The sequence below is a fragment of the Marmota monax genome, unplaced genomic scaffold, assembly GCF_021218885.2.
Source record: "Marmota monax isolate L192 unplaced genomic scaffold, Marmota_monax_Labrador192_F-V1.1 WCK01_AAM20220418_F8-fsc00234, whole genome shotgun sequence".
Taxonomy (NCBI): Eukaryota; Metazoa; Chordata; class Mammalia; order Rodentia; family Sciuridae; genus Marmota; species Marmota monax.
This window is the reverse complement of record NW_026692493.1, coordinates 1,337,501-1,540,531: the sequence shown is the minus strand read 5'-3', so window position 1 is coordinate 1,540,531 and position 203,031 is coordinate 1,337,501. Positions and strand designations below refer to the sequence as shown.

The following is a 203,031-nucleotide window of genomic DNA, read 5'->3' as shown; positions in this document are numbered from 1 at the left end:
CCAAGCCACCCTTTAGCCTGAGCGTATGTGTGTGGATGGCCACCTGTCCTCACCTGATCCTGCCAAGCAGGGTGCCATGGAATATCCAGGCTCAAATAGGGTCCCTGACAGCCGGGTGGGCAAGGTGACCCCAGCTGGATTCAGCAGCCAGCTTGAACCGGGACTGCAAGGGCCCTGTGGCAGCAGGCCTGAACTGGGCATTGGGTGGGGCAGGTGCTTCTCCATCAAGCACTGAGGCCTCCGGTTAGGGCCAGGCTACCCGCAGCTTTGGGCTGGACCACATTAGGCCACCTTGGTCAGCACCTCCTGCAGTGCCTTCCCTGGCTCACCTTTGGGGAACATCCCCCGATCCCAGCCTGGGTTTCCTCTGCCCAGGCCTCGACCTGCCGCTGACCTGGCCTGGAATGGCAGCTCATCCCCAGCCCCTCCCATCCTTCATCTCCCTGTCTGCAGAATGGGGCCTGTGGCAAGCCTGTGGCTGACAGGCACTTCCACCGCACACAATAGGTGCCTCATAGGTGTGGCTAAGGAGGATGTAGCTTTCACTGCAGGCACAGACCCCATAACTTCATCAATAGAGTCCTGTGGCTTCCTAGGACAAGTTGGCCTCAGGGCCCAACATGCGCCAGTCACCTCTAGGGGAGATGCTCAAGGCCAGTGAGCTACCGCTGGTGGGAGCCAGGGTAATTCCTCCCACTTGTTCTACAGGGTCCACGGGGGCTGAGGGTGCAGGGTTGCCCCTGCTGACACACCCTGACCCCTTGAGTGGCTGAGACTCCAGGTGCCACAGCAGCAAATCTCCAGGGATCCAGAAGGGTTTGCATGTGGCCCCAGGGGAGCTCAGAGCCTGCAGGCCCAAGTAGGCAGGAGCATAGCTCCCCTCACTCGGGGGCTCCTTGGAGGGGAACCTAGCTTTCCTGAGTCTCCAAGTTTGGGTAGAATAGGGGGCAGGTGGGGGCAAAGAACTTGCACAGAGGCCCAGCACCTGGCTAGGGCTGGGGCCATAACTGGCCAAGGGTTGGGATCAGGGCTGTGCAGTTTGGAGTCAATCAGGTGGTTTCCCAGAGGGGTAGGGGCTCATGACCTGAGTCCTAGCGGCTTCCGGAACCCTGGAGCCTGGAACTTGCAGCAGCAGTGATGAGAAGTTCTGAAGCTGCTGTGGATGGTCCTAGGACTGGCCCCAGGTGCTGCCTGGACCACAGCAGGTCACAAAGGAACCCCTCTCTTGGTGAACCCTAGGAATCACAGCCTCAGCAAACATTCCCCCAAATGTGGGCTTGGACATGATTATGACCTTGGATGTGCACGTTTAGTGAGCACTTTGCTGCATACCTGCCTGGGCTGCCCATGTCAGCCCCGGAGGGCACTGTTGTCCCACCCCCTTGTGCATGTGGTCAGAGACAGCAGTGGCCTTGGTAGGAGGAAGAACTTCAGGAGCAGGATGAGACTATGCCTGGCAGCTGGCCCTGCCGTGCACTCAGAGAGGAGTGCTGCTGCCAGAGCATGAACTCTGCCCAAGAACAGGTCAGGCCTGGACGGAGCAAGACAGAGAGCAGCTTCAGATGAGGCCCAGCGGGCCCCTCCCTGCCAGCCCACACAGTCTGGGGCTTGCAAGTCTGTGGGTCTCCATCTTTAATGGTTCAGAAATAGGCCGGGGCATGGTGGGGGCAGCCAGTGGTTCTAAGCAAGAACAAGTATGACCCAGAGTTCTGCTGGAAGAGCACTAGAATACCACCGGTGTATTTCCCAGAGCTCAGCACCTACGGGGCACCTGATGCAGGAGGCCCCCTCACCCGGCCCCTCTCTTCTCAGGCCTGCGGGCAGGGACTGGATCCAGCAGCCACAGCCTGGAGCCAGGTCAGGCTGGGGCAGGTCCTGTGGGAGCCCATACAGCTGATGCTGCCTTCAGGCTGTGCTCTGTTGTTCCCCAGGGAGCTTCCAGCCCCACCTCTGCCAGATGGACCCAGATCTGGCTCCTGGGAGGGGCTCCCGGCAGGCAGTAAGTGGCACCAGGAGCATCTGGGTCCCAGGGTGCAGCAGTGCGTCAGGGGCTGGGGGAAAGAGGAGGCTTGCAGCAAGGGTGCCCGCTCTGGGGCCAGCTGGACGATGTACACACGGCCCAGTGCTCACCTGGGAAAAGTTGTGGACACAGGTGCATTGTTCCCTGCACCCTGGTCCAGACTGAGTAGCCACAGAGTGCTTGGGATGTCCTCCACACCAGACTGGGTGTCCCAGCTGCTGGTTGAGAGTACTAAGCATAGCACCTCTCCAGGACACCCCAGGATGAAGAATGGAGCTGTGGCGGCCTCCCCGCGAAGGGCACCCTCTGGGGGATGTCAGTCAGGGGCCCTGCCAAGCTCAGCGGGCAGTTCTTCCTGGCCCTGTCCTGCTTTCCTTGAGCCCCCATCGATCTGTGCGTCCCTGTGCTCTGCTGGCCCGAAGGACCTTCCAGAGGCTAAAGGAGGCAGGGCCCAGGCTGCCAGAGCTCTGGACTCCTCCTGCCCCATGAGTGTAGGCTGGAGTCTGCCTTTGGGAGTGCTCGGAGGGGTCCACTGAGGCCTAGGAAGGGAACCTGCCCCAGCCCCATCTCTGACCAAGACTCTGCCAGCCCACTCTGATCCAGGGCCATGAGGTAGGTCCGGGCAGGGCATTCAGTTCAGAAGTGGCTGGACTGTGTTCCAACGGCAGGGCCACTTCCCTGTTCTTGGGAAGTGGAGGGGGTGGGCGGAGAAGCCTCCAGGCCAGCCCAGAAGGGAAGCCAGCCTCTGCTGAGGGGTGCCTCCAGGTCTTGGTCAGCTCACCTCACACACCCTGTGTGCTCTGGGTGCCCAGAGCCAAGCCAACTGTGCTGCCAGGAATGTCCTGGAGAGGTGCTGTGCTTGGTACTCTCAACCAGCAGCTGGGACACCCAGTCTGGTGTGGAAGACATCCCAAGCACTCTGTGGCTGCTCAGTCTGGACCAGGGTGCAGGGAACAATGCACCTGTGTCCACAACTTTTCCCAGGTGAGCACTGGGCCGTGTGTACATCGTCCAGCTGGCCCCAGAGCGGGCACCCTTGCTGCAAGCCTCCTCTTTCCCCCAGCCCCTGACGCACTGCAAAGAGCCAGGCTATCCCAGCCGCCTTGGGGTCACCAGGTAAGTAGGGCACGGCCTCCAGTCTTGCAGCCCTGGACTCCACCTCTCTTCCAGAAAGGAGATGGGTGGCCTCATTTGGGTGGCCAAGGGCTGGACACCTGGGGTCTTGCCAAATGTCCAATGTCCAGATGGGAAGCCTAAGGCCCAGGCAGAGGTCACTCTGTTTTCTTCTCCTACAACCTCAGTGGGGTATCTGAGTCACAGCAAGGATGGGGCAGGACCTCATGGCCCCCCTGTGTGGATCTCTCCACAAGATTCAGGGTCTAGTCCTCTCTCCCTGTGAAATGGTGGCCGGGAGAGCCAGGTTAGGCAAGAGATGGGCAGGACAGGCAGTGAGGGTGTGGGTGGCACTGGTGAGGAAGAAGGGCAGGGCTCTGGCATGCCGGGGAGGGGGTGCAGACTGGTCTCCTGGCCCCGCATTCCTGGCCAGGCACAGGAAGCCCAGAGCTGAGTCACTGCCCAGACATGGAAAGAATGGTAGGAATTCCGCACTTTCACTCTTCCCCATCCCAGCTCCCTGCAGGCCCTGGGCCACTCTCCACCCAGAACCCTCTGCCATTTCTCTGCCTTCTCTGACCTCGGTGGGTGCTTGGGTCCTATAGGACTCACGGCTCGAGGCTGTCCACAGCACACCTGCTTGTGTCCTCGCTGCCTTCTGGAGCCCTCCAAGGACCTGCTGGAGCTGATGGTGCTGCAGGTGTGAGCTGTTTGGGGTTCCCATGCCCTTTGCTCCTGGGTCAGTGCTGGCTAACTTTGTTGAGCCTGCTGCCCACCTGGCTCACACCTGTCCTGTCTGCCCCTCTGCATATTCCCCCTCCCAGCCCGCCTAGTGCTGTCCCTGGCTGGGGGTGTGTTTTCCTGGGATACCAGCCTCTTGGGGAGAGGGTAGGTGGTGGGGGGTTGGGCTGCAGGTAGACCAGGGCATAGGGGTTGAGCAGGCAGCCTGCCCCGCACCCAGCCGCAGGGCCACTGCCACCTGAGCAAGCACCTTTCCTCCAAGACCCCCCCCCATTTTCTGGGTTCAGGACTGAGCAGTGCCAGGAAGAGGAGAAGAAGAACCACAGGGTCCCTCAGGGTCTGATGGGGCCGGGGCCAGGGGCAGGGGTGATCTGCCCTTTGGAGTCCTGACTGACCGCTGCTGCCAACCCCTGTCCGCATCTGCTCAGGAGTCCAGGCACACATCCACCAGGTGATGCTGGGAAGGGGCCCCTGTTTGAGATGGGGGCTGCGCAGAGAAAGAGAACCAGCTTTTTGCTCCGGCTGGTCCCTTGGGGAAAGAGCCATCCAGCTGAGCAGGTGGGTCCGGGCCCAGCATCCCCGGGCACAGAGGTGCCCACCTGGCCCACTCACAGTCACGTCTCTCCAGAACTCCTGCAACCTAGGACATCCGTACCCACACTGGTGCTTGGCCCAGCACGGTGGGATGGGCCACCAGCCCCAGCTCTCCTCTCTGCCTTTTGTGCCCCGGTCTTGGCCACACCCTATCTGGGTGACTTTGCCCGAGGCAGTGGGAGGGAAGCCGCTGACTCTTGGTTTCTGGGACGCACCATTTTGGGGTTTCGACCCGGCCCTGGTGTCTCCCAGGTGGACGAGTCAGCTTCTTTGGGACCCCAGGGCGGAGGCTGCCCAGGGACAGCCAGAATGGCGCTCACTCAGCCATCGCCTGCTGCACCATCCCTACGGCTCCTCGGGCCCTGCCTGTCCCCACAGGCCCGCACCCCTGTCCACTGTCCTGTGCCCCACGGGGCCCTCCTCACTCCTCACGCCTCGGGAGCTGTCTCTGAAGTGTCCCTGCCCTGCTCACAGCCCTTCCCGGCTCCCTGGGTCTCCTCCACTGTCCTCCAACGTGAGGACCACGGGCTCCCCGGGAGGACCTGTCCTTACCAGCTCCCAGGATCCCCCACCAACGCTGTTCGCCCACAGGACCTAACACCTGCTCCTTCCCACCCCATCTCAGCCTCAACCTGGCCGAGAGCCCCTGCTGCTCAGGGCTGGCTGGCAAGCCAAGGGGTGTGTGCCGGGTTGGATTGGGCTCAGGTCTAGGGGTGGGGCCCTCCGTGGTCCTGCATCAGGGTGGACCATAGCTTGTTGTAGTGGGAGAGCAGCGCAGCAGAGCTGAGCACAAGTCCATACCCTCAGACCTGCCCACCAGCCCTGGCCCTGTCCGTCCTCCTCTGGGTCCTAACTTACAGAGGGGAAACTGAGGCTCAGGAAGGCAAAGTGGCCACAGGGGAGCCAGTTTGGGTGGCCACACCTGAGTCAGTCCGGGACCAGGAGTGAGCAGGTAGGGCAGGGCCCTGGCACTGTGGGGCTGGCATCTCTCTGGGAAGGATTTTCGATCAGGGAGGAGGGTGAGGCCACTGCTGGGGCAGGAGTGTCAGGAGGAGCTGTCCTGGACAGGGGGCTTGGGGTGGGAGGAAGTGGGGCAATTCAAGGGAAGAAGGAGCCCGTCCAGCTGGGTTAAGGGACTGCAGCCGAGAGTCTGTCTCTGAGACCCTCGGCAGAGGTGACTAGTGGCCTCTTGGGCATGGAGCCTCTCTGTCAGACCTGGGCAGGGGCAACATGGAGCTGGCCAAGCCACTTCTGCCTCAGGTAGCCGTCAGACTGGCCTTGCCTCAGCCACTTCAAGGGCTCTGGAGGTCACTGACGGAGGCCGGTGGGCGGAGCCAGAGGTGGGGCTGTGGAGCTGGGTCTTGGCCTCCCCAGGGACCAGGCCCCAGCCAGGTCTGGCCTCTTAGTGGGGCCTGTTGGCAACCCAGCCTGATCCCACCCTCTGTGGTATGTCCATGTCCCCATCAATGCATCTCTGACCTGTGAGGGCGGGTGGAGGGCCTGCTTGGGCCCTGCCCACCTGCCTGCCAGACGCCCTCTGGCCTATCTACCAAGGCTCAGCACCCAGACCTGCCCTGCCACTCCCAGTAAGCGAATGCCCCCGCTGGTGGCCACCTGCCCATCATGCTGCCGCAGGTGATGCCCATGACGCAGGCTGTGGCCTCTGTTCCGCCTGCCTCCTGGTGGGCCCCTCCGCAAATCCAGGTGAGCAAGCACAGACACACCCCCACACACCTCCCGCATCTGGTCAGACCAGTTCTGCACACCTGGCCAGTCCTTCCTCTGCTATGACACATGTGTGCCTGCTGTGTCCATGTCCTCACTGTCCTGGTGACCCCCCAGCCTCCATTCCTCACTGGTGAGCTAGGCACTACTGTCCACCTCAAGGCCCTTCGGAGCCTGGGATACACCTCAGAGCTGGGGAAGGGGAAGGGCTGTCCCTAGACTTCCCAGTGCATCTGAGTGGCCTTGGAAGTGCACTCACCCGCCACCATCCACACCCCTGCCCCCTGAGGCCCTTCCAGCAAGGGGCCCGGCCAGGCCCTCTTCTCAGCTCAGCCCATAGGACCTGAGAAGGGGCTGCAGCAGACCCCTAATGTGTATGGAGCAGGCCAGCAGGGCAGCTGCCCCACGGGATCCTCAGCTATAGACAGGGGTGGGGTCTCTGAGCAGGGTTGATGGGTGGGGCATGGTGGACAGACCAGTGGGGCAGGGCAGCCTGGGATACAATGGGCCCTTGTCCCTCACCAGGCTCCGGGCACCCTGAGCAAACACACACCCTGTTCTTGCCGCACACCGTGTCCCCAGCTGGCCGTGGCTCAGGGCCAGTGGGCAGGGCAGCCCAGTCAGGACGTGCAGCACGAAGGTCCCTGTCCCAAGCCTGCAGACTCCACGGAGCCCTCCTCGCCACACCTCCTGGGTGCTGGGCCCTCCCCTGCCTAGGCTTCCCGGGTCGGGGGAGGACTCACCACCTCCCCGCTGTCTCCACTGGCTCTGGGGACCTGGCCTTAGCCCTGGGCTTCCTCTGGAAGTCTCGCGGTGACAGAGGCCAGGCTGCACAGTCCTGGTTCTAGTCCCTGAAGGGGACATCCTTCCTGGGTGCTGATGCTGTCTGGACAGTGAGTGGCAGCCACGGAATGACCCTGCCAGGGCTCCTGGCTCCCTCCCCGAGAGCTCTCCATCAGCTTGTCCCAGAACTGCCCCCAAGGCAGGGTGGCCAGGTCCCCAATCTACACTAGAAAGAGCCCTGGTCAGGAAAGGGGGTCAGGACAGGGACAGGCTCTTCCCCAAGGGCCTGGGCAGGGGCTGTGGGAAGAAGGGGTCCACCAGGGCTGGGCTGCTATTTGGGCCGGTGGGAACCTCAGATTCTGCCCAGCTGGGGGGACAGAGGGCTGGAGGGCAGAGGTCACTGGGCGATGGGCGCAGGGGGTGCTGGGTGGCTTCCACATCCAATGGCCTTCTCTCTGCCTCACATCACTCCAGACACAGGAAACACCGCCCGTTTACACTAAGTGACGCGCAGAGACATCTCACCACCTGGTGACAGTGTACCTGAAATGGACCCAGAGGATGCCAGGGAAACACATCAGAGGGGCAAACAGCGAGAGAGCACATGCCCAGGGCCCAGGCTGGAGGGCACCAGGCCTTGAGGGTTCTGCAGCAGGAGCTGAGGGCCCTCAGGGACCCCCTGGCCACCCTGAGGCACAGATGCTAATAGGGCCCAGGCATGAGAAGGACCCCAAGGGAGGGCCATGTCACCCTGCCCACAGGGCCGCTCCATGGGTCCCAGAGCTGCCATCTGTTCCCAGGACTGCTGGTGGCCAAGCTGGCCAGTCTCATGAAGTGTCAAGTGCTGAGGCAGCCATAGGGTGGGTACTGTGCTCAGCTTGAGCCCGCCTCATGCTGGCTGGGTGCCTGGACGCTGCACAGGGGCAGGACAGGGTACACTGAGACTCTGTTGAGCCCACAGGAAGACAGAAGAGCCTCTGTCACTCAGTGACCCAGTGCCAGCCACACTAACCACGGAGTACATGGGCCCAGAGGCTAACCAGCCCCAGGGCAGGGCCCTCACTTATAGCCTAGACACCCTGAGCCTGGGCCCCAGGGACACAGGGAGCTGACACAGCCCTGTGGGGGACAGCTGTGGCAGGCTCAGCAACCAGGGAGGTGGCAGGCTGAGCAGGGCTGAGGCCCGGCCTGTGGGGTACAGGGTCGAGAGGCCCACATCTCATGGCTCACAGTCCAGCACAGCAAGGAGGTGTACCGAGGCCTAGGTCCTCTGCCTTGTGCCACAGCATTCCAGTGTTCACGTCAGGGGGGCCCGGGATGCGGCTGGCAGGGGCCAGGCTGGGTACTGAGGCTCAGCCACAGCCACGGTGCGCCCCCACCCCCAGCTGGGCAGGGCCAAGTCCCAGCCAGGCCAGGAGCTGTGCCCTGTTAATGAGGGAATGTTCTTCAGCTGGGGGGGGGGGGGGGCTCCGGGAGGCAACCAGCCAGGTCCACCTGGACAGACAGGGCCAGGAGGCACATTTGCATGACAAATGGGTTCCCAGGAAACCTCTGTACTTCCCAGGTGACAGCACTGTTACCTCCTCACCAGCCACAGCAGGCACTGAAGTTGGCCACACAGGGCTGAGTCTGGCTATTTTCAAGTATGTCCCTGCCCATCAGAGGTCAGGCCCAAGCCCACTTGTGCCCCACACGCCATAGCCCCCGAGGCCCTCTCCCTGCTGGGGACAGCCTGCTGAAGCCCAGCCCTGGGCTACCGTCAGGGTCCAGGCCCCACTGGGTCTCAGAGTATTTCCTCATCTGTCAGGAGGACCTCATCTGACCAGCCTGAGTGTCAGGGAGGGTGGGCACCCCAGGCCCAAGGACGACAGTGCCCAATGCCCAGCACCCCTACGAGCTATTGAAGGGCTCCGTAGGTCAGCCGGGCAGGAAGTCTGCCTATAGGGACGGACTCCCTGTGCTCCCTGGTTCTGAGCAGACACCAGGGTCTCTCCCCTCTGGGAAGCCAGGGGAGGACTGGGTGGGTAGAGTGCAGACGGACTTTGGGTGGTGGGAGCCCAGGCAGGGGTAGAGTTAGGGGACCGGGGTGGGCAGACACCCTGCTGCCTGAGGGGAACTGGTAGGTGTGGGAAACGACGCAGTCCCAGCACCTTTGAGCTCCCAAGGCCAGAGGTGGGGGAGGCCCCTCCAAGGGGAGAGAGGCCCAAAGAAGCTTCTGTCCAGCGGCAAAGCACTTACGTGGCTTGTGCCAGGCCCTGGGCTCAATCCCTAGCACAAGTGAAGAAAGTGTGTGAATGTAGACATTGTTAAAAGAGCTCGGGACCTGTGCAGTCACGGCGCGGGGACAGGTCACCCAGCAGAGCCCTGCCAGCACCTGCAGGCCCGCCCCGCTTGCTCCTCTTCCTAGCGCCCTACTGTGCCTCACCATGCCACCCCTCGTGCGTCTGCTGGGTCCTTCCTGAGACCCCGTTGCTGAGGTACCCAGCTCAAGCTGCAGCAGGGAGGTTGCTTCTCTGCCTGACTGCAGGCCCTGCTGGCTGCTGGGTCTGCAGGGTCCAGTCACAAGGAGAATCCAGGGTCCCTTGTTCAGAAAGCAGGGGACAGTGGCCTTGTGAATGCTGAGCTCTTCTCCTCAGCCTGTCCTGTGTCTTCTGCTGCGCAGTTCTGAGTGAGGAAAAATTAAATTTTGAAGACATTATTGTAAATCTCACCATTTATCTTTATATGGAGCAAGGCGAGTTTTAATGCCAGTGTTGGAGCCCGTGGGATCCTGGCGACGGCATGGCTCCCACTCCCGCTCACCCACGCGTGGTCGCTCTAACTAGGCCACTAGACAGGCTGCGCCTCACTAACTTGGCTGGAAGCTGGTTTTATTTTGTTTTGTTACTGGGGACTGAACCCAGGGGTGCTTATCCACTGAGCCACATCCCCGCCCAGACCTTTTTTTTTTGTATTTTATTTAGTATTTATTCTTTTTCAGTTATTGGCAGACACAACATCTTTGTTGGTATGGGGTGCTGAGGATCGAACCCGGGCCGCACGCCTGCCAGGTGAGCGCGCTAATGCTTGAGCCACATCCCCAGCCCCTTTTGTATTTTATTTAGAGACAGGGTCTCGCTGAGTTGCTCGCGTGGCCTTGCTAAATTGCTGAGGTGGCCTTGAACTCGCAATCCTCCTGCCTCAGCCTCCCAAGCTGCTGGGATGACAGGCGTGTGCCACGGTACTCGGCAGGAAAACACAGATTTTTCCATGTGACCACTTTGAAGTGTACAGTCCAGTGGCATTGGGCCCGGCCCCAGCACTGTGCGGCCACCCCATCATTTCCAGGGCCTGTCATCCCCCCCCAGCTGAAACCCTGTCCCCTCCCCAGCTGCTGGGACAGCCATTAACTCCCTGTCTAGGAACGTGGTGCGACGACGGTCTGAATGGGTCTCCCAGGGCTTGATTCCAGTTGGTGGTGTTGGGAGGAGGGGCCGAGAGGGAGGTGTCAGTCACAGGAGCTCAGATTGGCGCAGTCACCAGACAACTTGTCTGTCCGTCCCCCTCTCCCATCTTCCCCCCTTCTTCCCCCCTCTCCACCCAGAGATGGTTCAGCCAGAGCCCCCAGCAGGAGCAGCCCGTCTGCGTGGACCCCCTGGTCTTCAGAACTTCAGACAGTCTGAGGCCTGGGGCTCCGCGGTTGGCATTCTGAGCCTGGATCTGCCTGGGTTCCATTCCCACCACCAAGGCACGAAGGCCCAGTTTCTCCAAATCCCTGTGGTCACTTGCTGCTGCCTGTTTTCTGATGGCAGCCTCCTGGTGGCCTCTCATTGCAGTCCCCAGGTTCACTCCCCTGACACTCTTTCCTGTCCCCCAACCAGCTCCGATCACAGACACCTGACCCCGTGGCCTCCCCACCACATGGCTGGGGAAACTACCTACTCTTCTGCTCCCTGACCCACACCGGGCTGCCACACCTGCTTGGTGCCCCTACAGGCTCCCTCTGTGGGTCACCAGCCCCCCACAGCACCTCATAGACCACCTCTTCTGGGGACAGCCTCTCTGCACCTCCGCGTGGAGTCCAGGCCCATCCTCACAGCGTGGTGCCATGGCTGCCCTCCACTGGGCTGGCCCAGAGTGCCCAGCCCCCTCCTTCCCTGTCCCCTCTCTTGCTGGGCTCAGGACCCCCTGTCTGGACCCCTCCTGTAACCCAGGCCTCACTGGTGGGACTTTCCTCTGCTTCTCTATAGCAGATGCCACTGGCCCAGGCTCACGGTTTCTTCCCCTGCCCTCCTGAGGACGTCCTCCAAGTGTCCCTCTGTTCCAGTCCTCATTTACCTCCCTCCCTAGCCCTCCTGCCACCCATCATTGACCAAAGTGAAGGGCCAGCGCCCCGTTCTGGGTCCATAACCCTCCCCTCCCCTCCCTGTCCCTGCCAGGGCTCGAGCCAGTGCCCAGCTCTCCTTCAGCTGCAGATGACCTGTTCTCATAGGGCCTGTTGATTAGCTCCTGGTGTCTGGGGCAGACCCAGTTGTGGTTTGGCTACCTCTCCGTGCCTCAAGGTGCCACCTGCTGAGAGTCAGGGTGCTGGCTGGGTTGTCCTTTCATCTGAAGGGTATATGCGTCCTAGGTGCTGCGTGAGTGGGCCTGGGGAGCCCCCTCGATCCCATAGCAGCTGAGGCACAGGCACCCGGCCAGAGCCCTGTGGTGACCCCAGGCTGCTCCCCCATGGCGGCAGGCTCCTCTCTCTGGGCTCCATCCCACAGCCTGCAGGTCCAGGGACTGAGGCTTTCTTCTATGTGGGATGACAGGACCCCTGACACAGGGATCTGGACACGGAGGCCAACTCTCGGCCTGGAGGCTGTGGTGGGCACTAGGGGTCCTCACACTGCCCACTCTATCAGGTGACCTCACCACAGTGGGCGAGTCCATTGGGCCCTGACCCTCCTCTCTGGGGCCTCAGCCTGGACCCAGCTGCCCTTACAACACTGCCCTGCACGGGCCCACTGTGGCGGGGGGACAGCTGCGGCTTTGTGTCTCCAGAAGGGAGGGCGGTGGCCTCAGCCACCCAGACACCTCGGTGCTGCCTGCAGCTCCAGAGTCACATGCTCTGCCTGTTGGGCCTTATCCCCTCCCACAGGCAGCCTCTGTTGCCTGGGAGGGTGTCTGCGTGGGGCCCAGCGCTGCGGAGAGCAGCTCGCACACACATTTCACACACACACACACACACACACACACGTCCATCCTCCGCCAGGCGGAGGTGCAGGGAGGAGCTGGAGGGCTGGGTGGACGGTGGTTCATTCATTCACTCCCTGTCCAGTGAACCTCTGGGGAGCCTTGGGTCTGCACACTGCAGAGGATTGGAGAGGTGCCTGCCTGAGTGTGGTATGGTGTGGGTGTGTGAGCATGTGTGTCCCATGCGTGTGCACGTGAGGACACTGAGCACAACTGTGGCGTGTGTGGTGTTGGTGCATATGTGAACACAGGTGTGCCCAGCCACCCACATCAGGAAGGAACCACTAGTGAACAGAGCAGTGTCTAGGCCATGGGTGGATTCTGGCCTGGGCAGCAGGGACACAGTGAACTCTGACCCCAGGATCATACCAGGTGGGGAGAAGGTATGCATCTTGGGGGCCTCTGGGTGTTTCGGCCCCTCCCAAGGCCTGGCCAGCTGTCCCTGGCACACAGCTGTGCCCAGGCCCTTGCTCCTTGGGTTAGCTCCTGGACACCCTGGGGGCATCACGCCATCAGGACCTGACAGAGACCGCTCACACTCACGCTCCTGGGCTCCTCTAGGCCGGCCTCGGGCAGCTGCACTCAGGCAGCTACAAGCCCGGGGCTCAGCTCCCCTGCACCCGGGCACCTGGAGCACTGAAGGTGTTCCTTCCTGTGTGACTGGGAGCACCACCGGCAGGAGATGCTCTCCAGGAGACCTACCCCTGCCCATGAACTTTGACAGGCTGATCTGTCCCAAAGCTGGTCGCCTGGGCACCATTCAGAGGAATGGACTAAAAGTGGATGGACAGAGCAGCAGCTGATGGCTGGCAGAGGCTGCTGAGAATCAGCGGAAGCTGGGGCAGGCGGCCGGCGGGTGGCTAGAAGGTCATGGAAACCCTCGCTTCCTGTTTTCCCAACAAAGGACCTCTGTCCCACCAGGAAGGCCACTGGCCAGCGGCACCGGACGCGCCTTTTCCGTAAACAGGGTTGTTTTCCCTTTTCCCTCTCTATACAATAACAGCAGCCCCCAATTCCCCCATCCTGTTGCCAACCACAGGGGCCAGGCCGTCTGAGCAGGGAAGGCTATCCTGGGCCAGGCAGCCACCCTGTTGCAGGAGGACCACAGCTTGCCTGCTTGCTGAGGCCTTGGGGTCAGAGCATGGGACGGGAGCTCAGTGACGCCTGGCCCATAGGGCAGGTGGGAGGCTGAGCCAGCCGTGGGGTCCCTGAGTGGGAGTCAGTGGGTGAAGGCTGTGCTGAGCCTGTGTCTCCATGGGGCTTGATAGGACCTTGTGATCCTCATGCCTGACTTGGCAGTATCCAGAGCAGAGAGCCAGGCCTGGGTCCATGTAGTGGCTGTACCCCTGGGAGTGGGCAGGGGTCCAAAGGCCTTCCTCCAGGCTGGCTTCGGCCATCGGGGTGCTCTGCCAGGTGGGCTGCAGTGTCTGCCTCACAAAGAGTTCAAGAGTGAGGGAGAGCCTGCAGGGCCAGGCTCCTGAGTGACCCACAGGAGTGGGCTGGGCTGTGAAGCAAGCCCAGCCAGCTGAGGTAGGACTGGGTCAGCCTCCCACCCCAGGTGGTGAGGGGCACAAGGATGGCCATGCCCCTGTCTGGAGGGCAGGTGGGGTGGGGCCCCTCCATGCACTTTGCCCTAAAGAGGCAGGAACGGGCAGGGTGCCCAGCATGCTACTCGGAGCGCGCAGTGTGCAGTATGCAGTGTGTGTGGGTGATTGTGTGCACCCAGGCACAGGGTCTGATGAGCCTATGTGAGGGGCTGGGGGCTATTTATAGCAAATGCTTCTCCCAGAGAGCTATTAATAGTGAGGGCGGAGGGTGAATGGACAATGTGGCCAGCCTGCTGCCCCTGGTGGGGTGGGGGCTGGGCAGGAGACACCCGGGGCTGGTACCAGCTCCCACCCAGGCGGTCAGACAAGGGCCACTGTTGTCTGGGCAGCAGCTGGGCCAGGGGTCCAGGCTCACCTGGGGCAGCAGCTAGAGAGCTAACTCTCCAGCTACACTGAACCCTAAGAGGGTGCTAATAGTGAGGCCCGGGACAGGGGGTAGCGGGGGGGGGGGGGACCCAGGGTGCAGCAGGCTGCTGAAAACTGGGCCTGGCTCTCACAGATAGCACGTGGGGTGGGGAGGGGCGGTGCTGTGCTGTGCTGTGGCGGCTGAGCTCCTGCCCTCCAGGCCCTCCAAACTGACCCTGCCGCCACCTGCCCCACCTTTGGCAGGTTAACCAAGTGTCAGCAGTGACAAGTGATGTGGGAGGAGTCAGCTGGGCCCTGAGCCACCGGAGGAGCGGGGGCCGCCCCAGGCGGGGGTGGCGTGGGGGGGTGGGCCTCACAGCCCCTGCTCTTACGCTGACTTTTTGAATCTGCAAAAGTGATTCAGCTGAAAAGGTCAGACCCGGAACCCACAGTGGGCGCAGCCTGAAGAAGGGATGTGCCTCAGCCCTGGCGAGCGTCCCAGCCTCAAGGGGAGGGGTGGGCGCCCCTGTTTCTTTGGGCCCAGTCGGGTTGCAGACGACGCACAACAAAGACGTGCGCCCGCTGGCGGGCGCGATGTCCAGGGCCCGCGTGGCGCGCTGGACGGGCGGGACCGCTGCAGCTCTGCGACGTGCTCTGCAGACCCCTGGCTTCCTCAGGGCTCCGGAACCTAGACTTGGTGCCATTCTGGGGTCAGCGTCCGCGGGACTCCCGAGAACGCCGGCCCCGGGTCACCTGTCGCCAAGTGCTTTCCAAGAATCCTCAGCCCCGAAAGCTCCGGTGTCGCCGCCACCGTCACCACCGCCGCGTTGTTATTGGCTCCCAAGAGGGGTTCCCGGAGCCGCTGGGCGGGGGAGAGGCGCAGGGGCGGGGCGAGCCCCCGGAGCTGCGCACGGCCCGCAGCCGGCGCCCCCCTCGTTCCTCGGGCCCTGGGGAAGCCGCGGACGCTTCCGGCGCCGCCCCTTCCCGCCAGCGCCGCGCCCCGCGCTTCCCGCCTGCCGCGCCCCCGCCCGGACTTGCGGCGCAGGGCGGTGGCCCTTCGGTGGCGCGCGACGCAGACTTGGGTCGCCCGGCGGAGTGGGGACCGCGAGGCGCGCGCTCAAGGAGGGCCGGGGGCGCGCGTCCGTCGCCTCCTTGCCATGGGGTCTCCAGGGCGCCGACCAGCGGGAAGGGACTCTCAGGGGTCGCCCCTCTGTCGTCCCACCGCTGTGGGATCCGCGCGCCCCGGCTGAAAGTGCGCAGAGGCCGGAGGCCAACCTTCCCTCCAGCGGCGGAGGGCCTGGGGGGGGGGGGGCGCAGCCCGGGGCGCCCCCCCCGCACAAGATGCCCGGCTGCAGGCAATGGGTGCCAAAGGACCGGGTCCTTGACAGCGGGTGGGATACTAAAACATCTCTCCGAAGACCCCGGGGATCGGAGGCAGGTCTTTAGGAGGTCTTTCTGCTCCAGCTGGCCGCAGTCCCTCCTGGTGCAGAGCCAGCCCCAGTGGGCATTTTGAGAGCTCGCTGAGCCAGGCACAGAGGGAGTGTGTCCTGAGGGGCTTGCAGTCCCCGCAAAGGACCCAGGCTGAACCCAACCACATGCAGACACTGTCCCCAGGAACCAGGCCCTGCTTCTTCCAGCCTACTGCCCCAGAGCCAGTGATGCTCATTTTCAACCCCTGGGATCTACTGGAGCATGGCCAGCAGCCTGACACCCCTGTGGGTTTAACAACTCTTGGAGTGTGGACAGTGCCACAGGCCCCTGTGCTCCCCCAGTCACTCCACAATGATCCCCTCCACACCTACCTGTCACTGCTGTCCTGGCCATAAGGATGGGGGATTCCCACAGGACAGGGAGGTGTCCAGAGGGTGGACATTATGGCAGCCAGGTCATACCACCAATAGAGTGTGCACAGCCACCAGGGGTCATTTCTCCAGTCCTAGAACAGAGAGGGACAGATATACCTAACCATAGTAGCAGAAAAGTCTAGTGCAGACCTCTGCAACTGTCCTCGACAAAGAGTAAACCACAAGTGTGACATCCTGGAAGTTATTTTAAGACCCAAAAGATGCTAGGGTGGTGGTCCCTGGCATCTTCGTAGATGTCTGGCCCCTACAGGGGCATGTGGGTGGGCCCAGAGGGAGGGCACTGCAAGAACAACCCAAATAGCACCAGACCTGGGTCTTCAGGAGAGCGAGTTTCCCTGGCTCCAGAGCTGTGGTGTGGCCCCCACCCAGCAGGAGGGTCTGCAGGCTCATGGCACACGGAGTGCACACGTGGCCCTTCCCCAGGGCTGTGGTGATTCTCACCCTCCCAACAGTCTGGAGCCCTGCACTGAGGGATATCCTGGAACATCACACAGGCCTCTGTGCCAGTGTCCCCGCTAATGACACCAGATGGCAGAGAAGTGGCCAGCACCCTGGGTACTTGTGGGACACATGCACTGGAATGAGGATCCCCTCTGAGCAGGGTCAACATGGCTGCACCCTGCGACCTTCACTACAAAGAATGCACAGCATGCGAAGGCAGCAGTGGCCATGAAGCAGGAGCTCCACACTTGGGGCTGATGCAGCCCAACACTGGGGACACCAAAGGGCAACTCTGACTGGGGCACCCAAACAGGAGCAGCCTGCACACAAGTGTCCCCTGTGACCTGACCCTGTAGACGGACACTCTAATGGGTCAACCTGGGTTCAAAACCAGCCTCAGCAACTAGGTTTATGGCCAAGTGACTGTGGAAGGCCCTGCAGACAGCCCAGATGCAGAGCAAGGCTGACCCTGGAGGAGAGGCAATGCCTGGCCATAGGACACTCGTGACAGTGTGCTTGGACTGACCATGGCACCAGCTCTTTTGGATCTGCCCTCTGTAAGTTTGGATGGTCCAGGGATGGTCATTACGGGCGGAGAGGGTGCGCCTGGGAGCGCAGAACACAGTGCGCAGTGGTGCAGCCTGCATGGACCTGCCACGTGGCACCAGTACCCCTGCACCTCTGCTTGGCCCTGGGCTCAGGCAGTGGCCGGACAGGGGTTCCTATGGCCAGCTGACTTAGGGAGAGTCAGGACCAGCATGCGGGTAGTGGCCATCTGCCAAGTAGAATAGTGGATAAGTGGCCTGTCTGGCTGTTCAGGGGACTGGTCAGAGAAAGATGGAGCTGTCAGGATGAGGGGGTTGGGGAGAGCTATGCAGATGGCCTAACACACAGATGTGGACTTTTTGTTTTTGATACTAGGGACTGAACTCAGAGGTACTTAGCTAACCACTGAGCCACACTCCAGCCCCCTTTTTATATTTTACTTAGAGATGGGGTCTTGCTGAGTTGCTTAGGGCCTTGCTAAGCTACTGAGGCTGGCTTTGAACTCGTGATCCTCCTGCCTCAGCCTCCCAAGCCCCTGGGATTATAGATATGTGCCACTGCACCTGGCCCTTTTTATTTTTTATTTAGTGACAGGACCTCACTAAGTTGCTGAGGCTGACCTCGAACTTGCAATCCTCCTGCTTCAGATTTCAGTTGCTGGGATTACAGGTGTGGCCACTGTGTCTGGCTAGATATGGACAATTTAAATTCCTTTTAACACCCACCAGAATACACCACCATGCAGGAGGCTTTGGATAACCAGGTAGAGATAATAGCCTAGCAGGTGACACAGCCAGCCAGCCATCAGTCTCTGTGCTGGCACAGTGACCACACGACCATGCTGTGAGAGGACAGAGGCCATGCACCCACTGGACAGTGAGGGTGCCTCAGGGTGAGAAGGCACTGGTCACTGCAGGAGAGGTGTGACTGTCCCCACAGAGCAGGTCTGTGTCCCAGCATGCCCCTTCTTTCCATCCACCTGGGCTGGGGTCCAGCTGGCCACCCAAAGGCTTCCATCAGCATCTCCCTGCCGTAGCGGGCACCCTGGTCATTCTGCACTGTCCTGTGCACATGAAGGGGGTGAGCACATCCCTGGCCCCACTGACTCCCTCCCTCACCCAGTCATAGGAACCAGTGTCTCCAGACATTGTTCCCAGCTCCTGGGGACATAGTGACTACCTGCTGAGAATGTGGGGCTCACAGAGACCTCAGTCTCCAGAACCCCTGCATCAAGACACACTCTACAGGAGTTAGTGTGGGGGAGTGGTGGCAGGGCACTTCCAGAAGCTTCCAGCCCCACAGGCCAAAGGCCAAGGAAGGCCAGTTCTGCTGGGATGAAGCCTGGCTGTGTGCCGGACCTGGGTGTGTGTCCTTCAGGACCTGGGCAGAGGCCCCAGAGTGTGCGGTGTTGCCTGCCGACCGCAGCCTCAGCTCCCACCAAGAGACTGGCAGAACCCCTGACTCCCTGGTTCATAACTACACTCCCTGCTGACCTGGAGAGAGGCCATCTGCTGAGGACAGGGATGGCAGGTGGGTACCTTAGGACCAGCTGTGGCAGAACTCTGGGTCAGGTGAGAAAGCACTGGGCAGAACCCAGGTCGCCTAAGGAGGGCTCCTTTCCCATCCGTGCAATGTTGATGCTGGCCCGAGAGAGAACTTGCCAGGCTCCCGCTGCGCCCACGCTTGGGGACCGCGGTGGGGTGAGGGACGGGGGAGCGGGCCTGTGGCGGTCACGGGGCTTCAAGGAAGCAGCTGTCCAGGCGGTGGCCCGGCCTGAACAGTCCCTCAGCGCCGCCTGCCGGCCTTGCGCCTTGCGGCCCGGGGCGAGGTCGGGAGTCTGCGGGCGGGAGGCGCGCGCCAGCCCCGGGGCAGCCCCTGGAGGCCGGTAGGGGCGCCCAGGAGCAAGCCCGCCCAGGAGCAAGCCCTCCGGGCCCACGTCCCCGCACTTCCGCGTGGAGCCCGCTGCGCCCCCTCGCCCCGCCCAGCCCCGCCCACCCCTTGCCCAACTCCCTGCTCCCGTTTCGGGCCGGGTCACCCCCTGTGGCCCCAGCTCCTTCTGCTGGGAACAACCCCCCTGTTCACAGGTGAGAAAGCTGAGGCTTCGGTGTCGTTCCAGCCTCAGCAGGAGAGGAGGAGCTGGTCACTCAGCAGTGCCAGCTTGGGGGCAGATGGGGGGATCTGGGGCGTGTCCCCAGGGGCAAGGACAGCTGACCTTTGCCCACCTCACCTCTTCCCTCGGCCCTGAGACAGGTGCGGGAGCCCCGCGGTGGCCAGTGTCCCAGCAACTACCCATCCCCAGGCCTTTCAGGACACCTATGGCACCACCCACAGGAGAGAGACATGCCCTGTACCCTACACTGCCCTGGGCTGCTGAGCCGGAACACAGTGCCACCTAGAGGACCTTCTGGGTTTCAGGGGACAGAAGGCTGCAGTCCTGGGGCTATGCCACTGAGATCTGGCCTGGCTTCACATGCCACCCCACCTGGGGGACCTGGCAGGAAGCTGGGCTTGCTAGACCCCCACATGCTGTTGTGCACAGGTGCCCGCGCCCCGCCATATCCCGACCTCTTGAGGTACCCCAGGGCCAGGAGCTTCCTTCTAGCTCCCCTGGCCTCCCACCAGCTGCAGACAGCTGCCAGCCGTCACACACATCTGAACCCCCAGGCACCTCCAGTGCAGACCTGCCTTTTCCAACAACCTCCCTCATCTGTGCCGCCCTTGGGGGGGGTCCTGGTTGTCTCCTGACTGCAGGCTCCATCCTTCCACTTGAGATCCAGTGGCCATTTGGTCCCCCAGGGACTCAGCCACATCCTTGCCCACTCCCTGCCTCTTGCTCCTTCCCACTATCACTGTGCCCTCTCCATGCTCTGCCCACCCTAGAACCCCAGAGGGTCTCCCCAGCTGCTTCCCTGCTGGCCAAGGCCACTGGGCCTGAGTACTATCGTTGTCTCTGGGCAGTCCTCTTAGCTCCCAGGGAGACAGCTGTGTCGGCTCACTGGCCACCTCTGCCCCCCTTCAGGCTCCCTACCCACTTGGACCAGGCAGCCTGCGCAGGGTGAGCCAGGCTGCTTTCAGGTGCCCTTGGGAGATGGAGAGGAGAGAGCCAGCGTGGCAAGTGGGATGGGTGCACAGACCTGGAAGAAATCAGAGTGACAAGTCGGCCTGTGCGAGGAGGTGTGGCCAGTGGTTCTGTCAGGTCAAGGCAGGGGAAGGAGGACACAGCAGGAAGGGTCACCCCTTCCCACCATCTCACATGGATGAGGAGAGCAGCAGGAGGGCACCAGGAAGCCAGGGGGCTGGGGCTGGCGGACCCCTGGGGACCCGAGCCTCCCTCCTGGAGGGACACAGTGGAGGATCTGTCCTCTGTCTCTCTATGTTGAGCAGGGCAGGTCGTGTGGGGAGGTGGGGCATCCCAGTGGGGCTGCAGGAGGCCACAGCCTCTCCACCCCACAGCTGCCTTTCTTCTGAGACTTTCTTCATTCTCAGATGAGGACCTGACCCTGGGGTTGGTAGGACTCTTCTTCTTCAAAGCAACACACAAAGTCGGTCCTTCCCCACCTGAGGCCCCTTCCTCCCTGCATGCTCTGGACACCACTGACTGGCAGGTCACAGGCCGCACTGCTGCCAGACAGCTTTTTCTTCTAGAAACAAAACACCTGAGGTCATCAACTTAAAAAGAGCAAAGGTTGTTTGTTCCCATCCTTGACTGATGAGCCGCCTTGCTTGGGCCTATGGTGAGGCAGAGTGTCATGGTGGGAGCTGAAAGCACACAGAAGGGATGGGGTCCCAACAGCCCTGTAGAGGACGCTCCCGACCTCCCAAGAGCACCACTGGCTGGGGAACAAGCCTTCCACACAGGGGACACTTCTGAGGCCCAGCAGCCCCAGGTTGAGGGCCTGAGGCAGCAGTGCAGGCAGGGCCCTCCCCACAGAGCCCTGCTGGGGAAGGCCTGCGGGCACCCGACATGCTGGCCTGCTGTGCCCTCTGCAGGCCTAGGCAGTCCTGCTTGTCCCTGCTGGGGCAGGACAGGCGCAAACCGGGCAGTGCTCAAGGTCCACAGGGTCAGCCGGATGAGCCCACGCGCGCCGTTTCCAACTACTTTCAATGGTCAATTTTATTATAAAGAATGGTATCAAAATATACAAATCTGCTCAAGAACAATCGAGAAGTGCAGCTTTTAAAGGGCCAGGTGAGCGTCCCATTCCAAGGACAAGCTCCTCCCCCGCCATCCACAGGGCCTTTCCCACAGGACGCCACTCTCAATAATTTAAAGGGTGGGACTGACTTTGACCCGGACGCTGTCACAGATCCTCACGTGAGGGCGGCTGTGGCTGTGCTGGGTTTTCTTCCGGGACTTCTGTCAGGAGGCGACAGGGATCACTGACCAAAGGCCCATGGGAAGGCCTCACATCTTCACTGGGGCACACGGGGCACGCGGAGCTCACGTCCCAACACACCCTGGCCCATGCCCTGGCTCCCCCTGGACCTGCAGCCTTCCAGGGCAGCCCAGGAGGAAGGCACTGCGCCTAGCACCTACAGCCGGGGTGCCCAGGCAGGCAGTGGGCTGCACAGAGGCCTAAGGTGCAGACTGGAGCGCCTGGGAAATGGGGCAGCAGAGGGCTCTGGGGCCTGGCCTCCAGCCCTGCCTCACTGCTGAGGCCAAGCCCTCTCCTCTCTGGCTCCTGCACAGGCAGGGCCTACGGATGGGGCTTCTGGGTCTTACCTTCCTGGTTCTGCAAAACTCTTGCTGTAATCTCCCTGAACACTGCCAGCTCCCTCTCCACATTCTAGAACTTTACAAGACCCCCCCCAAGGCTGAACTGTGCCTCCCAGAGATGCTCAAGTCCCACCCTGCACCTGCAAGTGTGGTCTTGTTGGGAAACAGGGTATCTGCAGATGACCTTCAAGATCAGGTCGCTGGGGTGGGCCTGGGGCCAATGGGACCGGTGGACTCCTCACAGAAACCACAGTTCAGAAAGTTGGACACCCATACACGGACAACCATGTAAAGATGGGCCTGGACAGACCCTCCCTCACAGGCTCAGAAAGAGCAGGCCCCGCCACACCCTGACCTCGGGCTCCAGAACACAGAGAGTACCCTTCTGTTGCTGAAGCCCCAGAAAACTGACCCAGACCCTCAGTGGGACCATCTTGCTCTCCGACCCTCCACCTCTCCTTCCCTGCAGCGACCTGCCGACCTGGCCTCACCTTGGACCCCACTGTCCAGCCTGAACACTACTCCTCCACTAGGTGCTGTCCACTGCCCCAGCTTGTCTGTGTCCTGTGGAGCTGGTGCCCGGCGTGAGCTGCCGAGGTTGCCCACAGCTGCCTCCCAGGAACCTGTCACCCCAAGACTGCTCTCCTGTTTGTTCCTACAGGCAGCAGGTGTCCCCAAGCCCAGCACCTGGGAGCCAAGGCCGCCCCACTCACCACCCTGTGCCGTCTGCACACAAGCGTCTTCCGTTTCTTCGAAGCCTTCAGGACACACGCAGACGAAGCTCCCCGGGGTGTTGTAGCAGTTCTCGTTTTTCCTCTTACAGGCTTTTTCTGCTAGTGAGCATTCGTCTACATCTGAAATAAAAACGTCCAGTTTCCATAAATCACTTCTTTTAGCAAATACACACCAGAGACCATGAAATCCACCCCGGGAGGTCCAGGGGTTGCGTGTCAGAGACAGGAGTGACGGAGATCAGGAGAGGCTTCAAGGGAGAGGCCAGGCCCCTGACTGCAGGAAACAAGAGACACCAGGCAGTGTGTAGGCAGGAAGCCTGGGACACCACCGTGAGTGGCCTGGAGCCAAGGGCTGAGCACCCCCAGCCTCAGCACTCAGGGCTACAACTGGCCACCATCCCCCGGTCCCCACCCAGGAAAGGTGGAGGACCTGTCTGCAGGAAAAGGAGAGCAATTTCCCATCCACTGGGGTGATGGTTCCTTAGGGCTCACAGTGGTCCCTGGGGAGGTCCCATCTTCGGCAGAAACGAGCTCACTGACCTGCACACTGGCCATCCTCTTTCGAGTAGCCAGAGACACACTGTTTACACTTTGCTGGGCCTTTTCCCGTGCAGCCCACACAGGTGGAGTCACACTCTAGAAACGAGGAGGGAAGGGACGTCAGACCACCTTCCACGCCAGTGCAGGGCCTGAGCCACACTGATGAGGGTCAGAGGCGCCCACAGAGGTGGGAATTCAGGTTTTTCCCTCATCAACCACTGGAGTGACTTTGTAATGACCACCTGTGACCGTCAAACTCCCAAAGAGCCGAGAGAAAGCACTCCGGGCAGGAGAAGCACGGAATACAACAGTCCTCCCCAAGTCTCTTGCTGAAGTGGAAACAGGACTTGAACTTTTCCCAAAGTCACCTCAAGATGGGTGACAGAAATTTGTCCGTCCAGGAGGAACCTGGGAAAATCTCTGCTGGGGACTACAAGGTCTCCAGTGTGACCTCCTGGTCAGGACCCGGCTGCAACAGCAGAGCTGCAGACATGGGGGTCTGCGGGGACCATGAAGCGGCATGACCTTCTTGGGGACGGAATGACCCTCCACATACATCCCCCTGGCAGGGCAATTTGAAAACTGATCCCAGACAACAGTCAATGTTAAAAGCTTGACCTACAACGGCAGCCGAAGTACGTAAGGGTGAGAAACACACCAGACGGTTCAAGGGAGTGTGGAGAAGGCCGTGCCCCCAGCCCCTCGTGTGACGCACGAGTTGGCAGCATGCTGCCGAGGGAGGAGGACCAAGGCCTGTGGCAGAGCCAGAGGTGACCGGTGGACCTGAGGTCCAAGAGCCCCCCAGCCCAGAGAGGACGATGTGCCCACGCCAGACCTTCACACGTGTAGGAGCCATTGACGTTCTCACAGTACTGCGTCTCACTGCAGGGAGGCGTCTCAGCCGCACACTCATCCACATCTGGAACGGAATAGCAAGGCTGCCTGGGTGGACACCAGTCCCCACAGCCACCATCCTGAGACCTCCAAGGGCAGGGGTGGGGACGAGGTGGCAGCCTGTCATGCTGGGCACTTGGCACCAGGTGGACGGGCTGCAGTGGGAGCCATGACAAGCCTCTGGTACTCGGGCACCTGGGGTCCTCCCCCAGGGTGAAACCTGTGGGGCCACGCCCCCAATGTGCCTAAGGCTGAGCAGCTGCTGAGAGGAAAGAGCACAACCAATGCCCACAGACGGGGAGGGCACCACCAAGCACCTGGCTGCAGCAAGGCCAGGCTGGTGCCCGCTCTCCAGGATGCTACAAAGTGGTTACAGTAGAGGGGGTAACACAAAAGAGGACTGGAGCAGGTGGTGGCCACAGGCAGGCAGGAAACAAGCGGACAATGGTGTGTCGGCCAGGACAGAGCCTCCCAGCACCACGACGCAGAGCACAGAGCAGGCCTTCATTGGGGCAGTGCCCCAAGGTGGTCACCTCCCCTGCTGGGCAAGAAGCCAGAGCCGCTGTGAGTCAGGGTGGTGGAAGGTCACAGGCAGCTGGTGGCGGGACGCAGCTCTCCAGGGGAGGTGTGTGCTTCAGTTTCTCTGGGCCTGCACACCAGGACAGAGGTCCCCCCACAGGACCGGCACAGTGGGGTGTCGGCCCAGGGAGGCCCCCAACCCTGCCTGAGATGGAAGGTGAGCTCTTGGTACAGTCAGCCACCCAGGGGGCAGCTTGGACCAGCAGCTCCCAGCCACCCTGGGCCACTGGCAACAAGGACACTGTGGCAGGGACAGTCCTTCCTAAAACTGTCACACATCAGCCTCTACCCAGGCCATGAAAACACCAGATCACCTTCTCACCAACCAGAACAGGGCAGAGACACAGCAGTGGATGAGAGCCCGCTACGACCCTCATGCCCCTGTGGGGTCCCCTGGCCCGGTGCCCTCCTCACCCAGGCAGGTGTCCTCCACGCGCGCCCAGCCCTCTTCACACTCAAGGCAGTCTCTGTTGGTCGGGCCCGAGCATGTCTTGCAGGACTCGTCACAGGCTGGAAGGCAAAGCAGCTGCGTCAGAAACGCCCTGTAATCTCTACCCTCCTTTCAGAAAGAGGACCTCGAGTTCAACAGCGGGATCGGAAGGAAGGAGAACAAAAGTTCCAGGCAAGCAAGAGTGGGTCAGCAGGGGGATCTGCTCGTGTGGTCCTGGTGTTTACAGACTTCGGGAGGAAAGCAGAATGCAGGCTCCGGGGGCCTTCAGGACTCCAGAGGGTTTTCAGGCCTGGAGAGGACAGCCACCCGAACTCCAGAGCCCACGGGCTGGGTGGGTACACCCCTAACACTGAGAGAGGAAGACAAGTGCAGGGATGCGAGGCCTGGCCTCACCTGTCCCCGAGAGGCACCCTGAGCAGAAGTCCAGGAACAGCTCCCCTGGGCCAGGGCGCTGATGGGGAGAGCTGTGCTGCGGGAGGGAGGGCAGCTTTGCAACCAGTACTGTGCGTGAGAGCCAAGGCCGCACTGCCCTGTGTGACCTGACGGGCAGCTCTGGAGGCTCCCTCAAGGGAGGACCCCTGGGGAAGCCTGCCCAGCCCTGGAGCTGTGGCCAAGCCAGGGTTAGCAGGACCCATCCGCAGGAAGGGAGCTGCACAGGGACCAGGCAGGGGTCAGGCACCCGAGTGGCCTCCAAGAGTCCTTCTAGTTCCTGTGCAGCCAACTCCTGCAAGGCTCAGCGTGCCTGCTCCCTCCACATCGCTGTCTTGAGTGGCCATGAGCACATCCCGTGTGCCACACTAAGTGCCAAGCCCAAGAACCAAAGGCACCTACCACAGGGGTGACAACCTGCCACTCAACGAGAGACTTCGAGTCCTTCCCAGAATGGCTCACAGCAGGCATGAGTAGCTTTTCCTTCTGGGGGCTGTTCAGTGGTGTTTCTCTGGTACTGGGGATTGAACCCAGGGTGCTTTACCATTGAGCCCCAGCCCCAGCTCTTTTGTGACAGGGTGTCACTAAGTTGCTCAGGGCCTTGCTAAGCTGCTGAGGCTGGCTTTGAACTTGTGATCTTCCTGCCTGAGCTTACCAAACTGCTGGGATTACAGAGGTGCACCCCTGGCCTGGCTCAGGGCTGTTTCTTTTTTTCTTTTGAATTTCTTTTAGTTGTTGATGGATGTGATAACTTTATTTATTTATTTATTTTTATGGGGGGTGGTGAGGATCAAACCCAGTGCCTCACACATGCTAGGTAATTGCTCACCACTGAGCCACATTCCCCAGCCCAATTTTGTGTTTTATTTAGAGACAGGGTGTCACTGAGTTGCTTAGCACTTTGCTTTTGCTGAGGCTGGTTTTGAACTCATGATCCTCCTGCCTCAGCCTCCAAAGCGGCTGGGATTATAGGCATGCTGCACTGCACTTGGCTTAAGGGTCATATCTTCAGGTCTCCTAAGCTCCCCTGGACACCTGGGGCCAAGGAGTCCCTGGCTGCCCCTGTTGCCACCTCCACAGCTCCCGCAGAGGGCTTCCCACAGCCTCACTGTCAGGTGGGCTGGGCAGCACACTGGCACTGGGCCTACCTGTGCAGATGTTGTGGGTCTCATTCCTCAGTGAGCTGAAGTAGCTGCTCACACAGTCCTTGCAGAGCGGTCCCTGGTATCCGATGTGGCACTGACAGGACCCATCCCCCTGTCTGCTGCCATCTCCGTTGCAGTGGCCATTTCCGCTGCAGGGCCTCTTAGAGCCCCCCTGGCATGCTGGGGTGGGGGAATGACAAAAATCCATGCTCAGCACACACCCAGGGGCAGCTAGTGGGAAAACTCCAGGACACCCCTCAAGTTACTTTTAACCAAAGAGTGTTTGGATTTCTCACTAAAATCCAAGCCCTGCACATTCCTGCTAATAGATAAGCCTGCAAGTTTGCTTATGGCACCTGGAGACACCAGCCTCCAGGGGCTGACAGGGCTGATGCTGGATTACCTGCACAGGAACAAGCCACATCTCCTGGTTTCATTACAAAGCATGACTTTGGGAAGATTCAAGGTTGCCTGTGCATAGGTGGCGGGACCCCCAGGAGGCATGTGCGTCCAGCACGCAGCCAGGGAAAGTGGGAGAGATGGGTGGAAGTGGCTGTAGCACTGGAGGCAGGGTGTGAACATGAACTGCCACCTAACCCAGCCTGACTAACATGACTGGCTTCTATAACCCAACAGTAAGTTGCAGCTCCAATTTCAACGAGTGCTTCACATCAGGGCCAGTGGACAACCCAGCCACAGTCCTCTGCAGTGTGGGGGCTGCTGAGTCTGTGATCCTTGCACCAAAAGAGCACTGGAACTGACTCAGAGTTCTGCAGTCCGAGGGAGAACTTCTCTGCAGCTAAGCAGAGATGCTGCTCCCCCAGGGCAGGTGTTGGAGGGTCCCTGCTGCACACAGGAGGCAGGGTCCCACATACCAGCTAATGCAGCTAAAGCAGCCCAGGACCCCTGTGGGCTTTTAAACACTTGGGAACCAGAAAGAAACTAGAGGAATGATGTAGACTTGAAATCTCCCCAAGAACATACCACTGCAGTCTGGCCCATAGGTGCCTGGAGAACAGCACACTTTCAGTGTCTGCACACAGAACCACTCGAACAGGTCAGGGTACTTCTTCTTCCTAATGGTTTGAAAATGTCCATTGAATGCAGCATCAAAGAACACTTGCTTCCCTTATCCTGTGGGAGATGTTTCAAGGGGCAAGTGGACATGTGGACCCTGGAGTACCAAGCCCTCTAAATGTGTTTTTTACCTACAGATGCAAACCTATGATGAGGTTCAATTTGTAATCAGACACAGTGAAAGATTAGCAATAACAATGATTTTAAAAATACTGTAACAAGAACTTAGTAAAATATATGAATTGCTCTTTTCTGGGTTTTCCTTGTAATATTTTCAGACTGCTACTGAGTATGGGAAGAGACCCAGAGGGCAGGGGGCATTGTACAGGGCACTGTATGAGCTCCTGAGGCTCCTCTGGGGGACAAGAGTTAGGTGTGCATAGGAATTTCTAGCTAGCTTCCTGGCTGTGAGAGTCATACTCTGGTAGCATATGACTAAAACAGGAGACAGGGACAATGGGGATATAGGAGCACCATTGCCTCAGCAACTTCTGGGTATGTCTGGTGACTGCACAGGTGCCACCAGGCCACACACTCACAGCTGCAGCCACCAGGCCTCCAGGCGCTCCTCCTGTTGCTCCACCATCTGGTTGCACTCAAAGTCGCTGCTCTCACACAGGCCTTCCAAGATCTCCAGGAGCCGGATCTCACTGAAACACAAACACCATCAGCATCAGGGGGCACTGGCTTGCTCACTCAGACAAGTCCTGAGCCCTAACTGTGGCCAGGCTGGGACCACAGCCCCTCTAGTGAAGCAGACCTCAAACCAACACATGGATAGAGCACAGCAGCCCATACCCTGGGGTGGTCAGGGAGGGCGGGCAGGTACCAGGCTCTGGGCAGAGGGGGAAGGGGATTTATCCCACCTGTCAGGGATAAAGAACACTTCTTCCCTTATCCTGTGGGAGACGTTCCAAGGGGCAAGTGGACACGTGAACCCTGGAGTACCAAGCCCTCTAAACGTGTTTTTTACCTACAGATGCAAACCTACGATGAGGTTCAATTTGTAAATCAGGCAGGAGCATTCCAGGAGTCTGGTGTTCGGTTAATATTTTCAAAAGGTCATCCCCTGTATGCAAGGAGAATGGACCACAGGGGACAGGGGGCGGGGTTGAAGCAGCCAGGCCGGTGAGGGGCCATCACATTAGATCCAGGCCGGAGGCAGAGGAGACCAAGGACAGATGATGGCATCTAAAGGATCCTTCTGTGTATCTGCCCTCATCTCAGGTTCCAAAGGCAGACCCTGGGCTTTCAAGATAGGGCCCTCCAACAACCCTGGTGGTGCTTGGGAGCCAACCTGAATTCGTATTTGGACAGCGTCTTCTCTTCCCAGGCTGTGTTGCCGCCACCGAAGTTCTTCTTAGCCGTGTTGGCCATCCCCTGAGGAGGTGGACGGGCTAGACTACTCTGCATCTGGGACCCCCCCCCCCAAGGGGGCACTCCCCACCACGACCCAAACCTTGCGGTCCCCCGTGACACTGATTCGCACAGCCGGGACCTCGCGTCCATAGCTTTGCAGTCTCCGCGACCCTGCCCCGTTCCCAGGACTCCCACTGCCCCGGCCCCACCGCCCCAGGATCCCTATCGGGGTCCCTGCTGCTCCCGCCCCGAAGCCCCGGCCCACCTGGTTGAACTTGTCCACCAGTGCCCGGCACTGCTGGCAGGGCGTCAGCTTCCGAGCTGCGTCCGGAGCGGGCGGCAGCAGCAGCAGCAGCAGAAACCCAAACGCGGTGCGGGGCGGTGGACGCATGGCGGGCGGGCGACAGGCGGCAAACCGCGGCCGAGCGCTGGGCCTCCGCCCACCCGGCCAGCGTGCCGGCCGTTCCCGGGGCTACTTGACGGCGCCGCCGAGGCCCCGCCCATCCCGAAGCCCGCACACCTCCATTGGCCGGCTGGATCTGTCCCAGCCTGATGTGGCCCAATCCGGGCTCGCCACGAGCGGTGACCAATGGGAAGGCCCCGGGTCAGCTACCAGCGGGAGGGGGCGGGGCCGCGAAATCGGAAGCGGTACTCGCGCCCCGCCCCTCTCGTGCTGCCGGTGGAGGCCATCTTTACTCTGGGCAGTCGCTGTGGCGCTCCGCTGTGGCGGCAGTCGGAGATACGGCGGCCATGTTAGATTCGGGAAAGCGCCTTGCCTCCGCTGTTTCCGCCGCCCGGCTTCCGGCTGAGGGCAGTTCAGGCCGTCAAGCTCCGAGGGACGGTGCGGGCGGTGAGAAGAGGTCAGTGCGCGCCACCGAGGCTGGGAACTCGGGGAGAGTGAAGGAGGCTGCTAGCCTGCGTTGGTCGCAGCGTTCCTCGGGCGTTCCTGCGCGTGACAGCCGCCAATTCTACGTGAGGCCCGGGTCTCTCACCTGGGGGCGGCCCTCACCTGGGGACTGGACATTCACTTGGGAGTTGACCTCTAGCAGAGACGGCTGGGACGCTGTGTCAGGGTCCCCGCGCAGCTGCCTGTGGCGTGCGTGTCGGTGCTTCCGGTTTCCCTGTTCCCCCGGCAGCGGGAAGGGAGGGCGTCCCCTCTGCCGCCGGGAAGTTAGGCCCAGCTCGTCCCCACTGCAGACGTAGCCCGCCCGAGGCTTTGAGCCACTGTCTTCCTCAGCCGAGCTGTTTGAGTGCCCGCTCCTGGTGCTGTGTCCGAGGGCCTGCCGGGCCGCGCACGCAGGGAGCCCCAGGCACGGAGAGCTCCTCCTCGGACGGCCAGCCTCTGTTTTTGATTGTGGTGTGACCCTGGTTGGGAAAAACAGCAAAAAACCCTGGCCTCTGGTAGTTTAAAAGAGGGGGACAACTGTGGACAGTGGTTCTAACTGGCCTTGAGATCTCTTTGGTACCGAAATGGTGTGTGTGCATGTGCAGTGCTGGTGATTAAATCAGGAGCACTCCCTCTCCGACTACACCTCCAGCCCTTTTTAAAATTTTTATTTGGGGACAGAATCTCACTGAGTCACCTGGTGTGGCCTTGAAATTGGAATCTTCGTGCCTCAGCCTGCAGGTGTGGCCATTCGTATCCAGCTTGGTACCAAATTTTTGTTTTTTTTTTTCTGTACCATTTTGGTTTTTCTAAAACCACTAAAGTCTCTTTCTGCTTTTTCCCCACTCCCCACCACATGGTCTCTGCTCCTTCTGATCTGTAGACGCCCCCTCTGCTTTCTCTGGAGCGCACCAACTTCTTAACTATCGAGTCAAGCAGTGGTGTTAATAAATGGTAAGTCCCATGGCATGTCTCCCTTTGCTTCTGGCTTTTCTAGTTTTCACTGGATAAAATCAAACCTTCTTTAAATAACCCAGAAACATGAAGAAGCATTTTCCCTTCCTCTTCCTAGGTCTTCCAGGGGTGCAACTGGGTGGTCTCATGGATTCTCAGCAGCTCCATGTCATAGGTCCCTGAAGCCGTCTTTAGGACTGGATGACTGCTGGCAGGCAGTGTCAATGGCACACGTTCAGGGCCATGGCCAATGTGGTGCCACCTGGGGAAAGCCTGTGTTGCTCCAGGCCCCCGGGAAGTTCAGAGCACAGCAGGGTGGACATCCATAGTCCCATCCCACTGTCCTGGGGGGTGGAGCTTTGTAGCACCCTGAACCCCATGTCCCCAGCAGCTGTGCTGTGTCCAGCCTGCTGCACCCCTGTGGTTGTTCCTTTCTCATCTTTGGGATGTGGGCCTCCCCCAGCCCCTACCCTGCTAGCGCCTGTCTGTCTCCCCTGGCTGGTTCACCTGATTCCCAGGGCAGACTGCAGGTTCTGCAGTAGGCCTCCCAACAGCGCTAGAAGCATGTTGGGACAGAGAGCTTCTTATGCAGGATTCTCCTTTAACTTCCAGATTTCACAGCATTCCTGCCTGCCTCCCCCCCCGCCCCCCCATCTCACAAATGTGACCTCAGGCATGGTTTCTGAAGCTCCAGGGTCTACTTGTCCTTTCAGAATGTGCAGGGTAGGCTGCTGACAGTTTGTTATCTGTCCCAGGCACGTGAAGTCTAAAGCCCCACATGGCTGGAAAGAGGTCGCTCAGCCGGCGGCCTCTGCTGCTGCTGGGGCTGCTGGTTGCAGTCGCGGCCGTCCACCTCTTCACCTGTCCCTACACCAAGGTGGAGGAGAGCTTCAACCTGCAGGCCACACACGACCTGCTGTACCATCGACTGGACATGGACAAGGTGAGGCTGCTAGTGCCTTTGGGGAGGACCTTAGTGTGCTCCCTGCCTGACCGCTGTGCCAACTGCCACCTCTCTTGCAGTATGACCACCATGAATTTCCCGGTGTTGTCCCCAGGACGTTCCTCGGGCCTCTGCTGATGGCGGCAGTCTCCAGCCCCCTGGTCTATGTGCTTTCACTGTTGGAAGTGTCCAGGTTTTATTCCCAGCTGACAGGTGAGGGTGGACTGTGATAGCAGCACGTGGTCTCTGTGGGGCTGGTTGCTTCTCATTGGGGAATGTCCTCCTTACATCTCCAAATGTCAAAAGCTCTCGGTTGCTTTTATTTTTACTTTTTAAAATTTTATTTTTTGCTTCTGGGGATTGAACCCAGGGGTGGGGTGCTTTACCACGGAGCTACATCTCAGTCCTTATTTTTCAGTTTGCAACAAGGTCTTACTGAGTTGCTGAGGCTGGCCTCAAACTTGGGGTCCTTCTGCCTCAGCCCCCTGAGCCGCTGGGATCATAGGGGTGTGCCTGTACCTGACTGCTCTCAGAGGTCCCTTTGGGCTGAGGCTCAGAGCATGGCCTTGCAGACAGACCAGGGATGGGTGGGCATGCTCTGTGCCTCCACAGGGCCAGTGTGGGAAGGCAGGTGCCTGTGAGGCCCTGGGCTCCCTCCTCAGTGGGAGAGCCTGCAATGCAAAGAGTCCTTGCTGCAGGACAGTGGGCCTGCTTTGGGGAGTAGGCAGACAGCCTCACGTTGTTGGGGGCCACTGTGCTGGCCTATGTACAGGTCTCCGGGACTTCCCTGTGTCCGTGAGATGTGTGGTGACACGGATGCGTGTGCTGATGTTTGGGGCATAGCACACACAGGCAGTGTGCAGTGGCCACGTCTGGGCAGTCAGCATTTCTGGCTCCTGGGCCAAGGCCGTTTCTGTGGGAAAGCCTGAGGCTCTCCTTGTTCTCAGTTTCCTGTAAGCTGCTAGCAGTCACCTTTTGGTGCCACATGTCCCGTGGAGCACCAGAGTGTGTTGCTGCTAGCTGCACTTTGTTGCCTGTGTTTTTTCCCCAAACTAGACTGAGAACCTTCTGTATACATTGTTCCACCACATGATTCTTCTTTTTTTTTTTTTAATAATTTATTTATTTATTTGAGAGAGAGAGAGAATTGTTTTAATATTTATTTTTTAGTTTTCGGCGAACACAACATCTTTGTTGGTATGTGGTGCTGAGGATCGAACCCGGGCCGCACACATGCCAGGCGAGCGCACTACTGCTTGAGCCACATCCCCAGCCCTAATATATTTATTTTTATGTGGTGCTGAGGATCAAACCCAGTGCCTCACGCTTTTGAGGCAAGCGCTCTGCCACTGAGCCACAACCCAGGCCCAATGCCTGATTCTTTTTAGGCAATGATCATCATTTTTCCTCTTCAGTAAGTTTTTATCACATCTAATACAGATCATACTTAAGTTTTCCCAACTCACTCAGACGTGTTATTCTCACAGCCCATTTATGCAGCCTGCATGGAGACCTTTTAAAGTGCAGCTCTGCTTCTTGGAAGGACTGATCAGGACGTGGAGGTTGACCACCACATGGGCAGCTAGCTAGTTATGCCTGCTGTGCAGAAGTCTTGGGGCAGGGGCAGGTGGGGAGGGTTGGGCCACAGTCTGCGGAGGAAATCTGCACTTCCAGGTTGGGGTGCACTTTCCCCAGAGGCCTCTGTATCCTGGGCAGTGGAGAGACGCCTGGGCACCGAGCAAGGCCTGGCTGCCCTCTGCATGGCTGCCATCTTCCTTCCTGACGGCACTTAAGGCAGTCTGGAGAATGACTCCTCAGAGGATGACAATAATGTCCCCTGGGACTGGGGCTGTATCATAAACTGTCACTGTCTGCCAGCCCTGTCTTGGGCACTCAGGGATGGTTAGACACCCAGGAAGAGAGACGGCAGAGGTAACCCCAGGTACAGGTGAAGGGCCTCAGACACAGACTCAAAGGAAATAAAAGGAACTTCACAGAGTACCACGTGGAAGCCGCCAGTGGCATCTCAGTGCTAGAACGGCAGCTGGACTTGCCTCCTTGTGGACATCAGTTCCAAATAGCCGGAAGCATTCAAGGGAAGTGCCTGGTGCCGGGGCAGGCCCACCCCACAGACACCAGCTCGGCCTCTCGAGTCTGTAGCACCAGCCCCCTGAGGCTGCCCATGTCACCTGGCCTGTGATCTTCACAAGGGCACTTTGCGGTCCTGGCCTCCAGAAGGCCATTTCTTCCCAGCTTCAGTCTCTGGCAGTAGCCATGAGGTCTGTCTACTCCAAGAACATACGGTATCTGGTAGCCCTGTCCTGGGCACCTCCACAAGCCCGCCAGCTCCCATCAGCATCCTGCCCATGGCCACTGTTCCATTCCTGGGCCCCTGGCCAGCTCGCAGGGCCCAGGGCAGAACTAGGGCCAGGCAGTGCAGTTCCCAACAGAAGTGCCAAGGACAGGGCACAGGTCTCTAATTCTGGGATCAGAGATGACCCCTCAGGGTTGCTTTTCTGTCCCCTGACACCTGGAAGGACTGGGTGCTTCACTGTCCCCTTCAGTCATGGACATTGCTGTCTGTCTGTCTGTCTAGTCAGAGGAGTCCTCGGGCTCAGCGTGATTTTGGGACTCTGGGCATTACAAAAAGAAGTGAGACGACAGTTTGGGGCCACGGTGGCCACCATGTTCTGCTGGGTGACGGCTACACAGTTCCACTTGATGTTTTACTGCTCGCGGACGCTCCCCAATGTGCTGGCCCTGGCTGTGGGTATGTAGTAACAGGCTCTGCCGGAAGACCCTGCCCTGAGCTGAGCTCCTCAGAAACACCACCTGTCATCCGAAGCCAGGCCCCTCTGTTCTCAGGGCTGGGTTCAGATGCACCTGCTGCATGGCGGTTGTGACTCACATTACGATGAGCCTCCCTCGTTGCGTGGGTGTGTTCTGAACTGGGTGGGACTGTGACAGGTGCCCATGTCTTGCAGTCCTGCCGGCCCTCACGGCCTGGCTACAGCACCGGTGGACCCTCTTCATCTGGCTCTCGGCCTTTGCGACCATCGTCTTCCGGGCTGAGCTGTGCCTACTGCTGGGTCTCATGCTGCTGCTGGCGCTGTACCACAGAAGGGTCTCTGTGGCCAGACTGCTGCAGCACGCCGTCCCCGCGGGCGCGCTCTGTCTGGGTAGGTTGGCCTTGCAGACTGGTTTCAGGTGGATTTCGTTTTATTTCACAAGGACGGAAATTTGGGTTTTAAGAAATGTTAAACAGAGTTACCTTGACTTTAGAGTACTCAAGGGTCTTAGTCCAGCTGCCCGCAAGCTGTTCTCTGTGGTGGCTCCATGTTTGCTCTCTGCTGCTGCCTGGGATCCTCTGCCTGCCCCTCTGTCCTGGGAGCTGCCCATATGGGTGGAAGGCCTTGGGTGGGGAGGGGCAGCTCATCTGCAGCTCTGGGAAGCTCTTGTTGGGGAAGTGGTGTCCTCAGCATGGTCAGAAGCTTTCCTGTGAAGCAGACGGTGGTGTCTGTGGCCAGCAGGCCACTCTGCAGGGGCTGACTGCCCCTGGGGAGGACTCCAGGGCTTGCGTGTGACAGGTGGCCATGCTCCTCACTGGGAAACTTTGTTTCTACCAGGACTGACGGTCACTGTGGACTCCTGTTTCTGGCGCTACCTTGTGTGGCCGGAAGGAAAGGTGCTCTGGTACAACACTGTCCTGAACAAAAGTTCCAACTGGGGCGTATCCTGTGTGCCTCTGCAGGCAGGGTGGGTGTTGAGGACTGTCCTCCCTGGCTCCCTGTACCCACCCTGGGAGCACCCACCTCCCTATGGTGTATCCCTGGCCTCCCTGAGTCCTGGTGATGACCCACCCTAGAGAAGTGCTGACTGTGGAGGGTCCCAGACACACGTGGGTGGTTGTGGCTCCCCAGTGCCCACGGCACCTATGTGCTCTGTTGTTAAAGTGAGGACAGGGGCAAGAGGAGGGACCCCCTCAGCTGTGCCTGGGGTCCCTCTGCTGTTTCTGAGGTGCAGGCTGAGCCCTGGCCTTTCCCGAGATGTTGGCCCTGATGGGTCCCATGAGGGTCCCAACCATGTTTAGCAGGCTGTGTAAATAGGAGGCCGGTGAGCCTCGACCCTCCTGCCCAGCTGGGGTTCCGCTAAGTGGACATGGCCCTGTCACCCATACTTCCTTAACCCTGGCCGGAAGACCTCCCCACTGCTGTGGTACTTCTACTCGGCCCTGCCCCGGGGCCTGGGCTGCAGCCTTCTCTTCGTGCCCCTGGGCGTGATGGACAGGCGGGCGCGGGTGCTGGCTCTGCCGGCGCTGGGCTTCGTGGCGTCCTACTCCCTGCTCCCGCACAAGGAGCTGCGCTTCATCATCTACACCTTCCCAGTGCTCAACGTGGTGGCCGCCAGAGGCTGTGCCTACCTGTGAGTCCCGTCCTCCTGCTGCTGTCTCCCTTGCCTGTCCCTGTGGTGCTGGCATGAAGCCAGACCCGTACTACTGCACTGCTGCTTGGCTGGTGTCTTTGAAGATTCGCAGGAGAGCTTGCTCCCTGGTGGGCACTGACAGAGGGGACATGTTGTGAAGCCTGGGGGCTGGGTGCGAAGGCCCCCAGCACTGCACCCTGCTGGCTGGTCCCTGTCCATAGCTGTGCTTTGCTGCCTGCCCTGGGGCTGGCCCATGCGGTGAGGGCACCTGGTGGGCACACTGGCTTGTCCAGATAGGAGCCAGCTTCTGCACCACCGTGGCCACAGGAGTGTGTAAGGTGGGGCTGGGCCCTAGTCCTGCTGGGTGTCTGTCTGATGGTCCTGGATGGCCAGGGTAGGGTCAGGCTGTACACTGCAGGCTTTCCAATGCATGAGCCACGGCAAACAGGAATCCCCAGCAGGGCGGAAGCCCTCCCGCAGGCATCTAGGCCGGGGCCAATCCAGAGCTTGCTTGCTCAAGTCCCTTGCTGGAGTGGGGTGGGCAAAGTCACATAAGCTGAAACTCTGCATCTTAGTTGGCCAAGGTGGAGGAGAGGCCAGCCACGACCTTGACCTTGGTGAGCTTTCTGTAATGAGCCAGAGTCGTGGCTCTTTTCCATAGGCCATGCAGCGTGGCAGCACCTAACTCTAGTCACTGGTCAGCTCCAGGGCAGCAAAAGCCTGGGCATCTGGGTAAGGCCAGGCCCAGACTGAGGAGAGCACAGCTGGGGACGTGGGTTCATGTCTTGAAGGTGGAAGCCAAACATGGGGGTGACACTGTTGGGAATTTAGCCTGGGATAGGTGGGTAGCAAGGCCTATAAGGAAGATTGCATGCCAGCGCTCGGAGGGGTGGAAGGTCACAGTCACAGGTGGGGTGGCTTGAAGGTCATGGTCAGCAGCTCTCAGGGATAGGACAGGACAAGAACCCATTCTTGCACAGAGGGGTCCTGCAGGGGGCCCTCAGCAGGAGACTGTGTGGGGAGCAAGGCCTGGCTGGTGGTTTTCACATGCTGCCCGTTGTCAGTTTCCCTGGAGGTGGGTGGAATGGTGCCAGTCGTCCCCTCCCCGGGGCCTGGTGCCTGGGTCTGTTTGCTTCTAACTGTTCACAGCAGAAGCAGAAGCCCTCAGGCCCCGCAGTGACTTGGGAATACTTAAGAGCTTGCGTTGTTCTGAGAGTTTAGGTTTTAAACTGGCATCTCGGGTGGAAAGGCCTCCTGAAGGGGCCTGTAACCACCTATGCGAGGGGGCTGCATGTCCTCGGTGACTGACTGAATAGGAGCAGGTTGTCCTGGACGTTGCTGGGCACTCTCCTTGTGGAACTCAGTCATTCCTTTTTCAGGCTGAATAATTACAGAAAGTCTTGGCTCTACAAGGCGGGGACAGTGCTTGTGGCGGGACACCTGGTGGTGAATGCCGCCTATGCTGCCGTGTGCCTGCGTGTTTCCCACTTCAACTACCCTGGTGGCATCGCCATGCAGCGGCTGCATGAGCTGGTGCCCCCTTGGACAGGTGGGTGCCAGGGTGCTGTGGGCCCGCCTGTGGGCCCGCCTGTGGGCCCGCGTGGTCCTCACCCAGTGTGGTCCCCCTAGATGTCCTCCTGCACATTGACACAGCTGCTGCCCAGACAGGTGTGTCGCGGTTCTTGCAAGTCAACAGTGCTTGGAGGTATGATTCTGGAAGCACTCCTCTTTGAGGCCACTTCCAGGTCCCCATGGGGCACCCAGGGCTGTGGGGAGGGCTGTCAAGTGGCGCAGGTGGGGATGGGTGTACATGGGGACGGCCCGATCTTCTTCCCCAGATACGACAAGAGGGAGGACCTGCAGCCCGGGGCGGCAGACATGCTGGCCTACACGCACATTCTCCTGGAGGCAGCCCCCAGCCACCTGGCCCTCTACAGGGACACACACCGTGTCCTGGCCCGCATCCTGGGCACCAGTGGTGTGAGTCTGAACCTGACCAGACTGCCTCCCTTTGATGTCAACCTGCAGACTAGGCTGGTGCTTCTGGAGAGAGTTGTCCAGCCATCCAAAGGGGATAGGTGACAGCGTGCCCCCGACACTGCCCCCAGGGCAGGCAGGGCTGGTACCTGTCCACCACCATTCCTGGGGCACACAGCTTGACAGGACAAGGGCCTCAGAGCTGCTGCCACAGGCACTGGTAGCCCTGGGGACCCCTTCTCATCATCCGGGCACCCTCACAACCAAGAGGGGATAACAGGCCAGGCAAGACCATCCCAGCAGCTGGCTGGTGGTGGCCCTCACTGTTCACTGCCCCCAGGTGCACGTGGCCAGGGCCTCAGCACCTGCCCTCCCGCCCCTGCAGCTTCTGTGCTCACAGGCCCTCATACGCATTCAGGTGATTTCAGGAGGTAAACACGTTGAAAAGAATGAGAATGAACGTCTCAGATGTTTTCTTAGGCAGTGTCTCTCATTTGCAGTTGCTTCTGGAGGCCACCCTGTCTAGCACTGCCTTGGGGGAGTCTGATGCAGTCATGCTGTACTGAGCACACTTCAGGGTGGGACACTGCCAGGCACAGGGTGACAGAGGACAGGTCACTGCCGTGAGCTCACGTGCACACTGCAGGCACTGCACGTGTACGTGCGGGTGCACGGGCATGAAGACGTGTTTCCTGAGTCTGCTGAGCGCGAGCTGTTCACAACAAGCCCATGGGGTTCTGGGCTCCCTCTATCCAACTCTGTTCCACAGTGAGAATCCTGGCTTCCAGCGGTATCCACACATTGACTGCTTTGCTCAATAAGAAGACATTAAATAGTTTGAGAATTGCCTTGTCACACAATTGCACAAAACAAACCCACCATAAAAAGGTGAGCTTTGTGAGGGTTCTTCACTCCCACCCACCACTGCAAGGGATAATGCGCTCCCTGGGTTGGCTGCTCCTGGCCTGCGTGGGGTCGTGTGGGGCCACTCTTCCCCTGCAGTCCGCGAGGCCCACCGCCCTTCCTCCTCGTGGCCATGCAGACCATGACACGAAGCCCCAGAGCGCACTCCGGCGGAGGGCAGGCTCGGGCACCCTTTCTTACAGGAAGTTCCAGCGCGCACTCTGGAGGTGGGCAGGCCCCAGCCCCTTCTTACGGGAGCATCTGTGCGCATTTGCCCTCTGCTCTTTCCACGGGTGGAATCTCCTGGAAAGTGCTGCGTCGGGGCTGCAGAGCCCGCTCACTGCTTCCCAGGGCCACACGGACTCGGGGATGTAGATGTTCTGTGGCTACTCGGCCAACTGCTCTCCGAAGGGGCATTTAACTGATTTCCAATATTCAATAAAATACAGATTCGGTGACAGCGAGTAACCAGGAGCACTTTTATTTTCCTACCGTGCATCTCCAGGGTACACTCCTGGACGTGGGCACGTGGGTCGGACGGACAGGCCAGTCGTGCTGGCCTCGCCAGATCCCTCCGCAGGGTGCTTCTGTTTGCTCCTCGCAGGGCCAGTGCTTGGCCTCTGTCCTTGTTTCCCGCGCCAGTGGAGCGAATGCCCTTTCTGCGGGTTCAAGGGCTGGTTTGTGAGCCATCTGTTCGTTTCTTTGATCCCTCTGTAGGCTTTTATTAAATGGACCAGACATCTGGGGGTGTCCACCCGCTCCGCATCCCCATGCATTCCCAGTGGACTTCATGTCGAGTCCTCCCTGGGGCCAGCCACCTGCTCCTGCCCGCACCCTCAGCTTGGCGGGGCCGCTTGCCCGGCTTAGGGACCTGAAGGATTTTCCAGCTCTTGCTTATTTCAGAACCTGCACGTTCCTTCCTGCACCCTGGGCGCCCGCGCATCCCCGCGCAGGTGAAGCGGGCCAGCGCGGCCCCGGGCCTCAGCGACTCGCCTCTGAGCCGGCCAGGGTGGCCTCTGGGTGTTCACGTCCCGGGGCTCACGTCCTCGGTTGGGTTCCGAGAGTGGCGCACACTGCGAAGGTTTATCCACATTTCATTCCCATCACCCAGCCGGGCTGCAGCTTGTCCCCTTGCCTAGCCGGAGGTCGTTCACTTATGCCACGTCGACCTCGCACTTGCAGTTGGTGCTTTGGTGATTGCACCCAGGGTGGCCCGCCACCCACAGGAGCCGTCTCTTCTACAATATCGTGTACGTGGAACTCCCTGAGCTTTGGCTTCTTTCATCCGAGTGTCCCCTTTCACCCTCTTTGTTTCTGTTGAAAAGGTGCACCTGCTATCCAAGTAGTCACTGGTGCTGGCAGAGATACCTGCGGGTGTTCTCTGGGGCTCAGTCCCTGGCAGTGGGATGGCTGAGCCAGAAGAGGACGCCTGCACCGGGGCACAGATTGCAGTGTGGCAACAACCGGGCACACATGTACTGTGCATCCACATTTAAGAAAAGTTTTGAGCTCCTACCCGCGGTGTTGGGAGAGCCCCACTTGTTCTGCATTCATGCCCAAACTTGGTGGTGTCAGTTTTTAAAATTTGAGCCATTCGAACAGGTGTGTGGTTAGGACTTGTGATTTTAATTTGCATTTCTCTGATGACTAATGAAGGTAAATATTTCTTGTGTGTATTGGCCATTCTCGTCTTTTTAAATGAAGTATCTTCAAATATTTTGTCTTTTTTTTTTTTTTTTTTTTTGGTCTTATTTAGTTGTGAGCGTTCTTTGTGTCTTCTGGATACAAGCCCTTTGTCAGATTTTTCTCTACAAAACATTGCCTGTTTTTTGGAAAAGTTTTACATCTTTATTCTTGTGTACCTGGTGCTTGGTGCCCTGAGAAAACACTGCCTAGCCCATGCCACGGAAGAGAAAAGGCAGATCATGACAGGTTCATTGGTACAGGGACACGGCTGGCATGCTGCTAAGGGGACCGGAAGTCTCCAGGGCAGGTTTTTTTTTTTTTTTAAAGAGAGTGAGAGAGAGAGAATTTTAATATTTATTTTTTAGTTTTCGGTGGGCACAACATCTTTGTATGTGGTGCTGAGGATCGAACCCGGGCTGCACGCATGCCAGGCGAGCACACTACCGCTTGAGCCACATCCCCAGCCCCCCAGGGCAGTTTTTGCTGAGCAGTGCAGGTCAGTGGCCACCTGGCTGAGGTGGCTTGGCTGCATCCCTGCACCTTTCTCCACACCCTAGAGCATTTCTGTTGGGTATGTGAGGGTCCTAGGAATGGAATCCCTACAAAACACAGTGCATTTTTAACTTTACAAGGATTTCCAGCCTATTTTTTTCTTTTTAGTTGTTCTTATGGGTACATTTAATTCTTTTTTCTTTTTCCCACTTTTTATTTAAAAAAAATTTAATATAATCCAATTATCACAATATCCCCCAAACAAGATCAAATAACTAAAGATTTGCTTTGTGTTTCTGCGAATATGTTCCCCTAGAGAGGCATAAGTTTGTGATTGCTCTGACAGTACTGCAGATGTCCGGCCCCTCAGGACCCTGAGGTAGACCTGAAGTTCCTGGCCAAGATGCATCTTCTGGAAATGAGGCTGTGACTCAACAGGATTGTAAGACTGTTTTATTTGTTTACTGTGCTGAACGGGGATGGATCCCAGGACTTCCCATGTACTAGGCAAGTGCTCTACCATGGAGCCACATCCCCAGCCCGTTTTATTTTAGTGTGAGACAGAGTCTCACAAAGTTGCTGAGGCTGGTCTCCTTGCAAACCTTGCTGGGATCACGGGCGAGGCCACAGTCCCTGGTAACAGTCTTTGTTTGTTTGAAGTGCTGGGGAGGAAACCAGGGTTTCTGTGGGAGGCTGGCCCGCTGTGGCTGAGCTGCCCCCAGCCTCGGTGCCTCGGGTGCAGTAGGAGCACACTTGGTCTCCCGCTGTCCTGAAGCAGGACCTCTGTGAAGCTCCACTGGCTGCTCCGTCTTCACGACCTCTCAGATCATAATGGTCCCTGCACACCCTGTGTTGTGAAGGCGGTGACCTCTGGTAACAGCTTTCTAACAGCCGCCCGGCCTGCCCGGTCCCCACTCCAGCAATCTCCTGCTCTGCTGTGTTCTGAACACGAGCCCTTCAGTAGAGGGGAGTTGCCAAGGGCTGTCTCTGCGCTCCCTTGGAGCTGCCTTTTGGAGAGAAGTGCTTCATTTTGTTGAAGACCAGTTGACTCATTTCTTTGCTCATGGACCATACATTTAGTGTTAGATTAACAAAATCTGCCCAACACAACTTCCTGAATAAGTTTGATGGATCACATTTTATATTAAAACAGTGATCTGAGTTGATTTCTATATGGTGGGCAATATAGATCAAATTTCTCCCACATATGAATATCCAATCGTTCTAGCACCAGTTTTTGAAGACGATCCTTTCTCCCTGATTTACTTTTGTTCTTTCTCAAAAATCAATTGATCTAGGAGCTGGAGATGCAGCCTGACAGGTGCAAGGTCTTGGCCCCTCCCCAGACAGCAGAAAAGCATTTAAAAACCAATCAACTCAAGAAGAAAATCACAGACTGGGAGAAATTTCTTGAGATGAGACATATCTGAAGAAGGACTGTTGTCCAGGACACTCAGAACACACCCTTGAAACTCAACACGCAGGAAGCAAACAAGACGTGGTTTTAAAGTGGGCACAATATCTGCCCTCTTCACAAAGAGACACAAATGGCAAAAAGGTCCACTGCCCAGGAGTCTCGATGGACGACAGCCATGGACGCCCTGCACACCCGATCCTGTGGCCCAACCCAAGGTGGGCAGCTGTGCGCTGTGGAGGGTGTGAACCAGGGGCAGCCACTCTGCCAGAGGGAGCTGGGAGTCCCCTACCAGGCACCCTCCCTGGGGCTTGGTTCTCTGCCCAGGGGAAGCGAAGTCTCAGGGCAACAGAGTTCTGACACTCGTGGGCACCCAGACCGTGGGACTAGCACTGCAAAGAGGCAAGCCGAGGCCAGGGAAAGACACAAGGGAAGGGGACGCACCCCTGAGGCCAGAGACTACCGGAAGCCTATGTGCTGTGGGTGTCAACTCCAGACAGACGGGAAGGGGTCAGAATGTCATCAATAGGTAAAGTCAGCACATAAAATCAGCGGTTGGCAGGTCCAGGCAAAATGGCAGTGCCCAGTGGGAGTGCGCCTTTTGCAGGACGGGTTTGTGTCCCTGTGTAGGTGCTGGGCAACCGTGCTGTGCCCTGCAGACCCGCCCATGGGGCCACTGGGCAGCTGCGGTGCAGGGGCGGGTGCTGGTGGTGGCCGCAGCTGCCTGTATGGGTCCAGGGAGCTCTGCTTTCTGCTTGACTTCTGGGAGACAGAACTGTGTAAAAAAGTCTGATGAAAAGTAAACTCAGATGGTTTTGACGGGGACTGCGGGAGCCTGGGCGAGTGTTCTGCATCATCTTTGTGTGAGTCCCTGGTGATGGGGGGGTCTTCTCGCCCACCTCACACCTCAGAGTAGGTTTTCAAGAACCAGCCCACAGTCCCACAGGGTGGCCCTGACCTAGATCCCGCCCGGGGAACGGTCACCCTGAGGCTGGCTGCTCTGCCCTCCCCCTGGGCGGGCCCCTACACCCTCTCTCCTTCCCTGCATTCTTTGGGTCTGCTGGGCTAGCACTGATGCGTTGTCTTCAGAAGGACTGGCATCTCACCCACATCGAGTGACGCAGGACGTTTGTGGCTTCTACTGCACACAGGTTATACAACCTGGACTTGCTGGGAACACCTCGCACTCCCAACACTGTGGCAATTGGTGTTTTGTTTCTTTTGTTTTGATTTTGGTACTGGGGATTTATCTCAGGGGCACTTGACCACTGAGCCCCATCCCAGCCCTATTTTGTATTTTAGAGACAGGGTCTCACTGAGTTGCTTAGCGCCTTGCCATTGCTGAGGCTGGCTTTGAACTCTCGATCCTCCTGCCTCAGCCTCTTGACACTTGCCAGTTGGACACTTTTTGCTGGTGTGCAGAAGCACAAGCGTCTGCTAAGCTCCCTTGGTGCCAGTGGCTGCCAAAGGATCCTCTGCACAGTGTCCTGCCCTGGGTCCCGTCCTTCCTGCCTGCCACCTCTCAGTCAGAGGCTTTGGGCCTCCTGCAGGTGCACTCCTCCAGTTGAGGGGGCTCATGCTGCCCGCGCCAGGACCCCCTTGCTCTCAGGCTGGACAGGACTCCACATACAGGCCATGCCTTATCCACCATGCATGGACACACAGGTGCTTTCCATCTTTTACTATTGTGAACAACCCTGTGGTGGACACGGGGGGAATGGACAGCTCTCTGAGACCCTGCTTTCGATTATTTTGATGACATGCTCCCAGGCATGGCTGGGTCATCTGGGCCTCTGGGGCCCGACAATGTGCAAGGCCTCAGCCTTGGTTCTCCATCTTTGCCACCACTTCCTGTTGATGGCTCAGCCTGAGGGCCAAGAGGTGGATCTCACTAGTGACCTGCCTTTCCTCAATGACCAGAGACACGCGTGTCTCCCTGTGCTTACTGCACATTTGTCCATCCTCTTGGGTGCAACATCTGCTCAAGTCCTCTGCCCATTTCAGAACCTCTGTTCTGTTGTTGTTGAATCTCAGACCTTCCCCACTGACCCTGGTTCCCAGGAGGCTTGCTACTATTGAGTGCGCCCTTTGACCCTGGTTCTGGATGCGGCTACTGCTGATGCGCCCTTTGATTTTCATAAGAGTCCAAGTTGCCCATTTCATCGCCTATGCCTTTGACATACCCAAAACACCATCGCCAAATCCAACATCATAGTGGCTTTGCCCTGTTTTTAGAATTTTATATTTTAGGCCTCACAGTTACTTCGTGGATCCATTTTAAACTTTTTGGTATGAGGGACTGAACCCAGCACATCCTACTGCTGAGCCACATCCCCAGGCCTTTTCTTCTTTTTCTGTGGTGCTGGGGACTGGACCCAGGGCCTTGTGCAAGAGACAAATGCTCTACCAACTGAGCTGTGTCCCCAGCCCTCTTGTAGTAAGTTTTGAAACCAGGAAGTGAGAGTCTTTTAGCTCTGTTCTTTTTCAAGATTATTTTGGCTATTTGTGATCCCTTGAGGTCTCTTTTAAATTTTAGGGTGATCTATTTCTGAAAAAAAAAAAAAAAGAAAGAAAAAGAAAAATTCTTTGGGATTTTGATGGGGTTTACATTAGAGCTGTAGGTTGCTTTGGGTGGTATTGGCATCTTAACCAAATCCAACCTTCTGACCATGGACCATTTACTTATTTTCTTTCATAAATGTTAGTAGTGCTCATTGTATATATCTTACCAAAGTACTGTGTCTTAAAAATATGATCATGGGCTGGGGATGTGGCTCAAGCAGTAGCGCGCTTGCCTGGCATGTGTGCGGCCCGGGTTCGATCCTCAGCACCACATACAAACAAAGATGTTGTGTCCGCCGAAAACTAAAATGTAAATAAAATATTAAAAAAAAAATATGATCATAGGGTTGAGGCTGTGGCTCAGTGGTAGCATGTGTGAGGCACTGGGTTCAATCCTCAGCACCACATAAAAATAAATAAATAAAATAAAGGAATTGTGTCCATCTACAACTAAAAACTATTAAAAAATATGATCATAAATGAAATTGTTTTTTTTTTTTTTTTTTAAATTGTTTCTTGATTCTCTTTTTGGATTGTTCACTCTCAGCGTATGGAAGTGCAAGTCATTTCTGCATGTTGACTTGTATCCTGTTGCTTTGCAGAATTCATTTATTTTTAACGCACGTATGAGAAGCCGCGAGGGTTTTCTGCACACAAGCATACGATCTGTGAACAGAAATAATTTTACTTCCTCCTTTCCAACTCGGATGCCTTTTCTTTTTCTTGCCTAATTGCTCCAGCTAGAACTTCCAATCCTGCGTCCAGTACAAGTGGCAAAGCGAGCCCCTCAGCCTTGTGCCTCGCCTTGAAGGAAAATCTTTCCATCTTCTCCTACCCACTGTGATGTTGCTATAGATTCTTCGTGTGTAGTTCTTATTATGTTGACGTCAATCCCTCCTGTTTGTTGTGTCTGTCATTAAAGAATATTGAGTTTTGTCAGATACCTTTTCTGTGTTATCTGTGATGGTCACGTCACATGGTTTCCCTTCATTCTGTAAAGGTGAGGTATCACACTGGTTGATTTCCATGGTTGACCCATCCTTGCATTCTAGGATCAACCCCCAGTTGATCACATATATAACCTTGTTAACATGCTGCTGAATCTGGTTTGCTAGCATGGTGCTCAGGATTTTTGCACCAGTGCTCATAAGGAATGTTGGTCTGCAGTTTTCCTCCAGTGTCTCTGTCTGCCTTTGGAATCGGGGTGTTTACTTTCATGGGATAAATTGAGGAATGTTCTTTCCTCTTCAAATTTTTTTTTTAACTCTGAAAAATATTAATTTTTGTTTTTTTTAAATGTTTATTTTTTAGGAGTAGATGGTCACAACACAATGCCTTTATTTTTTTTTTTAATGTGGTGCTGAGGATCAAACCCAGGTCCCGCCTATGCTAGGCGAGTGCTCTACTGCTGAGCCACAATCCCAGCCCCAATTTTTGTTTTCTTGTAAATATTTTAGAATTTATTGGTAAAAGCACCAGGTCCAGGGAGATTTTCAATTACTGATCCAACCTCCTATTAAGTTGTGGGTTGTTCTATTTCTTCATGGTGTAGTCATGGGAGGTTTTGTGTCTCTAGGAATCTGTCCATTTCATCTAGGTTACACAATCTGTTGGCATACATCTGCTCACAGCTATTTTCTAATTCTTAGAATTGGTAGTAACAGCCCAACTTCCATTTCTGATTTTAGTAACCTGAATCTTTTCTTCACTTGTGTGTGCCTGTTAACCAGGGGCTCACACATTCTAGGCAAGTGCCCAACCACTGAGCCACATCCCCAGCCCTTTTAAAATCTGGGACAGAGCTCTCTCAGTCTACCTAGTTAAAGGTTTGTCAGTTTTATTCTTTTCAAGGTAGTAATTTTTGTGTCATTTTTCTATTATTTTCCTGTTCTGTTTCATCTGGCTGTACTCTGACTTACTTTATCATCACCTTGCCTTGGCTTTAGGTTGCTTCTTTTTGCTGTGGCCTTCCTCTGGTCTGGTGAGTATAGGTAACAGGTCCTCTTCCTTTATTAAAGTTTAGTGGTCACCCGAGATGACACACCTGACGTCTTAGTATCTGCTTTATTTTTTCAGCACCAGATGAATCTAGAGCCTGGCCCACCAAGCTACCCCCGCCAACCCCCATCCTTATCTTGAGACGGGGTCTCACTAGCTGCCCAGGCTGGCTTCCGACTTGCCCTCCTCCTGCCTCAGCCTCCGAGCAGCAGGGGTGGCAGGTGTGGCCATGCAGCCCTGCACTCCCCTCCCACCTCTGTGCGTCCCCTACAGGCCTCATGTAAACCTGTTCTCAACTCGGGAAGGTGCTGCTTCTCTGTCCGTCCGTGTGGACTCCTGCCACAGGTCTAGGGACGAGCCTCTGGCTGCACATCTCCAGGGGTGCTGCAGGGTCGCTCTGCTGGGATGAACTAGAGTTGTTGTTGTCTGAAAACTTCATCTCACCCTATTTTTTGTGGAAACTTTTCCCTGGGTCTGTAGATCTAGATCCAAATGATTTTCTCCCAGCACTTCTAGGGTGTCATCCCACTGTTCCGGTAACACCAGTTTTAAAGTTGGCTGATACTGCACTCTTCCTCTGAAGGGGGTCTTTCCCCCCCGTTTTTTTTTTTTTTTTTGGTATAGGGGATTGAACTCAGGCACTTGCCACTGAGCCACACCCCCAGCCCTATTTTGTATTTTATTTAGAGACAGGGTCTCACTGAGTTGCTTAGGGCCTCGCTTTTGTTGAGGCTGGCTTTGAACTTGCGATCCTATCTCAGCCCAAGCCACTGTGGCTACAGGCATGCGCCACCATGCTTGCCCTTCCCCCGGTTTTAAGATTCCCTATCTGGTTCTCAGAGCTTTGCTGTGCCTGGTGTAGGCCGTTTTAATTTTTGGGCTGCTGGGAATGGAACCCAGGGCCTCGCTCATTCTAGGCAAGCACTCTGCCACTGAGCTGCACCTCAGCCCTTATCATGGTGCCAGCCTAGTCCTATTTTAGTGAGTCTGATTTTTTAGAGTGAGTCAAACTGTATATATGCACAGGTGTAGACACTATAGTCTTCTGACAGTAAAACCAAAAGGCAGGATGGGGCAGGTCACCCCAGTGGTTAAGCAGGAGACAGCTGGGGTGGTCCAGGCCTGTGAGGGCTGCTCTGTGGTCTCACTGGGAACCTCAGAGCGTTTTCTGCCTCCTCCACACCTGGTTGTCTCCTGGAGCGGTGCCCATGCAGGGCAAAGCAAGCTGCCAGGTCGCTTCTGAGGCTCTTCTCTCTCCAAGACCTTGCTCCTGGAGTCCTGGTGGTCCCCATAGCGCCATGCCCTGGGGCCAGCCCTGGCTCCCACCTTTTGATAGGTTCACAACCAGGAAACCGGCAAGTGCCCAACAGGAACAACATGGTGAACACGGAATCTGCCTTCACTCAAGTCTCTTCCCGCCCGACCCTGTCTCCGCAGACCCCGGTGCCTTGGCTGCTCTCTGCTCTTAAAAGCACCTGGGGCTGGGGTGGGGCTCAGTGGCAGAGCACTGGTCCAGCACATGCAAGGCCCGTGTAATCCCGCGCACAGCAGAGAGAGCAAGCTCTAGCTCCCGGGAGAGTGAGCCCTGCTGCTGCCTCAGGGTCAGGAGGACAAGGGGCAGGGTGCTGGCTTCAGGTGACGTCGAGGTCAACAACAAGTTATTATGCGTCAGCAGTTTTACTCACTGAGACCAGACGGTTCTGAGGCTCATGCAAAGGGCTGACACCTGAGAGACTTGAGAACTTCAGGAACCGGCCCACAGTGTCACCAACGGCCCACAGTTCGGGTTTGAGTGGAGAGCTGGGGTGGGAACGGCCTGGGTTCCTGTTTATGTGCTCAGCGGGCCCAACAGTGCCGGTCCTCACCTTCCTGCAGGACTGCCAGCCCGGGTGCCAGGTTTCTGCCACACCCACTGGCCGTGCATGCAACACTTGAGATAAAGACTCCCAGTGTCACTGGCACAGGGACGGACTGCTGTTGCTGGTTTCCCGTCCCTACACCAACTGTGGCTCACAGCCCTTCAACAGACGGCGCAGAAGAGGCGAGAGCTCTGAGCACTGGGTGGAAGGCACCAGCTCAAGGCAGAGCAGCCCCACAAGAGCTCCAGCTGGGGCCACTTCTCAGCCTGAGGACAGGCCTGGGCAATTCTGAGCAGAGAGCTGCACCCCATGGTCCACGAAACTTCACCTGGAAACGCAGGTGGCACTCCGCCATTCCTGCCTAGACCCCCGGCTCTGTCTGAGCAGGGACACGTGCAGGTGAACGCTGCTGCACCCAGCGCCGGGCCAGCCCTGCAGACGGGAGGCCCAACCTGCTGGATTAGGGCGGGATGCAATCCTAGCAGCTCCCTAGAGGGGGACCCTTGGAGCTTAATACCCCCAAATTCTAAGGTTCCTACCTTCAAAACATAATGCCAAGAAGAATGGGGTGGCAAGCCAGCTGCGGACACTGCTGACCAGGAGCCTTCAGCCCTCCTTCCTGCCTGGAGCCAGAGGGGGGGACTGCAGGGAGCCAGCAAACCACGGGAACACCACCTGGAACGGCAGTGGGACCCGTGGACGGGTGCGAGGCCACGCCACTGACACTCCTGCCATCGCGTTCACCTCCTCAAACGCTGCTGCAGGAACCCATCCCTCTGCCCCGTGTCCACCGCCAGGGGCCATGGTTTCTGTGCCCTGTCCCACAAGGAGCACGCCTGTGCGGCTGCCCTACAAATAAAGAGCCTGTGTCCACCAGCACTGGAAAACTGCAAATAAAAAGTTTAATTTCAGAAACTGAATCCATCATTTATAAATACACTAAAGCACAGTCCACTCGAATTGAGAGCGAGCAAAGGTACAGTATTCAACAGAAGGACAGCTTCCTAGGGGGCCATGGCAGAGGAGCGTGTCGCCTCATCCACAGCACCCAGTGGTCTGAAGTGACGTAGAACAGGAACCTTTTTCAGATGTTAAAGCAAACACTGACAACTGAATCTGACAACTGATAATTTCACTCTGATGTCCTGGGATTCTAAAATACCCCAGTGATGGCTGAATCTTCCCTACTATAAAAAAAGAAAAACCTAAATGCCTAAGGCTAGCCTCACCACTGTAGCCTGCCAGACGCCCCGTTGGTCACCACTGCCTCCAGGGCCCGGCCGTGGTCCCAGCACCTGGGTCAGCGCACACAGAGCTCCACTGCTCAGGGACGCTCAGTCAGAGGCGCCAGACGCGGTCAACGGGCCCCCTGTTGCACTGCCACGCTCTGCACTGGCTGAATCCTTAGCATGGACACACACGGGACTCTGATCTCAAGGAGTAGGACAGACAGTCGGGGACCTCTGAGTGAATGAACGGACCGTGCAACCCTGAATGCAAAGACCTGAAACGGAACGTGTCCGTGACCACGTCACTGCAACTGCACACTCCGTGAGTCACCCAAGTACAGTTTTGTTTTCAAACGCTTTGTCTCTGTGGTAAACAGTTAGCTTCCAGAATATTCTCTCCACTCCTCGACACATTTTAGAGCCTGCAGTTAAAACTGCTCAGTCAGGATGGCTTAAGCTCCACCTCCTATTTACAGGTTTCATTTCACAGCCACAAAAGCTGTTTTGTTGCAATTAAAGCAATATTTAGCTAAAATACAGTACCTGATTCATGGTTTTTACACAATTGAATAAAAAGCCTACAGGATAAAACTGTTTACATCTTATCTCCATTCTAGGAACACACATTTCTGACCCCTAACTTTTAAAAAATGCTGCAGTCATGAATTAAAACCTGATCACCCCACTTCACAACCGATGAGACGGGCTGCTTCCAGTGGACTCCCAACACGCTGCGCCCTGGCCCGACAGGAGTAAGGCACGTGTGACGTTACGGTGCGAGCCGGTGGGTGGCCCCGGATGCTGGCCTGGTATCCCACCTGGCCCTGTTGGGCGGGTCACAGCCAGCACTGCCAAGAGCACGTCTGGTCTGGCGACTCCGTCGTGAGTTCAATACTGAAAGTAGATCAAGGGAAGATTCACTTTCAAAAAGATAAGTTTTTCAAAATGCTCCATCATGAGCCGGGGCTGGCCAAAGCTGCCATTCTCTGTGGGCGTGCTGAACAGCTTTTCCGAAGGGACGGTACTTGGGGGACAGCCCAAAAATCTGACAGCCAAAGTGGACAGCCCAGGCCAGGATGACCGCTTGAGGTTCCAATAGGCAAGTGGGTCACAGCTGTGCTCCAACACCTCCTCCTCCAGGTAGGCGAGCACCATGTCTTCTGGCAGCCTGTCCCGCCGTTCTCGCCCCTCCACCTTGGCCACCAGCGACCACAGGCTGTCCCCTCCGCCAGAATCTCTCGACGGGGGCCCTGAGTCACAGCCATCGGAGGCGGCTGTGTCCTCTGAGGTAGAATTCAGTATTTCTAGCTCCCTGATTAGATCCTGCCTGTACTGCTCCGCCTCCTCCTCCGTGAACAGGGAGGCTTTGTAGCGAGGGTCCAGCAGCGTGGCAAAGACGTACCTGGGGTCGTGGAGGGTGGCAGACAGGCGGCTCGCCATGGCCTCCTTCAGCGACTTCAGCATAGTATCGATGCCCATCGTCTCTCCAAAGAGCATCTCAACCTTCCTGCTGAGGATGTGGATCATGGGGATGACCTGGCTCAGAGTGGACACGTGGGCACTCATCTCCCGGCTGGCAGCATCAAAGGGCCTCAGTGCGTGACAGACGGACTGCATGACCTCCCACTGGTCGCAGCTGATCAGCTCTCTGAAGCTGCACTCGATGGACATCTCGTTAATGGCCCTCTTCTGCTCCAGCAGGCGCTCCAGCATGTGCAGGGACGTGCTCCACCTGGACGGCACGTCCTGGACAAGGTGGTGCTGTGGCAGCTCAAACTCTCGCTGCAGCGCGGCCAACTTCTCCCTGGCCGTGGGAGAGCGCTGGACACGCTCACACAGCTTTCGGGCGGCGCTCAGTAGGCTCTGCACCATCCTTTGGCTCTTGATGGCTTCACTCACGATCAGGTCCACCGTGTGGCTGAAGCAGGGCACGCTCGAGTGCTCCGCCTCGGTCAGAGTCTTGCCAATGCTCGGGTTGTCAGTGACCGTGATGCCCACCTGCAGGCCAATGGATGTCACCCAGGCTTCCCACCAGCACTCCAGCTGCTTCTGGATGCTGCCACCGCCATGGTCACAGTCAATCTGCGACACGTCCAGAAGTGCTGAGCAGTGGTGGTCCTCGCAGTGCGGGCGGGCCGCGGATGCGAAGGTGACCCAGTGGGCAGTGAGGGTCAGGTACTCACGGCTCTGGGTGCCCGTCCAGATTCCCGAGGTGAAGTGGACCATGCCACTCTCAGCCTCCCTCAGCTGGGACAGGACCATCTGCTTCACGCTGTCGTACATGCCCGGGATGGCCGTGCTGCAGAAGTAGGAGGGCGGGGGCACGGAGTACTGGGGCCTCAGGTACCCCAGCAGCCTGTTGAAGCCAGTGCTGTCCACAAGGGAGTAGGGCTGGAGGTCCAGTGCGATCATCTCTGCTATCAGGCTGGTGATTTTTTTGGCAACTGGGTGAGAGTCATAGAACTTCTCACTGGGGTCACCGAAGGAGGACGTGCCCGACAACTCTGTGCTCAGTGGTCCCCGGACTCCTGGAGAGCGGGACAGGGTGGTCTCTGGGTGGACATCGGCCTTGAGCACGTGGCCGTGGAACCTCTGTAGGTGCCTCAGGAGGCAGCTGGTGCCCAGGTTGGTGGGCTTCTTGCCCCTGCTGATGGTCCGGCCACAGTGCAGACACACCACCTTGGTGGAGTCTGCAGAGCAGACGGAGAAGTGGTTCCACAGCTTGGAGGTCTTCTTACTGCTGACGGGAAACACGGCCTGGTGGTTCCTCCTGACCACGGCTGGCAGGGCAGGCGTCTTGGAGGAGCAGCTTTCTGCAGAAGCCAAAGTGGCATATGGAGAGTTCGCCAAACTGGCACCCAGAAAGCCCTTCTGGGTCCCGACCACCTCGGGGTGGCGTCTGTACAGATGCCGCATCAAGCAGCTGGTGCCCACATCCCCCTTCTTCCCCCGACTGATGACGCAGCCACAGTAGCGACACACGGCCTTCAGACTGTCCGTGGGGGCCAGGGAGAAGTGGTGCCAGACCTCCGACTTCAGCCTCTTCATGACCTTCTTGTTCTGCTGGAAGACAGCACCAGGCTCGCACCTCCTGGGGCTCGACCCGCTGGCCTGCTGCTTCTCAGGAGAGGCACCCATAGAAGCCTCGCCCACGTCCTCGGAGGATGACAGCACGGACACGTCCGTGCCGAGTGCGTCCCCAGGCAGGTCCTCAGCCAGCCTGTCTGGGGACGAGGAGGCCGAGGGGCACTCTGGGACCAGCTTTCCTGGAGAGGACGACATGGAGTCCGGCTCTCCGTCTGGAGGCAGCAGGGTGGGCAGCAGGGTGGGGGGCGTGGGGTACAGGGGTGGGATGCCCGAGCCGCCCCCATTTTCCTGTAGGACGATGGAGCGGTGTGCTCTCCACATGTGCCGGATGAGGCAGCTGGTGCCCAGGTCCTTCCCGTTCTTGCCCCTGCTGAACTCATTCATGCAGTGCACACAGACGGCCTTGGAGCTGTCCAGTGGGGACAGGTAGAAGTGCTTCCAGACGGCCGACCTCCTCCTGGACCCCGATGTGCTCCTGGGAAGGCGAAGGCTTCTCTCCGCCACGCCCTCTGCAGTCTCGTCGTAGTGGAGTGGGGCAAGGTGGGGAGATGACCCCGCCAGGGCCTCCTCTCTGCTATATTTCTCAGTGACCGGCACATCAGAGACCTCAGAAGAGACCATGGACACGGGCTCCTCCTGCATGCGGTCAGGGGACGGGATTGTAGCTGCCATCTTGTGGGCAAGTCTGATGGGCGAGAGGGTGGAGGCCAGGTCCCCGACGTCCGCGGGCTGCGGAGGAAGCAGGAGCGAGGGCGAGGGCAGGGAGGAGCTGGCGGACACACTCCCGTTCTCCTGCGCCAGCTTGGTGGGGTGCGCCCGCCGCACGTGCCTCATGAGGCAGCTGGTGCTCAGGTCCTTCTCGTTCTTGCCCCTGCTGAACTCCTTCATGCAGTACCGACATATTGCCTTGGTGCTGTCTCGGGGGGAGATGAAGAAGTGCTTCCACGCTGGCGACTTCTTCCTGGAGCTGATGTGGCGGCTGGAGAGCAGGCTCTGGGCCACGGCCTCCATGGCCACGCTGTACAGCGTGCTGCTGTACTGGGAGAGCAGGGCCCCGCAGCCATCCTCACTCTCGGCAGGGAAGCAGGGGCCACCCGCCCGGCCCTCCGCCTGCTCCTCCCCACTGTCCGTGTGCCTCACGCCCTCCCGCTCACCCTGAAAGTCCACTCCTTCCAAACAGCAGCTGGGAACTGGATCATCTTCTTCCTCCTCTATTTTGAAACTTATTTTGCCAGAAACACAGTCACTGTCCCCTCTGGGATGAGAGTCCTGGTTGTCCTCCATGGCCAACCATAACTACCCCAGCTCCTTCCTCATGCTAGTGTCTCGGGTCAACGGAGAGCTGGTCTGAGTGCCCCTGTACGCCGGCCCAGCTTCACTGTCACCCTGCCACAGCCGTTCCGTCTCCAGGCTGTTCCTGTGTGTGCTCCGCGCTGGGGCTCTGCTGCTGCGGGCCTGGCCGTGGGGACGCTTGTCTGCACAGGGGAGACTGGCTGCGGGTCTTGAAGTCAGGGTCCCCACCACCTCGACAGCACACACAGCCCTCCTGCATGTCCTATAAGAGAGGACAAATTAAGCACAGAGGAAACAAAACATTCCAAGTTCACACTGGTGTGAATACATGGGCCTACGGACGGACGGAGAGGCAGGAGAAACCTGTTCCCGACACCCCGAAGCCCCCCCCACAGCTCCAGCACCTGCTCCGCCAAGGAAGAAGCGCAGTGCACACACAGCAGGTGGAGCTCAGGCCCATGGGTGGCAAGCCCCGGCACGAAGGGGTCACCTTCCCCTTGAGCTCACTCTCACCTTTGGGTTTACCAGGGCCACCCAGACTGAAGGCTGAGCTCTGTGAAACTGACTCACTGTACCCAGACGTAGGAGTCCGCACCCTTCAGACCTAAGACGGTCCACTAGCCTGTGAAATCGTGGAGACCGACCACGCAGGGTGGAGATGCAAAGGGTGACGAGGTGTGGCGGGCAGGAGTGGGCATGTGCAGTAGGGAAGTTTAAAAAGCAGCAATGGGCCCAGAGTCGCCAGGCAGAGCCCTTCCAGAGCCCAGCACAGTAGTGGGAGGGTTCTCAGGGATGCCGCCCAGGGCAAGCCCCACTCCCTAGCTGCAGGAGCCACATCCCCTGGTTTCCAGACTGCCACGTCCTGAGTGACAGTACTAAACCCTTAGGGCAAGCAGGGTATCTGGGCCACACAGCACCCCAGGTCAACAAGACCTGACAGCCTCACCAGGAGAAGGCCCCCGTGACACCAGAGGCACAGAGCAGCCAGATCAAACCCAAAACAAAGGCTAGGGATAGGGCCTGGTCATCAAGTGTGCTCAGCACACAGGAGGTGCAGGTTCAAGTCCTGGCACCACGGAAGAAAACACTTAAAATACAGTGGTGCACATCTGTAATCCCAGAAGGTCAGGAGACTGAGGCAGGAGGATCCTGAGTTCAAAGCCAGCCTCTGCAAAAGTGAGGCCCTAAGCAACTCAGTGAGACCCTGTCTCTAAATAAAATACAAAATAGGGCTGGGGATGTGGCTCAGTGGTTGAGTGTCCCCAAGTTCAATCCCCTGTCCCCACCCCACTAAAGTTACAAGTCAGGTTTCTACCAGCACCCCACTCCCAGACACCAAGAGGATTGATGCGGGTGCTCAACCAGATGTACCCAGGGAGGCTCACAACAGTGGGATGCGCCACAAAGCAGAAGCTATCCAGGTCCATCGTCTCCTTTACGAGGCTCGTCCTGCAGCCACAGAGGAGTGGAGTGCTGGTGCGAGCTGCACACGCCCTGCAGGGAGCCACGGAGGAGCCCCAACAGGACCCAGCAGGACAACATGCCCTCAGGGGCAGCAGGGGGCCTGAGAAACTGGCCACTGTCAACTACAGGCCAGGTGAGACGACCTGACCTGCCTGGGGTACGAGGTGTGAGCTGCTGTGGAACAACTGTGCCTGGTTCCAGGGTGGGGCCCACTTCCTGTCCACACTGGCACATGGGAGACCTCCAAAAGAAGAAGACTCAAGATCACAGACTAATAAAGACAAATGCAGGGGCTGGGGTTGTGGCGCAGTGGCGGAGCGCCTGTGTTATAGAACAAATAAGTAAGATAAAGGCACTGTGTCCATCTACAACTAAATGTTGAAAATAAATAAAGGCACAATTCCTTTTAACATTCTAACAAAAAGGATGATAAAAGGTGACCAAGTAGGTACTTCCAAGGCCGAAAGGCTCACTTAATACTCAAAGAGGAACCCTTCTAGGCAAGTCTCGAGGGGGCGCACCTGAGGTGCCACGAGAGGGCAGGAGAGGCAGACGGTCCAGGAGGCAGGCAGGGTTCACCGGAGACTGACAGACAGACGTTCACAGGTGGCAGCAGGAGCAGGGCCAGAGGGGAGCTATGGGGCAGCCAGGACTCAAGCTGGTTTAGGCAGTGAGGGCCCCACAGGGCACTCCTATCCACAGGGGAAGCCACGCGAGGAAAGCCCCAGGGCGACTCAAATGGCTGCAGCCAGGTGGGCGGAACCTGCACAAATAATTCACCTTGAGGAGGGTGAACAGAGGTCACTTCAATAGAGGCAGAAACCGCACCTGGTGCTCAACCCGAGGCAGAGGGACCACGCCAGGCGAGAAGCAGTGAGCCTGCTAAGGCACAGCCAGCAGCCTCCAGTGCCAGGAAGGGGCCTCCGCCAGGTGCCTGGCACCTGGTCAGTGTCACACTGCCTCGAGAGCTCAGAGCTGTGAGAAGGGACAAAGGCAGGCGGGCTAGGAAGGAAGCAGCAGACCTGCACCCGCACCCAAAGTTAGGAGGCGAGACATCACAAGGAGCCTACGCCCAGCACAGTGAGTTTGGAAAGTCACAAGACACTCGGTTAATACACAGGAAGCAAATGGGAAATGCGATTTTAAAAATTCCATATATAATATGCAAAAATTATGAAATTGAGAAAGAAATGTTTAAAATGTGAAAACTACAAAACATGGCTGTGAAAATTAAAAATAAATAAAGAGAAATATGCCAGATTCATGGATAAGAAAACTCAACATTGGTAAGACATCAATATTTTCCCAAATTGATCTATAAATTCATCATAATCCCAATCAAAATCGCAATGCTTTTGTGCAGTAGCCAATAAGCAGAGTCTAAAATTTTTGTGGAAAGACTTCTCAGGAATAAATAAAATCACTGCAGAGGAAGAGCGCAGCGGGAAGTGAGTCCTCACCCAGGCCGCAGCAGAGCCGTCCAGGCTCACCTCCCCCACCGGGAACACCCAGGCACCTGGGACCCCCGCACAGGCCTTCCAGGCACTCACGGGAGCAAGCACAGGATGGTGGTCACAGACGTGCCACACCGGTGACATGAGCCTGCAAGGTCCCAGCTTGGCACTTGAGGCACGCGAGCAGAGCCTGGTGGTCTTGCTGAGCAGCCCAGCTGGGCCTGGGGACAGAGCACCGGGAAGGAGCTACACAGTGAAGAGAGCCACAGGGCGGCCACACCACTGAGCACTGACCCGTGTTAGGAGGCCACCTGTGAAGAGCCAATGTGAAGATCAAGTGGGACAGCAGGAGCAAGGGTTGTGAACAGGGGGGTCCCCCCCCCGACAGAAACGCAGGCCTCAGAAGGGCATGGGCTTGGAAGTGGGGCCTGCAAAGCCACTTGGGAGCTACCCTTATGAAGTTTAAAAGTAAGCCTCAAGAAGCACAGAGCAACTGCAGCCCACCTGTGACCAAGGCAAGTCTCAGAGGTATTTACACGGTAAACTGTGGACAGATAGGTCAAAGGGGAATTTTTACCATTTTCAACAATGTCTCTACAATATAAACAACTACTTCAAACAATTTCCTGAGCAGCTTGCAGTACACACACAAGTGGAAACCATGCGTGGCTGCAGTGACAGGTGGGTGGCACCCACACACCCAGCCAATCGCCAAGTGTATGGGGGACTGGTAAGTCACAGGGGTGTGTTAGGACTTCAGCCACAGAAAACCCCCAACAAATAACACAGAGATAGAGTGAAGACCAGAGTGGAAATCAGAGGGAAACCCCGACCCGAAGAGCAGGGGAACAGGCAGCTGAGGGCTCCTGAGGGGTGCTTGGCCCGACCTGCTGTGCGCTCACTGGTGACCTGTGATCTGCACCCCCGCACCCCACCTTGCACTCTCCTGCTAAATGCTGAAGAGCAAAAGTCCTTGCTCCAATCCAGCCTACCAGTTTGCTTTCTGTGGACGATGCTTCCGGGTCCTGGCCAAGAAAGCTGTCTGACCTGGTGCCACTGCTCTTCCTGGCAGCCCCCCCATAAGCCTTACAGCTCACCCTACATCTCTGAAGGGTCCGGGTTTGTTTTTTTTGCACAAGAAATCTAACTGCTCTACCCTGTGGACAAGACCATGCTCTTTCCACCAAGTCCCCTCAGGAGCTGGCTGAAAGCCAGGTGTCCGCGTGCATGGCCTACTTCTGGGCCCTACCTACCCAGCGGTCTTTGCTTGACCCCTATCCCATAACCCAGCCATTCCACATCCAGGTGTTGACCTACAAAAAGTCAGCTATGTGTGCAAATTTCACACAGCTTTTATACAATACCCCCAGATTGGAGAACAAATGGGTCACCTCCACTGAATGGATTACTACACAGAAAAAAGAATGAGCTACTGAAATAACACCACAAACGACTCCCACAATTACACTGGGTAGAAGCAGCCAGACCAAAGGCCAGGTGGGTCGCTTTAGAAGACGGGTGATGGGCATGCTCACGCTCTGGACAAGGCCGGCCGTCCTCACGCAAGCCCAACCAGCACCCGTCCCTGCAGACTACACGTCATGGACCCAGCAGCTGCCCGTGCACACGCAAAGATCAGAATTGCACTTTAAATACGTACAATGCACTGTGGGCCCATTATACCAGATACAGTTTTCTTCTAAAGGCAGAGAATGGATGAGGAAGTACACGCTGCCTGCCTACAAGAAGCACTTTTTAAACATAAAGACGCCAACAGGTTAAAACCCAAGGATGGAAAGAGGCAACGCCGAGGACAAAGGGAAGCACAGCAGAAGGACCCCAGCCTCCAGGAGGCACGGGCAGGAGGATGCAAGCTCCAGGTAAGCCTGGCGACCACAGGGGCCTCTCTTACAATAAATAAGGGCTGGGGACGCAGCCCAGTGGCCGAGCACTTACCCAGCATGCCCCATGCCCTGGTCAATCCCCAGCACTGCAGAATCAATCAATCAAAACAAACAATAAAAAGGGCTGGAAGGGAGCTCAGTGGTCCAATCCCCAGTCTCTCTCTCTCTCACACACGGAGCCGCACATGATCACAGTGGGGTCCGCTCCCCAGGGCACACAGCCCCACACATGGACCCCCGTGACACAGGCCTTCAAACACACCTGCAGGCTGGCCCAAGCAGAGGGGAGCAGGCCCACCCACAGAGGCAGATGGAATTCAGCACTCCACTCAGGGTTCAGCCAGCATGAGAAGATAGGAGTTGGACAGCACCATCATCAGATGACCAGCAGAACCACACCGCAACAGGTGTGCCCCACACACGAAGGCAGATGACAAAATGAAACTAATGTGTTGAAAAGAACTGAAGTCAGAAAGAACGGTCCCACGACCCGGAAGTGAATGGAAACAGCAGCAACACAGCATCTGGAAAACTCCAAAATATTTTCAAATATATAACAATTCTTTATTAACAAGGTGGTGAAGAAATCACAAAGTACAGCAAATCCAACCCCAAAATAGGCAGAGAGGAAGTTTTTTTTTTTTTTAAATAATGTAAGAATCATGAAATAATAATAATAAAAAAAAACTAATGAAGGCAAACACTAGTTCTTTTGAAAGATCAACAAAATTGAAAAAGATCTACACAGACTGATTAGAGAAAAAACTGGAGACAGGAATCACCAATACCCAGGGCGTCATCATAGACACTTAGGCACAAATGCACAAATAACTATGAAAATAAAACTGCATCTCAGAGAAAACCAACAAATTCCTTGAAAAACAGTATTAGCATCTCCAAATTCTAAAAAAGCCAGGTGTGGTAGTGCATACCTGTAAACCCAGCAACTTGGGAGGCCAAGGCAGGAGGACCATAAGTTCAAAGCCAGCTTCAGCAACTTAGGGAGACCATGTCTCAAAATAAAAAGGGCTGGGGATATGGCTCAGCGCTTGCCTAGCATGTGTTGAGTTCCATCCTCAACAACCCTTCCCACCACCACCAAAAAAATAATAGCTCTAAACAGTAACAGCTGGGATCAGGATGTGGCTCCGTGGTAGAGCACCTGCCTGGCATGCATGAGACCCTGGTTCCATCCCAGTACTGGAGGGGGAAGTGGCAGGGGTGGGGTGGGGGTGTCAGTAAAAAACAACAGCCAATGGTGGCCACGCCTGTAATCCCAGAGCTTGGGAAGCTGAGGCAGGAGAACTGCAAGTTCAAAGCCAGCCTCAGCACCTCAGCAAGACCCTCTCTCTAAATCAGACGCAAAAAGGGGCTAAGGTTGAGCGGTCATCACTCCTGGGTTCAATCCCTGGCACCAATAAATAAGTAAACAGAGAGGAAAGCTTACTTTGATAGATAAAGAAAATCCAACAAGAAAACAGAATACCCATCTCCCAGAAAAGGAAAGAGAGAGGAAAATACTAAAAACTAGAAACCTTTCCTGAGATAAAAATCGTGAAACTACATATCAAAAGGGCATGTGAAAACCCATCCTGGAGATTTACACTGAAATATACTCTAGCAAAACCAGCAGACTTGGAAAAAGAAAAAGAAAAGAAGAAGAGAAATCCTTTGGGCTCTCAGTCACTCACAGGGAAGGAAAACAAAAGCTTCATGGTCGCCAGCCCTGCTTCACACTAAAAGACGAGGGAACAGCACAGTTAAGGCATTAAAGGGGAAAGGAAAGAGTTTTATACCCAGCCAAACTGGCTTCCAAACACAAAGGATGTGCAAGAGCTGCCATCAGTGGGCACAGTGCACAATAGCCGGGCAGGAGGGTGCCCAGGACAGCTGGCGCTGATGGTGGGCAGAAGACCTGGGCAGGAGGGTGCTCTGTGCATTTCTTCCCTATTCCCCAGTGTTTTTAAAATGAGTAGCTATTCATTACATCATCAAAACAAAAACACCAAGTAAAGGGAAAAAATTCATCACTACTTAAAAAAAAAAGAAAAAACAAAGTAAAACAAGCTATTGCTGAGAGCCATAGCCAAGTAGGAACGACGCATGGCAATTTCCTTGTCAGCCTACCCCAGGCTGCTTAGAGGGAGGACTCTCCATTGTGGAGATGGGCTTGCCTTGGACCCAGGTCATTTGCAGTGACATTGCATGAATGTTTGAGAAAGAATAAAGAGTTGCTGTTTGAATCTACAAGGTGTGTGGTGGCTCGGTTATTTTGTGCCCAGCCAGACTGCGGCAGGTCCTCAGGTCACTGAGGACATGCCCTGGAGGGGCCTGTGGGACTCCAGTCTCAGCCTCTCTCTGCTTCCCTGCTTGAGCTACCACAACCCGCGCCACAGCCACCTGGCAGACCCTCACCAGAGGCCATACCACTGGGACGGCCCGATGGATCGCAGACTTGAACCTCCAAAATCTCAGGTGTTTGCTGCGGTAACACAGAGCTGACACTTGGTCAAGGGTGTCAAACACACATAGCCACCTCTGGAGGATGGCAGAAAATGGTTCTTTAGGGCTGGGGCTCAGTGCTGGAGCGCTTGCCTAGGATGTGTAGGTATTGGGTTTGATTCTCAGCACTGCATTCAAATAAATGAACAAAACACAGGTTCATCAACATCAAAACAATAAATAAATAAATAAAAAAGATTGTTTGGAAACATTTAAAGAATCAAACACTTATTTTCAGTTCAGCATCAGTGGGCAAGGGGACAAGTCTCTCCTTACAAAAGGTCACCTCACATAAAGAAGCACTGACTGAGCTGTGGGCTGATGCGTGTGGGCGTGGGCAACAGCAGCTGCCAGTGCTGAAGGGAGCCGGGCACAGTGGCCACACCTGGAGTCCCAGCTACTCAGGAGGCTGAGGCAGGAGAATGGCAAAGTTCAAGGCCAGCTTGAGCAACTTATTGAGGTCGTTTCAAAATAAAAAATAAAAAGGAAAGAAAAAGACACCTTGGAGCACATAACCCCCTTGAGAAGGGCTCTCTCCAGAAGTCAGCCTGAGTGCTCCTGCCTCCCGACCCGACTGCTGACTCACAGGGGCCACACTAAAGCTCCCCAAGGACCCTCACAGCCACGTCTGGACATGGAAACCCAAGTGAAGCCAGCTTCCTCAACAAGTCGTGTCCGTGGGAGGCAGTGGGACAATAAAGCCTGTGAAAGAGGAGACTGAAGGTCATGAAAAACCAGAGCAGCCCTGACCAGTATTCAGAGGTGCTGAGCTCAGGCATAACATGATACAGGGAAATTGCAGGTAGTACCATAAGCCAGGCCGCTGGGCAGTGTGCTAGGAGCACAGGCAGCAAACCTGGCCAGGCACAGGAGGGCATAAAGGGGCGGGTATGTTTCTTTTTCTCCTTCATTCCGGTGTTGGGGACTGAACCCAGGGGTGCTCTACCACAGAGCCACACCCCATACCTTTGTATTCTTGGAGACAGGGTCTCACCAAGTTGCCCAGGCTGGTCTCAATTTGGCAATCCTCCTGCCTCAGCCACCTGAGTAGCTGGGAGTACAGGTGTGTGCCACTGTGCCTAGCAATCAGGTTTTACTTTTTGACCCAAGAACCAATTATGCGTGCCTTATGGTAATTCTCTGAGCTATATAGTTATTTTATACAGTTTCAGCTTCTATATTATATTTCAAGATAAAAAAGATTTTAAGGGCTGGGGATGTGACTCAAGTGGTACAACACTCGTCTAGCATGTGTGAGGCACTGGGTTTGATGCTCAGCACCACGTAAAAATAAAATAAAGATATTGTGTCCACCTAAAACTGAAAAGATTTTAAAACACTTATAAAACTACAAACACTAGGCACCATGGCCCAGGTGCCAGGGCTAAAAGACCGACACAGACGGAGCCCAGGGTGAGACGGGTACCTGCCCCCCCCCCCCCCCCACTGCAGAGCACTCAGAAGGCAGGACCTTGCAATAAACGGTGCCAGGACAACGCTCTGGCTTGAACGGCTGCTTCCTCTTGTCACGCACCCTGGATACTAATTCCCATTACGAGAGCACAGAGTGGGACCAGGTGGCACCTTGCAGAGGTGATTAAGGCTCTGCCCTCACAAAAGGGTTAATCCACTCATGCGATTAATGGATTAATGGTCATCTCCGGGGTCAGCTATAAAGGCCAGTCTGGCCAGGGCTCTCTCTTGTCCGTCTTGCCATGCAGTGCTCTGCAAAGCCTAGGCTCTGCCAGCGAGAAGGCGTCACCAGATAGAGCCCGACCTTGGACCAGAGCCTGAGACAAGACAAACGGTGTGCCAGCCATGGTGGCGCCTACCTGCCGTCCCAGCTACCTGGGAGGCTGAGATGGGGGGGGGGGGTTACTCAAGGTCAAGAGTTTGGGCCAGCTTGGGCAACAAGCCAAGTCCCCATGTCAAAACGAAAATGAGGGGCTGGGGTTGTGGCTCAGCGGTAGAGCACTTGCCTCGAATATGTGAGGCCCTGGGTTCAATCTTCAGCACCAAATAAAAATAAATAAATCAGATAAGCAACTTGGGAGGCTGAAGCAGGATGATAACAGGTTCAAGCAAGCTCAGCACCTGAGTGAGACCCTGTCTCAAAATAAAAAATAAATAAAAAGGGCTGAGGATGTGGCTCAGTTGTTAAGTACCCCTGGGTTTAATCAATCCTGGGTAACTCCCAGCAGCCCCACAAAAAAGAGAACAAAAAGGGACAAATGCTTAGATCATTCTGTGGAAAATATCACCCTTTACATCCAGTACACACTGTCCCCCCATCAACTCCCAGTGGACAGCTGAGCTAAAGGTAAAACACTGTGAAGCATGCAATACAAAAAAGAGCCCACAGAAAGGGGCTCTGCCTTGATAAAAATCAAAGGGACAAGGGGCTGCAGAGGCGCCCAACAGTGGAGCGCCGCCTAGCTTGTCGGTAGGGCCTGGTCTGACCCCGGCACTGCAAGACCACGACAACAGGGCGACTGATCAAAGCCACAGGGTACTTGGCCCACGAGGTGCAAAGCACGAACAACACAGCCGATGTGAGTGGATCTCCCAACAGGGCCGCCATCCACGCAGAAGACAGTCTGGGCTGCCTACAGAAGGGCACCAGGTGGCCGCCATCACAGTAGCCCCACTCTCCTGGTCTGCTCGGCCAATCAAAAGACTACAGACCGAGAGGTGCACAAGCAAGTTCACTTCTCATGGTTCTGGAGAACTGTCCAAGATCATAGGCTCCAGGCCTCAAGTGTCAGGCGAGGGCTGTTTCCTACTCACTGTGCCATCCTGTGGTGGAAGGAACCAGGGGCTCACTGGGGTCCTTTTTAAAAGGGAACAAACCCCACGCAGGAGGGCTCACTCCCACAGCCCCATCATCTTCCAAGGGCCCTCCTCTTGGACCAACACCTGTTCACAGCGGGGTGCCCACTGGTGAGGAAAGGGTTCCTCTCAGAACATGAGCCCATAGCCCCAGCCTCCTCTCCCATCTCCAGGGCTGGCTAGGCCTTAGGCCAGAGGCCCACTCAGCACAAGTACAGACCAAAGGCAGAGGAGGGGAAAAGGCAGAAAAGGAGGCACTCAAAATCCAAATTGTAGCATTCTTCTTACATTTTCTTAGTTTCAAAGTTTTAGCCAAGTCCAGTGGTGCATGCCTATTACCTTAACTACTCAGGAGGGTAAGGCAGGAGGATCCCAACTTCAAGTCCAGCCTGGCCAAGTTAGTGAGGCCCTGTCTCACAATAAAAAATAAGAAGGGTTATGGATGTAGCTCAGTGACAGAGCACCCCTGGATTCAATCCCTGGTACTGCAATATGTAAAGAAAGAAATGACAAGCTCTGACTGGCAGGAGAATGTGCCATCCTCTGTTGAAGACTTGGGCAACAGCCTCCCACTGCCGCGTCCGCTGGCCTCACCGTAACTTGCATTCAACGAATTCAAAGGTACCGACTACTAATACACCCAATCTAGGTTAGTATATTGTTTTCATTTTATCATTCGAATAGAAACACGTAAGTGGAGACTACTCCAAGATACCATTTCCACCATGTCATCCTCACAAAAAATCCAAACTCACAGGAATACCAGTGTCCTCTGGCACCATGCCCACAATAGGGAATGTGGAAAGGCACTGAACCAGATGACCCCACCAGGAACAGACCCAGAAGTGGGCACTCGCTGCATGCAAGACATACAAGAAACCGAGGCAGGGTGTGTGTTCACTTAAAAAAAAAAAAAAAAAAATATATATATATATATATATATATATTTTTTTTTATATGTTTTAGTTGAATATATTTTTAGTTGTAGTAGGACACAATACATTTATTTCTATGTGGCGCTGAGGATAGAACCCAGCGCCTTGCATGTGCTAGGCGAGCGCTCTATGGCTGAGCCACCACCCCAACCCCATGTGTTAACAATGGCTATCCTTAGGAAGGAAGGACTTGGGGCAGGTTGGTTGGTTGGGTTTTTTTTGTACTAGGGATTGAACCCCAGGCACTTAACCACTGAGCCACATCCCCAGCCCTTTTAATTTTTTTTTTATTGAGACACGGTCTCACTATGTTGCTGCAGCTGGTCTGAAACCTGTGATCCTCCTGCCTTAGCCTCCAGGGCTGCTGGGATCACAGGCGTGCAGCCTGTGCCTGGCAGGAGAGGTTTTCTGAATGTAGACTGTATAGTCCTGACTTTTAGACCATGTAATTTTGTACATGAAATTAAGATGTAAAACCAAAAAAATCTAAATCTGAAAACAAACTTAATTGCATATCAAATGGGCAACATAACCACAGAAAGGAATATTTGTTAAGGGACTTTTTAAATGCAGTACTTCAACCATTTGTCCCAAGGGGAATATATACTAAGGAGCAAAAGAACTTTAAAAATCACGACTTTCCAAAATATCACTAAGTAGTTTTATTAGTGGCAGTGTAATGTTTTAACTTCACTACTGCCATTTTACATCTACGTCAGCATAAAACAAATCATGCCCATGGCAGCTGTCCATCAGCCTCTGGGAACTGGTTCTAGGACACCATCACTCCCACCCCCAAAGATACCAAAATATCTGCATGCACACGTCCCCCATATACTTTAAGTCATCTCTAGGTCACTCATAGCACCTAACACAGTGTAATTCCTATGCAGTAGTTGTTACCAATGATTAGGAAAAAAAAATCTGTACGTGTTCAATATGCCACAATCTTTTCTCCAAATATTTCTGATTCTTTGTTGAACCTGAAAAAGCTACAGATACAGAAGGCCAACTTTAAGATATAAAAGAGACAAATTTGAAGAATCAAAGAAATGAAATAAAACCATGTAATTTTAAATTATCATTATTTGGTACTAGGGACTGAACCCAGGGGTGCTTAACCACTGAGCCACATCCCTAGCCCTTTTTTATTGTGAGCTCTCGTAATGTAATGGGAATTAGTATCCAGGGTGCGTGACAAGAGGAAGCAAAGTTGCTGACGCTGGCTTTGAACTTGTGATCCTCCTGCCTCAGCCTCCCAAGCCACTGGGATTCCAAACGAGCAACCATGCCTGGTATAATTTTAAATTAGGATTAAACTCTTGATGCTTTTTTTTTGGTTCTGGGGATTAAAACCTCCACCTTGCACAACCTAGGCAAGTGCTCTATCACTGAGCTACATCCCAGCCCAAACTCATGTTTTAAAGATATATTTCTGTTGGAAGTAATGATGCATGCCTGTAATCCCAGCAGTTTGGGAGGCTGAGTTCAAAGTCAGCCTCAGCAATGGCAAGGCGCTAAGCAACTCAAAGAGACCCTGTCTCTAAATAAAATGCAAAATAGGGCTGGGATGTGGCTCAGTGGTCAAGTAGCTCCATCTATCTATCTATCATCTATCTCTCTCTCTCTCTCTCCTAGCTGTGTCCACCAAAAGGACTACGAGCAGTAATGAACAGGGCTAGGGGTGTGGCTCAACGGTGGAGTCCTCACCCAGCATAAGCAACTCCTGGTCAATCCTCAGCATTGCAAAATTAAACAAAACTAAAAGGAACAAAGCACTCAGGACATGGCTGGCCGGAGTGTGAAAGAGAAAGTGAAGTGAGCCAGGACACCAGGCCACAAGCAAGCATCAGGAAGACATGCCCAGCAAAGGGACAGGACCAGCTCACCAGGACTCCCCACTGGTCATGCTTACAATTTGAGCGCCACACACAACAGTGACAGGCTTTTAAAAGATCACAGCAGAGTGCAGCCTGCCTTGACATTCACAGAAAAAGGAACCACCAACTCCTGCTGCAGTGGCATCATGTGACACAACCAAGTGCTTCTCAAAACTGGCAATTGAGGGAAGAACCCGCTCATGTCCTGTCTTCTGAGGTGGCTAAGGACGAGGGAGGGTAATCAGGGTAGGAGGAACAACAGCACTGCGTGGCTGCACACTGCTGCCCAGTGATCCCAGGGAGGACCAACACAAGCTCTGTGCAAGACCCACAGGCCACGTGCTGACTGCAGGGCTGTCCCTGATCCAAAGTCCCCTCCAGCTCCTGCATCAGCTGTGGAGGACAGCGCAATCCAACGCACACAGCACAACTCAGACCATACTCAGGTCACAGAGCCCACAGAGTACACAGAGGAGGAATGGAAACACCCAATACCCACCATGATGTGTGAGTGGGCAGGACACAGCCACCTAAGAACAGGCGGGGACAACTGGAAAAGCTGGCTGTGTGCTGGGCACTGGATGGCACCAGGCTTTTCATTACCTTTCCTGGATTTCTTCGGTGACAGGACTGCAAGAAAGGACATTCTTGTCCCTTAGAAGAAAGGAACAGGCAGAAAAGGGACACACAGGTGAAGTGTTCTGATATCTGCAACTTTCCTCAAAAAGCACTTGTCCATTGGAGACAGGGTGGCGTTGTAAGGGCTCCACCTGAAGGCGGGTTAGAAAATTCCTAACACAAACTTTAGAAACAGCTCAGGAGCCAGGCACAGTGGCACCTGTGATCCCAGCGACTCGAGGCTGAGGCGGGCAGATCAGAGGTTCAAAGCCAGCCTCAGCAAGTTATCAAAGGCCCTAAGCAAGTCAGAGAGACCCTGTCTCAAAATAAAAAAAGGACTGGGGGATGTGGCTCAGTGATTAAGCACCTCTAGATTTAATCCTTGGTGCCAAAGAACAAAATAAACAGAACCCAGTGTCCACTTATTTCAAGTGGGTGTGCATATACCCTCAGGAAGCCACACACACACCAAGGGGCTCTCGACGCCCCTGACTGAGGCCCTCTGCCTGGCACAAGCCGAGACAGCAGTCTTTCTTTGGAAGACACCGGTGCACGGTAAACCCTGAGTGCAGGTGGCATGACCTTAAAGCAGCACCAGTGACACACAGTGCTGCAGACACAGACCTCCAGCCAGGCCAGGCGACCTTCAGGGGAGCACCAGCCACGTGCAGATGACAGCTCAAAGGGTCAGACGCCAGAAACCTGGGGCCAGGGCTGTTTCCACCAGAGGAGACCTGGTCAGAAACCCTGATAAGGCTACCTTGGAAACAAAGCGCATTCCAAAGCAAGCAAACAGACCACGTTAAGGTCAGCTGGTCCTTGTCCCAGAAATGTTCTAGTCACACACCAGGGCGTGGACTGACCTGCTGCTCTCTCTGTGGGTCCCCTGAACTTAATATCACACCCTCACCACCCACTCTTTCCTCAGGGAAGTCCCCCCAGTGACAGGCCTGACTTGCAGCTGTGGCTGAAAGCTGCTGGAAATCTTCAAATGTCCTTTAATTTACAGGATGTGGCACGTGGCTTCTGTGATGTAGCAATCAAATGAAGCTCTCCCCAAACCCCACATACAACCCTATCCTGCTCTGTGGCAGGCAAGAGGAACAGACACCACAATGGGAGCCTCAATAATGGCCACATGGCTGCTTTGGATGAAAAGCCTGCAAAGGTGGTAAAGCTCGAAAAGAGAGCAAGCCCAGGGCTGCAGGGCCATTCCCAACCCAAGCCAGGGAGCAGGTGGCAGCAGTGTTCACTGAAAGCAACCTCATGGGCCAGAGGGAGGGGGCCAGACCTACTGGACCAAACATCCCTCCCTACCAGTGGCTTCCCAGAGCACTTCTCAGAAACTAAGCATCTCTCGCTCCCTGCCTTCACCTGCTGATAGTTTATCAGAACACTTATTGAATTAATTATTATTATTATTATTATTTTTGAGACAAGGTTTCACTATGTTGCCCAGGCTGGCCTTGAACTACTGGGGCCCAAGTGATCCTCCTGCCTCAGCGTCCTGAGAAGCTGGGAAAACAGGTGCACCTGGCTAAAGGGCCTGCTCCAATGTGGATCCCCACCACCACCATGATCTGAGGGCAGGACCTTCTTCTTCTTCTTTTTCTTTAATATTTATTTTTTTTAGTTTTCGGCAGATACAACATCTTTGTTTGTATGTGGTGCTGAGGATGGAACCCGGGCCGCATGCATGCCAGGCGAGCGCGCTACCGCTTGAGCCACACCCCCAGCCCCAGATTAGTTGTTTTTCTTTTTTTTGGTGTTGCTGGGGATTGAACCCAGGGCCTTGTGCATGCAAGGCAAGCACTCTGCGAAATGAGCTACATCCCCAGCCCTCCTTCTTATAGAGCCACACAGCCCCACACAGCACGAACACCCCAAGGGAAGTGACTGTCTCTCTGGGTGCCCTTTGCTTCAGAATCAGGAAAGATTTGATTTTATTCCTAGTAGTGAGTTCCAGAATTTGAACTATCAAACATATATAAATAATTAGCAAGGAAATGACTTGGGCATTCCAGGATGAGAAAAGAAAAAAGTACATTCCAGGTACTATAAACTGGGGCAAGGAGAGGGCATGGAAGATCAGGGCAGAAAAGGTGGAGGCCCAAAGAGGGGTGGTGAGCCTAGCCAGTGGCTGTGCCCCACAGGCACAGACAGAGTGAGACCACTCAAACACAGTGAGGGATAAGGGAACACTGCAACTCTTACACAGCTCAATTCAGGGCAAAACTAACTGTAAGAACAATGATTTCTGCAACTTATGTCCTCTAGTCTTGAGACCTGAAAATCAAAGGGCAGTCAGGGGAATAAGTTGCTGACTCTGAATTGTTTTGAGCAGGTGCTCAGAAGAAAAGAGATGCTCCTTAGAGCCCATGTGTCCTCTAAGGAGGGTTCTCCAACGAGCATGATCTCCATCCCAAGTCACTAAGCCCAACAGGCATTCACCTGTTTCCTTCTCTTGACCACCACTAGGAAGGAGAAGGAAATCAGATCAGAAGTCAATACTGATGTAGGTGAAGCCAGGCACAGAGAAAACAGGTATAAAGTGAAAAAGACAATGGCATTGACCACGGACACTTACTGTATTCATGCTTCCAGAGGTCCACTTCCCAGTTCTCACTCTGCAAACTCTAGGCCTGCCAAGGATCTGAAACATACACACGTTTTTTTTTTTTTCCAGTAATAAATACTGCTTATCAGCTTCACTGTACATATGCAGAATTCAATCAGTTCCCCTCATAATTTACTTAAGCTTTGTCCTCCTAGGCACTGGGGAACCTGTGTGTGCACACGTGTGTTGACATCAAAGAGCAGAGCTTCCGCACCCACACACATCAACCACTGCTGCATTCAGGAATTAGCGGGAACACAGGTAGGGGGCACGGTAAAGTAATCACCTGTCCAGTGGACTAAGGCTCTTAGCTCTCTTCCAGCGTAGATTAGCTGCGTCCCCTGCCTAAAAGACTGACTGGGAAACCTTCTAAAGGTCCTCAGAATCTCTTAACTTGCACTAGATCTTTTCCCGAGGGGCAGATATCATCTGAGGATTCCAGGAAGTGAGTATCCTTCAGTCACTGCAACCCCCGGGGTCAACCCTTGCAGTCTCCGCTCCAAGGTAACTGTTTAGTAACCGGAATTAACTCATGGCTGAATCTTGGCTTATCCGCAGTAATTCTTAAAACCCGCAACTAAATTCCCCCTAGCCTCGCAGTTGTGCCACCACGATAAGGGCGACCACACAAAAAGTGCGTTTCGCGGAGGAAGTCAGGGGTGGCCTGCTCAAGCACACGGGTCCTCAGCCAAGTGGGTTTTCCCAAGTACGCACGCGGCCCGACCAAGCGAACTTGCAAACGCGCAACTTCCCTTTCCACAGGCCGGACGCCGGCGGGAGCCGAGCGGTGCGGGCCACGCGCGAGGGACAAAAGGAGCCCGGGCGCCGGCAGCGGCGACCCGGCGGCGGGGCGAGCGGCGGCGGCGCGGGGCTCGGGAGCCCGCCGCGGCGGCCGGGACGCGCCGAGCACCCCGCGGCCGGCCTCCCCGCGGGCGCTGTCACGGGCGGCGCCACGGCAGGCCCCGCCCGCGCGGACAATGGCGCGGCCGCCCGCCCCGCGCGGCGCGCACCGGCGGCGGACATGGCTCGCGGTCCGGGCGCCCCTGCGCGCACTCACCTGGGCGCCGGCTCGGCGCGGCGCGGTCCGCGCGCTGGGGACGGGGAACGGCGCGGCGGGCGCGCCCATTCATTAGCCGCTTTGTCTGCCCCCGCCGCCCCTCCCGCGGCCCCGGCCCCGCCGCCCGCGACGCCGCCGGACGCTGCGCCCCTCCCAGGGCCCCGCGCGGCGCGGGGGCGGGGCTGAGGCGGGGCCGGCGCGCGCAGGCGCATCCCCGCGTACCTGCCCCGCCCGGGGCCCGGCGGAGCGAGCGGCAGAAGATGCCGAGGCTCCGCGGGAGGGGCGGGGCCAGGAGGATGGCGCAGGCGCAGTCCCACGAGCCCACCCAGCTTGGAGTTCCCCACGCGCGTAGACGACGCAGGCGCAGTCCCGAGCGCTTCGGAGTACGGAGTTCCGAGCGAGAGCGCGTACACACATACCTACACCCTCGCCGTCGACCACGCAGGCGCAACCCCGTGCGCCCGGCCAGTCGTGTTCGGAGTCTCCCTCGCGGCACACCACGCAAGCGCAGTTCCGCGCGCTGGCCCCGCCGGGTGGCTTGACCCTGTAAACCGCGCAGGCGCAATCCCGCGCGCCCGTCCGCCCCTCCGACACGCAGGCGTAGTTTGGGCGGCGGCTGGCGTGTTCGCGGCGCGCGGATGGGGCGAGAGCGGCCTCCGCGGTTTTTTCCGGGGTTCGGCCGTTGGCGGAGGTCGGCACCCGCTCAACGGCCGGCTGCGAGGCTTCCGGTCTGGTCGGCTGGGCGGGCCTCAGCGACCTTGGCTGCAGCCCGGATTCCGGCCCCACCTGTCCGCAGGCGGCGGGTCGGCGCGTGAGCCCAGGTGCGCCAGGTGCTCGGGCCCGGCCGCTGCGCTGGGCGCCGAAGGGCGGGGCTGGCTGTGGCTGCTGCTGACCGCGCTGGGCTGGGGGCGTTTGAGTCCATGTGAGCAGCGTGGGCTTTCAACCTAGTGTTTCCTAAGTCAGATTCCTGTGCGGAGCAGATAATCTGCAGGTGGGTTTTAGCCCAGCGGTCCCTCGTTGGTGACACTTTACGAAAATGAGACAAGTTTGTTCACTTCCTTGGTCCTGACTGTAATGTTAGGAAGCGGCTCCACAACTGCCCGCGTGGTTGAGTTCGGTTGGGACCTGCCCGCCTCCACCCAGCCCTGGGAGTCCCTGCTGTGGCTGGACCCCCTCCTCACACCCCGGGTGTTCAAGCCCTGGGTCTGGCTGCCCCAAGCCCCAGCCCATCCTGCTGCCTGAGTTTGCACGATCCTGAGTAAAGAATGACTCTTCTTTTCAGAAGGTTGAGGGGCAAGTACGTGCAGTTGTAGGCGGCGTGCTGCCTGGAGTTGCACTGAAGCACAGCTACGCCTGCTGCCACCGTGCAGGGCTGAGAGTAACCCAAGACGCCGGGTCACTTACTGTCCTGGCCTACATAGAGGACGTTCGCCCAGTCTTCCACTGCTGCCGATCGACAGGTTTCCCTGAGTGTCAGAGCTCTCATCTCTGCCCTCCCACAACCTCACCAGCCCTGGAGGAGGCTGCTGCTGCCCAAGGCTCAGAGGCTTCACCTGAGATGGAACTGTTAAGTGCTTAGAGGCAGACGTCCAGGCCCCTGCTTTAAACGTTAAGGTGCTCTCCAGCGAGGCCTTTCTGGGGACCCGTGGACTGGAATGGGCCTCCTCTTTTCAGGTAGAACCTACAAGGCCCTGCTCAGACTGCTCTGGAAAGGCTACCCCGATGTTCCTTGGGACCTCACAGCTCCACCAGATGGTTACCATGTCAGTGGGAGCCTAAAATCATGCCTTGTTTCCTTTTGTTTGGGGATAGACCCCGCTTTACCATTGAGCTGTGCCCTAACCCTGGTCATCATTGAATGAATGCCTGTTGCACCACACGGGTGTGCACACGGCACTATGGACGTGTGACAATTAGAAAAATACATTTCACCTCTATCCCGAGTTTCTAGCAGAACTTCTAATTCCTGAGTGATGGAGGCGATAGGAGTCTCTTCTTCATAGCTCCTAAGTTCCTTGAAATTTCTATTTTTATTTATTTATTTTGGTTCAGGTATGTGTGTGTGTGTGTGGGGGGGGTGGTGTTTGAACCCAGGGGCACTCAACCACTGAGCTACATCCTCAGCCATTTTTTATATTTTATTTAGAGACAGAGTCTGAGTTGCTTAGGGCGTAAGTTGCTGAGACTGGCTTTGAACTTGCAAACCTCCTGCCTCAGCCTCCCAAGCTCTCCCTTAGAATTTCTTGAATGACAGGAGCACTTAATGGCACAGTTTTAGGTGATGACCTGGATGGCTTCAGGAGGGGGCTGGTCACCATAAAGACCAAGCCCTGATGAGAAACTTGGACCTCCCAATGTGGTCCTCTGGGACTGCAGATTGAGTAAGCGGGATGGATCATGCCTAGGTGATGAGGCCTTCATAAAAATCCCTAAATATGTGGAAGCTAAAAAGTTGACCTTAAAGAAGAGGGTGGAATAGTGGCATCCTCATCCTGGAAGAGTGTAGGGAGAGGTGGGAAGGGAAGGTCAGTGGGTACTAAGGAGATGTTGGGCGGAGGAGTAAATATTCTGTAGCACATTAGGATAACCATGCTGACAGAAATGGAGAGAACACTTCAGACAGTCAGCAGAGAGGGTTTGTGTTGCCAACAGAGAGAAGACACACGTCTGAGGCCATAGATTGCATTGTTGGACAACCTAATCAAATGTTTCAAATTGAAAAAATTAATTTTTTTTTTGAGGGTCTGGGGATGTGGCTCACGTGGTAGCGTGCTTGCCTAGCATGTGTGAGGCACTGGGTTCGATTCCCAGCACCACGTGAAAATAAAATAAAGATATTGTGTTCACCTAAAACTAAAAAATTAAATATTTAAAAAAATTTTTTTTGAGATAATTGTAGGCTCAAATGAAAGATCTCAAACTGTATTGATTCGAAAGGGTCCCTGATCTAATTCCGACTCCCCCAGCCCCACCTGTGCTGAGTGTGTGTTAACTTCTGCACAGTTGGGTCCCCCAGGCAGGTCTAGGTCCCTAGTGGTCCCTTTGTAGCCACTTCCTGCTGGGTCACAAACCCTGGACTTCAGCTCATCTGTTTTTCATTTCTAAAGCCTCATTTATATAGAATCACATTATAAATAACTTTTGGTGATTGACTATTTTTGCTCAGTATAATTTCCTGGAAATTTATCCACATTACTGCTTGTGTCAATAGTTGTTTCCTTTTGCATACTAAGTACTATTCCAGGTAGATTTAGCCATTTCCCTACTGAAGTATACATGGTTTGATTCCAGTTTTGGTCTATCATAAAATTAGCTGGTATCAACATTCAAGTACAGGTTTTGGTGGGAAGAAAAGTCTTCATTTCTGTGGAATAAGTGCCCAGGAACACAACCACTGGGTCATAAGGTAGTTGCATGTTTAGTTTTTGAAGAAATTGCCGAGCTGTCATTCACCAGCAGTGTGTGAGTGAGCAAGTTTCTCTACATTTTTGTTAATGTTCAGTGTTGTCACTGTTTGTATTTTAGTCATTTTAATAGCTATGATACTTTATTGTGCTTATTTATTTATTTATTTGTACCAGGGATTGAGCCCAGGGTCACTTAACCACTGAGCTATATCCTCAGCCCTTTTTATTTCTTTTTAAATTTTGAGACAGGGTGTAGCTAAGTTGCTGAGGCTGACTATGAACTTCTGATCCTTCTGCCTCAGCCCTCCTGAATTGCTGGAATGGCCAGTGTGGGCCACAGCACCCAGCTTTTTACCCCTTTTAAAAATTGGATCAAGTGTTTTTTTTTTTTTATTATTATTGTTGGATTTGAGGCCTTTCTGTAACAAAGGGTGTGTTTAGAGTCAGGGTCTCACTGAGTTGCCTAGTGCCTCGCTTTTGCTGAGGCTGGCTTGGAACTCTTGATCCTCTTGCTTCAGCCTCCCAAGCTGCTGGGATTATAGGCATGCACCACTGTGTCCGGCAGGTTTTAAATTTTAATGAGGCCCCATTTATCAATATTTTATTTTACAGCTCATGCTTTTGTTGTCAAGTCTAAGAAGTTTTTACCTAGTCCTAGATCTTAATGTTTTTTCTAGAAGGTTTAAATATTTGGAGCTAATCTTTGAGAGCTACTGAGGTCATGGTTGTCCTCCCCATCCCTCTTCTCTCCCCTCTTCCTACTTCTTCTCTATACATGTTTGACTGCCCCAGTATAATTTGTTGAAAAAACTTCATCCCTTGAAATGCTTTTCTGTGTTTGTCAAAGGTCAATTGGATGAACTTGTGCAGGTTAATTCTGGGTGTCTCTTTTTTTGCATTGACCTTTGTGTATAACTCTTCGCCGACACCTCACAGTCTTGGTTACAGAGCTATAATAAAGAACATAAAGTGATTCTTCCTACTTTGTTCATACTCTTAAAACTGTTTTAGCTATCATTCCATATACATTTTAGAATCAACTTGTTTGTGTCTACAGAAAATTCTTGTTGGGATTTTGATGGAAATTGTATTAAGCTTGTATATCAATTTGGAGAAATCTGGAATTTGTACTATTTTGAGTCTTCCAATTCATGAACATGGTATGTCTCTTCATTTATTTAGACCTTTGATTTCTTTTTATTTTTGTTTTGGTAGCAGGGATTGAACCCAAGCATGCTAAACTACTGAGCCACATCCCAGTCCTTTTTAATATTTTATTTAGAGACAGGGTTTCTCAAAGTTGGCTTAGGTCCTTGCTAAATTGCTGAGGCTGACTTTGAACTTGTGATCCTCCTGCCTCAGCTTCCTGAGCCACTGGGATTACAGGCATGTGTCACTGCACCCAGCAATACAATTGATTTTTTTAAATGTTTGCTTATGTACTGAGACCTGCTGAATTTGTCTGTTAGTTCTGGGAGTTTTACTGGTGGTTTCTTTAGGTTATTTATATAGGTACTAACGTCATTTGCAAATAGAGACAATTTAATTATTTCTTTTAGAGGTAAATGCCTTTTTCTTTTCTTTTTCTTTTTTTTTTTTATTACACCAGCAAATGTTTCCAGAACTATAGTAACAGTGTAGGGAGTGAAATCCTTACATTCTTCCTGGTCTTAAGGGGAAACTGTCAATCTTTTGCCCCTAAATATGTGAGATGTAGGATGTTTGTAGATCACATTGAAGCTATTCACCTCTTCTGTCTCTGTCTCCCCCACCCCCAGGTACATGTCAGGTATGTGCTCTACCACTGAGCAGTATAAACCCAAAGCCCAATTCCCCTCTTTTCTCAGTTTTTATCTTGAATTAATGTTGGATTCTGTAAGGTATCAATTAATACCAGTTTTTTGTATCAATTAATATGACCATGTGATTTTTCTCCTCTGTTGTTAATATGCTAAATTACTTTAATTTATTTTTATTATTGAACCAGTTGTGAGCCTCAGAATAAACCCCATTTGGTTATAGTGTATGATTCTTTTTATATCATATTTAGATCTACAGTAATATTGTGTTAAGAGTTTTTTGTGTGTATACTTGTTGAGAGCCACAGCCCAGTCTGGATGATGCCTGGCATTTTTGCCAGAAGGAGTGGTTGAAAGGTGATGCCAGGGAGCCATTAAGATGATGATAATTAAGTTAAGCTGTGTATAATTGCTGTGACTGGATGATGCTGGATTGAAACAGGCTGTGTATCCAGTTGTATATTAGACTCCTGCTGTCCGGCAATAGGGCGGCTCCTGCTGCCTTGGGCGCCCCCTACTTTTGAGTTCTGAGTTCTCGTTGAGTTCCAGTTGAGCTCTTGCGGGGATTCCTGGAGAGTTCGCATTGGTTGGTGAGGTTCCAGTGGAGGGAGTTCTGGTTGGGGTGTGGTGTTCCTGAAAGGGCCACGTGGGTGGCCTTCACAGGAGTTCAGGCAAAAAAGGAGTTCCTGTTTGAACCTACAAGTGCCTTGTGGCAGCTTGGTTATTTTGTGCCCAGCTAGATGGCGGCATATGGTGGCCCGTACGGGGATCAAACCCGCGACCTTGGTGTTATCAGCACCAAACTCTAACCAACTGCCAGGCGTCATCCCAACTCGGCTGTGGCTCTCAACATCTACTCATAAGTGCTGTTGGTTTGTAGTTTTATTTTTTGGTACTGTACTGATTTGGTTTTGTTATTGGAATACTAGCTCCATGAAATGTGTTGGGATGTGTTCCCTTCTTTCCTATTTTTCGAAAGAGACTTTTTAGGACTCATGTTTGTTCTTATTCAAACATTTGGGAAAAGTGTTCAATGAGACCACTCAGACCTGAAGGTAGGTAGGTTTGTTCATTCCTTTCTCCTTTATTTCCTTCCTGCCCTCCCCCTCCCTCCCTCTCTTTGTTTCTTTCTGCCTTAAATTTATGGATTCAATGTCCTTAATAGTTGCATGGCTCTTAAGTTCTCTATGTTTTTGATGTATTGCGCTAGTTTGTGTTTTTTTTGTGGGATTGATTCATTTCACCTAACTTGTAAATGTATGTGTGCAGAGTTGTTCTGTAGTGTTACCTGATTATTGGTGTCTGTAGGGCCTGTAGTGGTATTTCTTGTTTCAGTCCTGATACTGGTAATTTTTCTCTTCTCTGTCTCTCTCTACCTGCTCCCTTTTTTGTGTCAGTGTTCTTCAGAGAAACAGAACCAATAGGAACCAACACTTGCATCTTCACATATAGGCATAGGTCTGTATGTCCACTGCCAGCTCTCTTTATAAAGATATGGAGACAGAGATGGTGTTTGGGGGTTGCTGGGGACTGAGTGAGGGCTTTTCAGGTGCTAAGCACACACTCCACCACTGAGCTACAGCCCAACCAGAGAGATTTATTTAAAAGAATTGGCTTATGCAATTATGACTTGCTGAATCCACAAATCCAAAATTTTTTTTCAGTACTGGGGATTGAACCCAGGTGTGCTTTACCATTGAGCTACATTCCTACATCCCAAACCCCTAGAAAAAGATTCTTAATGCAGAAGCTTAGATTATTGCTTTCAGACATATCTTCTTTTCCAAGATATGCATTTAGTGCTGTACATTTTCCTCTTACCACTGCTTTGGATTTCTCTATATGTTGTATTTTATTTTAATTAAGTTCAATATTTTCAAATTCCTCATGTCTTCTTTTTTGAACCATGGATTATTTAGAAATTTGTTGTTTAGTTTCCAAGTATTTGGAGTCTTTTTTTGTGATCTTTCTGCTAATGGTTCCTACTTTGATTCTTGTATGATCAGATAACACTTTGTGTTGTTTCATTTCTGTTAAATTTGCTGGGGTGTAATCTGTGAGCCAGGGATGTCTGTCTTGGTGAATGTGCTGTGGTTGCTTGGTGAGCCTGGACTCTGCTGTCATTGGTGTTGGATCCTGTGGTTGACAGTGTTGCAGATTTCTTTGACGTCTATTAACTCTCTGTCTAGTAGTCCAATCCTTTCAGTTGCTGAGACGGGGGCAAAAAAAGTCTCCAGCTGTCATTCCAGGTTTCTCTGCTTCTTTTTTCAGCTCTTTGAGTTTGTGTAGTTTTAGGTCCGTGTTTGGTGCATACCTTTGTAGGTTAATCCTTTTTTTATTGTCCCTCTTGTACCTAGTAATTTTTCTTTGCACTAAAGTCTATTGTACATGATTTTAATACATAATAAATAAAAATATGTGCATTATGATTTGGGAATCTGTGTTGATACAGGAGTGTTCAGATCCTGGTCTTTTTGATCCTGGTCTGTTTCCTCCACAGAGGTGCTTACTGAACTCTGCAGAGGTGAAATGACTGAACTGTGAGAGCTGTTGGGAGGGACTGACTGGGTGGTACTGGAGGAGGTGGTCATGGGGGTACCCTGGAGGGGTGCATCTGCCCTGTGGTCCCTTCCCCCACGCTGCTTTCTGACTCGGCCAAGAGTGACACAGCTTTCCTTCGCTTCCCTTGTGACGCTCACCACAGCCCAGAGCAGTGGATTTGGCTGTATGTGGACCGAGGCTCTGAAACCATGAGCCCTAAGTAACCTTTCCTCCTCTAGGTTTTTTATTATTATTACTTTGATTTACTACATTTTCCAGTTCTATAATTTCCATTTGGTTCTTTTTGAAAGATTTTTTTTTAGTTGTAGACAGATACAATACCTTTATTTTATTTATTTGTTTGTTTCTATGTGGTGCTGAAAATGGAACCCAGTGCCTCACACGTGGTAGGCAAATGCTCTACCAACTGAGCTACAACCCTTTTGGTTCTTTAAAAGAAAAAAAAAAACTTGTGGTTCTTTTGGTTAAGATTTTCTATTTTTTCATTTGTTTCAAGATTATTTGCAATTGCTTGTTGAAGAGTTGTTGTTTTGGGGCTGGGGTTGTAGCTCAGGGTGGAGCACTTCTCTCGCACTTGTGAAGTACTAGGTTCAATCCTCAGCACCACAGAAAAAATAAATGAATAAATAAAATGAGATATTGTGTCCATCTACAATTAAAAAAATATTTAAAAGAATGAGTTGCTGTGTGTGTGTGTGTGTGTGGGGGGGGTGCTGGGGGCCTTGTGGATGCAAGGCAAGCACTCCACCAGCTGAGCTATATCCCCAGCCCTTGTTGAAGAGTCTTTGTGACTACTGCTTTATAACCCTTGTCAGACACTTCCAACTTCTGATTCATCTCAGTATTGACATGTGTCAGTTGTCTTTTCTCATTAACTTGTGAGTTCTAGCTTGTAGCACAACACATTATCTTCTGATTACGGTCTGGACGGTAGGTATATGTAGGAGGCAGGGACTCCTCTTTCAGCCTTCATTGCATCTTAACTAGGAGTTGAACAGTGGGTTTGAAGGTGGTCTGGCATTTTGATCCTGGTCTGTTTCATCCACAGAGGTGCTTACTGAACTCTGCAGACACTGCCTGTGGTGCTTCTTAGGCTGCCCAGAGCTGGTTGGGAAGAGGAAAAGTGGCACAGGTGGCCCAGGGCCACAGGGGTCCTGCCAGCTCTGCTCACTTCCCTAGGGGAAGGCACTTGGGCTTTCCTCACCCTGGGTGGGAGGCAGGGAGACCCTGGGTTGGACATTTCCTGCCTCGGGCTGGAGGTCAGGCGGTGCCAGTCTGCCCTGCCTTTGAAGCTGGGTGGGGATGGAGGCTGCAGTCCCGGCTCTGGTCAGCCAGCTTTCCTCCTCCGACTATTTGGGGTCCTGTAATTGTCTGCTGTGTCATTTAAAAGTCGCGTTTAGCTGGAGGAGGGGAAAAACTAGTCCACACCATTTGCTCCTGAAGAAGAAGTCTCTGGTCTTATTTATTTATTTATTTTTGAGAGTATATTCTTTTTTTTTACATACATTTATTTTATTTATTTTTATGTGGTGCTGAGTATTGAACCCAGGGCCTCGCATGTTCGAGGCACGTGCAAGGCACATGTGAGGCAAGCGCTCTACGACTGAGCCACAACCTCAGGCCCTCTCTGGTCTTATTTTAAAATTATGTTTGTGTAATTATTTATCCAGTGTGTTTAAAGGTAGTGTTGCTGAAGCACAGCGTGCACTCACACACATGCTCCCCGAGACGTGTGCAGCTCTGTGGCGTCAGCACTCTGGAGGATGTGCCAGGCTTCCTGCAGTGTTGTGGACAGTTTTGTGAGTCACAGACGAAGCCACACCCTCAGCATCGCTCCCATCTCTCCCTCCCAAGCCCTTGCTGATTGGGAACATTTCCCATAGTGAGTGGCCTCTCTCACTGGGCAAGAGGTTTTCAAGGCTCATCCACGTCACAAGTTCATTCGCTGTTATTGTCAAGTCTCATCCCATTTATGTGCACACCACACTTTATTTTATTTTTACATTTTGGCTACTTTGAGTGACACAGCCATGGACCTTTACATATACATTTCAGATATGTAATCCTGGGTGAGTACCTGGGGCAAAAGAGTTGTGTTGGATGCGAAGCTGCTGCTTCGTGCTCCAGGGAGCATCTGCTCCTCTACACAGTAGCAGCACCACACAGTCCCCCACAGTGTGAAGCCTGCAGCATCCCCAGGTCCTGGCTGATGCTCGCTACCTGGCGAGGTACCCTGGCGTCTCAGTCCTTGGTGGCTGATGCTGCTTAGGGTCTTACAGGTGCTCATCGGCCATCTATATATCTTCTTTGGAGAAGTGTCTGTTCAAGTCCTTGGTTCAGTTTTTAGTCACTTTGTTTTTTATTGTTAAGTTGAGGGCTTTGGCTTTGATTCTGAGGGAGACGGTGAGTCAGGTAGTGTCTCAGCACAGAAGTGACAGAATTTGCTGGGCTGTTGCATAGAACAGAGGTGCCAGGATGAAGCAGAGTAAAGAGTAATGGGGTCCTGGAGAGAGACAGGTGGGGAGCTGGTCACAGAACTGGTTCTGGACACAGTGTGAAAGGGGAGCCCCAGGATTTCCAGGTGGATCTGACCCGCGTGTAGGGCCTGCCCCTCTCTTGGGAAGCACGAGGGTGCCTGTGACTGACAGGATGCACTCATGGTCTGTGGCTGCTATTATAGACCTTAGACTGAGCATCTTAAAGTAGTAGATGCTCCTTGCCTCAGAGTTCTGGAGGCCAGAAGTCTGACGTCAGGGTTGGCAGAGCTGCCTCCCTCTGAAACCTGTTTAGGAGGATCCTTCCTGCCTCTTCCAGCTCCTGTGGCTGCCAGTCCTTGGTGCTCCTGGGTCACCCTTGGCAATCCTCCAACCCGATGCCACACATATCACTCCAGTCTCTGTCTCCACCCTCAACGTGGCCATCTTCCCATTGTATATCTGTGTTCCAGAAGATGCCAGTCATTGGGTTAGAGCCCACCCCGTAACCTGACCTTGATACATATGCAAAGACTCTACTTCCAAACCAGGTCACAGTCACAGGTGCTGTGGCTGAGGACATGTCCTTCTAGGAGACATTCTTTCCATTACAGAGGGGGCATGACGGAGTTGCTTGGGGATGAAGGTGGAAGCTGAGCATCAGGTTGTTTTGAGAGTCCCATCAGATTTCCCAAGGGGGGTGCTGAAGGGTGGCTGGATGTAGGGTCTGTCAAAGCATAATTTTCAAAAAGTTAAAAATATGACTCATACAGCTCTAAACTGAGGATGCATCAAAGATTTATTTAATCCCTAATGAGGAAAAGCAGTGTGAGGGTGAGGCTGGTTCAAAATATTAGAGAAAGGGAAGTATTTGTAGTGTCTGAGAAAACGCTTGGTTGAGTAAGCCAGCTGATTTACGTTAAAAAAAAGAAACTTGGTTAATGCTGTATAGGACTATGAAACTGTAATCTTTTCAACCAGACGAAACAATTTCTGTCACTCATTACTGGATTAAGTCATTTTGCATTGCCATCAGACAAGGATGATTTTATTTAGTTATCTGTTTTCTACAAGTTAAAGTTTATCCTTGCTGAGTTGTAAAATATCATAAAAGTCAAGTTAAACACACCCCAGGAATCAGAACCCCTCCTTGGCAGGTCTCGTAGACAGCACTCAGCCTGCCACTGAAAGCACACAATGCCACCCTTTTGCATGGTCCTGAATTCTGGAGAAGTTTCCTTATTAGAGCTCCCTTATGATGACAGTCTCCATAGGTCTGACCATCACAAGGCAGCCGTCTTGTGTGCTGACCTGATTCACAGATATATAAAAGTGGTGATTAACACGTACCAACCTCCCTGTTAGGGCACATCTAAGCCATGCCTTACGCAAGACCAAGGCCAGAAAATCAACTCTGTCTGGAGATGTCATCTTAAGGAATGTAGGACTGAACCTCTATTATACCTGAGATCTTTTTTTTTTTTTTGGTGGTGTTGGGATTGAACCCAAGGCCCATGTGCATGCCAGGCGAGCACTCTATCAACTGAGCTGTATCCCCAGCCCCAGGATTTTTTTTGTTTTAAGTCTGGTTTGCTCTTCTCATCCTAGGATAGGAAACTGAGCCAAGCTAAACGCCCTCAAGTTGGCATGCAGTTCTTGAGCAGGTAGGGAGTGTAGGTGAACTCTTACCTTGCTGAGGGCCTCTGTGTCTGTGTGGTTCTTGGCTTGCCAGGGAGCATCTTCTTACCACTTGAGTGGCTGAGACTGTACGCCAGAGCTCAGATGGCCAGCCGGAGCGGGCTGAGAGCGGCGTGGGCACAGGTCCAACACATACTCTGCAGCCCTTGTTTCTTCAAGATGGGTGTGTCGTGTGGCTCACATGAAATATATTCTCAAGTACGACACCCTTGTGAGGCCTTGGTTGCACAACTGATTTGTCTAACTATTTCCTGGTAAAAAGGAGGACTGATTTCCATTGCAGCTATGTGAATTGCTAGATTTCTATTAAAGTAAAGGTAAGTAAACATTGTTTTTCTGAATTTTTTTAAAGACCCTCAATTTTGTTTGTTTATTTTTATGTAGTGCTGAGGATCTAACCCAGGACCTCACAAGTGCAAGGCAAACATGGTACCACTGAGCCACAACCCCAGCCCCTATTTTTCTGAATTCTGAAGTGAGGAAAAATACTTAAGAATGTTTCATTTGTTTGTGAAATAGTCTATTAAAGATAGGTCAAGGGGCTGGGGTTGTGGCTCAGCAGTAGAGCGTGCACCTAGCACGTGTGAGGCCCTGGGTTCGATCCTCAGCACCTCATAAAAATAAATAAAATAAAGATATTGTGTCCAGCTAAAAAATAAATATTAAAAAGATAGGTCAATAAAAAGAAAAAAAGGCTTTATCTTATTCATGCCAGAAAATATAACATTAAAAACAAAAGAAAAACAAACCATCAACACCCTGCTCCTTTCCTCTGTTGGGCTAAGCTTTCAACCAGCAGATCTAACGGGTCTGAGGGGCATTGAGGTCCCGTGGCCAAGCCTTTTTTTTTTTTTTTTTTTTTTTGGTGATAGGGGTTTAACCCAGGGGTGCTCTACCACTGAGTTACATCCCCAGCCCTTTTTATTTTGATACAGGGTCTCCCCAAGTTGCTTAGGTCTTGCTAAGCTGCTGAGGCTGACTTCAAACTTGCAATTCTCCTGCCTCAGCCTCCTAAGTTGCTGAGATTCAGGTATGCACCACTGCTCCTGGCCCACAGCCAAGCTTTTAACTAGTGCATGAAAAGGGACACTGGGGGATGCATTTGGAGTAAGTTTCTATTTGGTATAGCCCAGTGATGGTTACATACAGGGAAACTGAATTAAGCAAATGCTTACGGGGCTGGGGATGTGGCTCAAGCGGTAGCGCGCTCGCCTGGCATGCGTGTGGCCCGGGTTCGATCCTCAGCACCACATACAAAGATGTTGTGTCCGCCGAGAACTAAAAAATAAATATTAAAAAATTCTCTCTCTCTCTCTCTCTCTCTCTCTCTCCCTCTCTCCCTCTCTCCCTCCCACTCTCTCTTTAAAAAAAAAAAAAGATGCTTACGAATTTCTTACTGTTGAAAGAGTCATAAATATAGAAAGGGAGGAAGGACAGAATCAGAAATATTAATATGAACTCTTAAGTTAAGAATTATCACTGAGGGGCTGGGGATGTGGCTCAAGCGGTAGCGCGCTCGCCTGGCAGGCGTGCGGCCCGGGTTCGTTCCTCAGCACCACATAAAAACAAAGATGTTGTGTCCACCGATAACTAAAAAATAAATATTAAAAAATTTCTCTCTCTCTCTCTCTCTCTCTCTCTCACTGTCTCTTAAAAAAAAAAGAATTTTCATCAATGACACCATCAGGGTATGTGCGTGTGTGCGCACATTCGGGTGTACATAGGCATCTCCCAGTTGTTCCTGCTGAGAGTAAGTGGAATCATCCTTCATAGTCTTCTGTGACTTGCTTCTTCCACTCAGCATGCTGTGGCTGAGATTCAGTCATATAGTTTCAAGTGGTGGGATCCATTCATTTTTGGTGCTGTGTGCTGTTCTGCTGTATGGAGATACCTCTATTTATACATCTTACAGTATGAGGACATTTGAATCTTTAATTTTTTTTTAAGTTGGAGATGGATACATTTATTTACTTTTATGTGATGCTGAGGATCAAACTCAGTACCTCACACATGCTAGGCAAGTGCTCTACCCCTGATCTACAACTGCATCCCAATATTTGAATCTTTTCTCTAGTATTTTTTGCTATTAAAAACAGTGACCCTCAGGGCTGGGGGTGTGGCTCAATGCCAGAGCACTTGCCTAGCATGTGTGAGGTACTGGGTTTGATCCTCAGCACCACATAAAAATAAATAAAAAATAAAGGTACATCAACAACTTAAAAAAAAAAAGTGAAGCTCAGTTGGTAGAGTGCTTCCTTTGCATGTATAAGGCCCTGGGTTCAATCCCAGCACCAAAAAAACACAAAAACAAAAACAATGCTATCTGAGCATGGTGGTACATGCCTATAATCCCAGCAGCTTGGGAGGCTGAGATAGGAGAATCGTGCATGCAAAGCTAACCTCAGCAATAGCGAGGCGCTAAGCAACTGAGACTCTGTCTTTAAATAAAATACAAAATAGGTTTGGGGATGTGGCTCAGTGGTTGAGTGCCCTTGAGTTCAATCCCTGGTACCCCCCTCACCCCCAAAATAAACCCCCCAAAAACAACAGTGCTGCTTTGGACATTGCAGGCATGGAATGCCCTAGTAATATATATGGACTTATCTCTCCACCTAGGAGTGGTTTTCTTGGGAATCTTGCTCTAGGAACCTGGCCACCATCCTTCAAGGGAGTCCCCACAGCCCTCAGCCCACCAAGATACCAGCCATGTGAGTGCACCAACTCTGAAGTAGTCGCTCCAGCCAACAGTGGCCACTGCTGCATGTAGATAAGCTGTGCTGTTGAGTCCTGCTCAGGCAGTGGATCTGGGTGCAGAAGGAATGATTGGTGTTTTAAGCTACAGAGTTTTGGGGGTGGTTTGTTATGCAGCAATAGATAACTGATACACATGACCAATTTCAGTAGGTAATGTCATGTTATTTGCCAAGATAATTGTACCCCTGGATATTCTGGCCAGCAAGTTACATGCATTTAAAATGCTCCATCCTCTAGCATCACTGCATATTGTCAGACTTTAACATTTGTGCCCATTAGGTGTGCTCTTAGTTTGCATTTCCAAAATTATTCAAAAGATTATTGGCTCTTTTCGTATTCTCTGCAAGGTGCCTGATTATTATGAAAGTTTCCTTGCTGATTGTGGATTTTGCCCATCATTCTATTGAACTGTTTCTTTTCAATGGTTTTGAAAGAGTTCTTTATGTATTTTGGATGCCAATCATTTGCAAGGTATGTTGCACATACTTCTAGTTCCTTTTCTTAATTCTCTTCCTACTGTCTTAAAAATAGGACTCATTCATCCCTTACTTTTATTTTTGATCTGCATCAGTTTTCAGGTGTATTTTCTCATAAAGTATAATTTTTATTCCATTCCTAAATTTGTACACAGTAACAGAGGTCTTAGCTGGGTGCATGCCTATCAGCAGCTTGAAGCAGGATTGCAAGTTTTAGGCCTCAGCAACACAGGCAATAAATACATAAATAAATAAATAAAGCTTGGGATGTAGCTCAGTGAGAGTGCCCCTGGGTTCAGTCTCCAGTACTGCAAAACTATCAACCTCAAACCCCACAAAGTAATAGACTTTCCTACTAATAAAAGAAGTGAATTCTAAAGCACTTGAGAAATTTGGGCCAAGTATAGGCAAATGCCAAAAGTGGGCTGACACTGAAATGATTTGTTCTTTGGTGAAGGAAACTTGAGAAAATAAATTTGGATACCCATCAGGTGCATGTCTTTTTTTTTTTGGTACTGCTGGAGATTGAACCCAGGGCCTAGTACATGCTAGGCAAGTGCTCTAAAACTGAGCAACATCCCCAGTCCTTTTTGAAATTGTCTAGACTGGCCTTGAACTTGTGATCCCCTTGCGTCAGCCTCCAGAGCAGCTGGGATTGCAGGCATGAAGCTGAGTAATTGGAATTATAGGCATGCACTATCATGCCAGCAGGTTTATGTCTTATCATAGCATTAAACAATATTTATATTCCAATCTTAAGTCTCTGTCTTTTAATGGATTAATTTAATTTAATCACATTTTTGATTACTCAGTTGTTTGAACTTATTCCTGCCACCTCATATTAAGCTCCTCATTTACTTTATCTTTTATCTTTTCCCTGTTTTGGTGTCAGTTTTTCTTGGTTTCATCTTTTCCTCTCATTTTGTATGTTCTAAATCCTATTTCCATTTTTCTAGTGGAAACTTTGATATTTTAACATTTTAAGTCTTTTTCCTATCCATTCTAAAATCCTCTAAGAAATACAAGAACTTTGGCGCACTTTAACTTCCTGTTGCCTTCTTTCTTTGCCATGTCATGTTGACTTCATCTGGGATTTTTCTCCTTACTACTACTGATTTTAATAGTCCAAATTGATTTCTTTGTTGACATTCATGTTTCATTCTTGGATTTACTTTTCATTTTGCTAAGGTATTATTATGGTTTAGATATGAGGTATTTCCCAAAAGCTCATGTGTGAGATGATGCAAGAAAGTCTAGAGGTGAACGGATTGGGGTCTGGTGTCTTAACCTAATCAGTGAATCAGTCCCTTGATATAGGGGGTCAACTGTAGGCAGGTAGGGTATGGCTGGAAGAGGTGGTTATTGGAGGCATACCTTTGGGGTATACTTTTTTTTCATGGTAAGGGGAGTCTCTCTCTCTGCTTCCTGGGTGCCATGTCCCCAGCCACTTTCCTCCATCACACATTTTTGCCACGATGTTCTGCCGCATCTCCTTAAGGAATGGACTTGGCTATCTATGCACTGAGACCCCTGAAAACATGAGCCCTCAAATAAACTTTTCCTCTCCAGATGTTCCTGTTAGGTCTTTGGTCACAGGGTGGAAAGCTGAGTAAAACAGGTATTGTATTCTCTTAGTACTTTTTTAGAGATGTGTTGTAGTAAACTGGGATGTTTATGGGCTGTGAATGTCTGTCTTGCTGTTTCACTGTGTAGAACTCTTAAGTTCAATTCTATTAAGATCTTGACAATTCCTCTTCCATACGGTGTCTGATTAACTCTAAAGAAGATCCTCTTCTCTGAAGGTTTCTTAAGCTGGTGTCTTTGTCCTTGGAATTTTAGAATGTCACTCTGACATGCCCATGTGTGTGACTTTTTTCTTCACTCCTTTGGAACATGAGTCTCTTGTCTGAGAAGCCTCACCGTGTCTCTGTCTCCCGTTTTGTGGAGAAAGGTTCCCTGTCTTTTCAGGTTCTCATGAGACTGTCTCATTTTCCCTCGTGTCATGGGAGATTCTCTAGCTTGTTGGTTTGGATCTGTTCTCCCCAAGGTGGAAGGAAGAAAGGTGCAGGCCTAGTGCACTCACCTCCATCTCCCTGGCACATTTAGTCTCAGGTAAGCAGACACCTGTGGAGCAGAGACAGTGTTTGCAGTTCCTGGTCGGGTGCTGCGCCGTGGTCAGGGCCCCAGGGCTGGGCCTGCTTCCACCATAGCTGAATTTTGTGTTTGGAGGAATTTCCAGTTTCTGGTCCTTCTGAGCCAGAGAAACCTTTTCCTTATGGATAGGAAGGTGGGACTTTGCTCAGGACTGATCACTCGGTGACCCTGGCTGTGGTAGATCTGTACTTTGGGTGCAGTGGGGCAGGAGTGCTGGCCAGCCACAGGACTGCCACCTGGATTGCTTAGGTGAACAAGGCGACCCTGCTGCTCTGAGGCTGTTGGTGGAGCATCCTGAGCAGTGGTCCTGACCTGCCTACCATGTGGAGGGAGGTCTCTCTGGCTCAGAATGACCCAACCTCTGTCCTGGGGTAGACAGACCCTCTTTCTGAGGGGCTTGCCCTAATACCACAGATAGGGCTCCCCACCCTGCTAGGAGCTCCTTCAACACCATCTGTACCAATCACAAATCAATCCTTGAAAGAAACCGAAGAACCATCTAGGTTTCTCTCTCATTTTGAAACATTTTGGGACTTAATCTTAGAATGAAAGTCACCAATAAAACCACTGAATTAATTTAAGAGTTTAGGCCAAAGTAGAAGCAGCCAGTTGAAGACCAAGGTGCAGGTCTCCTAGCTGCCCACAGGGTCTGTTTCCGGACATCTTCAGTGGGCTTACCAGATCTCAGGTGGGGGTCATGTACCTGGAACCTGGTGTGCAACACTCTCAAAGGCGGTCTGGGCTGGAGCACAGTGCCCTTTCCTCTTGCACCCTGCCCACCCATCCAGTGATCCTCCACTCCTCGTCCAGCCTCCCTTGCCCCACGTCCTGGTTACTACCACCACTGAAGGACACACTCCCAGGGATTTGATGACCCTTCCACAGGGATCCCACTTCCTAGGTCCCCTCAGTCCCTCAGAGCCACCTCCCTCACCCTAAGGCCCCCAGGTGGAATATACCCCTCTTGGGCTTCACCCCTCAACAGCTTGCTGGGGACCCCAACTTCTGGTGCCCGCTTAGTCCCTTCCATAGGAACCACCAGTCACCTTGCATTCTCAAGAAATTGCTCCACCTCTCAGGAACCCCCTTCTGGTCACCCGGCCCTCTCAGGTCCCCTCAGCCACTTCAGGTCCCCTCAGGTCTACTCAGGTCCCCTCATCCACCTCAGGTGCCCTGGCCCGCCCCCTCAAGTCCTCTCAGGTTCCCCTGGGCCCCTCAAGCCCCCCGGCCCCCTTATCCCCCTCAGGTCCCTTGGCCTCCTTAGGTCCTCTTGGGTCCCACAGGTCCCCCTGGCCTCCTCAGGTCCCCCAGCCCCTCACCCCGCCTTCCCCTCGGTCCCCTTCCGCGCGGCCCCGCCCCCGCCCCTCCCGCCCCGCCCCTCCCCTCCCCTCCCCTCCCCTCCCCTCCCCCGCAGCGGCGGCCCGGCGCGCGTCATGGCGGCGGCGGGCGGGGCGCGTCTCGCACGCAGCGCGCCGGGCGGAGCGCTCGCCGCATTGTTTGCTTCGCTGGGGAGCGAGCGGCGGTCCGGCCGGTGTCCGAGCAGCCCCGCGCCCGCGCCCGCGCCCGCGCCGCTCCGGCGGCCCCGAGCCCGCTGCCGCCGGCGCCCCACCCCCGAGCCGCGGCGCCCTGCGGGCCCGGAGCCGCCGCGGCCGAGCGCGCCCCGGAGCCCGGCGGGGCCCGCAGCGCGGCCGTTGGCGGAGCAGCCGCGGCGCCATTAGCGCCGCCTCGGCCGCGCCGGCCCCCGCGCCCGCCCGCCCGCCGGGCTCCCGCGGCCGCGGCGCCCAGAAGGTGAGTGGCGGCGGCGTCCCGGCCCCGCGGCGCCCGCCTCCGGCCTCCCGGGCGGCGCTGCCGGCGCCATGTTTGGCGGCGGCGACGGCGGCGGCTCCGCATTGTCCGCGGGCGGCCGGGCGGGGGAGGCCGGGCGGGGGAGGCCGGGATCGGGGCCGGGGGCCGGGCCGCCGCGGATGCCGGGATCGGGCCCGGGAGGCCGGGCAGGCGGGCGGCGGCCCAGGAAGCGGAGGAGGCCGCGGCGGGGCGGCGGGCGGGCGGGGCCGGGGCGGGAGGCGGCGGGTCCCGGGCGCTGCCCACGTCCGCCCGGCCCGCGCCGCGCCGGCCCATTATGTAACCGCCGGGCCGGGCCCCAGTGCGCGGTCGGCCCCGCCGAGGCGGCCCGCTCTGCCCAGCCGGCCCGCGGGGGAGGCCCGGCGCCGCTGCGCGGGGAGCCGGCGCGACGCGCGGCCTTTGTGGCCCGCAGCTTCGCGGGGAGCCCGGGCGGCCCGCGCCGGTGTCCGCGGCCGGGGACGCTGGGCGTGACCCGCCTCCTGCCGAGTGGCGCGCCCACGCCGGCCGGCGCCTCGCCCGAGGGGCGCCCCGTGGCGGAGGCCCGCGGCCGCCCCGGGCTCGCAGGAAACGCCCGCGCAGTGGCCTCCTGCCCGCTGGGCCGCGCGGGGCCTCGGCAGCGGCGCTCGTCGGGGGCGGGTCGCGGCCCTGCGGAGCGCCCGGAGGGCTCGGGTGCAGGCCAGGCTCAGCCGGGGGCCTGGGAAGTGACGAGGCACAGGAGGTCGCGGCCGCTGTGGACGGTGCTCCGGTGCCCGCTCTTCTCCGCTTCTCTGGTCACGGTTGCACTTTGGGACCACAGAGCTGCTGGGAGCCTGGAGGGTCGGGTTGAAGGGCCGCTTGCGGTTAGAGTCACTGGGTGCTTTGTTGTAGAGGAGAGAATTACACATTTTCTTTAATCTGGTGAGTGACCAGCTGTTGCTTCTGCCTCACCTCAGTGATGGCACATTAGGCTGACCCTGGGTGCAGCATCCAGCTCGCCTCAAAAGCAATGGCATGGGCTGCTGCTGGAGTCCAGTGCCAGCTGGGGTGGCTTTGCTGGCAGCTGCTTGGGAATCCAGGTTTGAATTTGCATCTGGAGGCCCCCTCAGATGCAGGTGACTTAGGATTTGACTGACCAGTCTTTGATGTCCTCTCTAGGAAGTTGCTACCTGATTTCTATACAAAATGCAGGTTTTTGCAACCCGAAGGGTCTGTCTTTAAAAGTGCATTTAGGATTTGCTGGAATTTCCTTTTTGGCCTTAGAAAGTGAAGTCTGCTCTTTGAGGGGATTTCCTGAAGATCAGCTAGATCACTGACGCTGTGACTTCGCACTCTGAGGTACCTGATGCTGGGCTTTGCTGATGTAGGCTTCATCAGTCACTCAAAAGTTCCCTGTTAGCAACATGTGGTTGTGTGTGTGTGCGGGGGAAGGAGTCTGAGCAGTCCTTGTCATTGTTTGGCAGGCGGAGGTCTATAGTTGGCATGTGTTCACGTGAGGTGCCTAGACATCAAGCCATACTGGGCAAAACTGGAAATAGATGCTGTCGGTGGCATTTAAACAGGAGGAGTCTCCACCACAACAAGGTGGAGGTATAGGCTGATAACTCACTGGTTCTGCCTACCTCTGAAAAGAGCAGATTCTAATAAACTTCTGTGGCCAAAACTCGGCCACCTGAGCCAGCAATGGGGACCCTCCTAGTGTGTGTAGGCAGTGTGGGGCTTTTGGCAGCGTGGGGTTTGGGAGGGTCCACTCTTGCTATGGAGAAGGCGCTGAGCATCTCATTTGCAAATGTGTCAGGAAGAACAGATGCCCTTTGGCATGCTGTACGTACCTGGGTTTATTTGGGAAAAAAGAAAAAAGACAAGGTCTATATAGTGGTCACCCTGAGGGGGAGGGGCAGGCTGGCACTGCCTGCAGAAACTGCATCGGGCCACCCAGAGGTAGTGCTGTCCCCACAGGCCAGTACAGGGTTATTTTGGGTCCTGCTGTGGCTGGTGGCCCTGGTCTGGGTGTGTGTGTGTGTGTGTGTGTGTGTGTGTGTGTGTGTAGGACGTATTTGTGGAGAGGATGGACAGGCTTACATTGTTGGGACATGAACAGAAGCTTCTGGCTCCCAGTGGAGGTGCTGTGAGGACTATGGGCTCACAGGGGCACTCTGCTGGGCAGCAGTGGAGAGAGGAGTTTATAGGGGGCCTTTGTTAGGACCAGGTAGCCACTGAACATGTCTACCTTGTAGCCACAGCCTCTGAGCCTGGTGGGCTCAAGCTCTGGGCATGGGTTTCCCCAGTGGGTTGTCTGTACACCAGAATAACACTCCTGCATTTGTGGGCTGGATCCTGGGGCGCTCTGGAGTGCTTGTTGCTGTTCTCTGGGTTACCTTTGGCTTGGTCTAAAAAGGTAACTGGCTGAGTGGTGGGGATCAGGGCCCTTGCTGTCCTGTACTGCCTCCCCGCCTGCTGCCATTTCCAGTCCTGGGACACTCTTGAAGTGTAGTCATGACTCCTGGGAGTAGGAGTTTGGAAACTTCAGAAGTGTGTTAACTGTGAGTTCATTTTGGGGGTGTTGCCCCTGCATACTTGTGTGCTTTTCTCCGGTCTCTTGTCACTCTACATGTAATTAACTTTTCCTTTGATTCTATTTCAGGTAATTATTGCCAAATGAGGAGGAAAGGACGATGTCATCGAGGCTCTGCAGCGAGGCATCCTTCCTCCCCGTGCAGTATTAAACACTCTCCCACCCGAGAAACGTTGACGTACGCTCAAGCTCAAAGGATGGTTGAGATAGAGATTGAAGGGCGCTTGCATCGGATCAGTATTTTTGATCCCCTGGAGATCATATTGGAAGATGACCTCACTGCTCAAGAAATGAGTGAATGCAACAGCAATAAAGAAAATAGTGAGAGGCCACCTGTTTGCTTAAGAACTAAGCGTCACAAAAACAACAGAGTCAAAAAGAAAAATGAAGCCCTTCCTAGCACCCATGGCACACCGGCCTCAGCCAGTGCCCTTCCTGAGCCCAAGGTTCGGATTGTGGAGTACAGCCCTCCGTCTGCGCCCAGGAGGCCCCCCATGTACTACAAATTCATCGAGAAGTCGGCTGAGGAGCTGGACAACGAGGTGGAGTATGACATGGATGAGGAGGACTACGCCTGGCTGGAGATCATCAACGAGAAGCGGAAGGGTGATTGTGTCTCTGCTGTGTCGCAGAACATGTTTGAGTTCCTGATGGACCGCTTTGAGAAAGAGTCATACTGCGAGAACCAGAAGCAGGGGGAGCAGCAGTCCCTGATTGACGAGGATGCCGTATGCTGCATCTGCATGGATGGGGAGTGTCAGAACAGCAATGTGATCCTCTTCTGTGATATGTGCAACCTGGCCGTGCACCAGGAGTGCTATGGCGTGCCCTATATCCCTGAGGGCCAGTGGCTCTGCCGCCATTGCCTGCAGTCCCGGTCCCGTCCCGCGGACTGTGTGCTGTGCCCCAACAAGGGCGGTGCCTTCAAAAAGACGGACGACGACCGCTGGGGCCATGTGGTGTGTGCCCTGTGGATCCCAGAGGTTGGCTTTGCCAACACGGTGTTCATCGAACCCATCGACGGTGTGAGGAACATCCCTCCGGCCCGGTGGAAATTGACGTGCTACCTCTGTAAGCAGAAGGGCGTGGGCGCCTGTATCCAGTGCCACAAAGCAAACTGCTACACAGCATTCCACGTGACATGTGCCCAGAAGGCTGGCCTATATATGAAAATGGAGCCTGTGAAGGAACTGACTGGTGGTAGCACCACCTTCTCAGTCAGAAAGACCGCTTACTGTGACGTCCACACGCCTCCTGGTTGCACACGGAGGCCTCTGAACATTTACGGGGATGTTGAAATGAAAAATGGCGTCTGTCGTAAAGAGAGCTCAGTCAAAACGGTCAGGTCCACGTCCAAAGTCAGGAAGAAAGCAAAAAAGGCTAAGAGAGTGCTGGCTGAGCCCTGTGCAGTCATGCCAACTGTGTGCGCCCCATATATTCCCCCACAGAGGTAAGCGCGTTTGAACACTGAGTGAAGAGTAAGCCTGGAGTGGGGGACCTGAGGGGGACGTGGGTTCATGCCTGCGGAGAGCCCTGCCAGATGGCCTTCCCACTTTGTAGTAGTCAGCTAAAGTGCCTTGCACTCACTTTCGGGGGCAGTGGTATTGTAAAAGACTTGCGGAGGATTTACAGTTTCCTTCGTGCCTAACTGGTCTGCAGAATAAGCCAGATACGGTCATGGTAAGGATGGCCACACTAGTGTTCACTGCATCAAGATCTCTGCCTCATGGTGGCTGCCATCCCACAATTGGTTGGAAAAGTGAAACTGATCAATAAGGCAGCCCCTGAAGCGGAGATTAGAATGGGATTTATGTCGAGTGGTAGCTGTGGGGAAGGAGATGGTCTTCTCCGTCCCGCTGTCCTGCTTTGTGGCAGGACATTTTTCTGATAATTTCTTTCTTTCATTTTTTTTTTTTTTTTCTTTTGGTTTGGGTGGTGGGGAATTGAACCCACGGGGCTTAACTACTGAATCGTATTTCCAGACCTTTTGTTTTTTTAAATTTTGAGATGATTTTACTAAATTGCTTAGGGTGACACTAAATGTTAAAGCTGGCTTTGAACTTGTGATCCTCCTGCCTCAGCCTCCTGAACCTCTGGGTTTACAAGTGTGCACCTCCACACCCGGCAGATAGTTTCTTTAGTAGTGCAAACATTGCTTGATCCATAGAAGTGCTCTCTGATTGGTGCTAGTTCCTGGTGGTTGGAATCTAGCCCAGCCCTGTTCTTTTATGTGACCCAGGGGTTGTTTCAGATCCTCCTGTATATGTCTTGGTCTATCTCCATCTCACAACTTGTATCTTCTTGACCTGTTCTTGTTGTTACTGACTTGCTCTGTTTGTTCCCTTATCTTGAAAAATGCTCTTTGCCAGTGGGCCTGATGGCCACCCCTGTAATGCCAGCTACTCAGGATGCTGAGGTAGTAGGATCATGAGTTCAAGGCCAGCCTGGGCAACTTAGTGAGATCTTATCTCAAAATAGAATAACATTTAAGAAAAGCATTTGGGTGGGCTGGAGTTGTGGCTCAGTGGTAGAGCGCTTGCCTAGCACGTGTGAGGCCCTGGGTTGATCCTCAGCACCTCGTTAAAAAAATAAATAAAATAAATATATTTAAAAAAAAGGGGGGGGGGATTGATGCTGTAGCTCAGTTGTTGAGTGCTTGCCTAGCATGTGAGGGCCCAGAGTCCAGTCTTTTGGTACTGCCAAAAAACAAAAAAAGGCTCTTTGCCTGCAAATATAAGGTAAGTGAGTGGATGAGTTTTACACTGGAGCCTGTGAGTGACAAGAAAGCACTCCTTTTCCAGGTGAACCTGGCTCCTTTTAGACCCACGTGAACACTTCCTGGAACTTTGAGGAAGTGACACAGCTTCTGTGTAGGGTGTGGGCTTCTGAACAGTCTGGTCAGGTTGGTAATGCCTAGAGACAGTGAGGTGCAGAGGAAAGTTGCTCCTACAGGTGCTTTTATGGTGTCTTCTTGCAAACTGCTTTGTTTTCAGATGGGGCACATGCATTAATAAAATTGTACTTTTCTGCGAATGAATGGAAGATAGATATGCAGGATATTTTTATTACTAAATGTTTTTGACATTGAATGTTGTTAGCCTTTATGTGTTATTTCCCAAGGTTTGTAGTGGTTTGAAGTTATTCATGCTTATCAGTACACTGTGATTAATGTGCCGCAAGTGTACAGCAAGCTAGCTCACTGGCTGGGCTAGGGGTGTGCTGGAGTCTTCCACTTAGAAAACAGGTTTCACCCTAATAGGAGCGAAGACTAACTTTATATTAGCAGTTAAGAGTTTGAAAATAATTTCTGTAAATGTTGTTTTATTTCACTGACCTTTTCCCCAAATGGTTTCTTATCACAGAGCTGTACATAGTCATTACAGAATTGTAAGTTCAAAGTGAGTAAAATGTGTTTACAGTCCCTCTCCTTCAGAGAAGACCCCTGTCAAAACCAAGGTGCCTGTCTTTACAGATCAGTCAGCCTGACCTGAAAGACTTTAACTGGGATTCCTACTTGTGAGTCAGAAATGATGGGAATGTATCAAGAGCATTTGTTTAAGAGGCCTAAAAATTTCAGCTTAACCAAAATTGAAATGAAACAAAAATGCAATCTCCAAAAGGGAAAAACTAGCAGTGCTCCTTTCTCTGACTAGCATCATAAGATTACCTGCTCCAGATGAAGGCAGGGCCTGTTGACATTTCACACCCCAGTCCTGTGGTTCCCATTGTTTAGGTTTTGGGACAGCAGAGCCCATCAGGTGGGCAGGGCTGTGGGCAGGAGAAAGCATTGGCAGGTGGAGGATGTGGGGACTCCTGGCCGTAGTGGCCAGGGCTGCTTTGGATCTGAATATTTCAGAGTAGATGGTGTGGCTTTGCAGTCTGGGTGATGTCCTTCCTTCCTTCCTTCCTTCCTTCCTTCCTTCCTTCCTTCCTTCCTTCCTTCCTTCCTCCCTCCCTCCCTCCCTCCCTCCCTCCCCCCCCCCCAAGTTTAGAAAGAAACATCCAGCTTTGAGCAGAGACAGAAAGGCACACCTGAGCAAGTGTGTTTGAGGCCTTACTGTCTGAGTGTCAGGTCTCGCAGAGATGCTGGTGTTTCAGGCTACCTTGCCCCCTGGGACAGGTTCCCACTTCCTGTGCTCTGCTTGTGTAAGATGTTCAACCCACCTTGCAAGATGTGAAGGGCAGGCCCTGAGCACTGTGATGGGTGTTGTTGGAGACTGAGGTTTGCTGGCTGCTGCCCATGGCTGAGTTTGCAGCAGATCTGGTGGCCCTTCTTAAGCCCGAGATACTGCCCTTGGTGTTTTTGCACCCTTGGTTGGGGTTCCATGTGCAGTTGTTCAGGCTTTGCATTTCCTTTGGCCTCTGGGTCCAGAGCACGTGTCCAGATCAGCTCAGAAGGCCCATCACATGGAAGGAGGACATAGGCCTGATCCATTGAAGTGGTTGTTTAGAGATTTTAGAGAAAGTATCTTCCTTATATAATTTTCTAATGTTTAGCATTTCTATATCACAAAGATTGCATTTTATTTCTTTCTCTTAAGCTATAGATTGTGAACATCATAAGGATATTCCTGGCTTTGCCTACGCATTTGGGAACTTCCTCTGGAGTTGGTGCTAGAGGGGCTGTTTTCATCGGTGGCTGCCCAGATGACTCATTTGGAGCTCTCTGGTGGCACCCACCCCAGCCCAGCTGTCGAGCTGCTTGGCCTTCTCTGTGTGAGGATGTACTGTCTTCTGCTCTGATTGGACATTGTGGGTTTCTTATTGTTATGCCTGCAGGGGTCTCAGCCTTCAAGCCTAGTGGGCAGCTGCAGAGGTTTTGGAACAATTGTGGCAGTATCTCAAGAGTCATGCTCCCTTGTTTCTGTGTCTTCCTCACTTTTTTTTTTTTTTTGGTGATGCTAGGGATAGAACCCAGGGCCTTGTGCATGTGAGGCAAGCACTCTACCAACTGAGCTATGTCCTCAGCTCCTTCCTCAACTTCTTCTAAGAAAAGGGTTTCCAACACAGAGATAAGAATAGGTATGTGCCACTAAGTGGCGGTGCCATCTGAGAAATATGTGTCAGTAGTGATTCTGTCCTTGTTCTACCATCAGAAGCCTGGATGGTCTGGGTCAGTCACCTGGTAAATGAGATATGAGAGGCTGCAGCTGATGCATTCTATTTTACTATAAACTTTTTTTTATAACAAGGATTTACTCCAAAACAATCGTTAAAAATATAGTTCAGTAAATACACCAGCCAGTGATGTTGCTGATTTTCACGGTCAAGTACTATGTACTGTGCATGCCTATATCTGCTGTACTGTGACAAGCAGTGCAGCAGGTTTCTTTACACCAGTGTCCTCACAGACATTATATTGATGGTGGATGTGGTGGCACATGCCTGTGGTCTCATCTACTGGGGAGGCTGAGGCAGGAGGGTTGCTTGAGTGCACGGATTCTAGGCCAGTCTGAGCAACATAGTGAGACCCTGTCTTCAGAAAAAAAAAAAAAAAAAGTGACCATACTATGAGGGAACTGGTCATAGGAATTTCCAGTCTGTCATACTTTTATGGAACTATCTTCGTATGTGTGGTCCCCAGTGACTGAAATCTTATGCTCTGTGTGACTATATTTAAAATTGGGTAAGACAGAAGACGGAGAGTCTAAATTAGAAAGCAAAATTCCTTTTTTCCTTTACTTTTTTCCTAAGAAAAATCACATTTTGATGATTTTGTTTTGGGTACTGGGGATTGAACCTAGGGGTGCTTAACCACAAAGCCACATCCCCAGCCCTTTTTATATTTTATTTAGAGATGGTCTTACTAGGTTCTAAATTACTGAGGCTGGCTTTGAACTCTAGATCCTTCTTCAGCCTCCCAAGCTGCTGGAATTACTGGGGTGCGCTGCTACACCTTGTTTGATGCTTGTTCAGGGAGTCATTTGCCTCTGCTTCTCCAGTGGAATTTGTTTTCTGCTCACTCATCCATTTCATGCTGTTTCATGGGATAGGAGATGGGACAAGCCAGGGAATGTTCTGGAAAGAAGGGACAGGTAAGGTTCCTTTAGAGTCATGAGCTCTGCGTCCCTTAAAACATCAAACCTGGTAACTCCTGCTTGGGTTGTGCCTGGGGTACTCTTTCTCTTCAGAAGAAGAGAAGCCAGGTAGCTCATGTTTGCTCTGATCCGCGCTTGGGCTCAGAATGCAGTCGTGGGTACCCTTAGCTACTGGGATCATTGTGCCTAGTTTATCCAGTGCAGAAGCCTGGGTAGTGGGCATGCTATTGGGTAAATGATGATGGTGTTCCTTGTGTGTGGTGTTCACGGTGGGGCCCTGCTGCTGCTGGTGGGCACCCTCTGCCCTGCTGCCACCAGATGAGGACTGAAGTAGAGCACGAGTGCCTAGTTGACACTTCATTATCAGGGTCATGTCATACTTTTTTGAGTGTGACAATACAAAGTTCTGGGGGCTGAGGATGTAACTCAGTGGTAGAGAGCTTGCCTAGCATGAGTGAGGCCCTGGGTTCAACCCTCAGCACCACCAAAATAAATAAGTAAATCAATAAATAAATTTTAAAAACTGGCTTGGGTTTTGCATTTTATTTTGTTTTCCCTTCATGTTTCTGGCAGTTAATTTTATTATACTGATGCTGCCTGACTTAATGATGGTTTTATTTACGATATTTTGAAAACAATGTGTATGAAAATGAAACTTGTTCAGTACAGCATTTTGAATTTTGGATTGTTGTTTTTCCTGGCTAGTGTTCACGCAGTGTGACATACTCTGGAGATGCTGGGCAGTGCGCAAAGGGTGGACAGTGGGTATCCACGGGGTATTCTGCTGCTAAGCGAGGATGCTTGGTAGGGTAGGTGCATTAAGTGCATTTTTGACTTAAGATATGTCAACCTAGAGTGGGTTATCAGGTTGTAGCCTGTCATGTCAAAAGAACATCCAAATTCTGTAACTTTTCATCTGCCGTGGATGGGTGGTGGGAGCCCTGTCCTGGAGGCTCTGAGAGCAATGCTGTCTGAGTTCACCCCTGTGGATGGGCTGTGGGCGCCTGTGGCTGCAGGTGGCAGTGTTCCTTGAGCATGGCTTGTATCTGAAGTAGCCCTGTGGGGAGAGAAGCACCATAGCCACAACTGACAGGAAAAAGCCGAGGTACCGTGTGGAGCTCAGGGCCAGTGTTTACTGCTAAAGCAGCCTGGGGGCTCCTGCTGCCTGGCCTAGATGTCTTTCTGCCCTCCTTGGCTCTGGTGCTTTCTCTGGCTCTCCTGGGTTGGAGGAGTGAGGCACACCTAAGAGGGGAGACAGGACATCTGCAAACAGATTGGCTCTGGATACGGGAAGGATGTGTGGCCTGGCACTGCCCTTGTGCTCTCTGAGGTATCCCCCTACTTTTTGAAGCAAAACCTGCCCACTGTGCTCTGCTCCTGGTACCTCAGGCCTCTCCTGCCTGGGCCTGGCCTCTTTGAAGCATCCCAGGTGGAGAGGACTTGGCTAGAGTGGCTGACTTTCCATTTCTAGTCACTATCAACCATAGTAAATTGGTTTGGGCAGAGTTGGGGTCAAATATTTATTCGAGGTTTTCTTTAATAGTGGGGGCAGGTTCGTGCTGCGGTCCCGCCACTGTCCCTTCTAGGTGGGACTGGCATGCTTGAATTTGCTTGTAGTTAAAACAGCAGGACAATGGACTTTGTTGTAGAGCCACTGAGGCACTTTCTTCTGGATCCTGAAGGAATGCAGCAGCAAGGACCTTGCTTTCAGTTCTGATTTGGAAATAACTTTAACTTACAAAAATCTTTAAAAAAATTTCCAAAATATTGCAAAATAAGGAGAATAAAGCCACCCAGCAGTCAGCAGTTACGCGTTGCTGTCCTTTCCCTGTGTGGGCATGTCCCTCACTTGCAGGTTGCACTGTGCCAGGAGTTCGCCTCATGTGGCTCAGGTCCCCAGGCATTCCGTTGCTGGAGAAGGACACTGGTGTCCCACTAGCCTCCCCCTCCTCCTGTCTAGGGCCCAGTCCTAAGCCAGTTGCTGCTTGAAACTGGTGACCCTCCAGCCTTGGAGTGGGACGCTCCCACGGCTTTCCCTCATTTTCTTTCATTCTTCCATGCTGTTTTTGAAGAATGCTTTTAGTTTTGGGCTGGTCTGGCATCTCCTGTGGCTTGCTAAGTCATGCCTGGATGCTGTGGTGTGTGCTGGGTGTGCGTCCACCTAGTATGATCAGACTCTGCAGGGAGACCTTAGTTTGTGTAGGCCCAGACTGGGGGTTGTTGGTGGTCCCTGCTTGGTTTTTCCCGTGAGGATAGGAAGATGAGTATCCATCCCTTCAGCTTCCCAGTCCAGGGTCCTTGCCTTCTGTTAGCTTTTGTGCTGATGTCAGTGTGTACCGGGAAGGCCTGACTTTCCATGACACCTGCTACAGCAGGACATGGGTGTGGCAGGGGAGGCCTAGGGTCCCGGGAGCAGCTGTGCCTCAGTAGCCACCCATCAGTGAGATTGATAATAAAATTGGACTCTTGCCTCCAAGGAGACCTTGACTACTGGGTGTGTGCTACAGTAGCTGGGGTGGGGTGGTGGGGTTGGTGGGAGTCTGTCGGTGGTGTTGTGCATTTGTATCCAGAGGCAAATTCTGGGCTTTTCAGGCTTTGAGGGCATAAAATAATATTTTAAATGACATTGTCTCTCGTTTTCATGATTCTGTGATTTTTGTGCATCGATACTGTGAGGGGAAAGGCTCTTGCCACTCTGACCTGAACTGTCCTGTGAGTCCCATCCGCTGTAAAGTTCGACAACGCAGAGGTGTCAGGAAGGAAAGGAGAAAGTGTCGGACTCTGCTTTCCAGAAGGGATGCTTGGAGTGGGAGCTCGGAGAGTGCGCCTAGAGCTGTGCCCACGCCAGGGCAGTGGTGGTTCTTGGTGTCTCTTCTTTGGTTTCTCATGATATTTACCCAGGAGTTTCCTTCCTTCCCTCCTCTTTCTCTCTCTCTCTCTGTCTCCCTCTCTTTTTTTGTTTTTAGTTGTTGCTAGACCTTTATTTACTTAGATGAGGTGCTGAGAATGGAACCCAGTGCCTCACACATGCCAGGCAAGTTTGCTACCAGCGAGCCATAACCCCAGCCCCAGCTCCTCTGTCTCTCTCTCTAATAAAGCAAAACAAACATTTTTATTTGTCAAAATATGGTTCAGCCCAAGGAGTTTTCAAACGAGAAGCAGTGGAGCCTCCTCTGAAGTACTTGGTGTGGCCCTAGTACCATGTGTGGCTTCTGGGACCCTGCAGTCTTCTTGTCCCCCTCCCAGCAGCACTCTGTTTGGGTAGGCTCTTGTGAGTGTGTGGACACACTGTGGCCTGGACTTCTGTCCTCAGGTCTTCATGCGCCTGGCCCCTCGCAGCTGCTGTTTGGTGCCAACCTGGCTGAAGCCGGAGAACCCAGTGTGAAGAAGGCGCCATCTGCAGGAGCTGTCTTGAGGTGGGATTCAGAGTGGGAGAGTGGCCACACTCTTTGACTGTGCATGTGAGTTGCTAGTTACAGACTGGCCCTATCACCCCTCCTCTGGCCTGGGTGGGACTTGGGTGTGTGTCTTGCCCTGGGCTGTGTGCGCTAGTTATTGGACCTCTCGTCCCCTTGGCTTGCTTCTTATTTTCAGTGATACCTGTAAAAATATATATATTTGAATTAGGAAATATTTAGAGAGAACCCACCGGTTCTGCAACTTAGCTTCAAAAGTTCATGTACCTGGTCAGGATTCCTTTACCTGTCCTCCCCTTCTGTCGTGGAGAAGGGAGAAGTTTCAGTCGTGTAATTTCACCCATGAATGTGTGTGGACTCTTAAAATCATAACCAGTGTAGCCACGTGGATCAGGCTTTTCTCACTTGGTGTAGGGTCAGAAGGCTTTCGCGTTCGTCCTTCAGGGTGGCGCGAGTTGTCGGTGCTGTCGGCCATATGGCTGGGCCTGCTGGTTTTGGGGTCCTACCCTGTCTCTTGCCCTGTTGTGGCCTTGCACCAAGCCACCCAGTTGAGGTAGGCCACCCTTCTTCTTGACAGAGCCTTGTCTGCTCTTGGGTCTTTTCTGTGTGATGGTGGCACTCTGCCAGCTGGTGCTTTTGGATGAGTCCCTGTGACAGGACCCTGGCTTGCGTGGCCTCACCTCACCTGTCATGTAGGACTTTCTGAGCATCAAAGTGAAAGTTCATGGTTTGCTCTCCAAAAAATCGATTAGGGGGCTGGGGTTGTGGCTCAGTGGTAGAGCACTTGCCTGGCATGTGTGAGGCCCTGGATTTAACCCTCAGCACCACAAATAAATAAATAAATACATAAATAAAGGTCCATTGCCAACTAAAAAATATTTAGAAAGTAGAATCGGTTAGACATATTTTTAGGTAGCTTCCTTCAGTGTATAGTGTATTCTTTAAAATGAGCATTTTGTGTCTATAGGTTTTTTTTTTTTTTTGGTGCTGCTGGGATTAAATCCAGGGCCTTGTGTGTGACGCTAGCCCTCTACCAATTGAGCTCTATCCCCAGCCCTCAATTTTTTTTTAGATTTTTTTTTTTTTTTTTTTTTAAAGATTTACATATAAACCAGTTGCGGTGGGGCTAGGGATATAGCTCAGTTGGTAGAGTGCTTGCCTTGCAAGCACAAGGCCCTGGGTTTATTCCCCAGCACCACAAAAAAGCCCCCCCAAAAACCAGGTACCGTGGTGCATGCCTGTAATCCCAGCGGCTCAGGAGGCTGAGGCAGGAGGATCATGAGTTCAAAGCCAGCCTCAGCAAAAGCAAGGCCCTAAGCAACTCAGTGAGACCCTGTCTCTAAATAAAACACAAAATAGTACAAAATAGGGCTGAGGATGAGACTTAGTGGTTGAGTGTCCCTAAGTTCAATCCCTGGTACCAAAAAAAACCCCCAAAAACCAAAACAACAACAAAAAAACTTATATATGATGGCATTGTGGGTCTTGGAGTATTTTTGTGGACAATGTGACAATGACAGCTGAGGTAGGCTTTTCTCATCTTTGTCTGATCTCAGACTAGGATTGCCAATGGAGAGCTGATTGGAAGGAGATTTTATAAATACCCTTTTAAATTAAGGCTCCCTTTTATTTCTCTTAACAAAACCCCCCCAAATTTATGATACAAAGTATGTCAATATGCATTAATGTTATTTTTTTCAAATGATTGAGAGACTTGTTTGTTAGTACTGTAGATTTTAGTATATTGTAAGAACTGATAACATTCATTATATACCAAGTAATATGTAGACCATATGTGAAAATAATAACCCCAGATAGCCCTGGGGACCCATGTGGCCCTTCCCTGTTAGAAGGTGAGGTTTGCTCACACACACCCTTTTTACTGCACCCATCCGTGGAAACGTTTTATCACTTCTTTTAAAACAACTTTACTGAGATACAATTCACACACATAAAATTTTCACCCATTTAAAGTGTACAGTTCAGTGGATTTGTTTACTTATTTATTTATTTTTACCTTAACTGATTTTAGAGCATTTTTATCAACCCCAAAAGAAACCCCCGCCCCCCCCCCCCCCAAATTCTGCTGCCGGCCTGCTTTGTCTTGGTGGCATGCCTCTTCAGGCAGTGTTGTGTAAACAGAACCCGTACTGCTTCTCCTTTGTGTTGGCTTCTTGGGTGGATCAGTGGTAGCATGGATCAGTACTTCCTTCCTTTTTGTCGCTGAGTAATGTTCCATTGTATCAATAAATTACGTTTTAAAAATATACTCATCTTGGGCTGGGGATGTGGCTCAAGTGGTAGTGCGCTCGCCTGGCATGCGCGGGGCACTGGGTTTGATCCTCAGCACCACATAAAAATAAAAAATAAAGATGTTGTGTCCACCGAAAACTAAAAAATAAATATTAAAAAATTCTCTCTCTCTCTCTTAGAAAAAAATATGCTCATCTTTTGGTGGATATTTGGGTTTTTGCTTTGTGACTTAGGAGCAGCTCTGCATCAAACATTTGTGTACAGGTTTTTGTGTGGACCTGGGTTTTTGTTTCTCTTCCCAGGAGAGGAGTTGCTGGGTCACATGGTAATGCTGCTGAGCATTTTTAGGAACTGCTGCAGATTCTCATTCCCTTGTCTTTTGATGATAGCCATGTAGTGATATGAAGCAATAGTTGTTTGTGGCTTTGATTCACAATTCCCTGATGGCTAAAACTGTGGAACATCTTACTTATTGTCTGTGTGTGTGTTTTCTTTGGACAAATGTCCATTCACACCCCCTGCCCCCTTTATTTATTTATTTACTTATTTATCTGACTTACTGTTCAGTTATTGATTCTTTTCTGGGAGGGGTACTGGGGTTTGGACTCAGGGGCACTCAACCACTGAGCTACATCCCCTGACCTATTTTGTATTTTATTTAGAGACAGGGTCTCATTGAGTTGCTTAGCGCCTTGCCTTTGCTGAGGCTGGCTTTGAAATCAAGATCCTCCTGCCTCAGCCTCCTGAACCGCTGGGATTACAGGCGTGCGCCATTGCGCCTGGCCAGCTATTAATTTTTTATTATGGATACTAGATTCCCATCAGATACATGATTTGCAAGTGTTTGTTCTCATTCTGTAGGTTACCTTAGTACTTTATTCACGGTATCCTTTGAAGCAAAACAGTTTTTAAATTTTTAGGAGGTCCAATTTTATCATCTCTTTTTTATCTTTTAGTACTGGGGATTGAACCCAGGGCCTTGGGTATGCTGTGCAAGAGCTCTACACTTGAGTTATGCAGCCTTTAATTTTAGTTTTTGGAGATAGAGTCTTGCTAAGTTGCTGAGGCTGGCCTCAAGCTCGTGATCCTTCTCAGTAGCTTGCAGTATAGGTGTGTACTACCATGGTGGCTCTTTTTTCTCTTTGATTGCTAGTGCTTTGGATGTCTTGTCTAAAAATGTTTTTAGGCAAAACCTGGGGTCATTTAACAGGAGTTTTAGAATGCTCTGAATCTTTAGTAGTTCTTTAGTAATACATTTTTGTCCTAGGAACATCTGCAGCATCTCTTGGCCCTCCTGGGCCTGTGTAGCTGTGACTGTCTCACTCCACACCTACTCTTCTTTTGTCCTTCTGTTTGTAGATCAGGATGTGATCCTGATCCCACCTATACTAGGGATTGAACCCAAGGATGCTCTGCCACTGAGCTGCACCATCAGCCCTTTTTACTTGAGGCTGACCTTGAACTTGCCATCCTCTTCTGCATGGGCATGTGTGTTAAAAGGCCAACGGCAAGTCTAGCACATCTTTTCCCTGGGCCTAGTGTTCCTCCTGCCTGTAAAACAGAGGTGCAAGTGTGCCCACCCTGGTAGGTGTGAGAGTTGAAGGACATAGCCGCGGTCAGGAATCTGCCCTGCACCTTGGGACACCCTCTGTCAGTGGGAGTGGGCTGCTATCTCTTCTGTTTTCCGTCAGGATTGTCTTATAAAGGCAGCTCTTAGGGTCAGGGTGTTCATGGCTTGTGCTTGTTGTGTCTGATTTGAATAATCCTCATTTCTCTGAGGTCTGAAAATGTTTTCTCGTGGCAACTTTAGTTTGTGCCTGCCCTCTGGCCATCCTCCTGCTCTGTTTGGTCTGGCCTGCCTGGCTCCCTGAGCTGACTCCACGTCTAGCCTGGCAGCACATGGAAGTGCTCAGCAGATGCTGTTCAGTGGATGTTGCTAGTCCACTTAGGGTTGGTTTTTGAATTTTCATTGTGGGTGTTATTTGTTCCATAATCACTGCTTGGTGGCTTCTTTGTTCATAGAGATCCATGATACCTCTTGTACGCTCTACAGGTTTTCTCCGTGACCGGTTTTGTTCTTTGGAGTTCTGCTCTTGCCCAGCCTGTTCACAAGGGTGAGATCTGCTGCCTCTGCAGGTGCATTGGTGTTGATCCTGATTCTGTAAGAGTTTTAAGGTCAAGCTGTCAGGTTTCTGGACAAGTCTTCGGAAGGTGGAATTTTTGTGGACTCTACACTTGGATTTGGCGATGATTACATGTATCATTTTGTCTTCCCCTCTCCAGCAGGCCTTCAGGGTCACTCAGTAACAGTCTGTAACTTTCTCCCTTTGCAAGGGCTGCCCAGCCAGCCCGTAAACTCCTATGGTACTCCCCTGCAGGATGTGGCCGTGCTCTCCTGGAAGCTTTCTGTGCACCCTTGGAGGTGGCTGACCTTCCAGGGTCAAAACTGCCAATGTCCTTGGTCTGGGTGTGTTGTGACCTTTCATACTTACTTGGCCTCAGGGACTCCTTTTGTCCCGCAGACCAAGTGTCCCTGCTGTGCATGACCCTTGCCCCACTGCTGCAGGCTTTGAGGAGCTGGCTGCAACTCCTCTTTCCATCCAAGCAGACTGGGGACACTCAGCCAGATCCTTTTCTGGAGAGTCTTCTTTTTGTGTTCTTTTGGGGATGGGAATAAATTTTTCAACTATTAAATCAGTTTCTAAAATAATAATTTTATTGGTGTACTTAGGTGACTCCACAAGTCAGTTTTGACAGATAAGATTTTTCTGCAGATTTGTTTTGTATCTAAGTTTTCAAATTTATTGGCATAAGATCATTTTAAATTGGGTTTCTGACTATTTTTTTCCTTCCCATTTCTTACATTGTTTTTGAAAGAATTCCTCCACACAAGACACTTCGCCGGGGAGAGTTCCACTTTATTACAAAAGGCTGTGGGCTTATATAGATCTAAGGAGAGGTGACAGGGCTTAGGTAAATGACGGGTCACTCGTTTATTGGTAAGTTCTTCCAGAAGTCAGTTCTGGAGCCCACGAAATTAGTTCTTATTGGGGCTAAGGTTTCCCGCCAGCGAGATTTGACATTGGTGTCAGCTGGAGAGTTCACACTGGTGGGAACTTTTGGCGGGAACTTTTCGCGTCAGTGAAAAAAGGGGAAAATAGGAAGAGAAGGTCCTTAGGCGCCATGTTGGGGTTTTTTTCCTGCGGTGCGGCTGCCATTATACTTTTTCCCAGCATTCCTCCCTTTTTGTTTTCTTAGGAACTAGGGTGTTGTTAGTCAGATCTGGCTGCTTCCGGCTGTGCGGGGGCAGCGCAGGGCCTAGAAGGGGAAGTGGAGGAATGTTGGGGGCGGGGGCAGGTCTGGGGATATCATGGCAACCAGAAATAAAACCCAGTGGCTGTAGACAGCTACTTCGGTAGAGGTGAAGTCTATGAAAGTTCCCTGAAGCCACAAGTCGTCGATGGCATCGAACCAGTCCTGGATGGAGGAGATTGTTGGTATCAGCCACTGGTCCTGTAACAGAGACTCTAGGAAATATTGGAAGCGTTACCTTGACATGGCGTCACCAGCACCTGAAGAAGATCAGATCAAACAAAAACAGGATGAAGATAAAAATTAAAGCAAAGGTCAGTTTTTGGCAGAAGTTCCATGTTGGGGGACTGACAGAGAAGAGGCCAAGGGCCATGAGGAGGCTTAAAAGGACATAAAGACTCAAGAATCCAGGGTGGTAGATTAAGAGGTTCTCCTGGCTCGTTGTCTCCCGCTGTCCGATGTCCGTTGCATTCCATCGCGCCTGGTAGTGAGCTTCAGCAATGAGTGAGCTGTTCTCTTGAAGATGTTGGGGGTTCATTGGTCATCAGAGGCTGGTAGTGCCTAAGCAGAAGCTGGTTGAAAGTTTGGTTAGAAATTTTCTGTAATTGGGTTTGAAGGAACTTCATTATGCAGGGCAAGAGAGCGCAAAAAAGGAGCATCCCAATAAGGGGCCCCAAGAGAGGTAGCAAGTACGTGGTGAGAGAGAATTGGAAGAACCCCGTTATGGGATTAGGGGAGGTGGGTTTGAGCAATTGGGTCAATAATTCTTGTAATTTAATAATATTTTGTTCTATTAGACCAGATTCATTAATATAATAACAACATTCTTCCCTGAGAAATAAGCAAGTACCTCCCTTTTCCGCTGTTAGAAGGTCAATTTGGTGTATGCTCGATTCTCATAGCGAGGCTTATCTAGAGAGTGTTTTTTGCATGAATTATAAGGGCATCTGCCATAGGTGTCAGGCCAGTGCTTACAGGATTCCTCAGTTTGGTCTGCTATGAAGCATAGCATTGCTGAACATAAGTGGGATGAGGTGGTCCAGTTGAATCCAGTAACATTAAGGGCCCAGTTACAGCCAGTGAAAGGGTAATTGCCTTGATCCATAAACTGAGAGTGGGTGGTGCCATCCTGTTGCCATGTCACTTGGATGTAGAAGCTCCATCTGTGGGTTGGGATAGAAGCTTGAGAGAGATTAATGATTAGTAACAGGAGAGGGTTGGCGAGAAACTTTGAGTTTGGTGGGTCCCAGCATGGTGGAAATTTGACTGTATGAGGTCCCGTCCAGCGAGGTTTCAACGACTGAGAATGTAGCTCTCAAAGTAAGACTGCATCACCCGGTTGAAGGGGGTCTGATTCAATTCCTGATTGTGCTGGAACAGAAGTAACAGATGGTGCAGGAAGACATGGGTCTGCGTGTTCTCTTAGGAGTTTGTACAGAAGTATGAGAATAGGGCAGGTAGGACACAAGGTGGGGGGAGGAGTGACAGGAAAGTTTTAGTTGATTAAGAAAGGCGCCCATAGAACAGCTCAGAGGGGCTAAGGCCTAAGGGGGCTCTAGGGGTTGCCCGAATTTGGGTGAGGGCCAATGGCAAAAGATTGGGCCAGGACAATCTGAGTTCAATAGCAAATTTGGTGAGATGGTCCTTGAGAATGCTGTGAGTCCTGTCAACCTTACCCGAGGATTGGGGTCAGTGGGGGATGTGGAGCCTCCTTTGGAAACTAGTTGAACAACCTGAGAAATGAAGGCTGGACCGTTGTCTGACTGGATGGAGGCAGGAAGTTCGAACCTAGGAGTGATCTGCTCAATGAGGATGGAGGCGACAGTGTCAGCAGTTTCCGATGGTGTCAGCAGTTTTCCTGGAGGTAGGGAAGGCTTCTATCCAACTGTAAGAGAGTGCTATCCCCAAATCACAAACAGTTAAATCCTGTGTCAAGGCCTGACCAAAGAGGTAGGGACTGTCCCTGAAGCCTTGGGGTAGGCCTGTCCATGTCAGCTGTTGAAACCTAAAGGATGTAAGGTCTTCCCATGTGAAGGTAAAGAGGTAATAAGAGTCAGGATGCAGAGGCACTGTAAAGAAGCCAGCTTTAAGATCCAGGTCAGTAAAGTGAATGGTCAATGGGGGATATGAGAAAGAAAAGCATGAGGGTTGCAAGCCACCGAGTGGATGGGAATAACTACCTCATTAATTAGGCGGAGTTCCTGGACTAAGTGATAGGCTCCTGAGGATTTGTGTAACAGAAATATGGGAGTGTTGCAGGGGGAGTCTTAGGGACTCGAAGGAAATTTAAGTTTGGCATTTCAGCTGGATACGGACTGGCTAGTGGCGGGAGGCTATGACTGGTGTGGAGATGTCCCAGACCTGGGGATCAACTAGATCAGGGGGCAGTGGCACAGTAGGTACTGTCAGGTCATTAGAGAGGGTAAGGATTAGAGGCAGAAGGAGATGGGTGGTAGTATTCTTGGGGTATAGTTAAAGGGTGGCTCCTAGTAATTGGAGAACATCTCTGCCTAGGAGAGGAACTGGCAGGATGGAATGACCAGAAAAGAGTGAGTGAATGGGTGTCCCTCCAGGGCACAGGCCAGCTTTACAGTTCTGTTTGGGGAGAAGGGTTTGTTATCCATCCCCATAACTGAGACCTGGGAAGGAAACAGAGGCCTAGAATGGGCAGGCAAGACAGAATAGGTAGCCCCCGTGTCCACAAGGAAGCTTATGGACTTACCCGCTGCCTGGAGCATTACCCTGGGCTCAGAGAGGGCGATGGGGGTCTTTGAATCTGGGCTTCTTCAGTCTTCTGCGAACCCCAAAAGTTCAGGAGAGGGGACTGCCTGACTGGTCATACCCCTGCGTAGAGGCGCTGAGGAAGGGCCAGCCATGGGGCAGTCACTCTTCCAATGTCCTGTCTGGTTACAGGTGGGGCATGGCCTTGGGAGTAAGCCATGGGTCTGGGCATTGGCGAGCCCAGTGACCTTCACATCCACATTTGAGGCAAGCTTCTGGTGGAGAGGAATGCTGGTTCCCCTCTGAAACTTCTGCTGGAGACGTAGGCCTCAGAGCCTGCAATGGAGCCTGCTTCAAAGGCCATTTTCACCAGATCTCAGATAGGGGTCTGAGGGCCCTCCTCAACTCATTTGAGTTTTTTCTAATATCATAGGCCAATTGAGTAATGAAATGGGTTGCTAACACTGTAGCCCTGGTGGGAGACTCAAGGTCCAGCTTAGTGTATTTGGTTAGGGCCTCTGTAAGGCAGTTGAGAAATAAGGATGGATTTTCATCAGGATTCTGGGTAATTTCTTTCAGTTTATTGAAGTTAACTATCTTATCAGAAACTGCTTGCATGCCTGCTATAAGATATTGGACCACGCGAGCACAGTGACGGCGACCTTGATGGCCATCTTGATAGTCCCAGTTAGGTTTGGTTAGGGGAACAGCTGCTTCACCTGTGGGGAGAGTCATATCTGTTAAACGAATTTGGTCAGCATGATCTCGAGCAGCCTGCTGAATGCGGGCTCGCTCATCTGGGGTCAGAGTAGAGGACAGAACAACATAGACGTTGTGCCAGGTAAGATCATAGGTCTGGGAGAGATATCGGAATTCCTTAATATAAGCAGAAGAGTCAGCAGAGAAGGATCCAAGACATTTTGCAATCTGGGAAAGATCAGATCTTGAAGCGAAAATGGGACGTGCACTTGGACTATCCCTTCAGCACCAGCTACTTCCCTGAGAGGACAAAGGAACTGTGGGTTATCTGATAAGAGGGATTGGTGGGACCCGTGTGGGTAGAAGAGAGGCATGAGTAGGGGGAGGGGAAAGGGCTTATCAGTAGAAGAGGTGAGCAGAGTGGGGGAGGAGGGATCCGGAGAGTCCCACCCATTGCAGCCAGGTGGGACCCATCCTGCCCGCCCTTTGGAACCGGGTGGCAAAAGGGAGGCCAAAAGGGAGGCGCAAGCAAGTCAAGGGCTCGCGGGAAAGCTGCCGTAGCGCAATGAAGGTGAAGGGACGACGGGGCGAGCCGCAGGCTGAGGTGGGATCCACAGGCCTCTCCAGGCTGCCAAGGGCGCACTACCGGCCCTTTTCGCCCACCTCACCGGGAAGGTGGAGCACCAGTGCACGTGTCTGGTGGCCAGGCAGACTGGAAGCACGCAGACAGGGCCACGGGTGGCGGGTGGCGGACAGGAAGAAGAGGGAGGGGAGGGGGATGTCTTCACGGAGGAAGAGGAGGGGAAGTGCGCAGACAGGGCCTCTGCAGCAGGGAGGGGGAGGGGACGCGGTACTGCTGGGAGGGAGTGCAGACATGAAGAGCGGAGGGAAGGTTGGGAGCAGAGAGCAGAGGGCAGGACTGGAAGACCTGGGAATCTCCTTCCACCCTTTCTGACGCTAGCAGTAGTTCCCGGAGAAGATTTTGGATCTAATGAGCCTTCTAGAGGCCAATGATTGCCATTATCCAGAGGATATGTAGGCCAATCTTGGGTACAGAATTTGATCAGGAGTTTGGGCTTGATGTCTGGTGTGAGGGAGAGTGTGGCCAGAATTTTTATTAGACATTTGAGGGGTGAGGCTTCAGGTACAGACGAAGAGACACCCATGGTCACAGGGAGAGATGGAAGAGAGAGAGAGAGAGAGAGAGAGAGAGAGAGAATAAGAGTAAGAGAGAGGGACAAAGAGAAAACCCGGGTTGGAATAGCTTTCTGGAAGCTCAGGGCAAACGAGTGATCAAGTGGGCGTCCCCAAAATGACCCACCTTCGCGAGGATACAGAGGGCACTACCTGGTCGTTACCAGTGAAGTGCGATCTGTGAGACCCAATAGGGCTGGAGCCACAGGCAACCTGACGTCAGGAAAGTTTTTGACTGGAGCGAAAGAGTCAGGAATGAGAGGAACGGAGCTCTGGCGGAGGAGGAAGAAACTGGGGAGCCTCTTGTGTAAACCCAGAAGCCTCTCGCCCAAAAGGGAAGTGGATCACCAGAGGGTCCACTGTGGCCAGTGAAGGTCTTAGTGGGGTGGGTTCCCTCCTCCCTACCGGGCGTCAGGAGTGTGCCGGACAGTCACGGTCACAGTTCCTGCTGTTAGCCCGAAGAGAGTTGGTGAGCCGCGGAGGGGGGACTTACCTAGACCAGTTCAGTGGTCAGTGCAGTGAACCAGCGTCTGAAAGAGCAGACTAGGGCGGAGTGTCTCGGTGGAGCCGGGCCCGGGGCTCTTGTTAAAATGAGCTCACCCGTGTCCTGGGTTTCGGCACCAGAATGAAAGAATTCCTCCACACAAGACACTTCGCCGGGGAGAGTTCCACTTTATTACAAAAGGCTGTGGGCTTTATATAGATCTAAGGAGAGGTAGCAGGGCTTAGGTAAATGACGGGTCACTCGTTTATTGGTAAGTTCTTCCAGATGTCAGTTCCAGAGCCCACGAAATTAGTTCTTATTGGGGCTAGGGTTTCCCCCCAGTGAGATTTGAAATTGTCGCCTGCGGGAGAGTTTACACTGGCGGGAACTTTTCGTGCCAGTGAAAAGGGAAAATAGGAAGAGAAGGTCCTTAGGCGCCATGTTGGGTTTTTTTTCCTGGGGTGCGGCTGCCGTTATACTTTTTCCCCAACAGTTTTGGTCTTTTTTCCTTGAAGGGGTCTTTCTGAAGTTGACTGGCCTTTCCTTCCAAGAACAAGTTTTGGTTTTGTGAGGCTTCCTTGTGTATTCTTTTTCTCCTGTACGCCGTGCTGGGGTGGAATCCAGGGCCTGGTGCTCCTGGGCCAGTGCTCCACTCTGAGCTGCACCCAGCCTGGTGCTGGCGTCCTCACAGTGCTGGCTCTTTCAGTCCGTATGTTTCATTTCAGGTAGTTTTTGTTAATGTAGTCTCTGTCGACAGGTGTTCAGGAATCTCCTCCTTGCCATGCAGTGAGCACCTGACTCTGCCACTCTGGTGATCTTTCCTCTTTGAAGGGACCCTTCCCCAGTCGCCCCCAATGCATGTCGTGGCTTAACAGGTGTATATCAGGTTGCTTTTCTGGCATCTCAGTCCAGGTTTCAGGGGCCTCTTTCTTGTTTCTTTGAATTGTGTCTTTGTTGAGATCAGTTGTAGTCTGTTTTCCCTTAACTCTTGATTAAAAGTTGAGATGGGGGCTTAAGTCGTTGCAGCCTGGAAGCTTCTCTTCCATTCTCTTCCCCTCTCAAATTCTGAATTCTTTAGCTCTTTCCTTACGTGAGTCCCTAAAGTAATTTTAAAAAGCAGTTTGCACTTTGAATTGGAATCTGGCGTTTTTCACTCCAGGGTCCAGTGGTGGAGAGTTGTAACTTCTAGGACATGAAGTGATATGCACATACTTCTGAAGGTGGTGTGGTGGATTGAGAGTAGTCTGGCACTTGACCTGGCACATCTGGCTTCTATCCAGAGCTGCTTTCTTTCTGTTGTCCATTGTCCCAGTGCATGCCAGGTGGACCTAGGTTTCCTCTTGATAAGTTGTTAAAATTGTCAGTACACATGGAAACACCAAGTATTCAGCTTGAGAGTTGACCACAGGTGATGCTTACTGGAGATGTGTATCTGGAGTAAATGGAATTTATTGTTGCAATTTTTTTTTATATTTATTTTTTAGTTTTAGGTGGACACAGTATCTTTATTTTACATTTATGTGGTGCTGAGGATTGAACCTAGTGCCTCCTGCGTTCCAGGAGAGCACTCTACCACTGAGCCACAACCCCAGCCCTGGAGTAAATGGGATTTTAAAAAAGACAGCTTCCACGCTGGGTGCAGTGGCACGCACCTGTAATCCCAGCTGCTCGGGAGGCCGAGAGAGGAGGATCACAAGCTCAAAGCCAGCTTCAGCAATGGCGAGGCGCTTAGCAACTTAGACCCTGTTTGTAAATAAAATAGAATGTAGGGTTGGGGATGTGGCTCAGTGGTTGAGTGCCCCCTGAGTTCAATAAAAAAAAAAAAAGCTTAACCTTTTCACGGACAAACATTACTTACTGTGGGAGTGAGACAAGTTCACCCTCAGTTCTTGTCCTGGTTTGTTTTTATATGGTGGAAATGTTGGTCACATCTAAAGTAGGTTGTATTAAATGCAGTTTTATGGTAGCACTGTACTCAAGTTTTAGCTTCCAAAAAAACTATTTAAAATATTATACCAAGGGCTGGGGCTCAATGGAAGAATGCTTGCCTAGCATGTATGAGGCCCTGGGTTTGATCTTCAGCACCAAATAAATGAATAAAGTAAGCCAAAAAAAATGTTGTACCAAAAATTACAAACTGATGTTAATCAGTTGACCTCCGCTTAAATGCTTGAATTTCTCCAGAAGGTAGAAGGTGGGCAAGCTTAAGCCCTTCAGAAGGTTTAGAGTAACCAGCTATTGCAAGGCGTAGGTGTTTATTGTTATCTCTAAAGGCTGTATCACCAAAATGTACCTGAAACCTTCCCCTTGAAGACACCTTGCTTTTAAAATCAGCTGTACTGAGAAAATTTTGAGTGCACTGTTGATGAATATTTAAAAATTTTGTACATACAATACAAGACTGGAAAGGTTGTAAAACTGATGTGTGCATTATTGATTTACTGTAAACACCTTGTAACCACCATTCATGTTAGAAGGCAAGACCTTGCTAGCCCCATCCCCTTCTAGCCTCTTCCCATCCTCTAGGACCCAGCATTTTTTGGAGCTGCAAGTTCAAGCTGGGGCAGCCTCATGGATTTGGCCTCTGGTGGGAGCAAGTGTGGCAAGACAGGAAGCCAGAGTGTGGAGAGCAGCTGTTGTTTTGACCTTCCACTGGGCACCTCTTCAAATTGCCACGCTGGCAATTAGGCTTCTTGTCCATGGACTCTTGGGACAGACTACATCCAGCATTTATGTCTTTTGATCTCTCTTCTTTGGTCTCTTCATTGCAATTTAATTGTTGGGGGTCCTCCCAGGTTCTTGTCTGCAGCGGACCCCCGACTGGGCTTGGGCTGATTGTGTGTCCCTGGTGCAGTCTGGTGTGTTGTTCCACCCTGCACTCCTAGTAAGCTGGTAGTTAGACTGGTTGATGGGTGCAGGTTGGAGTGTGGCTGTGTTTGCTGCCAGGAGGTAGTGGCTGCAGCCTGTGCACCTGGTGCCGCCTCGGGGTGAGCCATTGCTCACGAGGGCAGAGCCAGTGTTGGCACCTGTGGTGTCTGGGTGCTGTCTTCTGGGGTGCACTTTACATGTGATTCCATTGCAGCCCTGGGGCTATGCATGTTTCCAGAGATCCTGCTGCTGCAGAAGGTGTGGTTGTCTTATGAGGTGCTTCATGAAGTGGATTGCAACCAGCATTTCCTTGGCTCTTCAGATTGCTCAAACATACTTCCATTTGTTTTGCCTCATCTGATCATTAAAAGAACCCAAGGGTCTGTGTCCCAGCATCCCTGTCTGGGTGCAGCTGCTCTGGGCTGTGTAGTGTTAGGATTCACACAGTTCACTTCACAGTCAGAAGTGGTTAAACTGCTGTGCCAAGCAGTAGTCCATGAGCTGAGCATGACCAGCCCTATCCAACTTGTGGTTGTAGAACCTGTGTGGGGCCATGGTCTGAGCCCAAGGGTCCCCCACTCCACTTTTGCTAAAGCCCAGCCTTTTAGTGTGCTGCAGTCACCTTCATTGGAGATGTGGGCTGGGTGCCTGGGCTGCCTTGAGCATGCAGGCACAGAAAGGGTCCTGGTGACCCAAGGAGAGCCTCAGGGCAGGAGACCTACAGCAGAGAGATTGGGAGCAGTCTCAGGAAGGAGCTGTGCTTTCTACCTGATGTTTTTGTTTATTGTTTATTTTGTAAAAGTTTTGATTTGAAGTCTTCAAAAAGTTGAACTCAAAATTCCTTAATTTTAATTTAAGGAGCCATCCGATATTATAAAACAGTTTTGAAACTTTTGATGTTTGGTGGGGGGTGAGGAGCTGCTTATTGCAGTAAGTGCTGGTTTATGATTGAATTTATCATTTTTTTGGCTTCCTTGAGGCAAATTGATGATGGGCCGTCTTTTGTTCTAGCAGAAAGCCTCTCTGGCTGGCCTTTAAGGGTTTAAATAAGGACCTCATTCTCATGCACTTGTTTTTATCATTTTGCATTTTGTAGTCCCTAGAAAAATGAGGTTTCTCAGGAGTCTGGAGAGGCCCAGTTGTCACTTAGTCAGAACAGACTCTTCCCACCCTGGCTGTCAGTTGCTGTCCCTCCAGTGGGCCAGTCTGTCTTCCTTGAGGGTTGAGTGGCACCAAGGCCCACAGTGTCAGTCTGAGAAGCCTCAGCACCGCAGTGATGGCCCCAGCCAGCCCGTGAATAGTCGACAGAGCACACAAAGAATCACAAGTACTTAAAGCTTTGCTCAATTCTTTCGTTTTAGATGTTTAATCTGATACATATTTTGGTAGATGAAATCTTCAAATAGCTGAATTGTGAACTTTGTTTTTGTATCACTAGGGATAGTAGAAATAATGTATATCATGGCTCAGGAGAAGACTAAATTGTGAACCTGTGGTTTTATTAAAAGTAATGCTTCATTTCTAGTTTCTTTGATGAAAACATTTGAATGTACTGCTTCAAAGCTAAACTCTGAGTTTTTCCATGTTTTAGATTAAATAGGATTGCGAATCAGGTGGCCATTCAGCGGAAGAAGCAGTTTGTGGAGCGAGCCCACAGCTACTGGTTACTCAAAAGGCTGTCTAGGAATGGCGCTCCCCTGCTGCGGCGGCTCCAGTCCAGCCTGCAGTCCCAGAGAAACACGCAGCAGGTACGTGCATGCGCCTTGTCAGCCTCAGTGTCTCTTGCCTCCTGACACACTGACCACACTGAGCAGACAGCCCCTGGCATGGAGGACACTTTCTTTAGGCAGGATGTGGCACTGGGCCTTTGTGCTGGGATTGTGCAGGTGACACATGCATCCTCATGGCCTGTGTGTCTGCTCTTCCTTCTGTCGCTGCACAGGCTGATGAATTGTCGGCCCCATGCCTGGCACTTGGCAGCTCTGGGGCCAGAAAGTGCTGCCGAGGGAAGCTGTTGTAACATTGGCTGCGTGAGTGTTCAGAGCAGGGACCGCAGGAAGAGTTGGAGGAGCGCCTGGGTCTGATGGCTGGTCTGCACGGTGGGCCCTGGCAGCGTTGCATAGGAGTGATTTGTTTCCGGGCTTTGCTCTGAAGGCCAGTTTTAGCATTTAGTGAGGAGACCGGACAAGATGGGAGGGTCCAGAGGTTTCCTTTTAAGAAGAACAAGCTCAGGCACCTTAACAGTTCAACATTTTAGCTGTTAATGTAGACCTAAGGAGCCATCTGATATTATAAAACAGTTTTGAAAGAATGTAAAAAAAGTAAAAGAAAAGTAGAAAGTAAAGAATTGGCTTCTGTAAGATGTCACAAAAATGAATTGAAGACAAAAAATGGTACTCCTGAACACACCCAGAAATATGTATCTGGCAGCTCTGCTCACTTGTGTTTTGCAAGGAAAGGCCAGTCTCTGGGAGAGTGTGTCTTGTGTCAGCCACCTCCTCAGGCTGAGAGGCTAGGAGGGCTGGGTGGAGCCTCATGGGACCTTTGTGTGGCCCTTTTCCTGTGCTGCAGTCCTGAGCAGGGAGTAGCATTATTAGTCTGGTGTGAAATTCAGCTCTGGTTTTGGTAGGAGTGTGTGGCTCTAGAGTTCCTGGTGGGGCCCTGTGATTTAGGGGGGAGTGCGGTTGGCTGTCAGCTCAGTGGTGCTGCTTGACTGAGCCCTGTGTGGACAGATTGCTTGTACCTGTGAATGGTCTGTGGGTCTGATCTGGGTGGTGGAGTCCTTGGTGCTTGGTAGAGGCTATGGATAGAAACTGCTCCTCACTATAATCTCCTAGTGACTGTGGAGAGTCTGGGGCCTCCATGAAGCAGACTCCCCCACTTGCATCTTTCCTTCTTTTGTGTTCTGCAGAGGAGCTTGAGCTTGTAAGTCAGCCCCTCACTGGCAAGCATTCTTATATCGCCAGGCTCTGAAGTGCCTGGCAGAGCAGCGGCTTCAGTGGGTATTTCTTGGTTGTTGAGTGACTCAACCATATTTTTCACCCTGTTGTGCTGTGAGGCACTGTTGTTCACCCTTCTACATCCTTTCTTCTTACTCCACAACCCCACAGGGGCTCCAGGTATAGAGGAGAGGAACTTGGGGCAGGGGATCCTTTAGGACATTGAGTTACAGAGTGGAGGAGTATGTGGCCACGGTGGACACTGGCAGGATCAAGGATTTCAGCTTTGCTTCTGTGATGGTGGGAATTTGGAAAAGAGGGTTGTGGCCAGCGGCAGTGGAGAATCTAGACCTGGGATCTCATCCCTGGCTGGAGAGGCTTTCCATTAAGCCAGGAAAAAAGTCACAAAGGAGCAAATGTCCATAGAGTCTCCGTGAAAAGAGCACTGATGTGGCTGGGAGGGATCTGAAGGCTGTGGGGATCATTGCCCTTCACAAACACTGAAGGATGCAGGGCTTGTGTGGTCTGTGGGTGGCTGGGCCTGGGCACAATGGAACTGGTAGGAAGGCCAGGGAGGAAAAGGGGGAGACCGGACAAGATGGGAGAAGATGGTGCCACCAGGTGCTTGGGTCGGTCAGACTGAAACAGTCCTAGGAAAGTCTATGAGGACACCTCACTAGGAGGTGGAGAGGAAGGGTCTGTGGACTGGAGCCCAGCATATTCCACAGTGGTGTCAGGAGGCCTGCATTACCTCCCAGTTAAGAGGGCTTTGGGGAGGAGGGACTTGGAATTGCTGAAAGGGCTGTGGATGACCATGCTGACCTTCTGGTGGGGCATATGCACCTGCAGTGCCATGTGGGGGTAAGCGGGAACTGATGGGTGACAGCCCCAGATTACTCCTATATTGTCCTATGAGGATTGATTTTTCTAGGGGTTCCATGACAGTGGTGCTGTTCAGGGGATGTTTAAAAGACTTGAGTTAATCTTTTTTGGTGGTGGTTCTGGGGCCTGAATTCAGGGTTTCCTGCTTGCTTGCTAGGCACATGCTCTACCACTGAGTCTCACCTCAGCTCTTTTTATTTTTTATTTTGAGACACAGGGTCTTGCTAAGTTGCTCAAGCTGGTCTAGGAACTTGCTGTCTCCTATCTCTTGAGTTGCTGGGATGTTGGTGTGTGTCATCGTGCCTGGCTCCTAATGGTTTTTGAAAGTAGAAGTACTTGATGTTAGAATTTGATTTGCCCAGGTTTCTGGGTGTCTGCCCTCACCCAGGCCCTGGGAGAAGACTGGCAGAGCCCTTTGGTCCCGTGGCTGACCGTTCAGGTATACCACAGACAGGGTGGATGAGCAACTTTGAAAGCTAGGCCCCCAAGGTTGCCAGTAGTGCAGCTGGGGTCCGGAGGCCTTCTTAGAGGGCTGTATGCCCTAGACAGTGGAAGGACAAGTACCATGTTCTTCACTGTCTGGAGGAAGAAATAAGGTGGCTGCATAGATTTGGCCTGCAGTCTGGCAGTTGTGTACTCAGTCTGGCCTCTCTCCATTCATCCTGCTCCCTGGGTCTTCCTTTCTTGCCATGCGAGTGTGTCTATCAACTCCCTCTAGGTTGCCACCCCTCCCAGCCTCCTGCTGGTGGCATCTCAGGGAGACTGGGGCTGGCTGGGCTGGGACTGGTTGCTCTCTGGGTCTCAGGCCCTTGGTGCAGTGTCCAGGATGGGATTTGTTGTTGTGGAGCTGGCTAGTGTCTACAGCCCTACTGGCATATCCCTCAGCACTGGGGTTTCTGTTGTGACTGCTGAGCCATTCCTCACCATGGGGGACGTCTCCCATCCCAGCACTTGGGTCTTCTTCCTGTTTTTTGAATAGAGGCTCTTTAGCTTGGGTGGGCATTTCTTCCTGGCAGTGGGCAACCACCTCTGTACTTCCCTCTCTCAGAAACCTCTCTACTTCGGTCCTCCTATGAGGTGTCTTCCAGAGTTGACATTTGCAGAACAAGGAGGTTTAGGACTTTGGAGTAGACGAGACTGTGTGTACTCGGGCCCTTCAGTCATGATGCCATGGCATGCAGGAGTGAGGGCCACAGTGCTCCATCACCATGCATGTGACCACACTGCTGCTGGATGGCATTTTCTTATTAAACCTAGGCCTTGGGCAAACTAGCACATTTTGCTAGCTCGTGAACATGAAGGGGCTTCTTGGTATTTAGAAGATTATTTGGTGTCACGGTCCAGGCCAAGTATCCTCAGAATGTTTCCAACTGATAGGCAGTATGATTTTCAGATGCTTTTAGGGATGTGGTTTGTCAGATCCACATTTTAAATATATTACTAGCATTGTTCATGTGAGTGAAATTGTTAATCCTGATTCAATGCCTGAGAATTTCTAGTAGCATTAGGTGTTCCCTGTGACCTGTGCTATGGTGGGCGCTGACACTGCTTCCCTGCAGGCAGGAACCTCCTGGTTTGAGATGGGCACAGGGTACATTGTCTTGTGTGCCTCCTGGCCTTCCTGCACATCTTTACTCAGGGCTTTTTCACTGTTGAGTGGTGGATTCCATGACCATTTGCCATCAGACCTTGTGTCCTTGAACAAGCATGCTTGTCCTCTGGGTGTGGGAACGTGAGGGCAGAGCAGCCCAGAGATAGCGAGGTCCCATGAGTGTAGGGCTTGTTCTAGAAATTGATGTCAGCTCCTGGCTTGTGGCTGCCCAGTGGTGTGTGTCCAGGGGTCATCCTTCAGCAGTACAGGGCAGACATCCCAGGTAGGCCATTCTCCTTCCCATGGTGGTAGGGTCAGGGCATGCTGAGCCACTGTATGGAGATGGTCCTGGACATAAGCTGTCTTGTGTGGTCCTGTAAGTGGGGTGCAGTGTCCCTGCCACGTCCCTCCTCCATAAGGCAGAGGATGGGTATTCACTTTGGGCAGTGACCTGAGGACCAGTGTTCTTAGTGTGGGTGTGCCCTGACTAGGCAGGAAAAGGAAGTTTGAAGTGTTGTCAGAGAGAGGCCCGGAGCAGGGGAGCAGAGGCGGGGTCTTGATTGGATAAGGTATAGGAGTGCTGGAGGCCTGTTGGCATGTCTTACATTGGCTGGTAAATTTTCTGGTTGTCATTTGCTGCCAGGTGGCTAGAGAGCTGGTCCTGTGCTGGGAAGGGCTTTGGTTGTCTTGCTGGATACTCTGCAGTGGTTGCTGTAGGGGAGTGTGCCTGTGCCTCTGAGTATACCCTCTGAGAGGCTTCTGTGAGCCTGTAGGGCCAGCATGGGTTGCTGTGGTTCTTCATCCTGCTAAGACCTCTGTATAGCCAGGGTGACTGATTATAGGGCCAGGCAGACGCAGTGTGCTCTCTACCACCACGTGCCATGGCTCTGCAGTACTGTGCTTTCGTATCTATGACTTGTTGGGAACAGGTTGGCATAGTCCATGGGGAGGTCATGGCACATGCTGCCTGGTCCACCACTCTGTCCGCCCCCCCAAGGAGGGAAGGCAGGAGAGGAGCCGTCTTTGGGGACTGCAGAGTGTAGCCATCTCCAAGGGCAGGGTTGGGTGTCAGCATGCCTGTCCCACGCCTCTCTGCAAGCCCAGAGCCCAAGCTACTCTATGCTGTGAGGTGGATGGACACAGACCTGGTTTTGTGCACCTGGTGCATTCCCGTCATGCTGTCCCTCCCAGCTCTCCTGGGGTCCTGTATCTCCCTCAGCTCCACAGCTGGGACAGGCCTGTGGGACACCTCTTTGGCTGGTACTGGCATGCAGGGCACAGTGGGCTCTGCTTGTGCAGGCATCTGAGGCCGTTGGCAGGAAGAGTCTGTGTGCTTGACTGAGGGGAAGTTTCAATTAATGTTTTCAGAGAGAAAACGATGAAGAAATGAAAGCAGCCAAAGAGAAGCTGAAGTACTGGCAGCGGCTCCGGCATGACCTGGAGCGCGCCCGACTGCTGATCGAGTTGCTGCGCAAGAGGGAGAAGCTCAAGCGTGAGCAGGTGAGGTCCCCCTTTACCCTGGGCTGTTCCTTGAGCGACCTGTGGGTATCCAGGACCCCTGTTTGCCTCACAGGAGCTCTGGAGACACCCTTAGGCAGCCCCACTTCCCAGCATGTTCCTGCCTCACAGTTAGCCCCACAGTTGTACCTCCCTTGAGCCAGGTCAGGTGACTGGCCCTGGATTGCAGGTCCTTAACAGAAGGCTGTGTTGTTAGCTTCCTTGAAATAAGTATAGGCAGGGCTCAGGAGGAGGGCTGCCTTGTAGCAGGGGCTGGCCTACATGTGATGCCTGGTCTGCAGGGGTTTCTCTGTGGCTGTGCAGAACGTAAGGAACCAAGGTTCCCAAGGGGTGTGCCTGAGTCCCTGATGGTGAGCGTGTGCTGTTGTTGCAGGTAAAGGTGGAACAGATGGCCATGGAGCTGCGGCTGACTCCACTGACTGTGCTGCTGCGCTCAGTCCTGGAGCAGCTGCAGGAGAAGGACCCCGCTAAGATCTTTGCCCAGCCCGTGAGTTTGAAGGAGGTGCGTGTTGCTTTTCTGTCTCAAGAGTTGCTGTTTGATGGTTAATGTTTAGCTGGGGAACACTGTAGACATATTCTAATTTTATTTAAGGCATGTATACATTACTTACTTATTCTAATAAGTTATACACGACACCAGAATACTCTTTGATTCATTGTACACAAATGGAGCAGGATTTTTATATATAAGTATTTTATTAAAAATAGGTTTCACTGTGAAGTACAGCAAGTGCCTGAGGGCATCTCCTCTCAGCCTCAGCAATTGGCACCATTGCCTGGCTAGTGGTACTTGTAGCTAAAGAAACTTGGGTCAGGAGGGTCCTTGTCAGCTTGCTTTGGTGCTGCCATTTGTTAGCTGTATGAAAATACTCTTGAGATGGGTGTGTGGCTCACAAATATGATTGCTAGTGTAGGTAAGTAGAGTAAGCTCAGAACCCTGTTTTAGTTTGTAAATGATTGTTTTCCTCCCTAAAATCAGGTACCGGATTATCTGGACCATATTAAACATCCCATGGACTTTGCCACGATGAGGAAACGACTAGAAGCTCAGGGGTATAGAAACCTGCGTGCGTTTGAGGAGGATTTTGACCTCATTGTAGATAACTGCCTGAAGTACAATGCCAAGGACACCGTGTTTTATAGAGCCGCAGTGAGGCTGCGTGATCAGGGCGGCGTGGTTCTGAGGCAGGCCCGGCGCCAGCTGGACGGCATTGGCCTGGAAGAGGCCTCTGGAATGCACCTGCCCGAGCGGCCTGCCGTGCCCCCTCGGCGGCCTTTCTCCTGGGAAGATGGTAAGAACTGGTGCTGTGTCCAGGCAAAGACAGGAGGATGCTCTTCCCAGCCCACTGTGCAAAGCATCAGGATTCCTGCCATGTGGTCAGTGCAGATATGCCAGAGGGTGCTTGTTTTATTTATTTTTTATTCTCTCTGCAACCTGGTGTGTATTGTATACAACATATATCATTCGGGTCCTGTTACATTTCAGGCACATTTGACCTGCAGCAGCCCAGGTCTCCATGATACAGACCACGAAGGCAGTTGACTTAGAGATTTGTACCCAGCGGGGCCCTTGTTCGGCTTATGAGGATGTCTTGCAGCTCTTGTCAGAGTTGACGGACAAGGGGTAGAAACTAATTGGTTTTGCCTTTGACCTCTACTCATGGTTTGCACATGTTGCAGAAGGGCCTGAGGAAAAGTGTGTCCCTGGCCCTCTTGACCCCATTTGGGCCTGTACTTCTTGGCTGCCCCAGGCACATGCCATGTCTGCCTGCCTCTCATCTGCCTCCTGCTCTGAGCAATCTATGGAAGCCTTGCTGACCCTTGCTTCTCAAGCCCATGTTGGTGTTTGTTGAGTGGCATGAATGTCCACACGAGTAGGTAGAGCACCCTAAAGCATGGTTTTCCTGAATTCTGAGTTGTTAGTTAAAAGTCATGGTATTTGGGTCATGTGTTCAGAGTTCTCATATTCCTGGTTTCTTGGCCTGACCCGCCTGCTGGTAATCACTGACCAGTGCTGAGACTGGACTTGGACTGGTGCAGTCTGGGTATCTTCCTTTCCCTCCATTCCCTGCTGACTGTGGCTTCAGCCAGGACATAGGTCTCCCTGTGGGCTGCTGGCTGCTGGCCCCTGTATCTAGCCCAGAGGGACCATTTCCTGCCAGCACTAGGGCATGCAGGATAGGTTGAACTTTTTTTTTTTTTTTAAAGAAGGGAATGTCTTTTTATTTTTTGTTTCTGGTTTCAAGGGGAATGTGTATTTTTGTAGAAAATTGGGGAAAAAACCACAGATTCAAAACTCAGAGCTGATGACTCTTGGCAATCCCAGATAGAGCTGGTTAGGTCAGAACCATTGTATTCTGTAATGTTCCCTGGGGTCCTGGGTAGAAGTAGGTCTGAGAATCATGGTCTTGGAGTGACCTCATTCTTCCACACTCACCTCACTTCCCTGAATGTCTTCTCCAGTCTGCATGTGAGGAGAAGGGGAACAGCCCCCCAGCCTTTCCTGTCTGGTGTGGAATTTCACCACCTGTGGCCCTGGGCAGAGACTGTTCCCTCCACATGGTGCTGGCTGCCCTTAGAAACAGGAGGACCCAGCTGGGCAGGGTGGTGCACATCTGTAATCCCAGCGGCTCAGGAGACTGAGGCAGGAGGATCAAAGCTAGCCTCAGCAATTTAGTGAGGCCCTAAGCAACTCAGACTTTGTCTCTAAAAATAAAATATAGAAAGGGCTAGGGATGTGGCTCAGTGGTTGAGCACCCCTGGGTTTAATCCCTGGTATTTAAAAAAAAAAAAAGAAAAAGAAAAAGAAACAGGGCCCAAGTGATAACTGGGAGCCCTTGACCCCATAGGCCCTGCTTCTTCTCCTCAAGGCCTGCTAACTGTGGCCACAAGATTCCCCTGAACAGACTGGGCTTGGAGACCTATGAGTTGGTATCTTCGAGAAAATGATCATCACGCATGTTGCTAAATAAATTTCTATGCCGGACTTTTTGCTGAGGAGAAAAATAAGAATGAGAAGTCCAGTGTCATTTCTTTCTCTGCTTGGGCAGGGAACGCTTGAGCCATGGTGTTGCTCAAGGAGGGTGCAACTGCTATTCTGTTGGCACCAGGCACCCCAAGTCTTACGGTATTGTCCTGCAGGTACAGATGGAGGAGCCGCTGGCCTCTGTGGAAGAGGCCGGCATTGCAAGGCTGTTTCCTTGGGGGCTACAGGTGGCATGAGGGGCTGCCTCTGGAGGTTTTGTGGGAACAACGACAGGGATGTGAGTCACACGTTGCATATGTTGGTTCATTTCCCACACAAGGGCTGCATGTCCTGCAGAGACAAGGTATTCAGGAGGACTCGGGGTTCTGCAGAGGCCTGATTGGCTTTGTCTTCCTTTGGCCCTTGATTTCATCTTGGGTAGCTTCTAAGAGTGATTTCTTTCTTGGTCGTCTCTCGATGGTGTAAGATTTGTACCCCATGAGGTTTTTTTTGGGTGTTTTTTGAAATTGTAAGGACTTTAGTAGTAAATATGCCTGGATTCAGAACCACCTGTGAGCTCTTCAGCTCAGGCTCAGAAAAGCCACACCGTATTCTGTCTCTGAAGACTGGCTGGGATCTTGTGATGAGTGCCAGTCCTAGGTGGGCCTGATGGCATGCCATCACTTTGCTGGCAGACTTGGAACTGGTAGAGAATGTGCATCTCTCTGGTGGTCCTTGTGCACCCTTGCTCAGATCTGGCTGTCCACCCAGGAAGACTTAGTTGGGACCTACCCTCGGCGGGAGGTGGGTGTCATCTGGATACCGCCTCTGCTCGTCTACCTTGTCCCCACTGTGCCTGGTGGCTGTGGGAGTAGGGATTCTCCTTCAAAAGCCTCCTGTGTCTCCTTGTGGCAGTTGGCCCTCCGTGGGTTCAGAGAATGGGTAGAGGGGCCTGGGCACAGCCTTGAGTGGCCAAGGGCAGTTTCAGGGACAGTTGGGACCAGTGTAGTATTCTCAGAGGGGTCCTGGAATCTGATGGTTTATGGTGTCTATCCTTTGGTTTAGTGGACAGGTTGCTGGACCCCGCCAATAGGGCCCACCTGGGCCTGGAGGAGCAGCTGAGAGAGCTGCTGGACAAGTTGGACCTCACCTGCTCAATGAAGTCCAGCGGCTCGCGGAGTAAACGGGCAAAACTGCTCAAAAGAGAAATTGCTGTCCTTCGAAACAAGCTTAGCCAGCAGCACAGCCAGTCCCCACCAGAGGGGCCAGGGACTGGCAGCTTTGAAGAGGATGCTGCTCCACTGGGGCCTGACACAGGGGAGGAAGGTAAGCGTGGTGGGGGGTCAGCCTTGACCAGTGCTCTGTGGTCATCACTATTGTTGTAAGCTTTGAAATTCACAAAAACTCTGATCGTGGTTTCCCACCAGGTTTTGTTTCCTTTTGAAAAGATGGTACAGTTTGTGCCTTTTGTATCATATTTTGGCACTTGCATAGTTTATAGACTTTATGGCACAGAGAATAAAATATCCGCCCCCCCCCCCCCCAATTCAGGCCTGAAAAAAAACATTTTAAAGAATGATGTAGATGTTCCAGTGTATAGAAGAGCAAGGTGGTTTGCATGTAAGAGTGAGAAATGCTTCTGTTTTGTAAGTGAGGGGGCTGCTGAGGTATGCACCAGTCCTCAGAGTGGCTGCTATCCCTGAAGTCTCCCCCTGTGGTGGAATGGTGGGAGGAGGCTCAGTGTCTCCCCGCAGAGGCCAGAGCCCTTCCTGCGAAGACCCTCCATGGACTCTACTCTCCTGACTGCAGAGCTCTTCCGATGGGTCTGAGGGACATACAGGAGGACAAATCCATCCGTCTAGTGGAGAAACGGGGGAGTCCAGTGCAGACGTAGCATTGTAGCGGCAGGAGGGTAATTGTACATGTCTGGGTTGAGGAGGTAGGGTCCAGGTGAGAGTTAGAAACCAGCTTGAGTGGAGCCGGCAGGCCACTCCTGCTACTCACCACCCCCTTTTGGTTCCAGTTGTACAGAGTAGAGCAGAGCAAGATCTGCTCCTGCCACGGCTGTCCATGGTGGTTTCTCACCTCCCAGAGTGTTTTCCTCACGTATCCAAGTGGGGATAGGGAAGCTGAACGCAGACCCACAGATGCAGTTGCTGTGAGTGTGCTCTTGATTGACACGGGATTCCCTGCTTCTTGTCCCCACAATGTCACTTCCTGCAGCTCCCCGTTGGTGGCTGCTGAATGTGTCAGACAGCCCCCGCGTGGTCAGGCCTTCCATCCTGTTGCTGTCAGGCGCTGGCAGGAAGTCACTCCAGCACCTGGGCTTTCTTGGGCTTGGCAACTCCTCCTGCTTGTCCAGCTGGGGCGTGCTTGTGCCCTTCCCTTCCATCCTTTTTGGTGGTGGTGTGGTCTGTTCACACGGTAAAGAATTAAGTTCTCAGCGTGTCACATGTTCACCCTGTGCTCTGTGAGCCTCTGTCACTAGCATGTAACACCCTACTGACTCTGGAGATTCTGCACCTTTCTTTGAGGAGCATTTGCTCGTGGGACCTTTGACAGCCAGACTTTCTGGCATCTGCTGCTGTCCCTGTGCCCTGGTGGGTCCTAGATGGCATCACTGCCTGTTTCCCAGGGTGATCCTCTTGCCACTGCCTGAGCCGGTCCCCTGACTGAGGATGATCCTGGGGTTTAACCGCTCTTAGGTATAGTGTCTCTTTGCCTTGAACAAAACAGTGAGTTAAGGGAGGAGGTTTGTCAGCAGGTTGGTTACCCTGATCGGAGCAGCTCCATCCTTGGAGAGCCCCCTCCCTGACACCACCTTTCCCACTGCAGTCATGTGCTGCCTTTACAGGTCTTTCCTCAAAGGTGCCTTCCATCCACAGTGTGTGCACAGGGTCCAGGACCCTCACTCGGCTGTGAGTGTGGCTCCCCAGATTCCCCTGACCTTGAGCATGAGCCAGCTGGGGTCATCTTAGAGAAAACATGCATGGTATTATCTGAAGCAAAGACACCTAGAATGGCTGAAGGTTGTTGGGTCTGTGTTTGAAATGACTGAACTCACAAAAGGGTGTTTTCCTTCTAGCTAAGGGGAAAGACAGATGGGGAAAGAAACAGCCTGATCTGTTCTGAGGGGAGTAGAGGCGACGTCCCATCTCCAGGCAGAGCAGATACGCTATGGGGAATGGCGTGAACGTGGGGTGGGCAGCCAGAAGTGCGTCTGAGCTGGTGTGGAGGTGTGCTCAGTGTGTCCGTGATGGCTGAGACCAGGGACCAGATGCTTGGAAATATTTCAGCACATTCTTCTGAAAGATTAAGACCTCTGTTATTTAATTAAATATACCTGCAGTATTGTTACTCCTGTAAAGACAGAAATTCCTTGATATCAAATGCATGGCTTCACCTAAATTTCAGTGGAAAGATGTTGATGTGACATTTGTGTTGTTTGCATGTGAAGAACTTCAGGCAGGATAACCCTAGGAGCTGCGCATTGACACACAGCTCTCTGGCCGGCCGTGACTTGGTCTGACAACAGGGGTGAGTGGCTGATTTGCCAGGTTCCTCTCTGTCTTGGCTCGAGTTACCAAGATCCAGCTGAGTGAGGTCGAGGTCTAGAACTTGGGCATGGTGAGCCTTGTGAGGTGAACTTGAGCTCTTAGGAGCCTTCTCTCTGCCTTTCCACCCAGTGGGGTTTCAGTTGATTGGTGAAGCAGAGGCTTTGGGAGGAGCAAGAGCCCACACGTGGTGAGTGAGGCTTGTACCTCACTCCTGGATGGGTCATGAGGAGGTGTGCTTGTCCCTTGCTGAAGGCTCCAGAGTCAGTGCAGTGCAGGCATGTGGCACCACTGTGTGTATAGTAGTCAGGTTCTTGCTGTGTACGTGCCATGCTATGGCCAGAAGGGATAGATACGTTTGGAAGGGATTTTTAACTCAAGTGCAGAATGCTTAGTGTGTGAGCTCTGTTCCCGCAGGGTGGCTGATGAAAGGAACAGGAGGACAGCAATTGGTAGCACTGGTGGGAATGTTCCTATGGGCTAACCCCCCACCCAACCCAGTGGTTTCCAGAGGTTTGGGCTTGGGTGCAAGCATTCAGGTGGAAGGTGGCCAGGTGTGTCAAAGCATGGTCACCAGATCCCTCAGTTTAATGGAGTAGCCAGTCTGGATCTGACCCCGTGTGTGAGGCTGTTTCATGTTTAGCAGTTTTGCTGCTATGTGTGAGCCAAGTCTTGGCTAGGGGGACTTCAGGGTACCTGCCTTTATATTCACGTTCAAGCTGTGTGCTTGAGTTGTGTAGAATTTATTCTAGAAGTTAATCGATCATTTCTCACATGCAGTTAAATAACAGCATGTGATTGATAACAGCCATTGATACAAAGAATTTTCATAGGCATGTATTAACTTCCCATCTGGCTTAACTTGAGTGACCTGACTGGGCACGTTTCTCTGTCAGCCGAAGCCCTGGCAGAAGGGGTGGTAGCTACTGGGGATGTGTTCATAGCCAGCCACCCTAGAAACTCACTCTCCTTGCAGCTGCCCAGAGAGGCTGGGGTGCTGATGTTTCCCCATTTTATGGGTGAGGAAATGGAGGCACAGAGAGGTTGAGCAGCCTGTGTGGGTCCCACAGTGTGTGGAGGTGTTTTTGAGTCTGTATATCTGGGCAGCCTTCTCTTTCCAGTGCCTGCCTTCCTGTGTCCGCCTTGTAAACACCACAGCAGCATGTCCAGTGAGCCACAGGGTGGTGGCTGGGAACCTGGGCTTACATGTGGGCTGACTACAGGGCACGGGTGGAGGACACATGGGGAGTGTGGCCACACAGCACCAGGGGTTGGAAGATGTGGACTGCGAGGAATGACTTTGTGCGGGAATATATAAGGCCCCCGGGGTTGAGCCAGAGTGGTAGATAGAGGGGTTTTTCAGCCCTGGAGGGGTAGCCTAGCCAGGACGCAAGCCTCGTGCCTGCAGGCCCCAGGAGAGAAGTGCAGCCAAGCCGAGCTGGGCTGCAGAATCAAGCTGGTGACAGCCCCAGGCACCCCCGTGCCCCTTACCAGCCAGCCCTTTTGTCAGGGATGCAGTGCAGGCACAGTGTGAGTAGAGCTTTCCGCAGGCTCTGCGTGTTCCCCAGGCACAGCTACTTGGCACTCCTGTGTGCTTTGTGAGTACATTCTCCTAAACTGTTTTATTTTATTTTATTTTTTTTTAAATTGTATTTCATTTATTTTAGCATGTTTTCCTAAACTAATGGTGACTTAACCAGGGCGGGTGAGGAGACTTGTTCGCACTGATGTCAGTGTTTGGAGCTCAGTGTTTCCAATTCCTAGATATTGTGATCTGGAGAAGCAGGTGGCTGGCCCCTGGGGCATGAGTGTTACGTGCTAGATATGTGTATGCTCCCTGTGTGACACTGTTTAAGACAGAAGGCCTTTTGGTTGAGGCAGCACTTGTGCCTTGGTGGTGGGGTTGCTGTGGCAGGCAGTGACACATCTGTGGGTGCGTGACCAGCCTCCCTGCGCTCTGCTCTTGAGGGTTAGAGATAACTTTGGAGTCTTTGCTCTGAGTTGATCAGATGGCCAGACACCTAGTGAAGCTTGTAACTTGTGGAGCTTTTCATTTTCAAAGTGAACTCTTGAATTTAAAATATCAACCTTACATATTTCAAATGATTTGTAGGTATATGCAGCTTTAATAAAATAAAAATGACACATGGGGCTGGGCTTGTAGCTCAGTGGTAGAGTACTCTCCTTGCATGTGGAAGGCACTGGTTTGATCCTCAGCACCACGTAAAAATAAAATAAAGGCATCGTATTCATTTACAACTAAAAAATATTAAAAAAAAAAAAGACACATAGTGATAATGTATACTACTGGATCATTTAAGTTGTATCTCTTTGTCTTTTTAATATCACACCTCCTGTAGCCCAAATCAGTCCTATCCCGAAACCCCAGTGTCTTGGCCCCGCGTGGCATGCACTCATGCTCTCTACAGAGCCAGACAGCTGCCTCCCAGGGTTAAACCTGGGAGCTCAGCTCCATGTCCTGTTGTATTGGTAGTTTTTAAACACCTGTTGCAAGAGGCTAAAATAGTCTTCTCCCAAAGACTGTTCAAATCAGGCATGTGAGAATTGCCCTCAGTCTTTAGGGCTTCTGTGCAGATGGGTACTCTGAAGGAGTGGGGCATTTCCTGCCCTTCCTGGGACTCCTTCCTAATCCCGAGCCACTCCCAGCAGTTAGCCCTGGTCAGAACCATTTAATGTCTGTTCCCTCTGTTGGCGCGCCTCGGGTGCAGTGTAGAGTGCTGTGGGATCCTGTGTGAGGTCCCCTTAGTTCTGTGGCTGTTTTGTCCTCCTCAAGGTAAGTGAATGTTGATTGTAGAAATCGTGACAAGCCAATATTGATGTGTGTGAAGCACATGTTCAGCTTTCTCCAGAAAGTAACTGTGCACTTGGGCCCAGGGTACCAGACCGCAGTCTCTGGTTAGGGACAGGCACACAGTGTGGCCCGAGGGACCCCGGGCTGCCCCACTGCTCGACAGATGGTTGTGTGTGATGCTTTGTTTCCTTGATTGAATTAGTATATTGGTGGACTTCACATTTATAGTAAGTTTTATGATAGATTTTATAATCTTCAGTTTCAAAAATCACTTTATTTATAATTTTTTCAGGAGATAAATCTCCCCCTAAACTTGAACCATCAGATGCATTACCTCTTCCTTCAAACTCGGAGACTAATTCAGAACCACCAACCCTCAAACCAGTAGAACTCAACCCCGAGCAGAGTAAACTATTCAAAAGAGTCACATTTGATAATGCATCACATAGCACTTGCACTCAGAGCGCACTGGTAAGCGGACACCCTCCAGAGCCCACCCTCGCCAGTAGTGGCGATGTGCCGGCGGCGGCGGCCTCCGCAGTGGCGGAGCCATCAAGCGATGTAAACAGACGCACTTCTGTTCTCTTCTGCAAATCGAAAAGTGTAAGCCCCCCAAAGTCTGCCAAGAACACTGAAACCCAGCCAACTTCTCCTCAGCTAGGGACCAAAACCTTTTTGTCTGTAGTCCTTCCGAGGTTGGAGACTCTACTGCAGCCACGGAAAAGGTCGCGGAGCACATGTGGAGACTCCGAGGTGGAGGAGGAGTCCCCGGGAAAGCGCCTGGACACAGGTAAATGTCAGGGGCGGCTGCCACGCGACACGCTCTTCCTCCAGGGGTCTTCATATGAACTTTTTGGTGCTGAGCTGTTTTTTGCAGTGTCCTGTTTTCTTATTTCCAGAGAAGATGACAAAAAAAGGTGTTTTTTTTGTTTTTTTTTTTTTCCTTTCAAAAGCTCTGGATTGAGTCCAGGATTGGCACCCTTGTGAGGAGTGTCCAGGCCAGGGCTGGTCCTGAGGCTGCAGGGGAATGGCCTTGATTTCTCCTTTGTCTCCTTTCTTCTCTGTGTTTTTTAAAACTCAGCTTTACGTGTGGTTTGGTTGAGCACCTTGACCATTCTGTGTCTGGGTGAACTGTGAGTGGCTGCGCCGGGCACTTGCTGGCCTCTCAGCCCTTCCCAGCCCTCTGGAGGGTCTCTTGAAGTCCCTGTGAGCCCAGGACCCTGATTGGCAGCTGGACCTTCTGTTGCAGCACTTAGCACATGAGTCTAAAGGACAGGTTTTCCAAGTGTTTGGTGCAGTGTGGCCTCACCACCTGCCGAGACAGTGCTGAGCTTGTACAGGGCCTTGCATCCGTTCACCAAGATGTCCCAGGCGCCCCTCCATGGCACTCCATGAAACTGCACCTTGCTGTTGTTGAAGGGAGCCACCTTGGCTCTTTGGCAATCTCTAAACCTGCCCCTCAGGTGAAGGCCAATAAATTTCTTGTGTTCTTTAAAGAATGACTGTCGCCAGTCATTCTATAATGGCTGTGTAACTGGAAGGTTCCAGGATCAGATCTCCAGTGTCTTTTTTTGTTTTGGAGGTGTTTTTCCTTTGGTTTCTGGCCCTGGTCAGAGCTTGGTTCCTGTTCGTTGTCCACCTCTTATACCTAGATAAACAGAAGCGCATCTCCTCTTCACTGCCTGAGGGCGGGTGGTTTCTTGTACCTCTTGGCAGTGAGAACATGGGGCTGATGTAGTTGTTACTTCATGTCCCAGAGTGGGTGCTGGTCAGATGGGGAGGGTAGTGGGTGTGGCCAGCTGTAGGGTGTCTGCAGCCTCCCACCTTTGGGGGACTGCTGGCCTGAAGTACCATGTGGATCTTTGTACATTTCCTCCCATAGCTAATAAAGATACCATGGTTTTATAAATTGTGTGTGGGAGGTGGGGAGGGAGAAGTTGAAGGTGAAGGGTTGATCGGGATTGAACCCAGGGCCTTGGAATGAATTTTCATTTTGATTTGCTCGTGCAATCTTATAGGAACTTTCTATCCTTGTCCTCTAATTTCAATGGGTGGGTATTGCATTATCATTTAGAAATTTGATGAGACTCCTGTCTCTACGTGAAATGAAGTGATTTGAGTGTTTCATAAGACACTGTTATGAAGGTAGAGGTTGGACGTTTCTAGCCTTGGGACTCCTCCTTAACTATGCTTTTGCCTTTCTCAGCCAAATTTAGTAAAAGACTTTTCCACCTTGTGATTTGAGCTGATTGGAAAGGCCCAAAGATGGGAAGCAGTGGGTTACAGTGACAGGGCAGGCCCCAGCTGTTGCAGGCTCCAGTCTCCGGTGCCTCTCCATGCAGAGCAGATTTTAGGCCTCGTGTCTGTTGGCAACACAGGGCTCAGGGTGCTGTGGGAAAGGGGACCTCCATGTATCTGGTGTCCAAGGTTGTGCCCTTCCTCTGCATGTGCAGGTGGCAAGCTTCTGCCAGGCAGGCCCTCATCCCAGTAGGCCTTGCTGGATGCTGCTGATGGGCTGCACCCAGCGATGTGGTTTCAGGGGCTATGCAGACTTGTTCCCCAGGTGTTGCTTGTGAAAAATGACGTGTGCCCCTTTCATTCTTATTTCTGTATTTCACTGGAGTGTTTTGCAGTGGTGACGGTGAGTCTGAAGGCAGCCTTACTGGGGACCTGTGATTTGTGTGATCCACAGTGTGCCTTGGCCCTGACTGAAATGGAGGTTTCTGCTTCTTGTTCCAGAATGGCAGTAGAGTCAGTGGATGCATGGTGGATTCCTAAGCGTGTTCCTGAGCAGCTGGGAACCTTAATTGCGCTAAGATCAGGCTCTTGGGAGCAGCAGGTGTCCGCTGCTGTGTCTGCTTAGCCCAAGGTGGGCCAGGTGCAGGCTGAGTGAGCTGGTCCTGCCTTTGTACTAGCTGTGTTTCCTTCTGAACTGTCTGGTGCTCTCTGTGCACCTGAATTTCTAGCTGGAGTTGTAGTCCGAGGCCTTGAAGTATTCAGAAGTCCTGATTTTTCCCAGATTCACTTTTGTGCTTTGAACTTATAGGAAGCTCTCTGGTATTCTCCAGTGCATGGCAAGATTCCAAGTTAGATCAAGGAAAGACTTGTTGGTTCTGAGACTGCTCATCCATCTGTCATTGTGCCACCCTGGCTTGTGGCTATGGGATAGGCCTGTGGTGCATTAGGCCTTATGTGGGCTCAGGGCCTGTGACTCTACTTTCCTAGGTGTCACACCTTCGGAGCTGGCCCTGTCCGATTACGTTCTTCCTCTGTGACTGCTCGCTTGTTTCCAACACTAGACCTTCCGTCCAGGGCGAGTGCTGGAGCCTCCTGCTGGAGACGGTCGTGAATGGGGGGCGAGCCAGTGAGCTGCCTCCTGCACAGGGAGGGGGCTGAGCTGTCTCTGCACTTCCAGTCCCACTAAATGGCTTTTTCGCTGTTTTCCAGGTTCTCATTTAACTGCTAATATGCTGGGTAGCTCCCTCTTTGGATCCTAATCCCTTTCTCTTACTTCGACTTGGACTGGAGTGGGACACAGAGCCATCGCTGCTCCTTGCCTTGCACGTAATTCTTGCGGATCATATTGGAATCATCCGTTCATCCATCCTCTAATCAAAAACACAGACAGCAGCCCTTGGAGAACTCTGCTGTGGCCAGCCCACCCATCTCTAAGTCAGCCCGGCGGGGGGAGTGGCGCTGGTGCCCCGGCATCCCACTTCAGCTGGTGGGACTTTCCAGCACCTTGGGCCTCCCCGTTTGGATAGTTGTGAAGGAGGCGAGGAGAGCCTTGTTCTGCGGCAGAAAACTGTCATAGCATGGACAACATAATTGGACAGTCTGAGCTCCATCCTGAGCATGCCCAGACCTGGCCTCTGATGACCTCTGAAGATGGGGCCCAGGCACCATTTTTCTCCCTCAGTTGTTAGCATCTTTCATCTCTTGGTTCTCTACCTGATTTCCCCTTTCCCTTTGCTTCTCTTTACTTTGCTTTTTCCTGGAGTATCGAGCAGCGCCCACTCTGGCTGACTGTGTGCAACGTCTGCTGGGCCAACTGGCAAGTCCTACCTGCGGGACCTGGAGTGACATCTCGTCCTGGGCTCTTAGCCTATCTTGGCTGTCCCTAGCTGTTCTGCATGAAGCACATCTCTGCAAAAGCAGGCAGTGGCTGGAGTCGTCTTTGTTTGCTATACTTTGGTTGAAAGGCGGGAAAGGGCACCAAAAGTGCAGTCCATTGGGCAGGCAGGAACTGAAAAATGTGCCAGCAGGAGATGTGGCACCTTCCACTGGCCTGCGGTGCTCTGGCCCCCTGGCCTGGAGCAGGGCAGAGGCTTGACATGCCTGGAGGATGTGGACTACAAGACGCTGGGCCTTGGCTCAGTGCCCACTTCATGTCGTGTTACATGAGTCCAGGAAACACGGTGGTGGCTTGTTGGCCACAGCAGGGGTGAGGCTTGTGTCCTGCTCACACAGGCTGAGCACACATGGTGTCTCCATTCTCAGGTGTATCTGAGACCATAGGGCTGAAGGTGGAGGGCAGAGAGCTGGCCTGCCCAGCTTACCAGGCCCTGGTGTTCTCATCCAGTGCAGCCAGAGGGGTTTTGGCATCCACGTGGGTGGGGACACCTTGATCTCCCAGGGAACCACCTGGGGGCTTTTCCCTGCCATGTGTGTGAGCTGCTTGGAAAAGGGAGTCCTGACTGACTCAGGAAGTCCTTTGGGATCACCCCAACAGCCCCAGGTGTGCTACAAAAAGTCCTGGGTACAAGGGAGCTACCAGGGATTCTTTAGCTGTTTGAGTGGCTGGGACCACCTGGGCTTGATGGCATCTGTACTGGTTCATGGTCTGCTCTAGAGCAGGGCAGTCCTGGGGCTGGTCTTTGCAGGCTCCATTGTGCTTACAGGTGAGTGCTTGGGGCTTGGAGCAGTAACTGCTTCAAAGTACGCCCCTTTCATTTTTTCACTTGTTCTTTATCATAACACCAGCCTTTTCATTGGTTGAAAGTTACCACTGTATACATGATTTAGAAGCTTGGTGCTCTGTGATCTCCTGCTGTTTGCAGATGCCCTGTGGGCCGGGTGCTCATCCTAGACTGGGTGGTGTTTAGTTCTTTGCAGAGTTTAGGGGAAGGGGTCCTGGTGAGCTCAGTGGCCTCAGTGCCATGAGAATGTCTTGTCCTGAGCCTGCAGCTGGTGGGAGGGATCAGCACAGGAGGCCAGTCCAGGGGCCATGATGGAAGTAGAGGCAGGAAGGGTCTGTGCCTGGCTATTGCATCGTAGTCCTGTGGCCTCCAGGCTGTGGCTGCAAGGCCTTTCTGAGGCTGGCCCAGGATCCCTGAGCCATACTGCCTCCTAGGGCATGTCCAGGGCCTACCTGAAAGCCCTGCAGGGTGTAGTCTGCCTATGCAGGTGTCCCAGCCCTGCTTCAGCTTTGCTTTTTCCTGGAGTATCGAGCAGCGCCCACTCTGGCTGACTGTGTGCAACGTCTGCTGGGCCAACTGGCAAGTCCTACCTGCGGGACCTGGAGTGACGTCTTGTCCTGGGCCCTTGGCCTGTCTTGGCTGTCCCTAGCTGTGTCTGCATGACACCCTCCTGGTAACGTGGCCTCGAGCTCTGCTTTATGCCATTGTGCCTAGCTCCCAGCAGGTGCCTGCCCCTTCTGAGGCACTTACTGCGGAGACCTTGTGAAGTAGAAAGCTCTGGGTGTACACAGCTTTTCAGCCTGTACGTGGGGTGCCCTCTAAGTGCGTGCTCTGGAAAACTAAGTGGAAGACATTTGAACATTCTCTTTTTTTCTCAGAATCACGGACCTTCCTCTGCGTTTTCATCTTTTGATTCCTGGGTCACTTTGGGGTCCCAGCCAGGCTCCTTGGTGTGGGTTGGACTGATGCCATCATTCCTGGGAGCACTCAGGTGCCTCTGGGCTGTGTGCACTTCCTCTTGGCTTGCTGTCACCAGGCTGGTTCTGCGAGTGGCTACCACGGTTCGTCCTCTTCCCCCAGCTGGCCTCCACCAGCTGTGTGGGTCAGGCTGGCTGCTGCTCTGCCCTCAGTTCCTTCCTTGTTTGAGGTCCTCCCCAGCTGCCCCTGATGGACCTGACATTTGGCCTGGCCGTGCTACTTGGCCTTTGTAACTGAGGGTCTTGGATTGTACACATCACAGGGAGGCAAGTGTCCCTTGAGATTGCGCTTTGGCATCTGAAATCACTGCATTGGGTTTTCACTCAGGCTTTGGAGTGACGTCTGTCCCTATACCTTGAGTGAGTGGCCTTGGCTGCTGGGCCATGTGTGTGGTCCTGGCTGGTCCTGCTGATGTCCTGGGCTTTTTCCTGGGTGGAGGCACCTATGCTGGCGCCTGCTGGTTCAAGACCTTGAGACTTACTTGCAGACCCGTAAGTCTGTGGCAGCTTGGTTCAGTGATGGCAGAGGGCACTAGGCTTTCAGTCCCTTCTCAGACCCTGGGTCCTGAGCATGGGATCCGTCTGTCCCATCTGTCTGCCAGTCTTTGCTGAGTGGGCTACCTATATTGACTTCGGCCAGAGTTGGGGCGTGCGTTCCTCTGCTCCTGGATCAGTCAGCCTTGCAGCACCTCTGTGACTTGAGTGTGGCACCAGACCCTGCCTCAGCCTATGTGTCATCTGCACTGCAAATGAGCAAATGTTGAAGGGTGTGAAGAAGCTTGTTGCATGTCGGAGCCCTGTGTCAGCAGAAGCAGGTCCTTTTCACGGAGGGAAGGCAGGCAAGAAAGCACACGTGCAGTTGGAAGCTTGCAGTCTGGCCACGCACTCCAAAAGATTCCTGAAAAAATGCTTTACGTTATTACTCTGAAAATAGATTTGCAATTGATTTGTTTTAAGGATGAGATAAGCCTGAAGATGGGATTCTGTTTTGGAAAAAGCACTCCTCCTCCTCCTCCTCCTCTTCCTCCCCCCCCCCCTCCCCACACACACACCAGAGGGAGCCCTGCCAGGTGTGCGGCCAGGACATGCCGCCACCCCTCCCAGCCTCCTGATCCAGAGTCTGGCTTCTTCAGGAGGAAGGGCAGAGGAGCTGAGCTCTGCCTTGATTAAAGCACTTTTTACTCACTAAGATGATGAAGTCGTATTTGTCCAGCCACTAGACACTGGGACCCCTGCGAGTCCACCTCCCTGAGCAGTGCACCCATGTAGTTTGGTGCTGGTGGTGTTGGGGGAGCCTTGATGAATGGGGGCCTCACTTCCTATTTTGAAGTATTTTACCAGCATTTTTCAGGTTCATGTTAATACCTGTCTTTTGAAATAAAGCTTTAAGGAAAAAAAATAATTTTCTGTGCCCTGCAGATCTGCAAGTTGAGACATTTTTGGTGATGGTGATTGTGCCCCACTACCTTGGGGATCTGATGGGCCTTGTCCAGGGTTGGTCCCTTTAGGGAGGGCAGGCTGGCCTTTGTCACAAGTTCATGGAAGTATGTGTGACCTGGTCATTTGGGAAGGGATGGCAAGATGCCCTTGGCTTTGCCTTCATGGGACCTCTTAGAAAGTCTCCTTAAGAAGAGTGCTTTCTTCCCCCGCAGAGTAACTTTGACTTGTGCTTACTTTCACTGCTCACTTCACTTGGATGAGCGCTTCTGGGTCTCCGGTGCGGTGAGCACTGGGCTAACTGCTGCAGGTCATGGGGAGGAAGGGTTCTTTGGAGAACACAGTCCATATTGAAGAAAAAAGTGCAGCGTGAGGCCTAGAAAAGTCAGATGTGAGCAGCAGCCTTGGCAGCGCTTGACCCGGCACCTGCCCACCTGTGTTCCAGGTCTCACCAATGGCTTTGGGGGTGCCAGGACGGAGCAGGAGCCAGGCAGTGGCCTGGGGAGGAGAGCTGCACCCCGACGGCGCTGTGCATCCGAGTCTAGCATCTCTTCCAGCAACAGCCCGCTCTGTGACTCGAGGTGGGCACTGGCCTCATCTCCGCTCTTGTGTCTCCCCAGCACTTGCCTGCCTTTAGTTCCCATCTTAAGACCCCTTGAGAGAGGCTGGCCTGGGGTCCATGTGTGTTTTCTGCCCTGTAAAGATGAGTTCCCATGAGATATATCGATCTGCTTCTTAAAACTTAATCAGAAGTGGAAAATAAAACTACATAAAAGATTAGCACCATTTTAGAATCTATAGTTAGAGTTATACTTTGTCTTCTTCTCTCCAAATCTTGCCTTTAGCAAGATGGGGTCAGCATAGCCCAGCAGCCTGTCTGCCCCACGGAGGCCACTTTGGCAGCTGGAACAGCCCTCACAGTGACAGGCTCGTCCTCCTCTAGCCCCACCAGCAGGCCAGTCCTAGGGTTGTTAGGCTCCATCTTTGCAACCTAGCCTGGTGGTTGGCAGCTTCGCCATGCAGCCTGGTTTGGGGGAAGCAGTGGGTAGGGCCTTCTGTGCTTTGGGTCTTAGTCCTGGACTGAACTCTGCTTTTCCTCCTCAAGTTTTAGCACACCCAAGTGCGGGCGAGGCAAGCCTGCCCTTGTGCGCAGACACACACTGGAGGATAGGAGTGAGCTGATATCCTGCATTGAAAACGGGAACTATGCCAAGGCGGCCAGGATTGCAGCTGGTGAGTTGTGTGTGTGGCCTCTGGTGAGCGTTTCTGGGGTGGAGACTGCAGACTGTCCCAGGGACCACTGTGCCATGAGCCGAGACCACTTCCCCTTATGAGGGACTCTTGTGCTGGGCTCCCAGGACTACCCTGGACCTCATCAAGCAGGCTCTAGAAGGCTCCAGATCATCCCAGCGCATGTGTTTGTTGGGTTCGCCAGCCATTTGCAGCTGAACGGGTCACAGTGGGGTGGATGGGGGCTGGGCTGGCCTGACTGGTTAGTCCTGAGGACAGAAGTTCCCTCTGTGGCTTGGGGCTGAGGATCTGGTGGCTAGGTCTCCTGTGAAGCAGCTGCATGCTGTGAGGGTATCAGGGCGGAGACCTGAAGTGGGGAGGGCAGGGACAGCAGGGAGGCTGGTGTGGGGCAACAGGTGATCAGGCCATGTGGGCTGCGGCAGGGTGCCATGGGGACTGGGAGAGGCTGATGAATGAGAGTGTACTGACATGAGGAGGGCCTGGGGCTAGTGTGGGCTCTTGGAGGTGGTGGGTTCTGGGAATGTGGGGGACGGGTCCTAGGAACAGGTGGTAGTTTTATTGCAAGTGGCCAGAATTATGATTTTGAGTTTGAGGTTTCAGTTTTGAAAGATGCATCTGTATCAAGCCAGGGGCCTGCCCTTGGAGAGAGGGTCTCAGGAAGTGGGGTGTTGGGGACCTGGCATTATAGGTGTTATAGGCCTTGGAGCTGTGGATGGCATGGGATTTTCTGGGTCATAGGGAGGCACGTGGACCATGGGCAGGCTGTATGGGGAGTTGGGGGGTACATGGGTCCCTGACTTCCATAGGAGGGGCAGTGGGATGGCTCTCTGTCCCTCAGACCCAGGGATAGTGTTCATTTGACTGCCCTCCTGCTTGAGAGGCCAGGAGCGTGCTTGGGAGTCCGCCGCCCTTAGACTGTGTGGCTGTGCTGGGCCCTAGGAGCACTGCGGCTCTCCTGGGTCACTCACTGCTGGGGCTTCCTTCTTTCCCAGAAGTGGGGCAGAACAGCATGTGGATTTCCACTGACGCCGCAGCCTCCGTTCTGGAGCCCCTGAAAGTGGTGTGGGCCAAGTGCAGCGGCTACCCCTCCTACCCGGCGTTGGTGAGTCGGGCGCTGTGGGCGGGGCCTGCTCTGCTGGGGCCTGGGACCCAGTGCATGGCCTGTGCCTTGCTTTCCCAGTGCATGGCCTGTGCCTTGCTTTGTGGCGCCTGCCTGTGCTGCTGGCAGTGTGTGGCCCTCATGGCGGGAGGCAGGTGTGTGAGTGGCTGCTGGGGGTGTGCCGGGCGTGCAGCTCTGGATGTGAGCTCTTAGAGTGACTGGAGTGTGCCCTTGGCAGATCATCGACCCCAAGATGCCTCGAGTGCCTGGCCACCACAACGGTGTCACCATCCCTGCCCCACCCTTGGACGTGCTGAAGATTGGAGAGCACATGCAGACCAAGTCCGATGAGAAGCTGTTCCTCGTTCTGTTCTTTGACAATAAGAGAAGCTGGTGAGTGTCAGCAGCCAGGGCTCTGCAGGACAGGACGGGGCTGGGGATTGCTTCCTGCTCAGTGCGCTGGACCCTGCCATGCTGTGTGGGGCCGAAGTGCCACAGAGTGCTGGCTACCTTGGGTCCTTGCACTTCCAGTGTGCATGGTGGGGTCTGAGAAGGGCATTGTCTAGTGACCCCACAGGGACTGTGGGGAGGACCATCAAGCACTGATCTCTCTACCAACAGCCTCCTCTTCTTCTTGAGTCCTGGCCAGCGTGAACTCTGTTTCTTCTTTTACTTTTGGTGTCTACAGTGGTGTTCCAGGGGCCCCTGCAGTGGGCCTCATACTCTGTCCTCTGTCAAGATGCAGGTCCCCTCTACCTAGAGCTGTCTGCATGCATCATCTGCTCTTCCATTCCCCAGCTCTGCTTTGAGGCCTAGAGCACCTCGCACCCACCGTGTGCCATGGTTCAGAATCCAGAACCCCCTCTGAGGATGGGGCACACCACACCAACTGTCCTGACCATTTGTGTCATCAAGAGGAGCATCCAGTTGGGTGTGGGCTTTCCCTGTCTGGCCACAAGGAGATGTTTCACTCCACTCCAGGGAGCCAGCCACTCTGGGGCACACATCTGCACCCTGTGCCATCTTCTCTGCCTTGCCTACCTGCTTCTGCTGGCTGCTTGGCTGCTGTTCCTTATCACACCTGGAGGGAGGCTCCCGTGGCCTGGCTCATCCAAGGACCTCTGTCGTAGGTTCTTGCTACTCCTATCCTAGGGCATCCCCTTGTTCTAGGGCTCACCTGGCCTGTGTTGAATGTGTGTGTGCCTGTCCTCAGGGAGGAGATTTGGAGGAGATGACTGACTGGTTCTCAGAGAGGGACAGGGAAAGTGGGGATGCACTGTGCACGTTACCTACTCTGCTCCTGGAGGAGTCTGGTCCACACCAGCCAGCCTCAGCTGGGCTTTGCCAGGCTCCTAGTCCACAAGGGCTGGTGGTTAGCGGTTACAGAATGTGCATATGGGTCTTAGTTTCCCTACTTTTTCTTTAAAAAGGCAGTGGCTTCCTAAGTCCAAGATGGTTCCTCTTGGTGTTGACGAGACCATCGACAAGTTAAAGATGATGGAAGGGCGGAACTCCAGTATCCGGAAGGCTGTGCGAATTGCTTTTGACCGGGCCATGAACCACCTGAGCCGTGTGCATGGGGAGCCGGCCAGCGACCTTAGCGACATTGACTGAGGCAGCTCCTGCAGAAGGCTGCCCAGGCCGTCGCCAGCCGTGAGCCTTGTCCATAGTGTTCATAAGCTGTATATGTTTGTATATTGTTCAAAACTTAACTTATTCTGATTTCGTAGTCATAGTTCTTTTAATTCTTTTTCCCAGGGGCGGGGGGAGGTTTTGTTTCGGAGTTTTCTATGAAACCATCTCGTCTTGGCGCGTGGTAGGTGGGGTGCACCCGGTGTGGGCAAGATGCTCTGGTGGTGCCGCGTGCCTCACTTGCTTCCATCTGTATGTAGCTTTTTTTTTTTTTTAAAGACTTTTGAATGTTTAATAATTTTGTAAATCATGCTCTTTACACAGAGTACCACTTATTTAATAAGACGGGGATGTAAATTTACAATGACAAATGTGTATTTTAAGAAAGAAAATGACATTATTTTGAATGGTACTTTGTGCAAAGAGATGGAGAGTAAATTTATGCTGTGTGCATCACTTGCAAATCACCAAAAACACTCCCGCCAGCGTGACGCTGGGCGGGGCCCTCCTTCTCATCGTCCTGTCTGCCCTGAGTCTCCTCTGGTCCGCCCCGACTCCTACAGGCGTGCCTCCCAGCGGATTATTTATTGTAGAAAGTGTATTCAGTTGCTTTATAATGAAAAATAAATTTGCAAAAGTATATTGATATGCATTTTTATACAGGCACATAAAAATTCAACTTGGTTTGGGAGCAGAATGTGTTGCGTGATTATATAAATGACTCTGGCCTGTGTGTACTTTGATTTTGTAACTTGTAATCTTTTGTTTACAATGAGGGGCTTTCTGTAACTTGTTTTAATTTAGAACACTTTGGTAGCAATAGAACTTTGGATACATTTTTGTATGGTACATGTGATGTATATAGAATTAGTACTTTATTTTTATTTTTAAGAGGTAAAGCATTATGTTAGGGGGGGAAGTAGGGTGGGTTTCCAAATTTGCATTTTTTATATTAAAAATAAAGTCAAGATTTGGATGGTGTGGGCCTTTCATTCCTATATCATCAGGAGGCCGGGCACACGAGTGGCCTGAAGGACAGGGTGCTGGGGATGTGGACAGATGCAGAGCAGGGCCAGGCCAGGCAGACGACATGCCTTGATCTTAAACATTGCCCTGGGATGGCATTATTTATTATTTTGCCTAATCATATTTTTATTTGAAAGCTATAGTTACTTAAAAAATTTTAAGTGTTCTTCTTTTAAGTCTACATTGTTTGTAATATTTACATAGAAACTTGAAATAAAAAGTCTTCCTTTTGATAGTTTTTGTCTAGTATTTGGCAGATGCCTCCTGTTTGCTGTGGGCACACTCTGTGGCCCTTGTGGCAGGCTGCCCCCGACTGCTAAGGTTGATGTACACCAGGCCTGGCCAGGCCGGAGTGGTCCCAGGACCACGTTGGAGAGGTGTATTGGCCTGGGGTTGGTTTCAGGGATCAGAGGAAGGAGGAGGGGGCAAGAATCCTGGTGGCACAGGGTCTGTGGGTCAGTAGGGACTCGAGCAGCGCAGAGCTCTGGGGGTGCCGCTGGGATCTGCTTGAGGCAGGGTGCCATTTACTGGCTTTGTTTCCTAACACACCCCGCAAATCCTGATGTGCCGAGCCGAGAAATCTGCTCGAGTCAGGCTCTTGTTTCTGGGATAGCTTTAGTTGGTTTTTGACCTCTGGTGCATCTGTCTGGGTTAGCCTATGTGGGGGAGAGGGGAATTGGGGCAGGGGTGTTTGGGCAGCAGGAGGGTAGGTTGGCCCTGTGCCTCTGGTATGCTAAGGTCACCTGGGTAGCTGGCTTTAAGTTGCAGTCTGGATACTGGCCTGTGTTAATGCCCTTGACCCTGGGATCCTACATAGCCATGCCTTAGAACCCCTACTTGGGTGCTATTCAGGAGGCTTCCAGAGTCTGCCTGGTCTCTCCAGCCATCACCACCTGTCCCAGCCCCGTTGCCCAGAACCCTTCCTTGCTCCCGCTGTGGTGTAGGGCCAGCTTGACTCCATCTGTCCAGGTCTGTCTGCTGTCTGGTGTCAGCACTGCACTTGAATGGGGGGCTGACCACCCGGCCTCATGCTAGACAAGGCCTGGGTCCTTGACGTGGCACCTTGAGATGCTGGACCCCGTCAGGAATGGGAGCTTGGCTGTTCAGGGCTGAGGGTGTTTGGTGTTTCTTGGGGACCTCCTGGAACCCCTAGGGGTGGGTGTAGAGGGCCCCTGAGGCCCCTTCCTATGTGGGCACCTCCCTGAAGGTGGCTGGGCTAGGGTCCTATCACCAGCTCTCTGGAGGTGACCCTGGCAGTCTTCCGAGGCCCACTCTGTGGGATTTCCCTCTGAGCCTCATTCTGACCCCGCCGCCTCCCCCCCCCCCCCCACACACACCTATCCCTGTCCCTGGCTAGTACTGTTTAAGCCTATCTGGGTGCTGCACCTGGCCCATGGCTTGGGTTCCTGTGCAACCCTGGGTCGAGTTGGACTCTCCTCTTGGGGCTGGGACCAACATGGACCGGTGTACTGCATGTGGATACCCCAGGTCTGATACCACCTGGTGACCTCCTGTGGAGCACCTAGGTACTCCCTTTTGTCCTGCTTGGTTGTTCCTCGGTAGGCACCCCTACCCCCCACCCCTGGCCCCCTCATAATGCACATCAGGCTTGTGTCCCTTCACATTGGGGGCCAGCCTCGCTCTCCACAGGAGCCACCCTGGAGGAGGCCTATTAGTAGGAGTTCCTAGGCAAGGATCTAGTGACCACTAGAGACTTTGTGGATGCCAGTGTCTGCTTATGTCAATGTTGGAGTCCTGCCCTGAGTGCCCCTGGCCAGACATTCTGGGACCTGGGTGGCCCCTATGGGGTGGGCTTTGGGAATGTAGGGACAGCTGTGGGTGTGGCAGAGCCCCAGGCTAACCCTGCCCATCCTCCTCCCTCCTCCCAGCTGAGGAAGGGTGGGGCCTGCAACTGAGCTTCTGGACACCTCAAGGTCCCTCCTGACCCTGACCCCATGGCATCAAGCACCATGGCCAGGGAAACTTCCAGATATTTGAGCAGCTTTCTCTGGTCTCAGCTGTTGGGCTCATGGGGTGCATTCTCTTTGCAGATGCTCAGAGGTGGAAACAGATCCGGAAGGCCAGGAGCCCCGTGGGGCACTGGCTTCCCAGGATGCACCCACCCCAGGGTATGGTTGTTGGGGTGGATACCTGTATTAGCTCCTGGCCCTGAATGGGCAACACTGAGTGGGAATGAGCATCTGTTCTCTCTCTCATACTGAGGAACCAGGTGTGGGGCTCAGAAGTTGTGGCTGGGGGTGGTCCCCTGCCTGGCGTCCCCCTCAGGCATTTTCTTGCACCATAAACACTGACCCCAGTGATGTTCCTGGCTCATGTCATATCCACCCCTGCCTGGCTGTGGGGCTGGGCTCCTCCCAGCTGGCCTTCAGCTCAGCAGGAAAAGCCAATGGTGGGTTTTGCATCAATCCAAGGAGCTGATTTCTGGCCTCTAAGTGGATGGTTTCATGAATCAATAATGTTCATAAAAAGTCCATACTTCAATATTTTAGTTTCTAACCCACTGAGGGTATTGAGCAACTGGTGAGAATGCATCTCAGTGAGTGGATGCCAGCATCTGCATCTGTGCACTGTGTCCTGCAGCTGTGGTGGCTGGCTTGGGGGCTGCGCCCAGAGACCAGCTGCTGTACCCATCTTCCTGCACTGCTCTGGAATAGTGACCTTCTCCATGTGGTCTTTCTCCAAGGTTCCTGTAGGCAGGAGTGTCCTCGGCAGTGTTAGGAGTTCTCCTGGGCTCAGGATGAACACTGTTTTGCACATGAATTGGTGTGGGATCTGCTGGTTGCAGCCTGTTACCATCCAGCATCTTTGGAGATACGGCAGATTTGCTGCAGTTTACACATGGCAGGTGCTTCAGCCTTCTCCCTGACCCGTACTTGGGCAGTTTGGGGGCTTTGCTGCCTTTGTGAGGATGGTTTAGAACTCGATGGGGCTGTTAGAGCTGAGGTTCCTTGGGTGGAGTGCCCCGTGTGTGGGGGGGGCAGGTGGGGACACTGGCAGATCTGTGGGGCTATGGATTGTGGCTGACACCCCCACCCTACTTACAGCCCACTGTGCCACACAGTAGGCACCTGGCTCCCGGCCCAGGTATGCCCACCTGCACTGTGCACAGGTAGACAGGTCCTGGGAGGGGACTGCATAGCCCCTGGAGGTGGGCTTTAACCATTTGAGCAGGAGCTCTGAAGTGCAGGGTGCTGGGGGCACTGCAAAAGGGGAGGCAGAGATGGCTAGGACAAGGCCATCTACAGCTCTGGCCTGGTTTGGGTTTCCTTTCCTGGGTTTAAGGGTGTCCTTCCTGGGGTGCAGGCATGGTCCCTCGTTGGGGGAGTTAACAGGGGTGCCGCATGGGGAAGACATGGGCAGGTGTAGCCTGAGGAATGGTGATGGCCCGGGGAGTGTCCTCTGGGTGAGGGTATGGAGGAATCCTGGGGGCCTGGGGGAGTGTGGTGAAATGGCCAGAGTGGACAGGTTGGGCATTAGCACAATGTTTGGGGATGTGGAATGAAGACGGGCAGAGGGCAGGTGACAGATGTTGCTGGGGGAACAGAAGAGGCAGGAAATGAGAGTGGCTGGTGACCTTGGCCAGGGGCTCCCTGGAGTGGTAAGGGTGTCGAGGATTGCCCTTCAGTGGGTATTGGTCCCTGGGGGAGCAGACTTCTCCTTCACAGGAGGCTTGCCTATGGGGTCCAACACTGCAGGGGGCAGTATTGGAGACGGGGCCTACACCTGCTCAGGCCACTCTGTCTGGTTCCCTGTCCCCACCTTTATCTGGGTGTTGTCAGGTGTTTTCATGTGTGACTTCACATGTGACTCGAGTGGCCGGGTTCGTGTTCCTCCACTCCAGACCTGGTTCCATCATGTGGTAACTGTCTTTCATGTTGCGAGGATTCCCAGGTGAGTTCCAGAGTAGGCTGATTTTCCGTCACCTGAAACTTACATGAGATTTCAATTTCTTTACGTTTTCCTTTTTTCTGTATTTATTGAGGCAGTCATGTGGTTTTGTCCTTTATTATGGTGGTGTGTTACATCAATTCAATTTTGGAGCTAAAGCAACCTTGCATTCCCGGGATAAATGTTTTTTGGTCATGGGCACAACTCCTTCTTGTAGACTGCTGAATTCTGTGTGCTGGTGTCTTGTTGGGGGTACTTGGGTCTGTCCTTGAGGGTCTGTGGCATGCGTGTTCCTTGTGATGTCTTTATCTGGCTTTGGTGTCAGGCTAATACTGAACTCATAAGATGGATTGGGAAGTGTATTATTTTCTTTTATTTTGGGAAGTTTTGAAGGGTCACTGTCATTCTCATTCAAGTGTTTGATTGTGCAGCTGGATCTTTTCTGCCTGGGGATTTTTTAAAATTACTGTCAGTCTCTTTACTTGCTGTAGGTCTATGCGTCCTTTCCACTTCTTGAGTCAGTTTTGTTAGTGATAGTTTGTCCTTTTCATCTAGACGGTCTCATTCATTGGTATACAGTTGTTCCTAGTATTCTCTCTCTCTCTCTCTCTGGATGCTGGGGATTGAACCAGAGGCACTTTATCACTGAGTTTCATCCCCAGTCCTTTTTGTATTTTATTTTGAGAAAGGGTCTTGCTAAATTGTGAGGTTGGCCCTGAACTCGATCCTCCTGCTTCAGCCTCCATAGTTGCTGGGACTTTTTATTTCTGTTGACGTTTGTAGTGAAATCTCATTTTTCATTCTTTTTTTTTAAATATTTATTTTTTAGTTGTAGATAGACAGAATAACTTATTTAATTTATTTTTACGTGGTGCTGAGGATTGAACCCAGGGCCTTGCACGTGCTAGGTGAGTGTTCTAAGTTCAGTTATTTGAGAGTCCCTCCCTGTGATTGTAGCTGAAGTTTGAGTGTTTGTCAGTTTTGTGATTTTCTGAGAGCGAGTTTTGTGGTTTTCTTCTTTGTTGTTGTTCAGTTCTCTTTTTCACTTATTTTGACTCTGAGCTTCATCATTCATGTTTGGTTTTTAACTGGGCTGCGGCCCACCCTGGCCACACTTCCTGGTGAAGACTGAGGCCCAGGCTGTCACGGGCCTTGCTGTGGCACTCAGCCTTTGCCCAGTTTCACTGCTGTGGTCTCTACATCTGGGTGGCTGTGGTCAAGATGGGGGCTGCCAGGGCTTCTTAGAGTTCTCTAGTAGGAAGTTGTGTGTGGAAGTGTGGGGCCTCTCTGGTCTCAGATGGACCAGGGTCCAGATTTGTGTGTGGCCTCTCCCCTGCCGTTTATATTCCAGGAGGAGATGGAGAGTATTGCGAGGTGGCCAGCACCTCGCCAGGGTAAAATTTCCTGTTCAGGAGTGGGGAAAGGCACCTGAGAAAGTAAAGTCTGAAGTAGTTAGCGAAGAAATAACAGGTAAAGTCAGAAAAGTAGTTTTAATTGCAGAGCGCCTTATAGGTCCAGCCCACATAGGAGCTGGAGATGAACAACTAGAAAATGACTCTGGTGGTTTATTTAAGGGGGTACATCAAAGGCAGGGTTAAGGTTTCAGGGGTGGAGACTTGCTTGTGGTGTCTTGCAGTCAACAGGTTGATTGGCCTCTTGGGAAGCCACGCCCATCTCTGAGAGTCTGTGTGCCTAGGTGGCTGCTGGAGGTCCCCCATGTCTGGTGCTGGTCACCCATCTCGTGGGACCTGGAAGACAGAATAGAAATTCCCGTGTGTCTGGGCAGTCTTCACCAGCAGGAGTGCCGGTGGAAGTTCCCAGATACCAGATTTTTCTGTTCACTGGCTATGATGCCAGTTGGGTCCACACGTAGTCCATGGGTGGCTCTCAACAGGACAGGCTACTCCCTGTGGCTCTTTGTTTCTGTGAAATGTGCAGGGGCTAGGGGGCAGTTGTAGTCTGGAGGGTGAGGAGGACCTGCTATCCTACCCCTGGGCAGCCAGGCATGAGCCAGGCCTTGTCCACCCTGACAGCCAGGGAGGGCTGCCTGGACGAGGGGATCCACTCAACAAGCTCAGCACAGAGGGGCCTCCCTGGTGGATGGCAGGGAGGGCTCAGGAGGCAGGACGTCCCAGTGGGGGCCCTGGTAGGTGGGCAGGCTGCGGCGCTGGCCTGCACAGTTGTGTATCTTGAAGGGATTTGAAGTAGAGGTGTGATGTGGCCCTAGAAGAAATGGAAGGACTAGAATCCACCACAGAAGCCCCCTGTAGATGTTATTTCCCTTTCTGTGGATTTGTTGCCTGAAACCGGGAGCTGAGGGCTGAGTGTTGTCATGGTTTGGACCTGGAATGTCCCAAAGCCCATGTGTTGAAGGCTTGGTCTCCAGTGCAGTGACATTCAGAGGTGGCGTTGGGTGTTGAGGGCCACAGCGGGGATTCCTGGAGAGTTCCCATTGGTTGGGGAAGTGCTGGAGGAGGGATATTTCCGGTTGCTGGTTCCTGGAGGAGCGCGGGGCGTTCGGGGGAGTTCCTGGGGAGCGTGTGTGGAGTGTGCTGGTGGAGTTCAGAAATAAAGTTTGTTCCTGCTTCAGTGGCTCGTGATTTGTGCCCAGCCAGAGAAAGAGAGAGGAGGTGGGGGCCTGCCCTGGGGGCTGTATCTGGTCCCTGGCCCTTTCCTCCTCTGCCTTTGTGGCCGCCATCAGGTGAGCAGCTTTCCTCTGCCTCAGCTCAGACCCTAAGCAATGGAGCTGGCTGACCATGCACGGAAACCTCTGACGGTGTTATTGGTGCTGAGGTCCCCAGGGTGTCCTGGATTCAGGCTCTTAAAGTGCCCAGCAAAGAATTGAGCAGGACACAACAAGTAGAGGTTCATAAAAGTGAAAACAAAAGTGGAAGAAAATGCCCCGGGACAGCAGAGTGGGATGCGCTGTGCAGAAGCTCAAGGCCCCGTCTACACAGGGGAACTCACTGTTATTGGGGTATGTTAGTCGTCGTGCGCCCCCCCCCCCCCCGGGGGTCTGGGGTTGATTGGCACCTTGATTGATAGCTGAGTTTGAGTTATTCCTTCTCTTCTGCCCATGCAGTCAGTCTGTTTCTTCCCCAGAAAGCGCCTAGAGGGGGAGCAGACCACGATTTAACAATATGTTCAGTAGCAAATATTCCCCTTGTAGTTTTCTAGCTTCCTCCCTTTGACCACAAGATGGCCCAGTTTCCCCTCACAGGAAGTGTGACAAGTGGAGTTTTAGGTAGGGATGGGGGCCGTTGGATGGTGGTGCACCTTTTTATTCCTTCTGTATGCCTTATGTCCAACCTAACAAGACCATGAGCCAAAATTTTTCCTCCTCTAAGTTGTTCTTGTCAGGTACTTTATCACAGCAGCAGAAAGCTACCAGAACATTGGTACAGAGAAGTGGGGTTGTTGCCGTGACTCTGTCTGACTATGTGGTTTAGAGGACTTTATAAACTGGTTCGTGGGAGGAGTTTGGAAAAGTTGGGAGATGTGGGTTAGAGAAGCCCTGGAAAGCCGTAAGAAGAGCTTCATGGACAATACAGGTGTGAGTTTGGAAGACCAGAATGCTGATAGAAATGCAGCCAGTAAAGAGTGTGCTCTTGAGGTTTCTGATGGGAACGAGGGCACGATTGGGAATGGAATAGAGGCCATTTGTGTTACGTTCTGGCGAAGAACTCGTCCAGGCCTGAGACTCCCTGTGAGGCTGTGTTTAAAGGAGGTGGGCTAGCCTGGCAGAGAGAATTTCAAAGCAACATAGCATTCAGGCTGTGGCACGGGTGTTGACTGAATGCTTTTAGCTGGATTTACAGTGAGAATCAGGAGCAAAGAGCCGAGTGGAAAGATTTGAAAATATTGCGATTTGGTTAGAAAAAGAGGAAATATGAAGTGGGGCTGTGGAAGGTGTGGTTGCTGAAGAGATAGCACGACTAAAAAGCAACCGGGTGCCTGGCCTCAGGATAATAAGAAAGACCCCTTAGGAGCACCCCCGGAACTGGCCAGACCCCACTCTTCAGGCTCAAGGATGTCAAAGTGAATCTGTTGAGAGACTGTCCTTTAAGGAGCAAGTGCCAGGATGCCCCGTGGCTTCAGAGCCACCTACGGAGCTGCTTTCTCAGGAGCAGTCTCACCATGTCCAGTTATTCAGGCACAGTCCAGAGAGCCCGGCTCCTGCTCCCGCTGTGTAGAGGGCAGCGTCTGCATGGTGCTGGTCCTGGGCAGTGGGATGAGAGTCGGAGAGGCCTGGGCTGTCTCACATTTCTCAAAGGAAGGCCAGGCAATGGATGTCGGGTTTGGAGTCCCTGCGGTCAGCCCCTGCGGTCAGCCCCTGCCAGGGTGATTGGTCACTGAGTGAAGCTGAAGCTACAGGAGACCCCAGGAAATCATAAAATCCAGGGGCCTGGAGCGTCTGCTGAGGACAGTGTAGGCAGCCAGTAGAGCCAGCCTGAGAGAGACCGCGCCTGGGCAGCGCTGCTCCCGCCAGGGGAGTGCACACTGGGCCGCCAAGGCCCCGTGCCAGACGCGGTGTTTCCCCCGCTGGGTTTTGGTCTTAGTTTGTCCCATTCCTTATTTGCATGTCCCCATTTCTCCCTTTCATAATGGGACTGTTCACCCCGTGTCCCTGCATGTGGAAGTATGCGACTTGCTTTTTGATTTTTACAGGGGCTCACAGCTAAAGGTTTTGCCTTGAGTCTTGGGGGAGACTTTTTTTGGGGGGGAAAGGTACTGGGTATCAGACTCAGGGGCACTCAACCACTGAGCCCATTCCCCCGCCCTATTTTGTATTTATTTAGAGGCAGGGTCTCATGAGTTGCTTAACGCCTCGCTTCTGCTGAGGCTGGCTTTGAACTCGTGATCCTCCTGCCTCAGCCTTCTGAGCTGCTGGGATTATAGGAGTGTGCCATCGCACCTGGCATCGGGGAGACTTTTGAGCGATGCCAGAACTGCTGAGACTTTGGGGACTCTTGAAGGTGACTAAATGAACCCGACATTATGAGGTGGACATGGGCCTTAGGGGCCATAGGCAGAATGTCATGGTTTCAGTCTGGAATGTTCCACGAAGGCTGGCGTGTCGAAGGCTTGTCCCCCCTGCTCAGAGGTGGACTTTGGGAAGTAGGGGGACCAGGAGGGCTTCTCCCCCGAGCACAGATGGGTCAGGCTGTGCAGGGGCAGCCTGGGTGGAAGGACGGACGGTGTCTCTCCCCTGACCCCTCTGGCTGCCCTGAGCTGCCACTGCCCCCATCACAGCCTGGGTCACGGTGCTGTCCTCACCGCAGGCCGACAGCAGTGCAGCTGGTGACCAGGAGCTGGAACTCGGGGACTGCGGGCCCCGCGTAGGTCTCTCCTCTTCTTGGTTGCTTTATAGGGTTCTCATGTGAGGGCTTGACTGTCCAAGGGGCCTCAGCAACCTGGAGGCTGTACCCTGCGCCTCCAGGGCAGAGGGCATGTGCGCACCTGCCAGAGGCCTGAGGTGGGCTCCGCCCAGGTCCTAGAGGTCTTGGGCATTCCCGCAGCAGCGGGTGCCCTGTCCCCAGGGGACTGCAGGCACAGGTTCCTGAGTAGGAGCGCCTGCCCTACCCGGGACAGCATGGGAAGTTGTGGGGGGACTGGAAGGAGGTGAGGCCTGGGGCTGCGGGCGGGTCAGAGGGGGAGATTTGGGGTTTCAGGCGACCACCGTCCCTGGTGGGAAGCTGCACAGCCTTGGAGCCGTAGGGAAGCTGGGCGGGCTCCCTGCTCCGGGAGGCTGCCTCCCCGCCATGCAGATGGGGTGCTGGGGGAGGGCCTTCGGGGTGGGGTCGCTCAGGAATGGCGGCAAGCTGGTGTGGCCCCTCAGTGGGCCTGGGCGCCGAGCCCTGGGCGAGCCGGAAGGCAGAGCTCTTCTCGTCAATGGTCGCTTCTGGGATAGACCGCCGGTGGCTTTCCTAACAGAACACGGGTCCTCAGAGCGCCGGAGATGCTATTGCCCCCAGCGGTGCTGGCGAGGCCTCCCGCCCGCAGGCACTGGGCTTTCTGGCCTTCAGGGAGGCAGGAACCCTCCACTCTTCAGTCTCTGCCCCCAAGCATACCGCACTGCCCAGGCTGAGAGAGCAGCGCCACTTTTCAGAAAGGAAAAGCTATGAGAAAGGTTGTCCCCTCTCCCTAACCCTAACCCTAACCCTAACCCTAACCCTAACCTCTCCCTACCCAAGTGGCGTGGTCAGGGCCCTCGGGAAAACGGGGGCCATCGAAGCTCAGGAGCTGGCAGGGGCCCTGACGACCATGTGGGCCCCTCAGTGGACTCCCAGTCCTGCCAGGGCCTTGAAGTGCACACGGGCCAGACCTGGACAGACCACCTTGAGGTTCTGAGAGTTGCCCTTGGAGTAGGAGGCTCGAGCTGCAGAGGGAGGTGACTCGGTGTCAAGCGCCTGCCTCCTGAGCTGGAAGTGGTGGGCGGGATCTCCCACACTCCTCTTGGCCTGGGGGGGACCCAGTAGCCTCCACTGGGTCAGTGCCCAGGAGGCCAGGCCCACTCCCCCACCCCCACCTCCCCCTTGGCTGGGGTGTGGTGCAGAGGGAGAGCACTTGCCTAGTCTGTGGCAGGCCCTGGGGTCCCTCCTGGGCCCTGGATGGCAGGGAGTGAGCAGAGAGGTTGGAGTGTGCCTGATAAGGTCCACCTGGGCTTTCTCCTCATTGGCTTCTGCAAGGTAATTGAAGGTAAAACGCGTGACTTTTTCTTTTGATGGGAAGAAGCAGATTTGGATGGAACTAATGTTGGAATCTAGATGGAAAGGGGATTCTTTGCCTAAGACATCAGTGTGGGAGCCCAGCTGGTCACTCAGGCTTTCCTTTTGTCCGTCCCTCCCTGTCTCCTTCCTTTCTTAATTTTTTCCTTTTTAGGTTCCTATAAGGGATCAAGAGCTGGGATGCAGAGAGGGCTGAGAAACAGTCTCTGAGGAGCTCATGCTCTAAGGGTTAATTTGAATGATTTTCAAAGAGCTCCAATGAGAAATAGGTCTGTGTCATATGGAGGGTGAAGCCTCAGTCCTGTTGGTCATGGAAGGGGCACAGGGAGGTGGAGTGACGATGACAAGGAGGTGTGATTTTGGAAGTAAGTCCTGAGAATGGGCTCATTCTTGGTAAACCAGGAATGCCCTGGAAAATTGGTGATTGGCAAGTGGAGTGAGTGAGTCTTACTTTTTTTTATATATATATTTATTTTTTTTGTTGTAGTTGGACACAATACCTTTATTTTATTTTTATGTGGTGCTGAGGATCAAACCCAGGGCCTCGCACATGCTAGGTGAGTGCTCTACCGCTGAGCCACAACCCCAGCCCCTAAAGACCCTCTTAATCAATCAATTCAATTTATTTATTTATTTTTGGTACCTGGGGATTTAACCCAGGGGTGCTTCATCACTGAGCCACATTCCCAGTCCTTTTTATTTTCTATTTTGAGATGGGTCTTGGTAAGTTGCCTGGGACTTCGCTAAGTTGCCGAGGCTGGCCTTCCGAGCCCCACCTCCTGAGCTGTGAGGATCACAGACATGTGCCACGATGCCTGGCGGTTTTTATTTTTTAGAGCAATTTTAGGTTACAGTAAAACTGAGGAGGAAGCCTGGAGATGTCCCACGTGCTCCCTGTTCCCCCGATGTCCTCCCACACTAGGGATGTCCCCCATCAGAATGCTGCAGAACCTGCACTGATGTGTGTCTGTCACCCAAAGCCCGTAGTTCACACGACGGCTCACTCTTGTGGCGCACCTTCTAGGTGTTCTAACAGCTGCGTAGTGAGATGTGAGAATCACCTCACTGCCCGAGTCCTCGGTGCTCTGCCTCCTTACGCCTCCTGCCTGCTGACCCTCGGACGGTACCGCTCATCCCTTCACTGCCTTCGTAAAGCGCCTCGGTCAGTAGCAGGCCTTTTGAGTTTCTTCCTTGCCTTTCAAGACTTCAGATCACAGCTTCTTTATCCATGCGCTGTCTGAAGGACATCTTGCCTGCTTTCAGGTTTTACCAATCATGAATGAATCTGCTGTAAGCATCCCTGTGCAGGTTTTGTGCTAAGGTAGGCTTCCAACACTTGATAGACCAAGAAGCATGATCACTGGGTTGTATGCTGAGAGCTTATCTGGCTTTTTGAGAAACTGCCCAACCACCTTCCCAAGTGGTTGTGCCATTTTGTATTCCTGTGAACAGTGAAGGAGAGTTCCTGTTGCTCCCCATCTTTGCCAACACATGAGGTGAGTCATGTTCTGAATTGTGGCCTTTCTAACGGGTGTGTAGGGGTGTCCCACAGTTGTTTAATTTGCACTTTGAGGATGACATGATGTGGAGCATTTTTTCATATCTTTTTTCTATCAGTATATCTTCTTTGGTGAGGTGCTTTTTAAGGTCTTTGGGTCATTTTTTTACTCAGTTGTTTATTATTTTTGAGTTTTAAGAGTTCTCTGTGTGTTGGTGGATAGTAACCTTTCGGATATGACTTGTGCAAATATTTTCTCTGGTTGTAGTTTGTTTTCATTCTCTTGATAGCCTCAGATATTTTCATGAAGTCCAGTTCTTTCCTGGTTTGTGTCTTAATTGTGTTAGAGTCCTTCCCAAGCCCCAACTCAGCTGGGTGTCCTCTGCTGTCTCCCAGGAGTTTTGTAGCTTTGTACTTTACATCCAGGTCTGTGATCCAGGTTGAGTTAATTTTATGAAGAGTGTTAAGAATGTCTAGAAATACTTTTATTTATGTGTGTAGTTACTGTTTGTTCCTGTACCATTTGTTGAAAACATTTCATTTGTTCCACTGAACTGCCTTTTCTTCTTTGCCAAAAATTCATAGACCTGTGTTGGGCACCTGTTTTTTTTCGTGGATCTGTTAGTCTCTCCTCTCATCAGGCTCCACCATCGTGTTTCCTGTAGCGTCCTGTTAAGCTCTGAAGTCAGGTGGCCTCAGTCCCACCAACTTGGTTCTTCTCGGTGATGTTTTACTATTCTAGTTCCTTTGCTTCTCCATGTAAATTTTAGGGTTAGTTTGTCAATATTCTCGCAATAACTTGCTGCATTAATCTACTGTTCAAGTTAGGAAGAACAGACATCTAGACAATACTGGATTTTTTTCCCTATCTGTGAATATGGAATATAGCTTTCTTTGATTTTTTTTTCATCAGAGTTGCATTATTCTTCTCATATAGCTCTTGTACATAGTGTGTTAGATTCATAACTAAGAATTGTCAATTTCTTTTGCTAAAGTTAATGGTATTGTTTTAATTTCTAATCCTACTCACTTGTTGTTGTTATATGAAAAAGCAACTGACTTTTGTGTTTCACTGTGTATTTTCCAACCTCGATATAATTGCTTATTAGTTCCAGGAGTTTTTTTCTCCCCATAAATCCTTCAGCTTTTCTGCATAGATCATCAGGTTATCTGCAAACAAAAACAGTTTTATTTCTTCCTTCCTAATTAGTGTACCCATTATTTCCTGTTCTAGCCTTATTGCATTATTTAGGATTTCTAAGATAATGTTGAAAAGGAGTGCAAAAGAGGGTACCTCCTTCTCTGTTCCCTCCCCTGTTCCTAATCTTAGTGGGAAAGCGTTTACCTTCTTACCATTGAGTATATCTTGGCTGAGTTCTTCACAGACATTCTTTATCCAGTTGAGGCAGGGCGTGGGTTGTCCTTGGTAAGGCCTTGTTGTCCCTCAGTGTTCAGGAGAGCTGGAGGGATGGCCACTATTTGGCTCCTGGCAGCAGTGACTTCTATCTTCTTTCTCTCTTGATTGTCCTGGCTAGAGACTCATCTATTTTATTAATTTTCTTCAAAGAATCATCTTTTGATTTTTGTCTATTGATTTCAATCTCATTCTTATCAATTTTTATTGACTTCCTTCAAAGAGTTAACTTTTGGTTTTCTTGATTTTTATCTAAGCACTTTTCTGTTTTCAATCTCACTGATTTCTGCTGTAATTTTATTATTTATTTTCATCTTACTTTGGACTTAATTTTCCTTTCTTTTTTTTAGTTTCATAGTATGGAACTTTATGTGATTGCTTTTAGAGCTTTCTTCTTTTGCAATAACATGTCTTCAGTACTTCCCTCTATGCTCTGTATTTCCTGTATCACACACATTTTGATAAGTTCTGTGTACACTCATTTAGTTTAAAATATTATTTGATTTATTTTGTAACCTATATTTAGGAGCATGTTGTTTGATTCCCCAGTATTTTGGGGTTCTCTGCTTTTCCTGTTACTGCGTTATCGTTCAATTCCATTTTGTGGGACTGAGCTTTATGGCTCACAGTGTGGTCTATTTTGAGCATTCTGCGTGTGCTTGAGAAGAATATCTCTCTCTTGTTGGGTTGAATGGTCTCTACATACCCCTTGGGCCCAGGGCATTGCTGAGTGACTGAGTTCCCGCCTGCGGCGTCTGTTTCTGATAGAGGGTGTTGTGGCCCCCGTCTCCCCTTGGCTCTGTCAGTCTTGCCTCACACATCTTGACACTCCTTAGGCATATACACATTGAGGGCTGTTACATTGTTTCGGAAAACTGAGCCCTTTATGGTCGAGTGACACCCACTTTGTGCACCGACACCTCTCTTGCTGAACAGTCTGCTCTGTTGGAAATGATGACAGCTTCTTCCACTTCCTTTCTGTTGGTGTGAACCTGCGATCGCTTTATCCTTCACTTTCAATCTATTTGTGTCTTGGTATTCACAGTGTTTCCTACAGACAGTGTGTACTTGGGTCTTGTTTGATGTTCCGCTGACCACATCTGTCTTTTCATTGTCTTAACTGCTAACATTCAAAGTAATGATTATGATAAATATGATAAGTGATAAATAGTATGTATTAACCATATTTATTATTATTTTCTATTTGTTATCCTTGCCCTTTGCTCCTATTTTTCTTCTGTTCTTTTTCTACCTTTTGTAGTTTTGATTGAAAATCTTATGATTCCATTTTCTTTACTTTCCTAGCCTATTATTCATACTCATTTTTATTCTTTAAAGTGTTTTCCGTAGAGTTTGTAGTAAACATTCGCAACTACTCCAAGGTGACGTTCCAGTAACGCTGCACCACTCCACCATCTAAAGCATCACAGACAGTACAGCCATTCACTGCTGAACCAGGGGGGTGGATTTTTGAGAAGGGCATCATCGTGAGGTGATGTCACTGTTGTGCCAACACCACGGTGCGCACACACAAACTAAGGTGGCCTGATGTCATGGGTGATCTCATGGGGTTGCTGGTACCTGCAGTTATCACCGACTGAAACACCATCACACAGGACCTCCGTGTCTTGATTTTACCTAAGGATCTGACTGTAATTCAGGTCCCTCTCCTTCATTTTAAGCCCAAGTGATTATGTGTACATATTTGCACATTTGTGTATTCAATGTACTTAGTCATGTGTGCTTCTGTACGTATCTTGGGTATTTATATTGGGTGTGTGCAAAGATGTGTGTATGTTGGTTATGTACGCAGGCATACATAGGTAAATACGGTGTGGCTGTTATTTTGAATAACGTATTGTCTACTAGCTTGATGTAGAGTAAGAAGAGGTTTTTATCTCACCTTTGATGCTCTTCCTTTGTCTGGGTCTGAACTTCTTTTGACTTGTTTTTGCAAGGCAGGTCTCCTGCTAACTAGTGTCAGATTTTGAGAACGTCTTTATTTCTCCTTCACACTTTAAGGATGAGTTAGTTTTCAGAGCACAGAGTTCTAGTTTGGTGCTATTCTCTTGACATTTTAAGTGACTTGTCCCTCTCTCTTCCTGCCCATGTGGTTGCTGATGAGACATCAGATGTAATTCATGTCTCTGTTTCCTTTCAGGTATGGTGTTTACCCTGACTTTTTTCAGGACAGTTTGTCTTTGATTTTTCTGTAGTTTGAATATGATTATAAGTGTCATTCTTAATCTCTCCCATTTATCTTGCTGGGTGTTCTCTGAGTTTCCCGGAAAGTGGTTTGGTATCCAGCCACAGTTGGGGACAGTCTTAGTCATCATTGTTTCAAATATCCCACCCCCTTCCTTCTGGCGTCCCACTGTGTGTCTGCCGTACTCTGTCCCCTCCTCTCTCTCCCTTCCTTCTGGCGTCCCACTGTGTGTCTGCTGTACTCTGTCCCCTCCTCTCTCTCCCTTCCTTCTGGCGTCCCACTGTGTGCCTGCTGTACTCTGTCCCCTCCTCTCTCTCTACTTTCTGCAGTTGTTCCACAGTCCTTGGATATTCTGGGGTTTTTTTTCAGGCTTTTTTCTCTTTTCCATTCAGGCTTTTTGGTTTCTGTACCCTCAAGCTCAGAGATTCTTTCCTCTGCTGTGTTTGGTAAACCAGTTTAGTCTATCAAGGGCATTGATCATTCCTGTTATAATTATTTTGGTATGTAGCTTTTCTTTTTGGGTCTTTCTTAGACTTTCTGGCTCTCTGCTTTCCTCAGGCTGTATTATATTTAGGATACTTGCATCAAAAATGTTTAAAATTCCAGTTCTGATAATTCCAATATCCCTGCTCTGAATCTGATTCTGATGCTCGCTCTTTTCAAACTTTTTTCCCCTTTATTAGCGTAAGATTTCTCATAAGTCTTCCCCAGTAAGTTTGTCTTTGGGGCAGGACATCGTGCTCTGGGTCAAGGAGCTATGGCAGACGGGCCTGTGGTGATGTGGTGAGGCATGGGTAGGGGTGGGGGAGAATGTGCCGAGGTCCTTCGGGGAGCTGCAGGCTTTGGTGGCTTGCATGGCATGGGCTGTGTGCTTTGCAAGAGCTTCTTAGGCCTCATGGGTGAGAGGGATGTCGGGGCTGAAGCTGGAACTCCCTCTGTGCACGTGGAAGACCTTGGCTGGCAGCAGAGGGCACTGTCCTCCCCTCATGTCAGTGAGCCTCTGGGTAGCCCCCGTTCTCAGGCTCCTTGCGCAGCTGCCTCAAGAACAGAACTCTTTTCAAAATGAACACTCTACGTATTTCAGAATGGTTCCTCTCCTTGCCTGCCAGAAACACGGCAGGTGTTTTCCCTGAATTGAGATTCACCATGATACCCTGCAGAACACATGGTACAGCTCAGAAACATGGGGACCTCCAGGACTGGTTCCCTGGTGCTGGACTTGTGTGCATGGTCAGTTTCCATCTGGGTTCTGCCCTGGCCTAATTCCCGGGCAGGTTTGGGCTCCCGAGTCTCTGTTCTCATAACTGTGATCCTCTTTGTTCACCTCTGGGTCTCTCCAAAGCTGGAGTCGGGTGGTCTTGCGACCTCACTTCTCTAATGCATCTAAAAAGGGTTGTTGAATTTTCAGTGTGCCTTGCTTTTCACGGTTGTGGGGACTCTGCCAGACTGGAAACTGGAAGGTAAAGTCCCTTTTAAAGCCAGGTGTGGGGTGAGACTCACAATAGACTTCACCTCTTTTCCCTGCACAGCTCAATAGCTTTGAGAATAGGTCAGTGCTATGATCAAGGTAAACATATACACACTCCACAGCCCATCCTCATGCACCTTTTGTTGACCCTGACAGCCCTGATCCACCTTGTCCCAGGCAGGGCCCTGTGCAGTGTGGTCTGCAGGGCCCCAGTGGCCATCTGGCCACAGTGCAGGTGAGGGCTTCGCCTTGCTGTGTGCCCGGTTCCTCCAGGTCGCAGTGTTGCCCCCTGCCTTTAGACGCCCTGTGACTTGTCTAACCGTTCTCCAATTTTGGGTAGCTCCTGGTGTTCGGCTGTTGTACCTATGCCTAGGGCATGGCATCAGGTGTAGGTTTTCTTTTTCTTGGGTCAGCACCCAGGAGGGTTGGTGGATGACACGGTAGGTGCAGGTTTGCTTCAAGAGAAGCTGCCCATCTGTTTCATGGCCTTACTGTTTCATTTTGCATTCCACTAGCAGTTAATAGTCTTCTAGTGGCTTCACCTCCTTGCTACTGATGGAAAGTTTCAGTTTTATTTCTAAGGAGCTTAATAAGCTCCACATGCACAACAAAAACTACACCAGGCACATAGTACACAAATTGCCTCAAATTCGAGCTAAAAATTTGAAATCGGGGAGATGAACAGGGATCAGAATGACAGAGTAGAAGACAGTGGAGCAAGAAGTCGCCCTCAGCCTGGGCACTGCCCAGGGAGATAGATATCAAAATGAAAGGCAAGATAGGCTTCTGGACATGTGGAACCCAGGAGCGTTTGGGTCAGCCTGTCTTCTTTCCCAGTGGTGCAGCACCACAGACTGGTGGGTTGAAAGGAGAGAGGATCACTCTCCTTGGCTCAGGTCGTGGTCAAGGCTGGAGGCTCCCCTCCAGGGACGGCCCTCTTGCTGGCAGTCCCGTAGCCTCCCAGAGCATCACCTGGCAAGGGCCAGGGAGCACCTGAGTGTTGTTTTTGTCCCTTCTTCTCATAAAGCCGCCAGGGTTCAATCACAGAGCTCCACCACGGCGACCTTATCCAATCCTATTACCCCTCAAAATGCCACCTCTAAATGCCACGGTTGGATCCAATCTCCATCCTCTTAATACTTCAGATGGGGAAGTTTCTGCCCTGTTAATACTTCTGCATGGGAAGCCTGGTGCGACACTTAACTTACATCCAAACCACAGCAGCGTGCGTCCCGGAAGACCTGCACCACCAGGATGTTAAGCAGGTCTTTCAGGAAGAAGGGAAATGGCACCGCAGTACCGACTCACCAGGTGACAGCAGTGCCGGTGAAGATGGATGTGTATGGGAGCAGTAGAAACATCCATTACCTCAAAGTACCTTCAAAGCAGCAGGCTGAAGACCAGACATGACAAGGAGGTGGTGTGGGGTTCAGGATCTGCGTAGCAGCAAATGGTGTGCCAACTCAAGTGGAAGGAAGGTCGAGTTGCTGCAGGGGACTGTAAGTTTATACTCCCTGAGAGCCAGTGCAGTCCTGCTGCAAGGCAGACTGCAGGCTACTCTGATAGACCAGAAATCAAGGAGTTACAGCTAGTGAGTCAACAGAAGAGATGAAGAGGAATGCTGGCAGCACCATGTTAGTCCTAGGGGTGTCAGAAGGGAGGACACACGCAGAGGAGCACAGAGAAGACAAGACGATAGATTGGGCAAATGAATTAAATAGACACTTCTCAAAAGAAAAACACAAATGGTCCACAAATAAATGAAAAAATGGGGCTGGGGCTCAGTATTAGAGTGCTTGCCTCTAGCATGCATGAGGCACTGGGTTCGATCCCCGGAACCACATAAAAAATGCTAAATAAAGGTATTGTGTCCATTTACAACTAAAAGAAATGTTTAAAGAAAAAAAAAAGTTCAACACCATTAGCAATTACGGAAATGTAAGTCAAAGCTATACTGAGGTTTCATGATACTCCAGTTACAGAGGAAATGAGCAAGAATAAAAATGCTTGAGAGGGTATGGAGAAAAAGCAACTCTTGCACTCTTGGAGAGATTGTAAATTAATACAATCACTATGGAGATTAGTATGGAGGTTTCTCAGAAAACTAGGTGTGGTAACACTATGATCTTGCTGTGCCACTCTGTCCTGAAGAATAAAAGTCATCATACTACAGTGGTACATGCTCACCCTTGTTTTATAGCAGCCTGCAATAGCCAAACTGAAACCAGCTGAGGTGTCCATCGCTGGATAAATGGTAAAGAAAATGCGGTATATGTACAGTGTAGAGTTTAACTCAGGCATAAAGAGCAAAATGCCAAAGAACAACAAAATTATGTCATTGGCAGAAAAACAGATGGAACTGGAGAACATCGTGTTAAGTGAAATAAGTTAGACTCCGCAGGACAGGTTGCATGGATCCTCTCATATGGAAGCTAGAGAGGAGTAGGGCAGAGGAAGGAACTGAGGGGGATTAGTAGAGCAGAGGAAAGGGACCTGGGAGCGGGGTGTGGGGAAGGAAGGAGGAGGTGCTGGAGAAGGGAATGGACCACATTGTGGATATGCTTGTATGAATATATTGCAACGAATCCCACTATTATGCATGATTATAATGTACCAATAAGAATTTAAAAGGAAACACCCTTTCAAGACGCGTTACTTCCTCCAATCAGATCCCACCGCCTAGTTAACACCACCTCTCAGAGGTCCATCTGCTATCAGTGGATTAGTCCACTGGTGAGGTCAGAGCCCTCCTGACCCAGGCGCTCCCCAATGCCCCACAACTGAACACTGCCAAGTTGAGGGCTCAAGTCTTCAATACGTGAGCCTCTGGGGAGCTGTTCCAGATCCAAGCTGCAACAGTTACCTGAGGAGCACATTGTCTATAGGAGGAAGCAGAGTTTAAAAGTAAAGAGATGAGCCGGGCTCTGTGGCGCACATTTGTGATCCCAGCTGCTCCAGAGGCTGAGGCAGGAGGATCTCGAGTTCAAAGCCAGCCTCGGCAACGGCGAGGCGCTTGGCAACTCAGTGAGACCCTGTCTTGAAATAAAATACAAAATAGGGCTGGGGATGTGGCTCAGTGGTTGAGTGTCCCTGGGCTCAATCCCCAGTACCAAAAAAAGTAAAAGAGATGGAAGAAGATATCCTAATGGCAATCAGAATACTGATGGCAAGACCACGTAAGTGTCAGGAAAGGTTTCCAGGCAAAGTGCATCTGGGATAAAGAGGTCAGCTCCCAGTGACCAAGGGCAGTTCATCTGGACAGCTGACCCAGAGCAGTGATTGAAAGAATCCCCAGGAGAAAGCCACAGTTACAGTCAGCTTTCTTGGTGCCCTCCCTCAGAGCCCACAGGGCAGGGGAGGACACTGGCATCAGCCGAGGGACGCCAGCTGAGCAGCGTGTAGTAGTACAGGATGCCCAGCCTCAGCGAATGCAGTCTCCGGGAGGGAACTGGGTGTGGCCGTGCCCGGCCGAGTGCTGGGCCGGGAAACAGGCCTAACAGGTCCAAATCAAGCATGTTCTCTGAACAATGGAAGTTCTAAAAATCCACAACAGAAACAAAAGAGCAAGAGCTGGAAAATAGCTTGAAAATCCCCCAAATATTTAGAAATGAAATCATATACTTCTAAATAATTCCTGGGTCAGAAAAGAAATCAAACACTTTAAATGTTTCTTTTCTTTCTTTTTACAGGCTGGGGATGTCCTTTAGCCAGCTCGCGTTGCTGGGACCAAGAGACCTTACAAGAGGAGTCTAGAGGAAGGAAGGTCCATTGGGACTCATGGTTTCAGAGGTCTCAGTCTGAAGACGGCGACTCCACTGCTCTGGGCCTAAGATAAGGCAGAACATCGTGGCAGAGAGCCAGGGTAGGAGAGCTGCTGAGCGCACGGTGGGGTCAGAAGCCAGAAGGAGCAAGGAGGGAGGGGCCTCAGGAAAGACGCCCCCTTCCAGGGCAGCCCCCAGTGACCCACCTCCTCCAGCCTCGCCCCACCTGCCTGCAGCTGCCACCCAGGTCACAGCTCTCACAGTCCAAGCACTTCACCTCCGAACATTCCTGCATAACAGGAGCTTTGGGGGGGACCCCTCACATCCAAACCTTGGAACCCAGGGCCTCCTAGGCCAGTGTCTACTGCTAAGTCATGTCCTAGCGCTAGAAAGCATTTTTTTTAAAAAATTTTTTAAAAAATATTTTGTTTATCTTTATGTGGTGCTGAGGATTGAACCCAGGGCCTCACATGTGCGAGGCAAGCGCTCTACCACTGAGCCCCAGCCCCAACCCCTAGAAAACCTTTTTACTAGAATAGAAATGAATACAAACATGTTCATCATCTCAATATCTGTGGGACACCCCTGCCGCAAATTTACTCATCAAATGTCTGTGCTAGAAAAGAGGTGATCACAAGTCCCTTCTTCGCACCTTGGGAACGTGGAAAGAGCAAGCATACAGATGAAAGCACCAATAAAGAAACAGGACTGGGAGGCTGAGGCACGAGGAAGTGAGTTCAAAGCCAGCTGTAGCAACTTACCGAGGCTCTAGGCAACTCAGCAAGACCCTGTCTCTAAATAAAATACAAAAAGGGCTGGGGTGTGGCTCAGCGGTTGAGTGCCTTTGGGTTCAATCTCTGGGACAAAGAAAAGAAAGAAAAATAGAAAACAAAAACAAGTAAAAAAAATCAATGTAGCAAAAATATACCACATTTTCTTTACCTATTCATCTACTGATGGGCGCCCAGGCTGGTTCTGAAGATTGGCTATTGTGAATTGTGCTGCTGTGAACCTGGGTGTGCATGTGTCACTATAGTATTCTGATTTTAATTCTTGAGGATAAATCCCGAAGAGTGGTATGGCTGGGTCATTTGGTGCTTCTGTACCTAGTCTTTTGAGGAAACGCTGTGCTGCTTTCAATGGTGGTTGTCCTAAAGTACAATCCCAGCAACAATGGAAAGGGTTCCTTTTCCCACACGTCCTCCCCAGCATTTGGTATTGTTTATATTCTTGATGCCTGCCGTTCTAACTAGAGTAGGATGGAATCCCAGTGTGTATTTGCTTCATGCAAAAATTCTTAAATTCTGGACCGTGAATATAGCTCAGAGTGCTTACCTTGCATGCACAAGGCCCTGGGTTCAGTCCCCAGCACCACACACACACACACATGCACACACACACACAAATCTTAAATTCAACAATGTGTAAAAATAGATAAAACCAAATGAGGTCACATGGGTGGGGTTCATCCCAGGATTACAAATGTCGGGTTAACATCCGAAAATCAGTGCAATATTTGGTGTTAATAGAATGAAGGACAAAACCATATGGTCATCTGACAGATGCTCCCATTCTTCTCACAACGTCAGGAGAACTGGGAGCAGGTAAAGGACAACTGCATCCCTGTGCCCCCAGGAGCAAGAACCAGACAGGAAACTGCACTCATGGCTTCTGTGGAGAGAGTCTGCTCAGGGAGCAGAACAGGAAGTGTCACTTTCCATGCCACATGGGGTAGGGGGACAGCATGCCACCTATGCAGAAAATTCTACAGCAAGCATAATAAAAAGCATGGAATGGTTCTCATGATCATCCACACAAGGATACAAGGTCAACACACAAAGCACAGTAATGTTTATACACGTCAGCTATTAACAGTCAAATTGAAATCAAAACACTATCGTTTATGGCAGCATCACACATATGAAACACTTTGGGTTAAATGTGACCAAAGATGTAAAAGAGATTTAAACTTTAAATTGTAAACATTGCTGATATTAGAAAGTCACTGGAGAGGTGTGTTGCATTTGTGGTCAGAAGACTGCACACTGCAATGTGTGTCCTCAGATTGATTCAAGAGAGAGAACCCTATCTCAAGGTCATCGGTGTTTTTTTTTTTTTTTTTTTTGTGAGAGAGTGTGAGTGTGTGTGTGTGAAAGGGAGAGAGAGAAAATGGACAGGCTGACTCTAACTTTATATAGAAATGGAAACAGAGCTAGACAAAATAAAAGAGCCAGTCGGAGGTCCCACACAACATGATTTCAGGATTTGTGCACCTACGTTTTTGTTATGGTTTGGATGTGAGGTGTCTCCAAAAGCTCATTGTGAAACGATGCAAGAAGGTTCAGAGGTGAAGTGATTGGGTTAGGAGAGCCCTGCAAAACCTAACCAGTGCATTGATCCCCTGTGTGGAGTAACTGGGTGGTGACCCTGTGTGGGTGGGGGGTGGCTGGAGGAGTGGTCACTGGGACTGTGCCTTTGGGTTTATATTTTGTCCCTGGAGAGCAGAGCTCTGCTTCCCGGTGCCTTGTCCTGAGCTGCTGACCTCCACCGTGCCTTTCCTCTGGTGTCCTGCCTCAGCTGAGGCCCAGAGCTGTGGAGTCAGCTCCTGAAACCAAATAAACTCTCCCTCCTGCGAAGCTGTTGTCAGGTCTTTTGGTCGCAGTGGTGAAAAGCTGACTAGAATGCCAAAGATCCATGCTTCCACAATACATCGACCTTTTTTTAAATTTTCAAAGATGCAGAAATGATTAATAGCCAAGAATGATCCTTTACAGATGGTGCTGGAATGCTCCTATATCCGTATATTGGAAGACGGAGGCTGTTCCTGCCTTAACTATTCACAAGCCTAACTCCAGGTGGGCCACAGACCTGTAGAACCATCAGGAGATGACCTTGGTGATCTCAGGTCAGGCAGGGGCTTCTTCGATGTGGCACCAAAAGTGTGATCCCAGAGAGAGAGGGAGGGAGGGAGGAAGGAGATACCTTGGGCTTTGTAGAAGTTGAGAATTTCTCTGACCCTGTGAAGAGAATGCAGAGAGGAGCTATGATGTGGAGCAAGTGTGTGCAGATCGTGTCTGATAAAGAGCTCATCCAGAACATAAACATAATGCTCAGATCCTGATAATAGGAGGGCAACCCAGTGATGAACTGTTGGGTGGTGTCATGGTTTGGATCTGGAACGTCCCCCCAAAACTCCTGTGTTCAAGGCTTGGCCCTCGATGTAGTAATGTCCAGAGGACCGCGAGGGGTCTGACCTCATCACTGGATTAATCCATTTGATGGATTAGTGATTGGAATGGCTGACTGAGAGGAGGTGGAAGCTGTAGACAGGTGGGGCATAGTGGGAGGAAAGTGGGTCCTTGGGTGCCCCTTCCTTGAGCTCCTCCTCTTTGCTGCCTGGTTGCCTGGAACTGAGCAGCTTCGGTCTGCACGTCCTCCACGATGATGTCCCACCTGACCTCAGGCCAGGTCAATGGAGCTGGCCGACCAAGAGCTGAACATGTGAAACCATGGAAAAAATAAATCTCTCCTCCTTGAAGTTGTGTCATGTATTTTGGTCAGTGATGAACAGCTGACTAACAGGTGGTTTTGAGTGGTTTTCTGGTGACCTGGAACTGTGTTGATCTGGTCCCGGGGTCCCAACTGTGTGGCTCTGATTCACACCTCAGGAACTTTTTGATTCCTGAATGAACTTTTCAATTTTCAGAATTTTGGGTAAAGTCTGCAAATAGTCCCAAATCCAAAAAGCTCTGCAGTGGGAAATACTTCCGGCCCTAGGCATTTCAGATAAGGACGCCCAACCTGTATGCAGTGGCCTGCTGCTCAGAATCTGGAAAACCTGCTGGCTCTAACGGGCTTGATTGTGAGAAGCTCTGTGTGCGCCATGCAGGCTCCAGGTTTGGGGTGTTTCGGGGTGTGTGCCCGTCAGCTGCCTCTCCACAGCCGGCCTGAATCACCCAGTGCGTGCTGGGTGCTGAGGCAGGGCCTCCCTGCTCTCTCCTCAGGCCCACCCTGGGACCGGCAGGCGCCTCCCCCTGCCTCCCCCTGCCTCCCCCTGCCTCCCCCTGCCTCCCCCTGCCTCCCCCTGCCTCCCCCTGCCTCCCCCTGCCTCCCCCTGCCTCCCCCTGCCTCCCCCTGCCTCCCCCTGCCTCCCCCTGCCTCCCCCTGCCTCCCCCTGCCTCCCCCTGCCTCCCCCTGCCGTTTGGGCCATCTGCCGCCCAGCTGTGGGCTTTCCAAACCAAATGGTAAAACTGCTCAAGGCCCATTTCGGGGAATTCCCCCCTACGTTTTCTATGGGTGCTTTTTGGTTGTATCCATTGATGGGATTTGTTGTTACCTATCTGTACATGCACACAATGTAACTGTAATGTGGCCAGGGGCACTCCTCAGCACCCTCTCCAGGGTTTTCCTAATTTCAATGCATACACAGTGATTTTATTAATAAAAGTAAGAAATGCATCTTACAAAGCATTCACAATCTTGAATTTGTACGCAGCATCCGACCTACAAATCAAAGAGCAAAGGCGGGGACTTCCGCGGGGCACCCTCACTCCAGCCCGCGGCCTGGTGGCTCCGCTCTGCCTCACCTCACCACGCCACCCGACCTCACCACGCCACCCGCTCCTCCTGCACCCCGGGGTCCGCGGCCGCCAGGTCTCGGGGAGCTTAGGGGGCTCGAGGTCCGGCAGGGGCCAGGCTCGCGGGCCGGGATCTGGGGCGCACAGACCCTTGGGCCCGTCCCGCGCAGCACCAGTGTTGCGTGCGTGCCGCAGTCCCCCAGCTGTTGGGGACTTCCAGGGGGCGCCCCCCACCTCCCGCTCGCCCCTCCCTCGCGCGCCCCCACGGCTCGCGCCGCCAGGGGGCGCTGCAGGCCGCGGAAGGACAAGCTGCGGCAGCAGTTCTGGGCAGCGTCGGGACCTGTCCTTGGGCTCCAACGGGCGCCAATGATGACTGGCAGATGATGGGGTAAGAGGGAGACAGACACGGATGTGGCAGTGGGCAGGGTGCAGGTGAGGGGCTGGTGGGGCGTGGGCTGTTGGTGAGGGTGGGCTGGTGGGGGGTGGGCTGTAGGTGGGGTGGGCTGTAGGGGGGTGGGCTGTAGGGGGGTGGGCTGTAGGGGGGTGGGCTGTAGGTGGGGGTGGGCTGTAGGTGGGGGTGGGCTGTAGGGAGGGTGGGCTGTAGGTGGGGGTGGGCTGTAGGTGGGGTGGGCTGTAGGTGAGGTTGGGCTGTAGGGAGGGTGGGCTGTAGGTGGGGTGGGCTGTAGGGAGGTTGGGCTGTAGGGGGGTGGGCTGTAGGGGGGTGGGCTGTAGGTGAGGGTGGGCTGTAGGGGGGGTGGGCTGTAGGGAGGGTGGGCTGTAGGTGAGGGTGGGCTGTAGGGGGGTGGGCTAGGGGGGGTGGGCTGTATGGAGGGTGGGCTGTAGGGGGGTGGGCTGTAGGTGAGGGTGGGCTGTAGGGGGGTGGGCTGTAGGTGAGGTGGGTGGGGCGGTGCGGCCCCTGTTCTGCAGGGCTTTCAGGATCTCCACACACAAGGCTTTCTGGATCAGGTTGGGGTGTTAGACCCATTTCCTTTCAAACCTAGAGCTGCCGGACCCCAAGTGTGGGCGGGACCCTGGAGATCCCCCCAGTGGGCAGGATGTGGCTCCCAGGGGGAGGGCACACAGGTGGCGTCTGAGTGCTGGGACTCCCACAGCAGTTGGGGGACTTCTTCTGCAGGGAGCTGGGTCTCCACAGAGGAATGAATGTGGGGTAGATCCTAGGGAGGTCCCCACCTCTGGACAGCATCAACCAGAGGCAGGCCTGAGAAGGCCTCTGGCCAGAGCTGACTCAGGACTGTGGCCCAGGCTGCTCTGTCCCTGGCCTGGGCCTGTCGGTGCCCACAGGGTCTGGTCTGGCCTGCAGTCGGTGGGGGAGCAAGAGGGACACAAGTGTACCCTCTGCTCCAGGTGGCTGGATAACGAGGTGCCTTGCTGGCCGGCTGAGCCGCTAGGAGGGCTTCTGGGAGGAGGTGCCTGCTACTTCCAAAGGGTTCAAACACTGTAGAAAGTGGGAAGGGCCCTGGGGGGAGCTTCCCATGAAGGAGGTTTCCCAGGGCAGCCTGCGGGCCCAGAGGTGGCCCTCAGTCTTCTCCAGACGGGAGTTGTTTGAGGCTGGGGCAGGCTTTGGGGGAGTCTGGTGGGGTGGCGTTTTAGTCAGCTTTCTGCTGTGGTGACTAAAGGACCTGACCAGAACAGCTGTGAGGGAGGAGAAGTTTACTTGAGGGCTCACAGTTTTGTGTCTCAGTCCATAGACAGCAGCCTCCATTCCTCAGGGCTCATGGCAGAGGGAAGCAGCTCACATGGTGATCAGGAGCAGAGACTCCACTCGACAGATACAAATATACACCCCAAGCCACGCCCCAATGCCCACCTCCTCCCGCCACCCCACCTGCCTTCAGTCACCACTCAGTTAAGCCCTATTAGGGGATTAGTTCCCTGATGGAGTTAAGGCTATCATGACCCGATCATTTCTCCCCCAAACCTTGTACTGTCTTACCTGTGAAGTTTTGGGGGTCAGCACATCTAAACCATAACAGGTGGGGAAGAAGTTGGGGTCCTTCGGCCCTTTGTGGGGGACATCCCAGGCCATCTGCGCCCCTGCTGTGGCTGAGCATGCTGGGTGCCCAGGATAGCTGATGGTGGGGACATGTCGAGGAGGGAGGGCAGATGGGTGCCCTTTGTGTTTCTCCCCTGCTTCTCATTGTTTTTAAAACGAGTAGGTATTCATTATGCCATCATAAAAAGAAAAAACTGCCGGATAAAGGGGAACCAAAGATTCCCAGCTATCTACAAAAGCAAGGTGCACAATGCTGTGTGGGTTAGTTCGCGTCCCCCCCAGCAGGGCGCGGCACTGCCCACCTGTGATCCCCGACATTTGGGGGGCTGAAGTAGCAGGATCACAAGTTCCAGGAAAGCCTCGAGACCCTTTCTCAAAAGGGCTGGGGGGTGGCTCAGTGGAAGAGTGACAAAGGAAGGCCGGCTGCACATGGAGAGGGTGCTGCAGGGGTCCTGGGCACACTGCTGTCCTTTCCCTCTCCACCCTCCCTTGTTGTGGGCCAGCGTCCATGGATCAGAAAGAACATTCACCTTCGGTTTGGGGGGATTGGCTTACTTAGCACGACAGCCTCCGGCTCCATCCATTCACCAGCAAATGCTATGATTTCGTTTTCTTTATGGCTGAGTAGTATTCCACTGTGCTAAGACCACATTTTCTTTATCCGTTCATGAAGGGCACCTAGGTCGGCTCCATAGCTCAGCTATTGTGAACTGAACAGATTCTCTCTGAGTGGCATCTGGCCCTTTGTATCCGGCCTCTGCTTGCCCAGCGTATCTAGGTATTCCATTCCCCACCTGACCCCGCAGGGTGAGGTCTTCCTGGGGTGCTGTGGTCTGAGGCCCTCACCAGGTTCCAGGGCTCTGCTGAGCTGTCTGTCCTTCCCTAGCAGACAGACAGACACCGGGAGGTATTTACTCAGGAAAATCTAGGAAGACTCAGTGGCCTTGGGCCTCGGCCCCTCTCTCCTCCCTCACGCTGTGGACACCGCACAGGGACAGACCTGGCCATGAGGACGAGCTCGCTCTCCCCTCGGCTCCATGCCCCCCGGGCAGTCACCAGCATTCCCAGTCCGTCCAACCTTATGCCAACAGGCAGCTGTGGCCCTGGGCTCTGAGGCTGCGCTCAGGTGGGGCCGGCTCACCCCCAGACCAAAGACCGCAGGCCGCTGCCTGCTGAGGGGCTCAGGGTCGTGGTCCAGATGTCTTGTCCAGGGGAGAGGCCATCAAAAGGACAGGCCCTATGGACTTCATGTGGAACCTGAGGACGCTTTGGTCTCAGAGCTGATTCTGTACAAAGGACAAGGAAAGGGACAAGGTGAGAAGAGCCCTCTGGGTCAGAACAGACCTCAGAGGGTGGCCCCAAAGGCCATCTCCACCTGAATGTGACTGGTCCGGCCTGCTGAGCAGCTTGTCCCAGGCGTGTTAAAACCAGAGCAGTTGCTGGGTAGTCAGCGCAGCCCAGCAGCTGGGTGCCAAGGCCAGCAAGGGGGCCGCGCAACCAGAGTCCAGAGCGCCCACTGCCACGGGGTCGGGAGGCCAACTTCACACAAGTGACCAAGTCAGAAAGAAGAACCGGGCACCGAGCAGCCTGTGGGGGGGGGCAGGTCCACAGTGGGCGCTGGTCCCTGAGTTTCCAGTTTGCCACAGAAAGTAGGAGACGGTGGAGACGGGAAGGCTGATGTGGACATGGGAGGAGCAGGCCACTGGAACCTCCCTGAGAAGGACCAGATGTCAGGTGTCACAGTGAAGACTTCACAGTAGGCCGTGACAACACGCTCAGCACGTCACCAGAGTCAGGTCAGAAGCAATCCACTGAGTCGATTCTGATGGGTTAAGGTGGGACTGAGCAAATCAGAAACATCAGAACAGCCCTGAACATTGACTAGGGAATGTCAGGACAAGCAGTAAGAGGGACAGACGGCAAGACTGCAGGCGGGGCAGGCGGGGCAGGCGGGGTGTGGCCACGGTCACACTGGGCGTGAGTGAATGGCTCAGGCAATCCAGTCAAAAGGCAGAGACAGACCAGGCAGAGGACGAGACCCAGCGCTGTGCCGCGTCGGGAGACTCCTTTTAGGAATAAGGACACCAGGGCCACAAGTAGGGGACTGAGAAACACAGAAGCCACAGGAAGTCAGTCCCTAAAATATCAGGAAAAAAATCCTGGACGTTGAAACAAGGAAAAAATGTCGCCAACATGAAGACGTTCTCTGATGATAAAGGTCAGGCGGCCAGACCAGACGGAGCGCCCGGTGGGAAGCTGGGGGAGGGAGCTGTGGGGAGCACCCGGGCCTCGGGCTCCGTTTCCAGTGTGGCAGTGGTCAGGACGCTGGGCAGAAGAGCGGGAGCCACGCCGACCCCCGCATCTGCCCACACACACCAGGCGGCCGGCCACCGACCCAGCCGGGAGCTCTCCACCGCGGATCCCGCACCAGGCCTCCGAGGGCCCAGTCACCTGCAGAGGCTTGAAACCTCCGTACAATCACTGACTCCAACAGAGTGGGATTACAAACCAATCAGAAACTTGGGGGGTTCAGATTTGTGGACATCAGGCTCCATGCTCCTGAATGACCAAGCGGATGAGAGGAGAGCACCAGGCAGTCAGGGAAGGCTGGAACTGGGGACGCGGGCGGGGCGGGGCGATGGGCGCCGGCGGCATGTGTAGGCACCACTTATAGATAAAAGAATAAAGGTCCATCCACAACGAGAAAACCAGTTAGGACAGGGACAGAGACACCGTGTGCACACAGCCTGTCTGCAGGGAGCCACTCACCACAGCCTCTGACCAAGAGACACCACGCAACACGGGGGACGGCAGGGCAGGGGACGGCAGGGCAGGGGACATGAAGGCAGGGGATGGCAGGGCAGGGGACGGCAGGGCAGGGCCAGAGAGTGTCAGGCGGACAGTAGCAAGGGCGACCTGAAGCCAGGAGTCAACAGCCGCGTCCCGGTCAGCAGGCTTTAGCTGGACCAAGAACGCCGAGGGAAAGGGCCCTGTTGTAGAATAAGAATAGAGAGGGACCTTATCAGGAACAAGGGAAGAGCTGAGAACCAGACGGGGCTGAGTGGTGTGAGCGCCCACTGAAGTGCTGGAAGACCCGGTCCACGCAGTGCTCCAGGACCCTCTGCAGAAGAGGATCCGCACCTGAGGCTGGTCTCCGAGACCTGAGTGACCCGTGACACCCCGAGCAGGCCTGACTCAGGGCACAGCGGGGGACTCACAGTGCCTACTTCAGAACTTAGGGCAGGGCCTCCACGAGCTCGCCGCGTGGCACTGCCGGGAGGACGGGCGTGGACAGGGCCCAGCATCCAACCCTCAGGCCTGCGCCAGCTCCTCGGACCAGGGAGCGCAGCTTCTCAACCCAGATGGCAGCTGGACATCCAACTCCAAAGAGATCTGGGCCCCACCTCAACATGGAAGAGCCACATCCACTTGGACCAGAGATCTCACTCAGCTCGGATGTCCCAGAAGGGAACGAGGGCCGACCTTAGGGCTTTGGGTTGGGGTGTGGCTTCTTCCATGCAAAACCAAACCCCAGGCGACGGAGGACAGCAGCTCCGGGACTCCATCGGCAGGAGCTTGGCACAACAAGACAATGAGCTGAACCGAGCCAGGCCCCGGGAGCAGGCGCTCCAGGGACATGCCCAGCCTCAGGCAGGCCGGACGCACCCCTCTCCAGCCCTGGGGCCTCTCTGCACACCCGCGGACACTGAGATCTGAAGGTGGAGGGGAAGGACTGTAGCCAGACGTCCTGCTGTGGGAGGGCAGGTGGGGAGCCTTGTGGGGTCTCCTCAAGAGAGAGAGAGCCCACCTCAGGAGAAGTGGTGGTACGGCCTTCGGGGCGACCCAGATGTCTGTCAGAGGGCGAGTGGGGTGAAGTGCAGTAGTGGTCATCGAGGGCAGGAAGGTGGGTTGCGTGCTGCAGCAGGGAACCTGGACAGGACTGTGGGGACGGGGTGGAGGCGGAGGCCAGGTCCTGTGCCATCCTGGAGCACGCATCTGTAAGGGAGCACAGCCAGTGAGGACCAGGGCTGTGGGTGGGAGGTGGGCGAGACCACGGGGCGGTGAGAAAGCATCCTGACAGTGTCGTGGGAGACGTGGGACAGGCTCGGTGGCCACACCTGTGATCCCAGTGACTCGGGAGGCTGAGGCCGGGGGTCCCAAGTTCCAGGCCAGCCTCAGCGACTTAGCGAGGCCCCGTCTCAAAGTAAAAACAAAGAGATAAAAAGGGCTGGGGATGTGGGCCAGTGGTAGAGTGGCCCGGGGTCAATCCCCAGCACCAGAAGGACGCAAGGCTCGAGAAGGATGGAGAGGCCCCGACCTGTGCGCTTGGAGTGGGGAGCTGGGTGGCTGGCGGTCACCCTGGAGCCCTAAGCCACAGACGCCTTGAACTCTAGCCCCGTCTTGGAAGCTCCTCATGCCGCCTCCCCAGGAGGAGGGCAGGAGGTCAGGCCAGGGCCCCAGCCTCGGGGGGTGGCCGTCCAGCTGAGGCCCAGTCACCTCCCAGGCCTTTCTGGAGCCCAAGCCCAGTCCCCGTTTCTATGCTCTGTTTTCTAAGCATGGCCGTGTTTGTGAGTAGTCGGCCAACAGCGGAACGCCTTAGAACTCTTGTTGTATTTAAGTCAAACTTGCGTTCGAGTTCGTGACTGTCGTTTGGAGGACAGGGCAGTGGCTCTGCGTCTCTCTGACTTTGCATGTGTGTGTTTCCTCTTGCTGTCAGCCTGGCCACGAGGTCCTGGACCTTGTGTCCTCTTCCCTCGTGGCAGGGATGCTGGCCTCTGACCCCAGGGCCCGTGGTGGAAGCTGACCTGTCCAAGCCCAGTGGCTGCTGTACGGAAGGACAGGTCTCTGGGTTTCCAGGGCTGCGAAGGTCCCGGGGCTCACAGTGAGTCTCCCGCCTGTTCCAGATCTGCAGAGGGTGCCAGCGCTGGACAGAATCTCCACGTGGTCCACCCAGCCTGTGCACCAGGGAGACAGGCAATCGGCCTGGGCACACCCTGAGAAATCCAATGGGCAGGATGAGAACCCAGGCTCCTGGCTCCCGACAGGCCTCTTGTTGTGCTGCCCACTCCTGGGGCTGTGGGCATGGGCCTGCCAGGGTCCAGTGCTGCCCACAGGGTGGGACTAAGCTTCTTGGGCACTGTGTTCCAGTCCTGGGCGAGTCATTTCTACCCTCTGTGTCCATCTTATGGGGAGGGGACGGAGGCCAGGGAGGTCTCACAGTGAGGACCCAAGGCAGAAGGGAGCCTCTGTCCTGGGTGACTTTCCCCAGCACTTCCTGAGCCAGGGGGGGTGGAGACGCTCCCCAGCTCAGACGCAGTAGTCCCCTGGGGGAGTCGCAGAGCAGGGAGGAGGCCGTTCCTTCCCAGGACGCCTGAAGGGGGGCAGCAGGTTACTGGTGGCAGGGAGGTGCCTCTTAACCACTTAGGCCCAAGGTGGCTGGTGAGCCAGGCGGGGGGCAGGTCACCCTTCCCCAAGGCTTTCCAGGCCCCTGCCCCTGCCAGACCTCTACGCCCACTGCTCCACCTGCAGCCTGCAGGTGGGCAGTCAATGCAAGCCCACACTGACCTGGGGACCTGCTGTGTCAGCCCTGCTGGCTGGGGGCGTCCCTGTGGAGGGAGGCAGGCACGGGTGGGACAGCCGCGAGTTTGCAGGCCCTCGGGATCTGAGGTGAGAGATCTGTCGACACACGGCTTCCTTTGCAAACAAGACATTCTCTCCAAGTGATATTTGCAGCTGAGAGTGAACTCGATTTCCCAGATCTGTAATCCAAGTCTATTCAGAAACCGACTCCCATTTGGCCCCATCCTGTGTTTTATGAAACAAAGTCAGAATTGCCAACACGTTTCCTTATATTCCGCTAGGGAAGAGGGTATAAATAGCTGGCTTGGTAGAGGCCACTTGCTGATAGACACCAGCTGTGTGCTGTTCCCGGCAGCGGCATTGGCAGCAGCCCCAGGTGCCGGGGCCCAGGGTCAGGGAGTGACCTCTGTGCTGAGGTCACAGTGGGCTGCAGGCACCAGGGCCACCCAGCAGGGCTGGGGCTGTGCTCTGTGTGTGGGGACCTGAGCTTCTGTATCGTCCAGCTCAGACGCAGCAGTCCCCCGGGGGGTCGCAGAGCAGGCAGGAGGCCGTCCTTCCCGGGAGCCTGGGCTGTCCCTGGGCAGTCCTAGGGGCCAGAGACCGTCATGTCCCCTGCCCTGCCACGTCTTCTCGAGGGTGTCGTCTCTCATCCTTCCATGGTTGTTCTCCAGGGGCCTCAAGTTCCCTCTGGTCAGGCCCTGTCCAGAACTGGGAAGCCCCTGGTGGACACCCTGCCCCAGTGGGAAAGCAGCCTGGGAGTGGGTTTGTGGGTAGCTTCACAGCAGAAGGTGGGACATCCTGGAGCCCATCAGTCCCTGGCCAGGACCGACCAGGTCCCGTCCTGACCCTCTGGCGCTAGGTGCTAGGTCTGGGGGGGCAGGTGCACTGCCAACCACCCAGCTCGGGCTTTGCAGGCTGCGGGGCTGAGGTACCTCTTCTCCCCAGAGTCCCTGCGCTCTCCTTGGGCACAGGGGCCATTCTGTCCTGATGACCCTCCTGCAGTGTGAGCCGAGGAGAGAGGAAGCCCCTTGGAACAGAGGGCCAGGCCGGCCCTGGAGAAAGGGGGACGTCAGGGGCCTGCCCAGGACATGTCTCAGCTCCTGCACAACCAAGCCACCCGCCTGGGGCTGGGAGCTGGTGAGGCTGTCCTCCTTGCAGGAGGCTGCACTTGCGGCGGCCTCCATGGCAGCTCAGGTTCATCTGGGGAGAAACCCGGTCTTCAGTGCGCCCAGCTCTCGCTCACCACAGAGGCCAGGCCTTCCTCCGCAAGCAGCCCAGGTCTCCCCACGGGATGTCGCTTCAGAGGCGCTGAAGCAGGCAGGTGCACGGAGGCCTTCTCAGGGCAGGCATCGGCAGGCAGAGCAGAGTGCGTAAAGGGCTGGGCAGCAGGAGGACAGGAGTGAGGGGCAGCAGGAGGACAGGAGTGAGGACCACCTGGTCCAGTGCCACCTGTAGGGATGGGGCGCCCCCAGGTTTGGGGAGTTGCTGTTCAGGGAGAGTAGCTATGGAGACCATCGCCAGGGGTTGCACACCTTCCTCCCCTGGCTCAGAGCTGCTGCCTGCAAGGACGGCCGCTGGAACCCAGGCTCCCCAGGAGGCCCTCCCTGCCCTCTCCCCGCCCAGGCGGCCGAGGTGCCCTCTGCCCAGGAGCCCTGCCCTCTCCTCGGGCACAGCACAAGAGGCAGGGCCCATTCTGTCCCAAAGAATGTCCACTTCCCTGTCTGCCTGGCTCCTGCAGCCAGGTCTGCCGTCCTGGGGTGGCCTCGAGGCCCTGGGAGCATCGTCAACTCCCCTGTTGCCATCGGCATGAATGCCGGGCAGGTGGGAGCTCCTGGGGCTGGACCGGGAGCACAGCCCGGGAGGCGCTGGGCGTGCGGTGGGCTGTTGGAGGAGCCCAGGGGGCCTAGCTGCTTCTCCAGCTCCTGCCTGGTCCTCTGGGCACAGCAAGGTCCTGCCTCCTGTGCTGCTGGGCTGCCGTCTGCACTTACCCAGTGCTCTGTGGCCTCCCTGTGCGTCTCTGTCGCTCAGCCACTCAGGTGGTGTGGGGACGCCCTCCTTCTTGGAAACTGTCTTGATTTGTCCTCTGTGTGTGGCCACGACGATGCTGCTAGACCGTGTTGTTCTTCAAGAGCAAAACCCGTGGCCAGAGTCCCGTGGGTCTTGCTAGGGAGTTCCCCGAAGGAAAACCCACTGTGAGGACCCCACTTGGGGCAGGAGCCCCCTGGGAAGGAGACGGCCCCTCCCGCCCACACAGGGATCCTGTTCTGGGGGAAGGTGGGGGACCCCGTGCGACCCTGCACCGTGGGAGCCGGGCCAGGGCGCCACCTGAGTGGCCGGGTGCAAGGGCTTCTGGGGAGCTCATCGGAGTGAGGCCCGAAAGGTGCAGGAGCCAGGCAGCCTGTGGGGGGATGCGTGTGGTCAGGTGGGTCAGTGTTCTGGAAACTGTGCTCCCCGGACAGGGCCTCAGCCCGGCACCTGCTCCTTCCCCACTGGGGTGGGCTTCAGAAGGTGCTCTGGGTCACCTCTGCCCCAACAGAAGGCAAAGGGGCTGGCGACTGTGCAGGGTCTTAGGGACTGGGTTGGAGGTGGAGCGTCAGAGGCCCGCCGCCCGCTGGTGGGAGCACTTGGCCTCTAACACCAAGGAGGCTGGCAGAGCCCTCGCTGTGTCTGGGCGCCAGGGGGCCGATCTGGTGACCGGCCTGCTGCGGGCTCCCGTCACCGCGCTGTCTCCCACATGCGGAGCCGCCCTTCCTTCCACCAAGCCGCTCCTCCAGGTCCCGTCTGACCTCCGCGTCCTGCTCAGAGTCCTGGGCCCCTGGATCTCCCTCTACAGACACGGAAACGCACAGAAGGAATTCAGTGTGCACGTTTGTGTTTTGGAATAGCTGAATGAATAGATGGAGCAGAAAAGGTTGTTTTTTTTTTTTTTTAATGTAAGTTCAACAAAATACCAGCAAACCAAACCCAGCAGCGTGTTAAAAGGGTGTCACACCAGGGCCCAGTGGAATTTATCCCTGAATGCAAGGACGGCTTGACAAAAACGGATCAATGTCACACACCACTCGGAAGGAGAGAAACCCGAGACCACCTGGACGGGCGCCGGAAAGCCCTTGACAGACCCAACATCCCAGGAAGGCGCTCAACAAACGGGACTTGAGCACAACGCTCAGAAAACCAGGACCCTGTTTGAAAAGCCTGCAGCCGACATGTGAGGGTTAGAACTGATAAGAACTCACGAAGCCGCATGAGGCAGACCAAACAGAACCGTGGACGACCTGGAAAGGACGTGAGGAAAGAAGTTCCACCGAGGGAGCAGGAGGGAGACCCGCGCCCTGAGCCGCCCTGAGCTGCTAAGAAGCACTGGGGCGTCCTTCGTCCTTCCTCTCCCAGCCGTCAGCTCCGTCCAGGGCAGTCCCCAGCAAAGCATTAGGGCTCCCCCTTCCTGACTTCAGAAGTTCCTCCAGGGCAGCCGTGATCGCTGGCGCTGCAGTTTAATCTGGAGTGTCCTCGAAGGCTTAGTCCCCAGCCCCGGGCACTGGGGGTGCTGGGGCACTGGAGGCACATCTCCCAGAGGGCACTGGGTCCCAGGCTCCTCCTCCTCCTCTCCTGGCTTCCCTGCTGCTAGGAGGGGGAGCAGCTTCCCCACCACGGGCTTCTTCTGAGAGTGCTGCCTGCCACAGGCATAAAAGCAAGAGGTCCAACAGATCCTGAACCAACAACTCCAAAACTGTGAGCCCAAATAAACCTTTTCTCTTCATAAGCTGATTATCTCAGGTGTTTTGTGACAATAACAGAAACTTGAATAAAACATCCTGAATAAAGCCATACATGCAGACCAATGGAATAAGAAAGGAAGAACAGAAATGAATGCTCGTGTATGTGCTCCACTGATTTTTAACAGGTGTGCCAAGACCATTCTGCATGGAAGGACAGTATGTTCAACAATGCTGCTAGGGAAAAATAGATATGTACACATACAGGAAAGGAATGAGCTCCTACCTACCTCATATGTAAAAATTAACTCACAGTGCTCAGAAGCTCTTAGAAGAAACATCAAGTCTGGGGACATAGGATTTAACAATGACTTCTTGGTCAAGGCAACAAGAAGAAATAGACAAATCTAATTTGTGTAAATCAACTTCTGTGCAACAAAGTACACCATTAACACCATGAAGGATGACAGGTAGTACTGGCAAGAATATTTGCAAATAATAAACTTGGCTGGTGAGTAATTCTGAATATATAGAATAGCAACTCACCAACCAAACCCCAAATGGCATAGTTTAAAGATGGGCAAAGGGTCACACAGGCATATCTCTAAAGAAAACACATCAATGCCCAGCACTAACGTGAAAGGATGCTTGGTGCCTTGACCCTCAGGGAGATGTAGGTGGACACCACGGTGAGCACCAACATGCACCCTCCAGCGTGGACACTGTTAACCCAGAAGTCAGCCTGCACTGTGGGGATACGGCCTCGTGCACCGCCATGGGAATCCGGTGGTGGCTCCTCCAACAGTTAGGCAGAGTCACCATGTGGCCCAGTGTCATGATGGCAAAAGATGGGACTTACGCAGTCGAGGGGGAGAAATAAAGAATGGCCACACGCTTCTGCCCTTTCCCATGATTCATTCACTCAAATCACTCAATACAATTTCACTATAGGTTCTTGATAAGAAAACGACGATCCTTAATGCAAGGCGCTGCCATAGACATAATCAATTCACAGCACACAGTTCTAGATTAATTAATTCTAAGCACTGCAAACACCCTCAGTCATGACAGGCTCCTGACAGACATTCCTTCTACATGCTAAGTTCAGGTGCTGGGTGTAAAGTCTCAGGCCTTAGGCTCCAAGTCCACAGATGCCCACTCACTCAGATGCCGTGATCAGGTCAGGAACCAAGGCAGACTTCCCCTGGGGTGGAGCCGAGGGCCAGCTGAGGGGATCATAGGGAGAAGTCGCAGCTCCCACCAGGGTCAAGATGTGGCTGTAGAGTTTGAGAGCAGTGAGGACCATGCAGAGGGTCAGCAAACAGTGACAAGTGATGGGATGTCAGTCCAGGTCCTCATCAGGCTCTGAGGTTTGTGTGCATCCTTGTTTTGGCTGGCTGAATGTGGGTTCATTTGCTCCTTCATTTGCAGTAAAGTTGGGGGCTTCGGACCACCTTTCAATCCCTATCAGCTGCCACTGGATTTCTCAGTCATTTACCCTGGGGTTAAAGCTTCTGGTCTGGTGGTCCCCACCCTAATTTTCTTGCCTTTCCCTCTTATGGGGTCCCTTTCCCCTTATGGGGGGAGCACAGCCTGCCAGAGGCTTCACTCTGAGTTTATCAGGGAGGGGGAAGTGACTTGTCTGGGCCTGAGGGCCGCACTGGAGGGTCTGTAGGCAGGCCTGGTGAAGCCGCTGCTTTCAAACTGGAGTTTTAAAATGGAGTTGCTTAGGGTCAGGCCTAAGGCCTTCCTCACCTCTAGCAACCACACTGGGCACATGGTACAGCCCACGGTGGGAAGTGGCCAAGTGGGCACAGCAGCCACGTGGGGGCAACAAGTGCCGGCGGTGGCCCACTGCCACACGGACCAACCCGAAGGTGCAGGGACAGGACAGTGGCGGCAGACACTGCTTCCAATGGGGTGAACTCTGCTGTCGCTGAAAGCCACAAGCAGGCGGTCGCCTGGGGCAGGCAGGAGGTGGAGCAGGTGCAGTCAGAGGGTCAGCACCGGGGAGACACTCCGGAGACGGGGGTGGTGGTCGCACAACAGTCAAGTGCGCCTAACGCCGCCACCGCGCACGGCAGCGGGGGCGCACGGCGGCGGGGGGAGCGGGGGCGCACGGCGGCGGGGGGAGCGGGGGCGCACGGCGGCGGGGGGAGCGGGGGCGCACGGCGGCGGGGGGAGCGGGGGCGCACGGCGGCGGGGGCAGCGGGGGCAGGGGTGCGGCTGAGCGCCGGGTGTGAGCCAGGCCCCAGCAGGTTGCCGCGCTTGGCCCTGGCCACGCCCAGGTGGCTGCACAAGGTCACACTAGTGGCTGCACAGTGCCCGGCCACTCCCTGGGGGCCCACCTATGCCCCCGTAGCACCGGTGACCTGGCCACGCCCCGAAGGCCGTACACGTGACCCTGGCCACGCCCCCGAAGACTGCCCACGTGGCCCCGGTCCCCTGGGCGCGCCCTCTGTCCAGGGTCCTGAGACCCCAGCCTCCCCCCCCCCCCCCCCCCCCCCCCGTCTCGTGGGCTGTGGAGGAGCCCGGGATCTCGGTGTGGTTTGCTCTTCACCTTGGGAGACCAGCTGACGTCGAGTCAGCCCAAGGGTGGCCTTGAGCTACCGTCGGACGCCGCCTCGTCCGCCCCGCGCCTGTGGCCTGGGAGGCGGCGCAGGGTCCCCAGCCCGAGGGTCCCCAGCCGGAGGTCACCAGCCCGAGGGTCCGCAGCCCGAGGGTCCCCAGCCGGAGGTCCCCAGCCCAAGGGTCCCCAGCCCGAGGGTCCCCAGCCAGAGGTCCCCAGCTCGAGGGTCCCCAGCCGGAGGTCCCCAGCCCGAGGGTCCCCAGCCGGAGGGTCCCCAGCCGGAGGGTCCCCAGCCCGAGGGTCCCCAGCCGGAGGTCCCCAGCCGGAGCAGCGTGGGGCGTGGCGCTTTCTGGGATGAGCGGTGGATTGTCTTTAAATAGGAAACCGATTTTTAAGAATTGAGGAAGTCACTAGAAAAGGGATGTTTGACTTTTAGCATGGAAAAACGGGGTGAAGAAACGCAGCCGCGCAGCCCACGCAGGAGGCCCGGGTGGACCGGCCGGCGGGACCCCGAGTGCCCTGTCGTTTACAGGGACGAGCCTAAAGGGAAGGGAAGCCAAAGGACCACGTGTGCACCCCGCAGGCCCCGCACCGCGGCCCACTTAGCCAGTCCTCTCCCTCCCCGGCGCCCCTATACCCTCACAGGTGAGAGCCCTCCCGCCGTAGCCTGCACCAGGTGGGTTAGGAAGAGTTCCCAAGGCGGCACAGAGGGGTGACTGCAGTTTATGATCCGCGCAGCTGGCTCCAGAGTTGGGAAGGCATAGAGTGTGCACTTGTCTCTAGGGATGTGCTAGTGAGGGTCAGATCCTTGACCAGTCCCCTGCAGCGAGGACAGATTTCATCGCGGTCTCTATCCACGTGGGACTACGTGTTGTAGAATGTGTTTCTCCAGGTGTGGTGGCAATAGGGAGGTTGAAGCAGGAGGAGCGCGAGTTCTATGCTAGCCTCAGCAAAAGTGAGGTGCTAAGCAGCTCAGCCTGCCTCCAAATAAAATACAAAATAGGGCTGGGGATGTGGCTCAGTGAGAGGGTGCCCCTGGGTTCAATCCTGGCACCCCCCCCCCACAAAAAAAAAAGTAAGACTGTGCTTCAAGGCAGATACACTTATATTGTCATTAAATGGATTTTAGGACAAAATGCACTGAGTGGGACCAAGGTGTCTTTCAGACTGTACAATGGCGGTGCTCTGAAGACAACCTGCAAGGATGGTCTGTGGACTCCACTGTGTGCAGAGCAGTCCCACTGTGTGCAGAGCAGCCTGGTCTGGAGGAGGGGTGAGCCTGGCTCCTGGAGTGCTCAGAGGTGTGGCACCAGGAGAACCCACCAGGGATGAGGTCAGTGTACCTCTGAGCCATGAGTGAACCCAGCCAAGACCAGACCCATCCAGCTGATGCCTAGGCTTGTGAGCAGAATATGCACTCCTCATTCAAGTCACTGAGCTGGGGATGTTAAGCAGCAATGGCTGGCTGGTACAGCCGCTTGCTGTAAGTGCCTGCACACATAGGGATCCAGGTCTGGCTAAAGCCAAGCTATTTTTGCAGTTCACCAGGAAGAAGAAGATAAGGAAGTAGAGGGTTAGGAGCTGTTGTGGGGAGAGTGGCAGCGCTGCTGCCTGGTCCCCACACACCTGCCTTCCCCACAGTGTCTGTGGAAGAGAGCGGGAGCCTTCTTGTGGCCTGAGTCTTGGCAGGATTCCTTCTGCCTGCTGCCTGCAGTGGGGGGAGCTGGAAAGGACGACTTGGAAACGTAATTATAGTGCTCGGAGAAATGCACCCTTCTTAGAATAATTTTACTTAAAAAGCCCTCAAAAAATAGAACCTGTTTTTTCCTCCTCTCGTGTGATTAATTCAAACCAAATAAGAGGAACCATGAACTCTTACTGGCGCCCTGCGGGGAGTTTTCATTTACAATATCTGTCAACCTCACAGTCTCAATTTGTGTCAAATAGGCTCCTACAGGTATAGTCCTGAGTTCCAGCCTTAGCACGTCACATTTTGTTCCATTTTTATCAATTACGTACTCTTTTGCTGTGGCATTATTCCATCTCCTAATCAAATTGCCAACCTGGCCAGTCCCTGGCCAGTGAGCCTGTGGGGAGGAACAGCTGTGCTCCTTGGGGTGGGCACACAGTGCCAGGCTGGACACTTATGCATCCATTTATGCCATGGGTGCCTGTCCACGTCATCTCTACCAGCTCCCAACACCCGGGGCTCGACCGAGCACCAGTGCTGCAGTGTGTGTGTGTGTGTGTGTGTGTGTGATGCTGCATGCATATGTAGACATGTGTGACCCTGTGTGTGGGTCCCTGTGTCTGTACCATGTACCCACAAGCATGTATATGTATATGAGTTGTGTGCATGCATGTGTGTGATGGTTTTGGAGGACTACCACAGCCAAGGAATCGAGTTGAGATTGCAGGTCCAAGATAGTGCTGCAACATGGTGCATATCACCTATCATCTGCTGAGAAAGCTTATTGTAAAGAAGTACCAAGGCCAGCAAGTCCAGGTCCCATCCCCGTGGCCACGATGAATGCCACAAGGGAGACAAGAGGAGTGCGGTCACAACCAGGCAAAGCGTCCAGAATGGTCATTTCATTCCTACAAATGAGAAAATAAAGAATCATACCTCAGGAGGGGGTGCTCTTGGGTAATCATTTTTGATCTGGTGAAGAGTATTTTAGATCTCTAGCGGGTACCCAAATTGGACTTGGCTCCCCAATTGGGAATACACACCCAAATCCCCTCCCTACACTAAGGAGGGGATCAGGACGGCGTCATGATCCAGTAAGGGGGTCTCCCTCCATCAGACCTCTACCTTCACATAAGGTGTCTGATTAGACCAATGTCTCTGGAAAGCAGTCAGAGGCTGGTCTTTGGATAATTTAAGATATTCAATGTAAGCCTGGCTGTCCTTAGTTGGTCATGGGGATTGCTTCCCCCTTTTTGTATTATTAGTTGGTCCTTTAAGGTCTTTTTATGCCTCTCAGTTATAGCTTGATCTTTGGGTTGTATGGTGTTCCAGTGGTGTGTGTAATATTCCAAGTTTGGAAGAATTCTTGTAATGATTTTCTCACAAAGCAGGGCCCATTGTCTGTCTTAACTTGTAGGGGTAATCCCAAATGGCAAAACATTGTAGGGAATGGCTGTCAGCGTGTTGAGCTTTTTAGCCCAACTGAGCAGCTGCCCAACAAGCATGCGGATAGGTATCTACAGATATCAATATATATTTTAATTTTCCAAAAGGTGCATAGTGGGCCACATCAGTTTGCCAGACGACATTAGGGGATTGAAGAGGTGGGACCTGTGAAAATGGCTACATGATGTACATGTCCTTATGGTCTTTTAAAATCTTTTATGGGAATCGGGGAATCTCTGCTGTAACCCTCTCCAGTGTAAGAGACTCAGTTCATGAAGTCCTTGAGCCATCTGAAGGTTCTGTTGAGACTGAGCAGTAGCTATGTTAGTCCCATTGGTAGCCAATCGATCAGCCATTTGGTTCCCCCGTGTCAAGATTCCGGGTAACTCCTGGTGTCCCCTGAGACGCTGCAGAAAAAATGGGCCCAGTCCGCTCTTCCAACAAGGATTGGACTTGAATCATCAGAGGAGTAATTGGGTTTTTGTCCAACTTAATACACGCTGACCCTAGAGCTGGTAACTAGTTGACTACATAGAGGCTGTCAGGAAACAAGTTCATCGGTGCATGGAGATGCGTCAGGGCCAGGGCAATTGCATACAGTTCCTTAAATTGTGCAGATCCCGTAACTGGCTCAAAATAGTGGTACTTTTCCCTTCATGGGCAGGGGAAGAGGTGGAGTACACCACGGCGGCAGATCCTGTTTTCCCCCATCAGTAAAGACATTTACCGCCTTAGTGAGGGGTCTGGTGGAAAAAAGTATGGGGGCGTCCATCGTCACCTCGATAGTGATGTCACCCATCTGGAATACCTTAATGACAATCCACCTTTCCCATGAAACCCTCCAAGGCATTGGATACCCGACATGGTTTCTTCTGACCCACTCAAAGTCCGACAACGGGTAGGGGACTACTAGCACATCAGGATCCCGCCCATAATGTCTCAGGGAAATATCCCTATCCTTAAGTATCCGGTCAGCCAACTGGTCAGGTTGGGAATGGACCCTAGGGGCCCCTCCCACAGACACATGTATCCATTGAAGAGGTCACCTAACTGGGTAATGGCGGCCGAAGAAAGCTCCTAGCCAGGAGGATCCAAAGACAGAGGGGGCATTGGGGCCTACAGCGAGCCAATTGTGCCGCATCTAAGGCCGACTGAATCTTTTGGAATATCAATTGATGCGATGGAGTCATTGTGATGACATCTGTGGGGACTTTAAGAGTCGAAAAGCGGAAGCAGGTCTTCTGTAGGCAGGTGAAGCCAAGGCCTTAACAGTTGAGTTCGCCCAACAGTTTCTGTCATTCCACCAAGGTACAGGACGACTGGAAAAGTCATTGAGGCTTTTAAAAGGGGGTAAGGTCTGGACCTTGTCATTAGATACATGTGATCCTCCCTTCTGTAAGAGAGTCTGGAGTTCCTTATAGGTGGAGCCTAACGCTTTGACGTCCGCCGCCCCAATAAGGATGTCATCCATGTAAACATACAGAATTATGTCCGAGGGCCTCCGAAGGGGTGCAGGACTTGGGAAACATAATGCTGACAAAAGCTGGACTGTCGGCCATGCCCTGGGGCAACACCGCCCACTCATACCTTTTTTTTTTTAAAACACATTTGAACTTTTTATTGAATGCTTTAATCATACAGCGTGCATACAAAAAGTGAACACTACATGCTACATGTTTATAGCTTGAACACACTCACATACCTACATTGAGAAGCAGAGTATTACTATTACCCCAGAAGCCTCCTAAGTCTTTTTCCCCATCCCCCCAAGAGTGGTCATTTTATTCTAAGTCTTAACACCACACATCAGCTCATCCTGTTTTTGTATTTTGTATATTAAAAACCATATAACGTGTAGTCTTGTGAGCCTGCCTTCTTCACTCAGCACTGCGAGATTCACCTGCTGTTGGGTACAGTTGTGTCCTGCCCCTCTCCCCGCCATATACAGTGTACAATGTTCCATTGTGTGACTATTCCACAATTAATCTTTTCATCCAGCCCCTGAGGAACTTTTGAATAGTTTCCACTTGGTACTATTGAAGGTAGTTTGCTGTGGATGTTCTTGTGTGTGTCTTTAGGTACACAGATTCTATGAATTTTTGTTGTTGTCTACCTAGAAATGGAGTCACTGGGCACATGTGTGGCTCTAGCAAACACTGCAGAGTTGGGCCAAATCACTCACTCCCACTAGCAGTGTAGGGGAATTCCCGTTGTTTGATATTCTTATATTTCCCCTTTTTATTTTAAGCATCCAACATCTCACTATGGTCATAATGTGCATTTCTCTGATGACTCGTGGTCAGAATCATCTTTGCCTTTGGGCGTTGGTCATTTGGATATTCTATTTTGCGAAGTGCCCTTTCAAGTCTTTTGTCCGTTTTTCTCTCCCTGGACTGTCTGACTTCTTCTTGGAGTTATGTGGGAATGCTTTCCATAATCTATGAGTCCTCTGTTGATGCCGGACAATTTTGAAAATAAAAGAGGGGAAATAATAGGAGTAAGAATGAAGGAAGAATCGTGTTTCAGGGCACAGCTTTACAGGGCTCTCCATGGCTTCCATTCCTGCATCTTTTGAAGGTGTTCACCTTCAGAGTGCAGGACGGGAATGAATTGTTATTCCCATGTGACACTGACTGAGCAATCAGCTCTCTCCCTGTCCATGATTTGTATTAGGTTCATTTTACTTCTGACATTTTATGATCCTTTCAGTCCAGCCACCTAATTTTTTTAATTAAAAACAAGCCTGGAATGGTTAAATGACATCCCAAAGGTCACACAGCTGGTTGGTACAGAGCTGGGACTGGAATACAAGGCTACCAGGCTCTCTCCAAAGGAATTTTGATAAGTATTCAATATTGAAATCAGTGCATAAAAACTTTGACCATGTGCAAGATCATTGATATGCCCTGGTATCTGTTTAGGCATAAGGGGTGGAGAGAAGGCCCTGGCCTGGAAGTCAGAAGACTCCGATACTAATGGTGCTGGCTCCCTGCTAACTGTCTGCTTTCTCACTGGACAAATAATGAGGTCCCACAAGTGTGTCCCCTGACATCCCTGCCAACTCTAAGTTCTGAATTCAACAATATCTTGCAAGAGGGAAGAGAAGAAAAGAGGAAGAGAGCTGTTGTTTTGCAACAGGAAACAGTAAATAAGCACAGATTTCCTGTGAAAGGAAAGGATTGGATTTCTGTTGTCAGTAAAGAGAAAGGGGAGAAATTGGGCTTCAAATAAAAAGTCCCAGTGGTATGAGTCAGGGAGAACAGCCATCCTTCTATCTTCCTCTTACTTCAGATGGGCAAAAGCAAAGGTTTATTGGCAGGTGGAAGGGTTCATGTTATGCCAGAGAGACTGAGTGATGTCACCTTGTATCACCCCCCACCCCCAATAACTGAGGTTCGGGAATCGGCTTCCGTTGTGGGGGAACCTCCTCTTTCCTTAATACTGTCCGATCCGCTCCAGGGTCAATCAAGCAGCGGAACTTTTTCCCTGCTATGAAGATGTCCATTTTTGGCCTAATTCCTGGGATTATTGGGACTGTCCAGAGGGCCCTAGGCGGGCCACTAGGCGGGGCGCCTCTGGGTGTCTGGGCTGGAGGGTGCCCCGTTATTAGTTTAAAGGCTTCCCCTCAATATCAAATCTGGACTTACAATCCCTCCGCCAATGGAATCCCTTTCTACATCAGGGGCCAGGCGTCTTAGGCAGTTTGCCTTTAGCCAGGCTTGAGGGATGTCCCTGCGGGGCACCGGGTCTTATTGGGCTTGTAGGGCACTCTCTCTTGAAGTGGCTCTGATGACCACACCCATAACTAACTCCTTTCCCGGCGCCACTGGAAGAGGCAAGGGCGGTAGTAAGGGCCTCAGCAAGCGAAGCCGTTTGGGCCTGCAAGGCCGTGGCCAACGACTGTGATTGGTGAGCCTGAGTACCGACATCCTCAGTGGCCACTCTCCACCTCCCCATAGGTCTGTCCTTCATCTCTGCACAGGCTGGTTTGTGGTCTGTGGTCATCCCCTCCCAGACCAGCATCTTGACAAACTGGAACCGAAGGGGCCCTGGGGGGAATTTCCTTTGGAGGCTCTTTTCCTCCCTCTCGATGAAGGTGGCAAGATCCTTGGAAGCCCTCTGAGTAATTCCTGCTACCGGGGGCTCTGAGGGGCCTTCCTCCAACTTTTCCCATGCCGCCAGTCCTAAAGCCCGTACCTGCCCTGGTAGGGGGCAGGGATAGCAGCCTGCTGAAGGCCTGTGGAAAACTGATCACGGGACCCCGACAGCATCCCACAAGTTACAGGAACTGGGGGGTTAACAGCCTGACTCCTCTCAGCCTGAGCGTGGCACTCCTCATTAAAAAAGGCACACCACTTCAGGTACAGGGGACCAGGAAGCACAGCCTCGGTTAAGTGTCTCCAGTCTTGGGTGGTGCACTGTTGGTGGGCCAGACCCCGGAGGAGCCAATTAGGTCCATCCTAGGAGATGGCCTTTTTGGGTTCTTTCCAATCTTGGCCCTCCCAGGGATACCATAAGGCCAGTCTGTTGCCCCCAGGGTTAGCATTGACCAGGAAAGCCATACACGGTGGGGATAAGTCATCGCTGGTCTTACAAGATGGTGGCTTAACCGGCTTTTCTGGGTTTGCACAAGATGGCGGAGAATTTCCCCAGGGGGGGGGGTGACATGGCGGAGGCCACTCCCCATCCCGACTCTCTACCACGTGTTCCGGGTCAGCAGCACTTGGTGAGGACCAGGCCAGGATCAAAAAGGTCTAGGAGGCCAGTGTCAGAGAGAGGCTTTAAGCCTTTCTCCTCCTGGGCAGCGAGAGGTCTGACCCAAGTCGCTCCTCAACAAGGGTTTCCCAAGCCGGGTCGCCCTTTGGGGTGGGAGGAGGAGGTGTCCTAAAAGGCTCTTTGCTGCCTCTAGATGTTCCTTCTGTAGGGCCGGGTAGACCCCCAGAGGGGGTCCTCTCCCAGGTTAATCTCCCCCTTCCTCACCAGTTGTCCTGCGTGGCCCCAGGTGGCCCAATCAAAAAGATTGGCAGCCACCGACCAGGGCGCAGCGCGTGCCAAGGTTTCCCAGACCTTTTCGGCCTGGGCATCTGAGATCGCTAGACCTCGGCTTTTGAGCACGAATCTCAGCGCTTGAAGAGCGGAGCATCATGCTCAGTGTGAGATAGCCCCATCTCTTCAGGGAGACCCTGACCTGGGAACTCGCTTGGCTTGGCTCCTGGTGAACCGACGTCTTCCTGTCAGACGTCGGGGTTTTTAGCCCTGGTTCCCTCCCGACCTGCGGGAGAGATGAGGAGAGCATGCCCCACCCAGCCCTCCCTCCCCGAGGACAATCAGACGAGTCAGGGAGACCAGTATTGAGGAAGCACACACAGCTGATATAAGGCACAGGAGCCAGTCAGGGTGAAGGGCAGCAGGGTGGGGAGAGCTCACGTGTCCACCCATCCTACAGGCCGGAATGGGAGACACGAGCTGCCCACGAGGGCAGAAGGGTTCTGAGCCTATCCTAGAGGTGACCCACGGTAACACCTTGTGGCTGATGGCCAGGCACCATCCTAGCCATGTGTGGCCCCAGGACCGGGAAGCGGGTAGCAGCCAGCGAGTTAGGTTTCCTCCTTTCTGATGCAACATGCCCCACATGTTACATCATGCCCTACAGAAAGCAGAGGTTGTGGATTTGAGGGCTGTATATCTTTAATACCGCCACGCCTTGGTATTCCTGGGGGACTGACGCAGGAGGGTGCGAGCTGGCATCCCTGATGTAGAGAGGGAGGTGCTTGCATGTCACCTGCGACCTCTCCTGTCTACCCAAGTCGTCTCCAGGGGGCCAGTAACACCCACACAGTGGGCATGCCGTGGGCATGGTGGCTATAGTGTGTCATCAGGGGTGACGGCAAGGAAAAAAGTCGGTATTCGGAACAGAGGGTCTCTTCCTCCCTCCCTCCCTCCCTCCCTCCCTCCCTTCCTCTCTTTCATACTTTTAGTCGGTGGTCAGTAGAACCCAGTGTGTGAAACCTGAAGTCGGATGGCGGACGGGATAAGTGTGTTAGTGCTGTGAGTCTTTTCTAGGTACCGCTCTGGCCGCATCACATTTATTGATATGCTCTGCTTTCATTTTCGCTCAGTTAGAAGCACTCTTCTTGGGGCCGGGCTGTGGCTCAGTGGTAGAGCGCTTGCCTAGTATGCGTGAGGCACTGGGTTCGATCCCTGGCACCACATACGATAAAAAACAAAATAAAATAAAGATATATACACACACACATATATATATTAGAGAAAAAAGAAATAATCTTCTTTGAACCATAAGTTATTTAGAAGTGGCCAAATGCTTAAGGACTTTCCAGATAGCTTTCTGTTATTGATCTCTAAGTTAATTCTGGTCATAGAACATACCTGGTATGATCTGAATCCTTTTAAATATGTTGGAACTTATTTTCTGGCCCAGAACATTGTCTATTCTTTACGCATCTGTGGTCACCAGAAGGAAGGCATGTTCTGCACTGTGTAGAGTGTTTAGAAATGTTATTTAGGTCAAGTTGTTGATAGGTTGTTCGAGTGTTCAGTGCTGATTTTGGTCTTTTTCTTCTTTGGGTAACTGGGGTGGAATGTAGGAATATACCGTCATGGTGATCTGTCTGCTTGTACTTGAGTGCATTGGCTCCACCTCAGGTGTGAAGTTCTGTTAGTAAGAGCACAGTGCATAGGATTCCTGCTTCTTTGGAGAATGGGCCTCTTTCTTATGAAATGACACTGTTGACCATGGCCAGCATCCCTAGCAGGGAGGACCGAGAGATCCCGCTGGGCCCTGCTTCCCGGACCCCGCCCTGGAGGCTTGGTGTGGCTGGCTTTGGCAGTGGTGTCTGCCCTGGGAGACACAATCACCAGGGATGCGTGCAGAGGGATAGCTGTGATCCATGAACGAAGGGCCAGCCGGGGGGGGGGGACGTGGGGACTGTCCAGCTGGAGGGTGCAGGAGGAGTCTGCACTGGGGTCCCAGCCCCTTTCTCTGCAGCCTTTTCTGACATCTGGCTCCTCCTGAGCCCAGCCTACAGGTGACTCCCAGATGTCCAGCCCTCTGGCTTCTCTGGCTCCCTGGGCCTTGGAAAGGTCCGAGTCATGACCTCTGTGATTAGCAAGTCTGCTCTCTGGGAGAGCTGCTCTCACAACCCAGGACATGAGCAGACGGTGTGGGTGCCTGTCCCTCCAGGTGGCCTTGAAAACCCCGAAGAGCCCAGGACCTTCTGTCCCACCACGTTCTGAGCTTCCAACTGTCTACATGGGCACTGGCGCCCAACGCAGGCGTGGCAATGGCCACCCGACGGCCTCTCTGAGTGGCGTCTCTCGGGGACATGGAGGGAGAGGGTGGGAGGCAGCCTGGTCTGCAGTGGGGTGTCAGCATGTGAGAGGCCGCAGAGCCTCATCAGTGGGATTCACCCTCAGGAGCGGAATGAGAGCTGACACCTATTTCTGACAGGACCGTACCTTAGGTTGCTGGCGGCAGGCAGCATCGCCATTCCAAGCAGGCAGAGATGTATTTGCTGAAGGTGAAAATGTCATTTAAACTGTTGATACCTTTCAAATTGTTTTGGCAAGATGCCACAAGTAGTGCAGGCCTTTCCCAAACAGATACATCCAGTCTCAGGCTCCTCGCCAGGACGGCGGGTGTGGGACCGCGTGGCCCCCGACTCCCTCACAGGTGGTTCACACTTGATGCCGAGGCAGTTTGACAAAGTGTGACAACGGCGCATAATGAAGTGGCTGCAGGCCAGCCCCGCGCTGGAGGCCGCAGCCCACCAGCCCCTCAGAGTCCAGGGCCCCAGACCCGGGCCTGCAGCCAGTGGCCAAAGCACTAGTTTTCCAAGGACTGGCCCTGGCGGACACAGGGTCACTGGAGCAGGTCCTGGTGTCGTGGTGATGACCAGACAGGACACAGGGAGGAGTGACAAGTTCCTGTGTGGGGAGGCTACTCCCGAGCCCAATGACCGCCCTCCTTGGGTTCTGCTCCTGCTCTGCAGTCGGTGGGCCCCTGCCCCTATTTGCCCGGGAGCTGGCAGTGGGCACAAGAGCCCCTCCTGGCGGTTCTGTGCTCCTCGTCAGGGTGTCCCTTTGCGTTGGGGGTTGGCACCCAGTTGTGTTGCTGCATTAGGGTTTGAAAATGGCGACACTAGACTGGGTCACCCTTTGCCTGGGGAGGCCAGGGTCCTGCCAAGAGGCACTTGGTCACCGGTGCTTGGCTTCCTGCCTGGGGTGTCAGGTCCGGTGGCTTCTTCCCTTACTGACCGGCTGTGGACAAGAGTGCACCCCACCCAGGGGTGAACCAGACCCGCTCCCAGCCTCACGGACGGCGGGAACGACGCGGTTGTCCTCCTGCCGTGGTCCCCCGGGCCTGCCTGGCTGCTGGGAGGGTGCGGTCACTCCTTTCTTTCCAGGGCCTTGCCCACTGGGCATGCTCAGAGAGCCTCAGCCCGGAGCCAGGTGGAGGAAACCTGGGCCTCTCTCTCAGGGCCCCCACTGTCCAGCAGGGGAGGGCACTTGTGTGGCGACTGCATGGGCCTAACCTTCGGTGTGGCGTCTGTCCAGGCTGCCAGCGACTGCAGGGCAGTTCCGAGGAGACCAAACCGGGGCTGTTCAGCAGAGGTGGGGGGAGCCAGCGGTGGCTGCCTCCTGTCCCAGGTCCCGCATCTGCGGAATCGGAAGACGGGGGTAAAAGCTGCTTGGAGGAAAGGTGTGCCGGCGCTGGACACGCGCAGACCTGTCCTTGTCCTTCCCTGAGTCACCCAGGGCAGGGACTTTGTGCAGTGTCCACCATGGTGGTGTCGCCGGCAGCCTAGGGGTGGGGTCAGGTAAGACACAGACCCTATGCCAGGTGCCAGGGGTTGAGTGCCTGCTGGCATCTGCAGGGCTTCCTGGAAGTGACCCCTGGGACAGTGAGGGACACTGGCATGTGGCTTTACATGATCTTAGCAGCCACATTACAACAACAACAACATAACGTTGACTTTATTAACATAACGATTAATATACAAGTCCTGAATGTTACTTCAGGGCATAAACAATGTGAGTTATCAATGAGGTATGCCAAACTGGTTTTTCATCCTATTTTGTACATAGACAAAAAATATGGATCTTATCATACATTTTAAAACGAATTAAAAATATGTATGCTACATCAGTGTGTTATAAAACAATGTGTGCCTATTTAAAATAATTTGGAAAGTAATTAGAATTTCAAAATCTCCTGTAGATGCGTTGACCAAAGACGATGTTATTATAATTTGGTTTAGTTCTTTTTGGTGATTTTTTTTCCTTCATGGACATTAAAAATTTTTAAGTGTTTTTTTCCCCCAAATATTTCTAATGTCTTTGTTTGTGTCATCGTTAACCTAAGAGTCGGACTCGTTCTGACACGGTCAGAGATGGCGGGACGTGGCTTCCTCATCGGCCCTCCCTCCAGACCCAGGGACCTGCCGCCCGCCTTCCTCCCGAGCCTGCTCCCTCCCCTCCTCTAAGGTCTTCCTCCTATTGGGGTTCAGAAAGCTGGCTTCACTTGGGGTGTCCATGAGGGCCCACAGCGTGGCGGGCTCCGTTTCCCTCTGCAGGTCCCCCTCTCCTGTCCCTCATCTCCTCTCAGGCTGCCACCTACCAAAGACAATACTCAGCCCTTGACTTTCCGAGTCTGGCTCATTGTGCCCAGCACAGTGTCCCCCATTCCGTCCATTTGACCACAGCTCTCAGGATGCCCTCTTCTCGGAGGCTGAGTGACCTTGTGTGGCCACATTGCTCTGCAGACGTCGGCGACAGCAGGGTCAGTGGCCCTGGCCGCCTTCTGCTGTCTCTGCTGTGACTCGACTCCTAGCACATCCAAGCTGCTTTGCCCACTTTGAGACAGGTGCTTGAGGTCACCTGGTGTTGGAGGTGCAGTGATCTCCCTCTCTCCGTGTTGCTGGGCACAGAAGCCCTTTCCGAATCTTCATCCGTAAATAAGATGCGATGAATGTCATGGAGCATCTTCACCCACCATTTGTATTATTCATTTAAAAAGGTGCACTGGCGGGCGTGTGACGGTGGGGGGTTTACATTGTCCAAGTGGATTTCGGTGAGGCTCCACTGGGCCCTGCCGCACTGTCCCTGAACAGCAGCCCCGCAGGAGGGACACCTGTGCTCCCTGTCTCCTTGCCCTTGGCCTCTCCCTCCTCCAGGCTGGATGGCCTGTGTCTTCTGTCCCTCATTCTTCCTTTTTAATGGTAGCAGGGATTGAACCCGGGGGCTTCACCCCGGAGCCACACTCCCAGTCCTTTTTAATTTCTACTTCGGGACTGTGACTCACTAAGTTGCCCAGGCTGGACTGGACTGCCAGCCCCTTGCTTCAGCCTCCTGACTCGCTGGCAGGGCAGGCGTGCCAAGGTGCCCAGCCTCTCTGAGGCTTTTACATCTCCTGGGTCGTGAGCCGGTGTGTGCCTGGGCACGGGGGCTGGTCTGCAGTGGAGGCAGCTGCAGTACCTCCTGGTGCCAAGGGAGGGCCCCTCGGCCCTGCGCATTCCAGCTGCATGTCCTCCCTTTCAGATCAGCACACCCGTATCTGCTTGTTGCTTGAAACTAAGGCAGGGGTGATCTCAGACGGACTGACTTAAGAAATTCAGGACACACACAGAATGAGGGAAACAGGAAAGGAAATCGAGAGGGATGCAAAGTCCTTGAGGGGAACCACAGCAACCAGATGCACCTGACGAGGGTGCTGCTCGCTGACCTGTCCTCACTGCCGGGTCAGTCAGGTGCACAGAGGAAGAGGAAGCCGCCCCACCCTCCTCTGGGTCATTTCAACTCTGCCTGGGCAGGCCCTGGTCATGAGGGCTCTGACCCTGTCCCCTCTGGGCTCTGTGCAGAGACCCCTCCTGGGCCGTAGCAGCTGGAGCCACCTCTGCACCCAGAAAGCAGGGTCATGTGGCCTCCTCCATTGCCCTCAGCAGCCCCCACACCGGGTTGGTGCCCAGCGGAGAGCAGAGCTCAGGACCCTGGCACCTGACCACCTGTGCCCTGGGTGGGCAGGCAGCAGCTTCTGGGTGGAGGACTCGTGGGTTGGAGAGCTGCCCCTGGCTGCAGTGAGGATGCTCCCATGGCCTCCCTGCTCATGGGCCATGGGTGGAACCCACAGACAGGAGCTGCCCCCCAAAGAGCCTGCACCAGACCCACACATTCTCGGCCCCAAAGCCTGAGTTGCTTCCCTTGGTGGGCTCTCTGGGCCAGAGTCCTCCAGCAGTCTCTCTGGTCCTGGTGGGGGTGCGACCGTGGGCTGAGCTGCTCCTCCAAAGGCCTCTGCCCCCTCCCCGGCTCCTGTGGCTGAAGCCGCTCTGCGGGAGCAGCTGTTCTCGCTGATTAGTTTCCTTCAAACCCTTCCTGGGCCTCAGGAACCTGCTGGAAATGAGGCCGGGTGGGCGGCAGCCGTGCAGATAATCAAGACAAATGAGCCGCTGGGACGCTGAGGGCTCGCGCGCAGTCCTGGCGCTGTCTCCGACAAACACTGTCAGGCTGGAGAGGCCTCCACAGCTGTCCGGGAGTGTGTCCTGGCTGCCTGGCTGCCCTGTCACCGGGTGCCATCTCAGCCACCCTGCCCACCTGGCTGGAGGAGGTATGAGGCTGTGCTGTCTGGGCGGGGTGCCATCCACTGCCTGGCACCTGGCCCTGCGGTCACCCTCCTTGGACTGACCATGATCCCCAGGATGCTCTGTGGTCTGTGGCTTTCATTTTCTGCTGCTTTCAAATCCACAGCTGGGGGTGGCTCTGCAGGTGCAGGCTGGACCTCTATAGGGCACAGCAAGAGTGTTCCAGGGTTGTGGGTGCCCCTGCCACGTGCCCTGCTGAGCACAGAGCCCATCCAGGGGGCCTCTGCAAGCCACACACTATGCCCTCCATGGCCCGGAGCTCAGGCTGGCCACACAAATATGCCCTCCATGGCCAGAGCTCAGGCTGGCCACTCACCATGCCCTCCATGGCCCGGAGCTCAGGCTGGCCACACAAATATGCCCTCCATGGCCAGAGCTCAGGCTGGCCACTCACCATGCCCTCCGTGGCCGGAGCTCAGGCTGGCCACACGCCATCCCTCTGAGGTCCGGAGCTCAGGCTGGCCATTGTGTGGGGTGAGGGCTCCTGTGTGTCCAGGGCCTCCAACAGGGGAGTGCCATCTTGGTAGACAAGCAGGAGACCTTGGGAGAAGGTGGGATGGGAGCAGGATGTGTTCCTGGGAAGTGGTGCCTGCGTGGTGTCCAGGTGCTGGGCCTGGGGCCTCCTCTTCTCATCTCTGCAGTGAGACTGTTCCCAGGATGCTGGCTCAGAGGTCAGTGAGCACCCCCCCAGGTGCAGAGTGGACAGGTGTGCATGCAGCTCCGGAGCCAGCCTCCAGGGGGCGTGGCAGGGTGCAGTCGCCTCCACCCTCCAGACGGGCAGCGCCCAGGGCCCAGCTCAGGGGAGCACTCTGACGCCACTCTGCCTGGACCTTTTCAGAATTACTGCTTAGAAATCGTAACCGTGAAGTTTCTCCTCGAGCTTCCCCTTCCTGGGCCTTGTCTCCTAGGGGGTCTTTTTGAAAAATTCAGTATTTTCCGTAAGTAATTGACAAGGTTGCTAAAATGGTATCTAGTTATACCCCAAACAGAAATCACAATTCTCTGTAGAAATACAGTTTGTGCACAAACCAAATAAATCACCCTCTGCAGCAGGCGCTGCTGGAAGGGAGGTGGGCGGCAGCGGAGAGCCGGGCAGGCAGGGACCCGATGAGCAGTCTAATTTTCACGGCCACGGCCCTTGCTTCTGCAAGGGGTGCGGTGGGTCACCTGCAAACGCTGCCATGGTGACCGGCACAAGGGGCTTCATCTCGGAGTTGTTGGTGGCCCTGACTTATCTGGTGACAGTTTTACTGACGAGGGGAATTTTGAGGAGCAGTCGTCGCGGCCAAATGCCTGAGAAACGTGAGTGGAAGATGGTTCTGGATGCTCTGCAGCCAGCACCGAGTTCACCACGTCCGCTCTGGGCCTTCACAGGGCGATCCTGGGCCTGGTCAGCGGGTGGCCCGAGGCCTGCGTGGGGGATGGCCAGTGCCCCAGACCCGGGCTTCAGTCCCCTGGGCTGTTCTTAGCCGTGCGTCCTCTGCTGGTCACTCAGTCTGCCTGCTTCTAGAGCTGGAGCTGCCCTCCGATCCTGGACCCTTCTGCCCTCAGTGCTGTCCCCACTGCATGCCCCTTGACCGCGGGGACCACCGAGAGCTGAGTCGTCCCCCCGGCGCCCGGGAGCCGCTGTCTCTCCTGCTGTCTCCTTGATGGAGCTGCCCCCCGGGAGGAGGAGAAAGAGAGCCAGGGTCTGTGGCTGGGTGTTGGGGGCTGCGTTCTAGGCCATGTCCTGGGCTGGGGAGGTTCCTGCAGGGGAGGAAGGCCTGGGTCACCAGGCTGGCCCCCTGGTGCCCGCTGTGCCATGCTGGGCAGTGCTGGAGGTGAGAGCAGAGAGCACGGGGAAGCCCGGGGCCTGGAGGGAAGGCTTTGGCCTGGACAGGGGCCTCGGGGGCAGAACACAGGGGCACATGCGGGTCTGGGAAGGATGGTCCTGGCTGTGGGCAGAGCCTGCTGCCTTATGACCCCAGACCAGCCTAGAACCTGCCCTAACTGACCCCAGGGCTCAGAACCTCAGAGTCCTGGGGACCCCTGACTGTGGGCTGCCAGGAGGTGGGTGCCAACAGCAGAGAGGGCAGAGCCTGCCCGATGCCCCCTCGTGCCTGCTGCTGTCCCCAGCCCTGTGTCTCTCCTGCTTCATTGTGTCCACCTGCGTGCCTGTCATCACAGCAGGCCTCAGGCAGCTGCCAAGGCCAGTGCTGCGGCTGGCCTCGACCCCCTGGGTGCCAGGATCTCCTGGTTCTGACCTCCAGGCACTGCCCAGCAGGTCCTGCCCACAGCACCTCTGCCAAGGCCATGGCACTCTGCCAGTGCCTGAGCTGGGAGGCCTTGCACACAAGCATATACATGCACACGTGTGTACAAAACACAGTCACAAAGGTGCACCCCAACAAACTCGCATGCATACATACGAACACATCCACATGACAACATGCATGCCTGCTCTCACACACAGGCACACTCCACCCCACATGTGAGAAAGCACACGTGCACAGGCACACTCACATGAAACCACACACACAAACATACATGTACACATGTATATACACAGATACATTGAAACAGCACACAAATACACAAGCATAAAGGCACATACATCCAGACACACACGTATACACAAGCACACTATGCACATAGGTACACGTGATCATTCACGCACACACAAATACACACTGAAACACAAATGCAACACCACACGTGCACACTCATATGTGCAGTTGCACAAACATGTACACTCACTCAACCTGCTCCATGGTGACTCTTGGCCCCTCTCTGCTTCTCCTGGGTGGTGTCTGTAGTCCCTTTTCTCTGTCCAGGGTCACCTCCAGTCCTGGGCATCTGTCACAGACCAGAGAAGACAGGGAGCCATAGTCACTAAGGATAATGTGGGATCCTAGACAGAGAGAGGACACTAGTAGGACACATGGGTGAGGGCCAAATAAAGCTGCCATTTAGTTAATGGTGGTGTGCATCTTGGGTTCTTAGTTCTGGTTAATGCATGTGGCTGGGTGGATGTGTGGATAACCTCTGTAAGGTCTTTTCAACTCTTATGTAAAGTTATTCCAAAATAAAATGAAAGAGGGAGGATCCTTGTGAAGTGGGCATAAGTGATATATTCATAATTTTTTTTTGGTACTGGAGATTGAACACAGGGGACTTAATCATTGAGCCACATTCCCAGCTCTTTAATTTTTTTTTTTTTAATTTTGAAAGGGGTCTCACTGAGTTGCTAAGGACCTCACTAAGTGGCCGAGATTGGCTTTAGACTTGCAATCCTCCTGCCTCAGTCTCCCAAGCCACTGGGATTACAGGTGTGTACCACCACACCTGGCAACTTACTGATTTTTAAAAAAATCACAAACAACTCTTTGCTGGTCAGCTTCTAACCTAATGTTGGAGTCCTGGAATATTCCAACAGGATTCCCTTTTAATATGCGAGCAAAATCTTTTCCTATGACAAAGGAAAGGATACTTTGGAAAGTTTAGTAAGGAGCCACAGTCCCTGGAAAATGAATAAGAGATGCAAGAAACGGCATTTGTTCCCAGATTCTGGGTCGAGGGACACTCCTCATGAGAAAGGACGGAAACAGTGGTCTTACACTCTGCAGCAAAGTGGGGG

At 53.2% G+C, this 203,031-nt stretch overlaps 4 protein-coding genes and 3 long non-coding RNA genes across 26 annotated transcripts; 4 read left to right on the top strand and 3 right to left on the bottom strand.

Annotated features, from left to right (window-relative positions):
• Nucleotides 1–2,234: 2,234 nt before the first annotated feature.
• LOC131424157 (uncharacterized) lies at nucleotides 2,235–27,817 on the top strand. The gene is made up of 5 exons (XR_009226719.1): nucleotides 2,235–3,136; nucleotides 3,739–3,833; nucleotides 4,162–4,325; nucleotides 9,957–10,026; nucleotides 22,373–27,817. It is a non-coding gene; the product is annotated as an uncharacterized LOC131424157 (long non-coding RNA).
• Nucleotides 3,806–19,302, bottom strand: LOC124092147 (uncharacterized). 2 transcript variants are annotated; one of them, XR_006851536.2, is made up of 3 exons: nucleotides 19,222–19,302; nucleotides 15,945–16,078; nucleotides 3,806–9,640 (listed from the first exon to the last, which is right to left on the bottom strand). It is a non-coding gene; the product is annotated as an uncharacterized LOC124092147 (long non-coding RNA). The 2 variants fall into 2 exon arrangements; XR_009226720.1 differs by lacking the exon at nucleotides 19,222–19,302 and adding an exon at nucleotides 18,533–18,749.
• On the bottom strand, nucleotides 21,091–29,398 carry Creld2 (cysteine rich with EGF like domains 2). The gene is made up of 10 exons (XM_046443529.2): nucleotides 29,185–29,398; nucleotides 28,858–28,940; nucleotides 28,100–28,210; nucleotides 27,468–27,559; nucleotides 26,487–26,663; nucleotides 24,873–24,968; nucleotides 23,821–23,904; nucleotides 22,986–23,081; nucleotides 22,425–22,565; nucleotides 21,091–21,351 (listed from the first exon to the last, which is right to left on the bottom strand). Exons 1-10 carry the CDS (start codon nucleotides 29,308–29,310, stop codon nucleotides 21,296–21,298), a joined length of 1,062 nt encoding a protein of 353 aa, XP_046299485.1. The 5' UTR covers nucleotides 29,311–29,398; the 3' UTR covers nucleotides 21,091–21,295.
• Nucleotides 29,399–29,643: 245 nt separating this feature from the next.
• Alg12 (ALG12 alpha-1,6-mannosyltransferase) lies at nucleotides 29,644–46,101 on the top strand. Of its 9 annotated transcripts, none has more exons than XM_046443526.2 (12): nucleotides 29,644–29,779; nucleotides 30,689–30,759; nucleotides 31,515–31,702; nucleotides 31,783–31,915; nucleotides 34,299–34,472; nucleotides 34,687–34,881; nucleotides 35,329–35,432; nucleotides 35,901–36,124; nucleotides 37,504–37,673; nucleotides 37,754–37,829; nucleotides 37,963–38,104; nucleotides 38,602–43,421. In XM_046443526.2, exons 3-12 carry the CDS (start codon nucleotides 31,538–31,540, stop codon nucleotides 38,665–38,667), a joined length of 1,449 nt encoding a protein of 482 aa, XP_046299482.1. In that variant the 5' UTR covers nucleotides 29,644–29,779; nucleotides 30,689–30,759; nucleotides 31,515–31,537; the 3' UTR covers nucleotides 38,668–43,421. The 9 variants fall into 9 exon arrangements, 7 of the variants coding, with proteins under 7 accessions (XP_046299482.1, XP_046299483.1, XP_058435079.1 ...); XR_009226718.1 differs by adding an exon at nucleotides 45,899–46,101 and having other exon boundaries at nucleotides 29,646–29,779; nucleotides 37,963–42,814; XR_009226717.1 differs by adding an exon at nucleotides 45,761–46,101 and having other exon boundaries at nucleotides 29,646–29,779; nucleotides 37,963–42,814.
• A 3,794-nt stretch (nucleotides 46,102–49,895) lies between these two features.
• On the bottom strand, nucleotides 49,896–72,398 carry Zbed4 (zinc finger BED-type containing 4). 4 transcript variants are annotated; one of them, XM_046443522.2, is made up of 3 exons: nucleotides 72,304–72,398; nucleotides 70,798–70,863; nucleotides 49,896–54,886 (listed from the first exon to the last, which is right to left on the bottom strand). In XM_046443522.2, exon 3 carries the CDS (start codon nucleotides 54,613–54,615, stop codon nucleotides 51,133–51,135), a length of 3,483 nt encoding a protein of 1,160 aa, XP_046299478.1. In that variant the 5' UTR covers nucleotides 54,616–54,886; nucleotides 70,798–70,863; nucleotides 72,304–72,398; the 3' UTR covers nucleotides 49,896–51,132. The 4 variants fall into 4 exon arrangements, with proteins under 4 accessions (XP_046299478.1, XP_046299475.1, XP_046299477.1 ...); XM_046443519.2 differs by lacking the exon at nucleotides 72,304–72,398 and adding an exon at nucleotides 71,885–72,015; XM_046443521.2 differs by lacking the exon at nucleotides 72,304–72,398 and adding an exon at nucleotides 71,114–71,636.
• Nucleotides 72,399–72,507: 109 nt separating this feature from the next.
• Brd1 (bromodomain containing 1) lies at nucleotides 72,508–145,421 on the top strand. Of its 8 annotated transcripts, none has more exons than XM_058579091.1 (13): nucleotides 72,508–72,705; nucleotides 93,671–95,051; nucleotides 118,178–118,334; nucleotides 123,367–123,498; nucleotides 123,890–124,018; nucleotides 124,496–124,808; nucleotides 127,547–127,807; nucleotides 133,140–133,637; nucleotides 140,626–140,761; nucleotides 141,286–141,413; nucleotides 142,424–142,533; nucleotides 142,769–142,923; nucleotides 143,961–145,421. In XM_058579091.1, exons 2-13 carry the CDS (start codon nucleotides 93,685–93,687, stop codon nucleotides 144,142–144,144), a joined length of 3,570 nt encoding a protein of 1,189 aa, XP_058435074.1. In that variant the 5' UTR covers nucleotides 72,508–72,705; nucleotides 93,671–93,684; the 3' UTR covers nucleotides 144,145–145,421. The 8 variants fall into 8 exon arrangements, 7 of the variants coding, with proteins under 7 accessions (XP_058435074.1, XP_058435077.1, XP_046299469.1 ...); XM_046443513.2 differs by lacking the exon at nucleotides 72,508–72,705 and adding an exon at nucleotides 72,735–72,875; XM_058579092.1 differs by lacking the exon at nucleotides 72,508–72,705 and adding an exon at nucleotides 72,736–72,875 and having other exon boundaries at nucleotides 133,533–133,637.
• A 9,437-nt stretch (nucleotides 145,422–154,858) lies between these two features.
• Nucleotides 154,859–168,808, top strand: LOC131424156 (uncharacterized). Its single transcript, XR_009226715.1, has 2 exons — nucleotides 154,859–157,248; nucleotides 157,288–168,808. It is a non-coding gene; the product is annotated as an uncharacterized LOC131424156 (long non-coding RNA).
• The last annotated feature ends 34,223 nt before the right edge of the window (nucleotides 168,809–203,031 follow it).

Bases quoted from the DNA above. Each gene is read 5' to 3' on its own strand.
- Zbed4 (XM_046443522.2), bottom strand. From the start codon at position 54,615: ATGGAGGACAACCAGGACTCTCATCCCAGAGGGGACAGTGACTGTGTT.
- Brd1 (XM_058579091.1), top strand. From the start codon at position 93,685: ATGAGGAGGAAAGGACGATGTCATCGAGGCTCTGCAGCGAGGCATCCT. The intron at 124,019-124,495 runs GTGCGTGTTGCT...CCCTAAAATCAG, and splicing joins AGCCCGTGAGTTTGAAGGAG to GTACCGGATTATCTGGACCA. The intron at 140,762-141,285 runs GTGGGCACTGGC...TTCCTCCTCAAG, and splicing joins AGCCCGCTCTGTGACTCGAG to TTTTAGCACACCCAAGTGCG.
- Creld2 (XM_046443529.2), bottom strand. From the start codon at position 29,310: ATGCGTCCACCGCCCCGCACCGCGTTTGGGTTTCTGCTGCTGCTGCTG. The intron at 27,560-28,099 runs GTGAGTGTGTGG...TCAAACCATTAG, and splicing joins GAGGCCTGGTGGCTGCAGCT to GAAGAAGAAGTACCCTGACC. The intron at 26,664-27,467 runs GTATGTTCTTGG...CCCCCACCCCAG, and splicing joins CTATGGGCCAGACTGCAGTG to CATGCCAGGGGGGCTCTAAG.
- Alg12 (XM_046443523.2), top strand. From the start codon at position 31,538: ATGGCTGGAAAGAGGTCGCTCAGCCGGCGGCCTCTGCTGCTGCTGGGG. The intron at 31,916-34,298 runs GTGAGGGTGGAC...CTGTCTGTCTAG, and splicing joins GTTTTATTCCCAGCTGACAG to TCAGAGGAGTCCTCGGGCTC. The intron at 34,473-34,686 runs GTATGTAGTAAC...CATGTCTTGCAG, and splicing joins TGTGCTGGCCCTGGCTGTGG to TCCTGCCGGCCCTCACGGCC.